Genomic DNA, 267,758 nt, shown 5'->3' with positions numbered 1-267,758 from the left:
CTAGCAATAACTGTAGGAAACCACGAGAGAGCTCCAACATGACAAATATGCCTTTGAAGGAAATATTCAGGATTGTGGGAGAAGCTAAAAAAGGCACCTCAACTCTTCCCCGCAGTCAAGGTGTGTACTACATAAGATCTGCCACACTTGTCTCCCTATTTCTTATATCAGGGTTACCAAACAAGACATAAGATGCTGGTACAACTGATTCATTGTTTCAAACTCCTAAGTGACAACATTATCATCCTAAAATAGCACACCTCACTTATATTGACTTGACAGCAGCATCACAAAGCCACTGCTGTAGGGAATTAAACCTTTAAAGTTATAATGCTATCAATGTAAATGTGTCTCTTGGTTTAAACCAGCTGAAACTATACCACTAACTAGGCTGCTTCTAAAACTTATCAGCTTCTCTCTGTTGCCATAGTCATATGGCTGCTAAATTAAGGCTGAATACTATGCCATGCAGACATGCGATTAAGAGTGGTGCTATTGTAAACAATGGTCACTGTCTTTAATATAAACACAAAAGGAGAACAGAGAAATAACAAACCCAACTAACGATAAAATCACAGCAATGATTTGACCCTGTCTTTTAAGATGTTAGAAAATAAGGAGCTACAGATTTCAGTAAACAGTAGCACACACAAGCCTCGTGTTTTATCTCTGAACTGTTTATTGTCTTGCAACGATGGCACAGTACGCTCGTAAAAGTATAAGGCTTGTACAGCTGTAGTTTTTGCTAGCTAATTTTCTGAGCTATCTCGTGCAATGTTGTTATCAGATGCGGCGAATAGCAGAACTGCAGGTACGGTTGCCTGACACTTTTCGCCATATAAGCATGCGGTTTTCAAAATGCTTCTAACTTGGCCAAATATATTGACTGAAAATGTTATATCAGTGTCTGGCCTCAAACTGAAATTGCACTGAATTTGAGTTCACTGTTTTCCACGAAAGAGGGTAGAAAAAATGTTGACCAATGATTAAAATGAACTGGAACCTTTCTTTGAAAAATATTGAAATTTGGCGGGCAAGTTTTGTGTTTAGTGATGTACCCTTTTTATCCATCCCATGAAAGATCTGTCCAAAGTGTACAAAGTTTAAACCTTTGAAAAACTGTGGTTTGCCATATGCGTCAATAGAGGCTTAGATCAGGCTTAGATTCCCTGCGAGCTCAGTTGAGTGCGCTGGGCATAAGGTCCGTCCAGGGCTGAAGAGTGAAGCTGGACCACACACCATTGCAGCTCTGAGCCAATGCCGGGTCTGGCACAGTGAACAGAAAGCAAGAGACTCTCCCATCCTGTGCTCTCAAGTACCACCCCCTACTGGACTCCAGGAGCAATGAGGGAGCCTGCCTGACTTAATGCAGGTAACAGAGTGGGCCGCATGGGATGGAGGAAGACTGGGACATGATAGCTGGCAGGGATGGAGTGGGAAGATTGGACTCGGCTGGGACAAGACTACCAGAAGCTGGCTGAGTGTGGAGACAAACGACTGGGCAACGCGGACTAGAAGCTGGAGCCAGTAGGTTGGAGGGGATAGAAAGGTAAGGGGGCCAGGAGAACATATCTAGTGTGGAGTCAGGACGTGGGGAAGCAGGGAAGAAATGAGATTGAGGCAAGCAAAGAGATTGGGACAAGGGCTGCGGGTAGAAGAATGGGCAGTAGAATGGAGAAGGATCAGGGGGGAAGAGATTGGACTGTGGAGCACAGTGTCATGTGGGAGTGGACAGCAGCAATAGGAGAGTGAACGGGGACCTGAAGAAATTGGATGAATGGTGACAAGGGACTGTTACTCCGTTTGCATAATGGAGATTCAGGACAAGGATGGGGAGAGACATGGAATGACTGGCAAGGGACAGACTGGGAGGGGGGAGATTGAATGGAAAGCCTGGAAGGGTAAGACAAAGACTGGTTGGGTCAAGGCGACTGAGGAATGGGATGAAAGAACATGAGAAGAACTGGGACTGCTAAGCTAGAAAAATGGGACTGGGATAAGGGAGCCACAGGCAGGGAAAAAGACAGTAATGGAACAAGTTGGAGGGAATGGAGTAGAAGAGTTCAAGCTTGGGAGTGGCGGAGGACAAACAGGCAGAGAGAGAGTTGTGAACCACTAGACAAACCCATAACAAGAGTTGAAATGAACCTAAGAGTCTCACTCTCACCAATTGCTACGTGCTGTGCAGTAAGTAAAAACTGAAACACGACTGCAAAGCTACTATCTCCCCTAATGCTGGTCCATACAAGTGACAACGCTACTGTTGCTTCCGCTTACCTGTTACTCACATGTCTGTTGTGGTGGAATCTTAACATTCCAATCCATCCAGTTCTGGGTAGTATTTCAATAGGATGCGACATGAATAGAATTTCTTTTTCAAAGACCTAGAAAAATTTTTTTACAGATCCTAGTAAAGCTAAAAGAACATTAAAGGATTGCGTCAAGCACGTACAATTAGAAATAGTGAGACGGGCCTGTAGAAAAAAACAGTATGTGATCATAGTAACTTAAAGAACAGTAGCATATCATAAGGCCACAAAGGGGGCAACATTAAAGGTCGATAGGAAAAATTTCCTAAGTTTGAGTGCTTGACTTGCCACCATAAAATAATTCTTTAACATACTTTTTGTGTCTAGCACATCGCAGACCAGAATTATACAATATACTGGGAGAGGTTATATAATGCACTGCGAAATACTGCTCTTTTCTGCTTGATACAATGTCGATATCTGCAGCGCACTGAGACAGAACTGGCAATAGGATAAGGCTAATATCTACGCAGTAGATAAGATTCTCTGAGCCAATGTAGTGGTCCTTCTAGTACAAAATGTCCACATCATAATAGTTGAGCATTGTGAGCATAAAGGAATTTTCCTTCATAACAAGCTCTTGAAAGTCGGTAATGTATATGATCTCATTTACAATGAGAACTAGAGGTACAAAAAAAAAAAACAACAAAATTGTCCTCAAGATGTCAAGCAACCTGTGGCAGCCCTGAATTGAAGGTGAGGTCTCCTGAATCCCAGCCTAGCCTTATTCACGAAAGGCTACGCTCTCTCTGCTAGGAGAGAACCGTCCAAGGTTTGATCTTGCACACGCACATACTACTGTTGTCTGCATGTTGCATATCCACAAGATTATAAATAAATTCAATTCATAGCCAAAATATTTTATCTAAATCGAAAGCAACCTCACTGTCTACTCAATAAATATAAATGTCAAGGCCACTTATTATGACCTAAATGAAAATAATAGATCACAGTGTATTTTTGTTTTTAACGCGACTAACACCGATCACAGTTTGGGAAAAACAAATCTCCGAAAGTCAAGAGGAAGAGTCACCCAAACTTATACATTGTCTATAGTACTGCCTTTCGCAAACTAATGATTGCACAGTAAGGAAGAAAGGGCATTGAGGGTTGGGGGTGTCCAGTGCACACGATACTGATATCGCTGCCAGTTGGGCTTATGGAAGGTGCCCCTTGGTTGACCAAAAGAAAGGAAGGCTTACAAGTGAAGAGAACAGCACACGCTGTTCTCCCTCTACCTCCCTGGCTAAAGAAGTCACTGGTAAGCAGCCTTTCCCTGACGGCGGCCTCTCCATTAACGAGCTCAGTCGCCTGACCTTCGAGCCAGCAGCTAAATCAGCCCAGTGCACTGGAAACTGCTCCACTTAAGGACCATCACACACGGCAGGGAAATAGGTAGGTAACTTCAGAAAAGCTCCTTTACGGTTAGGGCGGATTAGCCATGGGAAGATGTTCAAGAAACATACCATCCCTCACAGCAATGTTTCAGTGCAAATACTAAGTTTTCACTAAAGCACCAAAAAGTTCACAACATCCGTAAGTGGAGGAAGCAAACCAATACATGTAACAGACAGATGCCACTGCGAGAAAATCCTTCCTCTTGTAAGGTTGCTACAAGTGACCTCAGCATTATGCAGACACCTGAGGGAGCAGCGAATATTCAGTCTACCTTATCTCTATTTGTATGATCATTTAGAATTCTAAGTCTGCAAAGAAAACAACGTGCCACAATCACGAAACATCTCTCTAAGCAGTTCCATTTTTTTGCAGGGGAGTAGAGGAAAATGAGTAAAGGTATAAGGTAGTCGTAGATTCCCTGGAAGCACAGAGAGGGCGTTAGCTGTCTATGACACCTCTACCCCTTCAACCACAGGGAGGGCCAGAACATTGCTGCACTCTGGCTGGTGTATGGTACCAACATTCACCAGCAGCGCGGGCCAACCGAGATTAATTACGGTTACGTAATTAACACCAGGATCACAATGTACCCAGACAGAACCCAGGATCAGAGATTACAAAGTGGCCATAAACAAATGCCTCTAGCACCCCGCTGCACTCCCAGACTGGCCCTACATGAACACAGCTTCGGCGGATACACAACGATAGGAGCCAGGGGCAATATCTCTCAGCAAGCCATGAATAAGGAGCCTAAAGAAATAAGATTGTAACAGTGATAATTGCCTGAACCTTTTAAACAAAACCTCCTTTGTCTGCCCAAACAATGATGGTGACCCCTGCTGAAGAACCTTTGTGCAAAATATATATCCACCGAAAAGGCGCCAATGAAAAGCTATTGTTGTATATCAAGATCCAAGATTAGGTAGCACTAAACCCAGCAATTATATTTTTCCGAAACTTACTAGGAAAATCAAAAGTAAATATGCCCGCCCTCTACCTCCATTCCACTGCTCTTGCCCCAGGTTAGAGAACAAGGAATCCTTCAGAAATTTGATTTTCTCGAAGTCACTGAATCTACTTTATTTAAACTCCTGTTCAAAAATGATCTGAAGAATTTTAACTATTTAGGCTGTCCGATCGTTCTGCTTCAGACACAATGATAGTACAACCAGAGTCCTGGTTCTGATCAGTGTGGAGAAGGACCTAGAATTAAAATACTAATACTGTCCACTAAGGCGCAATGGAGAGATAACTCAAATTCTAAAACATTTGGTGAGACATAGGAATGGTAAAAAATAAGTCCTAGTTCTCCCTGCGCCCTTAGAGATAAACATCAAAATCTGCATTCAGCTGCTAAAGGTGCACACCCCAACAAACCGCATTTCCAGACTAAAATGGACTATGGGATCAGGTAAATTTACTGTCTGCCATGAAATATGACCACCAAACCCCAAGGAATTGCCTGCAACTGAGTCTCTGAATTGCCCCCGTGCCCTAGCTATTGGGATAGGCACATATTCTACAGTTGTTGGACTTTCCTTTTAACTAATTTACAGGTTTTCTGTTAAACGTTAGTATTTGATAATAAAGCTCGGGTAGGAAAAGAAGTAGCAATTATAAAGATTGTAAGAACAAACATGCGCCAAAAAGAGCTTTTGCCTAAAGGCAAATGGAACTCTTAACCACACAAATGAACTTAAAGTAAAAATAGTTACTTTGTATAAAAACTAGGGCTTGTACACTGCAAGTGTCCAGGGATGGGAGGTTACAGGCGCTGCAATTACTGGCGTGTCACACACTGTACACAAGCTCAGCGCTAAGCGCCTCAACCCCTGGCTGCAGCGCTGGCTGTAACTCCCCGGTCTGCACAAGGTCAGCCGAATCCAGCCTGGGATGCAGGCGCTGCTCATCCAGGGTGGATACTCTCACACAGCGCTGTTATTGGCTCGAAAGGCGTATTAAGAGTATCCAGTAATTCCCTGTCTCACACAAAGCCGAAGGTAAGCCAGAGCTACGGAAAACACAGCTGTCTCTTTCTTGAGCAGACAAACCCAGATGGCCGGGGAGGGAGAGGCCATGCTGAAATGCTGCTTATCTGTCCTGAGCTTTGAAGAAAGAGGGGATCGGAGAATGAGCACAGACATTTTAAGCAAGCAGAGAGCTCACATGTCTGACTCGCAAAATCCGCTCTCTCTGCTCTCCGCTCGACACATCCCTGTAAGCACACCACCCCCTCTTGAAAGCACGTTGAGCCACTTGAACGTGGAGCTGCCAGAATGCACCACTCCCAAACAAGCGCTGCAAATGCTAGCAAATGTGGCCACACTGGCAATGATGCGGTCATGTGGACCGATCAACTGCCAGGCTGGTTCCTAGCACAGCTGTACGACCACAGCTGTAACTCAGTGTTGTCACATTTCCAAGTGTACCATAGCCGCCTAAGAGAGTTCCCCCAGGGCACTTAAATATGTGACAAGTGGCTCTCTATAAATGTCTAAAAGATACAGTATACATTCACCAAAGGATAATTCTTTAAAATAGGTATGGCATATTGTTACCCTTATGCTGAAAGCAGTCATAAAATAGACTTGAGCTACTGGGAAGGGTGCAAATAGGAACATATAGATAGTACAAACCCTGATATCCTTGTTGTGAGTTGGTATTGTTTTCACATATGTCTGATGCTGAACTGAGTTGAGGCTCAAAAATCGTCCAGTTTAACGGCGAAAATCTCAGTGTTAGGTTGCATTGAGGCTATGATAGCAGCTCTTTAAAAAGAAATTGAGTCTTTTTCTAACATACATAGGTCAATAACTATTTGTGCCAAAAAGGCAAACAGTTCTTTGTAGCAACTTAAACCATTAGAAGATCTTGACCATAATTCTCTGCAGTTACACCAAGAATCTTCACAACATCCAGGTGGCTTCCATAAAGTAACTGAGGGCAAAATTGTGTCCCTTTTGTACCAATCAGCAAAACACAGTAAAATAATAATGACTAGAAGTTGTGAGCGTCCACACAGAAACAAATTTAACATACAAGACTATAAAGAGAATATTTGCAATAGCAAATCACTAGATTTTATGTTTCATAATGTTTTGGTAAGGAGATAGTACGAAAAAACAAGTGGTCAAAAGAAAGCTTTAATCTCCATGGTTATTTCAATCATACAAAATATAATACGCTACCATCCATCAAACAGACACGGCTGCACTCAATGACTGAAACAAACCAATAACAAAAAGCATTACAAAATAAATTTTTGCTCCCCTCACTTCACCAGTACATTGCACCATAGGAATCATTATTGTATAGCAGTTAAATTTTGTCACATGTAAGAGAAGTGTTATAACAGTAAAGACGTTGCTCATGAGCCATCAGGATATCCAATTTCTGTTTTACTCAGCCTGGACAAGGTTTAAATCAGCTACCTGGGGCTTTCATGAAGTAGTGTGGCTCTTCAGGAACTCAGAATGTAACCGCTGCTAGGCATTGCCTAGCACACAAAATGTTGCGCTTAGCACTTAAATCTTTTAATTTCTACAAATATTTAAAATCACTTTTAGTAAACCAGTCCTAACACACATGTCAACCTTTTTATAACACATATATAACCTTTCTAAGCTTAGGGCGCACTGGCCAGAAGCCAGGTAAGGAATTGCGAAGAATATAACATCATGCTAAGCATATTTTGCTTTGTCGAGTCACTGCTGTCAAAGCAACATGAAGGAACAGACAGACTTTTCCAAGCATGCATCATTTGACATTAAATCCAAGACCCTCTCAAGGAGGAAACCCAAAGAATTCAGAAAAAACTTATCTGAATTTAAAAGTTAACCTTCAAGTCAGCTCCTAATCTCACTGTTCTTAATCTGGTCCCTAGCATAACAACTGCATTTCCTGCATGGATTCAGAAATAGAAACACAAGCAGTGTTTTTCCGTCCTGGGCTGGATTCATATACACGGAAAGAGAAGTTGGTACTAAAACAATTAAATGAAGTTCTTCCATAAGTGCCAATCTGTGTTTACAAAATCATTTTGGGAATGCATTTTGCTTCTGGATCATTAACATCTTAAAAGGTACAGAACAAACCTAAAATCCAGATTAAACAGACGATCATGAATGCATTGTGTTTATATTTGTCAGAAAACAATTTGACAGCCCATGCACAATTTTTAACAACTTTTCCAATCACATACATCATTTGAACACAAGAATTTCTCTGTGTATGCAGTTACTTTATAATCGCCTATTACATAGTATCTGAAACGTGTCCATGAGGTCAATTACTAAATTTCAAATTAAAGAAAACTTAGTCCAACTCAAGCAGTCTAATCTCTATAAAAGAACATGTCAGTCAGCATCATGGCCGTGAGGTCTAGAGTAAACTGTCCAAATGCCAGAAAGAGGCGGTTCTGTTATCCTGATCAAAAAGACCAGTAGTGATTCAAGACTGAGTGCAAGTGATCACTGGCACGTTCAACAGCCTCTTGATTCATAGAGGTGACAGCTCCAGGGAACAACTGTATTCTACCAAAGACCTTCGAAAAAAACTACAAAAGTTAATATGTTGCACCAAAATAACCCGAGCTAGGAAATAAAGGAAAGAATATGTTAGAATGATCCCGGAAACCCATAAATCCCCCTGTACTTTAAGAAGGAAACCAAGCAGTGATGAACTACAGATTCATCTCTGGACAGCTCTACGCTTCTGCTTCCAACAAGTATACAATGAAAACTCAGAATTTCTGCAAGACGAATGAGCTAGAACCCATCCTGATTTTACGCTCATCGCTAAAGAAGTGGAAGACCACTAAACTGGGTTTTTTCATTAAGAAAGCACATTTTCGTGCTCTGGAAAATAGGGGCCAAGAAGGACCATATCCCTTCATTCCGAAATAGTCAACACATGGCCAAATGCAAAAATCTCCACTGAGCGCTAATACTATAGGCCATGTGATATCAGTGTCCCTGACTAGACCATTGTTTTGCTCCTGTATGCAGATCTTATGCTTGGGGAAAGGAATTAGGACAAATACTAAATACTTCTGTACAACGGCTGAACAGCAAGAAGGATAAATAAGTAGGCCCAAGCTCTAAAGCAGTTTTCACACAAACAAAATCTACACTGATTATCCTCGTGAAACCCCACTGAAGCCTGTAGGATATCTGGGTTAGAAATTAGTCCCAGGAATCATTTACACTCCTACTAACAAACCCTCATTTGTCATCTATTGCCAAAAGCAGCTTTCCTCTGAAGAGAACACGTAAGTAGAGCATGACAGAGAAAGAAACTTCCAATAGTGTTGTAGATTTCCCGGCCATTCGCACGTATTGAGAAATCTCTCTCCTGCTAACTGAAAACAAACAGGAAACAAACATGCTTGAACATTTCTTTCCATTTCTCTTTGTTCTGCCGGAGCTAAAGAAACCTGTCACTATTGACAGACCACAGACGATAACCTTCTGCTAGGAAATACACATTAATACAGAATGGAGGGGCAAACTATAATGGCAACACTATTTAGAAATTGACGTGTTTGGTTTACATTTATTAATCTAAAAAGTTTCCACAAGTTAAGTTAAACTTTGACATATGATCTTTTATAATTTATGGCCCCATCCATCATAGGCAGCTGAGCAAACTCTAATGAATCTTTCTTATACTATCAGCCTGACAATGGGTGGCTTTTCATTGTGCAGGTGGAAACTGAGTCAGAAGATTAAGTGAGTTGCTGCATCGTCACCCAGAATCCGGAATTGCCAGAAACGACCCACACTTACTAGTCCTAGTCTACGTCATAACTACACAGACCCTCCTTGTTCCTCATTAAAATCTTCACATTTCTGCATATCTAACAGGCAGCACAGCTACAACTCAACGTCAAGCATGCAATGGTTGAAACTGAATTTAATCTAGGTAATACATTGGCCACTAGTCACATCATCCTAACTCAAAGCCTTTAAGTGGAACCCTCAAATGAATAATCAAAACTGCAGTTTAAATAGAGATTGTCTTAATATAGCTCTAGTTCAATATCCCAAATATAATATGTTTATCAGCTCTAATTTTTCAGTATTGAAATATTCACTTATTATTTCCTATTTGTTTGTTTATAGTCAATCTACATATTTGCAACATTACTGTGATGCAGGGAGTTGCGTTCTTTGGGTACCTTTGTAACCTGCTCATCCAATTGAATCCTTAAAGCTTTCTAATATCCAGGTTTTCTAACTGCTAGGAATACTGTTCCTTTCCTGTGAACACGCAACATGACACTCAAGCCCATTAAGCACCTTCTGAAACTCCCTACTAGGGAATGTACTGGGCTATCCCAGCTCCCGCTTTCTTAATATGATGCCAGTAGTGCAGACTCACAATGAACGTAAATGAAGCAGAATCTGTAGTTTTCTGAAATGTTCACTTCTGTAATTTCTAAAACCTTACCAGAGCTCATTTAATGCAGTTATTAAAGAGGAAAGGATGGTCTTGTGGTGAAGGTACAAGAACTGGAGTCTGGAGACCTGTGTGCTAGCATGGCCCTTTCACAGGCTTTGGGCAAGGTTCTACTAAAGTCAATTAATATTTGTGTGGTGTATTGAGTTCGTAGGAGGCTATATATTTTTCATGTTATACAAATGCAAAATATTATTTAAATTATACTCTCTTCACTATACCCTGTCGATGTACCCATATAATCACATATTACGTTTTTGTATATAACCATTACGCCTATTAAAATCTCAGAGGTGGCTGAAAACAATAACATCAGATTAATCTGTAGCAGCATTAATTCTAAGTACATATTATTTGCTAATAACTCCACATGAAAATAATGCTCAATGATATGCTGTTTTCACATGTAATTGCAGTATACAAAAAAGATCAGTAGAAATACAAATTATTTCAGTCCCATTAGCCACTGTTAATAAGGATTTTCTTTATTTGTTTATATGTGAATGACTTTAGTACTCATAAAAAGGTAAGAGATAGTTATGGAGCATGCAGGTTGGTGTTGTGCAAGATCCCTGCACAGCACTACCTTCCACAACTCGTGGGCCTTCAGCAGATCGCACATAAGTGTGATGGTTTTACCATGTGTATTAACAGAGGTTTAAGACCATCAAATTAATTTTCATTTGACAAAACTTAGACCCTGGCCACCTTTTCCCCCCGCTTCTCAGGGAGAGAAAATGAACAACTCATCATTCATAGTTAGTTAAAGTCCAAGAAAAATAAAAGCAGCAAGGAGTCCTGTGGCACCTTATAGACTAACAGATGTATTGGAGCATGAGCTTTCGTGGGTGAATACTCACTTCCTTGGATGCATAAAAAAGAAATCTTTGCAGACTTATTTTGTGCATCTCACTGAAACTTAAATATCATGCATAGTATGAAAACTACACATAATATATTTAAAGTTACTGCATGAAAATCTGTATAAGATAAACTACATATTGTTCCAACTGATCATTTATAAATGATTTGGGACTGTTCTCCTTTCACTGGATGCAGTGGGAGTATAACTTGGCCCATAAAGAAAACACATTTTAAGCACAAAGGGGTAGAGTTAAGGCTGGCCTTTCAAATGTATTTGAAAATTTTAATATTTTTCATCCTCTAATTAATCAAAATCAAGTGAATGGATTTCACTAAAATGTTAAAACAAGTCATCTTAATGGTGATGCCAAGGATAGAAGACTCTGTCCCCAAAGATGAATGTTTTGGAAAATTACAAGTGTGTGAAAACAAAGGGATTACAGAATGGAGATGGTTTTGCCAAACTGAGCCACAGTAGTTACTGGCAGCAACTCATACTATAACAGTACAAAAAGAGTATTTTCTGCTATATATATAGAAAATTCAAATCTGATTAGTTTAATGGTTTTTCAGTTCAGGTGGTAGTAACATATGACAACCGGGCAGAATGATTTACAAATGAAAATCAAAAAGATTGATTTCCACCTGGCAGACAAAGTGAGCTGCTGTTCAGAAACTGTTCTGCTCTAAGGAATCTACAGACTTGCGTTTTCCGTTTGGATATTTTCTCATTGCATCTAACATCTAGGCACATATACAATTTTATAAACACAGATAATTGTTGTTGAAAAGAAATACTGAACGTCAGCAAACCTGGACAAAGGGGAGAAGGAAGTCCAAGATCAAGGACACTTCACTGAAAACACCAGAACCTTCTTATCAAAAGCAGGGGACTATTAGAACAAATGCATCTGTGAATCGTAACTGAGATGACATCATATGAGAAGAAAGGCAGTCTTTTTGAGGGAGCCAGGTCTCAACCTAATATTTAGTTTCATAGAAGCCAATTGGAAACTATTGTACACTACAGAGCTGTACAATAGGATACTACTTATTAAGCAGGCAGCCACACTCTGCATTAGCTGAAGTTTCTAAATGGTCTTCAGACAGAGCCATTCTGGAGGCGACAAAGGCTTGGATCACTTGCATCATGTGCTGCTCTCTATTTTGCTAGTTAAGAATGCCTCTGTTCAGACCTATTCTAAAGTAGTAAAAGCTCATTTGTTTACTGTATTTTTGCTATTAACTAATTATCATGACTAAATTTAGAAAAGAACTTGATTTAACATAGTACCATCTATACTCCATCTATACACTAAAGCACTTTACTAGAAAGCAATTAAATACTTGGAGTGCATCAACTGGACAGGCAAATATACCATATACATACATTCCATCACAGCTCAGTCTTAGTGAAGTTCATTCTGAGAAAGGGAATGTGAGCAACGATCACAAGTTTATCACAGCACTTTGCATTTCCATAGCACCTTCCATTTGAAGAGCCTAGAACACTATGCAAATATTAATGGATTAAGCTTTCCAACAACTATACATTAAATAAACCTTCCTTATCTGATGGACAGGAACACCAAGACACAGGGGTGGTATGAATTACCCAATGTCACACAGGAAGCGAACTCAGATTTTCTGAGTCCAAGCTCTGCACTTTACCTTTTTTTTTTTTTGTTTTTGTTTTAAGGGTTTTATGAGATCTTTAACATTTACCTGGCCAGTCACCAAAAGTGGCAAAATGAAGGCCTCATATAAAGGAAGTTTATATGAATACAGAATACAGTACTGCATTATATTAGCTCACTGTATGGTTAGCATTTTATATGATTCCCAAGCTTTGGTACAGGATTAGAATCCATGATGTTCTGGCTTAGAAGCTAGAGTGTTACCAACTGAACTGTACTGACAGTGCTATGACAATATTTATTCAGATTTAAATAGACAGCCTAAAGAACTACCTATCCTGGCCATCCGCTAAATATATATTACAAAACTATTAGAGAATCTGAGCAGCAGCAGACCTCCCCTGGCTACATGCAACCACCAGGCAGCAAGTCATTACAAAACAAATCAATATCTTACTACATCGTTAAATTACAAAAAAAGCACTCCCAAAAAATATCTGCTCAAAAAGTAAGACTTTGTAGTGTGCCCTAAAGGCCAACAATTTGGGCTTTTTTGGATTGGCATGTATGCATAAAGAATTAATCCCCAAATTGAAGAAAGCACTTTCAGAAACTTCCCCTCTTCTATATCAAAGGAGCTCCCGCTCAAGTACTTGTATAACTTATTTATATTGCTATAATGTATACGCTACAAGAAATCTGTGCAAACTATACGTGCTGTTAAAAAAAACAAAAAAAACACATATCCATACCTCTGGTTCTATGTGCCTTGGAAAGAGGGATGTTGTGAGATATTTGTATAAAATTCTCATATCATCTTGTTCTAATCCACTCCTGGAATAGGAGAGGGAAAAAAAGTTAAAATATAGATCACAAAGCAGGAAAAACAATTTCTCTAATGGCCAACATCTTTCTAACCAAGAGCTGGACAGGCTGCAATTTAGAGCCTTCTGGGAGAATTAACTCAGTTCTCTTACATGACAACACACCAATTTCTTTTGTACAGACAGTCCCAGTGCATCTTTAATTTTTAATAGAATGCTCATTCCTTTACAGTACTAAGAAAAGATCCAGGTTAACAAAGAGATAAAATCATAAGCTATAAACAGGCTTTTCCTAATGTATGAATCCGTATTTGATTTCACAAGCAAATTATGTGCAGTAAATACTGGAATCTAGGCAAATATAGGAAGACTATGATTTTTTAAAATAATAGTTTATAAGTTATTTCCCATCTAAACATTGTGCACATTCTCTCCTCACTTCTTAAGAGCCTTTGGCTAGGAGCACCTTTCCTAGCTACTCTTAAGTGAGATAGTATGCCAAAAGCAGCTGTGCCATGTCAATAAACACCATAAAATCAAACACAGCTGAAGAGGAGTTGTCTGTTTTAAATTACATTGATGCAACAAACTCCATAAACTTCTTTGTTTCTGCTAAACATGCAGTCTGTTGTAATATTTTCTACAAATGAAGGCAGGATGGATCAAAAGGAGTTCTGATTAGCTGAAAATGTACTGCTGTTCAATATTATTTTTTGGTTGTACATAACTTGCCTGTAAAATCAAATATGGATTTGTAAATTGTCTTTAGTTTTAAAAGTTCTTTTAAAAGCTGCTAACTGCTGTTAATGATGTGAATAATTACCAAAAACCCTAAAGATTAATAAGATTCATTAAAAATTAATTAAGACATTATGGTAATATCTTGTTCAGACTAGGTCCTTTTCCCTGTTATATGTTTCACTTTTGATATGAAACTTATCAGTTTCAAATCTTCAGCAATTATTAACGTAGTATATTGGTTCACAGTATTACAAAGAAACCATCAAATTGATAGCCAGCTCTGTTGTCTGGAACGAACACGAACACACACACACATACACAGCATGTGACCAAATTTTGCTCTGATTTACCACTCCACAAAAGTCAGAAGGGTTCTACAAATAGTGAGTCAGCACAGAATATGGCCCCACGCAGTTTAACATGATGTGTGTATTTGTGTCAAATACTAATGTCAGATTATCACATTTATGAAGTTTATGCATTACTTCTCAAAACTTTCCTTCCCTTCATTTAAAACTCATATTATTCATAGCGTTTTCTCTCAGTCATGTTGTTAGGGTTGCCAAGCATCCAGTTTTTGACAAGAATGTCTGATTGAAAAGGGACCCTGGTGGTTCTGGTCAGAATAGCTGACTGGACTGCTAAAAGTCCAGTTTGCTGAAGTGTCTGGCTCCGCGCAGCTCCCGAAAGTGGCTGGCATGTCCCCCTCTGGTTCCAGACGCCAACGCTCCAAGCGTGTGCCTGGGGCGGCGAGCAGCAGGGGGTACCCTGCCGGTCCCTGTGGGGGCAGCAATCAGGCAGCCTTCTGCGGCTTGCCTGTGGGAGGTCCACCAGTCCTGCAGATTCAGGATAAGGTACTATTAAAAGGGATGACGCATTGTTTATACATTGTGTGTGGATGCAAATCGTAACTGGTCATCCTAACCTATGAGAAAGATCCTTCTTTTTCAAGAAAGATTGCCTGGGCCTAAATATTTAAGAAAAAAAGGAAAGCCATTCAAAATATTAATTCAATGTCTCTTCACTTCTCAAGTGTAATCTCCAGCATTCTTAAAGCAACTCATCTTCTCTTTGTTGTTGACACTCAAATTGTGCACTGTGACATTCTTGACAAGTGAATAAACGCAGGCATGTAACCAACACTGATGATTTTAAAAAAATAATCTTTAAGACTTATGTAGTTTTCTTGGAGGAAAAAAGAAGAGAAAATATTCCTACAAAAAGTTACACACTGAGCTTGAACTGTGTTAAAAGTGCATCTCTGTCTCAATAAGTCAGTAGAAAACATTGCTTGAGAAGTAAAAACTTGTTTGTCCTTTCCAAATATTTTCATACTGTTTGAGTTATTGCCACAGTTTTTATTCTCCAGATCACTTTGTAAATGAAAGATCTTTCCACGGGTGGCCAGCTCTTCCAATTTCAATGTGCATGTTTCTCACAATGGAAACTATCCATAACTACTAGGAAAGGCTTTATACTCAACTGTTCTACATTCAAAGATTTTAAGACCAGAAGGGATCATTGTGATCATCTAGCACAATAGCACAGGCCACATAACTCCCCCAAAATAATTCCTAGAGCTGTTCTTTTAGAAAAACATTCAGTCTTGATTTCAAAATTGTCAGTCATGGAGTATCCACCATGAATCTTTGTAAACTATTCTAATGATTAATTACTCTCACCATTAAAAATGTATGCCTTATTTCCAATCTGAATTTGTTTAGCTTCAATTTCCAGAGACTGGATTGTGTTATATCTTTCTCGGCTTGACTGAAGAGCCCATTATTAAATATTTTCTCCCCATGTAGAGACTAATAAACTAATCAAGTCACCTGTTACCTTCTCTTTGTTAAGCTAAATAGGCTGAGCTCCTTGAGTCTATCACTGTAAGACATGTTTTTTAATTCTTTAATCATTCTCGTGGTTCGTCTCTGAACCCTCTCCAATTTATCAATATCTTTCTTGAATTGTATACCTCAGAACTAGACACTGTATTCCAGCAGTGTCAAATACAGAGGTAAAATAACCTTTCTACACCTACTCGAGATTCCCGTTTATGCATCCCAGCTTCCATTAGCTCTTTTGGCCACATCATCACACTAGGAGCTCGTATTCAGCTGATTACCTTCCACAACCTTCAAATCTTTTTCAGAGTCACTGCTTCCTTGGTTAGAGTTCTCCATTGTGTAAGTATGGCTTACATTCTTTGTTCCTAGATGTATACATTTACATTTAGCTGTATTCAAATGCATATTGTTTGCTTGCACCCAGTGTACCAAGCAATCTAGATTGCTTTCAGTCAGTGATCTGTCCTCTTCATTATTTATCACTCCCTCATATGTGGAAAAACTAGTTTCATTTATCTCTAGCAATCTTAGTTCTATCTTTTCCCTCAATATGAAAGGTCTGCCCTACGGAAGCTCCTTGGAAGCAGAGACAGTCTTTTTGGCGTGTGTCTATATAGCATCTAGCACAATGGGGTCCTGAGCCATGATGAGGACTCCTAGGCACCCTACAAAAATACTACTAATAATAAATACAGTAATTTTATTTATTTTAAGATGCATGTTATTTTTCCTCCCTTCTACCCGTTAGTCTGATACCTACCAGATGAGCTGATCATTGTAGAGAAAGGCAGTATATTTGACTATGTTCAGGCTTTCCTCCATCCTATTAATAAATGATTGGATTTTCAAATAAGTCATTTTATCCAATGGAAAGAAGCTGATTCCACAAAAAACATCCAGCAGGTCACATGACTGTAAATGCAGTGTTTGCAAGTACTAAAGTAACAAATATAAAGGAAAGGAGCATAGTTAATGGTTTTCTGAATATTTAAAAGATATAATAAAGCCTTTAAAATTAACATTTCAACTTAACCTTTTCCGCATTTATTTTTGGGCACTTTTGCTCTGTACCAAATCCTTAAGTGACAGCTTATATATCATACTGCATGCTGACACAATTATCTGTGATGGTAATTCACAAATCCATTTTGGGGGCATGGAGAAAATAGAGCCTAGCTAAATCTCATTTATACACATTCAATATCATCAATGATAACTAGAATCATTAGTGAGGAGCAAAGATGTGATTAATGTCTTGGAGACAAATAAAAAGACAGGTTGTACACAGGCCCCCTCTCTTCTTTTCATGTGTTAAGAAAGCCCTGCCCAACATCATGTAAAAAGTCTGTGGCATGGATCCACTGCATGGATTATCAGCAAGGCTGGAGCTAGAGAACTAACTGGTAGCAGTAGTATGGTGTTCTTTTCCATCTGGGATTTGAGTCACGCTTTGCCACTGACCAACAAAACTAAATGGATGTGATTTGCCAAAGGCTTTGTAATTATGTCTTACAAATAACTCTATTAAAGAAAAATTTCAATCATACTTGATTATTAGAATAATTAAGGCTAACAGTTTTCTAAACATGGATAATAAGATGATTTTATCTGTAACAGATGATCATCCTATTCTAGTCCATCAAGCTATCACTCTGTTTATTCAAATCCCTTCTAAAGACTCTTCCATGATGCACGCAAGACAATAATAATATGAAACAAAACATTTTTCAAACATTCCTAGTCATTCAATCTAGTCTTCTCATTGCTGAGAGAAAGAGAGAGACGCGCACACACACACACCCCATGTGATCTCTTCTGTGTAGGCACTTGTACATTTTGTTTCCCTTCAGTATCAAACACATTATCCGTACTCTAATAACAAACATAAGAACTCACCCGATGGAAGAATTTCTCTAATCTCTCTTTTAGAACCCTTACACCTCCATCTTCTATGGCTTTAAGGAATGTTCCATTAAAAAGCTAATAGGTTAAAAAAAAGCAATATTAGTTGGGCAACTGTGTATATACAGTACAATAGTTACTCATAACTTGATTAAAATCAGAAAAATAAGAACTAAACTGCTACCCACATAATTCCTGTTTCCTAATTCCATACAAACTAACTGACTTACATGATGTGTAGCCTCAGCAGATTTGAGATAACCACCTGTCAATCAAGATCTGTAACTATGTGAAGGAATTAATTTAAGTCTTCACAGAAATTGGTACTCATTTTACTACTATTACAGTGAACTCAAGAACAGCACGGAGGACCGCAAAGGCACTCTGTTATATCCTGCCCACTGCCACTACTACATCTTCAGGAAGCATGGACAGCATGGCTCAGACTGGCACCCCATAAGGAGTAATTTGTTCATGCTCAGATAGTAGGGTGCAGAGGGTGGTCTATCTCCTTCTCTCAAAGGATAATCTTGTTACAAATCTATTACCCTTACCTTGTACATGCAATAGCACTGCTGTAGAACTGAACTGTAAACCTTGTCCTGTAAAACAGCCAATAATAGGTTGTCATTACAAGAATAGGCACAGCTCCAAATAATATGACTGACCTACAAATGTCATGCACATTCTTTTAACTACCACATGTAAGCCAAAGACTACAACGTCTCTTACACAAATCGAAAACAAAAACTCCCAGCAGTTACTGGCTACTGCTGGAAAAAGTAACTATAGACAGTACACCTATGAAGTATTTTCTCAGTATACACATGAATTATTTTCTATTCCTCTTTTCTTGTCAAATGTAAACCTAACAGTATTACTATTATTAAACCATAACATGTACTGAAAAAAGAATATGACTAAAGTAACAACTTATAACTGTGATAAGTGCTGGGCACTAGCTGGTCATTAGTCAACAGTAATTAGTTCCAAATCAGCTTCCCCCTCGCTCTTCATAGGAGTTCAGGGCAGGTGAGGACTTAGAGTAGGGGAGGACTCCACACCCAGTCATCACTGGTCTGACATGACGACCCAGACTGGGTTTTTAACTTGTTTTCTGGCAAGAGGAGCAAGACTGGTTTGTTCCGTTGGAATGATTTCTTTAAGAACACAATGAGGGATAAAAACATGACGCACAAACTTTAAAGAACACAGGAAGCCTGAACAAACATTTTTTAAAATTATTCCATCCGGTCAATTACTCTGCCTGCTTACAATTAAAGTGAATTGATGATATTGCAATGCTGAAATGAAGCCTCCTGGCAGACATTATATGTTTGATTTTCCAACAAAGATGATCAATAATAGTCTTAGGACTGTAACAGAAACTGCAATAGTTAAATTTAGTAAGAAAGATTTCTTTATAATCTCTTCAAATTAAATCAATGTTGGATCATTAATTGTATTGGCCTGTTCCTTGAAATTTCAATAGATCTCTCCGTTTTTGTTATTTTTAGTGACATTTCATGTCATTACATAATTTCACTGCTGTTCTTATTGTGTGGTTTTAAATTCCTTTTTGGATATTTTTTCCTATATCTTTGTCTCTTTCTTCCCTTTCAGAGTTTGTTGCTCTACTTTATTTCCAGTTGCAGTCATATTCTTAAATCAGTTCTACAACAACCAAAAGTTACACATATAAGCTGAACTAAAAGACATCACTAGCTATATTTTTAAAACAATTACAATGAAAATATTTAATTAGAAAAGTAAAGGCAAATTAGAAAGAATAACTGAACATTACCAGTAACTCTTCTTCTTGATACTCAATGACTGGTTTTCCATCTTTGTGGTATTTTTCTATTACGGGATTCCGTACTACCTAGAAAGTGGAACAAACTGGCATCAGGCAATGCAGAATGTATTTAGCAATTTTTAACATTTTAGGAAGGTATATATCATGCATATAAATACCATGACCATCCAGAAATTTTCTTCAGGTTCATTGAAGAACTGTCTATTCTTCTGAGTATGCAAAGATTTTGCGGGTTTTGATGGACTAAAGGTCCTGGAAAAATAATATATTTGGAACAAAATTTTAGCTAACATACAATTTGTTATACTGTAATAAACTATGCAAACAGTAATACTTTACTACCTTGTGAACTGTACTATAGCTTCACATAATCCAACATTTCTAATTTTTTCATTCTTTTCTACTTCATTTGGGTGATAAAAGAGAATCTTCTTTTCCTCCTAAAATTTGAAATAAGAATAAAGATGACTAAATTTTAAACAAAATAGCAGAGATCCAAAATAAAGTAATTTTTCAAAATAAACTTTAGCTCCTTAAATTCACTGAACAGTTTAAAAACTGCCTTATAACCAAATAGGCTTATATAATAATAAATAAAAGTAATATACTGCACATTAACAAGGCCTGCCATCATAAAAGATCTCAAAGTTCTTTACAAATGCAGTACCCTACACAATTTACACAGAAGAATCAATTCATTTTCCTTTGGAAAATATCGGAAGTGAAATGCAACTGTATAGCTGTGCACAGGAACACCACTTAGTTAAGCCAGGAAGTCAAAAATAAGTTTGCTCCTCAATGTGTATATTTAACTCACACACACAATAAGAAGAAAATAGACCCCTTCAAACATTAAAGTTTGCCTTGTTTCTCAAAAGAAAGCTTTTTATTTTTCTCAATATCTATCAAAGATTTCAGGTACATTACAAAAGTTAAGCACACTTATTTTAAATTGTTAGCCTCAGAATTCAGCAGAATTTATACACAAAAAACTAGTACTCTGATAAGCAGCAAAGAGTCCTGTGACACCTTATAGACTAACAGATGGATTGGAGCATAAGCTTTCGTGGATGAATACCCACTTCGTCAGATGCAGTGGGTATTCACCCACGAAAGCTTATGCTCCAATCCATCTGTTAGTCTTTAAGGTGCCACAGGACTCTCTGTTGCTTTTTACAGATCCAGACTAACACGGCTACTCCTCTGATACTAGTACTATGATGTTAGCCATCCAATTTGCTGTTGTCTAAAATTGAAAACTGTAGGCATTTCAAATAGATTCTAGTAAACAAGTACATTCTAGAAACATGATTTTAGAGGTGGACACTATTAAAACAAAAAAAGTGTTTTTGTTCTAATAAAGTTAAATGCTCCACTTTTTTTTTTTGTAAATATTTGGAAAAGTACATAATAACAAATCATTGCATTGACAAAAGTAACTGCTACTACTAATATAACATCTTACACCTCACAGCACTTTATAACCAACGCACAAAATATACTAAGATATTACTTCATTTACTGTTGAAGTAGAGACAAATCTGGAGATATGTCGCAGTTGCACCAAAACAGTTCATCAGATATAGTGATTGGGGCCATACAACTACCTACACAGATTAAATCAGTATCCTAAATCTAACAAATGAAACTACAGGAAGATATATAGATAAACTATAATGTATCAGATGACTATTTTCAAGATAGTATGTCATCTGTATTTATCTGTGATAGCTTGGCAGATCAGTCTTCCATTACTGTTGTCAATTAATTTACTAGCTTCATCTAGCTGCTCAAATGCTCAGTATGTATATTTACATCTTGATAACAATTTGACTCACTCAGAAGTACATAAACACTATTAACAGATACCTTTCCTGAAAACGGAAAGGATTCATCATGTGCATACCTACTCTCAGGGATGTTGGTTAATGAGTTAATGTTTACAAAGCATGTTGTATATAAAATGTGCCATATAAGCATTTAGCATTATTGCATGCACCTGGAACATCTAAACAGATGAAAGACTTCTGAAGGATTTTTTTAAAACCCTAAAATTCTAAAGCCCTGATCCTGCAAGCTCAGGTGCTCAGAACAGCTTCTATCCCATGGATCCCAATTCACTTATCTACATATACATTTATGTGCACACATTTATTTTATGTTGGGAAGTGTTGTGAGGTTTTTTTCACAACTCTTTTCCACCAGTCTCTCTCTTAACCTTGTTGCTGCAGGAATTTAATGGGCCAAGCAGCTCTGTTTCTAAATGCTAAAGTTTTAGCTATAAGTACACCCTCATCTTAAAATCATACTTTTTCCTGAATGTTTTAACATATTGTTAGAGTAAATACCTAAGATAACTGTAGCTGCATTTTCTCTATTTTTCAGTTTACTTTATGCTTTGAAACAATACTTTGTGTCTAGTCAGTTTCACTGCTGCACCTGCTTAGTCAGTTTCAGTTTCCCCCTTCTTTTGTGTGGGACTTTTACAGGACAACAAAAGAGAAAGAAGTAATTTAAAAAACAGAAGTATGTCACTGTAAAGCCACAAATATTGGTAAGGTGATTCAAGGACAGTTGTAATACTAGAAACTTTTAGGTCAAACTTTTAAGCTGAAAGCATCTGTTTATAGCTTGAAAGGCGCTGAAGAACAGCCCTTCTCCATGGGTGCACTATAAATAACGATATTAATACTACAAGACATTTTTGTTGTCCAGTGTCTAGGAAAAAACAGAATGGCTGGAGCAGAAGCCCGACAGCTGCTTTGCGTTAGCCTGTCAGACAGTGCAAACGTGAGAGTCAGAATGTCTTGGTGGTGCAGCAGGTGTTTCACAGGGGTCCCAGAACTGAGCAAAGTGGGGCTCGGAATCACCACGTGAACGTTAGAAAGATGAAGGAACAACGGGTGGGGGACCTCCCCGGGAACCCCTCCGCCCGTCAGACAGACACACAGATGTGGCCCACTCCTCTCCCCACAGACAGAACCTTCCCCCCCATCCCCCCGGCTCAGGTGAAGAGGAACAGCCACCCCCACACGCTCCCTTGCGGCGACAGACCCCTCCCCCACTAGCCAAAACTAGGGGGACGAGCCCAAGCTGCCCCACGTACCTCCCCCTCTCTGGGCCCCAGCTTGGGGTTGTAGATGAAGAAGCTAAGCAGGGCCGGAGCGAACTGCTTCTCCTGCCCGGCTCCCCCCGCCGCCGCCGCCATACTGGACCTGAAGCGAGAGAGTCTGGGGCTGGAAGCCGCCACACACCATCGGGGAGCAGCCGGGGGCCCTCAGCCGGCACCAACCCCAACCTCACACGGCACTTCCGCCTTCCCCCTGCCCCGGAAGGGAACAGCGCCGACCCGGATCCGCTCTATCTGCGCCCGCGGGCGGCACAAGCGGGAGGAGCCGGGCCAACCCTCTCAGAGCTCTGCCACCCGCACCGCGCTGAGGGCCCTTGTTGGAGGCCTCCCCGTCCCTGCTCCCTTCGCAGCAGCCGGCGTCTCCCCCGGCCCGGAGCTCCTCAGTGGGAATCCCTCCCAACCCCCGCGGAAACCCAGCATCCTATAGGGCCTCTGCGATGGAGGGAGGGCGGGATCCCCAGCGAGCTGAAGGCGGATTCGGGGGCAGGCACCGTTTGCAAGGGCAGCTCAGCAGACGCCAGAGGGTCCTAGAGGCGCCTGTTGTCTGTTTCCTTGGCTTTGAAGAGGCCCTGAGGAAAGAAACACTGGAAGCCCGAGCTGAGCTGCCTCCCTCCCAGGCCGCCCGGGAAGAGGAATATTGCTGGCCTGGGGGGCGCTCGGGCACTACAGAGCTGGGGGCTCCCTAAGTACCGAGCTGGGGGGGCACACCCCGATGGGGGGGCGCTGACCCTAGCGCTCCCCGAGCGGTCTCGTTTGCCTCATTAGTTGTGCTCCTCTTGGCAAGTGGCATTGCCGGGCAGAGCGATTCTCTCGCTGTGGCTTTGGTAACGGGAAAGGGTTGTTCAGGTGGGGGACTGGCCTGAGCAGTGTCGCTGAATAGTGGCGTCTCGTGTTGCAGTGGGATGGTGGTACTGTGGGTGAGCATTTCTCTACGGCGCTTTCAGGGATCGCAGGGAGTTTGACGTGCTTTGTGTGGACTAGTATCCAGAGCTGCAGGGTCGGGTGGCTCTAGAGTCAAGTCTGGTTAAGCCAGGGGTCGGCAGCCTTTCAGAAGTGCTGTGCCGAGTCTTCATGTAGTCACCCTAATTTAAGCTTTTGGTGCCAGTAATACATTTTAACGTTTTTAGAAGGTCTCTTTCTATAAGTCTTTAATATTAAAGTATTTAATATACTATTGTTGTATGTAAAGTGAATATGGTTTTTAAAATGTTTAAGAAGCTTAATTTAAAATTAAATTAAAATGCAGAGCCCCCCGGACCAGTGGCCAGGACCCAGGCAGTGTGAGTGCCACTGAAAATCAGCTCGCGTGTCGCCTTCCGACACCCGTGCCATAGGTTGCCTACCTGGGTTAAGCTTTGATAAGGATAGAGGGTGAAATCTTGGCCTCAATGAAATCAATGGGAGTTTTGCCATTATTTAGCAGGACGAGGATTTCATGAACTTGAACATTTGAAAAAGGTCTTTGTGGTTTATTCCTCCTCCTCTTCTTCTTTTAATTTATTCATTATTTGTATTGTGGGAGTGGCGAAAGGCCCCTATTGAGACCACTGAGCTCTGCACTAGATGTACAGGTAGACACTGTCACTGTCCCAAACAGTCAGGCGCTTACAATATTGTCTTCACACATTGTGATTAGTCAGTAAGGTCTGAAACTGCTGAGCCAAATCCTGTCCTCAAGTAAACTTCTGGAATCCTGTTTCCACACTGCCCCATCTTTGGCAGGGATATCAGGTTGGAGCAGGGAAGTGATATTACCTCTGTATACAATATTGATGAGATCACAAGTGGAATACTGTGTCCTGTTCTGATATTCTTACTTTTAAAAATTATGTTGGAAATTAGAGAGCATTCAGCAAAGAACTGCAGGAATGATTCAGGTCTAGAAAACTTGCTTTACAATGTCAGACTAAGAATTTCAATCTATATATTTTATAGAGAAGATTGAGATGACTTGACCACTGTGTGTTAGTATAAAAAGAAGATATCTGAAGCTGTGGGGGGTTAATCTAGCAGAACTTGATCTAGTGGCTGGAAGTTGATGCTGGACAGGTTTCAACTGCAAATAAAGGGACTATTTTGACAGTGACGATAATTAACTACTCAAACAATTTAGAAGAGATGTGGTGGATTCTCCATTATTTAAAGTCTTTAAATCAAGACTGTATGTTACTCTAAGAGATGCCTCCATTCAGTCACAGATTATTAAGATTGATGCAGAAATTTCTTGGCAGTATTCTACAGCCTCTGCAGTTGCAGAAGGTTAGAATAGATTATCGTATTGTCCTTTCTGGTCTTTAGATCTATGAAACTGTGGAAGGTGTAACTAAAAGGAGAATTTTTCCAGTGTCTTTATTACATGTGATGATGCCTGAGATGGCAAAATCCCAGCTTCAGTTACTCAAGCTGTGTTCAGGAGTCAGGCATTTAGAAAAAACACTTTGTTGCTTGTAGACAGATCTGGAGTCCATTAAAATAAACATGGTACCCCACAATGCCATTTTTACAGAGTACTGCACTGTAAAGTTGCAAGCAAGTTTTGCAAGATTAAATTTGAAAGAAAATCATATTTTCTGTGTCTGTTTCCCCTCAAGTGCTCAGTTACTTTCATCATTGTGTTGTGTTCTGTCTTAATCTATTCTACTATTTTGTCCAGATTGTCTAACTTGTCAGAGTGAGTCTGGATAGCATTAGTCATGCCCGACTGTAGGTGATCCAGGGACTGTTTCACCATTTCATTAGTTCAGTGTGGAGTTATACAGGCATAAAACTGCAGTAATGTAGGGCTAAATCAAGGCCTCGGCGTTTAGCCTTAGTAAGGGGGTATGGATCAGCATTCATCTCACGCTCCCCATTAGTGCCCAGGCTGGGGAAGCTAATGATCTAACCAGCGGACCAAATTCAGTGATGAATCCTGGTCACATGCCACCTGAAGTATGTTGTGTGCACACACCAAGAAGATGACCCTAAGTAAGTGTTGTGAATGTGGTATTGATACACATTACTTTTTATACATGAGAAAGGAATTTAATACCCTTTAGAAGTGCAAATCTTAATGCAAACTTAACTATGTTGTCACTACTGACAGCTCCACAATAATATACTTCACCAGAAGTACTAAAGAGTTGTGACCATATTTTCTCTACATTCAAGGCTGCAATTAGGAGAAGAGAAGTAGTAATCCTGTGATATACCCAAATCTTAGCAGAGGACCCAGGACTTCCAGTGAGCCTCAGCAGATTTTTAAACTGCTGTTTGTGGTGTTACAGAAGCAGCAGCAAGGGGAGACTGATTTCTTCCAGTGCCAGGTCCTCCATGCAGATCTCTCTCTCCCAGCTCATCTTGAGCATGATTCAGTACTGGCAGGAGAAGAAGCTGGGCATGAGGGCTACAAAAACACTCATGGATTGAGTGGCAGTGAGTAGAGTTGCCAGAGTAAAGACAGAATAAGGATCTGAGAGTTTGGTCAAACATGGAAAACATCCACAACCAAATGTAAGTAATCAGAAAGGCTGATCATTCCAGTTTCTCATTCTTCCACTTATGAAAAGAAAATTAACATTAAAAACTTCATTCTAGAATGTTGCAGCTGCCAATTCATTTGAGAGATATGACGCAGCCTAGAAATAGAATAAAATATTTCCAAAAAAACATCCCAAAGGAGCATAGTAGGTGGTGGTGGAGATTGGAACAGTAAGTCAGATGAGACAAACGCTTCCCTTTAATCGCTTGTTTAAAAACAAAAATGGAAATTCCAACGCAGATATGTTTGGTAACTCATATTTAAGTATGATCAAGTGCATTTCCCACCGGTGCAATTATTAAAAGTTTAGTGATGTGTAGATTGTGGATAGGTACTGTGTTTTTGTTCTGCATTTGTACGGCATCTAGCACAATGGGGATCAGGTTCATGACTGGGGCTCCTAAGCACTATGGCAATACAACTATTTAATAATAATACTGGAAGGAACTATGTTGTAGAAGCATATAGGATTGGAATGTGGGTATGTATGGTTATGTTTGATTTCTAAGATAGGTAGCACATGAGTGATATGGATACTAATGTTTCCTTAACTAGTGATTTTCTAGATGTCTAGTGATTGTATTAACAGGAAATGCACTTCCTCAGTCTTAACTATAACTCGACAAAGTTTTTTGTGAGGGATTTATCAAAATATATCTTGAGTCTGTTATAGTGGTTAAAACATAATGTAAATTACTACAGTCCTAGTGTACACATTAACAAGGCAGATGGAAATTATTATTGTTCCTGGTTCATCCTATCTTCTTAATTGTATGCACAGTAACACCACACCTCGGCATTTGCAGTGTCATTAGATAGCTGTGAGTTTGAAATCTGATTCCTTCCCCTTCATTACATAAAATTAAACTATTGTACAAATGCATTTGCAGTTAAATGTGACAGTGGATTACCCCAGCAACCATGGGCAAATAGTTAAAAACTTTATCTGTGTTTTACCATACATAAAAAACCAAACCTTCAGTCTGCTATAGGAAATCGCAATATTTTTTATCATGTCATACTTTTAGAGTTGTTGACTGTTTCTTGCTACTATTTTGAGCATCTCTGTCAGCTGCATAATAGCAGACTTAACAAAAAGAATCCTGTAAATCACTCTGGATGTTGGAGATGACAGCTGTAAATAAATACAGCTGACAGGTCAAATGGTTATTTCATTGACAGTCCGTGGGCTAAAAGTGTAACCAAAAGTGGGTGAGTCTGCGGTTTGGTATTGCTTTAGCAAGTAGTTACAAAATAAGGCCCTGATCCTGGAGTGAGCTCAAAGCGGGTAGAAACCTGAACCCACACAGAGCTCCTTATAACACTGGCTCAAGACAGTTCTGAATGAGAAGATAATACATTATAGAGAGAATAGTTGGGCTCTATCTCCTTTTTCTGAAATTTCATGTATGTAACATGCCTCCCCAACATTTTGCATAAGTGTCATTTTATTTTTACAGCTTACCACTGCCATCTTGGTAAAATTAAAGAAAAAGAAAAATACTGGTAATGAAAAGAAACATTCAGAAATCTTCCAGTTTTCCTTGTAAAGCCCAATATGGGGCTGATGTATCATTCCAACCCCTTCTGTTGATTTCTGTGAATGAATTTTGTATGACATTTGTTCTGAAATTAAGAGAGAAAAAATAATGAGCAACAGAAACTTTCAGGTGTAGAAATATGTGGGCTTTCACAGTGTTAGTCTTCCAACAAATTTTGCTTCATTCTTCAAAACCCTCTTTATATTTTTTTAAATTTAGTTTTTGGCTTATACTACAAAAATATCCTTCACTGTGCAAATCAGTGAATTGCTGCCATGTTAATGGGGGGGAAAAGCTTGAATTTGTATGAAATCTGTTGTGGCTGACTGAGCTTGAGTTAGGGTTGTTAGATTCAAGAAAAGCAATTTGACTATATCACATGAGGAGAGATTTTTATTAGGTATTGCTCATAATAATACTTATATAATTTCTTTGACAAGTCTGCAGTCGCTAGGGGGTAAAACCATTATATGTTTCCCTTTAAGATTATCAGTGAGTTACGCCAGAACTTTGTCATGATTATATAAATGCTTAGTATTGAGGCAGAAGACCTAAATGTAAGAATCTAGTCTCAGGCAATGAAATTTAGGTATTAAACAGTATAATGTGTTTGTGGTACACCGATTTGTTCCGTATAACATCTTCAATACATGTTTGTGATTCTAATTTGATGACTTCTTCTTTAATAAATTTATATAACTGCTATTCATGTTTACTGATTATCTCTTCAAAATGTTAAAATTCCTTCTTGGTGTCCATCCAGTGCACTGGGTCCCTATGTAATATATTAAAAATTACAGTATAAACTTCAATATATTCACCTCAGCCCACACCCTCCTCAGCAGCCTTAACAAAGAGGAAATAAAGACGAGCTTTGCAGTATGTTCAGAAGGTTAACAAATTAATTTCTGACTGTAAATCCCTATATCCCATTTTCTGTGTCTAAGGAATCCAAATCTCTGTATATTTTTATGTTTATCTGACACTAGTTACTTTTAAGACAGATTTGCAATTTATTGGTAATAATTATACATGAAATCTAAAAAAAATCTGCATGAAGTTTTAATCTGGTACACATGCAAGATACAGGGAGTGGGCAAAATTTTTGGCCTGAGGGCCACATCTGGGTATGGAAATTGTATGATGGGCCATGAATGCTCATGAAATTGGGGGTTGGGGTGCAGGAGGGTTCTGGCTGGGGGTGTGGGCTCTGGAGTGGGGCCAGAAATGAGGAGTTCAGGGTGTGGGAAGGGGCTCCAGGCTGGGGCAGGGAGTTGGGATGCAGGGGGGAAGGAGGAGGGCTCCAGCTGGGGGTGAAGGGTTGCATGTCCAGGAGGTTGCTCTGGGCTGGGAGAGGGGTTCGGAGGGCAGGAGGCAGATCAGGGCTGGAGCAAGGGGTTGGGGCATGGGAAGGAGTCGGGGGCAGGGTTCAAGCGGTGCTTGCCTCAAGCAGCTCCCAAAAGCAGCAGCATGTCCCCCTCTCCACCTCCTGTGCGGAGGCGTTGCCAGGCAACTGCACACTACCCTGTCCACAGCCATTGTCCCTGCATCTCCCATTGGCTGTGGTTTCCAGCCAATGGGAACTGCAGGGGTGGTGCTTGGGGGGGGGGCGCAGCGTGTGGAGCCCCCTGGCTGCCCCTACACATAGGAGCCACAGGGGGGACGACATGCCACTGCTTCCGGGAGCTGCATGGAGCGGGGCAAGCCCCCTGACCTTGCTCCCCAGCTGGAGCACCGGAGTGGGACCCTGCTCTCCGGTGGGAGCTTGAGGGCAGGATTAAAACATCTGGTGGGCTGGATACAGCCCCTGGGCTGTAGTTTGTCCACCCCTGTAATATCATATATGATTGCAGCACCAAATTCTTACCCCATACACCTGCACATATCTTCTGTGGAGTGGACTTCAGTGAGAGTTGCATATGCAGATCTGAAACCCAAATTTGACCCATTCTAAATGACAACTGATCAGTAATACTATCCATCTGATATATTCAGGAGAAGTGAAAATAGTCAGCCAGTGTATGTCTGAAGACACCTGAAATTCATGTTTGCATGATAAGAAGAAAATCCAATAAGCTTATAAATCGTTACTTGTAAATCAACATTTTGATTCTCTCGGATAGAGTTGGAGGAGATCAAATTGTCTCCTAATATTAAGGCAAAGACTTCTCCGCTCTCCTTTGGTATATTCCATAATTTTTTTCCCGTTAAATAGAATGCCAGCAATATCCAATGAGAGAATGCACAATATGGTCCTGACTTGGGTGTAGCATGTGCTTAAATATGTTGCTGAATCAAGAACCTATATAAATAAAAGAAGTAATCTTGTAATACAAACAGGTAAAAAGAATTCAGACACCTTATAGACATCAATTTATCCTCTCAATGCTGCTGTGATGAAATAGTATTGTTTCTGTTTTAAAGATGGGAGACAGTCTCAGAATGATTGTGACTTGTCTAAGAGTCACACAGTGGGTGGACGCTGAACCCCTGTTTTAGACACAAGATCATCCCTTCCCTATGAAGTTACAGCAATAAATAGCATGACTTGGAAAGGATGTAAAACTCTGATAGAGAAATCCAGCTTTAAAAGTTTCCTCCATTTCAAAAATTCAGTTTACTTAAATGGAGGCTCCCACTGGAACCAGTGATGTTTCTCAAGATGGAAGACACTGTTTAGTGCAATCACTGTATTATAGAGATTTTTCAAAGAAATGCTATACAAAAGTTACTTTGAATGCTGATGCCTTGAACACTGAAGTTTGGAGAGAGGCTTGGAGTGTGCTGATTGTATTTATCCTCTCTCATTTGATGTCCTAATGTCCTGCGAGCCATATCCAGTTAGAACTACTAAGAAGCATATGATCAAATTAAAAAGTATGTTTTCATTTGGTAATCCCAAGAAACACTATACACTCTAAGACATTTCACAGTCCCGGTCCATTGGTACAAGGGGAGGGTATGTTTCAGTGCTTGCTCTCAATAGCAATAATCAAGGAGTGATTGCAGAACTTGCAGTGGTTCACTGATTTTTCTGTTCCTTGGCCTCTCATTAGGCACAAGTACATTTGGAAATTTGACTGCATCAGTGAACTTTTGGTTTGGACCATGGTAATAACTTCTTCTTACCTGGAGGCACAGACAGTTCTGATTCCCACCTGAAGAAGGCAGCAGACTGACCAGGACCCTGGGTAGCTTGTGTGTCTTAAATGCATGTATAGTTAAGGATCTAGTCTAGTGAAAGGGTTCCCAAAGTGTGGTACATGTTTGGTGGAAGTGATGCACCCAAAACTCTTGAAAAATAGACAAAAACAAACCCCTTCCTGTTTCAAATGAACAGTTGTCACACAGGTTGCAGAGCACCAGAAAATGGCCAAGATGCAAAATACTCTTTAATGGCTGCTTTCAGACATAATGAGTAAGTCTTATCGCCCGTTCTTCCATAGAAGTCATGTTTAGTGATGCACTATGGCAGTCCAAATGGGTGCACTCAGCTGTCTGGCTTTCTACTAAGTAGGGAGCCCTGATATCAGAAGGCCCTCGCACAGGAAGCTGCTGCCAAGTGGGAGCTCCATCTGAGCTCTCTCTTCTGCAGAGGCTGTAGTCTGTTCCCTATAGGTCTGTGTGGTAATTAATGTTGCCCACTCTCGCAAGTGTGTTGGGTAAACTGATTTTGGCCCCTGCTCCAGGAGCTCTCACCTACACATCTGCCTGTTCCCCACCCAGCAATTAATCCTGCCCCTCAGTCCTCCCCATCAGTTCACCCCTCCCCACCCTGCCATCCCCTATGTCCCTCAATTCAGCCCCCGCCATCAGTTCAGCCCCCCTCCTCTGTTCAGCCCCCATCAACCTCATCTCTCTTCCTTCTGGAGTGTTTTTGCCCCCTCAGGCCTTTGGCCTCTCCCACATCCCAAGCTGGTGAGCACCTCCAGCTGTTCTTCACTCCTACTCCACCCCTTCCTAGGTGAGGTGCTGGAAGAAGGAGGAGCAGATTTGCTGTCCTGTCCACATTTCTCAGAGTTGGGAAGGAGGGAGCTGAGCTGGGCTCTTTGCTCTCTCCTGTGGAAAAGGCAGAGAGGAGAGACTGACAGCTTCTACCAGGGCTGGACTTTGCCAGGGGGCTGGTGCCTCTCACGTCATCACCAGAGGGGCTCCAGCACCCTCTGAAATCCTGTCAGTCACAAAAATCATTCAGGTTGGCAGCACCGTAAAAGTCTGGCTATGGCTGCAGAATAGCTGGCTGGATACCATTTGAGCTGCCTCCCAGGAGTTTGCCCAGCCCTCCCATGTGCAACTTACCCAGCAACACAGGCCTCCAGGGACCAAGCTTGGGATGGGGCTGAACTGGAGCAGCTGAGGAAAAAGAGGCCTCCTGGAGCTGTTGAGAAGAAAGAGGCCTGGAGCTGCAGCTGCCTGATGCCCAGGTAAAGCCTCACCTTCAGCCAAGACTTCCCCACTTGCACCCCTCCTTTTGAGCTCCTCTTTCTCCTTCACTCAGTCACCCCAGACCCCTGCTGTTTGACACAGGCACCTATTCTCCCTAAGAGCACTTTTTAAAAATTTTCTTTAAGGACTACTCAAAATGTTTTGTATTTTTCTTGATTACAGTTTTGTGCTAAGGGCACTTTCACTCATCTGCCACAATAAACCAGAGAATGAATTAGCAGGAACATTGAAGTTAAATTAGACACAGTTAAAAAGTCAAGCCATTGAATGTAGTTCAATGTCATATCAAAATATAAAAAGATGTCATTTATAACATCTAATTGTGCCTTGTGATAACACCCAAGACATAAATAATAACTGCAGGTGATCCATTATGTTTCCTTTTCATGCACTATCTAAAAGCCTGAGGTGTTTAAAAAGGATATTATCACTGAACATTTTAGTTCCTTAAGCATTTATTTTACTGTAAAATCTGGAAATACTTAAGCTGAGCCTATTAAGGCCTAAATAAATGTGCACAAAAAGGAGAAGTTTTCAGGTTGTACTACTTGAGCCAATGAAGTTTAGAAACAGCTGATCTAGAATATGGTCAGCTATGTGTGTGAGGATCTGGAAATTGCATGTCAGAAACCTAAATTGAGAGCTCACATAGTAGATTTTGAGACACTGAGTTGAAGATACGGCCTGTGTGGATTTTGAAGTCTCCAAAGACCACAAGCCTGGTAAACTTTGTCATCGTTCAGACACTGCCTTGATCAGCTCTTCTGGGAAGCCCTTGATGTCTGAATGACTGTAGATTGACTAGGTTGGTCTTGTCTCTTGGCTCAAATATTATGAGGACATACTCAAAGAATTTAGTTCCGAGGGATCCTTTCCTGCTTTGGGTTTGGAGGGGAATAATAGATTTGCTATTGTGCCCTCAGGTTCTTCTGCTCTGGGTCTGTAACGCATATCCTACAGGTTGAGATGAACCAGAGCTGGGCCTGCAATGACAGCAGGGTATGTTCTTTATTTTACATCTATTTCTTGGGCCAGGGTAATACGATTATTCAACATCAGAGCACTTTACTTTATTGCCAGTAAAATGGAGAATGATTTTGTTTTTGTTACTTACATGTGAACTAGTCCAGGGTTCTTTTGTCATCAGACTGATTCCACTGCCAAGACACATTTCTTTTTCTTGTGATTGTCATGTGGCATTTATTATATGCTATCAAAAAATCCATGGATCAGATCCTCAGCTGGTATAAACAGGAGTAGCTCAGCTGAAGTCAATGAAGCTGTGGTGGCCATGTAAGGATCTGGTCCCACATTTCTTAACATTGTCATGCTAGTGCTTTAGTTAAATAAATGGCCATTTCTTATTGAATGTGTTAGTACAATTTATTAACAATAAAGGGGAAAACATGACAACCTTATCCTCCCTCCACACGTGTACACAGTGTCCAGGTGCTCAAACAATTAAATGAAGCTGTACAAAACATTCAGACATGGAATAATAATTCTGCTGTTCAACCAACCATATCAGCAGCACCTTGAATTCGTGTGTCTGTTAGAAAGGATAAGATGACTTTGCTTGTATGATACTGTGCTCCCAAAGGAAGAAGAGATTAGATGGGTGGGAGAAAGAGGGACACTGGAAAACTACATTATATTTGAATTCGTGTTAGTACTGCTGGTTTAGGACATTGTGAATGAGATGACTCCAGAAAAAAACCTTCATGCAGTACAAGGAAAAGCTTAATTTGTGTAAAAGTTTGTGTTTCAGTGTGAAATGCATTTGAAACCATTGGGATTTTTTCCAGTATATTACTTTAGATTGGCAACATACTGCTTGGAGGGAAGATAGTATGTGTGTGCCCAAAACAACATCCCAATAATAGTAAGTAGAAGTGCTTGTAAATTGGATTAATTGAGTACAGTTTCTGTGACTCTGCTGCCATAATATGTATATCGCTCCCTCTCTTAGGTACTTTCAAAGATTCTGTATTTCCTTCCTCTGCAACAACTGATTACGCTCCAGCAGGAATTTCCTGCACTGTATTTGGTATTGGTAATGTCATCAACCATTGCAGACATTGGAGGCTGGAGGGTGGAATCCTGAACTCAAGTCTTTGCAGCAAAGGAGGGAACAGATTTGCAAATACAGTAGCTGGTTCTAAAATATAAACAAATATGTTATTTTAAAATGGATTCTTTTGTCAGCCCCACTCATACATCCCCTTTTAAGTTGCTGAGGTCAGCCTCCAGTGAGGCTTCAGAGATATGACTGTGGATAGAATTTGGTTCCTAGTCTGTTACTCATTTTGAATGTTAGGCATTTTGAGTAGACAAGACAAAGGTTTACAGTTTGAAGAAAAAGGTGCCATGCCCAGCCAGATAAGTTGTGAAAGTCAATGAGTCATCAGATATACTCCATCTAACGCATCTGGCCTGTTTTCCTAACGAATGGATGATTATTTGTTCATAAAAGTATTTCTCCAGCAGTGCATAAAATAACAGGCTTGGAGGAGGGCATTTTTCTGACACTGCAGGCACAGACTGGAAGTCTCTTGTGATTGGTATGCAGGAGCCCTGAGCCATGTCAGCAGTAATTCCTCATAGATTCCTCCACACATTCAACCATCCTCCCTGAAGAAAGCTAAAGGCCAGGGAGGCACTGGAGCACTACGTCCTTAGAGTAAAAGGGTCTAGGGAATACAATCTGGGCTTCTATGAGTTTGTCTACACTTACAGCGCTGCCTATGCTGACAGGAGAGCTTCTTCTGTTGGCATAGGTACTCCACCTTCTCAAGAGGTGGTGGCTATGTCCACAGGAGAAGACCTCCCATTGACATAACACTTGACTTTCCACAGCCCTGAGCTACGTAGTTATGCCAACATAAGTTTGTAGTGCACACCAAGGCTATATCTGAGGGATTTTCTCACAAATCTGTGGTTAGAGGAGGGCCATTTGCCTTCTCTACGATTTTGAAGACTCCATGATATGACAACTTCTCTGCAGCTTTGAGTATGTGTAGCTTTTCTTCTAATTTTGTCCCTTCCTCAGGAGAGCATAGTCCTGAGCCTAAATTACTAAGACAAAATCAAGCTGTTATCTCCTATTTGGATAGTTTATTGTCCTTATCAAGGGTCTACATGATATTGTGACAGCCCCATTCTGAAGCTGTTTCTTAGGCAAAAGTTCATGAATGTTTTTTAATTGGAAGCCAGGCAGAGATCTCTTTCCCCCATGTCCTCCTGAGTAAAAGCTGCAGGACTTAGTCTTTGACAGTCAACAGTTTGGTTGAAAATTTGGGCTTGACCCAACAAGAGAACTTCCATTGACTTCAACAGAAGGGCTGCCCATGGAGGGCTGGTGGGGAAGTGGGAAGCAGTATCTTTCAGAGATTAACTCTTTTAGTTTAAGAATTCACACACGTTTCAGTGTGGTGGTCAGAAACATCAAGCACAGGCAGCAGCATGTGATGAGAAATTTATTGGATAATTTTAAGGGCTGTATCTGCTGAAATGTGTTCCTAGAACATAGTAAAATGGTCCACATTATCAAAAATCATTATTAACTGGTGCTTTGGTACCTCATTAGAGCAGCAAACAAGTAACAGACACTGTGAAGATTAATAAATAAACAAGGGGACTCCATGATTTACAGAGTTTTAGAGTATCATCTCCTGCAGATTCATCACCCCCTTCCCTTTCTGTTTCTTTCTCTGTTGCCTTCAGTCCTTCAGGAGTGCACCATTTCCTGGAATTCTACCAAAGAAGAATAGAGAAGTAACAGTAGCATTAATAAAAACAATACATTGAAAAAAACTGGACACTGCAGCCTTATCACGAGCTTTGCAACTGAAAAGAGCATAAAACAATCAAGTGAAAGAAGCCTACATGGGAAATAAAAAAATAGAAGAAATATATGTTTTTGAACAAGCCTCCTGATTGTTATAAAGTAGGTTTCTCCTCCATCTCAGACTAACTGACAAGCATCATCCTGAGTCATGCAATTTTGGGACACCAGTACTGGGGTTTATTACCTAAATTGTTTCTCTCAGATTAACGTGTTCAAGAAAACAGTCATGAAAATTTTCCCTCTATTATTTGCTGCTTATTGTAGAACCTCATGAGGTTCACTATTTTATGGGCCTTTTGGACTACTTGAGGGGTTCACCAGACTAATTTCACAACCCTATTTTCCTGTAGTTTAAACCCACATCTTTTTCCCAAGGTTGATTTCATTTTTAAAAGAAACAAACATTTTCCTACCTCAAGGAAAATGTGTGTTTATGTATTACAGCCACCAAGAGCTAGGGTGGAACAACTGAATGTCTTCTTTGTGGTGTTTATATTATGTTAATATTGTTCTCAATTCTCTCTGCCCCTCTTTTTCATAATCTCTTCTAAAGGAAGTAGGAACCCAATAATATGTTAGTTTGAATTAACCTCTGAAGCCATGATGTTTGAGTGGGTTTTAAATAAAACAAAATAAGTTCAGCCATCCCCTATTTTTTAATTGACTTTTTTAGTTCATTTAGAGCATGATATTGGGCCTACATAGAAACATGGCAGCTTTTAGAACCTTGCAGGCCCTTAGATCCTGTGGGACAGAATATTCCCTCAATCCTACCCACATGGGAGTAGATAAATTATTCATGAAATCCCATGAGTTTACCCATGCACATTTTCTGTGGTACTAGCTTTCATTCCCTCTAGGGCAGGGGTGGACAAACTTAGGGCCTGAGGGGCATATTGGGAAATAGAAATTATATGTCAGGCCATGAATGCTCACAAAATTGGTGTTGGGGCGTGGGAGGGGGTGATAGCTTTGATTGGGGGTGTGGGCTCTGGAGTGAGCTAATGATGAGGATTTTGGGGTGTAGGAGGGTCCTCTGGGCTGGGACTGAGGGATTTGGAGGACAGGAGGGGGATCATGGCTGGGGCAGGGGTGCGGGAAGGGGTGCAGGTTCCAGCTGGGGGTGCAGGCTCCGGGGTGGGTCTCGAGATGAGAGGTTTTGGGTGCAGGAGGGTGTTCCAGGCTGGGATTGAGGGGTTTAGAGAGCAGGAGGGGGATCAGGGCTGGGGCAAGAGGTTGGGGTGCGGGGAGAGGCTCAGGGGTGCAGGCTCCCAGCAACGCTTACCTCAAGCAGCTCCTGGAAGCAGTGGCGTGTCCCTTCTCCGGCTCCTACAAGAAGATGTGGCCAGGTGGCTTTGCATGCTGCCCCATCCACAGGCACCACCCTTGCAGCTTCCATTGGAGTGTCGGAGGGGGCCATTGGAGAGGGTAGGAACCAGAGTGGGACCTTGCCGTGGCTTCTGGGAGCCGCGTGGTGTGGCCCCTGACCCTGTGTCCTGGCTGGAGCGCCAGAGTGGGTCTGAGTCACGTGGTGCAGTCCCTGACCTTCCGCCCCGGCTGCAGCACCAGAGCAGGGCCAAGCCATGTGATGCAGCCCCTGACCCAGCACCCTGGCTGAAGCACCGGAGCGGGACAAGGCCCAGACTCCACTCCCTAGCAGGAGCTCACGGGATGGCTTAAAATGGTTTGTGGGTCAGATCTGGCCCGCAGGCCGTAGTTTGTCCACCCCTGCTCTAGGGGAAGGAACAGGAGAGTTGTGGCTCTCACATCATGCAGCAGGCTAGGGAACCTGCACACAGGGATATTCCTTTCATATTGCTCTCAAGGGCCTCTTCTCCATGACAGCCTGGCCCCTTCTTCAACCAAGCTGCCATTGGCTGCCTGTCCATCTTTGTGCACCACCTGTCCCAAAAGGGGACTAGAAGACACAGAACCTGGACATGTGGAAGTTACTGCTGCACTGGGCATTAAATCAGAGTGGAATCTCCAGGTGTTGGGGCAAGATGCTACTGCCTAGGGCAGCGATTCTCAGACTGTGGGTTGGGATACCAGGTGGGTCATGACTCCATTTTAGTGAAGTCGCCAGGGCTGGCATTAGACTTGCTGGGGCCGAAGCCAAAGCCTGAGCCGCACCACCCAGGGCTGAAGCCAAAGCCTGAGGGCCTCAGCGTGGGTGGTGGGGCTCAGGTTACAGGCCCCTGACCTGGGGCTCAAGCCCTTGGGCTTGGACTTTGGTCCCCCTGACTGGGGTGGTGAGGCTCGGGCTTTGGCAGGACTTGGGTGGGCTCAGGTTTTGGTCCCCACTCCTGGGGTCATGTAGTAATTTTTGTTGTCAGAAGGGGTCACGGTGCAATGCAGTTTGAGAACGCCTGATCTAGGGTGATCATTTCCCCCAGGTCGGACCCCATCCTCACCCAGACACTACCTGAAATCCACAGCATCCAAACCCCAAACATAGAGGACCTTTTGTGGGATCTGGGGAAGGGAGATGATGCTACTTGATCATCTCTGCCCTCCTATTACACTCACCCTGCATTGCTTCTGTGCAAAACAGACAATGGTTCAAATACTTTTCTCAGTTAAACTTTTGCAAATCTGGAATAATTTCACTAACATTAATGGAGATATTGCTGGTGTATGCTAGTGTAAATGAGCCCACTTGTATGTGATACTGTGGTGATCCTGCCATTGTCTGAGTCTTCCTCTCATAGATTTTACATTAGTGTAACTCCACTACTACCGTCATTCCTGGTTCACACTAGTTTAAGTGAGATGAGAATCATCCCTCTATTCTGAACATAGAATTCCCATTGAAGTAAACAGGAGTTTTGAGTGAACAGTAATTATTAGGTTCTATAGGATGTGTGGTCTGATCTTTTCAGCCTGCTCCTGCACAAGGGATTTCAAAGATGGGTCTCCAACATCGTGGCCTTATTCTCCCCTCACACACGTTGTAAATCAAGGGTGACTTCACAGAAGTCAGTGGAATCACGCTGATGAGAAACCAGTATAGATGAGGGAAGAATGAGGCCCCATAATCACATTCTCCTGCATGTTATTCAATACGTAAATAACTTCATACCTTCAACCCCAATTTTGCCATCCCCATCGTGATCTCCAGCTGCCAAAAAAGTCTTGGTTTCTGAAGTAGTTAATACTCTGGCTCCGCACTCAAACCGCTGGAGGAAATACCTAGAGGAAAATATTTTTTGGCTGTGATTATCATGGAAGACAATTCTTTTTATGCCAGGTGCATTATCAAGCTGATCAGTTTCTATAAACAGATTATCTACACCTTTTTGCCAAGTCATCCAAACAGAGCCTATATTGTTTTGGGAGTTAAAGCTTTATTTCATACACTCCTGCTTGAGAAGTGCAGTCCAGGCATGTCTGACTGTACACATTGCCAAAGCACAGCCCTGGGGAATGACATTTTTCTGTACCTACTCTCTCCTTTATTGCTAGTTTTTAGACTGTATTGCTTTCTCTCTAAAGATTCCCATAGGACATCACTCAAAATCAGTACAAGGATTTACCATACTTACATTCAGCATGACCTGCCCTCAGCAGAGGAAGGTTTAGGACACAGAGTAATGCTGATCTCTGTGAAAGTCTCTTACTAATCGAAGACACAACGAAAACTCTTACTTGAGCTCATCTTCCTCAATAAAGCCGCTTTGATCATTGTCTAAGAGCCGGAAGATATCCTTGACCTGACTGCTGCTCTTTTTGGACATTCCGCTGATCTGAAAGAATTTTTTGTGGCTGAAGGAATCGGGGGCTGGAGACAAACAATAAAAGCCAGGATGACCCAAGTCACTTCAGTTAGCACTCCTTGTCTTAGCTTCAAATCCTGAACAGTCTGATCATGTTACTTTGAGATTTTAATTTTATTGTTTAGATGTAAACAGTAGTAAAATAGAAGGGGCTGCCAATACAAGAAGCTCTAGGTGCCTTGACAATTTAATTAATCTTGCAACATAATAAATGAGCATCTGTAAACATTAACAAAAAATCATATGTGGATAACGTTTAAACTCAGCCCACCATCTGCCTTAGTTGTGAACAGTAACAAATTAACTCAGCCAGTCACTACGTCAGACAACAAAAAAATCTCTTTTCCATGGTGAACTCTCTGAAAACGTATCTTCAGTATTCCTTGAAGACTGAATTAAATTTGTTACATATTTTACTGAATAACATTTATGTTTACCTATAGCTTTTCTTACCTTGGCAGTCCCTAAGGGCAGCAGCAATGTCAGAAGGGCTGAGGATGTCAGTGATGCTCATCTTCTACCTAGTTAAAAGGTACAAGTGAATTGCAAACACATACACAAGTAAACATGTCCCCCCAGTAAACTTGTTTGTTTAGAGTTTTATAATAGAACATTTTTAAATTAAATATTGTAACAGGAGTATTTTAAGGGAAGAGAAGCTAATTAGTAAACACTGAAACTACTGTTACTTAATTTTTTTATATCCTTATTTTAATCAGTTTGCTTGCATGAACATCATTTTAAGTTGGTGACACATTTTTATCTGTTACTTACTTAATATTTAGGCAGGTCAGACAGATTTAAAACTCTTCATGTAATAGTTAAAGTAACCTAACCATTAGTTTGTTGGAATGTGCGGCATTTAGCAATACACAATAATAGGGCATGCAAAAGAAAAAGGAAAGATAGAAGTTTTTTTTCCTCCATCAGCAAGCCTGAAAAATAAAACAAAAACCGGCACGTATCTATGTAAGCTCCAGCTGTATATAACCTCCAGAGATAAAACTGAGCATCTTACACTATGAGCTACTGTACTTGCTACTGCTCACCCTTGCACAGATCTGCTCTTTAATCTCTAGCTGGCTGCTCACCTTTTTGATTTTCCCAAGTAGGTGAAGAAAAAATAGCTGAAGAGATATGAGACAAAACAGTAGTGTTGTCTGGCTTGCCAGCCTGTCTTATATAGGATTCAAAAGGTGACAATAACCACTACTTAGGTTACCTTGTCATGGATCAAATACTTGACTTGAGACTGAGCTCAAATTTCCTGCCTAACTAAACAAACTTTTTTTCTATTTATATTGTAAGAGAATACAAACAAGAGCAGCAAATTTTTAATAAATCCACATATGTGCTTAATTAAATTTTCAACTCTGCTATCAAGATGTAGTCTATAAACTCCAAGGACTTGGGGTTTCCAAATAGCATCCAGATTTTAAAGTCACGCACTGGAGGGTGACTCCAACAATCAGATGCTTAGAAAAGAAAAGCCAGTTTGGTTTCCCTAAGTCTGTTGACTCTGGGGAGGCTCAGAGGAAGTGAGAGATGAAAGATCTGAAGTGATGTGTCAGTCTGACAAAGAGAACTTGTTATTAAGATAGGGGAAAGGAAGACGTCCTTTGGGATGATCTTTCTACAGCAAGCTTGATTTTTCACATGTCTGGGCCATTTCCTAAATTACACTGATATTCCTGGAAAGGGACAGAGGGGAGACCGAAACCATCCCTGAGAGCAAAAGCCAGCTAAATTAGGGTAAAAGTAAACAGGTTAGTTTTGTTATCCATTTCTTCCTTGCAAGACTGGATGGCCTATCTAAATAATCCATATATAAGTCATTTTAAATACGTGGAATAGATAACAGATGTATTTTACAAATGACAGATTGGAACTTAGTGTGGTTATAGACCTATAGAAAAAACAACACAAGGGATTTCCTTAAAGTGAAATTAGAATTGCAGGCACGTAGTGGTGGTTTGAGTCCATATTAACTTCCAAGAACATTAAAGTTGAAAAGAAAGCTCTCGAATGTTAGAAAACCTGGCACTGCACAGTTCAGGTTACACTTCTCAAGCAAGATTCTGCTCATGTGATTAAGGATTATTCATGTGAACAAGAGTTGCAGGATGAAGACCAGAGTAAAAGCACTTGAATTGTTAGTTTGTATGTACAGATTTGTCAGGTTTTAGTACAGTAATTCATTTATGCATATACTATCCTCTTGAAGTGCATGCATTGCTCTTGTTAGTATTGGTAGGAATTGCTTAACATGCTGAGCAGAGAATATCTCACAGGAGACAAAAATCATACATTATATATAATTACATATAAGTCTAGGCTTGATTCTCGTCTCATATTGGTGTAAATGTCAGTGGATTTACTAGTGATCTACATAGTATTAGTCAGAGGAGTATCAGGCCAGAGTGACTGCACCATCATTTTTGTGTACCTCAATTTGGAATCAAGAAATATAAAGTGTTCCCAATATAAAAAAGTAATAATAATTTAATAGTCATTTCCTTTCTTTATGGCCACACATTTTGTAAGAAGTCTTAAATCACTAATAATTAGACACTTGCTTTAAATGCCTCTTTGATTTTGCACAATTAGTAACAAAATAAGATCTATCGGCTTGAATAGAGGCAGTTGATGTGAAATGACCTAAGTCCCATTTCCACCGCTGAGAGATCTGGCCTAAAGTATCTTCTCAAATATTGTTGGATAGGGATTAATTGCATTGTTTTCACAAACAGGATCAATTCTATGCACCATGGCTAGAATATGAACAATTGCACTGTAGGCTAAATCCTGAAAGCTTTACTCAATCCATATTCAGCAAAAATTCCCCTTGAGGTCAGTGAGAATATGGCCTCAATAAGGACTAAGTAAAACTGAATATAGACTTCAGGATTCATCTCCATAAACAGAGTCTCATATGAACTATACCAAATACTGAACGCTGTCAGCAGATTTTTTTCCTGTCTCTGGTCAGCTGGAAAGCTATTTGTAGTAATCATGGCTCACACTTTGAAACGTGGGCCAGATCCTCAAATCAGTGCATTTCAAATGATTTTAATGGAGTTGTACTGATTTGCACCATTTGGAGATCTGGGGTCCCATGGCTTTTCATGGTCCAACTATCCATCCTTTCAGCTCAGTATTTCATATTCATGTTAGTCTTCCATTTAAAATTTGTTATAGTCAGTCAATCAAAGGAAGCTGGGACTGATGTACTATGTATTGTGTGCAGTTTTTTCCCCATAAATTGTCCCTTTCCCTTTCAGTGGGTTTTGCATCCTCTTCTAAATGTTGTATTCTAGGTCCTCTTATGCCTTTTCAAGATAATGTGAAGTCTCATATTATAACTTCCTTGCTGAGTTTCCTTCTCTTTATGTACTAATGGGTTGCTTCTGAAGTCTTGTTTGGATCTATTTCAGCACCCAGCATTTTCTTGCTAGAATTTACACTGTATTTTTTAATCTCCTAGGGTGTTGCCATTGACTACAGTGGGGCCAGTATTTGATCCCTGGACTTTATTGTGGGCTTCTTTTATTTCCACTTGGATTCCTTGTATGCTGCTTGCTGAACTCTTTTATTCTTAAGCATTTGGTTTGCCAGTTGGTACTAATTTGCAAGGAAAAGAAAATATAAATTGTATTGACGACAACATCAAGACCAAGGCTATTATGGAAGACCTGACAACATCTGGAACACTGCCGGTGTTCTGCCAGCTACCAAATCAAACATTCTCCCTTCCCCACCTTTACACTGAATTATGTCATGTAATTAGTGTAAAAAATCAACCAAATCTATGTTAATGCTGCAGTTAGCAAAAACACTACACTGGTGGATTAAATTTCTTAGGGAGACCACCACATAGACATTTGCTTGTACAACATCCATGTTCAACTCCACATTTAAGGACAAAAAATTCAAAGGACTGTGCCTGACTGTCTCATAAACTCTGCCACTTAGAGAACACAGCATTTAAAAACCATTCACCCCCAGCAAAATATGCATAAGCAGTAAAGTAATTGAAATGAGTGTACAGTACAGTAAAAGATATCAAAGTAGGGCAATGGCTAACATACAGTGACTTCAACAATTAAAGATGGGGTTCTGTAAAGCTTGAAATTCAACACTGAGACCAAATGTGATGCTAATCCTGTCTGAAAGATGGGTTACAAAAGTCTAAAAGAGCTGAATTTCAGAATGAAGTTGATGTCACTGTATAGTGATACAGGTGGAAATCTAGAGTTACTGGTATTTATTTATTTATTAATGACACTCTTCATTTGCTTTCCCTTCACTACAGTTAGAATGAAATCATCATGGAGGAGTGCATCATATAAAGAGATATTTTAGTTAAATAAATTACTCTACAATACCTGAATATGTTGTATTTCAGATTATCTGATATCTCTTTCTCTTAACCCAACTGCTTAGATTTTAGTAATGTAAGGTGTTTATAAAAAATGAACTCAACCAAGAGAACACAGGGAGATATTTTATAAAAAATAATGATGCAGTCAGTATACAAGTATAGAGTGGACATATGACACTTTAATTAATGAAACCATCTCTGAGCAATCAACAATTTACATTAGCTAAGGATCTGGCTCTAAAGCAGTGAATTGTGTTTGCAGAAGTGCTTGGCTAGTTTTCTTATGAAGTCCAGAAAACAATTAAAGAAATGTTAGTTGTTTCCTTTTGCTTAATAGGGATATTTCAAACCCCCATTGGATTGTTTTTCTGGAGAGTTTCCTAGTACATAACTTTCCCTCCACATTTGTTTTACTTTCTGCACCCATTTAAACACAGTGCTTTTGGGAAGACACTGCTTTTTTGGCTTCAAAATTTCAGAATTAAATTGAAAAGTGCAATTCAGACAAATACGAAGCAATTTATATTGTGAAGTTCTAACTGTGAAATGAATCTGCTTGCAGTATAGACTAAATGAAAGTATTAAAGCATATCTAGATAAAATATTTACAGAGCTATTTCCTAATTTAATTCCACTAACTTCTTCCATAAGCATAGAGGAACTTGCATTACACTAAAACACTGACACTCTTCAGGCTGTTCCTTTACTCTTTGTCTTCTGTTTGTTATAAGCTACATAGAATTAATTAACAAGTGACAGCCAACTAGGACATTAACACCAGCAGATGCAAGAGAAGCTTCAACAGCAGTCTCAGGTGAGACTAGAGAAGTGTTAATCTGAGACCGACTACAATAGTGTAAATGGATGCGCTAACGTCTATTCTAAAAACCATACAACTCCATCTTCCAAATCCACTCATGTCAGAGGCGGTGCTGTGATATCATCATCCTCAATAAGAGGCTCTCCCTTTTGTCACGAGGAGTTAGAAGCTGAATGGTCCATAGGTCCTGGGCCTCATTTACACTAAAGCCTTATACACAACTCTGGCAGTGTGACTAATAGTGGATGTAACTGTAACTTATAGTGTGAAGGATCCATAGTGTAAATAAGAATCATGCCCTACAATGAACCAAGTCATTATATGTCACTTCTAGTGCTCTCTCAGGGCATCCATTTCCATTATAAGGAAATAAATACTCAGTCCCATCCAGGTAGTTTCCACAAGCCTCTACATCAGGTGGGATTTGGTACTTGGCATGGACTCTCAAGGAAATAGAGCAGAGATGTTTTGGGAATCAACTATTTTATGTTCGATTTTTTTTTCTTCTATGACAATGCACTGAAAAATCAAACAGGTGAAATCTTAGTCCTACAGGTGTCAATAGCAAAACTTCTATTGACTAGAATGTGGTCAGGATATCAGCCAGAGTTTTGGGTGGGAGTTCAGGGTGTGTGACAAATGGAGGCTATACTCTGAAGAGTCGAAATGTCTGGAGCTAAAGAATGAAGTTTATTTCTCCCTTACTGTGCTGTGGTAAGAATGAGGGTTATGTACTTTCCCATTCCTAGAAAAGAAGAAATTTTTGTATAAAATACAATAGCAGAATAAATACTGTCATGAACTTCAGCAGAATAATTTCCTAAATATTTTAGTCCAAAGTACTTTTTCATTTAAAAAGATGAAGCAATATAAGATGCCATCTCTGCTAACATTTGATATGTTCTATGATTATCATTAAACAAATTGTCTAGTGTCACCATGACCTAGTAATACTATCTTCTGATCCTGACACAACACATGACGGTTTAAGATGTGGTTGCTTGTCAGCTGTACAATCAGATAGTGTGATCTTTGCATTCCTGCATTATTCACATTTTCCCGGTACTTCAACCATAATTTTGCCATAAAAGTTAAAAGATGTTTAAGAGCCTGGATGCTGCCTTTTAGTATATGTAATAAATATTGTTTCTAGTTGCTTCTGCAGGGGACCAAATAGTTCCATCTCACAATGACCAACAATATAAAGAGCAGTGGTAAATAAAAGAAATGCCACTGCAGTAGTTCCAGCTATTTCCTTATTAACTGACCGGTCCTGGTCCGACTGAAATAACTGGCAAAAATTCTGTTGTCTTCAGTGAGACCAGGCTCAGATCCTAAATGATGAATAATGTAAAAAAATACCTTGTATTTATATAGTGACCAATGTCATAAGTAATCACCCAGAGCGCTGACAAAAATCACTTGGCTAACAGATGTGGTCTCCTAATAAATGTGGAGCAAAATAGTGCTCAGTTATGGCTCCAATTCAGCAAAGCACTTAAGCACTTGCTTAACTTTAACCATGTGCTGAAGTGCCAGTGAAATTAAAGTTAAGTACATGCTTAAGTTCTGTACTGAATAGGAATGCATTTACACATTTTAAGTGCTTTGCTGAATCAGGGTCTATGGCCCCAATATTACAATTTATTCTGTCCACATAGACCCCAGCACCCATGCAGAGCCCCCGTAACTTTAATGGGCCTCCTTGCATATGTGGGAACCTGCTCGTACAGAATTCCTTTCATGTGTGGGGCCTATGGGGCTAATTTGAGATGTACTCTTAAGGCAGCAATTGGCAGCTTTCAGAACAAAGAGAGACAGTCAGATCATCTTTGTAAAAAACAAATCAAATGTTTTCTCCACTAATTGCTCAGCAATATGGTTAAAATAAGGAAAAGTATGAACACTGCTCTATAGCTCTTCTTTGCTCTTCTTAACTTTCTGGAATGATCACTAATGATCACAGTTCCATTAAGAACTGAAAATTGTAAGTGGTGAAACTGTCTCAGATTTTTATATAGCTAACAGGATAATCTGTGTGGAAATAAATGTAAATAGTTAAACAATGGAACAATCTGCCTAGAAGTGATAGCACAGGACTGGAAGTCAGGAGTTCTGGATTCTACTCCCGGTTCTGTTGCTGTTTCACTGTGTGGCCCTTTTACAGGTTACATCATGTGTCTGTGTCTTAGTTACCTTGGCTGTAGAATGGGGATTGTAATACAGGAGCATTGTGAGGTGTTTGAATGTTGGTAAAGCTCTGTGAGGTCTTCAGAGAATAACTTCTGGGTACTAGAAGCATAAATTATGATAATGACTGAGATATAGGGCATATCCTGGAGATTAATGATGGCATGGAAAGAGCTGTTGGCCCTGTGATTTGCCTATACGAACACTTCAGTTATATTACTGCTGAGGTGCAAATGGAATAATGCACATCAACTTGTGACAGAGATGCTGTTTTAATGTACAGGAAAATTCTAAAATATTAGGATCTGATCCAGTGTCCATTGAAATCAATGGAAGGACTCCCATTGACTTTTATGGGCATTGGATCACCCATTTAATGCCTTATACATTAGCCAATCAGATGGCTTGATTCATTAATGATGATGATCTCCCAACATTCTATTATTTCTAATCATTTTCCTCTTTCTCCAGAATGTATGATAAGCTCTTGTGAAGCTCCAATGCCCTCTGTAGCAGCAACATATTTTTGTTATTAAAGCCCTGATTCCACAAACACTTCTGCACATGTCTAACTTTGTTGCCGAGGCAAGGTGGGTGAGGTAATATATTTTATTGGACCAACTTCTGTTGGTGAAAGAGACACATTTTTGAGCTACACAGAGATAGTCTTGGAAAGGTACTGATAGTGTCACAGCACAATACAAGGTGGAACTGATTGTTTAGCATAAGTGGACAACTTTGTGACTGTGAATATTCCCACAATAGGACTGCTCACAGTGGTAAAGTAAAGCATGTGCATAAGTGTTTGCAGAAACAGTGCCTAAGTAAAGACAGTGCAAATGTGAAATGACTTTTTGAAGTGAAAAGATGTATTTAGCAGTAACTATCATGCTGAAATGTAATGATCTATATGGTCAACAGGGACGGTAAAAGAAAAAAGTGATTCCAAATAAACACTGTACACAAATTCAGCAAAAGATCTATTATGTTTGAATTAGCTATCCATCAGGGTTTGATATGGCCACTATCACCCTGGCATCCGAGTGCCTCTCATAAAGCAGAACAACTACAATGGTATCTCTCTTTCTTGCCTCATGGTAAGGAGCAGGCTTGATTTTTTTCCTCTTGCCTGTGCAACCTTAATTTGGCCCCCTTGTGCGTATGATTAATTACATAACCACATACTATTTTTTTCCCACAGGATCCCTGCCTCATTCAGTTCACAGGCAGGATGGTGCTCAATTAATGAGACACTATTCAATATTTTGTTTTCTCCTTGCTGTTCAATGTGTGGCCCATGCCATATTTACTACACATGAGTCCAACTCTGCTCTGAAGACAGAATTATTAATTTCCTCATGGTCTTTTCTATAGCATTCATCACTATAGCATCTGAGTGCTTCACAAATATTAATGAATTTATTTGCACAACATCCCTGTGAGATATTATTATCCACATTTTACACCCACACCCTAGCTTCTTGTTGTTTCTGTTTTCCTTCCGCTCCTCTTCTTTTCCCACCCAACTTGGTCCCAGTCCCGGTCTCCTTGCCCAGCTATTTCCTTTCTTCCTCCCTGGCTCACTGTCCATTCTCAGTCCCTTCCTACCTAATGGTTCCCAGTCCCTACCCACCCCCCCGGCCTGTTTCTTTCCCTGGTTTCCAGTCTTAGTCTCTTTGTCCAGTCAGGTTGCCTGCCCCAATCCGGCTCCCAGTGTCAGTCTCCCTTCTATCTCAACTCTCAGTCCCAGTTTCCTTCTCCCTCCTGCTAGCCTCCAGGTTCAGTCCCTGCCCCCAGCCCGAGACACCTTGTCCCAATCTTCTCTACCCCCAGATTCAGCTCTTGTCCTCTCTATATTTGAATGCAGCAGCTGCATGGGCTCAACAAAAGGAGTTTTGAAAGCATAGGAAGGAAAGTCTCTCTCTGTTCGGTTCTAGTGCTTGGACCTAGCATGGTACACAACAGACCAGAGTTCAATTGCAAGGAAAGTCCTGCTAACCCCCCTGCGACCTTGCTGCACATGTGTGAACTGCACAATTTTTCAAAGGTTTATAATTTGGCCAAATTTGGGCAGATTTTAATAGTTATAGCAAAAGACATATCCTTGACTTGAGGGCCCCCTCCTGCCAAAGACTGAATTTCACCCAGAAAAAGCAATTAATAAGCAGAGATGGACATGTAGGATACTAGTGTGATTCTTATTCAGAGTGCGTCAAACAAGCCAAAAAATGTGTTTTAACTTCTGTTAAGTGAAACAAGAGTGCCATCAGGTGGGCATGCAGGTGGGTTATTTTCCAGAGAACCCACAAGGCATCTCATGGTTTATGTTTCTTGCTATAGAAGGGGTAATCATAATTCAGACTGGATTCAGTTAATCTTATGTTAAAAGAAATGAATAACTTGTTTAGGGCCAGATCCTACCATCGCTGTAGACTCTATAAGATGCACCTCTATAAGATGTAGAGACCTCTGTTTTCTCGTAATCTTATTCAGTGTGTAAAATAACTGAAAAATGTTGTCATCTGAGTAAGACCCTACCAAATTCTTGGCCATGAAAAACATATCACGGATCGTGAAATCTGGTCTTTTGTGTACTTTACTCTGTACTGTACAGATTTTAGGGGGGAGATCAGCATTTCTCAAACTGGGGGTCCCAAAACAAAAGGGAGTTGTAGGGGAGGGTTACAAGGTTATTGTAAGGGGGTCACAGTATTGCCATCCTTAGTTCTGCACTCCCTTCTAGCTGGGTAGCCAGAGAGTGGTGGCTGCTGACCAGGCACCAAGGAAGGCAGCGTCCCACCAACAGCAGCACAGAAATAAGAGTGGCAATACCATATCATGCATCTTTACTTCTGCACTGCTGCTGGCGGCAGCAATGCCTTTCCAGCTGGGCTCCTGGCCAGCAGCCGCTGCTTTCTGGCCGCCCAGCTCTGAAGACAGTGTTGCTGCCAACAGCAGTGCAGAAGTAAGGGTGGCAATTCTGCAACCTCCCTACAATAACCTTGCAACGCTCTCACAACTCCCTTTTGGATCAGGACCCCTACAGTTACAACACCATGAAATTTCAGATTTAAATATGTGAAATCATGAAATTTACGATTTTAAAAATCCTGTGACCATGAAATTGACCAAAATGGACCCTGCATTTGGTAGGGCTGTAAACTCATTGATCATTAATCCACCTTTTACTTATCTATGTATAAATTCTATCACTGCCACTTACATTATCTAGATTGGGTAGCAGGGGCTTTTTATCAAACCACTTAAGGCAAATGCTAGTTAGGTATACAAATGGCAGTTGCCTTTTTGACTTCATGGACATTCATTAAAAATTAGGTTGGCATTTATGAATATTCAAGATAAATTGCCCCCAGAGACATTCAATATTTCACAGTTGTTTAATATTTTTAAAGGCACCTACTGAAAACAAAGCACAGAGTTCAAAGTTATTTTGATTAGCATAATGAGTTCCATCTGAGTCTCCCAGTGATGTAGAGTCTTTTAATTATGACATGAGACACTAAAGTTCAAGTAGTGCATTGTGGGTTACACATTTTCCAGCAACAAGAAACAATATATTAGCAACTGTTAGTGCCATTTCATGGCAAAAATGTATACATCAATAGTGGACTTGCAATAAGAAGGATTTTGTACAGTACAATTAGCCTGATCTTAATCTTGAATGCTTGTTAAGGTTTAATCAGGGGTCATGGGACTATCCTTTCAGGCCTTACTCAGAGACCACACCACTTCAGGTCTCCTTCATCACCACTGTGTTTTATTGTTTTGCTCCAGCAGGCCTCCGCCTGTAGTGCTATTTACAAGCCCCAGCCAGCTTCCCCTTTGCTTTTGGGGAAGTAAACACAGCTAGCAGCAACCGCCAGCCCTGTCTATCTCTGCCTTCTTTAAGGCTCTCAGTGCTCCCTTCCAGGGTCTTCCTTCCTATTCCCAACTGCTGGAATGGCTTCCCCATCTAATTAGTCCCTGAGCTGCAGCTGTACTCTATTCATTGACTTCCCAGTTAGGTCTCAATTAACCTATACTGGTGGTGATTGAGGGATAGGATGCTGAGTCAGCTCTTGGCTCAGCACACTCTGTCTCAAAGGGCCTGTAACTCAAGAGAAAAAACAACAACTGGGTTTTATTAGGTTGGTGTCATAAAAGTGTCTTGCCAATGTTTAAATAATTACATGAGAACTTAATTATATTTCCTCTGAAAAATCAGTGCTAAACTGACCCTGTGATACATTGATAAAGCTGATGTCTTAAACCAAACAGACGAATTAGACGTGTCATTGTGTAGTGTCTGAAGTATTAGAAGTGTCCTTGTATCTACATTTCAGAAGCCAAAATCACTGACAAAATAATGCGGTTGTTTTTGCACAGGTATAAATTAGAGTCCCAATCCTGGAAAAAATATATGCACATTAAATTCAATGGCAAAATTCCCATTGACTTCAGGGGGTCAGGATATCATCCCTGGAAATTTAGACTGATGGTATGACCAGTAACAATTTAGCCAGCCTAACTTTTATTTCAAAATGAGATTCATATGATTAGCTTCTTTACGATTAGGGATGTAAGAAGTCTATAGCCATTAGAATTTAGAGCACAAAAGCCAAACTCCAGCAGAACTTGCTGTTTTTCAATCTTTTAAAAGCCTGTTAGTTAGCTTCATACAAAATAAATGTTTTCAGAGCCATCTAACTGACTTGTCCTTGTGCTCCACGCTTTTGGAACTTCCTATTGTTCTCTTCTTGCAGTGGACCCTAGGCAATAAAATAAGCCAGGAACCCAAGTGTTTTTGCTTAAATATTTTTCTTGCAGTTTTTCAGCCCAAACACAAATGGCAAAAAATGAGTAATTACAACCTAAGTTTCAAAAACACAGACCAGAATAAGTCTATTTCTAATCCCATGCTGCAGTGCATTTTGTGAAGGTGAAGGCCGAACTTGTTTGTAGTGTTTTGATCCACTTACTTCAGCTCATCTTCCTCAATGAAGCCACTCCTATCAAGGGCAAAGATTCCAAAGACTTTGGCCAGCTGTTCTTGGACTTCGAGGTCAGACCCACTTTGATGACAAAGGTTTTGTAATTGAAGGAATCTGCTGCTGAGGGAGGTCAGCGAGAGAGGATAGAGAAGAGAGGTTAGAGATTAGAAACCTGAAAAGACACCTCAGTTTTTTCCATTTGTTATATTCACCAAACCGCGAAGAGGCTGTTTTGCTCCTCAGCACAATGAAGCTCCTCAGTAACTCTTTGATTTTCTTAGTCTATTTCAGATGAGCTGAACATTTCAGTCATTGATCTTTCTTAAGCCTAGGGAGAAAAGCTAATGACTCTGGGCTCATTCCTGCAGAGATTTACATGTGCGAGTATTTGTGTCATTCATATAAGTAATTTTCACTGAACTTAGTGAGTGAAATCCTGACCCAATTGAAGTCAATGGGAGTTTTATCACTAAGTTCACTGAGGCCAGAATTTCCTCCCTTGTGACTATTTTTCTGATAAAAGTGACTCACATGCATAAATGTTGGGGGAATTAGGCCCTAGGCTGAGTATAGGTGAAAACTCACGTGTATTCTACTTCCTTGCCTTATTGGGGGGAGAATACAGGTAGAAATGTAAACAAATGTGGAGCGATAACCTTGTCATGGACACTAGAAATGGTAAAGCATGTTAGGTTATTTCAGGCTATCTGGTTGCCTTTTCTGTTTCTACTGGAACTGAGTGATTGGATAGTAGGGAAAGAGGAATTTGAAAGGCAAACAGAAAAGGCAGGAGGCGTTTAAAAGACAGGCATTACTGTGGCAAGTTGGTAGGCCAGCAGCAATTTCAGCATTGTTCAGGATACCTGTGAGAGCCATGTCAAAGTGACAGGGAAGAGGAAAACAAACTAAGCTGGTGGTAATATAAATGATGAGAAGGGGCAAGCACAGGCTGTTGGAAAGCTTAGTATGAGAGATGTCTGCAGCTCCAGCAATGGCTGGCAGAGCCATTGAATGTTGATAGAATATCAGTGTTGGAAGGGACCTTAGGAGGTCATCTAGTCCAACCCCCTGCTCAAAACAGGACCAATCCCCAGATGTTTACCCTATTTCCCCAAATGGCCCCTTCAAGGATTGAACTCACAACCCTGGCTTCAGCAGGCCAATGCTCAAACCACTGAGCTATCCCTCCCCCCTCCAAGTAGGCCTGGACTACGTTGTCAGAGCACCACCGTGGCTTCAGGCCTGGGTTTGAAGGCCCCCAAAGGGTCAGTGTTCAGCTCAGGGGGGTTGATGGTGCTCTCAGCAGCACTTCACAGACACTGCTAATTATTACAGCAATGGGCTCTGGCTCTCACCAACATCTTGCCATGTCATCAGAAACCAACCAAGTCAGGGTGGGTAAACACGCAGGCAGGACCTCAGTACTTGGCCTGCCCTGACCAAAGGTTTCATGCCTTTTGGAGAAGATCAATCCACAGTCAGGATCATTCCAACCATGCCCACTAGTGAGTAAAACTCATCCTCCAGTGTGGGGTCAAAGGCCCGGGGCAGAGGCTTGTTTATCTCTCGCATAGAAGGCATTTCCTGCCTGTGGAACAACAGGCCAATAGTACAGAGAAAGGAATCCGCCTATTGCTGTAAGTGCCCTCTATGCCCATAGGTACTCCTTTATTCAGAGAGAAGGGATGGACAGCAGCTGAATCTGGCAGACTGTCTATCATACATACTCTGACTCTCACACACACACTAGGAGAGCTCAGTGTCTGTTTCCTACATCTGATGTTTGGCTGCTAATAAAAACTCCTTGCAATACTCACACCCTTGGCAAAGTGGCCTCTGCCACTGCCAGATGGGGACATGTCCTTAGATCTACAGGAGGCAACAGCAACACAGGCCACAGTCTTGCCCAGGGGAGGTGTTCCTCGGAAGCACTGAATGTTGTTTTTTCCTTTAGCAAGTTCTTTCATTTGGCCACATGTTTTTCATCGTAGGTTGTAGTGGATTCTCTACAGTTGATCCTTCAGGTCGATGACGCCAGCACAAATCAAACACCCTGTAAAAACTACAGCTTTTGAGGTTCAGTTTGAGATACACAGTTATATCCAAGTAGGTTTTTTTGAATGGGTCGGTGTGAGGCCTGGAGGAAAGAAACCAAAACCCCAAAACAACAAGCAAAAAGCTCAACTCACCCTATTGATGGATTTTTCCCAAGCTGAGAGGAGAAGAAGGCAGAAAAATAATAGTGCTCTGTCAAGGTATTATTCCCACTTTGAACTTTAGCGTCCAAAAAGTGGGGACCTGCATGTACCCTTCTAAGCTTAATTCCTAGCTTAGATTTGATAGCGCTGCCACCAACCAAAAATATAGTGTTTTGGTACACTTCCTGTACCCTGGGGACTTAAAACAGACAGAAATAAACCATTCCCCCTCCTTCCCTCCTCCCAGACTGTCCCCTCCCTGGGTTACCCTGAGAGATCACTGTGATCCAAACTCCTTGAATCTTAAAACAGAGAGGAATTAACCTTTCCCCTCCCCTTTTTCCCCCCACCACTCCCTGGTGAGTTCAGACCCAATCCCCTTGGTCTTACACAAGTATATATATATAACAATCAGGTCTTAAAAGCAAGGCTTTTATTAAAAGAAAGAAAGTAAAAAATCTCTCTGTAAATCAAGAGTGAAAATTGTTTACGGGTCTTCGTTAATATATGAGCAAGAGGACTCCCCCTCCCCCCTAGCCTAAGTTTTACAAGTTTACAGCAAACAGAGGGTAAAATATCCTTCCAGCAAAATACACATTTGCAAATAAAGAAAACAAACAAAAGACTAATCCGCCTTCTAGCTAGTAGTTACTATTCTGAACATGAAAGACTGTTTCAGAAAGATTGGAGAAACCTGGTTGCATGTCTGGCCCCTCTTAGCTCCAAGAGAGAACAAAGAACAAAACAAACAGCACAAACAAAGACTTCCCTCCACCAAGATTTGAAAGTATCTTGTCCCCCGATTGGTCCTTTGGTCAGGTGTCAGCCAGATTCATTGAGCTTTACAGGTAAAAGGGACATTAACCCTTAACTATCTGCTTATGACATGCTCTTTGCTTGATTTTTTGCTTGGCAGAGACCTTGACATATAGGCTTTAGTTTAGACCTGTCAGACCTTTCATAGAAGTCGTAGAACCGTGTCAGGGCTCAGATGTCAAAGGGGAGGAGATACTATAGCTGCTAGCTATTCAGATTGATATTGATATCATAGAGGATTGTACATCGTGTTTTAGACAATATGATAAGGTTTAGAGCCATACAAGGTAAACCCACACAAGTCACTTGTACCTAATTTTAGCAAAGTAAGTGATTTTTTTTTTTTTTAGTTATGGATGAAAAAGGTTTTAACAACTTGACATTGCTTAGGCTACAGTTACTGAAATATATGTCTGCACCGCTAGACTTTGAAGACTTAGGGCCTGATCCTGCTAACCTTATGTATGTAATGGTTCTCCTGTTAGTAGTCCTACTGACTTAAGTGAGACTGCTTATGCGAATAAAGTTTGTGTGTAAAGCGTGTATTGCATTTTTCCTTCTAAAGAATCCCAAAATGCTTTTTAACAAGCTAGCTACAGAGTTCTGTTAATCTGTTACTGAAACGTCATTTTGATTGTAAGTTCTTCAGGGGGAAGAAACTTTACCTTTTCATTTCTGTAAAGCTCAGTGCGAACTCATTGCATCATATACGCTTTAAATAATAACAACAATGATAATGCAACCACTTCTTGGGGTGGTGTGTGTCAGTAATTTAATGGCACGCAGGAATATACAGTAGTTTAAGAAAGAGAATGAAGATAATTTGATGTTTGGGAAGAGCCTGTAAAATAAAGACTGACAGTTATCAGATATCCCATGAAGTTGCCCCCTCAACCTCTTTCTAAGATAGCAGAAGTCAAAGACAGAGACAGAAAATTTCACCTTACATTTATTAGCTTGTGTTGGTTACATCTACAGTGCTGTTTAAATTTAAAAGAGGAGCTAACTGTATAATTCTAAAACCGTGTTATGTTGCAAACTAAGCATCCTGGAAACAAAGATATGGGGGCTCTGTAGTATCAGTTTAATTCTGAATATGTCCTTTCTCAGGTATCTTGTCCTGAACAGGCAGGAGGGATGAATTTGATGAATGAACCAGTCTTCCCTGTCTCTAACTTCCATAATCCTAGTATTGTCTATTTGCAACTCTGTTAACAGTAATTGGAATTACACGTGCTCAGGGAAGAGCTGGGGTAATGGCAGGTGTTGGTTATCATTCAAGAAGGAACTCACTGTTCCACTCCTGTCTGGAATTCACACTACACAAGTACCCCTAGATCTGGCAGCTGAGTTCTAGTCCAGCAATTCTCAACCAGGGATCTGGGGCCCCCTGGGCGGCTGCAAGCAGGTTTCAGGGGGGTCACCAAGCAGGACTGGCATTAGACTTGCTTGAGCCCAGGGTGGAAAGTTGAAGCCCCATCATGTGGGGCAGAAGCCTAGGCTCCCGAGTCGCACCTACCGGGACTGAAGCCAAAGCTGGAGCAATTTAGCTTTGTGGTGCCCCCTGTGGCATGGGGCCCCGGGCAATTGCCCTGATTGCTACCCCCTGAAGCCTGCCCTGGCTTTTAATCTACTGGCTATGCAGAAAAACAGTTGTTGTGGCACGGGTGGGCCATGGCACTTTCATAGTGTATCAGAAAGAAAAATGTTGAGAACCCTTGTCAATACTAGAACCTTTGTTATTTAGGGATTGTTATTGAAACTAAAAGCCAAATGTGATGTAAATCTGCAAATTTTTCTTGATTCCCACTGGCTTTGTTTGTTTTTAAAAAAGAGTATTTATTAATAAAACTTGTAATGATGTTTGATGAGACAAGGTTGGTGATTAACTCCAGTTGTCCTGTAGGTGGCACCAGAGGCAGTCAAGTCCAACTGTCACACAAACTCTCTGGAGAACATTTGTCCTAGATAAGAGCTGAAGAACCCCAAAACTGCATTTCTAAAATATGCCAAAAGTGTCTAGAAAAAATAATATGAGAGTAAACAAAATAAAACCATTTTGTATGATTTGGACAGTACATAAAGAGCTTAATTTGTACCGGGGTTTGCCAGGGCTGAGCCCTGGCACCTCTAGGCTTGTTAGTTCATAGCCCCAGCACCTTTGGGTTTGCCATGTCAGTTATGACAGCAAAAAAATTGCACCTCTTTCATTGCAAATTAAGCCCTAAGTACATAGGGGATGCATAGTTTTCAAATTGTAATAATTCAGCGTTGAGAATACAAAGTGGACTAGAGGATTTAGATTGAAAAGAAAAAAGTCCCATCTTCCTCTCCCACCCCAAGTTTACAAAATGACCAGCCAGTCTCCTTTCTTCAAGATACTGAAGATGCTCTAGGAGGTGTACAGGTCAGTCTGAAGGAGATCACTGGAAGCAAGGGGCTGATTGGTTTTAGAAGCCCATTAGTTAGTACCAGCAGTTCTAGTGCCTCCTGGGAGGTCTTCAGAAGGCTTCTATCTGGTTAAACAGTGTTCTCCCTTCAGAAGGCAGACACCCCTACCCCCTGAATCTGGCCTGGGTTGCCCCATGGATGCTGTCAGGGTTGTCATAACCAGCCTGAAAGGCCACGGGAGCAGCAATACCTTCAGACTCCTAATAGGAGTAACTGTCTAAGGGCATCTACTGGGCTCCCAAGTGGTAATGTAACTGTCATGGTGTGTGGATTATCTCCACTGGGCCTTGATACAGTCCCTCTGTACCTACAGCAACTCCTCCTTTTCCTGCTACCCAGGGTGTGGTACACCGCGAGAAGAAAATCCTGAGCTGTGTGGAGTAGCCATTTCCCATTGACTATCTCAGTGGAAGTGAGGTACAAATAGGCTACCAGTAACCCTAAATTGTTGTTATGCAACTTCTGTGTGCTTGCAAGTAAAATAATTTGGAATTAGAAATACAGAGGGTTTTATAAAATTTGAAATGTTAAATTAGTCCCAATTCCACAGGTTCTGCTTATTAAAATGTTTAACGTATGTAAACAAGCATGAAAACACTTCTGTAAGGTCTGTCTCCATTCAAAGAATTAATATTCAAACAAGATGTATCTATTTCAGTAGCTCATTTCAGGAAATGAATCCAATCCTCTGATACTTCTTCCCCCTCTCTGTTTATATGAAGAGATCCAGGCCTCTGTGGCACTGTTACATCAAAACTTTTTCACATGGTCAGGCTGCTGATGCAAAGAAGAAACTGTACCACTCTGGGTGTAAGTGTGGAATGGATGTTCTCAGATCCTCTTTCTATTTTTCTTCTTCTCTTCTCCTCAGCTCAACACTTGAGCATTATTTCCCCTCTCTTCTTATTAGAGATGAGCCCCACGCAAAATGCCACTAAATGTTATGGGTATTAGAGATCCAAACCTGGATCTGACTTTTTCAAACAACCCTTGGCTGAGATTTTCCAAGGAGCCTGAGGGAGCTGGACACCCAACTCCCACTGAATTTCAATGGGACTTGGACCCCTAGCTCCCTTACACTCATTTGAAAAGCCTGGCCCCCAAATTGTGGATTGAGAGGAAGGACAGTTCAGTGGACATTAGCTGGAGCCCTGGGTTCAAATCCCTTCTCCACCACAGATTTCCTGTGTGACCTTGGGAAAGTCACTTAGTCTCTCTGTGCTTCTCTTCCCCATCTCTAAACTAGGGATAATAGCACTTCCCTACTTCCCAGAGGTGTGGTGAGGGATTACAGATGAAGGTGCTCAGATAGCATGGTAACAACAGGGACCACATAAGTACCTAGGGGTATGTCTATTCTGGAACTGGAGGTGTAATTTCCAGATCAGGGAGACACACCTGTGATATCTCTGATTGATCCAGTGCATTAAAATAGAGTGTAGACCTAGCAGTGGGAGGAGCTAGCTGCTCTGAATATGATGCTGTCCAAGACACTAGGGACGTACTCAGGGTAGCTAGCCCTTTCCGCTCTCTCACCGCTGGAGCTCCGCTTTATTTTAGCATGCTAGTTCAGTCAGAGCTGGTGTGAATATGCCTCCTCAAGTTGGAATTCACATCTCCAGACTGAAGTATAGATGTGTCTTAAAACGGCTAGATCCTGTACTATGAGGTGTGTGAAATCCAGATCTGTCATCTCTATCTTGCGGCCCACTTTTGCTTCTTATTTGATAAAATATAAAGACCGTGGTTTTATTTCCTTTATCCTGGAACTCACAGAAAGGTGTCTTAGGCAGTGGTATGGCCTGATTCCAAAGGCTGAGAACAGGCTACCAGTGTGTTATGAAGTATGTGGATTGATCCTTTCTGGTTTTGTGACAGATAAACAATTAAAAATAGACTGAGAAAAGACACTGCTATAAATGTATCTAAGAATTAAAAAAATCTCAATTTATTATGCTTTATATTTAATGCATATTCTTTTCAATAAGGATCACTTCTCTGCTCCTCTGAAATGAATAAACCTGAACCTGCAGTTTTTACTCAGGCAAAATTGCCATTGAGTTGGAGACACCAGGTCCTTCTTCCTTTCTTCCCAATTTTCCTTCCAGCAGCAGTCTGCTGTCCAATGAGCCCTGGCTGAGGAAGGCTCTCAGGACTGGGGAACTGTTTTATATTTCAGAAGTAATAAGTTTTATAAGGGAAATGTTGAGTATGTTATTTAAGAAGATAAGAAACATTTTTTTTGGAAGCTGGTGAGTGGAACAGCTCATCTAGCAGAGGAAGCAGGTCTTTTCTGAGGCACCGTTCCTTTAAGGCCTTGGACCAGATTAATCCCTTTACTGGTGCAGTCATTGGTGCTGAGACAGAGAGGAGGTGGCTTTCACTTCACCTCTGCAGGAGTTGTGGGGCTGGCGCAGTGCCCCAGCACAGGTTAGGGCAGCCCTAAATTGTGCTTTTGATACAATAGCTACTATCGACCACTTCAGTGGAGAAGAATAGCAAGAACACAGATCTGCTCGTTACTCTATCTAATATACAATTCTACCCCAACACTGAACTATCCTGGAACTGCATAAGGATAGAATCACATAGAAAGAGTTAATCTTGGGCTACAGTCCAGCTGTCTAACAACTGGCGGGGACTCTTTCTCCTCTGGATTTCCTCTCCTTCTGCTCATAGTTTTCTGGGTTCCCTCTGAGGGCTTAGCCCTACTTCGTTTCCCTATCTCATGCACCTCTGTGAGTTCTGAGCAGGGAGTTTAATCCTCACTGGTTGTCAGGCAGAGCCTCTGCAACCTGTTACAATTTAAGAAAATCTCTTTGTAAGGACTTCTGTGGAACTCATACTTCCAGCATTGAAAAGGGTTCAGAAAGCAGTTCAGAGGGGAAGACCCTCTGCTTAGATGCCCTGCCATCCATGTGATTTCCCCAGAGATCTTGGGTCATCACAATTTGGAGAGCGTTGCCTCCTGCGCCCATTAAGGAAATTAGAGTTTGTCATGGGCTGAACTGAAACTCACTGGAAGGGGCCATTTAAGACTATTTTACTTTATCTTTTATTCATTTCCATTGTGATATGAAAGAAGACATGATCCCTCCCTTCAGATCCTGCAGTTAGCTTTTTCATGTAGGAATAAGTTATTAGTATATGCTTTGAGTGCACTGCAGGGCATGAAACCTAAGGCTCAGTTGTATTTGCCTCTAATTTCTATTTATTTCGTTGCTACTGGTACATACCCAGGTCTCTCTAGTGCCAAATTGATAGGTACTTGGGAATATGCAATCTTGAGTGCATCATTGTGAGTTGTTAATGCTTCCATCAATTAGTAATTGTCTATCCATATATTTCAGTGAAATTATTCTTTTCTATCTATAGAGAGATAGGTAACAGACATCATGACCTGAATTATTAAGATAACCCTGAGAATACCAATCCCACCACCAGTTAGTAGAGAAAAAAAGCACTAATTTTGCATAGATCCTGCCTGCACAGTATCTATGGCATTTTGGCGTTTTGTTTTGATTTCTCACCAATAAAGTGGTGGCATGGCTTCTTAACATTTTTTAAATGTTTAAAATCTGCTACATTGTCAGAAATGACTGTATAACTGCAGCAGATTTTCTCTTGAAAATAATTATTTTGGCAGAAATTTTGACATGGAGTAGGAGCATATACATGAGTGGCCTGATTCACAGGGGTGCTGCACACCCCTAATTGCCACTGAATTCAATGAGAGCTGTGGTTGCTCAGTACCCCTGAAATTGATGTTAGTTCAAGGCCCAAACTTGCATTTCTTTTGTACCCAATAGGGAGATCTGGCAGGAAAGGAATGGATTAGCAGGCCCTTGATCTGTGTATGCTGGTGATATATGTCTATTTTGCTTATGAAAAACAGACATTAATTTGTACTGATTAACAGTAATGGGAGTTTTGTGTCTATGGACTACTGCAGATATGGATGTGCACTTTATCTTTGTCTTCCATAGACAAGTGAATGAATGAAGGTCGGAGTCAATGTAGTTTCTTCACTATTTGCAATATTGCCATCTAGCAATTAACACCCGCAATAATTTAAACCAAGATTTAACATCAAAGCAACTGGGGATAGAATTAGGATTTATATTCAGGATAACTTTGTGTTATGTTCGACTGCCAAGGCATCAGCAAGACTGATTGCCAGGATTCCTCTTCGGCAGTCAGTCTGAACATCTGCCAAAAAGCTCAGTTACATGTCTGGGTGTAAGTGAGCTGTGCTATGCATTACATGATCTGCTTACAATTTATGGACATGCCTGTACCAAAAATTACATAAAATTTCCAACATGCTCTGTTTCTGCAGTTTTTCAAAACAGCTGCCAAAAATAGGTGACAGTTATGATCCGATTTCAGCAAGGAATATTAAAGCCACAGTGTACTTTTGGTCTGGAACCAAGTCATGGCAAAATAAGTAATTAAACGTTGGTGGGAACATTTTTAACCCACCCCTCTGAAAATATAAAAATGCTCCTCTTCTTGTGTTTAACCATAACACTTTATCAATGGACTAAGTAAATAATTGAGACTTAGCAACATCCCACTACATGTGCTGTAAGACATTTATAAAAGGAATGAGTAGGTTCAGTCATTTTCAGACATAAGCTAAGCTGCTAATATTAAGGATGTACTATTAAGAATACTAATATTAATGTACATCAGTCAGCGTTCATTCTGATAAATGAAGGAGTTGGGTAATAGCCACTCTATATTAGTGTATTATTGGTGATATTTTTACACTGTGGCATTGGATAACAGATTTGAGGAATGATGCTGAGCACTTTTTCATCTGTAGCAAGCCCAGAATTTTTACAAGGCAGGTTAATATAGCTGTTTTACAGCTGAGTGACAGGCACAGAGAGATTAAGTGACATGCTCATGGCTACACAGCAGAGCCCACCACATATAGCTCATTGCAGGATCATGGCCTTTGATACTGGCAGAGTTGGGATTAATACCTAGGTTTCCTGCTCCCCAGTTCCACTAGAATGCAGCTACTGCACAGTAGTTGATAATATAAAGATAAAGGAAGATAATTCCTCTTGAGAGAGTTACATTTTAGGCCATTAGCACTTTCTGACAATATAGACGATAGCCTACCACTTGCTTTTTAAATTAACCAGGAATTTATTCCCTGCTATGAGCTATGTGTCAACTCCTCTTACATTTTTTCTCGAAAAGTCTCACAGTTGGGACTGAATATAGATTATTTTTAGATACCTTGTTAGCATCCCTTTTCCTCAGGGATCATAGAATTAAGCAGAAACAAAACTCAACCAAATCAGAGCAATTAAACACTAAAATGTCATATTGTTTAAGATCATCAAAAGTGTGTCTGGGGTGGGTGGGCTGGAAAGTGGGGCTGGGGAACTGGGAAAGGAAGATTTGAGCAGAGAGAATAAAAGACAACAGGTTTTTTTGCAGAATTTTTTTAATAATTTTTTCCTTCTTCCAGCCACAACTTCAACATTGTGAGTGGTCGAAAATCACAAAGTGCCTGCTTTGACACTGAAAACAATGCCACATGACCAAAATACCTGTACATTGCAAGATCTCTTAACAGTCCCATATGTGGAGTTAATATACAGGCATTTTACTAATGCCATGAGACAATATAAAAATGTACAAATATGTGCTGAGTGTGAGGTGCTTGTTGGAGGAGGGAATTTGAAGAGACTGTCCATTGTTGCTTTTGGTCTAATGCTCCTTATGCCTTCACCAGAGCCTGGAATTCTGTTAGAGAAAGAAAATGAGAAAAGCAGGGAATAAAACTAGATGAAAGTGGTTATTAGAGCCTTTGGAACAAATACTGTCCAAAAGTCCTAGAGGAGGGCCCATCATGTTGTTGTAACAAACTACTTGAAGCTACTGCGAAATTTGAAACACAGGGGGTAGTGTAGCAGCTTTTCACTCCTTAAAACAGATTGTATGCTGAGATGAGGAATGGATCTATAAATTCATATTCTTAGGAAATGCTGAGTTAAAACTGAATTGTATTTAATCCACTGTACCAGGGTTACCAGCTGGAGTGTGCTGCATTAGCCAAAATGAAAGAGGGTGGATTAGGACAGAGTTGTCACCTTCAGTCTGAATTTTCTTGCTTTTTTAGCTTCCAAATGAGGCACTGAATGTTAGCAGTGACATAGTTTCAGAGTCAGAAGTGTTATCACTAAGGAGCTGCCTGAGATCTGTATAAGATGATGTCCTATTTGGGGTTTATAAGTAGAAGCTACAAGAGCTGCTGCTGAAGCACATTCCTGCTTCTCCTCCCGAACTCCAGCTAAGATTAGCACGTGTGTCTGTTAGGGTTGTTGCCACCTGTCCTAGTCTGGCCCAGTTTTCAGCAACTTTATCTCCAGTACATGATCCATGATGCCCTATTTGCTTCCTTGCGAGTTCAAAAAGAAATTGCCCAGCCAGCCCATATCTTTGCTCTTGGGTTTTTTAAAGTAAATTGGTTTAGTTTCCCATAGAAGTGCTGTCCAGTGAAACTTGCACTGATCAGATTATTCTCTAGCACAAATATCGTCAGACAAACACTCTGAATGAGTGTTGTGTTTTTAAATGCATTACAGCAATTGTAGCATCCTTAAAAAAAAGCACAATCAATCTTTTTACCATATTACTGAGTATAGGTTGAGTGTTTACCTGTGGTCTGATGTGCAGAGCACCCAGAACTGTCATTAAAGTCCACAGGAGCTACTGGTCCTCAGCACCTCTGAAAAATCAGACCCCTAGAGTCGATGGCCCTGATCTTCCCTCCACTGAAAGCAATGGCAAAGCTCTCATTTACTTCAGTGGGTGTAGGATCAGTCTCCATATAGGGCCTAATTCTGCTGTCATGGATACTAGTGACAATAGGAGTAAATTGATTGAAATCAGTGAAGCTACGCTTGTATAAAATCTGTTTCAGAGGGAAATTGGGCCCTATTACACCACATAATTATTAGTGCTGTAAATTTACTTTCAGCCTAAAAATACATATTTGAAGAACCCAAAACTTACTGAAGACCACATTGAAAAACTTACCATCCACTCCGATTTTGCCATCACCATCAGTGTCACCTGCAGCCATGAAAGCCTTGGTCTCAGCAGCAGTTAGAGCTCTGGCACTTGAGGAGAAATTCTGCAGGAACAGCCTGAAATAAATCAGAGATATTACTAAATGTTATTTGTATTATGGAAATGCTTAGAGCCTAAAGTCAGGACGGGGCCCCATCTTTCTGCGTGCCGTACACAGAGTTCTGTGACACACTGGTCTCTGAGATGGCTTTAGTAGTTCAGCATTTCTGTCCTTCTCACCTAATTCAACAGCCTAAACCCCACAAATGAATATGGTCTAATTTTAACATATGTGGAAATTCCTAAACTTATTTCACAAGCTGATGTTAAGACCACATTCAGAGACAGCCAAGATGTTGGAGTTCCTTTAAAAGCAGCAGCAGATCACAAGATGCAGAGAACATCCAGAAGCCTACGTTTTCTAACAAGTAACAGCAGCTAAGCTATACTTACTGAAGCTCATCTTCCTCAATGAAGCCGCTCTTGTCCTGGTCAAGGATTCCAAAAATTTTCTTTATCTGGTCAGTAGACTTGCTTTTCAGACCGACCTTGGAGAAGAAAGACTTGTAGCTGAAAGAGTCAGCAGCTGGAAGAAACAAAAACCTGTTGTTTAAAACCTTTTTTCTTGAGGTTATTTCTGTTGTATGTATTTCTAAGGCACCCATCCCCATAATATCTGGGTGCTGGGCTCAGTGCTCCAATTCAGCTTCTGCTGCTTTTGTTCCTCAGTGCAGCACACTTGATACAATCTAAATGGAGCTTCCCTTTCTAATGACTTAGGCCTATGGTTGGATACCCTGTGGCCAAATTCATGTTTCCTGTTAGAATGGGCATTCTGCAAAGCCCCTGAAACTTATTTCAATCTGCCTCACAGGCAGTTACAATAAACATTTAGAGTATGTGTGTCTGACATAAAGCCTTTCGGCCGAACCCTAAAGCCTTTACTCCAGCTTCACTCAGTCATTACACAGGCAAAGGCTTCAAGAGAAAATAAATTTCATCCAGGGTCTTCAACTGTCTCACGGAATAGACACAAATGTGGGCATGATCCTGCACGGCAGGACCTCAGTGAATGAATACTGAAGACAAATTCTCAACTGCTGTAAAATTGGCGTAGGGCAATAGAAGTCAGTGGAGCTACACCAAATATATACCAGCTGTGGATGTAGCCCTTTAACTCCAGTTTGTTGCTGCACATTTAAGGGAATGGTACCCATAAAATAACCTGTTGTACATCTTTTTGAATTCAGGAGGCTACCTTGTAATGCAGCTACAAAGAGATCTTACAGGGAAGGGATCTACAGAGAAAACAAGAGCCATATTATATTAAGATATAAAAATAATGTCTCCTTGTTGCAGAGGGACCGTTCCTTACCCTGGCAGCTGGTAAGAGCAGCTTCAATATCTTGAGCAGAAAGGATATCAGTCATAGCCATTGCTGAACTGTAAAATAAATTTGAGCTATTTAGTCATTAAAATAACTTCTCCATCTCTTTCACACAAAGGCTCTGTTTGAAGTTGCTGGTGTGACAACGTCTGATAAAGGATACATTATTCATCTAATTGTAAATGGAGCATACAGTAACAGATGTCTGCAGCAGGTGCTTCCATTTGAAGCTGAGGAATGAGTGAGGAATTCCACATGACAGGGTGTAGGGCCGGAGTAAGATATGATGTCTGGGGAGCATGTGAAGGGAGCAAGTCAAAGGTGTCTAGCACTCCAAAAGTGTGAATTCTGCAAGGATTTCCCTGGAAGTAGATTCTTACCCATTTAAAAGGTATTATATAAACAGTCAAAATGTATCTACAGATTACATAAAATAGAGGGCCATTTTTATCCCTGTTAAAGTTCTTGGAGCTATTTTGCCTATAATATTTTAAAATCAAATTATGACTATCAGTGAATTGGCTGATATTTAAAAAAAAATTTAAAAATTAAAAAAATTATAAGATGAAGATTTAGTCTATTTATTCTAATTTAATTTTAAAGGAATCTAAATGCACAGGACCAAATACAGCTCATGCCTAGCTCCACTGAGGTAAATTGAATTACACCAGAGATGAATTTGGCATCTTGCATTTATGTTTCTATAGAAGACTAACTCTCATGGTAGCTGTCTAGACAACTGTTCTTCTTAAACAAGTTGGGCTGCCTTGCCTCGGCACAGACCAGAGTGAGCTGGATTTTTGCCCAAATGCCTTCATTTTGGTAAATTGATGTGCTGAGAGTAAATCTGTGAAGACTGGAGGAGGGAAGCCAGTTTCTTTTGAAACATCAGCTTTTAACAAAAATCCCCTTCCCCTCACTGAAGCAAAGATGACTCCAGAGGCTCTGTTTGACGAAGCTGTGTGTTGAGGCCCTAAATCCCAGTCTATTCTGTTCATGGGAATGTAATTTAATATTAATACAGTTGCACTACTATAGTATTCTCCACTGAAGATTTCAAAGTATATCACAATTATTAATGAGTTGAGATTCACAACATTTCTGTGAGGTAGGTACGTATTATTTATGGATGGGGAAGTGACTTTCTGAGGGATGGCTATGGCAGAGCCAGGAATAGAATCAAGATCTCCCAAGCCCATCCCATTGCTTTTCCAAGAAACTATCTTTCCCATATAAAATATTTGTAGAAAAATTAAATATGTTTCCCCTTCTATTTTCCCTTCTGAGCACATGGATGTGAGGGAAGATGGAGTGGTTTACCAGTTATGACCTATGTGCCCTGTTAATCAGCTCTACATGAGTTGGAAACTTGCTCAGGCAATCAGTTGACTACATCAATCCAAACTGATTTCTGAGAGAGGAAATGAACAGTTAATCATGTAGGTCTGGCTAGTCCTTGCTTGCAGGTACTTCAGAAGGTGCAAAGAAACAATAGGGCAAATTCCCCACTGGTTTCAATGGGTGCATCTCCAATTAAGTTTCTTCACTGGTGTTTCTTCCGCTTATGCTAGCAGTGAATTTATCTCAGTGACTTCTTGTGAATACTTGCTACCATTGCTCTCAGCATTCAGGGTAATAGGGAGTTATGCCAATCCCACTTCTCACGGCTGATGGTAGAAAAAATGAAGGGGAAAAGTTAAAGGGGAGAAAAAAAGTTGGAGCATGCCATCATTTCTGAGAGGTGCACCTTACTGCCATTTCCCTCCCACTAGTCTGATCACTGATTTCATTCTACTCTAGATTGTATGTCAGACTGCAAGGATTCTAAGATTTTGTTTTGTTTTTTTAATTGCCTAGGTTCTTTCAGTTTATGAAACATTTTGTTTTTCTTTTGCCAAAAGCAGAGGTTCTAATGGTCTTACCTTTGTGGTCTTCTTGACTGGACAAGGAGGCAATCTAGTTGGAAGGAAAGCACTTGCTGTGTGTCTCCAGCAGAGCTGAGCTTGCTTATATATACTTTAAGTTGTATACCATATACAGATTTTAGAATTCAGCGTCATGAAGGGGGAATGGTGTCGAATGAACTTGCCTAACTAATCATCTTACACTATTTTTATCTCAAGAGAATACATATGATATTTGCAAACGAAATAAGATAAGTGGCGAGATATGTGGAAAGGACTGCGTTGTATTAAATTTCTTCTGATTTAAGCAGAAAATATCAACTTCTTCATATGATCTAGGCCACAAACAAACAATCTAATACATTTGATCCCAGCACTCAGATGAAATGAAGCTAGACCGAATCTTGATGAGATGCATTACGTAAACATTTTAATGTGATAACTTCTTATATTATTTGTAGACAAGGCTTGGGGTAAAGGAAAAAATGGAAATTGAAGTTTAGTTATGTACGAAATATTGCCATACTGACATTTTGGGTAGCATATGGTTTAAGGAGAATAATAGTGATATTCTCACAAAAATTTTGGGGCTGTTGTCACTTTAAAAACAGTGACTGTGGTGCTGCAATAGGTAAAATAATATTATGCCAGTCCATCTGAACAGCAAAAAGCATCTATTTCTGTAATGGTTGAGGAATTTGGTTTGTTCCTAATCAGAACCTGAGAATTCTTTAAAGTTAGGAAGCAGTACCCATGTTTAGCTGTGTTATGTCTGAGTGATAGGAAGGGTCTGATTTACTTAGCTGTCTCTGAGATGAAAGCTCCTAAGTTTCAGCTTGAGGGATCTTTGCATTTATAATAAAAAAGAGAGGAAATTTTCCGAAGCATCACTGCAGAGGACACTATGAGAGGGATGTCTTTACAGTTTTTAAGCTGTTTTCAGATCTCTTTTAGGTATCTAATCCTCTTAATTTTTTTCCCCTATTGCTGGTTTCCAAAGTTGCTCTGTGCTGTGGTACACTTCTCAAAAAATTAAATAACCGAGAAACAATTGAATTGTCTGAATTTTCTTTCCTGAGATGTAATGTACGAATACGGCAGTGCCCAGGTATAGATGATTTCTTTCAGAAACTGTTAATTCTTCTTCGAGTGATTGCTCATATCCATTCCAGTCAGGTGCGTGCGCGCCGCGTGTACGCTCGTCGGAGAAACTTTTACCCTAGCAACACTTGGCGGGTCGGCTGGGCACCCTCCCTGGAGTGGCGCCCCTATGGCACCGAATATAATACCCCAGACGCCACCGGCACCCTTCGTTCTTCCTTATTTGCCGTGTTGGTCGCTTGAACAGGGATGCGGCTTAGTGACCTCCACCTTCCCTAGTTACTCATAGTTCTTACTTCTGTTGTTACATTTCATTAGTTATAAGTGATTGTTCTTATATATCTAATATAGTTAGTTAGATTAGTTAGAGTTCATAGTTAGTGATAGTTAGTAATGTTAGTGGGGTCTGGGGGTAGCCCTTCCCCGCGCCGCGCCAGAGCTTCATGCCTGGCTCACCGGTTCAACAATGCTTACGGCCTGTCCGGCCGATGCCGACAGAGACCCCACGACTCCTGATTTAACAGTGCCCGGGGAATCGCACTTATTTCTAAGTGCTCAATTTGCAAGGCTTTTAAGCCTAGAACTAAGAAGAGCAGGACATTAGGGCACACCTACAACTATGCGTCGCAAAAATCGATTTTAAGATACGCAATCAGCACTACGAGAATGAACGTAGCTGAAATCGAATACTAAAGTTGATTTACTTACCCGTCTTCACCGCGCGGGATCGATGTGCGCAGGCTCGCCATGTCGATTCCGGAACTCCCTTCGTGTTTGGGTGGAATCGATCTAAGCGCGCTCTGGGATCGATATATCCCGTCCAGATCAGACGCGATATATCGATCCCCGAGCAATCGATTTTAACGCGCCGATACGGCGCGTAGTCTAGACGGGGTGTAGGTTAAGGCAACTCCTCATGGAAGCAGCACTGATGCCTTCGCCTTTGGCATTGAGCTCGAGCCAGCCGGTGAGCAAAGGCACCCCTACAGCATCTGGCACCGCCGGTACACCTAAGGACTCCTGGCACCGAAATCGACTCCGCGCCGCTCCCTCTCCCCGAGGTCGAAGACGGCGAAGGCTCACATGGGCTCGACAACACCCGCGTCGCAGCCAGAGACTGCGCCTAGGTTGGACCTCCCAGCACCAACACCTGCCGCGGCACCGCCTAAACCGGCATCATCGACTCCAACCCAGCAAGGGCCGTCGAGTCCGGCGCCTGGCAGCTCCCTGGCACCTGCTGTGGTAGAGTTCACTTTGCCGTCTACCCCGGAGATGTTCTCTGCGGCGGAAGACTTGATCGCCATGACCGATTTGGCACCGCCCCTACCCCCAGCACCGCTGGTGGGGGTACCACCTTCCATGGGTAAGCCGACCCTGACTAGACCGTCGTCTGTCAGCGTAGCGGACCGACACCGCTCACGGTCATGATCCCGCAGACGCTCCAGGTTGAGACGCTGCTCCCGCTCTCGACACCGCTCCCAGTCCCGGCACCGCTCCTCTCCTCGGCACCGGTCGAGCTCGCGGCACCGATCAGACTCACAGCGCCGATCGATATCTCGCTCCTCATCCCGCTACTCGCGGTACCACTCCAGCTCCCAGCACCGACCCAGGCACCATTCCTCCTGGAGCAGATCACACCGCAGAAACTCGAGATCTCGGTCGACCTCCCGGCACCAGCCCAGTCGCAGGTCCCGGTCTCGCTCTCGGTACCGCCCTGTGTACCGACACCGGTCCCCACAGTCCCGGGGTGCGAGATCCGTTGGGACTTCAGCTCCAGGGTTTTCTGCTCCCCCATGGCTGTCCAGGCAGACGTCCGTATCCTCCCAGGCGGACAGCTATTACGACCGGGACCGTGATACGGAGGTGCCCACGGGGGTTTTTCAGGACACACGTCCTCAGGATATAGGGCCTCAACAGTGGTCCTTTTGGACACCCTGGGCGTACCATCAAGCCCAGGGTGCTCTTCTAGTCCAGGGTCACTCTGCTGCCTCAGAACATCGGGCACTAGAGGCCACCATTTCCCGCCCTCCCGCGGCTGAGTCAGAAGAGCACGCGACCCATCCTCCGGACTCCCCAGGACAGCTGGAGCAGGAACCACCCCAGGAGCAAGAGGCTATCCAGGACCCTCTCATTCCCGGGGTATCATCCTCCTCCTCCCCGGACGAGGCTGTGGCGGGGACCTCCTCTTTGGGGCCTCCACCGATAGACCTCAGGGCACATCAGGATCTCCTGCACAGGGTGGCTTTCAATATCAACCTTCCAATGGAGGAAGTCCTGGAAGTCGAGGACCCTGTAGTGAGTATCCTGACCGCAGATGCCCCCACCCGGGTGGCACTGCCATTTATTAAAACTGTCCAGGCCACTGCCGACACTCTCTGGCAGTCTCCAGCCTCCATTCCACCGACAACAAAGGGAGTTGAGAGAAAGTACATGGTACCCTCTCGGGGGTATGAGTACTTGTATGTGCATCCTCCCCCTTCCTCGTTGGTCGTCCAGTCGGTCAATGAAAGGGAGCGCCATGGCCAACAGGCGCCCGCCCCAAAGTCCAAGGAGGATAGGCGGATGGACCTCCTAGGCCATAAGGTCTACTCAGCGGGGGCCCTTCAGCTCCGAGTGGCCAACCAGCAGGCTCTCCTGAGCCGGTATAACTATAACACCTGGGCAGAGGTGGGTAGATTTACCGAACTGCTACCCCCGGACTCATGCCAGGAATTTACCACGTTCCTGGAGGAAGGCAAAAAAGTGGCCAGGACCTCTCTCCAGGCCTCCCTGGACGCGGCTGACTCGGCAGCCAGAACTTTGGCCTCCGGCATCACTATGAGGCGTATCTCCTGGCTCCAGATCTCTAACCTGTCTCCCGAGCTTCAGTACACTATCCAGGACTTACCCTTTGAGGGCAAGGGTTTGTTCTCAGATAAGACTGATCCCAGGTTGCAGAGCCTGAAGGACAATAGGGTCATCATGCGATCGTTGGGCATGCATACCCCCGTGACCCAACGTAGACCCTTCAGACCCCAACCTCGCCGCCTGTATTTTCCGCCTCGGAACAGACAGGACCTCAGTAGGAGGTGCGGGCGGGGTGGCCGCAGGCGCCAATCCGGCTCCCAAGGGGGCCAGAACCAAGGGCCCTCGAAGGCACCACCAGGGCCTAAGGCCAACTTTTGAAGGTGCGCCCGGGGACGGAGTACCAGTCTCAAGGCAGGATCCTTTCCCTCCCTTCTCCAGCCATCTCTCCTACTTCCTCCCGGCATGGTCCCAACTGACTTCGGACCTTTGGGTTCTACGCACGGTGAAGCAAGGTTACCACCTCCAATTTGCTTCACCCCTGCCTTGCCGCCCCCCATCCTGGTCCCTCTTCAGGGACCCCTCTCACGAGCAAGTCCTCTTACAAGAGGTGCAATCTCTCCTCGCAGCAGGAGCCATAGAGGAGGTACCAGTAGACAAGAGGGGGAAGGGGTTTTACTCCCGCTATTTTCTGATTCCCAAGTCCAAGGGAGGCCTCAGACCTATTCTAGACCTGCGAGGGCTCAACAAATGGCTGCTCAAATTGAAATTCTGCATGGTCTCCCTGGGAACTATTATCCCGTCCTTGGATCCTGGAGACTGGTACGCCACCCTCGACATGAAGGACGCATACTTCCATATTGCCATCTTTCCACCGCACAGGAAGTATCTTCACTTCATGATCAACCACCAGCACTTCCAGTTCACGGTCCTTCCCTTCGGCCTCTCCACTGCCCCGAGGGTGTTCACGAAGTGCATGGCCGTCGTCGCCACCCACCTCCGCAGGCAGCAGATACATGTGTTCCCGTATCTGGACGACTGGCTCATCAAGGGGACCTCTCAGACTCAGGTCCAGCAGCACGTCAGCATAATCGTGGACCTATTCTCCCGGCTGGGCCTACTCGTCAACACCGAGAAATCCACACTGGTCCCTACACAAAGGCTGGACTTCATAGGAGCAACCCTGGATTCCACTCAAGCCAGGGCTTACTTGCCCCAGACCCGCTTCCAGACGATCGTCTCGATCATTCGGGGTCTGCAGGCCTCCCCAATCACCTCGGCTCGCACCTGCCTCGGCCTTCTGGGGCATATGGCCACATGTACTTATGTGACCAAGTATGCCAGGCTCCGCATGCGACCCTTTCAAACATGGCTCCATTCGGTCTTCCGCCTGGGCAGGGACCCTATAGATGTCCTGCTCACAGTTCCTCCGAGCCCCCTCCGCTCCCTCGACTGGTGGCTGAATCCATCCCTGGTATGCGCAAGGATGCCGTTGCATCCACAGCCGCCGTCGCTGACCTTGACGACGGATGCATCATCCCTCGGCTGGGGGGCCCATCTAGGTCGCCTTTGTACCCAGGGCCTTTGGTCATTTCTTCTCTCCAGGACGCTGATGCTCCATAGATACGTCCGGCGCGAGTTGACTGTTCCCGGCAGTCCGGCCTATTCACTCCGGCATCCCGCGTTCCAGGCAACTATTCTCAGGCTTGTGTTGTATTCTTGATTAACTGGACCAACTACAAGGCCATTTAGGTATCTATATAATCAATCAAACGGGGGGGACTCCGTTCCGTTCTCCTTCCTGTGTCCAAGAGGACATTCGACTCTGGGTTCTGTATCGCCCACCAGAGTGACCGTTAGTGTTGTCCTTCTCCCAGGGTCAGGACTCCCTGGCGGATTGGCTCAGCCGAGTCTCTCTCTGTACTGAAATGTGTCAATATAGTGCCAGAGCGCATCCTTTCCAATCTTCCAGAGGGTGGGATTTTCCCCTGAGATCTGTTCGCCTCCTGCTCAGACAGCGAAGTGCCAGACGTTCTGCTCCTTTCAGGTCCTCTCTCGGGGGTCGATCACAGACGCATATCCTCCTGCTCATGGGGAAGCACCACCTGCTATACTGCCGTTCCTCTGTTTCTCTCCTGTGCACAAGGTCTGTTGAAGCTCGCAGGGACATAAGCGATCTTAATCCTGAATTGCGCTTTTGGCCCAGACCGCCACTGGTACACCACCCTGCTAGATCTTCCATGGCCACTCAATTCCCCTTTCCTTCTCCTTCCGGAACCTGCATTACGCAAGAACCACGAGGCAGGCTTTCGCACCCAGTACTGTCGAGTCTCCTTTCACGCGTGGCTCCTGCTAGGCTTAAACCACTGTGGATTGTTTATGGTCCGCTCCTTACAGCATATTCCATCCAGTAGCAGGAAGTCTCTCACCTCTGCTCTTAAACTATTTGGCCAGTGGAACGCTTCTCTTTGGCTGGTGCAACAACACAGTGGCTTACTCCTTCGAGGCCTCGCCCCACGGTCCTAGACTACCTCTGGTACCTTAGCAGGCAGGGCCATGGCAACATCCTCTCTGAAGGTGCACTTAGCGGCCATAATCACTTTCCATTCAAGGCGAGGGCGGTCACTCCGTTGTTCTCCACCACAGCTGGTCTCGTCGGTTCATTAAGGGGCCTAGAGCGCCTCTATCCCCCGCGCGTCGCCTGCCCTAACCTGGGATCTCAATTTGGTCCCTGAACAGACTAATGCAACCGCCCTTGAGCCACTAGCACTTTGCTCGCTTCCTATACCTGTCTGGAACCGGTTTCTTCTGGTGCCATTACCTCGGCAGGGGTCGTCTTGAGCTGAGTAGTCAGCTCACTGTAGGACCCACCATACCATCGGTCTGTTCATAAGGAGAAGGGGTGCAACATCGCGTCTCATATCCCGGCGTTCCTCCTAAGGTATGTTCTGCTTTCCATGCCACCAGGACATCTGTCCTCCCGGTCTTCTTCTGAAGCCCACTCTTCTGACGGGAGCAGCCAGCTACATCCCTTAGATTGCATAAGCGCTCGCTTTCTATATGAAGGACGCAACCCTTCTGAAGTCTCCCAGCTGTTCGTGGCAGTCACCGGAGAGATGAAGGGTTCTGCCAGTCCCTCCTCCAGAGGATTTCCTCCGTGGCTGACAGCATGGCATCCGCACATGCTATGACCTGGCTCATGTCCCTCCGGCCACCTCACGGCGCATTCTACCAGGGCTCAAGCTTCTTGTCAGCCGCCTTCTGGCCGCACGTACCCATCCAAGAGATATCCGTGCTGAACTGTCATCGGTCACACCTTCACCCACCTATGCGCTGGTCCAGCCAACTCAGAGTGAGATTGCGGCCTTTGGTCAGCCGGGGTTTCTGCTATACTGCCCCATCTATACTCGACCCCTCCGGCGTCTAGTATAAAGCTTGGGGGGAAATCACCTGACTGGAAGGATATGGCACATTCGAAGAAAAGCGACGGTACTCACCTTCTGTCAACTGTTGTTCTTGGGCTGAGATGTTTCCTCATCCTATTCCTCAATACCCACCCTCCTTCCACTGTCGGCAGTAGGCGCGGCGGCAAGGGAGAGAGCGTGGGAAGGCTGCTGGGTCGACTGGGTCATATATGTCGGCACATCAGGCGGGCCACTCCACGGCGGTGCGCCAGCCGACCCGCCGAGTATTGCTAGGGTAAAAGTTTCTCCAACGAGCGTGCACACGGCGCACACACACCTGACTGGAATGGATATGAACAACACATCTCGAAGAACAACAGTTACAAAGGTGAGTAACTGTCTTTTTCTGCTAGAAAAATTACCCCCATTTTTTTTTCAAATCAGAAAAATGGCCCACATTGTGCCAGCAACTGATATGAAATCAGGGGGGAGTCCTGCATAAAAATGGATGGCATGATATTGGCTAATGAAACTAAGTTAAGAAGAAAGGCAAAATCTGCTAAAACTCTGGGATGGCATGAGTATAAATAAGAATTTGAACCACAAGTGTCTAGGTCAGAGGATGCTTTCAATTTTTGAAGCAATAGCGTCTCATCTTGCTCAGAGCTAATTCCTCATACGTTAACCTCTCACCCTCATTCTTCTATTTAAAAATAGCATTGATTACTATTATCTGTTTTAGTGCCTGTGGCCCATAACCATTAGTCTGCTCTTAAGTGTGTGAATCACTTGACGACATAAATGTGCTTTTGTTTTCCAGTGGGTTGTAGTAGCCAGATGATTCCTTTTGCTTGCTGTAATTTTAAGGACAGATCCTGAATCAAATGATTTACACTCCCAGACAGTTGAACTATGGTCAGACTCTGGCAAATTTTGGAGCCTGTTTTGCATTGAAGTTGGAGGCAGCAGAGATCCAAAACACGTGCAGTGGCTGGCAGGATGAAATGCACAGAGATCATGTAACACTATTTACAGCCAGCCTCCAACAGTCATTTTAGCAGCAAGTGCTACTTAAGGACTGCAAAACACATCTGTCTGTCTGGCTGATTTGACTTTTTTTCATCGAAGCCTGTTAATAGCCTTCCAGCAGCCACCCAATTTAGCAGGGGGAGGGAGACCTCTGTAGCATTAGGAAACAGCAGGAAGTAAGGAAAGGATGATCCCCTTCAGACAGACAGATTCCTTCTTAGGGACAGTTTAAACCAAGGGACCTGCACCATTTCAATCCTCTTACATCTGTTTGCCTGCTATAGGATTTCTTATTTAATGCATGAAGCAGCAATGGTATAAATACTGTTCTCTTTCCATTTTAGGCCTCCAGTCTTGATTATGATTTTAACTCTGCTAGTGCCAAAATTACCTTCTCCCCCCCCAGGTCGAAAGGCCACATTTTAAACTAGAAGACATTAAGTTGCTATCCTTGGGAAATCAGGATCTGTGGGGCTCATCAAAATCCTCCCCTCTGTCTGCCTTCCCATTCCTCCATCTCTGTGTAGTGTGCTGTGCCGCTGCATAATATAGTTCTGTTGTCTCCCTTCACGCTGGAGGTGGCTGCATTTCACTGGTGCAGTGATTCTTTTATGTTGTAGTTAGGCAAATACTGCGAACGTGTTTTTTGTGACTACACACTCCAATTTTCAATTAATTTGCTTAGGTCTCCCTTGCATCTCTTTTGTGTTTCATTCCCATGCATGTTCATGAAAAGTGAATTTCAAAGTCCTATGTGGAGATTTTTTCTAAAGCTGCATTTTATAGATGCACATATGAAACGCGAACAGACCCTGGTTGTTGGTGGGCAGGATAAAACCTGAGACCTCTGGAACTAAATGCACAAGTCTCTGCTACATGAGCTAAAAGTTACATACTCTTAGTTAAGGCTGTAGCAGACTCATTAATCTCTAAGTGGTGTAGATGCCACTAGAGGGGAACAGAGCACCTACCCAGCAGGCATGGGTTACACATAACACTGGATTGAAAATGTCTGTGCACTCATCAAATCAGGTAATAAAAATCATACCATGTGACTTCACCAATCATATATAACCAATACTATTTGAATAGTGAAAACAAAATACTTTGTTTATTCATTCATCTTGTAAAACATTTTGGGATCCTACAAAACAAAACTGGTCCCAGTGGCCTAATGGATAAGGCATTAGCCTCCTAAGCCAGAGGCTGTAGGTTCACTTCCATCCTATCTGTAGCGAAGAGCTTCTTTGTTTAATAGGCAGCTGTCATAAACAGATAGCTAAGGGTTAATGTTTCTTTTACCTGTAAAGGGTTAACAAAGGGAACCAAACACCTGACCAGAGGACCAATCAGGAAACTGGATTTTTCAAAGTGAGGGAGGGAACTTCTGGGTGTGTTTTGTCTTTGTTCTGCCTGTTTGTTTTCTCTCGGCTATGAGGGAAGAGCTTTTTTTTTTTTTTTCATCTCCAGCTTCTTTCTCCCTTCTGTTCCCAAGTTGTGAGTACAAAGGAAAGCAATAGGTTTATATTGTATTTTGTATTACTGTGTGGAGTTGCTGGATGTTTAATTGGATATCTTTTGAATAGGCTGATTATTCATATTTTCTTTTAGACAATAGACCTGTTATTCATCTTGATGCAGTGATCATGTCATGTGTTTTTTCTTTCTTTTTTATATAAAGCTTTCTTTTTAAAACTTGTTGGATTCTTTTCCTAGTTAAGCAAGGGATAGGAATCTCTGTGCCAGGATTACTTGTCTTTCAGGGAAGACTGGGGGGGGGAGAAAGGAGGGAAGGTAAATCGTCCTTCTCTGTTTTGTGTTTCAAGGGATTTGAGCAGGGAAATTGCCTAGTATCCCAGGCGGGAAAAATCTGGGGAAGTAAAGACAGAAGAGAAGGGGTATTTCCTCTTGTGTGGAGCTCAGGGCATCTGAGTTGGGCCCCCACGGGAAAGGTTTGGGGAGACCAGAGAGTTTATCAGGTACTCAGAATCCTGATTGGTGGCAGCGAGATAAGATCCAAGCTGGTAATTAAGCTTGGAGGTTCATGCTAAGCACCCAGATTTTGGACGCTAAGGTCCAGATTTGAGACAGAGGCTTATTACAGCAGCAGGTTTAAAACAAACAAAAGGAACTGTGGAACTCTTTGCCAGAAGATGTTGTTAAGGTCAAACTGTAATAGGGTTCAAAAAGAGCTATATAAATTCATGGAGGCTAGGTCTATTAATGGCTATTAGACAGGATGGGCAGGGATGGTGTTTATAGCCTCTGTCTGCCAGAAGCTGTGAATGTTCATTCCCTCTGGGGTACTTGGCATTGGCCACTGTCGGAAGACAAGATACTGGGCTAGATGGATCTTTGGTCTGACTCAGTATGGCCTTTCTTATGTAAATTACATATATTTATTATTATGCCAGTGGACCATCCTGTCTGTTGAACAGATATTCTAGGTTTGAGAGCACTCAGTTGTTCTATTTTCTATTGTATGCCATTGTACGCAAAAGTTTTTACTTTCTGTGAAGTTGACTGTAGAGTCACAACTTTCAGTAACTGCCAAGGACTCTAGCAGGCAGACTGTAACTGTATCGTACATGGGAACATTTGTATTAAAGTATTTTCCCTGACGAAGGTAGTGAAGGAGAAGCTGCCTTGTTGGCAGGAAGCAATGCATGAAAAATCAAATAAGATTTGACTTTAGACTTTAACTATAACAATTGTTAGATAATTTACTGTATGGTAATAAACTGATGTTACTGTCTGAAGCCACATAATTACAATTTATGTGACTGATTTTAAGAGGTGCTGAGCACTCAGACTTCCCATTGACTTCAACCAAACTAACTATATATATATATATACTAATTACAAACCTTTCTACCTAGTGTCAAATCTCTTACTCTCCTTATTTATGTGAGTCAATGGGATTACTCCTTATTTATGTCAGACAATGGATCACTTGCATAATACAAGCAGGACTGGTGCTAGGGCTTTGAGCGCCGTAGGCGCACGGCCATTTTGCCGTCCGCACACTGGTCCCCCGGCTCCGCAGTCCTGCCTGCGGATGATCGGCTGCTTCCGCGGCTCCGGTGGAGCTGCCACAGTCGTGCCTGCGGGAGGTCCACCGCAGCCATGCGAGTAGCCGACCATCCGCAGGCACGACTGTGGCAGCTCCACCGGAGCCACAGACCAGCAAACCCTCTGCAGGCACCATTGCGGCAGCTCCACTGGAGCCGCCTGCCGCCCCCTCCGGCAAAATGCCGCCCCCTAATAATGCTGGCGCCCTAGGCGATTGCCTAAGCCGCTTAAATGCAAGCACCGGCCCTGAATACGAGCAATATTTATATTTAGCCCCTCATCTGTGATTTGCTAAAGATGAGTGCCAACCCTTGATCCAAAACTTTAGGGAAACTTGGATCCAGATCTGAATTTCACATGAGGTTCTATCATGATAATCGCCTCAGATCTGATCGCACCTGCCCTTGAAGGTTTTCGTGTCTGAATCCACTCTGTAGATCATTCCCATTTCTAATGCTTATTAAACGAGTGTACCTGTGAAAGAAGTAAGAAAACGCTTTTTCAGATAAAGACTTCCTAGATGATGGATATATTAATCCATTTCATCCGTTGGATTCATTCGTGATTCCATTTAATAAATAAAACATTTAAACTTTGGGGTGATTGTTTTTGTAGTTTGAAAACCCACACAGATCACATGAGAAAAATAGAGCAACCTGCCTGCCATAATACTAAAGTCAAAAGCTACTTCATTACCTAGTGGAATGCCACCTGCAAGGGTCCTAACAGGATGGCCAATGTAAATTTAGGCGAGGGATAATCTTACTATTTGTTGTGTGGGAAAATGACTTCAGCTACACCAAAGCAATCTTCAATACATGAAGAAAATATTTTATACCTAACTCATAAGCAAAAGTTAATGATTAAAAGAAAAGAGCTACCTGATGTTTGTTTGGCCAGTTCTTTCCTCCTAAGTCTAATACCAATAGGAAAATCAAAGGAGGCCATCATTCATGCATAGGCAACCTACAGAGCTGGTTGTAGCTTTATACTGTGCCCACAGCTTAGAGCAAAGTTTTATTTAATAGCCTAGAGAGACTCAACATAAGTCATTACAAGTGCACTGAACCTGCAACTTTTACTTATGTAGTAATCAGCTGAAGATATTGGGACTATTTGCATGATGTTGCAGAAATCAGCATAATATTGACCACAGCAGTAAGGAAGCTTTTTGGGGCAGGGACCTTTTCTGATTCTGTGTTTGTATAGCATCTAGCACCCTGGGCCTGGGCCATGACAAGGGCTCCCAGGAACTACAGTAATAAATAATAATGTAATTATATGTCAGATTTAGAAAGTTACCAGAGAATTACAAAGATGGATGTGGCATAGTGGTCAGCAAACCCTTCCAGACATAGGGGGCCTGATTCTCAGTTATACAAGGCTGGTTAGACTACTCTGGCAGTGTAAAGAGGCCTTAACATGGAACTAAATTACATTTACACTCACTTTAATGCCCTTTTATGCTACCAGAGCAATGTAAAGGGGCCTCAGTGCAACTGACAATCTGATCCAATACGCCTATGGCCAGATTTTGTCCCACATCAGCATAATTGTTATAAATAACAATTCCTGGGATCAGGGCAACTGCATTGGAAAAGGTTTGCTGTCATTGAAAAGGCCTGCAAATGACTGCCTCAGCATAAAATTATTTGTCAGTCACAGGAGACTGTCAGATATACCAATATTTGAAATGAATCCAGGTTTATTTTTTGGGTCGTATCACAGTGTAAATCAGGGGTCACTCCAAGGAAGCCAGTGTGGTTAGAACTGTATGAAATCAGAATCAGGCACATTATTTCAACAATGCCCTCATTTGATGCTGATATTACTGCTGTAATGCAATGCATTTGTTTTTCCTATAAGTGAGTTACCTGTCAAGCCTATACATTTCTAGCTTACTGAAACCATGTTTGCTATAATAAAAATGTTCCCTGCCATAAAAATAAACCTTACAGATGCTGTCTCCTGTGCACAAAAACTACCAAAGCACTAACAATAATCAGAATGAGGATCTTGGAAAAATAAGATGAATTAAAATGGAAGCTGATACTGTAGATGTAATGGTATCGGATATGGAAGCATTAAGTCTTTAGAAACAAGAATTTATCCAGCATTTTAATGCTAAGCCTGGTTTGATCAAATAGTGCATCAATAATAATGATTCAGTTGTTAAAATATTTAAAGAATCAGTGGGATGAAAAAACAGTAAAGGGTATTGTCCTTTCTATACAGTACTGTATTTGTGTTGTAGCTCATGAGCATTACCACTTGTATTGGTGTCCAGATCTCCTGGTGATTTCAGGCTTTATTATAGACTACAGAACAATGTAAACAGAAAATGTTGAGTCCCTATTATTTAGAGATGATGCGGCCCCAGTTGTGGACAAGCTAGGTGACTTTTACAGTGGCTTCTACCAGCAGATTGCTCTATGCGGTGGGAATAAAGTAAAATGGCTTACTCTGTTTGAAGGGAACGTATTTCTTTTCAAATATGTTGTTCTGTTGATTGATGAAATGGATGTATAATGTTCAGGTGATAAATTAATTCACGGAAAGACTCATTTACACAAATTGTGATTGCCATAGATGCAGCTGGATAGTAGCACTGACTGCATTTTGCTAACACTTCCAAGATCTAAAAGGGGAGAATACTGTTTTTAAAAAAAGAGCAGTTTTCTTAAGCTAGGACTTTTGGGGGCAAAAGGTTAACTGAAACTCTATGATGTGAAACGTCCCTCATTATTAAGACTTCAACCATGGCTATAAATGGCTAGGTATTATACAGGAAATTTCTATGAATTGTCCAGAAATTGACCATGAGGTTTTGCTACCCTTTCTGCAGACACTGGCAAGTAAAATTGGAGTGATGCTTGAGTGGCTGTATTATTTTCTAAAATAATCCAGAGAGCAGCATTAGGCAATTGCTGTTTTGCCCTGAGAGGTCTCTTCTGTGGGTTGCCACCAAGTTCTGTTCTTTTCACCCCTTCTATTCACTGATTAAATGAGGCTGCTTGGGCAGATAGTGAGGCAAGTTGGGTGACAGAGCCATCAGGCTACAGACAAACATCAGTTCTTCCTCTTTCCATCAAATCTGGACATTGGAGTCTTTCTGGTCTCCAGTTGTCTACTGAAGGCTTCAACTAGATGAAGATTGGCTGGCTAAATCTCAGTCCTGCCAAGACAAAGCCATTGCTGGATGACTGGGAGGAAATGTCCAGAGTAAAGTATAATGTTGTTATAATGGGAATTGGTTCACCTTTTGTTAACGAGGTCCTAGAGGTTTTCCTGTATACTAATCTGCTGTTAAAGAGTCAAGAAATAGATGTAGCCAAAAGCACTTCCTATAATCTGTGCTTGGCAAGGAAGTTCTGACGTTATCACACAGGTACAGATCTTGACACAGTAATTGGTGCCTTTGTCACCATCTGACTAGATTACTGCAATTCTTTCTTTATGAGGGCATGTCTGAAGGCCACTTGGACGCCTGGGCTGATACTGAATGCTCTGCCCACACACTTTGCCATGTTTCTTGAAGAAAGGATGTGACTTTTGTGCTCCACAGTCTCACCAATCCATTTCTTGATGAAAGTAAGATGTTGGGTTTAGTCTGTGAAGCCCTGCCGGTTTTGGGTCCTGACTCCTAGAAAACATCTACTTTGTGTGTTCTTTCCTGAGAGAACAGCCAAGGTGCTTAACACAGGCAGTGTTGCCAACTCATCAGTGATTTTGACTGCTGCAAAAGCCAGTCTCACTTAGGTGATTTCCAGTCTTGCCCCAGGGGACCCCCCACTAATTGGCTCTATTCCCGATTTGCCCACCTCCTGGGGAACAGCATCAATCAAGGCTGTTGTAGTGGCCAGGCAGACCTCTTTCCCTGCCCTTCAGGAGCCAGAGAAGTTTTTGGACAGAGACAGGGGAGAGGGAGCAGCTGACGCCATTTTCACAGGAGTGGAGAGGAAGGAAGGAATAGAAAAAGCCCAGCAGTTCAGTTCCCTTCTTTCCTCTTCCTTTCTGTGAAAAAAAAATGGGTTGGCTCCTCCCTGCTCTTCATCCTTCCCAGATCAACACCAATAGCATCAACTGGATATAGTCCAGCACAACTCCTGATGGGAAGACAACTCAGAACTACTGTTCCGATTTTGGAAAAGAACCTATCTCCAAAGTGGCCAGGCATGAAAAAAGTTGCCAAATCAGATAAAGAGGCAAAAAGACCTTACAAATACTCTTATAAAAGACATCAATCAGCTAAATAACTGCCAGGTCTAGGACCTAGTGATTGTGTTTGTGTCAAATTGGATAAAGAAATAGGATGGAGAACTCCAGCTGTTGTTAAAAAAAAAAAATAGATCACCTAGGTGATATGTGATCAAGACCAAAAGAGTTCAACAGAAACTGTCAACATCTACATTTGTTCCTCAAAAAGAACAATCAACAGTGCAAATTCCACAGGTGGCAGATGCAGAACAAGAAGAAGACAACTCCAAGATTCCAAATTGACCAAAGACAGTCGTTGCAATTAATGGTCAGCCAGATGACCAAGTTGTTGTGTGTTCGGGGCTTGTAATTAGAAAACCAGTATTATTCGGAGACGCTTTGCAGAATGAGCAATACTGAACTTTAAAGGTCGTGTGATAGCGTAAATTTTGTAAATGGTAGGAAGGTAAAACTTAAAGGGGGAAAGGTAATGGAATGCTAAAATGTATGATACTTTTCAACCACTAGAGGGCACCATGTGCAACATACTTAAACGAGCTCACAACTATTTCTGGTGATACATTAAATGTCTTAATGTGAACACATCTCTGATGTATTTTCAGGGAAGGACACTCTGTAGCCAGTCCATATATGGTACAGAAGCCTGATCTACTATTAGCAACCCTGCAACCTATCATGTATAAGGTGTATCTCACACCCTGCCCATTCCTGCAACACCATGCCTGAGAAGAGGGAGAGGGAGTGAAGAATGCCTGAAACTGTCCCCTCCAAGGCCTGGGAAGAGGGAGACCGTAATGCAGCGCCTCCCCAGGCCTGGGAGTGAGTAAGAACCCCTGGAACTGCAGAAGGAGCAGCGGAATGCTGAGGGGCAAGAAGCAGTTGTGGAACAGGGGGCAAAATTGATGTGGGAGAGGAGGGGGTACTTAATTAATTGCTGGGATGGGCAAGAGGGAAGAGGCCAGTGCCCTTGTGACTCGTTACCGGCCTCCCAATTTCGCTTATAAGTGGGAACCTGAGCTCAAGGGGGCAGGGAGGAGAGACTGGGCAAGTTGTAGACCTGGAGAGCAGCCTGAGAGTCAGTCAGGAAAAGGGGCAGGTGAGAACTGTCTGTGGAGAAAAGGAGAATCCCAACACAGGAGAGCTGGCACAAAAAACCATTGGGAAGAGCAAACATTGATGGTGAGGCGTGGTCAGACCTTGGGAAGCCCTGCTGAGTTAAAGGAGAGTTTCATGGTCGGAAGAAGGGGAAGGGCCAGCCTGGTTAGGAGAAACTGAGCCCAAAACAAGAGAGTTGATGCAGGAGGGTGGCTCCCAGGAGCAGGGGAAAGACTCATAGGCAAGGAGGCCCAGGTCAGTGGAATACTCAGAGAAACCCCCTTGTAACAAGCCCACAGGTGCCACTTTGTGATTTGCCAGGGGGGTGCTCGACTCCCTGCTCCACTCCAGGCCCCACCCCCACTCTACTTCTTCCCCCAAGGCACCACCCCTGCCCAGCCTCTTCCCGCCCTTCTTCTTCCCACCCCCCGCTCCACCCTCTGCCCCAAGTGGGCCCTGCCCTCGCTCTGCCCCCTCCCCCCAGCACACTGAACAGCTGATTGCTATGGGCAGGAGGTGCTGGGAGGGAGAGGGAGGTGCTAATAGGAGGGGCCCACCAGCAGGTGGGAGGCACGGGGTGGGGGAAGGAGCTGATCAGTGGGGTCACCGGTGGGTGTTGAGCACCCACTATTTTTTTTAGTCAGCGCCTGAGTGGAGGGCTGCAGTGAGCCAAGCCCATGACAAGGGGTTGGTCCTGGAGGGACGTTCCCTGGGCAAGGATAGGACTTACAGGCAGGGAGACCTGGCTGAGTGGAACATTGCATGGAGCTATGTCACAGGACTCAGAACCCTGCCTTGGGGCTACCAGATAAGGGTCATGGGAGATAAATGAATCTTGGAGCTCTCAGGCAGATGGCCTGAGGAGTGGAACCCTGGAATAATGGCAGAAAGAGTCTGGAAACAGACTGGAGATGGACTTTGGAAAGGGGATGCTGCAAATGACATCCCGGGAAGGGGCCTGGAGGACTGCTGTGAAGCTGTTGTACTTTGGGGATTTACGGAGAGTAGTTTTATCATATGCATTGTGTGGAATATTGAACATGTAGAGGAATAAATTATGCCTAGAGGAGGGCTTTTCAATTGGACATTTTGAGAAACAATGTTCTTTTTGTGGATGGAAGAAGGGTGGAAACTGAGGTAAGTGCACCTGTTTGTTACCTATGAAAAAAGGGTATTCTGAGGAGGATCTGTCTTATGACAGGCAGATTGGGTTTGGCTGGGCACATAATTAAGTAGAATTGTGGGATTTGAAGAGAAGCTAGAAGCTCGCCACCATCAGGCAGCCAGCAAGAATTCCAGCAGTGGGGTCCAGAATCAACCTACTCTGTACATTTGTGAGAGCTGGCAACAATAACTGCCACATACATGGTGGTAGAGTTCAAAAAACAATACAATCTTATGATGATTGTATATTTGGAGTTGATAATACTGGGTAGCAGCACCTAGATGTGAACATCATGAAGCTGAGATGCACTGAGCATGCTTTATGAACTCTTTTGTATAAACATTCCCATGGGATTCCTAGAATCTTGACTGAGTTGCACAGGATGTAATTCAGGGTAGGATTTATCCTGACATTTTTACTCAAATGTTAATTACCTCTGTACAGTATATGAGGTTACAAAAATTAGATTATCATATTAAACCTGTACTAACCATTTTTCCAGATCTAATATCTCAAAATGCTGTGGAAAAAGTAATTTCAGAATACCAAATCTGAGCTATTTCCTGAAAGATCTAATACTTAGCGCTTTAATGAATAGTCATGTTGAAAAATGCTTGCTTGTCAGTGCAAAAATTTTCTCTAAGGCTGAGGATCATATGCCTTTAGAATGGATTGAGTAGTCGACAGTTCAGAGAGCAGTTTCAGTTATGCGAGGGATCTGATTATGAACAATAGAATTCTTTCACATGGGAAACTGTGTGTTATTAGAAGTTAAACCTACCAGAATGAATATCTCAAGTTATGCTTGGGAGAAATGTTAGAGAAGGTCTAAAGTTCATGAATACTTGGGCAGTCAGATATTTTGGGATTAAGCAAACAACTGGATACCACAAAGTAAATAAAGAAGCATATGTCAAAAAATATTGTTCTGTCTGCCATCAAAGTGAGCCTACTGAGATGAAGTTAATAAGCCCTCATCAACCAAGGGACTGACTGTGGTAGAAATGTCATTGAGACATTGATGGCCACAGTAAAAAGGATACCAGGCGCTCCCCCTGCCTTTTTTGGGTAAACTTCTTCCAAAATCTCAAGCAGCTGTTTATAAATCTGGAAACTGACCATATGCTGTATGAATTATCTGTAGTTATCATTCTGTGATGCTCCAAACTGTTCTGGGCACTTTGCCTTAGAAATAAAAGGACATGGGGCCTGCCCTGAAAATCTTAAATTCCTGATGCATCACTATGGATGTCAAAAGAGGAAGGGGAAAAAGAAAGGTGTATCAGCAAGAAGATCATCAGGATACTCGGTTAAGGCATGTTCACATCATGCAGGAATAACAATCGTTTGAAGGAAACCAAATTCAGGATGAAAATATTCAAATCCACTCTGGCTGCAGTCAACAGAGGGGGTTTTCTGTCATCAACGGGATGAGCAGGATGCCTACTGAGGCCTTGACTTCCCACAAAAGCTGCACTAATTTAACTAAATTGGTTTGGTTAAAATGCTATAAACTGTTGAATTGATGCTTTCGCCTTGTCTGAACACTCTTAAATCAGTTTAAGAATGTCTTATAGCAATTTATTTAAACTAGTTATTTAAACTGATGCAAATTTTGCATGCAGACGAGGTGCTGGACATACCCATTCATATCTCATGGAAGATTTCTTCAGTTTACCTTTGGACTGCACAGTTCCCAATACAGATCATTCTTGATGCCTCTGCCAGATCAAGGCATGTATTAAAAATTGGATGGAATCTGAAATTCTCACCAACAGAATGATCCATACATATAATTCTGCAGACGGCAGAATCTGGTGACTGTTCTTTTGCCTATTAGCCTACTTGACACTCCTTTTATACACAAACTCCCACTGACTTCTCTGGGAATTCTGTGGTGTAATGAGTGCTGGAAAGGGCTTCTTATGTGTGCAGAAATCCTTTAATATTTCTTCAAAGTGACCTGCAAAAAGGAAAAAAACCACAATTGGGTGAGAGCCATCTTTTGGAGATGTATGTTGCATAAAGAAGGCCTGAAAGATTGTGACCATTTTTTTTTTCTGGTCATTTTTACCATGTAAATATCAGGGATGTTAGCTTTCCTGGTTTTGCTGGAGGTTTCAGATATAGACTGTGAATTTTCTCAGCCTTTATTTGAAGGGCCAGGGGTATTAAGTCTTTAGCAAAGACTTCCTTTCTTCCAAATGTTTCTCAGTTAAGGTCCAGCATTTAATTAAGTGGCATTAACAAAAGCAACCAAAAACCATAGAGGGTAAAATCCTGGTCCCACTGATAACTGTGATAAAACTCCCATTGACTAGATTTGGGTGGAGGATTTCACCCACAGTTTTTAGCAGTTGGAATAAGAATAACTTCCCTTGTCAATTAAGGTTGACAAACAGGTTTCACTTGTATGGTATCCTTATGTTAGCTCAGTGCTTTGAACATTGGCTTGCTAAACCCAGCGCTGTGAGTTCAATCCTTGAGGGGGCCATTTAGGGGTTCTGGTGCAAAAATCTGTCTGGGGATTGGTTCTGCTTTGAGCAGGGATTGGACTAGATGACCTCCTGAGGTCCCTTCCAACCCTGGTATTCTATGAACAACTCTATGTTATAAGGTATCAGTTCTCCACAATGCTTAATTTGTAATGAAAGAGGTGCTGGGGTTCAAGCATTTTTTTACGTTCATAATTGATGCAGCAAGCCCAAAGCGTTGGGGCTAAGAACTGCCAAGCTTAGAAGTGCCGGGGCTCAGCCCTGGCAAGCGATGGCACAAATTAAGCACTGGTTCTCCAGTATCCATGGAGTCTTCCAGGAAAAACAGGATAGATGAATCTTTAACAACAAATCTTTCAAGCCCACTTCATACCTAATAAAGTAGCTCACACCCATACACAGAGAGACACACACACACCCCCGCACACACAAATTCAAACCCCAAGGCACATATCCAATTTCTCACCCCTTTGGAGCTCACCTTTAAACACTCTGGCACCAATCCTCCCATTGCTTTGCACTACCCCACTGTTGCAAAGCAGCCTTAAACCAGATGGATATGGCCCCTCGAGGATCTCCTGTGCGTAGAGGATTCTCAGGTGACATAGAGCTGCAGATGCTGAAAAAGGAGGTGTGGCCTGGGCTCCCTAGAATTTCCTGGGGATCCCCAACTGCCATAGTGTACCCAGATGGTGCAGCTTGGCGCTGGCTCAGGATCACGGCAGCACAAAGGGCATCTTTATTCCTGTTAATTCAGCTGTGTTGCGTGCTCCCCAGATACCACTGAGGTTCCTGCTCTCTATTTTTTTCTTTCCCAAAAGAGCAGAATCTGTTCTTTACTTAGTTACCATCTCATTAAATAACATTGAGGAAAGTTTGACTTTTTTTTTTTTTTAGTTATGTAAAATAATGAGAGCACAATTTAAACAGAGCACTGTTTTGTTTCTCCTCAAGTGACCTTATCTTGTGGACCACTAAGGGAGAGCAGTGTATTGTAAGTCAACTGATACTACTATATTTTTTTAAGGCCCCACTAATGGAGATTAGGAATAAAACTAAATACCCAACCTATTATGGTACTTGACCAATCCATTAGCCAGCTGAATGCTCCCACTTAATGCTTCTAATGACACAGGATTGATGAAAGAAATTCAGAAGTAAGCTAATATATTTGCTCCCCTGTAATTATCTATATCATGAAAACAAACAGCACCACACCTACGCTGTAGAGCAGATGTGGAAGGTTTAGAAAGTGTATGTGTATTGCAGCTGAGAAATGATTGCAAATGTTCACTATTAAAGCTATAAAAGGAATTTGCATATATGTATCTTACTGATTTATTTTTCTCTGAGAGGTTATTTCAGGAAGGGAAATGAGCATAGGTTACATAAGGGCTGCTGACTCCATTTAGAATTAAATGGATTTGAGTCAACTGATGCTTTTCTGACATGATTCCCCCTCGCCCCTCTCCTCATCCCCCTATTCCCCAAATCAGTAGGTTTCATTCTACCTCTTAATTTAGGACCATTTTAAGTTGTCTGATGAATTTGACAATTCAGCTGGTCCTCTACTGTTTCAGCTACTAAGGAAATTCCAGTCAGGATCTACTGGATCAAATGTCTTACATCTCAGACGACCCAAATCCCCCATGCTGGCTTTAGCACCACTAGGAAACTTTGCAGACTTGGTGGCTAATACGCTTGTTTACCTGCTCACAGCACAGGCTTTCATTACAAAAGGTAACAGGGATTAGAAACCTCAGAGGATTTCAAAGGGACGGAGACGTTAGCATTTATATTTCTCATTATTGTCCAGTGTGATTTTTTTAATAGCATTGAAATGAGCAGAAATCACAAGGAGATTAATGGCCCCCTTTCAGTTTCTGGGACACTTTCAGAATTAACTCACAAAAAAGGGACCACATTGGTGAAAGCAAATCACTGTGGATCTCTGAAATGGCTATATCAGCTTTTTAGGCTGTGGGGATTACATGCCTCATTTACACTGTACTGGTTCTGAGCAGAGTTGAATGACACAGTGGTAAAAACTCCAGTGCCAGCTTGTGCTGCTGCTAGCATCGAAGGGGACCTGCCTCGGTGCTATTGCTATGGTGGGAAAATTTGACAAAAAAACTGAATGTTGCCACAGCAGTGCAGACTATCAGGCAAGCTAAGTTAACCTAGTTCATGTTAGAACGCCTTCATAGATCCCTGACAGGAGTGTAATGTTACAAACATCTCAGTGCAATTAAGGCGGACACGTGCTTTCAAGCATAGTGAGAGTTTAGGGCTATATTTAACAAAAACTCTGAGTTCTGCACTTTGGTGATGTGCTTTTGCGTGTGTGTCTAAGAACCTGAGACTGACAAATTCTCTGTAGCTTCACTTTCTCATGCGTTGCTCTGATAGGACTGCTGTTTCATCAGATTGTACTTGTTTGAGGCAAGGGATGTGGCCTCAGGGTGAACCCGCTGAAGGTATTTTATTTAATCACAGCCAATTGTTAAGCCTCCAGGTAGCAAGAGAGAGTGCCTTCATTCTCTCCTCTTAGTCCAGACAACTAATGCAGCAGCATTTCCTTTCTCCTCAGAGGAATGAGCATGTGTAGGGCAGGGCTTACTCTGCAGGTACAGAGCCACAAGTTATGGAAGGGGGGTATGGGGTCATTACAACTTCTTGTCTCTTCTCCAAGGATGACATCAAAATTTGATCCATATATGGCAGTTGGCCCGTAATGAAGAAGCACTAAAATGACCAACTGAGTGAGTGCCAAGAGAAAAATGATGTTGACACCAGACGGAAGGCGTAGTAAAAGGCAAAATGGCAACCTTTCCACTGTCAGTTACCCTTAAAGGGAAACACACACATTTCTGTCTGAGCTCTGCTACCAGGCAGTGCCCGATCAGCATATGTGTTATAACCATGTAAACAGGCCACACTCATTTCTGTGGTCTAACAGTGAGTGATGTATCAGCAGCATTTTTAACCCCATCTATGCAAGATGCAATGAAGGGTGTTTCTTATGCAGACCTGATAGATACCAAGAACCTATTTTTGTCTTTATCTCATGATAAATACCATTACACAACAGAGTCCAGATTTTCAGAAGACCTCAGTGTATTTAGTGCTGAGCTCTTCTAAAAATCTGTACATAAGTGTCACAATGAGTGTGGCTTCATGCTGAGCACTTTGGAAAACCCAGCCTGAATTATGGGTTCTGAGCACTTGAAAATCTGCCCACTCTCCTATCATAGGATTATGTATTCTCTGCATTTTGCCCACTTCCAAGCATACGCAATTGATACCTTAGACTCCATCACGTTGACTCCTTTATGACTGGGCTTGTCCAATGGACTTGCATTCATATTGAGCACCCGCGGGCTAAACACTGATGTGAAAATGATTTGACACCCCACATAGTTTTCATAGATGTGCAGGCACCAAGTGGACCACAACCTATTTTTTTTATATTTCAGTTTTGTTTTGCTGGTTGCCTGTTCTAATTGAGCAAGATGCCATCCTAACAGCTGACCATGAGTATAGGCAGCGCAGTGCCCATCTGTGACAGGTTGGATCACAGAACCCCCCCTTGGGAGCTGCCACCCGATGTGCCAAGACTACTTCTATTCCTGCCTTCCCTGCCAGCTCGGGTCCCCAGCACCCTGTCTTGCTGACCTAGACACTCCCATCTGCTCCAACAAAGATCCAGGGGCTGAATTACTTGCTCCAAAGCTGGAGGTTTACCTGAAAGCAGCTCACAGAAGTGTTCCTGTCTTTAACACTCAGATGCCCAACTCCCAATGGGGTCTAAACCCAAATAAATCTGTTTTACCCTGTATAAAGCTTATACAGGGTAAATTCATAAATTGTTTGCCCTCTATAACACTGATAGAGAGATATGCACAGCTGTTTTCTCCCCCCAGTATTAATACATACTCCGTGTTAATTAATAAGTAAAAAGTGATTTTATGAAATACAGAAAGTAGGATTTAAGTGGTTCCAAGTAGTAACAGAACAAAGTCACCAAACAAAATAAAATAAAATGTGCATATCTATGTCTAATCAAACTGAATACAGATAATCTCACCCTCAGAGATGGTTCAGTAAGTTTTTTTCCTCAGACTGGACACCTTCCAGGCCTGGGCACAATTCTTTCCCCTGGTACAGCTCTTGTTCCAGCTCAGGTGGTAGCAAGGGGATTTTTCATGATGGCTACTCTCTCTCCTTTGTTCTTCTCCACCCCTTTATATATCTTTTGCATAAGGCAGGAATTCTTTGTCCCTCTCTGGGTTTCCACCCCCTCCTTCTCAATGGAAAGACACCAGGTTAAAGATGGATTCCAGTTCGGGTGACATGATCACATGTCACTGCAAGACTTCATTGCCCACTTGCTAGCACACAGTGTACAGGAAGACTTGCAGGTAAACACAGCCGTCTGCAAACAATTGTCCTGGTTAATGGGAGTCATCAAGATTCCAAACCACCATTAATGGCCCACACTTTGCATAATTACAATAGGCCCTCAGAGTTATATTTCATATTTTTAGTTTCAGATACAAGAGTGGTACATTTATACATATAGGATGATCACATTCAGTAGATTATAAGCTTTGTAATGATACCTTACAAGAGACCTTTTGCATGAAGCATATTCCAGTTACATTATATTAACTCATTAGCATATTTTTATAAAACCATATAGACAGCAACATCATGCTATCTTTGACTCTAGTTCATGCTGGAGTTGCTCAGTTCTCCTGAAAATCAGGCCCAACCTGTCTAAAGTTGGGCACCCAATCAGTAGCCGCTTTTGAAAATGGTGAAATATAGGACTCTTATGTCAGGCTGCAGGCACAGAAAGGCAGCTCTGCGAGTGCACCTTCAGAAAGCTTTCTCCACTTTCACAACTGACTAGCAACTTAGGGTGAAACCCTGGTCCCATTGAAGTCAGTAGGAGTTTTGCCATTTACTTCAGTGGGAACAGAATTTGTTTTTTATAAATGAAAGTTTAACTTCTGCAGGCAAGTTCTGCACTAGAGTGAATCTGTCAGTTCTGCAGACTTAGAGTTGCAGAAAATATGAAGTCTCCATTAGCAACAGTAAGGTCTGTAGAACCAATCTCTTATTTTCCATTTTTTAAACAAAAATAGCTCCAAAATTCTTTTAGCGTTTTGGGTTTTTTAGAGACTTAATTTGTCATAGCACTGAAGCACAGTATGTATATGTGAGGCAAGAACACGTCTTATCAAGAATGAATTTAGAATCCTCATACAGCTAATCTGTTCCTTATTAGAATATTCTTCTTACTTTCTAGTCTTGTAAAGCTTTTTAGTTACTCTGCATTGAGAATGTGGCCTTCTAATTAGATATTAAAATGTAAATCCCTCTATCTGAACTACATGCAAAATATTATCCTCTAAAGTCAGTGACACTTAGAAGGGATTTTCTCCTTGCACACTGAAAGGCAGATAGGCTCAGTGGTATCTGATAGCCATGTCAAATCTTTCATTATGGCTTTTGATTTTTTAGATGGGGGGACGGGGAGCAAGAATGGTTAGAGCAGGGGGCCGAGTTCAGAATTCCTCGATTCTGTTTTTGCCTCATCCATTTACACTGAAACCGTGGGCAGTTCTTCACAGTACCCACTTCGTGCATCACTGCAATCATCTGAAAGTGTCCACCGTAATACTTAACTACTCTTAGTGACAAGGGTTAATTAATGTTTGTAAAGTACTCTGAGATCCCCAAATTTAAGCTGCTATGGAAGTGCAATGTATAATTATAATAATCAGTCATTTGTCATTGACCTTAATTACTCCATCTCACCAGACATGGCTTCTCTGTGTAAATGGAACTTATCCCTGGGCAGCTACATAGCCCAACTGAGACTCCCTGGTACACCTTTTTCACTCCTCTTTATTCCCTCGTCTCCAGGTTCATGTGGCATAATGACCATCACTTCTGTATTGGCAAAGAATAGATGAGACTGCAGAGTGAAATGGTGTTTCCCCTATGGAATGTCTGGAGTGTTCCCAGACCTGAGCTAGGGAAATTCCATTGCTTCTTGCAGAGAGCCCTGGCTGCAGCAAGATTTAATCTTCCCAGCAGGGAAAACATTTAGGATTTATAGCAGAGGTGGCCAAACTTACTGGCCCTCCAAGCCGCATATGACAATCTTTAGAAGTTGGAGAGCTGGGGCACACCTGCTGGGAGCTGGGACTCAGGGCTTCAACCCCACTCCTGCTGAAGCCCCAAGCCCTGGCAGGTGTGCTCTGCAGGGCTGAAGCCCCGAGACCCCCATCTCCACTGGACAGAAGCTCATACCCATCACCCCATTGCAAGTCAGGGGGCCTGAGCTCCCTCCCCTGCCCACCCCCAGTCTGGTAGATGGAGAATGGGTGTGGGTGGGGGGCTTGCAAGCCACACTTTAATGGTAAAAGAGCTGCATTTTTGCTTGTGAGCCATAGTTTGGCCACCCCTGATTTACAGGCACAAACATATGACATTTATAGATACCTGCTCTTCAGAGACTGTTCTTATTTCCATTCAAGTCAATAGCAAAACTCCCATTGACTTCAGTGCAGCAGGATCTGGACCATAGTCCTTGATAGATATGTTTCCTATTAATAATATGGTCTAATTAGGGCTGTGCAACTGCTTGAGGAGCGGGATCCAAGAGTAACATAAGGAGCCGATCATTAACATCAATCCTTCCCTGTTCCTCTACTAATTTAACTTACATGAACACAAGAACGGCCATACTGAGTCAGACCAATGGTCCATCTAGCCCAGTATCCTGTCTTCCAACAGTGGCCACTGCCAGATGCTTCAGGAGGAGTGAACAGGGCCATTTATCAAGTTATTCATCCCCTGTCATCCCGTCCATGCTTCTAGTTAAAGGTTAAATGGTGTCTGCATTATTTTTAGGCTCTACAAACTACTCACCCTACCCACTACCCATGACACTAGCCATCTCATTATTGTTGTTAGTGAAAGTGTATATTGTGATTATGCCAAAAGACGCCCCATCAGCCTTGGGGCCCCATTATGCTAGGCTCTGTACAGACAGTTACAGAGCCAGTCCTTGTCCCCAGAGAGCTTGCAATGTATCTTTATCCAGCATAGTTAACAAGCATTCAGATTATTTATACTAATGAGAAAGGCAAGTGCTAAACAGAGGATAGAAGATTCTGAGTTCTAACCTTGGCTCTGACCTTGACTCTTTCTGTGGCCCTGGGCAATTATTATAATTTATTTGTATTGTGATAGCTGCATGAGGTCCCTGTCAGGAGGTCAGTGCTGGCGTTATGCTAGGTGCTGAACACACACACATAATAAAATGATAGTCTGTGGCCCAAGGAGCTTACAACCTAAGGACCAGATTGTGTGATACTCATTCAGGTTAGACAGAGCCTTACGCTACAGAGAATAGTCCTATTTACTTTCTTGGGACTCACGGATATGGTATTGTTCAGTGCAAATAAGCATATCACAGTCTTGCTGTATGTAAGTTACTTAACCTCTCCGCTCTGGCTCCTCATTTGTAAAATCAGGATAACAGTACTTAATTACAGAGATATTATTATAAGGATTTGTTAGTTAATATTAAATGAAAGTGCTATGTAATTGCTAAGTATAGGCCAAATTCTTCTGTTTTAACTCAACTGTAATTCCCAATGAAGGCAGAATTTGGCCACTTATTAATACTGGGATGAATCCTGAAGGAAGTCCTTACTCATTCTTTAGGTAGGCAGAGCTCCCACTGGAAGATAACTGGACTTTTGCCTGATGTGATGGGGGTGTTCACGCCACACAAGGCTAGAAGGGTTAAATGGGCCAATTAGCTGCCCAGACTGCACCTGGAGAAAGAGACAGGGAGCAGGAATTTAAGTAGAACGGTCTCAGCTGGGTAGGGACAGGCCCTATATAAGCCTGGAAGCTGGCAACAGAAGGTGGCTGGAGGGAAGGAGTCTTCAGTCTCCCTGGGAGAAGTGAGGGACTAGAGGCAAGTAGTCTACAGTTACTCCCTGGGAGGAAGGCTTGTGGCTTGGCAAGCCCAGAGAAGCAGGAGAGCTACAGCGGTAGGCAAGACTCAGGGGAAAAGTGATGAGGTAGGTCAAACCTTGGCTGCTGATGAAAGGGTCCCTGACCTGGGATCCAGAGTAGAGAGCAGGCCCAGGTCCCCCTGACAGTTGCTGACAAAGTGGCACTGGCAAGGCAGTGAGCAGGAAGACTCCCTGAGTCCTTTTGCCAAAAAGGACTTTGATACCCTGGAATGGGGGAGCATGTATGATGACCCGGCTGGAGGGCTGAGTCATGAAGAGGAGGCTGCAGGGCCTTGAGTTAGAGGGGTCCACAGGGTGCGAGGACAATGGGAGAGGCACCACCAGGGGAGAGCACAATGTCTGGCTGTAGTTAATCCCCAGGACAGCCAGCAGGAGGCACCACCAGCAGTGAGTGAACTCTGTGACACCTGAGTAAGGACTGATTAATGACCTTAGGCCCAGTGTGTATAGATCATGGATTCTCCCAATTATCAGCATGACATATGCTGCATTTTGAAATGCAGCACTCCCTTCTGAGCCAGTAATTGAGTCCATAAAGATAACAAAGAGTTTATGTTTAATTCAGAAAAATAAGCGTTGTTAATCTTCATCAGTAACTTAATTAATATCCTCAGGTTCATCTTGGGTTGGAGAGTGAAAAGAATATTGTTATGGATGGTGAAGAAACTGCACAAATATATTTATGCAATTCTAATTTTGTCTTATGGTGTTGGGTTGCATTGGGTTAAGTTGCATAATGGTAAGTAAAGTAACTGGATACAATCCAGTGCAAAGCGATGCATGAAATAGGCACTTTCACCCCCAGTGGGTGGAAATCTGTATCAGCACGAAACAGATATTCCAGTACCACTTGTGAGTAGTTGGAGATCTGCATGCACTTTGATGCCCACATTCTTTTAAAATGAATCATTCTTTAATGCAGACACAAGATACTGAGCTTACTGAAGTTAACAAGCCACATGCTGACACTGAGCTTGATTAACCCAGGATCTTTACTGACTTCTGTCTATGTATTGATACGGCTCTCATCACTGTAGTATAAGTGCTGACTAAGCAGGAGCTGTGGTTAAAGTAGGGGTGACCCAACGTAGTATTCTAGCCAGAAAGTTTATGCCAGATACAGGATTAGAACTCAGGTCTCTTAACACTTTCTCCCAAACTCAGTTGACTAGACTATGGTGCCTGCAAAGCTGCCTTGCTTTTGTTTTACCATTTTGATCCTCAGACGACCACATGACCAAAACTCAGCATCCAGTTCAGTCACTCTTTTTCCAGAGGCTGGGACCTGGGAGCATGAGTTTTGGTCTGTGATCCTATAGAGTTCTATTCACCATATATGCCCACTAGAAAGTCAAGTTCACAGCAGTGCTGCTGGCAATCAGGAAGGTGAGAGTTGGAACAAATCACACCCCAAGAGAAGATATTCAAGAACAAATGATGGCAGTTCTTATGCAGGCAAAATGTCCAATAAAACCAATAGTAATTTTGCCATGGCCTTCAACAGGAGCAGGGCTTGGCCCATAGCAAATTTATCTTTCCACTACATAACCTTATCACAACATGATCTTCAAAGGATTTCTAAATTATTTTAAGTTTAAAAGCATCACCCCTTATATTCCTCTTGCACCTTTCACTCTGAAGCACTCTAAAAATAAACCAAAATACCAGGGATCAATGAAGTGAAATAGGATCCTTTCTTGTGGAAAGAAATTAGCCTTTGCAGTTTCCAAGAAATTATGTTTTTTAAATATTTTTTTTAAATCATGCATTGGATAAAAAATGATGGTCTATCTTGCTTTAGCAGACACTTGCCCACCAGTTGCTCGGATGGAGTCAAAACAGCAGTAATTGAGAGAGAGCTAAGATTCCTGAATGGATTTCCTGTTTGTCTGGGGCCAGTTCTTCCTAAGACCATGTGATCCTTGAGGTAGCAGTGATACTGCAACACACAGCAGTGCAATAGTATATTTAGGACACAATAATCAGTTTATTCCAGGAGAACGAGGTGCGGGTCAGTTGACCTCACCGACTAACCTATTGCAAAAGTTAGCTAAAATCATGCACTGAAAACATCAAAATTCTGTAAACTTTTTAAAATGTCTGTGCTCTAACCTAAAAAAAATTGCAGATGATTGATTTAATCTCCTCGAGTGAAGATTTTGATAACTAACGTTGGCTCAGAATAACTTTTTTTATGGCTGAGTTACAAACTTATCAAAAATAGAGCTTGTAATGGAAAAGCTGACAGATCTTTAACTGTTGTGGTACATACTGATTGCTAGTCAGATATGCAGTGCGTAGCTTTGTCCTACAACAAAGCCTTGGGTTTTCTTACTTACTTGCATTAACTTCATTTACAGATGGGGAATGGAACAGACTAACTGGCAATTCCTTGTATGACAGATTTAGAAATGCATCTGTATGATATCTGAATGGCATTTAATAATTTAAGGCCTGATCCTGAGTAACTGCAACTTCCATTCCCCATAGTGGGGGATTGAGAGCATTTAGCACCTTGCTTAAATTCCACTTCTTCATGGGTGGGGTGCACTACATGAGCTTGGAGATTGGCTGGAATTAAGATCCTCTTAATATCATTAAAGGGAGTGATGCAGATCAGGCAATCTCTGCTAGAACAGTAGAGGAACTCACCTAGGTGATAAACTAGGTTGGCAAGGATGGCTGTGAATTAAAGAAGAATATAAATCCCATCCCCCTGACCAAGCACAAGTAGCCAGCCTTGGCACAAAGCTGTTCCACAGAAGCTACAAGGCAAAGAATCCTCCCCATCTGTAGAATTTCAGCAGAGCCACTCCAGAGCCCCTTGGGCACCTCGGCAGTTGCCGCAACACCTGCTGCTCCTGCAGGCTTACTCCACAGGGAGCAATAGGAGTGGATTTGCACAGTAGGGCAACCTTGATTCACTTTCAAACCCCTTCCCACTGCGTGGGTCCATGCAGGACACTGACCGTGGAAGTGGGCTCTGCAAGGGTGTGCTGACCACACCGTTTGGAATCCTTAAATCCTGACATATCTGGTAGTGGAATCTCACAGGTTAGACTGTGTCTAGGGCCCTCTGTGATCATAGAGAAGGCAAGATGTACCCCTAACAGCAAATGCCATAAAACTAGACTGTAATAGAAGAGAGTGAATTGAGTTGCTAAGGGCATGACTGTGAAAGATTTAAAAAAAATGCAACTAATCAAATTCTGACAAGGCATTAAGAAGGAAAGAAGAGAAAGCATTTCTGAGCTGTCTGAACTAAGGCTAGATGCATGCAAAATAAGGCGAGGTTCTTATGTATAAACACAATCTGATTCTTAGCTGGCATTACATAAAGATAAGGCACATGATGACTGAAATGCTACTGTACAGTAACCATTGACTTCAGTGGGAGCAGGACCAGGCTCCAAATGTGCTGTTGATCAGAATGGTAGCATGAATGCAGGAGGACAGAATTAAACAATAAGATGTGAGAGACATGCTGTGAGGTAAGATGCAATCTAAGTTAATGCAAAGGGGCTAATTCGGCTAATCTAATATTCATCCAAGTAGTTCTATTGACTTCTATGGGAATTGACTCGATTATGTAAGTAAAGGAAGTTATAACTTGGCCAGCTCTAGAGACAAGAGAGACCGCACAGTGGGCATGGTCGGAATATATTTAAAATCCCATTGAAGTTGATGAGAACCTTTCTATTGACTTCAGTGGGCTTTGAAACAGGTCCCACATCCTTTGACGATAACAATACAAATTCACCCTCTCAACAGACAGCTGGACAAGGACCAGTGGTCAGAAATTGAGAAAATAAATGTTCAGGGAGAGATCAGCGGTGTTTAATTGGCTGGCCCTTCCCTGTGGAGGCTGAAATGAAATATCTGTTCATCAAGGAGATGCCAGTACTTGACATTACAATAAAAGCAGCCTGTCCCTCCCTTAGGGTGACCAGATAGCAAGTGTGAAAAATCGGGACAGGAGGTGGGAGGTAATAGGAGCCTATATAAGAAAAAGACCTCGAAATCGGGACTGTCCCTGTAAAATCAGGACATCTGGTCACCCTACCCTGCCTGAATTGCCCATTATAGTGTGGCTCTGTTTCTCCCCCAGTGCATTGCTTCTGAGCCACAATGGAGCCTTTTCAAACAGTCTCAATCCATTTACTCCTGAGAGTGACCTCATAGTCATATTTTAGACAATAGGGAATTAGATGCTTTAGCTAGACTAATGCAATGCACAGATACATGTTCTCAAGGAGTAATATTCCTCCTACCTTAGGGCTAGTAAAATCAGACTTAAACAATAGCTGACTCTATTTGCCCACCGAAAGCCAGTAAGGCAGACAGAGTGATGAGGCACAATCACTGCTGACCTTCAAAAAAAGCTAGATAAGTAGAGCCCTGCGAATCTGCAGGTATCTGCTTGATATCTGTGGACCACGTTTGCAGATCACGGATCAGATGCAGACACAATTTTTTTGTGTGCATGGGGATCTATAGATGAGGCGCTAGTAGAAACAATGTAGGGAGGGATCCTGGTAAATGCAAGGTATCGGACTCCATGAGCTAACACTATCCCCTGGTCTTGCTTTCTGTGATTCCTGGGGAACTGTATCATGGAATGAGTGAATAGGAGAAATTATATTAACTGAAGAGAAACTAGTGAAAAATATGAAGAAAAAAAGTACGGGAAACATGAAATGATTCAGAATATAGATATAAAATGAGAGTGAAAAAAATAAACAAGAGCCTGCACATCAGACTGCACTTTTGGGATAGCCCTGTCTTCACAGCCATCATCTCGGCTCTTTCGCCAGTGAGCACAGTTGAAGAGTGGCAGGTCTGTAAATATAAGGAATCTTGAGCCACAAGCTCTTATAGACTTGACACCTGTGTGTAATGGTGTCTCCTTGCTGATAATTTTTCTGTGCCTCAGTTTCAATTACATTGTTTTGCTTAGTAAGACTTCTTAAGATGCAAGCCCTCTAAACCTAAGTGATTTGTCAACTTTGATTTAGAAAACACTTGCCTAAGGACTAAGATGTAGTTCTGTGAAACATTCACCCAGCTTGGCTTCCAGCCACCAAACCATCTTTATCCCTGCGCAACCTCTTGCCATTTGTGTGTACAGGCTCTCTGTGTTAGAGAGGCTTCAAAGAAGGCTAGTGAGTGCCACCTTGTGGCTTCTTTGGATGTGGACACAGTTTCTGTTGTTGCTTGGGGTAGGTGGGTGTTCTCTGCAGCAACCCAATGAAAAAGGTGGATTCCGTTTGTGTATGAAAACATAATACCCTAGCAAGGTGCTGCTGGGGCTCAGCACATGAGCGTAAACGGCAAGAAGAGAGCTCCAGCACTTTATCTGCCTATAATAACATTCCCCTTCATATAGGGTGACAAGATGTCCCAATATTCGGGGCATTGTCTGATATAGGCGCCTATTACCCTCCAGTCCCCGTCCCAATATTTCACACTTCCTATCTGCATCACAATTGCTATCAAATAATTTGGGAAAACTTATGTCTGCTACTGTACTAAGCTGTTTTATGGGAGCAAAGGAGAAGGGCAGGCTCATCAGCATGTACTGACTGGCCACTCCATCCTGCTTTGCAGTGGAAAAATCAGCAGGAGAGGAAAATGTCAGCAGTAAACTCGGTGAAGTCAGTCTGGCAAAGTCCCTGTTGTGCTATCCCCACCCATCTCTCTGTGGTATCTACCTGTTGTCTCCTGTCTTATACTTAAATTATAAGCTCCTTGGGACAGAAGCTGTCTTTTTGTTCTCTGTTTGTACAGCACCTAGCACAATGGTGGCCAGGTTCATGACTGGGGCTCTTAGGGTATGCCTATACTGCAGTAAAATACCCACAGCAGGCCTGGGCTCAAGCTACGGGGCTATAAAATTGCTCTCAGACCACAGGATCTGAGACCCAGGCTCCAGCCTGAGTCCTAATGTCTACACTGCAATTTTATAGCCCTGCAGCATGAACCCAGCGAGCTCAGGCCAGCCAAGATATTTTATTGCAATGTAGACATACACTGCTACCACATTATAGTAACAATAGAGGGAGAGGTTTGAGTCCTGGCAGAGCACACAGAAGGTGAGGCCTTTCAGCTTTCTAGTGGGAAAAAAGCAAAAGTATGTACTTTTAGTCTGATCAACTTCTATTGGAGATCAAGGAAAGCAATGATGAAAGAATAAACGATAGAGAGAACACAGTATGTTATTTTCTAAACCCATCTCAGGTTGCCTCACAGCACCACCCTTGGAAGACAAGCAGAGCCTCTCCATAGGTCAGTGTGCAGTACACAGAAGATAGAATTGTAGATTCACTCCTAAACATACAAACGAGGGCCCTGTAGGGCCAACAGTCAATGGACAACCCTGCTGGATTCCACAGTCTCTCAGCAAAGAACTGTTCCTCTCCACTGTGACTGTGCGGGAGGGGGTGCGGGCTCTGGGGTGGGGCCAGGGATGAGGGGTTTGAGGCGCAGGAGAGGGCTCCAGAGTGAGGGGTGGGGCAGAGGGATACAGGGTGTGGGAGGGGCTCTGGGCTGGGGCTGGGGCAGGGGGTTGGGATACAGGAGTCGGTATGGACTCTGGGCTGGGGATGGGAGCTCTTGGGTGGGGTCGGAGATGAGAGGTTTGGGGTGCAGGATGGGGCTCAGGGTTGGGGCATGGGCTTACCTCCGCCAGCTCCCAATCAGCGGCACAGCAGAGGGTCTAAAGCAGGGTTCCTGCCTGTCCTGACTCCACACTGCACCCTGGAAGCAGCCAGCAGGTCTAGCTCCTAGGTGGAGGCATGGCAGGTGGCTCTGCAGGCTGCTCTCACCCGCAGGCACTGCCCCTGCAGCTCTGCCTATGGGAGTGCGGAGTCGGTGCTCAGGGTGGGGCCAGTGCACAGAGCCCTGTGGTCCCCCTGGCCTAGGAACTGGACCTGCTGGCCACTTCCGGGGCACAGTGTGGTGCCAGGATGGGTAGAGACTAGCCTGCCTTAGCTCTGCAGCACCGCCAACTGGACTTTGAACGGCTTGGTCAGCAGTGCTGACTGGAGCCGCCAGGGTCTCTTTTCGACTGGGTGTTCTAGTCGAAAACCAGACACCTGATCACCTGTCTCATTACCAGAAATTTGCTTTTCAACAATTAGTACTGGGCAAATGTCAGGTGGAAAATAAATAATTTGCTTAGAAATTACCTAGTTGATTGTTCTACTCCCCCTGGGCAGGCATGGCCAAACACACCCAGCTGCCACTGGCATACAGCAGCTCTGCATACCGAGCTGCATAGTGCTAAACATTTTCAAATGTTTACACAGTGAAAGACTGCCTCCCAGGGGGAGGGGGCTGCAGGAAAAACTGACTACATAGTGTGGCTAGAGCCCAGAGAAGAAGTTCTGCAGTGACAGGAAGGGGTTATGTTTGTCTCTTCCTGATTCAGGATGAGACTTCTGCCATGCTGCTCTGGTAATACACTCTCTCCTTTGTCTTATACCACTGGCTGCAATGCATTGTGCCCTGTTTCTCAGGGATGTAAAATTACATTAGACAGAAGGGCGAGAGCAGGGGAAGGTTCGGTGAATCAGCCCTAGCTTTCAAAGGCAGTTTAATTTGTATCTGATTAATCTTCAGACCCACCCAACCACATCAAAAATAGCTCAACTCCTCTCTGAAGATAATATTCCCAGCAACATGTGCCTCAGCCATTTCACGTTGTTTACAACTTAGCAGCTCACTTGCAGTTGCTGCTTCCCCCGGGCTTTGTATTTCTCCATATAGCAAGGGCTTGGGCTTGTGGTGTGAAAGTGACTACATTATTAGGTGTGACTGAGATGATGATGCTCCTAATGTTTGGCTGATACATATTGTTGACTGTGTTCTACTGCCTCTGTGCTCATGTTCTTCATTTTAGTGTGTTATTTACCAGAATGATTAGCCCTGATCTATCACTTTACACCTATAAGGAGCTTTATGTTCACTAGTGAATAAAATCTCACAACACCCTGGTGAGGCCTGTAAACATTACTATCCCCACTTCTTAGGGTTGCTGGGCCATTAAAAGTCCAGTCAGCTGTGCAGCGGGTCTAAGGCAGGCTCCTTGCCTGCCATGGCCTTGCGTGGCTCCCGGAAGCAGCAGCATGTCCCCCCTCTGGCTCCTAGGCGTAAGAGCAGCCAGGGGGCTTTGCCCACTGCCCCCACCCAAAGTGCTAGCTCTGCAACTCCCATTGGCTGGGAACTGCGGCCAGTGAGAGCTGTGGGGGTGGCACCTATGGATGGGGCAGCGTGCAGAAATGCCTCACCATGCCTCCATGTAGGAGTAGGGACAGGCCACTGCTTCTGGGAGCTGCCTGAGATAAGCGTCATCCGGAGCCTGCACCCCTGATCCCCTCCCACACCCCAACACCCTGCCCCAGTCCTGATCCCTCTCCTGCCCTCTGAACCCCTCAGTCCCAGCCCAGAGCATCCTCCTGTACCTCAAACCCCTCATCTTCAGCCCCACCCCAGAGCCCACACCCTCAGCCAGAGCCCTCACCCGCCACATGCCCCAACTCCCTGATCCAACCCTGACCCCCTCCCACCCTCCAAACCCCTTGGTCCCAGCCTGGAGCCCTCTCCTGTACCCCAAACCCCTCATTCCTGGCCTCACCCCAGAGACTGCACCCCAGCTGGAGCCCTCACCCCCTCCTGCACCCCAACCCGCTAAGCCAGCCTGGTGAAAATGAGCAAGTGAGTGAGGGTGGGGAGAGGGAGTGACAGAGGGAGGGGGAATGGAGTGAGTGGGGTGGGGCCTCTAAGAAGAGGCAGTACAAGGGTGGGGCTTTGGAGGAGGGGCAGGGCAGAGGGCGGGGCAAGGGTGTTCAGTTTTGTGCAACTAGAAAATTGGCAACCCTCCCACTTCTCAAAGGGAGGAGCTGGGGCAGCAAGGTTAGTACTGGAATTTTCAAGTCTCAAATGGCTTTTTGTGCACTCTGTCTGGGTCTTACTGTGTGGCTGCCTGCCCAGGAAATTCAGAGCAGGTGTTTAGTCAAAGTCACATCCTCTGAGCACTCAGAGGACTGAATGCTGCAAGAAGGTGGTCAGAGGTATGGTTTAGAGTCACAGCACAAATACAACAGGGTCCTTAGATTCACAAGACTGATCTGTGAAGATGGCTTTTGGCCTTCTCAAAATTACTTTTAGATGTCTGAATCAGACTGGTGGATCATTAGTACACGTCCTCCAAAAAGACTGATAGGACATTGTTGGTGTGCTAGGTGCTGTATAAAGACAGAACAAAGAGACAGCCCTTGTCCCAAAAAGCTTACAATCTAAAGTACTATCCAATCAAAATAGTGGCATTTTACATCCTCTTTGCTGCTGCTTTGTGTTCATGTACTTGACTACATTAGGTGCAGGGAACCAGTGAATTGGGTCCATTATGTTAAAGAACACAAATCAAGAAAAGCTGGTAGTCTTTGGAAAAATACTTAAAAGTTGAGCTTGCTGAGCCAGTTTGTTAAAACCCTAGCTCTTTGGAGGTGTGGGTAAAAAATATTTGGTTTAACTCACAGATTAAAATTACCCTGAAAAACCTTCTAAATACCCACATCTTGGATATTCGTGCACCTCATCTATTTAATGGGTGAACATTACAATATGGATTTTGTTATTCAAACATTTCCCACTCAGCATTATTTTCTGCTTTCACTGGATATTTACATCACTTTTTCAGGTCAGTTGTGATCAAGTTCTGTTATGCTCTGATTATTATTGATAGACCTGAGTTGTATAAACTGGGGGCTTCAGTTCAGTTTCTAGTGGAAAAATGTCTCCACCTCAAAACCCACCAGCACAATTGGCACTAACTAGCACTTGCTAGAAGCCTTAAGAGAAAGAACAAGGCCTGAATGGTGAATGATCTACCCTTTCCAGCCCTCATTCTAGGTCTGGTTTGAGGCTCAATGGCAGGGGTGAGGGAACGGTGTGGCAAATCTTACAATTCTGATGCCTGTATTGCAGAGACAGGATTTTAGTCTCTAATTAAAACAATGAGGAGTCCTTGTGGCATTTTAGAGACTAACAAATTTATTTGGGCATAAGCTTTCATGGGCTAGAACCCACTTCATCAGATGCATGAAGTGAAAAATACAGGAGCAGGTATAAATACATGAAAGAATTGGGATTGCTTTACCAAGTGTGAGGTCAGTCTAATGAGAAATCAATTAACAGCAGGATACCAAGCGAGGAAAAATAACTTTTGAAGTGGTAAGAAAGTGGCCCATTACAGACAGTTGGCAAAAAGGTGTGAGTAACAGTAGGGAGAAATTAGTACTGATGAAATTAAATTTAGGTTTTGTAATGACCCAACCACTCCCAGTCTTTATTCAGGCCTAATCTGATGGTATGTTTCTTCCTACTGCTCTCAATAGAAAAACAGCCCTGCCTCTTTAGTAAGCAAGGTTGCCTAGCCCCAGGCCTTCCACCCCTTAATTGGTGAGCATGTGCAATAGCAGTAAATACAAAAACTTTTTTCACTTCTGGCATTATGTGAAGAGCTGTGTAATCCAGGAGCTATTTGTTATGCATAACATCAATAACTTTATTGGTCCTACTAATTTATGAACAAGGTTATATATTTTTATGTGCCAGTATATTGAACCTTTTATATTATCTACTTGTGTTCACATACCTACAGCTGTGTCTTTTATACAAAACTCATGTAATATAGGGTCAGTAAATATGTCTATAAGTTAGGTATGCAATAATATACCTAACCTACTTCACATGCTGATCCTCATTTCTCTGTTTGAGTTAGCGTCTAAGATCTTCAGGGCCTGGACTATGTCTTCCCCTATACTTGGACAACACTGAACGTGTTCAAGATGTTCACTATTCTTTCTCCCCCACATTCTGGCTTATGGGAGAACGAATGGGGAATGGGAGGATGGGAGAAGGAATGGGGAAAGCTGTGATTAAAAGGAGCAAATGTTCAGAACCATGACTTTTTGGGGACATACTCCAGTTCTCAGAGGTGGACAAAACCATGAGCTAGAAGGGAATGGAGTGGTAAACAGAACAGTAAACGGACATGGTTGGTTACAGGAAATGTGGGTATGTCATGCCCATTAGCCAGAGTTTTGCTTGCTGAGCACTCAAAATGTCAGAACTCCTAGATGCTCATCGCTCATCACTTATTCCAGTGACAAGCAGGAGTGTGCAGTTTATCTGGACCCTCTGTGCAGCCTCCACCCCAGCTAGCCTGTGGAAACGGGAAACATGGAACAAGTCTTTGCCTGAGGCAGCTCAGGGCTCTGTGGCAGCCTTTGGCATGAGTCAGTAAGGTACAGACACTGCCTCCTGTCACAGGCACCGACTTTTACTTTTCCCCAGTGGTGCTCCACCCCTGCTCTGCCCCAAGGCCATGGCCACACTCCGCCCCTTCCCCCAAGACCCCACCTTTGCTTGCCTCTTCCTGCCCCTGCTCTGCCCCCTCTGCCAAGGCCCAACTCACACTTCACTTCTTCCCACCTCCAAGCCACCTATCTACTGTTTGGTGGCATCCCCAATCAGCTGTTTGGTGGCACCCAGATTAGCTGATCAGGGGTCCCGCCAAACAGCTGTGGCTGGTGGGTGCTGAGTACCCACTGTTTTTTTTCCACGGCTGCTTCAGCCCTGGAGTACTCACGGAGTTGACCCCTACGCCTCCTGCCCTTGGCATTCATCTGTGATGTTCTGGAGGGCTTCCTGTGTTACCATGGCCTCTGCCTCAGAATCCTCATTTGCTGTGGTGAGGGATCAAGTAACTGGGGCCCTTATTGTGTCTGTTTCCTCCTCAGTGGATCTGCCCATCCCAGGAATCTTGGTTGGAGTGCAGAATAGGTCAGAATGCAGGTTCCTTACTGCCAGGTCTGTGTTTACTAGCTGGAGCAAAGCACTTTGAACAGAGAACACCTGTATAAACCCACCCCTTGTTATGAGACCAGCTACTGTTGAGCACTGTCGACAGGGAGGGCAGCTCTAGCAACAATTCTCACAGGTACAGCTGCAACATCTACGTCCAAATTCCAGGCAGAGGGAACTCTAAACAAGATTCACTCTCTTGCTTGCGCACAGAGATCAGTGTGGGAGATCGGTGAAGGCTGCGAGGCTAACAGCTACATGGGAATTTAACATGAAGTGAAGTGTTAATTTCTTTGGCATAAATAACATTTTCTGTTAGTGTACGTTCAATGATTGAGCATTTCCGAGACACATCACTGACTAAAATAAAGCGTGTGGAGGTTTGTGAGGGATGGAGACTATATTTGGATCTAAAATAAAAGGCAGCCAGCGATGTGTGGAATGGCTAAGACCTACGATTTTACTAAGCCAAGGGGACAGGTGTTATCCCTGTTTCTAAAATAGCAGCTCAGCAGTAAACTGGGCAGCAGAAGCCAGTCATGTTTAATCCATACATCGGTGGCCATTGGGAAATGGAAATGTTAATTGCCATTCTCTCTCTGTGCCAGAACCGAGTACCTGGATTTCTAATTGAGAGCAATGGCTGAAAAGACTGATCCGGCACAACTGAGCACCTTGGTTGCCTTAAAATGAGAATGTCTTTCTTTACGAACTGCTTCCTGTAACATCACACTACAGATTGCTCTTGTGATATAACTTTATAAACTGTTAAGATAAGCACTCCTCTCTTTACACAAGGTCGTTTTAGAAGCTGTCATTTTATTGGGCAGGTTTTGAGGTACCTGCTGAAGGCATGTATACATAACACAAGGAAAAAATCATATCATATTTTGATATGACTTCATTACAAGGGTTTAAGAGACTGAAAACAGCTTTTAATTACTGGTGACACTCTTAATCCATCTCTGCTTTATTTAGCCTAAAGGGAAGTTTCAAGAGGAAGTGTTTTTACCCTTTCTGATACAACTTCATGGCATATATAGGCCATCTTTCTCCAGTTACAGGGAATCCTTAAATGCAAAAAATGTTTGGATGTACAAAATCACTTGTATCTGTTCACGTGCACTTGGCAGGGAATGAATATTTCAGCAAAGCTACTGTTAACAGTGTGTTCATCCAGTATAATCTCTTGTGATAATTTGTAGTCAGTTTAGAATGATTGATTGTCATGTGGAATATATTGCATAGGCACCAACTTCCCCTCTTTTCCGGGTGCCTCCGAGCCTGCTACCTCCATCCCATCCCCACCCCACCCACCCTTCCCGCTACCATTCCAACCCTTTCCCAAGTCTCTGCCCAACTCTTCCCTCCTACCCTAGTCCAACTCCTTCCCCAAATCCCCGCCCCCGCCTCTTCCCTGCCTCCTTCCCTGGCACACCACATTCCTGCTCCTCCCCACCCCCGAGGGTCAAACAGCTGTTTGGCAGAGGCCAGGAGGGAAGTCTGAGGTAGGCAGAGAGGCAGGGATGCAGCATGCTCAGGGGAGGGGGAAGAGGAGGTGGGGTGAGGAGTGAGGGAGCTTGCTGCTGGTTGGGGGAGCAAGGACACACTCACTTGGAGAAGGGAGCAGCGAAGAGGCGGGTGGAGTGGGGGTGGGACTGGAAAAGAGATGGAGTGGGGACGAGGCCAGGGACAGAGCCAGGGGTCCAGCACCCCCTGACCGGCATCACTGTCTCTTGAATAAAGCACACGGTGACTAGCTGGTGTGGAATTTTTAATTAAAAATTTCTTACACCATCTAATAATGGGAGGAACTACAAAAAGAAAAGAAAAATACACAGGTCTGGTCTACACTACGCGTTTAAATCGATTTAAAGAGCGTTAAATCGAATTTAACGCTGTACCCGTCCACACTACAACGCCCTTTATATCGATATAAAGGCTCTTTAAATCGATTTCTTGTACTCCACCCCAACGAGAGGAGTTAGCGCTAAATTCGATATTAACATATCGGCATTACGGTTTGTGTGGACGGAAAGTCGACGTTATTGGCCTCCGGGCGGTATCCACAAGTGCACCACTGACCGCTCTGGACAGCAATCTGACTCGGAGCAGCGGGCAGGTAAACAGGAAAGCCCGCGAACTTTTGAATTAACATTTCCTGTTTGCCCAGCGTGGAGCTCTGATCAGCAACAGGTGGCGATGCAGTCTCAATCCAAAAAGAGCTCAGCATGGACCGTACGGGTGAAACTAGATCTGATCGCTGTGAGGGGAGACAAATCGTGTTGTATCAGAGCTCCGTTACAGAACACAAAATGCACAAGCGTTTGAAAAAAAATCTCCGGGTACACAGCGCTGCGTGACAAGCGTAACGGGAAGCCAGAGACTCAAATGACGCTCATGGATGGAGGGGGTACTGAGGACTCCAGCTATCCCACATCCACAGCAGTCTCTGAAAAGTATTTGCATTCTTGGCTGAGCTCCCAATGTCTGTAGGTTCAAACACAGTGTCTGGCGTGGTTCAGGAATAGCTCCTCAGTTTCTTCCCCCCCCCCCACCACCACGTGAACAGAAAAGGGAAAGAAATCATTTCTGAACTTCTTTTCAATGTCACCCTATGTCTACTGATGCTGCTGGTAGACGCGATGCTGCATGGCAGTGAAGAGGCAGTATCCACTCCTCTCGCCCTCCCCCTCCCGGTGGTAGACGGTGCAATAGGATAGTAAACATCCTCATAAATATCGATCATGTGACATCGAGGCAACATTGCGTTACTCCAGGTAGATAGGACAGAAACGGCTAATAACCACTTCATCATAGCAACTGGGGGCCTTCAAGCCCCTCTATTTCCGTGTAAAAAAAGATTCTGTACTGGCTTGGCTGTCATAGCAGCAGCATGCTGGCTTCCTCCCCCACACCGCTTAATGTCTGCCTGGGACTATGCACGGGCCGGGAGGCTACTCACCCTCATTTATGTCACTAAACACTCAGTGTTTCTATTCCTGCATTCTTTATTAACTCATGACACAAATGGGGCAGGACACTGAACACGGTACATCCAGGAAGGTGGGGAGAGGGAAGCAACGGGTGGGGTTGTTTGCAGGGGCACCCCTGTGATACTGACACGGAAGCAAGCTGTGCTGTGATACACTGGTCCTCTAATACACTTGGGCACCCTTATTCTAGGCAGACTGACTCTATTTTTAGAAACATAAGGGAGGGTATTGACTCAGTCCAAGTGATCAAGCCCCATTTTGCTTTGCGTTGCGCCCGCCGCCGATTGCAGCAGGGCACTCATGACAGCAGCGACAGTATAGAGGAGGAGAGATAACGTCACTCATTGCAGTTTCTCTCGGCAGTAAGCGCGTACGAAACGCCGGTAACCATCTCTGCTATCATTGCAAAAGAAGTGAATGCTGCTGTGAGCGCTGGAGTATCGCCTCTCTGTCCGCAGCAATCCAGTACACATACGTGCTCTGGAAAAAAAAAAAAAGCTGACGGGCTCATGGTTGCCGTGCTATGGCGTCTGCCAGGGCAAATCCAGGGAAAAACGGGCGAAAGGATTGTCAGCTGTGTTTTCTCCGGAGGAAGGAATGACTGAACGACATTTCCCAGACCACGCCGCGAAATATGGTCAACCAGAAATTCCAAGGGGCGGGAGGACACTGCGGGACTATGGGATAGCTACGGAAGAGCTACCCACAATGCAACGCTTCAGAAATCGACGTTAGCCTCGGACCATGGACGCACAACGCCGAATTACTGTGCCTAGTGTGGCCGCATGAAATCGAATTTATAATATCAGTTTTATAAAACCGATTTTAGCTCATTCGATATTATCCCGTAGTGTAGACATGGCCACAGATGAAAATTGAGGCTCCCAACAGGAGTGGGAGAATAAGTACTTCTTCGTTGAACATAATGGTAAGGTCATGTGTCGTCTTTGCCAGATGTGTATCTCTCAGTTCAAATCTTCAAACTTGCAGCGTCATTTTGCTTCTAGCCGTGCACATATGGACCAAGAATTCCCACAAGGTTCTGAACTTCATGCTTTAAAACTGAAAACTTTGAAAAAACAAACAGGTGTAGAAGCCCAGTTCTTCACTAGATTTGCCAACCAATCGCAGACTGTAACATTAGCCTCCTATTATGTGGCCTGGCACGTAGCCCGTGCAAAAAAGCTCTACTCCGAAGGAGAGCTTATAACCATGTGCTGTGTCTGACGACTGTGTTGTAAGCGAAGAACTCATCGATATCGTGTCACTAAAGGACAGAACTCGTGGACCACATCTGAAGGAGGTGTTGATTGTGGTAGTTGCGAAAAGCCACTTGCCTTTACGGAAGCTCACTGCCATTGCAACGGACGGGCTCTGTCCATGTGGGGATCTGTGAATGGACTAATAGGGCTTTGTAAGTCTGACGAGAGCTTTCCCGAATTTTGGACATTTCACTGTATTATTTATTGGGAGCAACTGATATCTAAAAATCTCAAATTTGATCATGTCATGAAACCTGTCTTGCACATTTTGAATTTCATTCTCTCAAATGCACTCAATCACAGACAATTTCAAAATCTAATTGAAGAACAGGATGAAGACGACTACCCTGCCAATTTGCCATTTCACTGCGCAGTTCAACGGCTCTTGAGAGGTAAAGTTATGTCCTGTTTTTTCGAGCTCCTGGAACCAGCAACATTGTTTATGGAGGAGAAGTACAGAATACACCTGGAACTTACAGATTCTGGGTGGGTTCTAGACTTGGCATTTCTTGCAGACGTGCTGCTGCATTGGATAAACTAAACGTGGACTTACAAGGGAAATTCCATTGCCTGTCTGATCTAGTGCAAGGCGTATTTGCGTTCATGAACAAACTGCAGTTGTTTCACAGACAAATGCTTAAGGGAGAGCTGACCCACTTTCCCTCAATGTCACAACTTCAAGCCAGATCAAACGAAGATGCAGTAGAACCCCTAAAACGGAGCACAACTACGTATGCAAGCATGATTAAAGATCTTAAGGACAGTTTTGAGGAAAGATTCCAAGATTTACAGCAGAAAAGACCTCAGATCAGATATCTGATCATTTTAGTGCTGAAGTCAATTGTCTGAATCCCCTTTAGTTACTGATGAAGCAACATCCCAGATGGAAATAATAGAACTTCTGGAAGATGAAAGATTGAAATCTGTTCAGAAGACAGAGGTGGACCCTTACTTTCTGGAAATCTGTACCAAAGGATAAATAACCCAACATTAGAGGTGCAGGCCTAAAATTAATCTCGATGTTTACCTCGACCTATCTTTGTCAGTCTGTTTTGTCAACACTCAAACATGTCAAATCCAAGCACCGATCCATTTTGACAGACAGACAGTTAAGAGAACTGCTGCACGTGAGCACAACTGAACACACACCAAACTTTAAGGGCATTGTTGAAAGAAAGGATTGCCAGAAGTCCCACTAAGTAAAAGATTAAGTTGTTCATGTTAAATATACATTTTAAATGTATAATAAATATACATTATCAACTTATATAATGATTATGTATGTGCATATAGGTACACACACATATACATATATAATCATTACATATTACTGTGGCTCCTTGGCAATGTACATTCTCTTTGGCAATGTGTGTAAATTCTGGCTCCTTCTCAGGCTCAGGTTGGCCACCCCTCATATAATCTTTCATCCAAAATTAATCTTTAATTCCTGGAGACTCCAGGACAATCCTGGAGGGTTGGCAACTCTACCAGGGTGTTGTTGAAGGTGACACTCCATCTGTCTTATAAGTAAAAAGGCTTTATTTTTAAATTCTGATAGCACTTCTTCCTCCCAATATTTACTGAAATGGGGGGCAGGAGAGGAAACGTAATAAAATCAGCCAGGTAAGGCAGACAGTTACAAAGGACAGATGTATAATTAAGGTTGGAAGGGTCTGATTTTTTTTAAATGGATTTCAGTAGATAACATTATGGACTTGAGCCATAAGATTCAATGTTGGATCCAGTTTCTGAATACCCCAAGAAGTGTGGTGTTTTAGTCAGGGGTTTTAGACTGGTATTTCTTTCCAAAGTGTGTGTGTGATTAAAAACATAACTTGTCAACTAGTAGTTGTTACTAATTCCTTATTTATTATCTGTAGAAATTAAGATTCTTAAGAGTCAGATAAAATCAGAATAATTGATAATCATAACATATTTTACTGTTCATACTAGTGTTTAGATTCTATGGTGATTGGTATCCTATACATTCCTTTGATAGATACATTTGTTAACTGTCAGTTCTAATTGACAGCAACAGAAGGAAGCAATTCTCTATAAGTGCATCACATAGTTTTAGAGAGAGACAATTTTTTGTGTGTTCTTGAATGGAGGGAAATTGACAGTTACCAATATTTACTGAATAAAATCAGATCTTTCTAATCAGGTTTCACAAAGGGGAGCAAAGATAAGCATCTTGAAAAACACCTTCACTTTCTTGCGCCTGAGGAGCAGCTGTTCAAGCAGCATGGGCTCATTGCCCAGATTTTCACAGAATGCACTGATGCAGACATGGGACACATGAGTAACTTAAATCATGTGAGCAGTCCCACTTACATGGCTGTTTGCATGATAGTGCAGCATAGGGCCTGGAACTAGGAGTCCTGGGGGTGCTGCCACATCCCCTGGCTTGAAGTGGTTTCCCTCATATACAGGGTTTACAGTTTGGTTCAATGGCTCTCAGCACCACCACTATACAAATTGTTCCGGCACCCCTGCTCAGTTTCCTCTCCTGAATGAAGTATCAATGAGGTCACTTAAGCAGACTGCTCAAGGAGATGCAAAACACTCTACTTTACAGCTGTGTATCTCCCTTTAACAAAGACTTCTAAAGGAGCACTCACACTGGTTTAAAGCAGTGGTGGGCAACCTGCAGCCCGCAGACCACATGTGGCCCATCAGGGTAATCTAAGGGTATGGCTTCACTTGGAATTTGAAGTGTGAGTGTGGTCAGAGCGGCAGTGCTGGGAGAGAGCTCTCCCAGCCCTGCACGTAAACCACATCCTTTATGGGTGTAGCGTCCAGCGCTGGGAGCCGTGCTCCCAGCGCTGCCGCCCTGATTACACTGACGCTTTACAGCGCTGCATCTTGCAGCGCTCAGGGGGGTGTTTTTTCACACCCCTGAGCGCAAAAGTTGCAGCGCTGTAAAGTGTGAGTGTAGCCAAGCCACGAGACATTTTGCTGACATTGACCATCCACAGGCATGGTCCCCTGCAGCTCCCAGAGGCTGTCCGAGCCACTGGGAGCTGCAGGGGGGTCATACCTGTGGACAGTCAACATCAGCAAAATGTCTCACGGCCCGCAATCAGATTACCCTGATCGGCCGCATGCAGCCCGCTGGTTGCCCATCACTGGGTTAAAGGCTCTCACCTTCAGGGCCGGCTCCAGGTTTTTTTGCTGCCCCAAGCAAAAAAAAAAAAAAAAAAAAAAAAGAGGCCAGAGTGATGGCCCTTGGAAAGTGCCGCCCCCAAAGAGCCGGAATGCCACCCCTTGAAAACGGCCGTCCCAAGGACATGCTTGGAACGCTGGTGCCTAGAGCTGGCCCTGCTTACCTTTAACACATAAGGCCCACATAACAGTCCTCAAACAAGTCTTGGGCTTCCAGGACCTGCTGCTTCTGTTGTAAGGCCTCAGGCGTCTCAGCTGTCTGGGGAGCTCTGAGTCTTTCTGGGTGCACCTGTGCAGTGAGCAGTAGCAAGTCTCATAGCCTGGGTTAACAGAGTCGGGCTCGTACTATGGCACTGCAAATAGCTGTGTAAACATTGCAGCTTGGGTTGGAGCTCAGCTCCAGGCTGAACCACGTCTACACAGCTATTTTTAGCACCATACCACAAGCCTGAGTGTGCAGACCCAGGCTCTGAGACTCGCCACTGGCACTGCTCACTGCGTAGAGCTACCCTGCCACATCTCCCTACCTGAAGAGCTTTTTGCAATCATTCTCCTGCTTGTTCAGAGTCTTGCCCAGGCTTCCCCACCTGAAAACCTTTTGCCTAGTTCAGCTCACTAAGGCTATATCTACACTGGAGACCTTACAGTGGCACAGCTGTACTGGTGGAGTTGCGCTGCTGTAAGATCTCTCACGTAGCCACTCTATGCTGACAGGAGAGATCGCTCCCATCAACATAATTAAATCATCTCCTATGAGTGGCGGTAGCTATATCAGTTATCAGTAGGAGAAGCTCTCCCACCCACATAGCTCTGTACACATTTCCACTTATGCCAGTGTAACTTATATCGCTCAAGGGTGTGGTTTTTGACATCTCTGAGTGGCAGAGATGGTAATATAGACATGGCTTAAAAGCTTTCTTTCTTCTCTAGAGCTGTTCTTTTCTCCTTAGGGGCTTTTTTCTTTTTTTCAACTGAGCTCTTCTAAGCTTTTTTAGGCCCAGGTGCTCCTTTAATTAAGCAGTTCACTGTTTCCTGTGGACCTGGGTTGGCTCATTCTCTTCAAGTAGGTTGGGCATCTGACTCCTTTAAAGGACCAGCCCTGTGACAGGTATATGTGGGAATGCAAATACCATTGCAGTTCCGCTGTGGCAGGAAAAAAAATTGCAGTGAGGTTGTGCTGAGCTGTGTTAGCTCTAAATGTCAGGTGTGTGTGTGTCAGCACCCACTTGCACAAACATAGTTCTGTCTTCAGTGCTCACGATTTTTCTTTCTCATCACCACGGTATCAGAGCACCTTCGCCTATAAGAGTCTTCAAACATTTTGATTGCTCCACGAACTGTTTCTGCCCCATTCAGAGAGTTAATTATTACTAAAAAGGACTTGAAGAGGCTATACATGAAAGGAGGTCTTTTGATCCTGGATGATCTTTAGACTCTGAAGGCTGCTGTGGTGATGAAAAGGAACCATTGTTTGTTTTGGATTTTCTTTAAAGTAACTGGTTAAAAATAATAAATAAACCTTTAAAATATGACATTTTCTATCATTGCCAAGCTGCCTTTTAAAGGAGTCAGCAGCTTGTCTCTAGAAAGTTGTTTTTTGGGTAGGGCATTAGACCTTGCTCCTTGTTTTTTATGTCTATACTAACAAATCCCTGTGGGTTTTTTTTATTCTGCTTTAATTTTCTACCATCCTTTGAGATATTATAGTGCCCCATTGGTACCTTAGATAGATACATCTGTGTTATGCATTGATATTTAAAGGCTTCAGAGATGAACCCAAACAAGAATCCTGTATCCAAATGCTTTCACATCTTTGAGGTTTTAAAAATCTGGGTCCTGATCTGAATCTTGTGGCTTAAACTCACTCTATTAAAAAAAATAAATAAATAAAACAAACCTCTACCCCCCAAAGGTATACACTCCCAGATATGCACTCCTTGGACATATCAGCTTGTAGTCTGCTGTCCTCTTCATTCTGAGGTCACCTTCCTGCCACTTCCATGTAACCCCACAGTTGGCAAATTTCCTTCTGGTCCTGCATAGTTTGCCTTTATCTTGATTCACCTCTGCTTCATACTCTTGGCTAGTTGGCAATGCAGGAATTTGAATGCTATGGAGAGCAACATTCAGGGGTGGGGAAAGGATAAACAAGATCCAAAGGCACCAGTAATTCAAGGCTTCACCCATCTCCCACAATACTTTTCCTCCCAAATGAATTCCTTCCAATCTTGAATCACAAGTGTGGCAACTAAGCTCAGATAGCTTGTGGGCAGCAATTATCTGTGTTGCTGCAACTCAGCCTGCTGTTCTCAACTTCTGACTCACTGTTCCCTCTGGGTCTCCTTTGAATTTGAGACCATTTTCCATGTGAACGCACAGTACCGGTATATGCAATGGGTCTAAGCCTGAATCCTTTACTCCTTTATCCTAAACTCTCATTGAAATTTGAGGGATAGAAAGATAGTCTTATGGTTAAGGCACTGGCCTGGAACTCAATTTCTGGCCTAGCCTTGGGCAAGTCCCTTAATGTCTCTGTGCTTCAGATTCCTCTTCTGTAAAATGAAGATAATACTGTTACGAACCTTAATGTTTATAAAGTAAGTTGAGATCAGTGGATTGAAGGTGATATGTAGAAATGGAAAATAGTTAGTCCATGGGAGTTTCAATTAAGACAGTACTGCTGGATAGGGCCCAGGTGCAGCAATGTTTTTGTAAGACACTTGTTACTACTTACTGTTGCTCTCTTTCAAACAGCCAAGACATTCAGGTTATGATCTGTGTGTTTATTATCGACTTATATCAATAGCATTAGTTTGTTAGAATATCTGCAAATCATATTATACCCTCTTTTCAAAGTTTGTGTTCCTCTGTTGATTGGATTTGTGAGCTCTGTGATTAAGAGACCCACCTCTCAGGCACTGCTGCACTCACATGGACCTCGTTGCAGGATTACAGCTTGAGAGGCTGTCTTTGCTGGAAGCTCTTGCTTACTTGGATACTTGCTTATGCCAACAAGGTGGTAATTTTATATAAAATTGGTTCCACTAACATTTAACATTACAATCCACCCATGGCAATGTGATGCCAATCAGCTTAGGTGCCGCAAGCCTGGGAGGTGGGAGAAGTGAAGCAGCCACAGCGTGCTCGGGGAGGAGGCGGGGCAGGGGTGAGCTGGGGCGGGGAGTTCCCCTGCATGCCACCTCTCCCTACTTGCTGCAGGCGGCCCCCCCCTGCACTCCCCTGCCCCAGCTCCCTCCGCCTAAATGCTGGTGGCGACTGGGGTGGCCGAAGATGCGGCCGGCATGGGCACTGCGGAAGAAAATGATGCCCCCCAAATCCTAGTGCCCTAGGCGACTGCCTGGGTCGCCTAAATTGTTGCACCGGCCCTGTCCAGGACCATCATGATCATTAGATTTAGATTTTCCACAGTATGCACTTGAGGAAACACTAGCTGATTCTTGCGTTTTAACACTTTCCTTTTTCAGCCACTTATCCATTGAACTTGTGTACAAAAGTTCTAGTAAAAACAACAGAGAGAGACTGCTAACAACCAACAAATTAGAAAATGAGAACATTAAGTCTCACTGAAGCAAACAGCACTCCAGAGAGAGTGGCAATTACTGAGGCACCTTACCACTGCTACACTGGCTACGACGTGCTTCCAGCTGGTTTGGCTTGCAAACAGCTTTTCTTCTGCCACAAGGTCTCTCCCTACAAGAGTGTCCTGTGAGTGACAAATTAGCTTGCACCACCCCCCATGTACAGCGTAGCTCCTGCTCACTCTGCCCTCCATACCAGCTTCCCCTGTCTGACAAGGACAGGGTCTGAGCTGCCACCTGCAGGCCTGGGGGGTCTCAGCTGCCACCCTGCCCACCACAGGGCTCAGACTACTGGCCCCACGCTAGGGTCTGTGCTGCCGGATCCACACTCCGTGGGGCTCCTGCTGCTGGACCCCATTGATTGCCTCGGTCAACTGAGCTCCACTGAGCTTGTGCTGCAGGTCCCGCTGACCGCCAGGGCTTGGGCTGCCAACCCCAAATGCCCGGCCCTACTCTCCCTGGGGCTCGGGCTGCCAGGCCCGCGTGGAGCGCTGGGGTTTGGACTGTCGGCTCTCCCGCTGACGGGGGGCAGGGCTCGGGCTGCCAGCCCCAACTGCCCGGCCCTGCCCTCCCTGAGGCTCAGGTTGTCTGCCCTGCAACTGGGGTCCTCCAATGCTGGGGTCCTCTGGCCACCATTAGTGAATTTTTTCTTGCAAACCCCTGTGATGTTCTGCGAACCCCCAGGGGTTTGCGAACCCCACTTTGGGAACCACTGAAATATACCGATTTCAATTATAACACAGAATATGTGTACAGTGCTCACTTTATATTTATAACTGCATTCAGAAATAAAACAATGTAAAACTTTAAAGTGTATAAGCAGGGCTGGCTCCAGGGCTTTTGCTGCCCCAAGCAGCAAAGAAAAAAAAAAAAGCTGTGATCGTGATCTGCAGCTCTGCTGCTGCTGCTTCAGTCTTCGGCGGCAATTTGGCAGCTGGTCCTTCACTCCGAGAAGGAGTGACGGACCCGCCACCGAATTGTGCCAAAGACCCTGATGTGCCGCTCCTCACAATTGGCCGCCCAAGCAGCTGCTTGCTGGGCTGGTGCCTGGAGCCGGCCCTGCCTACAAGTCCACTCAGTCCTACTTCAGCCAATCACTCAGACAAACAAGTTTCATTGCAATTTGCAGGAGATAATGCTGCCTGCTTCTTGTTTACAATGTCACCTGAAAATGAGAACAGGAGTTTGCATGGCACAGTTGTAGTCGGTGTCACAAGATATTTACATGCCAAGTGTGCTAAAGATTCATATGTCCCTTCATGCTTCAACCACCCTGATGATGGATTCTGCTTGATAATGATCCAAAGGACAGCAGACTAACGCATATTCATTTTCATCATCTGAGTCAGATGCCACCAGCAGAAGGTTGATTTTCTTTTTTGATGGTTCGGGTTCTGTAGTTTCCGTATCTAAGTATTGCTTTTTAAAGACTTCTGAAAGCAGGCCCCACACCTCATTCCTCTCAGATTTTGGATGGCAATTCATATTCTTAAACCTTGGGTCTAGTGCTGTACCTATTTTTAGAAATCTCACATTGGTATCTTTTTTGGGTTTTGTCAAATGTGCTGTGAAAATGTTCTCAAACGAATATGTGCTGGGTCATCATCTGAGACTGCTATAACATGAAATATATGGCAGAATGCAGGTAAAACATAACAGGAGACATACAGTTCTCCCCCAAGGAGTTCAGTCACAAATTTAATTAACGCTTTATTTTTTTAATGAGGATCGTCGGCATGGAATCATGTGCTCTGGAATGGTGGTTGAAGCATGAAGGGGAATACGATTGTTTAGCATATCTGGCATGTAAATGTAAAAAACCTGTTTGTCTTAGTGATTGGCTGAACAAAAAGTAGGACCGATCGGACTTGTAGGCTCTAAAGTTTTACATTGTTTTGTTTTTGAGTGCAGTTATGTAACAAAAAAAAAATCTACATTTGTAAGTTATACTTTCATGATAAAGAGATTGCACTACAGTACTTTTATGAGGTCAATTGAAAAGTACCATTTCTTTTATCATTTTTACAGTGCAAATATTTGTAATAAAAATATCAAGTGAGCACTATACACTTTGTATTCTGTGTTGTAACAGAACTCAATATATTTGAAAATGTAGAAAAACATCCAAAATATTTAATAAATTTCAATTGATATTCTATTGTTTAGCGGTGGTGATTAATCGTGATTCATTTTTCTGAGTTAATCAGGTGAATTAACTGCAATTAATTGACAGCCCTAGTCTATATACATGTCTATTTAAACAAATATTGCAATAGATACTCATTTGATTAACTAGTCTCTTATTATATTTACTCTCCTGCCATACGGTGTCTGGACTAGAATTTTCTAACTTTGCACAGAGTTCAAGTATAACATTTACTAAAAACAAATGGAAAGGGGAAGCAAAAACCTTACAATACAGTATAGAGATGAAAGTTATGCAACAGAGAACAAAGACCAAGCCTCTGCGATTGTGTTGAATAAACACCTCCTGCAAGGTCATGAGTGCCCTTGGATAAGTCAGTGGGAGTTGATGATACTTAGTACCTTGTCGTATTGAGGCAATAGGGATATAATATTTTATTTGGGCCAATAGAAATCCATTTCAGAAACGGATACAAATCCAGATCAGAAACTGTATTAGTCAAGAAGATAAATACTTAAAGAAATATGCCAGTGGCTTCAGGACTATTATTTAACTTATTTTAAAATTGCTGGGCATTTCTAGATTCTGCAGACTCAATTTTCAACCAACATCCAAAAATGTGTGTGCATAATTTTCGGGAGCACCTGTTTGTGTAATTATAGGGAGATATCTCTTTAAGAGACTCATTGCAGGGAGGTAGGAGTGAGTTGTGTCTGGGTCATTGTTCCTCGCCCACCCACTGCTAAAGGACCTCACCCCAGCTTAAGGGGAGGATCCACAGGTCTGTGCCACCAAATAAATCACGTGGGACAACCCATGAAAAAAGCAGGATCGGGAGTGAGGTCATAGGGCTAAACGAAGGGAACCTCATGGGGACACTGAGCAGAGAACCCCAGACAACTGGGTCATTGTTGCTAGGCAGATTAAGCACTCCACATCCAGAAGCTTCTGGAATTCGATGTGGTAGTTTTGGGTATGCTCCAATAAGTTCCCTGTTGTTAGGGTCAGATTCCATGAGGCAAGCAGTCAGGGCAGCTGCTTTGCAGAAGGGCATGTGTCCTGTGTGAGTTGGGTGATACTGAGCCCAGGAGCAGAAAGCAGGCTGTTGTCCCAACTCTGAAGCATTTTGCTGCAGCTTCTCTAACAGGAAAGCCTGGGCAATGCTAATTACAGCAAAGGGAAACTGGGAGGGGAAAATAACTTCTATTTTAATTGTATGCTTTGAATATTGTTTTGATTTTAGCAAAACTGTTCCAGTTAAATGATCTCAGCTAGTCTGATTCACCAACTTTTCTTTAAATGTAGTTAATGGGGAAAGAGTTGTTTATATTTTGCTAGTCTCAGTTTTGTATTTTCTTATAACAGGGTTTCTGTATACAAAACTGAGTGGTTAATCAGTTAGCTGACTGGTAGCAGTGATTTCAGCAGAGGAAGAGTCTGCATGGATTTGAACTGAAGATTCCTACAAGCAAGTGGAGGGAAGATGTTGTTTTAGACTCAGCAGACTGTGTAGATTTGGCAATCAAAGACTCTAACTGAGACTTAGGTGAACAAAACCTAAGCTTTTGGGAACTCTGTTTCTTCTCACTGTATTTCTGTGGGGACTGAACTGATCAGATTTTAATTTGTTTTCTTTATGTTTATGTATAACTGTGACAGTAATGTCTCTGGATTATAAAATAGCCATGTCAAGCTGTAAAAATTTGATTATTTGTTTCTTTGTCATACGATTTTATGAAGTTATTTAATTAAATTCATTTCTTTAGTTCCTTTTGGGACTTGAATGGGGGGAGGTTGAACCTGTACAATTCTTGCTGAAAATCTTGAGAGACTGAACTGTAGGTCTCCAGCTACTTTCTATGGGAGTTTTTTTTTCTTAAGGTACTGGAGATGGGAAATGAAGTGAACTCTAGCCCACCCAAAGGTTACATTTGCATGTGCAAAACTAGGCATTTGTGTGCTCACACACATCAGACAGTTCAGCTCCAAAGCCAGTTTGGTGTGAGGCAGCATGCTTTTGAAGGATGGCTGAACATTAGGCCTTAAATACCAAAATTTTCTTTTGTTAGTTTTGAAGCTACTCTTCCATAGCCAATTTTTTTGGGAGATCCATAAAACCACATTTTGTATTCTCATGCTGGCTCTGCATAGCAGTTAACTATGAAACCCTATCCCCAGAGCTGTAAAAACACTATCAAGCTACTCTGAAGCCAAAGAAATGAAAGTTGTTGTTAAACAAAGTCAGCCATGTTAACTTCAGGCCCATTTAAGATAGATGGGAAAACAATCAGTTTGTTACATTGGAAAAGACAAAAATAAGTGGAAAAAATATGTTGTTTACAAACTTCTAAGAATGTGTTACAAACAATAAAAAGAAAAAAACCTACACTGGACAGTCTATTTTTATGGAGGAAAATTCTCAACATCATTCAAGCTGATGCAAAATGAATGAAAAGTCTAAAAGTTAAAATAGTGATCTGGGAATAAGGAGATCTAGGGGCCACTCCCAGTTATGCCACTGATTCTCTATGTTCTGCAATTAGTAATCTTTCTGGGCCTGATTCTCAGTTATTCTATGTCTCCTACCTAGCTGGAGCAGAACTGACCTTTCTTCCAGCCCAGCTTCTCCAGTTAATACCAGGGTCTGAAAAAGCCCTTGTGTAGCCACTCCATCCTGCCTCATGTATAGGAATGGAGCAACTGATAATGAATAATATATGGAGATATACCTATCTCATAGAGCTGGAAGGGACCCTGAAAGGTCATTGAGCCCAGCCCCCTGCCTTCACTAGTGGGACCAAGTATTGGATTTTGCTCCAGATCCCTAGGTGATCGCCCTCAAGAATTGAACTCTCAACCCTGGGTTTAGCAGGCTAATGCACAAACCACTGAGCTATTCTTCCCCCTTTGCTGTAGTTCTTTCCTCAGCTGTAAAGTAGGAATAATAATACTTATGTACATGTCAGTGTGATCATGAGGCTTAATTAGCAAATGTTGGTAAAGCATTCTGAGATCTTCAGATGGAGGATATTGGAGAAGTAGAAAATGTTTACTCAAGTAAAATAAAATATATTAAATGAATAATAAATAATGCTTTGCAATTCTATAGCAAGGTGTAATGCAAATATCTCCGATTGCTTCAGAGATACTAATTAATTTACTCTCACAATACCCCCCATGGTGCAAGGAAGTATTATGCCCATTTTACAGATGGAGAAAGTGAGGCACAGAGAGCTTAAGTGACTTGCTTACAATCACATTGTTCATCTCAAGGAGAGCTGGTAAAATAACCCCACACTCATGACTCCCAGTTCTCTGCTCTAGCTGGTAGACAACACTCCTTCCAAACCAATAACATTATCAGAAGCATTTAAGAAAATCTGCCAGAAATAAAACACTACACATCCCTCAGTTAATCCAATTATCTCTCTCTAAAAAAAGATTTTTCACACTTCCCACACTTAACAGCAAATTGGCGATGTTAACAGTGCATAATCAAGAAACAGGAGGCTGTGCTATTGGGTAATGTATATCCCATTCTGTGGATGAGATTTTTGTTTCATTTTAATAAATATACATGTTTGGAGATGTTTAATTTTTTAAGTGTCTTCTGGACGATTTGTCATAATACTACTCATTGTATTAGCCTAATATAGTTGCTACAAATGTCTCACTGCAGAAACATCTGTAGGTAGATTGTACAATTCCTGGTGATGGTAGGTAAGAGGGTAGATTTTTGTTATCTTTGTCGCTCTGATAGTTATTTTTCTGAAGGCAAAGAGCAACATGGGCAAGTAGTTAAAGCATGGGACTGGGAGTTAGATTTCCTGTATTCTACTCTTGGCTTTACTGACTCACTGTGTACTATATTCTGACTCACAGTACCTTATTGTATTGCAATTAGAAAATGGCACTGGGAAATTTTGCACTCTGACTAGTACCTCTGATGATATCCTAGCACAGTGGTCCCCAACCTTTTTGTGGCCAGTAGCACATTCATGTTTTCAGAAGAGTGTGGCAGGCACCAACAATTTTTCAAGGCTTATTTTGTATGTGTACATTAAATAATACAAAAAAATCATATTTAATATAACATAATATATGAAGCCAGAGAGAAGCCGCAAGGACAGAGAACACCAGCGCCCGCAGCCTGCAGCCCCAGAGTTCTCTGTCCCGGGCAGGCACGGGGCCGCGGCTTCTCTCTGGCTTAAGCCGTGGCCCCGCACCTGCCAGGGACCAAGAACACTGGCACCCACAGCCTGCAGCTCTGGAGTTCTCTGTCCCCGGCAGGCGCGGAGCTGCGGCTTGTCTCCCCTGCTGGGCACTAGGCGGGCCCCGTGCCTGCTGGAAACAGAGAACACGGTGCTCGCAGCCTGAGTTCTCTGTCCCCATCAGGTGTGGGGCTGCGGCTTCTCTCCCCTGCTGGGCACTAGGTGGGTGCACATAAATGCCCCGGCGAGTGCCATGGCGCCTGTGGGCACTACATTGGGGACCACTGTCCTAGCATAACACTCAGGATATTGTTGTAACTTGGCATCTTACTGGTTTAAAGGCCTGACGTTCAGTTTTGATAGGTGGATTGTGCAATAAATGTATCTGCTGTAACTAAGAAACACTAACTGCTTGTGGTCTCACTGCTGAAATGAGAACATCCTTATATTGTAAACTTATGAAATGGCTACAGATGTATCTATAATCCTATTGTATGAGGCACCTAGATACTATGGTGATTTCCACATTAGACATGGCTACACCGATATGTAGTAGATGTGGTCTTTTATCACATCTGCAATGATAGTGCTGTAGTCTGGATAATAATGATAGAAAATGTGGACCCAACACAAGATAGAGGGAGACAGAAAGGCCTCAGTACAAATGTCTTTGTGACACAAGAACCCACTGAGTGCTGCTAAGGGGGTACAAGATTATCTTGATTCTGGTACGTACATTCTGGCTAACAAAGAATGTCATGTGAGGTCATAAATGTAAGACAGGGTCACGCTGGTTAGTAATATCATTGTCAAATGTATGTACAGATACTATGTGGAAGGTACATATCTATACTTAAAATGTTTTAAAGTCTGTGTGAAGACAGGGTTGACAAACAGGTTTTCAGTCAGATAAAAGATGTTTATTCACCTATCTGTTTAGCAGCATGTAAATTAAGCATTGTAAGCCAACACAACGGATGGACATTCACATTTGAAATCAACAGGGAAGAGCACATAGGTAAAACAAGCAATGGTGGGGTTATATTGTCTGTGAGTACATACAGTTAACTATGGAGATATAAGGAGAAGGCAAAAAGGATACCCCCTTATCCTGCACCTAGGAAGTAAACTCACAGTGTGCTGTATATTCATGAAAACGGGATCACAACCAGCTTTGACTGAAGATGCTGCAAGACGCTGGGTGAGCTAAACTTCTTTAGACAGTAGGTTAACCTGTTAAGTTTAGTCTCTAGAAAGCATGTTATGATTTTGTTTTATATGTAATCTTTTGTTTACATTATCCTTACACACTATTTCTTGAAACTTTGGTAATAAAGTTATCCTTGTTTTCACTATAACTATACCTAAGTGCTGTGATATTAAGCAAAGTGCTGATCCTGAGTTGAATCATACAAGCTGGTGTGTGCACTGTTTCCTTGGGGACAACAGACCTGCACTTTCTGTGTGCGTTCCATGGATATGAGGCTGGACACTACAGGGGAACACTTAAAAGACACTTGGGGACTAAGAGAAAAATCAGGCCCAGATATTTTAGGGTGAAAGGAACTGCTTATCCACCTAGTTCCTCTCCTTCCTAAGGGTAAGAATGACTAGTTGACAACAGTTATATCTGTGCTGTATGTAGCCTCGTAACTATTATGATTTTGTTTTCTGTGTACTGCACTGTGATTGGTCCCACTTATTGAGGGTGTTACCCACTGTAAACTTCCTCCTCAGGGACTACAGTGGTAAACTAATAATGCAAGAATCAGGTGTTCTGGCACATCACACCTCAAACCTCTGGGACATGTCTTCTACATTACTGTCCTTTGGACATTCCCCTGTTCCTCTCTCAAGTCACGTCTCTGGGCAGAGTTTCTCTAGGCCATGTCCACCGTGACCCTGGATGCCTTTGAGGAGCAGTGGGTGCTCTCTGCTCAGTGTCCCCCTCTGGATCCCTGATTTTTATTTGTTGCCTCCCGAAATTATATGATGCCTGGGTCTGGTGGCTCCTCCCCTTAAGATGACGTGGGGGAGGGGACTCCTGCATATTCCCAGTGCTTCAGCAGGTGCACTCTGATGGGGTGTCTACTGCATACAAGGCCTGACTAGATAAAAAACAGCCAATTAACCCAGTGACAGGCTGCACCTGGAGGAGAGTCAGGGCTGAGAAGGCCTAATGGCTGATGAAACCCAGCTGGGGGAGGAGCTGGGCTAGGCATAAATAGAGGAAGTTGCAGGAGGAGAGGGATGGGATTCTACATCCACTTGTTAGAGAGGAGGGGTGTTGGTGAGAGGCAAGGAGGAGTCCTAGGGGAACAAACCCTGGGATCCTGCCTGAGAATACAGACTTTGGCAAGAACATGAGAGAATGTGAAGTAGTCACAGGGAGCAGAGGAGGCTCCAGTTGTAACCTGGGGTTGGGTGAGCATGTGTCTGTTTTTTGACTGTAAAATCCGGTCAAAAAGGGGACCTGAGAGTATTTAGCTAGATCTATGGACCGGACACCCAAAGTCAGTTACTGTGGGTGGGGGAGGCACTTGGTCATCACCTTCACCATTCCCTACTCTTACCTGCATCTGGTGCAGCTGCATCTACCAGCCCTGGCTCTGCAAGTGAGTTCCTCCTGACTGGGGAGGGGGGAAAGCAGTGAGCAATTAGGGTCAGAGGGTAAAAAGAAGCAGGTGGGGGGTGAGGCCTTGGGGAGGAGAAGGGAGTGGGAGGGATCTTTTTGGAGAAGAGGTGGGGCAGGTGTGAGGCCTTGGGGAGGAAGTAGTGGGTGTGACACTCTGTACCTTCAAGCAGCACCCTGGAACCCCCATATTTACCACTGTCATAATTATGTGTTTTGTAGGATGACCAGATAGCAAGTGTGAAAAATCATGACCAGGGGTTGGGGGTAATAGGTGCCTATATAAGAAAAGTCCCTAATATCAGGATTGTCCCTATAAAATTGAGATGTCTGATCACCTACCTACTTGTGAGGTATCATTTTAAAACTCTTGATCTGTTGAACATATGTGCTATCATTGTTTATGAAGTTTTACTATATGTGTGTTATTGAAATATGTTGTGAGTTCGAGAACACACACAACCAACCTTTCAGGTACAACAATGGAGTAGCCAGAGGTGCTGATGGTCTATTAAAGGGAAGCCACACTCCCAACAACTATCCCAAGAACTATATACAATGGAGACTTCTCAGAGAGAATATGTATAGAATGGAGGCTGCTTGATCCATGTCATAGCAAAAGATCTTTCCAGCAAGCTGGAAGAAACTACAAAAGAAGGGTAGTCACATCATGACTTGGCCTCACTCCCCCCCAGAACTCAACACCTGGAAATAGGTCTGGGGGCCAAAGATTTTGAACTGGGGAGGTGGTCCTGGGATGGAAGAGAGTTCCAGCCTGTGTATTGAAGATCTGTGACTTGTGTGTACCATCTATCAGGGTGAGACACTGCTTGACCCAAATCGTGTTTAGTTCATAAAACTAAGACTATGAATCTGTTTTATTTCTTAGGTAATCAGCTTTGATCTCTATGCTCACTACTTAAAATCTATCTTTCTTAGTGAATAAATCTGTTTGATATTTTACCTAAAACAGTTTGTTTTCATTGGGAAATCTCAGCTCTGAGTACAAAGGCTAGTGTATGTCCTCTTCACATTGAAGGAGGGGTGGACTGGGTAATAAACTTACACTGGTCAGGCTTCTGACCAAGTCAAGATGGTATATTCTGGGGGTGCAAGGCTGGGAAGCTGGGGGAATTGGCTGGAGCCTCTCTGTTGTTGGTCCATGATGGCTGGGAGAAGCATTTATGTAAATCAGTTGGGTGTGTCGCTGCCTGTGGATGTCTGTGTAAGTGATGTACCTGCCAGAGGGTTGTAGCTTATCACAATGTGAGAGGAATACTCCAGGTTGGTGGGACATAGGTCTAAATAGTCCCACAGTTCAGGCTGAACCCCAGGAAAAGGTGAGGTGGGGGAGGTTCCATCTCTTCTGCTGGAGTGTCTGGTTTTTAAATTATTACAAAGTTGGCAATCCTAACCTGGGGGTGGAGGGTAGGGGGCAGAAGACATAGGAAAGAGCCCAGGGAAACACTGACAGAATCTGAAATGGGTAGACTGTAGTTTCTGAGGCACAGGGTTCCTGGGCTGGGATCTGGAGTAGACAGTGGGCCTGGGTACCCCTACTAGCCATTGGGAAAGTGGTACAGTCTAGGCAGCAAATTGGAAGACTGTCTGGGCCAGTTAGGGAGTCTAATACCTGGAAGGGGAATACTATAATGACCTGGCAAGAGGGCCAAGCCTCAAAGAGGGAGCACACTGTGTCATAGAGAGGGAGTAACCAGACCCCAGAGAGAGAGATCACAGGGTGAGCAACTGAAGGAGGGGGCATAAGACTGGTCAAAAGCTAAGCTCCAATGAGCCACAAGGAGGTGTCACTGAAGTGAATAGTGAACCCTATCACATCCACCTTAATATTTCTAGTCTGTCTGAAGAAGCAGCTGCAATTTTCTGAGGCAGAGTTAATGTAGTATATTACAAATGAGACACACGCTCTACTCTCTCATGGAAAGCTTACTTTTTGTTCTGTTCTTGTTTTGTTGTTTTCCCTCAATCCAGAATAAGTCATTCAGATTGAAGCTATATGGTTATTTTTTCCATGCACAAACAAGATCAATTTGTGGGTAATATTATTCCACAAACACATTCATTTTAGGGCTAACTTCTGCCCTCCAATGTCTGAGGCATGCACTGATAGTCAAATAAAAGATGCTCTGGAATGGTTCACTGCTGGTTTTTAAGAACAGACAGTATGGAGCTTTAACACCACAGAAAATGTATTCTAAAATCAAAAAAGAATTTCTGCATAGCACTGTGCAAGCAAAATATTTCTGAGAAATAGGAAAACTAATTAGAACACCTTAAGAATATGGGTCAGTTGGTAATAAACTGACCCATATTCTTAAAGTGTTCTAATTAGTTTTCCTGTTTCTCAGAAATATTTTGCTTGCACAAATTGATACCATCAACCCAGTGATAGGATATTTAAAGGAGATACAGAATAGTTTGAGTTGAAGTGGATCCTCTTTTTGGGGCAAAATGACCTTAGAAAAAAAACTGCTTCAAGTTGTAGGAAGAATTTGGGTTTGTGTGTTGTCCTGGACATAATGTCATAATTTCCATTTAGTTCATATAACTTTGAGGTCTTACCTGTGCAGTTAATGACTAATCTTTAGACAATTTGTGCTCTGAAAGCCATTATCTAATCTTGATGTAAATAGCCTTTTCTGCTGAATTATCGGGAAACTGGGAACCTAATTTGCTACCCGTATCATACATCTCAACTTTTCCGCATTATATATAGCACCTCATTTATTAGGATTAAAACACCCACTTATTACACTTAATATTGTCACCTTGCTTTTACTTATTGTAATTTTTAAATGTCAGAAGAATTATGAACCTAAAACATAGGAACCTGTACCTTATTTCTACATCATCTGGTGTTTCTCATTTTCATGTAGAGTGTCCTTTATTGAGGTCATGTTCAGCATTAGAAAGCTACATGCTGTGCAGATGGTATTTAGGTGTGCCTGTCTGTGACTGTCCTTGTTGTCACACTGCTCCCATGAGAACTATTCCCTCCAGGAGTACAAATAATTCAAGTTTAGCGGTCACTACTGTTGTCCCTTTATCAAGCTGAGAGGCTGGTCAAAGTTTGGGGATCTGGGGATGTTCCAGTGGGAAAGAGAAGTAGGCATTTCTTTGCAGTTTATTTTAGCTATAAAGAATGTAAACAGTGCATGGGGCATTTGACCCCAGGAAGCCAAAAGGGTTTAAACTACATCCAAGTCTAGGCCAGGACCAGCTAGCTCAGGCAGATGGTGACCAGTGGTGGCACTGGCACAGGCAAGGTGTGATGAGAGGGATTACACCACTGCTAGTGACAGGAGGAGGTCCTTGGCTCTAGCCTTGGCTTCTCAGGGGATGAATCCATGATAACAGAGGTGCCCAAGGACAAAAGTAACTTAAAGGACTTACCGGTACACTGGAGTCCTGAGTAGGGGGTATGGCCTCAACTGGAAGAGGCAGGGCCTTTAAATACCCAGGCCCTTTAAATCAAGATTTAAAGGCTCCAGCTGCGATAGTGGTGGCTGGGAACTGTGGTCCCTTTAAATCACCCCGGAGCTCCCAGCTGCAGAGGTGGCTGGGAGCTCCAGGGCTCAGGGGCGATTTAAAGGGCCCAGGGCTCTGGCTACTGCTACCACAGCGGAGCCCTGGGCCCTTTAAATTGCTGACAGAGTCCCAGGGGCTGCTGGCTGCTGCTACCCCAGGGCTCAGGCGGAGATTTAAAGGGTCCACGGCTCCACTGTGGTAGTGGTGGTCGGGAGCCCCTGGCTCTTTAAATCACTGCCACAGCCTTGCCACCGCTATCCCGCGGCTCTGGCTGCTGTGAGGAGCCCATGGCCCTTTAAACCACCGCCAGAGCCCTGCTGCTGCTACCCCAGGGCTCCGGCAGCTAGGCTCGGCTGGCTTTTTAAAGGGACCGGGGCTCCGGCCTATGCAGGGAGCCCCATGCCCTTTAAATTGCAGGCCTGGGGAAGCTGGTCCGGTCCGGCACAGTGTTCTGGCTCTGCCAGTATGCCATATTGTATCAGCTGACTTTCACCTCTGGGGGTGCCTAGCTACCAGATGGGATGTGTTGGTGGCATGTGCTAGGAGCTGAGGCCACAGGAGACAGTGGGTCCTGGCATCCCACAACATGAGGGGTTAGGGAGCTGGAGTTCCCCAGGGGGTGCTGCTCTCACTTCCCTTTCCTCCTTCCAGGGGGCGCTATTATCCCACCTCCTCCCATCAATCCTCTTTGCGCACCCGCATCCTCTTAGTCCCACCTCCTGAATCTGCGGTGCCCTAGACTCGAGTTAGCTCCGCCCCTTTGTCACGCCCTAGACAAATCCTAAACGCACACTGATTGGTAGACCTGCTTGTCAATCACGCGTTCGCCCCGCCTCACTTCCCTGCTCGGTGCGGGTTGGACTGCCAGCACGGATTAACACCGTCCATACCCTACTCCCGCCTCCGGAGCGTGAGGCTCAGGCGGATTGGTGCATAGGAATGTCAATTGTCGATTAGCTCCACCTCTCCTGGTCAGGTAGCCCGGAAGATGGCGGCGGCTGCGGGGGCCGGTTGGGTTCTGTGAGGGGACGGGGGATTGTGGGGTCCGATGCCGGCGACCGCCGGGCCGTGGCGGAGGGGGGAAGCAGCCGCTGGGGGCGCTCGCCAGAGACTCTGAGATCCAAGTCCCCGTGTCCGGCGTTGAACGTTGGGGCCTGGAGCGGGCGAGATGCGGTGGCGGCTCGGGGGGCGCTGCGGGGGGAGCAGGCAGCGGCGGGGGTCGCTCCTGCCTCTCGGACCCGGGCTCGGGCTCGGACTCGGGCTTTTTTCCCTCTTGCTACTGCTGCTAGGAGGTGGCGAGGCTGCTCCACTTCCGCAAACAGGTGCAGGTGAGAAAGCGGTCGGAAGCGCCTCGCGTAAGGGGGTCCGGGGCCAGGGGAGCAGGCGCGTTGGGATGGGGGGCGAGACCTGCGAGGGAGGGAGACCTACTGTGCGGGAGGGTTGGGGGAGGAGGAGAGACCTGCTGTGGGGGGGCTGTGGGGGGGGAGAGACTTGGTATACAAGGGGGTCAGAGAGGTTACGGGGGGGCGGAGAGACCTGCTGTGCACGGGGACTGTGGGGGAGGAGAGATCCGTTGTGTAATGGGGTTACGGGAGGGGGGAGGAGGGAGACTTGCTGTGTGAGGGGGCTGTGATGTGTAGTGGTTCGAGGGGGCTGGCCGGGAGGGAAGAGGCAGATCTGGAGGGGAGTAAGCTGGGAGGAGCAGTACATAGGGGTGACACACACACTGTAGTCCTTGCTGAGGGTGATCACTGTGATTTGGGGTAGGACAGGAAGGCTGCAGTCTTGGGGGGCTAGGTGATCCATGGTGGGGATGGGAAAGCAGGATCAAGTGTATCCAGTAAATTCTCCTAATACAATTTTGGTAACATTTGTGCTATTTGGAGTCAGGGAGGAGCTGCTCCCCTTCCTTGTTCCACTTACAGGGTGTCACATTTAGCTAGGTATGTTATGGTATGTGTTAAGGGTTTTATCTTCTCTGAAGCCTCAGGTACTGGCTATTGACTGAGTCAGAATCTTAGGTTAGATGGTCCACTGTTCTGATCCAGTTGAGCAAATTCTGTGCGATCATATTTAAATGTTGTCTGTCTGTATTTATCTAAGTCTCTGAAGCTGTTGAATTTTGTGGCTTATTCCATCTATTTCCACAGTTTTTAGTTCTTTGTGTGGCTTCTACCCCTGTGGCCCCCAGCTGTGAGACCTTTGCATGATTCTCTCTTTTTCTAATTTTGGGAACGAATCGCTGAGACTAACATGCAGGGATTGAAGGCGCCCTAGTACAGATTTTGCTTACCCTGTTTCTGGCCAGATTAGTGTAATTTTTTACTTGCTGCTTGTAGTTTACCTTTTCCTGTCACTTTTGTGTGCTGGCTCTCAGCCTCCATTGGGTTTTCCTCCTATTTTCCTGTACACCAATTAAAAGTATGTATTTGGGGAAAAAAACCACTCTCTGTATTGGTAGTATAATTTGGTTTTTAAAATCTTGCTAGTGGTGATGGGAATGATGTAGTTTATTTATTTATTTATTTGTATTATATTAGGGGCTAGAAGCCCTAACAGAGCCTGGGACCCTATTTTGCTAGGCACTGTACAACGGCAGAGTTAAAATGGTCCCTGCCCCAAAGAGCTTTCAGTTGAAATAGACAATATGGTCAAAGGGTGGGAGAAGGGGATACAGCATGCAAGCGGAGATTGGGATTTGATGGACAGAGATTAAATGATTTGTCCAAGGTGCCACAAGAAGCCTGTAGCAAAACTGGGGACTGAACTCAGTTCTCCTTTAAATTAGGCCAGAGCCATAACCACAAAACCACCCTTACTCCTGAATTTTCTTCCGAGTAAGCAATTCTAAATTGTTTATAAACCACTTTTTTAGTTCTCCTCTTCAAATATTCATCTTTACATAGAAATTGGTAAATCAAATGTATATGCTTGTTAAGAATGGAATGGCAGTTTTCTTACTTATGAATTTTTTGAAGAATATCCAAATAGGATAAATTTGTCAACAGGCTGTATGACTTCTACATTGTGAATTCAGTTTTGTGATTTTTCGTTCCTTAATTGGAATGTGGGGTTTGTTTTTCTAGAGTGATCTCAAAAGCAGAGGAGTTTTCCTGATTACGTTGGACTCATTCTCAAAGTATCTCAGCTTTGTTTTTTTTGTTTAAGTTCCTCTTTACTATCAGTATTATGCAGTATATCTTACAAAGCTAGAGACTCAAAACATTAGTTTTTTTTAGTATTAGTAACAAGCTTCATCCTCAGTCTGGAAGATTGGGGCCAAAACTGAATAGATGTTATATGGGATATAGTAATAAAGATGTATTAATAACCTAAATATGATGTGCCATGTACAGTGTAGTTAAAGAGATACTAATGTATAGAGCCCTTTGCTTGAGAAAAGCTGTTACTGAATGGAATATTGTAACTCTGCATGAATTCAGTTTTAGACCAAGAGGCGTTGAATACTTACTAGACCAGTTGAACTCAATCTTTTTCATACTGGGAATGCCAGGTGTCAGTAGGTCACTACAACCACTTCCCATTTTGTGATCCCCAAGTTGAGTTTACATATTCTGTTTCTGGAGGTAAGCATTCAAAGCAAGCCAGTGCTGATCAGTGTAGTATTCTGCAAGAGTAGAGGAATGTTCAAGCTGGAAAATTCTTGGCTCTTCTCTGAGCTTAACCAAATGATTGATTTTTTTTTTTTTTTTTTGCCATGAGAAAGTCAGTGAACTTTGGTGTGGAAAGGGGAGCTGCTGATGTTGCATGACCATTTCTTTGCATAAAATAGTGGAGGCATGCATTGGGCTTAACTTTTAATAAAGGTCAAAACTGTTAGTCTCATAGAACCTTTGTTAGTTCCACTCGCATCCTCTTTACTTCCAAAGGTTCTCAGTGTATTCACTGAACAAAGTGTTCAAATGGTTTGGTGAGTAAGAGACTGGCTTCTAGTCCCAAGGCTTCTATGAGAGTTCCTGTCATAGCTCAGGCACCATCAGTGTAAATATCAGTACAGCAATACCAATCCAGTAGCAAGAATCAATTGTTAGAAAGCTTCTCTTTTTTTCTCCTGTAGCATAACCTGTGAGTGGACAAAAAAACTGGCAGTCCTCATGTATGAGCCTTTGCACTTGCACCGAACAAATTCTGAAAGTTGGGTAGAAGACCCATCTGTAATTTTATCCTGTTGTATTGAGAAGCTCTGTTCCCAAACATCTGCAGCCATGTCACAAATTCATCTGGTGACTGCATCACGAAGAGAAAGTGTTTTGACTGATGGACAGCAGTAGATTCCAAGACAACATTTAATGACATTTGAAACACAGTCTGCAGTGGTTCCCATGTTATGAAGATAGCAGCTTTCATTATTTGCAATGACAAAGTATGATGCTCGGGAGGCAGTCATACTTACAAAATTGCTGTTGTTAAGTCATATAGGTTTGTAAATCTGTAGCTTTTGCTTGAATAATTCAGTTGGTTTCTTTCATAAAGATGGATAATTGGTCTCCAAAGAGCTCAGTTGTCCCTCTTTTTAATGTCTGTATGCATGCCTCAGAATCCTTTGCCAGCTATTGTGACTGCTCCTTTGAAGACTTTTGACAGCTAACAAGCATTCTGGGGTATGTGTGTGCATGCGTGTGCTGAGCCCATGAGAGGTAAGTGAGGAAGGGGTGGGAAAAACTGCTCTGTTGCCAGGCTCTCTTGAACAGTGTAGGGAACAGACACTGTAATCAAGTTAGCTTCCCTTTGAAGCTAAGGCTGAAGAGAAGTTGCAGCTACAGGTAGATCCAAGCAAGACAGACAGACAAAAAGATTACATTGGACATGACTAGAAAAAGTTGAATTCCATATTAAAAAAAAATGCTCCATTTTGTGGCATCATGGAAACATGCTAGATTCCATGACCACAGAATTTCAGAGTTGCCGTGGCCTTGATTGAGATGAATGAGGCAGTTCATACTTCTTGAAGTTACTGTTTTTCGGGCTGTTTGGAGACTCAGACAGCCATTTCTGCATCAATTTACATTTGGCTCAGATTTTTGAGGTTATCTTCCCAATGATAAGGGTTAAAAATATGCCTTTTTTTTTAAAAAAACCAACAAAAAATGGGGAGGAAAGGGAGAAAAAAGAAGGATGGTTGTGATCCCCTGGTGATTGCAGCCCAGAGATTGAGTGCCACTGTGGTACAGACAAGAAAAAGTTACATGGGAAGGGAAAGAGTGGCTGAAGAAAGCACCAACTAAAAGTAAATTGACCAAGATCAACTTAGTTTATGCTGTGAATGTAAAAACTAAGGTAAAAATCTGAATGGTAATATGCATAATAATTGAGAACTGGAGTGAAGGCTTAATTTTGGGTCAGGGAAAAGTAGATGTCCGATGCTTACAGATTTACCCAGTATCCCTTCAGCATAGAGAAGTCCATAATGAAGCATAGTTGTTAGCTATACTTGGAGCATCAGTGGTTTTAAATCTGTATGCCTTAGGATGAGAGGCCTGTCTTATAAAATTTTTATATTTTGTGTGGCACAGAGCTAGAGGGGTTGGGGGAAGAATATACTTCTGTGAAGATCCGTGTTTGCAGACAAATCTACTGCACCACCATCTGACACTTCTGCGTTAGCACCTGCTTGACTTAAGTCCAAAGTCAAACCCCTTTCCAGTGTTGCCAGCTTCTGCCCTCATATCTGACCTTATACTCTTAAAACGTGACTCAGTCCCCTCCCCCAACAATGAAAATAACTGAAATTAACAGGATTATGTACCTCCCATCAAACAAAATGTCTGTCATGATTATAATGCAAGAGTCCCTGTCAAGGAATGAAAAGAGGGAACAGCAATTCCAAAAATAAATTCTTCTCTGCTGTAAAACTTGAATAGGTTGTAGAATTTTTTCTGAGTGGGTGTGTCTGACTTCATGTGTATGAAAAGTTATTCTGAAATGCTAAATAAAAGAAATGGGTTTTGCATTTAATTCCATATGCTGTGAAGTTGACTGTCATGTTGCTTTTGCCTGGATCTGGCTCCCATGAAAACTTTTGTTGGTGCTCACAAGTCCGTCTCAGTTGCCAGTTTTGCCGTTCCAGTGGAATGTAGCTGTTAAGGGTGGTCATGGTCAATAACTGGGAGGTGATCTGTTATCTAGCTTAGGCCTCTTTTGGAGCAGGTTTTAAATATTAGGTGGACACGTGGAAATAGAATGCATATTCAATAGATAGTCAATGTTAAGAGGAGAGCATTGGGTGTGGTGTGTTCATAATCACCTACATGGAACTATTGCATTTTGTACTAGTTGTAGCTCTTTCGGGGTGTGGCCTCATTTCTAGTTAGAACTTGCAGTAATCTACTTTGGTTATCACTGTGGCCAGATGTATGCCTCATAGGGTGAGGTGTAATCTAGACATCTGCAAGTGGAAGTGAGACTCTCTCAGTCACAGGTAGTTAGGAAGTTGAGAAGGACCATGGGTACAACTTTTCAATCAATTGTTTGATGCCCTTGATAATGAGAGATGTTATGGAGGAGGCAAGTCCTTAAAAGCATTTCCATCTTAGAACTAGTGTCAGCTATGTCTTTCCTTGATTCATCTTAAGATAGCTGCTTTTGAAGTAGGTGCTATTCTTCAGTAGGTCTTGGAAGAGCTGGGAGACAATGGCGTTGAAATCTGCCCTTAAAAGATGTGAAATGTGTATTGTTAGAGTTTCAACTTGTGTTGTCTACCCAGCTTTCTTCTAGTTGAGGAATTCTAGTTGAATCTCTTTTCAACCTCTGATAGTTGTCACTTACTGTTATATCTAATTTAAATGGTGAAGCACTTGGAGTTAATTTCTGTGAGTCCCATACCAAATCTACCCCACTATACAAGTAACAAAATAGTATATTTAGTAATCTTCAACTAGGTGCTATAGAATTTGTATATTCTTGGAACTAAGCTGTTTAGGTGGTTAAACAGGCTTTTTGTAGCCTTTGCAGGGAAAAGAGAAGAATTAGAGCCACTGCTATCAAATTAGATAAGATTATACATCCTGTCATATTATGTGCTAGCACATGTTTCTGTTCTTGAGTGTCTTAGGGTTCACCCAACTAGGGAGGTGGTAATTTCAAAGGCATGTGTCTGCAAAATGTACTTAATCTGTGAACTGTGTGTGAAGTTTAATTCACAGTTTTATGGATCACTATTCTCTCAACAACGTAGCAACAGCAGATGCTGGTTTGGAGAGGCCAGTGTTTCAATCCTTGCTCAACTGCAGCAGATCCACATGGTCAATTAATGAATGTCAGGCTAGGGTGCTGTAGATATACACTCTGGTTTGCTGTGCAGTAAATTGTGATATAGTCAAGCCCTTTAACATCTGAGTTTCCTTTGAACTGTGGCAGATATAAAGAGTCTGTGTGAGAGGTTCAGGTTTAACCTAATAAAAACCCCTGTATGCTGTTATATCTTTCTGCTGTTTTATGGACACTTTGAAATGAGTGAACATGTTTAGTCTCCGCTTGAAATAGTTTTAGTGGTCTGAAATATATTATTTTTTCAAAATACTAACATTGTGCTGAAGTTACCGCATCAGCAGAAGTCAGATGAATTGATAGTGTATTTTCTTACTGAGTACCAGTTGCTAATAGATGTTTGCAGTACAATATAAAACAAATAAGAGCTACCTGAAGGTGTATGAAGAGCATGTTTTAATTTTCTTTACTTCCTTTCAAGAGGTTGAACTTCAGGTTACATTCCTTCACCAGTTCCTATTAACCTGTGCTTGTTGCTTGATTGCAGTGTCTCGGAAGATGATGAACGGTGCTTTCTGAGTAGCAGACCTAGTGTAAAACGTATAAATGCTGTAATTTTAAGGACTGTTTGATTTTATTATGCAATGATATATGTTATTGTACCACCGCAGAAAAAGCAAAAAGTTGTTAAAGGCATGAACCTGAGAAAAAATGTTGTTTTTGACCCAGAGTTGCTCAGTAGAGCACAGGATTAAAAATGCAGGATGACAGGAATGGGGCGAGCAATGGAATGCACTCCAGAGTCTGTCATTCTGAATCTAGGAATGTCCACTGGTGGTACTGTTTTATTTTAATGTACAAATCGAGCCTTCTCAAGAATATGTATTGTGACATAGTTTTAAACAGGCTAACTGGTTTAAGGTCCTAGCCTGTCATCTATATGCATTCAAAACTCATGGACTTGAGTAAGAAAATACTAGGAATGGCACCATCATGTTTCCATGTCTATGCATGCTATGGCCCTGTAGATGTTCAGATAGCTCTTAAAATGTGTTTTGGAGATTTTGTAGAGCAAACAAAGGTCTGATATGGTCCTTCTTCTGAACTGCTAACAATCTAAGAATCAAATACTTGTGAAGAAGTCAGGTAGAATTTCCAGAATATTTCTCCATTTGAAAACAATTGCTAACATGGAAGAAAAGTCGAAGCCACTGTAGTTTCTCACCAGTATGTCTCCTGTTTGGATTTATGCTTTACCCCAAAACCACTGACATTTGCAAAACCATATAATCAATTTTACAGATATATGTGAGACTTCACACTTCAAACATGTGCTCTCAGTAATACCTTGATAAGACAAACCCTCAAATAATACATTGTCCAGAAAGAGAGAGGCCTGATACTTATAAGTATGAAGTAGTGAACTGGAAAACCAGAGAATGGCCCTAGAACTACCAGGGACACCTATCTAGCATAAATATTTCAGAATAATAGAGACTACTCTGGGTCTGACTCAATGTCAAAAAAAAGCTATTGTCCACTATCACATTAGTATTGTGATGTTAACTCTCAGTAGTAATATTACTCGCTCCCTTCATGATCCCCCCCCAATTCACCTTGCTTATGGATTCTATTTGTGTCCTCCGTTGGGCCCCCCCAAGCTCCCATTGTCCTAGTTTAATGCTAAGTCTGTAGATGCATATGTGAAATAAGTGTTCCCTTCAGGTTTTTACCTTTCTCAGCGCATGTTCAGTTGATACTCGTATATTATATGACAACTTCAGGATTAGCGCTGTAGTAGCTCTGTAGTTTTCCATGGAGTGCCAGGGAACTCTGGACAGTTTTGACAGCTAGAGTACTACCATGATAGTGCTGGAAGCACTACAAGCATAGAACCACCAGGTAAGTAGCTACTCCCAAAAGAGGGATATTAAGTCATGCAATGGGACTGCAACATAGCAAATACTAGGAAACTGCTGAAAACTTAAAATCAGATACCGCTTTGAAGACTATCCCATTTCCTAATTCTGTATCTGGGTAGGCAACCTATGGCACACGTGCCAAAGGCGGCACGTGAGCTGATATTCAGTGACACTCACGCTGCCTGGGTCCTGGCCACCTGTCCGGGGGCTCTGCATTGTAATTTAATTTTAAATGAAACTTCTTAAACATTTTAAAAACCTTATTTACTTTACATACAACAGTAGTTTAGTTATATATTATAGACTTCTAGAAAGAGACCTTCTAAAAAAGTTAAAATGTATTACTGCCTGCTAAACCTTAGAGTGAATAAATGAAGACTCGGCACACCACTTCTGAAAGGTTACTGACCCCTGTTCTATATAGACACTGATAAAATCATCACCATGTTATCTGAGTGCCTTCCAGTAGTCCATTGAGTGACCTGACTGACATCTGTCATGTGTGCCTGTTTCTTTCTCTTATCTTCGTGGCAATTGGAGAATATTTGTTCAGTGTAGTGTTTTCTTTTGGTAGGGTTTTGTTGTTGGTCTGTTATAATTACTGTTTGTTAGAGTAAGCAGTGTTGAAGTGTATCTTGTGCTTAGAAGACTCTTGCCTTGCTGTTGAAAGCCAATACTTGATATGCTGTAAAGAGAATACACTTTTGTGTGCGTAGGTGCTAAAATTGACAGATTATCTCATGCATGGAGTAGTTCATTTACTGACTACAAGACAAATAAAAGGAGAGCTGGGGGCCTAAGCCCATATAAATTTCTTTTGAAAGGCACTGTGCACCAAAGTAACTTTCCTTGCATTGAGGGTACTAAAACACAGATTGAGGCTTAAAAGAAAATAGTTTAAGTGAAGCATATGTATTTCACCTTTATGCATATTTTACACGCCAAATTATTTAATGTTGGGAGTTAAAGCTCTTCCTTCCCCCTCTCTCTGGAATTTCTGTGCTCAGCTCTCTATTCTCAGGTGGTCATCTACCTTTTTTTTTTTTTCTTCACTAGCTTCCCCAATTGATTGTTGTGTCTTCACATACTTCCTGTGGCTTGGAAGGTATAAGTAGTCTCTCTTTTAAGGCTGTTGTTTTGATGCTCCTTCCTAAACCAAGCAACAGAAGCAATATGTTCAAATTCTCTATATTTATCCCAATGCATTTTCAAGGGATTATGTGAAGAGGAGACAGATATTGCCAAGGGCTTTTGAAAAAATCTGATTTGTATATAAACATTTTTTTCAAGCTTTTAGACTCCAGTGCTGTTATGATTTTCTTCTGAAAGCTATTTTGCACATTTTAAAACTGGCATTCATAGTCTTAATGAGCCACTTTTTAATGTAAGTTGCGTGGACAATGAACTTAGTATGTTAATTCAGTTGTAAATAAAGCTCATAAACATGACTTCCTTCACTCCTTGTATCCAATTCTAAAATGTGGTAAGCACAACAATAAAAGAGTGGACAGAAAGTTTGGATTCACAGACATGAAGAATTAAGTCATGAGGATTTGGAAACAGGTAGCTCAGACAACTTCATAAGTGGGTATACAGGTTTTAGCAGTTCTAGCCGCCTGTAACTTTTACTAATCCTGTTTCCATTGTTAAAAGGGGTACTATATTCTGAGTATACTTTTTTGCTATTAACTGCAAACTGATTGTTCAATAGACATCCATGTTTTCATTATGCACTTTCATCAGACAAATATATTTTGGGATAATCCAAGGAAAATCTATTCTAAATGTGTAAATTTTCAAATATCCCAATATCTGATGCATCTGAGATTGTTTCATGCCATTATTTTGTATTTCAGTTTTCATAGATGGAACCACTGTGTTTCTTGACTTAGTACATATCGGTCTTGAGAAGCAAATAGGAAATTCCAAAAGTCTAGGTTTGTGTCTCTTCTCCCCTCTCCCACGTTCAGTGACAGAACAGACTGTATGGTGATAACCAATTTGTAGTGTTGCAAGTAGTTTCCCTATATGGTGAAAGGAGATGGTAACATTTCACATGGAAACACATTTTGGACTGTACAACCAGCCTACCTGTTGAAGAAAAACCTTTCAAAGATTTGCTTGAAATAGCTGAGTGTTGCTTCCTTCACAAGGAGCATTTTAGTTGCAGTCAATTTCCAGTAAAAATCAACCTAGATTATACAGTATTGCCAAATCAAATTTTTCTGGATAGACAGTCTAACACATGTCTTTCCTAATGGTTCTACATTTTATGATTTGGTTTAAATTAGAACGTCAAAATATATTTCTTCAGCTTCCAACTAAGGTTATCTCAAACTGATTGTAGCACCTGAGAAACCACAGTAATCTTACTACTTATATCTCAGATTCAATAGAATATGAAGTAAACAATTTTCCATGCTCTACCTGAGGTTACTGATGACAGAGTACTGGCCAACTGATTTTACAAATGAGGCTGTTACTCAACAGCTCACCTTTTCTCTAATTATATTAGCAGTACTTGTCTAACACAGATTGAAGTCTGCTTAACAGTCCAGTTTGATTGCTTGAGAAATAATTTTTCAAAATTAGCAAGAGCAAAAATTCCAAACTTCATGAAAAGAATGTGTCTGATCACCAAGAGTGACTTTGTGTGTTTAGTAAATAACTGAAAAATAAAGTAAGAGTAGTACAGTTTTAAATCAGCTACATTTCTTAATTTCTTTCCACATTTAACGACTCTTTTGGAGCACTACTTTTCTTACTTATGTTTCAAATAGGCTGTTTTCCTTGATTAAAGTACTGAGAGACTGTTTTTGTACCTCATTCAATATAGCTAGAATGTTTTCAAATTTTAACATGTTAGTTTGAGCTAGGATTCATATTATTTAAAATGTAATGAGTTATTGTTTTATGTGGCCTGTTGAAATACTTCCCTCAGTTAATTTTCCTATTGACAGATATTTTTTCCCTTTAATGACTTAGAATTTCTCAGCCCCATGTTCAGATACAGATGAGGATTTTAGGTTTGGCTTTTTGTCTAAGGCAGTTTTGCATGAAAAAGCTCTTTTAATGGAATTTAATATCACATGACTCTGGTGAACACCCCACCCATATTACAAAAAAAAAATATTTCCTGCTAAATTATAAACAGTTTTTTTTTAAAATGCCACTACAAGTAGGGTATCTTACTTGAGTTTTATAGAACTGCTTTAGGCAAAAAACAAAGTATTAAGGACCTGAGCAGATATGTAACTTTATTCAAACAAATAGTTCCATTGAGGGCAGGTGATTTCTCATGTGCTTAAAATTAAGCATGTGTATGAGTGTTTGTACAACAAGGACTAAAATTTTGTTTTCATTAAGAATGTCTGGTTGGCTGGCATCAAACCTGTCATTTCAAAACAATATTGCATTTGTGTTAACAGTGCAAAGTTTTATTTAGATTTTTAGTGCATTAACAAAGTTATTGTAAACTTTTTTATACACACAGGCCAAAATTGTACCAAAGGGTAGAATTTTAAAAGCACCTATGGGAATTAGGTACAAGTCCCATTGAGTTTAGACTGCAACCCCTGACAGAATATAGCCTGGTCAAAGCATTTCAGCTTTCTTGACTTGTGGAAGTTGAATTTGTTGGGGGAAGTGGTGTTTGCAAATAAACCATGGACTATTTGCTTAACTATCTTGTGTTTGGGTTTGTGGTGTTTCAATGGTAAGTGTGTTAATGAGACCTGGGTTTGTGCTTTTCAGCAGCTGAACATTTTAAGGGTGGAACCTTTTAGTAGTTTAAAAAATAAAGTCTCTGTAAAATCTGAAATTCTACTACTAGGAAACTAAAGAAACAAGTACAGAGTACATTTTCTTTAAAACCCTGTTTAGCATTAACTTTCTCTCTTTGTAAAACTTTTGCCTTAGACAACAGTTGTTGACCTCAGTCGTAGAAAAATCGGTACTAATTAATTTTTATGAATTGTACATATTTTTGAAATAGGCTTTTCATAAATCAAAATGTCATGATTGTAATAGTTGATGTCTTTTGATCAGATAGTAGGAATAAATAAAGAAATAAGCTTATTACTGTTAGAAAGGGTGGGATTCCTGGCCAGTCACAAGATACAGAATCTTAAAACTATCACTGGTTTTTGACTGAATATGGAGGATCTGATTAATTCATATGCAGGATGCCGTTCTGGTGATTCAAAGAAAAGTGCCTGTTACACCAGCGCTACATCTACTTTTCGTTGCCAGAGCAGCGAAGAGCACCCTGAGTGTGCTGGTAAATATAGCCCCAAAAATGTAATTTTCAGTCAGTGCTTTTATCTGAACCACAGCTAGGTGGGAAAGAAGGAAAGTTTTGTGTAACTTTCTTTTTATTAAAAGGCAGTTACTTCTAAGGGTCAAGTAGCTTTCAACCATCCTAAAGGAAATGGATTTGTGGAGAGAAAGGTTTAAGGTACAAAGTAAACCTACAAACAAGTATACTGATTCATCAAAGTCATTGTCAAAATTTCTTGTTTTAAACATCTGTAAACTTTACATTTTCAGTGTTATAGGTACTGTTGCTTCCAGAATTCAGAAAATTTGTTTTATGGTTGTGTGTGTGTGTGTGTATAACTTCATATGCTCTACTCAGCCTTATTAATTGAGGAAACGTGATTCATAGATGTGGAATAGATTATGTAACATTGCTGACATTTCTAAATAGGCTATTACAAATGAAAAATATACAGGCATTATATAGAAGACTTTATTTGAATGCATATAATTTGTTTTGCCAACAGAGCTCTTCACATGCCTGGCTACGTAATTCTGACTCAAAGGCGATAGTTGAGTAACCCTATGGTGTACTAAGATGTCTGTGGTGTTGAAATAAATAGTCAATATTTACAGTAGCAGTGTGTGTGTAATCTAATTAGATTAGCATGCCTAGAGCCATGTTGAGGGAATAAATCAAAGCACCAACTGCAGTTGAAGTCTCTTAACTTTTGAACTTGTTATTTGTGCATTAATAATATTTCATACTCTTTGTCGGAGTAGAAATGTTTAAACATCGTAAAATACATGAATATGATCTTTGTAAGCCATATTTTGATTATGTCAACTGAATTAATTTTAAAATGTGTACAGAATAAGTGAGGGTTTTTTTCTGTTTAACTCACATGCTGAAGACCAAGGCAAAAATCTGTTTTACAATGAATCTGTTAAAGCTTCAACACTAAGCCCTGGAAAGACTATTGAAAAGGTAGAAACAGACGTTTATACGTGTTTTCTCTGTAACAAATAGTTGACCTTCAATAAGTAAAGTAATTGTGTCAGAAATAAAATTCCTTTGATTGTAGCTCTACACTGTTGTTTTTGTTCAGATGACTAGAACATTATCCACAGTAATTGAAGGTTACCTTTAGGGACAATTAGTTGACTACTTTTTTCCTTTTAAGTTCTGACCCTATATCAAGATGTCATTTTGGGTGGATGTTCTTAGTCATGAAAGTGTTTCAGAGTGCATTTTGTTTCAAGGTGTAGCTTTTGATGTTAGTAAAATTTTATGGAAACGAGAGTGTTTGTGTACTTTAATTAGTACAATATTTTAAAAAGACTGTAGTATCTTAAAGAAAGAAAAAAGACAAAAATTAACTCAAATTCTTAGGCTTTCCTGCACTTGGTTACTAGTTGACTAGGGTGGTTTTATAGATGTCAGTTTTGATCTAAATGGTATAATATAATGTTCTTAGTCTGAGGTATTCCAGCTGTCCCTCCCCAGCCCATTCCAGTATTTTTGTGTATTACAATGGTTTCTTAGTATTAAAAGTAAATGGGAAGTTAGCTTAGCAGTCACTCAAGACTTCCAAATAAACATTAATATTTTCTAATTGAAAATGTGTTCTCCTGACCAGATCAAGTATTCCTTTGCTGCATATGCAAGGTTAGAAAAGTCATAGAATCATTATGTATTGACGTGTTGGAGTAGAAAGGGAAAGTTACAGGGAGGCAACAAAAGGAAATGTTGAATCACTTTGTGTGGTGGAGTACTGATATTCTGCAGCAAAACACTGTCAGAACTGGTGAGTCTGCAACTGAGAGTATCCACTGGCTTTAACCCCTTTGTTTAGGGTGACCAGACAGCAAGTGTGAAAAATTGGGATGGGCTGGGGAGTAATAGGAGTCTATATAAGAAAAAGCCCCAAATATCGGGACTGTCCCTATAAAATCGGGACATCTGGTCACCCTACCTTTGTTTGGAGGAATACAATGGGCATTGACATACTAGCTTTCTGCCATCTTCTGTCTGAGATGAATTGACAGCTCTACTTCCTAGACTCCCCTAGATAACCCTTACTCACATTTTATAAGGGTTTTCATTACGTGTACTTCGGTGCACATGCAAAGTCCTTGCCTTGCTCTGATGATTGGCCATTCATCTGCAACCTGAAAGACTATATGCCTTGACATTTTGCATTGTAACAACTCAGATTTATCCTTCAGATTTATGGTCAATTATGCCAACTCTCATGCTCATGTTTGTATTTCCTTAACCTTTTAAAAATATTTTGAATAGCTTGTGTTCATGAAGGTGAGACAAATGACAAGGGGTAGCATTCTTGTTTGCAGTGTTGTAGCTGTGTTGGTCCATATCATGAAAGGAAACCTGCACAATGCTTTAAAAAGCTTGAAACCATAACTTTGTTGGACACTAAAAATCATGGACTCAGTAAAAAGACATTGGATTTATGGCTCAGTAGAACAATATGTAATTCACTAGTGCTCCTTTGTCTTATGACTGTGAGGTATTAACTGCCTACTTCACCTTTAATGGTCTTGGGGACACTGCTGGCTGCTCCACACTAGAGCGCTGGAAGCACGTGAGGGCCAAGGACAGGGTATGTGCTGCTGGGCTCCAGCACCAGCCGTTGTGGGGTCATAACACACTTGAGTGGCTGGAGGCTCCACCTTGCCCCGCACTGCTGTTACAGCCACTGTTTGCAGCTTACCTCCTTCCTTGTCCTTGCCACTGTCTCCTCCACCCCACCCCCCCGCCTCCATAGGCTACTGTCATAGGTCTATATGTTTAGAAATACTTGCTGCAGGCTGGATGAAATTAAGCAATGGGCTGGATCCGGCCCGTGGGTCATAGGTTCCCACCCCTGCTGTAGAGGGAGAACATGTGCAATGAGGAGACTAGCAGTATCCTCGGCTGTGGGAAGATGTGTCCCATTAACAAAAGGCATTGCTTTTGTCAATTGATCCATTACTATCGATATGGTTTGGTGTCTCAGGTTCTTTATGATGAAGTGCATTGTAATACTGGCCAAAGGCCTTGAGGGGGTCTTGGCAGGTATTAATATACCAGAGTTTTATTTAGGGCACTTTGGTATAGCTGCAGGCATCACAAGACCTAATGGAGACCTGAATGTCAGATTGGAGCTTTGGCCATCAGAACGACCGATATGCCATGCAAGTAGTCTTTGCTTGGCTAAAGTCTCTAGGCTAAGGGACATTGTCACAGACGCACTATGACAAATGGGGGCTTTACTCAGGGACATAAATACACCAGTGAACAAGGAGAACTTAATCCTTTTGTGTGAGCTTTTCCTGAGGTTTGGTGAGCCTCCAAGGAAATGGTGCGGTTTCAGGATGCTGGGAGGCTCCTCATAGGATCTTTTAGGATCATTGGCATTTTCCATGTTGTGGAGCAGATTGTCTGTCTGCCTTCCTGTTGCGGGAGCAGGGCAGTAGGTGATAGTGAAATCAAATCTTGAAGAAAGATCCAAGCTTAACCGTTGTTGGGTTAGGGCTTTAGCAGTGCACAAATACTCTAGATTTCTGTAATCCTTGAACATGTTAACTGGGCATCTGGCTTCTTCTAGGTCAGGGTTTCTCAACTTGTGGGTGGGGACTCAACATTGGGTTGCTAGAATGTTTCAAAGGGTCACCTGACAACTCTGGCTCATGTCAGGGGGGAGGGATAGCTCAGTGGTTTGAGCATTGGCCTGCTAAACCCAGGGTTGTGAGTTCAGTCCTTGAGGGGGCCACTTAGGGGTCTGGGGCAAAATCAGTACTTGGCCCTGCTAGAGAAGGCAGGGGGCTGGACTCGATGACCTTTCAAGGTCCCTTCCATTTCTAGGAGATAGGTATATCTCCAATTATTATTATATTATGTCGCACGTGGTTGGCTGGGGCTCACCTCCCTGCTCTATGCATTGCAACCTCTGGGGTCCCAGTGGCAACTTAGGTTTGGCCCAGCAGTCATGATTATGGCAATCCGGGTAGGCCACAGTTGAGTGAGTGGCCCTGCAACCCTGTGAGCTGGGTCACAATTCCACTCTGACAAATTTGGTCCAGTCCGGGGAGTGGGGTCAAAACTGAGTAACCCTGTTACTGGAGGTTACAACTCCCGGAGTGGAGAACCAAGCCAAGCCCAGCCAGCCACACCGCACAGGAGCTGCCAGTGTAGGGTAAGTGCCGGGCAGGATCTCACACCCCCCTCAGGCCAGGACCTGACCAAAACCACCCATGAGCCTCTACCCCCAGATGGGTCGCAAGAGGCCACAAACATTTACAAATGGGTCCTAAAACCAGAAAGGTTGGGAACCACTGTTCTAGGTTAAGTATCAGAGGGGTAGCCGTGTTAGTCTGGATCTGTAAAAGCAGCAGAGAATCCTGTGGCACCTTATAGACTACAGCCGTTTGGGCGTAGCTTTGTGGGGTGATACCACTTCGTTTCAAGACGAGGTATGGAAATTTCCAGGGCAAGGAATTCTCTGCTAGCAAGAAGCTAGAATACGAGTTGTCTCAGGGAGGGTGAGGCCCTGTTTCTAGCATAGAGTGTGAAACCAAGGGAGGAAAACTGGTTCTGTCAATTGGCAAGCCATTTCACAGTCTTTGTTGATCCAGAGCTGAATAGTGTCAAATTTGCAAATGACCTGTAGTCAGCGTTTCTCTTTGAACTGGTCCTGAAGTTTTTTTGCTGCAGAGTAGCCACCTTAGGTTGCTATACGTAGTGCAGGGAGTGAAATGCTCTTCCTACAGGTTTTTGTATATTCCATTCCTGATATCTGATTATGTACCCATTTTATTCCTTTTCCGTTCGTGATGTCCAGTTTGGCCGACTGTACATAGCAGCGGGGGGATTGCTTGGCATATGATGGCGTATATTACATTGGTGGACTGCAGGTGAAGACAGTGATGTATGGCTTGATCTGGCTCGGTCTATGATCCGGTTCGATGAGTTGTCGATATGTGCAGCGTGGCATCGAGGTTGCATGGATTAGGCTTCCTGCACGCTCGAGTTACTATTGTACGGTGATGCACGGTTGTGGTGAGAAGAATACGTTTCCGGTTGGCCAGGTTGTCTTGGGCAAGATTGGCTGCCACCCAACCACGCTGCCAAAAGATGTGAATGGCTGCAATTACAGAACCGTTTTCTCACTCCCTTGGTTTCACACCTCTACTGCTAGAACAAGGGCCTACCTCCCCCGGATGCTGAACTAACCTCGTTAATACTTGCGTTCTTGCTGAGCTATATATACCTGCCCCTGGAAATTTTCCACTACCTGGTGTCTGACGAAGTGGGTATTCACCCACGAAAGCTCACGCTCCAAAACGTCTGTTAGTCTATAAGGTGCCACAGGATTCTCTGCTGCTGTTCTAGGTTAGTGATTCTGAATCAGGGGTACAGGTACCCCTGGGGGTACACAGAGGCCTTCTAGGGGGTATATCAACTCATCTAGATATTTGCCTAGTTTTACAATGGGCTACATAAAAAGCACTAGCGAAGTCAGTACAAACTAAAATTTCATACAATGACTTGTTTATACTGCTCTATATACTATACACTGAAATATAAGTACAGTATTTATATTCCAATTGATTTATTTTATAATTACACCGCTACCTCGATATAACGCTGTCCTCGGGAGCCGAAAAATCTTACCGCGTTATAGGTGAAACCGCGTCATATCAAACTTGATTTGATCCGCCAGAGCACACAGCCCCCCCTCCCCCCGAGCGCTGTTTTACTGCGTTATATCTGAATTTGTGTTATATCGGGTGGCATTGTATCGGAGTAGAGGTATATATGGTAAAAATGAGAAAGTAAGCCATTTTTCAATAATAGTGTCCTGTGACACTTTTGTATTTTGATGTCTGATTTTGTAAGCAAGTAGTTTTTAAGTGAAGTCTAATGTGGGGTATGCAGGACGAATCAGACTCCTGGGAAGGGGTACATAGTCTGGAAAGGTTGTGAGCCACTGTTCTAGGTAATGCTTCCAGGTCTTGAAAGCTGCTTTGATGGAAAGTAACTCCTTGTCTGAAATCTGATAATTATGTTTAGGATGTGAGAGCACAAGGCTGAACTTTTGTCGAGGCCCTGTTTCTGTGACAGTGCTGCCTGATGATGACATTAGAATCATCAGTTTCCAGGATGAATGGCTGGCTTGGGTCAGGGTGTAAGGCTGAGCGTGGGGGTTAATGCTGTCTTCAAATGTTTGAAGCCTCTTTGGGCTTCTAGTTTCCAAGCAAACTTGGCGAGGTTCCACAGCAAAGATCTTGTAGGGGCTAGGATTCAGGAGTAGTCCCGTATAAAATGTCTATAGAAATTTGCCAGTCCATTGAAATGTTGAATTTGTCAAATGCTTCGGGGTGTTGCCCAATCACAGTGCTTCCACCTTTCTGATCTCCATGTGAACTTCCTTTGCAGACAGAATGTAGCCTAAGAATTTGATGGTGGGCTGATCGAAGATGCATTTCTCCAGTTTAGCATGGAGGCCATGTTGGCAAAGTTCTTTTTCTAGAATGTTGTGCACATGCTGGTTTTGCATAGACTGGTCTTCAGAGTAAATTGGGATGTCATCTAAGTAGGTGTCCACACAGCAGTCTAGCACATCCCATAAGACATCATTTATTAGATGTTGAAAGATTGTGGATGCATTAGTAACTCTGAAAGGCATCAGTAGATATTCATAATGGCCATCCTGAGTTCAAAAGTCAGTTTTCCAGTGATTTCTGGACTGGATTGTAAGTGGGTTGTAAGCCCCTCTGATGTCTAACTTGGTAATACTCTAGCTGTTCTTACTTGATCCAGGAGCTCTGGGATGTAGCAGGTATCAATTTCGCACTGTGATTTTTATTTAGGGCATTGTAGTTCATACATAGTCTTGGGGAGCAGTCTTTCTTTTTCAGAGGACAGAGGCCCTTAATGGGAAGGTGGAATGCCAGATAAAAATAGTCATTAATGGCAGTTAATTCAGGCTCTGACATGGGGTACATTTGCCCAAATGGAGTCTTGGTTCCAGGTTGTTAGTTAATTGGGAAGGTGTATTCCTGCTGAGGGGGTAGTGTCTGTGTTTTGTTTTTTGAATGCATCTGAAAATTCTTGGTACTTCGTGGGGAAAGCGATGGCTGACCCTAGCAGCAGAGAAGCCCACCGTGTTGCTTGAGCATCTCTCCCTGTTTTTGGAGTCTGGGCAAGGCATCCAATCTGAGGTTCTGGGGAGCCAAATTTGGAAGTTGAGAGGCAGTTGTCCTGGCAAAACTCAGAGTTAAATGTCATGATTTGCTGTTGCCAGGAGATATTCGGGTCATGTTGCACCAATTTGGGGATTCAGAGAATGAAAGGCAAATGTAGGGACTGGATCATGCTGTATTGGAAGGGCTCATGGTGCTCCCCAACCATCACCTCCGAAACTGTAGTTTCTTGTTTGACTGGACCAGAGGCGAGCAGCGAACAGTCAACTGTTTTGACTAAATCAGTGGTGGCATTTGACTGTATGGGTAGTTGAGCCGGATCCATGAAATTGACTCTGAGGCAGGTGATAATCAGGACTTGCTAGGGGAGAGGTACCTGTTGGGAATCCTAAAGACAGAGTTGCAACTGGAGCTTTAAGTATAGGGACAATTTCTATGTGTTGGGTGGAATGTGTGGTATGGGTTGCTGGAGGGGGTTTCCTGGGGCTTTTCTGGTATTGCCCAGGCTCAACCTCTTTATTGTGGCTTGGAGTGGTCTTTTTCCCAGGGCCATGTGGTTCAGGGACTTGGCAGATAGTTGCCACCACAGTAAAAGCACAAGTTTTCTTGCCATCGGTTTTTGCACTTGGGCTTGTGCTGAGTTCACTTGTATGGGCTTAGGTAAGTGGACCTTTGCAGAGGTTGGCTGTGGGGTGGAATCCCTTTTCTCTTGAGTTGCTGCTCACTATATCTTGTGTTGATTCAGATCAAAGTTCAATAAATGTATCTAGACCCACTGGAAACTCTGTGTGTGCAAGCTCATCTTTTATTTCCTTGCTGAGACCAAGACAGAATTGGTGTAGCTGGTCTGACTCATTCAAGCCCGTGTCTGCTGCTAGACTTTGGAAATGAGGTGCATACATTGCAGCTGACCCTGAGGTTTGATAGACTCTCTGTAAGGCTGCCTCTTCCGGGTGAGCCCAGTGAGGGTCAAAGAAAATTGCTGTGAAGGTCCTGAGGAAGGTGTCCCAGCTAGCCAGTATGGCTAGCAGAGAGAACACATACTCTAGGACCTTGCCTGTTAAAAGGCTGATGATCTATCCCACCTTTGCCTGGTCCGTCCTGTACATGTTGGGTCGTAGCAGGAAATGGATCCTGCACTACTTCACAAACCCTCAAAACTTGATACAGGTCCTGTCATGGCACTCTGGTAAAGATGCCATGCGTTCAGGTTCAGAAGGTGACACTGGCCTGGGAAAGGCATTCCTGCTTGTAATTCTGTGACCTGTTCCTGAAGAGTGTGGTTCTCTGCTCAAAGCTGGTCCATAGTGTCCTGTAAGGTTTGGTTTTCCTGTCTGTAGGTGGGTGATCTGCTCCTGGGGGCTCAGCATCCCCTTGGGATCCTTTGATGCCATACCTATTGGGTCCATACCATTTTGGAGTAGGATGAGCTTAGGAGGACACTGAGCAGTGTGAGCAAACTCATGCCCAGTGCCTGAAGTGGGTTAGGGGAAGTCCAGAGCCATGCTCAAGTGGTGCATGGGTGGTCTGGTATTCAGGAGGTCAACTGCTATTAGAGGCAGTATAGAGCTATGGTCAGAGTTCTTGCAGGGGTGTTTGTAGCTGCGAGATCTAGTTCTAAGGGCTGGGTTGTCAAGATAGATAGGCAAGGTCAGATGGGGCAGCAGGGCAAGAAGGCCAGGTACTCTAGGCAGCAACCAGCAGGCAAGAACATGTTGCTCAGACAGCTTCCTCTTCCTGTTGGGGTCTTTATATAGTCCAGGTATCCAATGGGAATGCTGCCTGTCCAGCCAATCAGGAGTTTGGAGTGTGATTCCTTTGGAACTGTACACCCTTAGAGCTAAGGCTGCTGGTTGGGGCAGTGGCTCAGCATTACTGCCATGGCACAGAGCTGAGGGATGTGGTTTAGATACCCAGCAGGCCTGAGTTCAATACTAGGGTCCTGTCACTGCAGGCACCCTCTCTGAAAATCTCTTCACTGGCATTCTAGGCTCCCAAATAAAATTCAGACTCCTCGTTCTTGCCTTGAAAGTAAACCTCAACTTAAATCTAATTACTTTCCTGATTTTTTTTTTATTAATATTTTTTACTTAGTCCCACTAGTTTCTCCTTCATACAATCCAAGCCATCTGTCTTTGTATATCTGCCTTTTTGCCTTCTTTCATATGTGGAACTCACTCATCTAGTCACACGCTCACTTTTTAAATACTCATTAAAAAGTCTTGTAAACTAGTTTGTTATACAGGTGTGTAATAGCTTCATATTTCTTTTAAAAATAAATACTCTCATTCTGAAGATGTATGTCTTGGCATCCTCCCAGTTAACTATATGAACATGTCTGTCTTTTCCCTTGTTCTCACTCCTTGTCCCTCCCTGTGTTGTCATCTTAATGCAGCTCTTCTGCTTTGTTTATTTGGTAAAATGCCATGCAAATCTGTGACTATGTACGTGATGACCCAATTTCTCTATAGGCAGTATTTTTGGACATTTCTCATAAAGTCCCTACTAAAAAGCAGTTGATCCTAATCGATTGTAGATGTGCAGTGCTGCAAAAGAAAGTGAAAAAACTTCTAAGTATTTGCTAATATGTCATATTTCTCCACAAGCCAGACTTAATTCTGTGGATGTGAGCAGGAATTATCATAAGCACTTAGGGTACGTCTACACTGCAATCGAATACCTTGGCTGGCCCACGTCAACTGACCCGGGCACTAAGGGTATAAAATTACAGTAAAGGTGTTTGGGCTTGGGCTGAACCTCGGAAACCCCACAAGGCGGATGGGTCCTGGAGCCTGGGCTCCAGCCTAGGCCCAAATGTCTATACTGCAGTTTTATAGCCCGGTAAGCCCAAGTCAGCTGATGGATCAGTCATAGATGTTTAATTGCAGCATGGACATATACCCTAAAACTCACTTGTATCTTACACTGCCAGTCACTATTTATTTTGCATGTTTTAAAAGGTTTTAAACTTTAAGACTTAAATAAATTTGTTTAAAACTGCATGTGTGTTTATTTCTAGGGGAAATAGCTGCAGCTGAAGTTTCATCCTCTTTTGTGGCTTTGGCTGCATGTAGTTTAGTAGTCCTGGTAATACTGCTTGTGAACTGTATCTCCTGCTGTAAGGATCCAGAGATAGACTTTAAGGTAAGCATTGAAGTTAAAAATGATACAAAAGTAATCTGGGATGGGTAATGATATAACTAACTTACAAATGATTCAGAATATCGCTCTACAGTGGATGTGATTTAAACATTTTTCCTCTCCTGAAATGGCCAAATTCTGCACTTGCTTGCATGCTGTGCAACACCATTGAACACAAATAAGTGCAGACTTGGCCCAGAGTGCATACTATAGCAAGTTACTTGTAATTTACTACAGTAAAAACTTATCATAAGTGTATATATTTGCTGCTAATTTTACTAGTAGTTTAGTACTTTGCAAGACTATGTGATAAAGATCAGTTCTTCCTGTATTGTCCTTGTTTTGTTTGTCTAATTGCCATTTTTACGTATTGACAGGATTACAGAACTTCTGTTAGATTGTACCTTCTAATGACTTACTTAACAATAGCTAAACTCTGCCTAGTGGAAAAATTCTGATTAGTATTCAAATTCAGCTATCTTTGCGACCTCTGTGAATTTGGAATTACGTTTTATCATTGGAAGTGAAGCTTAGGGCTCAGCTGCTTTGAGATGATGTAGATGTTTGATCAAGTTATTTGCGTCATTTGGGGCAACATCTTTTGAAATCTTTCTGTAATTTTTAGCATATCAGACTAGCAGTGCTTCTGGCTTATAACATTGTGATTAAATGAGAAAAGAATAAAGTTATTGCTACTGATTGGTTTTAGAAATGCAGGGCCTCTGGTGAATCTTGTTTTCAAACGAAGTCCTTTTTTAAAATGGAAGTGGTTTGTTGAAAAGAATAAATTAGTTCAACTACTAGAGAATTTGAAAAGAGATTAGATCTGAATGAATTTTTTTTAAACAAAATCAGTTAAATATATTATAACACACATTGCAATTGGCTCTGAATAGGGTGTTTGTCACCTCGGAGCTAATAATTGTGATTATAATCAAGTTTTCATCTTCAAATCTGATGCACTGTGAAAGAATATATTAGTCTTCCAGTTTGAAGGCAGTAAGACTCCTTGTATCGTGGTTTCCTAAAATCTTTGCTCTTGCAGGAATTTGAAGATAATTTTGATGATGAAATAGATTTTACACCACCAGCAGAAGATACCCCATCTGTTCAGTCTCCGGCAGAAGTGTTTACTCTTTCAGTTCCGACCATTGCTTTACCAGCTCCATCCCAGTTTCAGCCTCCTGCAGGTGATGTGAACCTTTTTTTACTATGAAACTGAAGATGATCAAGTGATAGTCATCTAGAATTCTAGTATCTGAAATATAGTATTCATATGTGAATCTTGTTTATACTGTGTATATTACACAAATCTATTATTTACTAAAGAGTTTACTAAGTCTAGGCAAATGTTTATTTGTAAATTATTTTTATTGCAGCATTAGAACTTTGTGAAATCCAGAAAAAATTGTTTTTCTGTTAAATGCAAAATAAAATTTATTCATATTTTCTCTTCAGAAATCAGCTATAAAATAGTTTACAGAATCTAAATTTTCAAAAATTAGAGTGCATAGTAAATATATTAAAATATGCCTTTTTCCACTCTTAAACTAATATTAAAAAAAAAGGACTAGATGAAGATACTTAGTTTGGCCATGTATGATTTTTGCCTCTTAATAGTCCTGGTTCATGGACCAGGATCTGTTCCCAGTGAAGCTAGTAGAATTTTAGCCACTGACTTAAGTGGGAGCAAAATTGAGCTTCATTTTAGCAGATTTTTGGGGTGATCTGAAACTTGTACCTGTAACCCTGTTTGTCACACCATTAGCTTGTTTTTACTGTGAACATCCTTTGCTTCAAATCTGTGAGGATGAAGCTGAAAAATGGAATCAGATTAATTTTCCCTCTGTGATTAAAATGGTTTCATGTATACTTTCCAAAAAACAACAAAAAAGGCACAGGCCCCATATAGGAAACTGTAGTTACCTTTAATTGAATTGCAGCATCTCAAATATTATGCACAAATTACTATTTAATATAAAGTATGAAATTATTATTTCCAGTTGCACATAATACTTCTGATTAATACAAAGAAATCTTTCTGGCAATACATCCATGGCCAACTGCAAGTGTTTAGAGAGGAGACCCAAAGAAGACTTCAGTAACTATCCAGAGTTTTAAAAAGAAAATATCTTTGTCAGATAGTATTCAGTCAGGCCTACTTACTGTCACTATAGCATTTGCTTTTCCTCTTTTCCCGTCCTGACTTCACTCTACTTTTTCTTATATTAGATCATGGTGTATTTCTTTCTGAGTTGTTTTAAGCATGTTCCTGCCATTCTCACCACTCTTCTCTTTCTCAAAGTTGTGCTGTTTGTCTGTTCTCTTATATTTTCTCACAAAACTTTTGTGCCTCATATGTTCCTGTTTATCTTTATTTTATCACTTACACAGTCTCATGCCCTACCGGCAGATGTCTAGCAGAAATTTCTAAGCCTTAATTGTCAAAAGACTAAACTTACTAGACACAGGCTAATACAAAAGGTGGGATTTTGGAGGGTCTTATGTCCAGAGACAATAACAGGTGAAAAGTCAGCTACTGTGAAAATCGGAAGGTGCTGGGATTTAATATTAGGGTTCTCTCTTTGGACCCTACTTCTGAGTCCAATCTTTATCTTTCTCCAGGTAGTAGGTTTTAATACTTAAAGGTGCCCTTCAATCTCCTGTGCCTTCTCCCAGTTTCCTTGTACAAGGGTGAAGAAACACGGTTTGTTCCTCCTGTTACAATGAGAGGAGTCTCTGCTACTCAATGCGTCTCTCAGACTCCATTAAAAATAAAATAAAAAAATAATTAAAAAAAATCTTTCTGGTGGACAGGTCTACTGCTTTTCTTTGCTGTTGCTCTTAGTTTTTCCCAACACCAGCAGAATGAAAATAACTATCAGTTCTACTGTTTCTCATCAGATTCTGAAAATCAGCAGTGGAACCTGACAAGGCTAGTTAACTTTCATTCTTCGGCAGGTTGCGGAAGAATATGAGCAGCAACAGATGCTCTGGATCTGTCTGTAGAAGAAGAAAGCATTGTATTAGTTAGACTTCCTAATATGGACTGAGTATGTCTTTGCAACCTTAAGGTCTTGAAAATTTTTGTTTGTTTGTTTGGGTCAAGCTTAGCTTTAGCAGAAGCTGATGGCACTCACCTATGCATTTTTGATCAGCTCTCAGCGAGGGAACTTTTAAACTCTGTGTGAGACAACTTACTGCAAACACTCAATTCTCGCCGCTTCCCTCTCCTTTCCCCCCTCCCCAAAGAAAAAAAACAAAAACAGCAAACCAAAAATGTTAGATCCATTAGTTTAAAGATCTAAAAAGTAGGAGACTTTCTGAAAGAGGCCTGTTTTCCCTTCCTTGCCCTCCTTCTTCTGCCTATTTGCTGATATTTGCATTTCCCCCTCTTTTTGTGCTGTTTCTTTGTACCTGGGTGTGTTTTTGTTTTTTGGGTTTTTTTGTCCTGCTTATTTTTAAAAACAAAGAATTGAGAGCTGTAAAGGAAAACTGATTAGGATTAATCAGCTGCTTCTTTAAGCTCTGCAGAGCTGACTCTTAAGAAAAACTGACTAGGATCACAAAATCTCAGCGTTTGATTTAACACTCTTTCCCACCCTGCCCTTTACTTTCCCAAACGGAGAGACTGTTGTCACCTCAGCAGATTGCTGCCTCTCCCCAAGATTGTTTCCATGGCAAGGTCTTACACTACAAACTATTACTGTTATAGCTGTGTTGGTTAGAATTGTGATGACGTATGATCTCTGACTGACATAGTTGTGCTGACAAAAGCCCTTAGTTTAGACAGGTGTACTGGCAAAACTGTTCATTTTCATATATAGCATGTTTTGCTTTGGGGAAGGGGAAGGAGGGCCTGAAATAAGCTATACTGGTAAAGTGCTCCTAGTATAGACCTGGCCTATAGTGGCAAAAATGGGAGCTACCGTTAGAGCAACTCATGGTACCAGTGACAAAAGTTGTATTGTACTGTCGACAGGGCTTAGGTGTCTTTACCACTGTGTTCCTTACCAGTTAAAATGGTTAAACACATCTACCCTGCAACTTTTTGTTAACCACCAGTGGAACTGCACTGGCAGTGAATTATGGGTATATTTTTGCCAGTGTAGAAAAAGGCTAAGGTTTCAGATTTCCCAGCAGTTGGCCAAGGGGGATTTTCATGTGAAGTACATTTTTTACAAAAGAAAATTTCCCCTCACATAGGTAGAGGCTGCAATTAGAGCAGCTGGGTCGGTATGTAAAGAACTGGAGCTCTGCTGGTAAGGTGGCTAATCAGGGCTTGTAAAAGCCGTGAGTATTCCATGATCTGCTGTGTGCTTATGTTCTGCCATTTATGTAGGACTCCTGTAAACAGTGATTTAATAGATTCCATAACTGTCTAATGCAGATATATTTACAGAGATAAATGCAAACTCAGCTGTTTTGACTTTCTTTCTTTTGTTGGTTTGCAGTATATCTGGATGTGTTGAAAGCTAAAGTTTACACGTCATTCTTAATTTGCATTATTGTGCAAAGGTATTTCATTGGTCTTGGATTGGTTACTAGTTGAATCTGTTAAAAAGCCTAAATAAGATGAGAAGTGTCAGCCTTGGCTTTCGTTCATCTGTCGTTAGGTTAGCCTTGTTTTAATACTTTGTCATTTTAAATGTTTAACAATATTTTCTGCTGCTTAGCTTAATATGTGCATTGTATTGTAGTGTGCTGTAATTGATGTAAGAACTAATTTTTTTTTTAGCATTTTAGGATCATGCATTATTTCTTCAACAGTAGCATAGGTACTTTTGGCCATTTTGAGTGGCTTGATGTGTGTCTATTTTTTTTGTTTTTTATAACAGAAGGATCAAAGTCTCAAGTTGCACGTCAGAGTCTAAACTATATTCAAGAAATTGGAAATGGCTGGTTTGGAAAGGTGAAAAGGCCTCCTTTAATATTGTAGTTCTGCAGTTGAGATTTTATTCCTAAGCAGAGACCTATGTTACCATTTTAAATGATATTTATCCAAAGTAATAACACAATAAGAAAATTGTCTTTAGAACTTAATTTGTATTGCTGTTTGCATGTACTTTTTCTATCTCATTGCTCTCTTCAATTCAGATGCAGTGCTGCTTAAACAAAACATACTTAAAATAGTCAGAAATTCCACTTCAGTAGACTGAGCATGTAAATTACTGTTTTAATTTTAGCAGCTTTTGTAGAAAAAGCTCTTTAACTCCAATTTTTATTTAAAAAAATTACATAATTTTTTTTTAAATGCAGAGGATTAATATCAATTGTCAGAATAATTTCTTAAGTGTGGAAGATGAATAATCAAAGCTTTGGATGTGTTAGCAAAAAAGTCAGAAGACACCCGTAGCCACATGTTTCTAGTGGCTTTGTGGTTTTTTTGTGTTGTAATTGAGGTATAACAGGAAACCGGATACTTCCTCTTTAAATGTGACTGAAACTATGTAATGTAGAATTGTTTGTTTTTCAGGTCCTACTTGGGGAGATCTACTCAGGTACTAGTGTAGCAAGAGTAATAGTGAAGGAATTAAAGGCAAATGCAGGTCTCAAAGAACAAGAGCAGTTTTTGAGAAATGGAGAACCTTACTAGTAAGTAGTCTCTCATACCTTGGGTAACTTGAAGACAGTCCATGCTACTAATATATACATAAACTGTGGAAAGCTGTCTTGTTCAGTATTATGGTTCTTTTTTATGTAAAACTCACCTCTGTCCTCCCTTTTCAGTCTGTTAATAAAAAGTAAATGTTGGTAGTTTAAGAAAAGAAAAATACACATTCAATATTGTCAACGCTAAATTATCAAAAATTGAGTCAGACATATCCCCCCAGATCATGAGATTTTTAAAGAGTGCAGTTTCGTGTTTTTATTGCCGTCCAATTTTTGAGCCTTGGTTTGCATTCTTGGGCTTTTCTCTGCAGGGATGAAGACTAGAGATTTTTTTTAAATTGATGCTGAGATTTTCATGTAGTCACTTGCCTCCAGGAGCTTGAACTTTGAGAGAAAAACCAAATACAGTGAAACTTGTGATAAAATCACAGGAGTTGGCAATGCTTTATGTACTTCATTTTTTTAACAAAACTTATTTTTAAGCAGCATCTTATCTGTTTTTAAACATTAAACAAATATTAAATCCAATCAAAGAAGTGATTAGGTTATACAAATAGCTTTTTATCATTGTGTTTGGGTCACTTGTGATTTAACTTGGTGGTGGGGGAAAAAACTAACATAGAATGGACGTGAATAAGCACTCGAAAAAGAAAAAAACTGTTACTAACCTTACCACAACTGTTGTTCTTCAAGATGTGTTGATCATGTCCATTCCATGACCTATCCTCCTGCCTCTCTTCAGAGTTAGCTGGCAAGAAGGAATGGAGAGGGTATGGGGCTGTCTGGGTTCCTTCGACTGGTGTATGAACATGGGGCATCAAAGTGTGCTAGAGCTGGCCTGATGGGTACCACTGTAGGAAAAATCTCTAGTGATGGTGCATGCAGCACATGCATATCGAATGTGGAATGGACATGAGCAACACATCTTGAGAACAACAGTTACAAAAAGGTTAGTAACAGCTTTTGACATGAGCTCCGATGGTGAAGGCTTGGGATAAACAGCTACTGGTGCTCCCATCCACTTCTAGAGTTGATGTGGTACTGCTAGCGACCCGGCCCTGGAGGGAGCTGACAACAATGACCAGAGAAGCTCTGGTTCTGACGACTTTGCCCTGAGGTACAAAGAGAGTCTATTTGATGTCAGAGACCTACGTCTTCCTGGAGGACCTCTTTGCTCTTCACTATCCACGTTCATCCCTCCTGTTAGGACCATCTCTGTTCTGGAATATTAATACACCAGAAGAAGAGACCATCTTGATGAGGCAGTTGTATCCATCCCACCTGCAAGCCTTGAGGCACAGCCATTGGTATTGTTGGTTCTGCTGCGGATGAGGGATCTGGCTTTCTCTTCAGATGAGTCTGAGGCCCTGCAACTGGGGTGGTTCTCTGCCAGATGATCCATCCTACTGTTAATATGGGAGACTGTGGGAGTCCTAGGTTAGATACCCAGGATCAGTTCAGGAGTCCTATTTGCCATCACCTGGACTCTTGCAACCGGCCCTATCGGAATACTTGGAAGGGGAAGGTGAGCTGGATTCACTGTTTCTGGAAGCAATTTCATTCTCTTCACTGGATGAGGTGGTTACTCCAGCTACTCCCTCTCTGCCAGATGACTTCAGACAATATCAAAAGCTCATGTACAGGTACAGATTCAGCTTGAGAAAGTGCAGGAGCCTCAGGTTAGTTTACCATACACCGGGGTATAGGACAAGACTGTGTCCTCAGCTGTTTTACCACCTGTGTACTCAGGAGGCCCCATGCAAGAAACAGAGGGCTTTATAGACCAGGTACCCAGCTTCTACAGCATCCAATGCCACATCATATTTTAATCCTCAATCAAAAAGTTTCTATTGATGGGCAATTCTTACAAGGTATTCTAGCAGGCAGGAGGTGTTCTGTTCAACCTTCTGTCTTCCCTGGGTGTCTGTGTCAATCATGAAAAATGCATGTTGACCCCCATGAGTTGCATGAGTTTTATAGGAAAGACATTGGACTCGACTACGGCAAAACCATGTCTACCTCTGGAGAGGTTTCATATACATCAGGTCACTATCAGATCCAGGCCATCAATTAAGTTGCCTTTTCTTGCTTGGCCTCATGTAAACATGTGATTCTGTTAGGGAAGCTTCATCCTTGCTGACTACAAACTTGGCTTCTCTTCATGTACTCAACAGTCTCTGCAACATAAGCAGCAAGGGAACAGTTCTGCTTAGAGTTTTAGACTCTCCCGTCTAGTGGACAAAACCAGAGAAGATTTGGGTGGGGATCTCTTTCCTCACACAATTCCTGAGGCAGCCATCATTACTGATGCCTCCCTCTTGAGTTGGGGTGCTCATGTGGGCAATCGTATGGCACAAGGCATCTGGACTATATGGGAGTCCAGAATGGATGTCACATCACTAGAACTCTGGGCGGTCCACTGAGCCCGCGATGCCTTTCTCCCACTCATCCAATCCAGACATGTCCAAGTAATATTGGACAACATAAGGGTATTTTATGTAAACAAGTGGAGGGAGAGAGATCTCTTCCTCTGTGCATAAAGACTGTCATCTTCTGGAACTGGTGCATCAGCCATCTCATAACACTATCAGCAGCATATTTACCAGGGGTGCAAAACTCCCTAGCGGAGTGCCTGAGCAGACATTTTTTCACAAATCAGAGATTCACACTTTGGTTCTTGACAACATCTTTGCCCATTCAGGAAACGCTGACCTGGAACCTTTTTGCCTCATGGGAGAACAGGAAACTTCCTCAATACTTCTTCAGAGCAGCTCTGGGCAAGGGCTACAAGACAGATGCCCTACTAGTGTCATGGCAGGGCTGCGTGGGGTATATCTTTCCTCCCATGTCAATGATACAAGTTCTGTGGAAGATCCAACAAGACAGAGCTTGAGTCATCCTGACTGCATCCAACTGGCCAAGACAGTTTTTTGGTTTACACATCTGCTTATGTGGTCAGTTCACCCACCTATTAACACCCACACACTGCTGAACCTTCTAACATAGTATAAGTGCAGGTTCAAGCTCATGGCCAGGTATTTGGATGGGTATCAGAAATAGAGTGCTCATGTTCTAAAAGGGTGAAGTCCATCCTTAACCAAAGGCAGAAAACACTGCTATGAGAAGCTATTATTCCAAGGATGGAAGCGTTTCTCCTCTGTGGCTCACAGTGTACCTTGTTTATGGAATCTGCTGGGATTCCTGCTATTTTAGAGTATCTGTTTACTCTTAAGTCTTTGGGTCTTGTGCTCAGTTCTCTGAGTGTGCATTTAGCAATGATCAGTGTTTTCCATCCTCTGATGGATAACCATACATGTTCACTCATCCTGTTAAAACTAGATTTCTCAGATCCTTTCTGTCGTAGGAGCACCAGTGATCTGTTATGTATAACCTGTATGCTCCAAAAGGTCTGTTACACTCCCCCCTACCTGTTGTCTCCTCCCCCTTTCTAAATTCCGTGAAGTGGCTTTTCCCCTCCCCCTCCTGGAATGCTTGTAAAATGAATGGGCTGCTTGAACAACTGGACAATCAGAAGAGCTCCCAGGTAGGCAAGTTGTCTGGGACTCTAATTAGGCAGCATTCACACACACAATGCATGGACACTGCCCAAGGTGGAGTGTGACCAACCAGATGTGGCCAAGTCATCTCTAGTCGCAGCCATGAGGAGCAGGTCCTTAAAAGGGGAAGGGGCCATGTGCTCAGCAGTGCACTCACAAGATTGTATGTCCTGTGAAGGCCCTTCGCCCGGACCGCCTGGCCAGTGGTTTGCTGTGTTGCATTCCATCATGCCTCGGGAAGACTTACCTTCTTTGCACCATCCATCACTGTGCTGGGGGACAATTACCTTGAAAAATCCTGACATCTCCAGTGCCGTGCCTGTCCTGGGAGCTTGAGTATGCAAGTGTGAGTGTGACCTCCCTGTGCTTTTTTTGAGTTTAGTTCTCAGTATAATAAAAGTGCTGCTTCCTGCCAGACTCTGGTGGGTCATTAGTCCTCCCTAAGCTTATTAGCTGGCCCAATTTTGGGTAACACTTTCCACCATTGAAATTTGCACCTCAGTGGGACCTCAGTTTTGTTTTATAATTGCTCACTAAGCCCCCCATTGAGCCTCTAGGCACGTGCTCTGTGGCCTGTCTGTCCATGAAGTTGGCCTTTCTAATAGCCGTAGTATCAGTCAGAAGACACTGAATAGGTCATTGATGTACCGCAACCACTTGAAAAAGACAGCAGCCAAAGTTAGCGTTCAGAACACCTTGCTCAGAAAACTGGCCAGCTCAATCTGGGGTGCTTGTTCCCAGGTGCTTAGAACATCAGCTCTTGCCCTCTGCGACTCGAGCAGAGTATTGTGCTCCTATCTGATGTCACTTGTCTCACGTGAAGCTGGTCGATGTAGAGATTAAAAAAGCTATATGTATTGTTACTGGGACTTTAAGTGCAACTCCATTGCCAGGGCTGCCAATATTTTTAACATAGCACTGCCCCATATTCGCTGTGAGGGGGCTTCCATCATGCGCCTGGTTAAGATCCATGAGAACAACGACTTGCCTCTGTATTCAGACCTCATCGTCCACCTCCCAGTTTGCCTCTCTTTTAGGCTTCCTTTGTGGTCACTTATCCCTCCACAGGACGTGACGGTGGAATCCGCTTGGCGTAACGAGTGGGCAGCAACGACAGTTGTTAATCACTCTCTCATCACCGACCCAACCATCTGCCTGTCAGGTTTTGACTTGCCAAGGTACTTGTAGTCATCCCTGAACTGGTTTCGGACAGAGCAAGGCAATGGTGCGGCCAGCATTTTCAAATGGGGTTTCATCCGATGATGTAAATGTGGTCAGCTTCAGACTATGTTGCACATCTTTGACAAGTGCCCGCTGACTTGCTTTGATAGTGGACTATTGGCTCTTCACTGGCTGATGACAATGCAGTCAAATGACTGGGCATGCTGTGCATATGCTGAGAGAGTCAGAACAGTCAGCGAGCTGAGAGCACTCATGGCAGACTCACCATATACTATCTTCTATAAAGAAAAGATCTCTTTACGATCCCACCCTGGATTTATTCCCAAAGTAGTTTGAGTTTCATATGAGTCAGGTAATCCGCTTATCAGAATTTTTTCCAAAACCACGTCTCAAGTGAAGAGGTGGCTACATTCTCTAGATGACCAAAGGGCTTTGGCCTTTTATCTGCAAAGAACAAAGGATGTTAGATACCGAAACTTTGTTTACATAACAGAGCGATCAAGGGGTTAAGCAAGATTGACGTCGAGACTTTCAAACTAGATCTCAGGTTGTATTACCCTTTGTTACAACTAGCTCATAGTCCCCCTGCAGAGGGGTGAGGGCTCATTTCATTAGAGGGCTGACTACTATGGCTGCATTGCTGAGAGATATACTCCACCTAAAGATGTGTAGGAGACATACTTGTAGCAATTTGCATACCTTCATGAGATATTACACTCTGGTTCAGTTGTCAACTGCAAATACAGCTGTGGGGACAGCAGTATTACAGTAGACTATCGAATCTGCATCCTCGTGCCCATGCCATCTGACTGCTGGGTTATTAATTTCCCTTGTGTAGGATACACATAGGGACTGTCACTCAAAGAAGAAATTGAGGTTACTTACCCGTAACTGGAGGTTCTTCAAGGTGTGTGTGGTCCCTATCTGTATTCCGTTAGCCCCCCCCGACCCCGTCCCTGCAGATTATTCTGAACTGCAGTAAGAATGGGAAACAGGAATGGCGTTGGCATGCACCACCTTTATACCCTTGATTCTGAGCCCAATGGGAACTACAACGGAGGTGTAGGCCAACTGACAGTGCTTGCAAAAAAATTCCTGACTCAGGCGCATGGTGCGCATACATATCCGGCTTGTGGAATACAGACAGGAACCACATATCTTGAAGAACCTCCAGTTACAGGTAAGTAAACTCCATTTGTTTGGTCTCCTGTTTTGGAGTCCAAGGGTACTCAAAAGAATTGGCTGGAAACGAAAAGCTGAATCTTCATGTGCTTTTCAGGGAGTGGGCAAAAGTGGCTGTCATGTTTCCACTGCCAGTTCTGGGGCAGAGGGGCACCGAGTAACTGGCTGCTTTAAATAGTTGTACAGTCCCACTGGGGTACTGGAGCACAGTATGCCCCAGCTATGCCCTTGTATGCTCCCAACACACACACCATGGGGGAGAGGGGAAACAGGGTGTAGCAGCATTGTCTTTACACCACTTTACACCCACGCCAGGAGAATGCTCAGCTGTCCGCTTAAGGCCTCTTGAAGATTTCCTTGCACGGCTAGAGCATATCAAAGGGGATTTATTGAGTTTGAAGATCTGCCTCATGCTGTTTCTATGTGGATTTAAATCTGACTTTCAGAAGAGGAAATTGAGATGCATAGGGGGATGGTAGTATTCAGTCATGTTAGATCTATTAATGTGTACTGCTGTTTTTCTGACTTAAAATAATCTGTTTGTATTTATTTATAGCATTCTTCAGCATCCAAACGTTCTGCAATGTATTGGGCGGTGTGTGGAAGCCATCCCGTATCTTCTGGTGTTTGAGTTGTGTGATTTAGTAAGTAAACTTAATAGTGAAAATAGTAAATTTAATAATAGTTTATAGTTAGAAAATACTGTTTTCTTTGGAGTACATTTTAAGAGGTTTTGTGAACCTCATTATTGAAACCACCTGTTCATTTTTTAAATGTTCCTTGAAGAGTCAAATAAAGATATCTTGAAAGGTAAATAACATTTACTTTTTCTCATTTGTGGACCACAAAAGCTATATTTGTTTATATTTAGCTCTCTAAGTTCAGGATTTAACTCCTAGTTCATTGTGGGACTTTCTAGAGAGGAAAATAATTGTACAGAAAGTAAGCTTTGCCACTTTGTTCTTCCTGGACAACAGAATTGTTAGTATATCACATTTTGAAAAAAACCCTGTTAATTCTATGCATGAATGAGGCAGAAGTCCTGTGGGGGTGGAGGGAGGAAAGGGAAGTGGAGAGTACAGGATCATCTAACTAAAGACTGGTATCGTAATGCATAAGCCCAAGGGAACCAAATGAAGGTTGCATGAGTAACCTTAATTCATACATTTCCTAACTTTTGAGAATTTGATTTTAGTGTTAACATTCTTTTAATGTCATTTATTTATGCAAATTCTTAAAAAATTAAGAACTTTAAAATTGAAAAAAAACAAACAAACCCCAAATTCAGTAAGGTGGAATTCTGTTAATACTTCATATGGATTTTCATCAGGGTTTGGGATCTTTAGATCCACAGCACAGTTCTCAGGCTTCTAACTGATAGCATAGAACAGTGGTTCTCAAACTGGGGCTGCCATTTGTGTAGGGAAAGCCCCTGGTGGACCTGGCCAGTTTGTTTACCTGCCAGGGCCGCTGGTCCCACTGGCCACGGTTCGCTGCTCCAGGTCAATGGAAGCGGCGTGGCCTGGCCTGCAGGGGGCTTTCCCTACACAAGTGGCGGCCCCGGTTTGAGAATCACTGGCATAGAAGGCTGTTATCTTTCTCATGGATTTGCCACTAAAGGGACATGGTGACGAGATTTCCCAGTGGGTTTCACAGCAATTTGTTAGACAGCAAAAGAATGTTGAGACTCAGGAATAATAGGTTCAATTTCAGGTTCTGTAGGGAAGGTTTCTCTTTGCTGCTCTCACTCTTTCCTTCCCTTAGATTCATGAAATTTATCATTTCATGATCACTGTCTCCAGGTTGCCTTTCACCTTCAGATTTACAGCCAATTCCTCTCTTTGTCCGAAGATACAGGAGTGGGTGGGTGAGATTCTGTGGCCTGCGTTGTGCAGGAGGTCAGACTAGATGATCATAATTGTCCCTTCTGACCTTAAAGTCTATGATTCTATGGTTAACAGACCCTTCTGTCCCTGCCCCTCAATCTCTCCATGTCCCTTTCTACTCCTATTTTTCTTGGTTTCGGCCCCTCTTGTTCCTGTGCAGTCAGCTTTCCCCTCTGTTCCTGATCCTATCCTCCCTGCCTCCAACACTCTCTCTTCCCCCTTGCTCCTCTACATTAAAGTCAGGCAGCTTTCTCTTTCTCCATGCTGCCAGGGTGGCAGCAGATGGAGCATTGAGAGCATAGGAATGACAGTCTCTCTGGTTTCAATTCCAGTTTTTGCTGCCACAGCAGCCATTGACAGTGGGAAGAGCAGTTGCAGCAAAGGTTCTGCTTAGTCCTGGTAACCCTGGGTTGGAATATGTTCGGTCTCTGTGGGTATGGTGTGTGCAGAATCTGGTTGAAATGTAGATGCTGTTAGGAAATGGATCATATGAAGTGGAAAAACAAAATCTTCGGAGAATCTAGCTGCTTAACTCTAACAAGCCTCTTCTGAGCATGTGCAAACTGAGATTTCAGAGGCTTATAAATTGGCGAAATGTAAGCATTTTTTTATTGGCACATCCCTAATACCGGTGTGACCTCCTTGCCAAACTTCAGTTCCCTGCTCCAAAACATGGAAAGTTAGAGCTGCTCAGTTGCTTTTTTTACTCAATTTTTTTAATATGGGCAAAGCAACTTATTTTCCCCTAAATTTATTTTTGGAAGGGTTTGAACCGTTTTACCATAAATTTCCCAGAAAAATTCAGCCTGAGGATTGAAATTTTCTATGCCCAAATGGTAATTTGGCAAAGTTGCAAGCAACTGAAAACAACTGTGTAATGGATAAGGAGCTGCTATGTAATAATCGAAGAATACTGAGATGTAACAATTTTATGATCACTCTGTGACCTTGTCAGTGAAGTCAAGTTGTTGTATATTGGGTTCTAAGACTTTTCTGTGTGAATTTATTGATTTAGTTTAAGAGACTGGGGAAGAACAAACAGGAAGGCAACGCAGTAGCTCCCTGTTTAAGCAACCTCTGACAAAACACTTCAGGGGTCGGGGCCAATTACAGAACAATGCTATATTTCTAGGCCCCTGGCCAAAGTGATACGGCTGTTCTGTCGGTATTCTGAATGAAGAGACCAAAAGAACAGTAAACAGTGAAAAACCCCTTCTGAGGAAACGGGGAGGTGGTGGTGGAGAGGAGTCCCTTTGTCAGCAGCTGTCAGGGGGACAGTTTGATACAGAGAGGCTCTGTAGAAGAGTCTGAAAGAGTTGGGTTATTTCCCCAGCTTCCAGGGAATGGTAAGCCTTGCAGACAGACGGACAGGCAAACATAGGGATTGGCTTACTGTTTTGGGGAGCTATTTTTTCTGAAATGCTTTTGTTTTAAATATATACTTTGCTTTAAGAAAGCTGTGTGGTCACTGGTTACCACTGTCATTCTTTCTAGAGAGAAGAAAACAGCAGGTGCTGAACATAAGTCAGACCTGCTGAGGAATTGCAATTAATCACTGGGGATTGCAGCGAGATCCAAGTCTGTGAGAGGGAGAATCATGCAATTCCACCTCAAGATAGAGGTGACTGCTTGAGGCCTAGTACCTCAGTGGTACACTTCAGACGAGAAGGGGTCAGAGGTGCAGTTACTTGAGAATTGTGACATACAGTACTTAGTTGGATTTTTTGTTTTATTTTTCTATGTTTGGATGAGTTTAAAGATTAGCTGTAGAACCAACTCTTTTTAAAGGATTGTGGTTTCAAAGAATTCTTAAAGCAGGATTTCATTGCAAAATGTATGAAGACAGAAATAGACTCGAATGTGCATATATAAGGTACATCAAAAGTAAATCTCCCAGAAGTAATAAAATAGTGATTAGGCTTTGCTTGTAAAATTTTTACTGTTAATCAGTTTTACCAATATAAAATTCTTTCCCGAAAAGCTCAGTGCACAAATATGATTGTATTCACATTAATTGATTCAAGCAATTTCAAACAGAATAGCAGGGTGAACCTATGACATTTCTCAGAGAAAATGCTAGTTAACCTCCAAAGATGACTACCTGTTTTAATCATTGTCTTTTGCTCAGATTGTATTAGCTGTATTTAAATAAAATGAGGCAGATGAATCCCTGATGGAATATCAGTCATCTTTTCTCTTTATAGAAAAATGGTTTGAGCTTAGAAGAAAGTTGCATTTTACATTGCTTATGTTAACACAGATAAGCACATAATCAGCTCTTACTGCCATATTTCTGAGTAGTTAAATTATTTAACTTGACTTTAAAAATTACTCAATCTTCAAATGTAAAAGTTGCCCTGCTTCTCTTATTACAGAAATTTTTTTTTATACTCTCATTTGGTTTGAGACTTAACGGTTAATGCCAGAATTTATCATGGTAGAAGATAATCCAGAGAAGGATTTTACTTACGTGAGATAAAATAAACTTTCAGTTTAATTGACAGCCAAAGAAGTGGCTTTCATAAACCTCAATGCAGTTGAATTATCTCATTGGCATGGAAAATAAACACTGCTGATTTCCGTTCCAAGCAAACTAAAAATGTATCTGGAAAATAGAGTAATAAATGTCTAAATAAACTATGTAGTAAGTTAAAGTTAAATAATGCTTGCCTGTATAATTTGTGTTTCTCAGACTGAATATCTAGCCTACCTGGCGGAGTTCTGACCTCTTGGGTAGGGTTCTACCTATTGTTGTTTGTTTGTTTTTTAATTCACTGAGCATACAGGCAAATAAGATGTGGTCCCTACCCCAGAGATCTTACAGTTAATCAGACATCATAAGGGAAGAAGAAAGGATAATGAAAAACAAGATTTACTACTTCAAGAACATATGTGCAGTACTATTAAACTAATTTCTCTATCTCATGTCTGTTTTGATGGGGGGAGGGGGAGGGGAGAGGGAAGGGGCTAGAGAGGAGTAATGTAAAAAGGGGCGAAATTTAAAAGGCTGTAAGATTTAGAGTGAGGGTGGTAGAGAGAGGGAATATGGGATGGGTGAGGAAGGGCCGCAGGGGTTGGAGTTCTGTGATTGGAGAAGTCCAAAGAAAACTCAAGTATAGATATCAGTTTTGATGTCCAGAGTCTGCTGTTGTAGAATCTGCTTCTACTGCTGTGGCTGCAGTGGAAACTGCTGGTGGAATTTCCGGGCAGTTTAGGCATTTGTAGAAAAGGTGGCAGGCCCTACACTAACCTTGTCCCCAGCTGGCTACTGCTAGGTGTACATGGATATTTGCAATGACTTGAACCTTATGTACTCTGCCATTCAAGTTTCCTCAGTCCCCACTGTGGTCCTGGCAAGGTTAGTGGCTAGAGTCATTGGTGCCTGGAGTGGCTGCATGTGGGTCTAGTGGGAAGCAATATATTATATATACTATAGCAATATCATAGCACAGTAAAAGCCTTCATTTTGTTACTAGTATTTGTGAAAATGTGTGAAATTCTGCTCAATAGAAAATAAATTTCCTGTGTTAACATCTGCATGAAGAGGAAACTGATTTCTAGCAATGAGGAGCCTAAGATGCAAATCATGTTTGATGCAGGAACTGTAATGCTTTCAGAAATGACCTGAAGTGACTGTCTTTTCTGGGGGTGAGAAGTAATCCATTGTTCATGGGACTTCTGGCAGTAATGTGTCTTTGTGACAGAGCTAGGAGATTAAAAGTCAGGCCATTAAATTTATTTTACTTTACTCATTTTACAGAACTGAAAAGGAAGCAAAAGAACACTCTGAAAGCCTGTAAATTTACACAGGTGGCTGGGTAAAGAAATTAAATCCCAGTTTTCACTTCGTAACATAAAGAAGTTGGCTATAATTCTTTAAAATAGTTACTGTAGAAGATGTATGTGCTTAATGTGTTACTTAATCTTAAATGATCCTGTAACAGTTTACACTATATTTTGGGTGCAGTGTTCTGATCTATAATTACTTAATGGTGTCTCAAGATGGTGCCAGGTTAGTAAAGTAGCCAGCTGATTTGCCTTAATATATTACCAGTCAGATGCGGCCAACTTTTTGTTAGGACAGCAAATCTTCTGATAGAATGATCTAAGTTATGAGTAAAGAAAACTTTAGAATAAATGGAGTTAACATTTGTATTGTGAGGTTGGATTACCTGTCAAAATCTACTTCTGCAGAAACTCACTCTCCAGGAACCTACCAGTTCCATGAGTAGATGAGGTCAGCAGTCTACAGTTATTTGAAGTGCTCTGCATGTGCTTAAAACGTTGTGTTGCTGGTGGAGTCTGAAATAGTTGGAGTCACAAAAGTGCAGCCTTCCACTGATAGTCATTTTTAAAACTTCAGAAGCTAGGTTTTGTTTTTACAAATATCTTAATCTTTCGATGTATAAGACTTGGTACTCTCAATCATGATTAAATTCTGATGCTTATGTTTTTCCAGACATCTCATTTAATAAACTTAACTTGTTTTAGGACTTGTTTTTCCAGACATCTCATTTAATAAACTTAACTTGTTTTAGGACTGTGAAAATCTTCTTCCTCCACACCCTTTGATGCAATCAAATGCTGAGCACCTCTTCATTTTGTACACTACTTGTTGAGAAGTAGCAGCAAAATGGCAGCATTCATTGAAATAAAATAACGTGAATCCCAGTGAGATCTGAGCTGATCAGGGACAACCCGAATTTTCAGACCTTTTTATTAGTAAATGCACAATGCTGTCGTGACATAAAGGTTTTAGAAGCATGTTTGGGATGGCTGCATTACTTAGAGTGATAAAGCCATGAGTAAGTAACGTGTCATCTCAAGTGAATCCTAGAAAAGTCATTATAAAGCCACATACAAGTAGTTTTTGTGTCCTCCTTTGATACTTTTTATATTGCTGCTTGGAAGGTAGATTGCCAGGGATCTTTTCTAGATGGAGAGTCAGTACATGGCTGTAAATTTATAGTGCACCAGCATGCGGTGCATGAACTGTCTGTGTGGACCCTGCTACTGCTCATTAAAAGTTCACTAGTGCTCACTGATCTGAGATCAAAGTACACTAAGGAACTTACAGAGCACGGCAATAGAGTCCACATGGATGGTTAGTATGTGGCATACTAATGTATTGTAGATTACTCCCCAATTTGCTGTGCAATGACTCTCCCTTTTGATAAACCCTTAGTTATTGTTTACAGTGACTAATTTAAAATAGCTCAACTATAAAACATTGTTTATATAAAATATATATAGCTAAATTATTTACTAAATGAGAGCCATATAGTCCATTTTACTCCCTAAATTTTAAATATGGGTATCAGAAACTCCTATTCAGTGCACTTGAAACACATTCTAGGACTTTAATTCAACTGGAGCAAACCATAAATGAACAGTTGCTGTTTATTCTGAATGATAGTTTCACAAAGGACATACTGACTGTTACTCTTGCATCTTGCTGCCATCTAGAGCTAATTAGGCAGTTCTGTTCAATGCTTTTTTAACATGGAATTTGAAACTGAATTGTATAAGTGAGGATGCTATTTGCTTCGTGAACTAAATTTTAGATTCTGTGTGTGTTCACTGGCAAGGTAAGTAAACCAGATGCATATGTCGATATATACACTGTCTATGGAATATAATTCACATATCAAATTAAAACAGTTGTCTAATCATACATTTAATGCAAGTGTTTAGAAAAAAATTACTGTTCTAAAAGACTAATTCTATAGCACAATGAAAATATCAAATATTTCAAACTTTATGAATTAGCAATTGAAAACAGGGCAGAAAAAGAGATTATAATGAAAGACCCAATGTACCATAACAGAAAAGCTATATGATTGCTTTAATTATAAGTAGTTATACTGATTTAAAACAAAGGATTTATACTACACTTCTTGTAAAAGCAGATGTGGATAGAATAGTAACTTGTACTGTAGACATAATTTTAATGTCCAGATTATTTAAAGTAATTTGTTTTAAACAGGAATGGTGGCTGCTTATTTTTTTTAACAATCCTTATTTAGTAAGTTCTCCATTGCCACATCATTCATCATGCAGTACACCACAACCTCAATATAATGCCACCTGATGTAACACGAATTTGGATATAACGCAGTAAAGCAGTGCTCTGGGGGGTGAAGGGGCTGCACACGCCGGTGAATCAGACCAAGTTCAATATAACATGGTTTCACCTATAATGCGGTAAGATTTTTTGGCTCCCAAGGACAGTGTTATAAAAAGGTAGAGATGTATTAGATGAAAATAACATTTAGTAACCCTTTTCATAACCTATATGTCCGTGACACCATGCATGAATGCCTAGGAAGGAGTATCATAAAAAGGGATCTGGGGGTCATAGTGGATCACAAGCTAAATATGAGTGAACAGTGTTGCAAAAAAAAAGCAAACATTCTAGGATGTATTAGCAGGAGTGTTGTAAGCAAGACACGAGAAGTACCGTAATTCTTCCACTGTACTCAGTACAGGTTAGGTCTCTACTGGAGTATTGCATTCAGTTCTAGGCACCACATTTCAGGAAAAATGTGGACAAATGGGAGAGAGTCCAGAGAAGAGCAAGAAAAATGATTAAAGGTCTAGAAACCCTGCCCTATGATAGAAGATTGAAAAAATTAGGTTTGTTTTAGTTTAGAGAAGAAAAGACTGAGAGAGGACATAAGTTTTCAAATACATAAAAGGTTGTTACAAGGAGGAGGGAGAAAAATTGTTCTCATTAACCTCTGAGGACAGGACAAGAAGCAATGGGCTTAAACTGCAGCAAGGAAGGTGGTTTAGGTTGGACATTAGGAAACACTTCCTAACTCTCAGGGTGGGTTAAGCATGGAATAAATTGCCTAGGGAGGTTGTGGAATCTCCATCATTGGGAGATTTTTAAGAGCAGGTTCAATGAACACCTGTTAGGGATGGTCTAGTTAATACTTAGTTCTGCCATGAGTGCTGGGGCTAGACTAGATAACCTCTCGAGGTCCCTTCCACTCCTATGATTCTTAACTTGGGCATTCATATAACATACAACCAGTTAAGATCTTTGAGTAAATTAATTCTAGTGGCATCTCAACCAAGTATGAATATAAGTGTATGCTGCATTCCTGGCTGTGTTCCAAATGATTCATTATGTAGGAGTATCTTACCTTCTGCAAGACTGGAGCACTGTACTGACCCAGCATTGTTGTAGGATATGCCTCTAAAAGACTACGAAGATGATAGCACCATAGTTACGTCAGCATATCTGTGCTGGCATAGCCCCATAGTGTAGATGCAGTCTGCACTGACAGAAGGTGTTTTTCTGTTGGTGTGTGAATACCACTTCCCCGGAAATTAACTGTTGATGGATGCCCTCTTCTGTGGCCTAGCTACAGTTACACTGCAGATTATGTTGCCATAGCTACATTGGTTAGGGGTCGATTTTGTTTCACAACCTTGACCAATATAGCTATGCTGATATAACTTTCCAGTGTAGACCAGGCTCTAGATACCTTTACAAGTTCATCATAAATTCAATTAAAACAGCTGTTTCTGCATAAGCCATTGGCATTTGTACTTTAATCTAGTCCTTCCCAACATAATTCCAATAACTGACATTTATTTCCACAATATACAAAAATAAACTTAGTAAATTGAGCTTCATTTTCTTCTTCTACTAAGTCATTAGTATTGTTTGCCCAAACCCTTACTGAAAATGAATCACTAAAATGTTTTGAGTTGGTAAGGTATTGTTTGGCTTGGTGGTGTTTTCTGTGTACCTTTTATTATCACCTGCGTATTGACAATGTTAGCTGATGCTGAGACCTTTTCTTTGCTTAGCATAAATCTCTAATCAAGAGTTTATAGATATCATTTGCACTGACTTTCATTTTTTGGAAATGAACCAGGTTGAAATATATGAAGTTTAGAGGACTGCAAATACCAGTGTTTTGAAAGACAAAACTTGATCATGCACAGTCTTTAAAGATCAGCAGCTGCGAAAGGCTTAGTTTTGTTTACCATCTCTTTTTCTTGGAAGAGATGTTTGTGATTAGTCCTAAAATGATAAATACCAGACAAATATTTGGATTTAACAACAGTTTTATTGCAGCTTAGTATTGAAGTTGTGACTTCATATCTTTATAAACAAGACAAATGTATTTTTGTGCTAGAAATGAAACTTCAAATGGTCACCTTAAAATGTGGGTAATACTGGCTCAGTGGATTACAGAACTGTAGGTGGGTTAGTATTATATACTGCTATGAAGGACACAGTTTCCTCTTTACACCAGCTCTTCATCTAATCTGCATTCCTCCTTCCCAGCTCAGCAGGCTCCTTGCCCATTAACTCTCCCTGGTCTATTTTTTTGTTCCCTCTGTATTGAAATCAGGCTGGTTTGTCCTCCATGCTGCCTGGGGTCCAGCTGGAGAAAGTCACTGAGAGTGAAGGAGAGGCAGTGCTCATTCCAGAGTGGCCATTACAGGGAAAGACTCCTGCTTGGTTACAGAGTCCTGCAACCCAACTCAAATCAGGTTTCAAGTGTTGGGTCAGGTGGGAAAACAACTAGACCCCATCTGGTTGGTACGATGGTGGCTCCATGCTGTGCTGGCTGCTGCTATCTTGCTATGTTGTGTGCACTGCAGAGTGAGTGTGCCGAGGAGTCTCAGCACCTCTCTCTCTCCCCTCCTCTGCAGTACACACACTGCAACAGAGTATGGTGGATGGGAGGAACAGGGCACACAGTCACCACTGGGACAGCCCCATGGGAGGAGGTGACAATGGCACTGACTTAGGTTCATGGGGAAGAGTTGAGTTGTATGGGCTTGGGTCTGGGCTGGGCTTAAAAATTAGTCTCCGACAGAGCTCTACTTTGCTTCTGTAGCATGCTCAGTCATTATGTAATAGTGAATGTGCAGTCTGGTCAATGCTAGAAGCTGAGAGAGGCTCAAATATGCTCAGCGCAAATGGAATCTTATAGAAGTGTAGGGCTGGAAGGGACCTTGAGAGGTCATCTAGTGCACACACTTCCACGTTAAGGCAGGACAGAGTATACGTAGACCATTCATGGCAGGAGTTTGTCTAAACTCTTTTTTTTTTAAATTCTTGGAAACCTATTACAATACTTAACTAATACTTTTTTCCTAATCTCTTCCCTAAATCTCTCTTGCTGCAATTTAAGCCAATTACTTCTTGTCCTACCTTTACTGAACATAGAAAACAATGGATCACAGTCCTTAACACATTTGGAGACTGTTATCAGGTTCTCCCTGCAGTCTTCTTTTTTCCAAGATAAAACTTATTCAGTTTTTTTAACCTTTCTTCATAGATCATGTTTTCTGTACCTTTAATCATTTTTGTTGCTCTCCTCATTCCTACACTTTTATTTCATCTTTCTTGCTCCTATTGTATTTCTAGAACCTATTGCCTTTTACGTCCCTTGCCAGTTGTAATTCATTTCATGCTGTAGCCTTTCTGATTTTTGTCCCTACATGCTCGTGCAATTCTTTTGTACCTGTCTTTAGTAATTTCTCCATGTTCCCACTTTTTGTAGGATTCTTTTTTTATTTTCAGGTCATTAGAGCTCCTGATGCAGCCATGTAAGCCTCTTACTGTTCTTCGTATTTTTGCTTCACATTGCGATAGTTTGCTGTTGTGCCTTATATATTGTCACTTTGAGAATCTGCAGGCTCTCCTGAACCCCTTTGATTTTGTTCCCATGGAACCCTACCTACCAGTCCTTGGAATTTGTTAGTTTGGTTTTTTGAAGTGCTTTGGAGATTTTAGCTGGTAAAATCAAAGAAGTCTCTACTTATCACATGAATTGCAGTTTTTCAAAGGCTTGGAACTTGGCCAAATTTAGGCACATTTTCAATGGGTGGCAAAGTCACATACCTGACATACAAGCTACACCCTGCCAAATTTCAAGTCACTGATCCAAAGCGTATGGTACAGAGCTGTTTTAAAAAAATGGTCCCCAGAATTTAAGATGGAGAAAACATATTTTTACCTGAGCTTCCTTCTTGGAAACAAGTGAACCATTTTGGCTGAAATTATTTGAAAAACTTCAGCCTGAGTCAGACACCTGGGCATCTAAAATTTCAGCCCAAGTGGTTGGTTTGACAAAGTTATAAATAACTGCAATAGGATCTTGTAATGGGAAGAATTGGGCAGGCTTAGTAGGTGGTGCTGCCAGCCCCACCTGAAATGAATTACTCTCTGTGCTTTTTGCCTGTTTGTTGAATTGAATCTTATTGTGATCTACCAAAGACACTATAGCACTGTGAAATCTAGTGCTGGTAACTCTCTAAATCCAAACATAGGAGCTATAGTGTCATTTTGGAGAGATTTAGACTTCCACCTTTATTACTGGATACAATTAATGTATTCTTGCTTTTGGACACTTTTTTGTCTGAATGTTTAAGAACATTATTGTAAACTGTCTTCTCAGTCACAAAATGTTTCTAGCAGAGTTTATGGCAAGGACTTACCATTTTTATATGATTTCCTTTGTTACATCTGGTCCAAACTCATAAACCAAACCAGATGGAGCCCTCCTATGGACTCATTCACCTGTGTACCATTTATTCACAGTATCACCTAGGTTCCATCCACATGCTGCCCTCCTGTGGTACCTGAATTCTCAGACTAGGAAGGTGGCGAATAAGGCATGCAATTGACATTGAAAGACCTGGCCAATTGGGGATCTCTTGTGTTTCCCCACTTCCAAGGTCAGCTCTGCTGGTTTACAGAATGTTGTCTTTTTAGATGGCTTCACACCAGTCTCTTTGTGGTAGCGCAAGTCCATCAAGCCATATTTTTCATTTTAAGTGTTATTGCTGTACATTATATACATATGAAAAAGTGATCTAGAGTGTTAACTGCTGAATGACTTGAAATGAAATATCCTTAAAAGAAAAGTATCATGTGCCTTAGATGCCTTCTGTAAGAATACCAGTAGACTCTTGAAACTTGATGAGGAGACTCTTTATTAAGCACTTGTTTTTTTAAATACTAATAATAACCTTGTTGACTAATGAAAACTAATGTTTTGTTGCTTCTTCATTAAATATCTGGGTGCAACCAGTGTAAGAGACGGTTGATAAGAATTTCCATCTTGTTTTACAGGGTGACCTAAAAACCTATCTCTTCAATGAGCAGGAGCATATTAATGGAGATTCACAAATAATGCTGCTACAGAGAATGGCGTGTGAGATCGCTGCTGGACTTGCCGTAATGCATAAACATAATTTTGTGCATAGGTATGCTTTCCAAATAAGTAAGAATGTTTGTTATGCTGCACTCCAAAACTCATGCAGACTTTTCTTTAAGTGTCGTGATTGAAATAAAAGCAATATGTATCAAAGTAAAAAGATATTTTATAAGGTATGATTCTGAATCAGTTAGACGATATTTTTCTTCATTAAGAAGGGTTGATTTGTATTCATTGAGTTGGAAACTAAATTGTAGTATTTAAAGCCTATAACTCATAACTGATGAAATGCTGCAGAACTAGACTCCCAAGTGGTGAAGTAGATGTCTCTGCTACCATGTGGAAGAACTAGTTGTGCAAACAACTTGCAAAAAAAAAATTGAGTTTGAAATGGTCTTTGGACATTCCTCCTTCATCTGGTTGAGCTCCGGTGCATTGCTGTGATGTATAAAGGAAGTATGAGCATAATGGTTGTGTTCTGCAGATGATCTCTGTATCCGCTTAAAGGGTCAACAATTGCTTAAGTTGACTGACTGAGCAAGAATTTCAGAATCATTTTGTCTTAATGAATTTCCCCAAGACTTAGCATCTATGTAAATAGTATTGTCAGTGAAGCTTATTAAATCTCATGATTCCAGACACTGCATACTGTCAAATCTTACTACATACCTCAAATCTTTAACTCTGAAAATGCCAGTTTATAGGGCAATAGAAAATATATATGTCCCAAAACAGCATGGCCCAGCTAGAAAATAACTGGAAGTAACTACAAGGTAATTGCTTTCATGTCATTTCAAAATTGCTGTCACTTTTTAAAAATCACCAGTTTAAGTGTAAGACTTAGCTATAGAGCTGTATACTTTATTATGAAAGCTCTTAAAAGTAGAGCTTTAACTTGAATGCAGCCATTAATCAGTTTCATTACTAAAATGGAGTAAACTGGTTAAGATTGCATTACAAGGTGAAAGGTTTGCATTAGATCCAATTCTTTTTGCCATTTTTTTGTTTGTAGGGTAAGGAGATGAGGTTAATTGGTCCTTGAGCCAAATTCAGCTTCAGTTTAAGCAGTGCAATTCCACTTAATTTACAACAGACTTTTATAACATTTTCTTCAAATTACATTTTTACTCAGTTGAATAGCTAGAGTTTTAAAAGATTATATGAAGTATAAGTGATCTATTCTGATTTTTTTTTAAATCTTGGAAAAAGTAATATGGAATTTTTCCTTTCCTTGCTGGCTTAACTGCATCTAGTGCAGGGAATAGTATTTGAAAGTGGAACAGTGGAGATGTCAAGTGAAAAAACCTTCATGCATGTATGATGAAACTAAATACAAGGGAACATCATAAAGAACAAGATTAATTGAGGAGAGACTTGGTCCTGTGTTTATTAGTCGTACATTCTGAAATAGCAAATCTGACAGTGTTCAAGTCCTGTCTATGATTCTGTAGCTGTAGTTCTAACATAACACACCATTCCCAGCCTTCATTGGCTAGAAGCCTGGGACTTTCTGTTCCTTAGATTCAAGATTTCCCATGCAATATGTTGCTTAAATGCTGCTGGACCAATTCAACCCTGAATTTGAGTTGCTTCCATTGGTGTATTGGCAGTGTTATAAACAGCATACATAGCTCAAACATGCATCTTAAAATAAAGACAAACCTAGAAAATAGAAACCACTTTCTCTCAGTGAGTAAAGTAAGCCTAAATGGAAAGATGGCTGTGAATGTAAATCTGTTCCTCTGCTTATCTGATCTTTTCTACATGCTGAGAAAAGTAGGGGTTATTGAATTACACAACTCAAATAAATGGATGGGTGTCACAACTGTTACAGGAATAAGATGAATATGCATTTTAAAGTTAGGGGTCATTTGATACTTGATTTTTTAACCTTGTCTGTACCTGTGCCTCAGAATTAGTGAAGCATAGATAATTTGTAAGTTCATTCATACTACCAATGATATTACATAGTTGCATGCGAGCTGCTGACTTGATTTATGGAAGTACACAGTTTGTAAAATGTCAGGTTTGTCTTAAGTACTTTCCCATTCCTATCTTATGACCTACAGGAAGTCTGTTTTAAATTATACATTGTACCTGGCTTATGTGTCTGTGTTTTTGCTTACATTGAAATACATTGTCTAATGAAACATTTGAAATAATGGGATTTCTTTTCATTTTGACCCTTTTTGTTTTTATTGCTCTTTGATCTCCTCAGGTCTGGGATCATCTTTTTTTACTTAAAGTGTTAAACACATTGTGAGTGCTCCTGTAAAGAATAATGAAATACTTACAGTAAATAATAGATGACAATTTTTAAAATAATTTCAACTTTGTATTTAATGTACAGGCCCATACTGATTATCTTTATTTAAACTGCTTTGTGCACACATGTTCATTAGTTTTACCAATATAGAATGTTTCTCTTATCGCCCAGGCAGAAATATCAGTTTATGAACAGACTTTCTTTTTCCCAGCTATCTGTATATCTAACATCTCTTGGCTTCAGAACAGAGCACTAGATACCAAATCTACTTAAAAGTGTTAACTATGGCTTAATCTTTTTCCAATGGAAAGAAAACTGTAAACAAGCTGGTTGTCTGAAAAGCAGCCCTGTGTTAACTATTGCTTTCATATGGAGATATTGGAATGGGAATTACCTTGCAGTTGACATTTTTGGATATGAGGAAACTATTAAATTGGTTGAACAGGAACCACTGAGGGCCAACTGGAGTGACTTTAGGAGGGAGATGAATGAAGGGAGTAGTAAATATGAAAGGTGGTGTGGTTTAATTTGTGCTCAGTGTATCCTCCTTTTATTAATTGGGATTTTGAGCATATAAAAATACATCTAATTCATTTTTGTTAACATTTGTAGAGAACCTCTTTATTAATAGTAATAGATCTGTGGACAAGATTATGGCAAGAGGTTTGATTTAGGTAGAGTAATGTAACACTTGAGTTGGTGCTCCTGAAGATAGGCCAGGGGTCGGCAACCTCTGGCACGTGGCTTGCCAGGCTAAGCACCCTGGCGGCGCGGGCCAGTTGGTTTACCTGCTGCGTCGGCAGGTTCGGCCAATCGTGGCTCCCACTGGCCACGGTTCCCTGTCCCAGGCCAGTGGGGGCAGCGGGGTGTGCTGGCCGTGGCTTCCTGCTGCCCCCATTGGCCTGGGACAGCGATCCACGACCAGTGGCAGCTGCGATCGGCCAAACCTGCCCATGCAGCCGGTAAACAAACTGTCATGGCCCGCCAAGGTGCTTACCCTGTCGAGCTGTTTGCTAGAGGTTGCTGACCCCTAGGATAGGCTAATAGTTTGGACAGAGTTCAGGCATGTGCTGTGTAAGTTCCCTACGACACTTTACCAGTACATCTCTGTCCTGACCTGAAATCCCCTTGCTATTTCAGTCCTGTGTCCTTTTTGATCAGACTGCCAGTGTGCCAAATTATGTGGTGACTGTGTGTGTAAATGTTCACTAAAGACAGGTCTGAAATGACCAAATTTATTTTTGTTTGTGACCTAAAAGTACTATGCCTTGTTCTCCAGAAGTGGTATAAGTCTTGAGGATGCCTTTTGCACATACATGAGCATGTTATGTTTCTAGTTGTTTGAGAGAGCAGAAGAACCTAAATGTACCAAAGCAAAATCTTTGCTCCACTTTCCCAAAAAAGCTGTGGCATGGTTCTTGAGCTCTAACCACAGACTGTGATTACTAAGAGTTAAAAATAGAACACAAGGCATCCATTTTTCAGATAAGGTAGTCAGGTGCCAAAGGCATGTGTATATTTGGATACTTTAACAGAACTTTTTGTTCAGTCTCTTCAGCATCCCAAGTAGTGCTTACACTGTGGATTTTCATGACTGGGATGGTAGGAGAGCACACAATGAATTATTTAGTATTTGCATGTTAATACTTTATTTTAGTTTGGTAGTACCAGTGGTAGATCCAAAAAGTATAATGTTCCCAGAACCTTTCTGGGAGGTATTACTGAGCCTCAGCCTGAGCTGACTCTCAGTATTCTTTGCTTGCAAGAACTTAAAAAAAAAAAAAAAAAAAAAAAAGGGTCATGATTGCTTCTGTTTAGAAGGTGCGGGGAAATAACTTTGCACCAGAATATTTTGAAGATATGTATATGCAGCAAAATACCATATTTTCTTGGTTTGTTCCAAAACTGGAATACTTCTAATAGGAATTTCCATTTATTCTAATGTTTGTTCCCAGGGTTTGCACTGTAGTCCTGGTAGTTGTGAGAAGAATATGCATATGCTCATGCATTTTTTGTTTGGATAACTGGTCATGGTTATTGCAGTTGCTTCAAGGTCATAAGAACTATCAAATGAAGAAAAACGCTATTTTTAGTGCTCTCCTAATTTCTTACCATCTTCTGGATCCAGTTCAGTAACCAGCTGAGATAGTAATACATTGGAAAAGATACCTAGGATCAGAGGCAGTGACAATGCACTGCCAGTCATAAGTGGTGCAAGGCTTAGGTCAGGATGCATCCTGTCAAGGCCTAGTAACTTAAGTTAAGCCAAACACCTGCTCAGTATTTAATAAACAGCATCCTGTCCTAGTAGGACTAATATAGAAACTAAGTGGCAGGTGGGCATTGTGCTTAGAATTCTTATCTGAACAAGCAAGGACAGAAATCAAGAATTTAAATGATAAGCTGGCCATCACTACCGTCTCTTATCTATTCAAATCTGTCCACCTTGCACAATCTCAACAAGACAGCCAGTTGATTGAGACAAATGGTACTCCTAGATGAATGATAATTTAGCTGGTAGGTCTTTTAACAGATTTGCATCTTAACCTGGGTACAAGATTGTCCAGAGGTGTTTTTTTTTGTTTTTGTTTTGTTTTGTTTTGTTTTGTTTTTTGCAGTAGTTGCTGCAAGCCATTGATGTTAACAATAGTTGATCTAGTGAGGTATTCAGTCTGAGATAGTTTTCCTTTTCCCAGCTGGACTGATTCTGTTGGTTTCCAGAAAGATCCATAATATTAGTGGGATTCCATTTTCAGATTGTAGCCCTGGTTATGAAGTATTCTTGCAATGTAACTGCATGTCTCAGTGCAAAAGAAAGACCCATAGTCCAACTTTCCTTGTTTTCTTAACAACTTTTCCCACTAGAAAGATTTTTGATGACCATTTCAAAGGTATAATGTCTGAAGTAGGGCCAGGAACAAAATGGTGGCATTCCAAATTATTTATTCAATAAAGTACTCTGTTGCCACTCCAAGACTTCCTACTAGCTCTGGATAAAGGACTAGCTGTTGAAGATTTTTCTATAATGATCAGTAGCAATGCTGATAGGACTAATTTTTTCAAGGTTACCTTTAGCCATTGGAGCTGTAGTGGCTGCACTGCTGTGTGGGAGATGAAATATGCTCATTGGGATTCTGGAGCTCTTAATATATGATGCATGGACTCAAGATGCTTGCAAAATACTCAAACCCATTTTATAATAAAGCAAACACTATAAAACACAATGAGAGGAGACTGTCCGAAGCTAATCAGATCGTATTTAAGAGTTTGGTTCTTTCAGCTAGGTTCCTTCACTTCTAAATACTTCCTCTGTCGCAGCTTCGGTCAGACTGAGGCTGTGTCTGTACTATGAGCTAGAAGTGTTATTTCCCCAGCTTGTTTTCACATACTCACTCTAGCTCTCATCAAGCTAACACAAGGATAAATAGCATAGGTGGTGGCAGCTGAGTCACAGCTGAATCATGACACACACAAACCTATTTGAAAGGGGTAGGTATGTACTTGGCATAACCTAGCCAGACTTCTGCTGCCACTTCCTGTGCTACTGGGGCTATGCTATTATTTAAACTTGAGTTAGCTGGATGAAAGCTAGCAAGTTTAAAGGTAGCCTGAGAGTCCTCTGGTAACAGTTCTATTAACTGTTTCCCACCATGCACCAGTTGTAAAGGGGTGTACTCTTTCCCAGATAGTGCAAAACACAGAAAAAGGAGAAGATACAAGAGTAGAATTATGTTGGCAAGTGCCTTCATAGGCAAAGAAAATAGAGAATTTGAATTTTGGGTTACTACTGTCAGAGAAAACTGTACAGGGATATTTCCCAATCCCACAATCCTTATACTGCAAAAATGCAACTAGTTAGCTTGAGACAGATAATATGATGCATTACATTATAAAAACGTAGAAATGTAGGGCTGGAAGGAACCTCAAGAGCTCATCTATCCCATCCGCCCTGCACTGTGGATAACCTGTTCTTAAAAACGTCCATGGGCAGGGATTCCAAAATCTCCCTTGGCCACCTATTGCAGTATTTAACTAAGATACTAGGAAAAACTTTCTAATTATAGGCAAACTTAAATCTCCCTTTCTGCAGTTTGAGCAAATCATTTCTTGTCCTACCTTCAGTGGATATGGGAAAATAATTGTCACTGTTCTCTCTATAACAATCCTTAACATATTTGAACTCTTTTGTCAGACCCCCCCATAGTCTTCTTTCCTCAAGACTAAACATGCCATGTTTCCCTTTTCTGCATAGGTCGGTTTTCTAAACCTTGTATCATTTTTGTTGCTCTCCTCTGCACCCTCTAATTTGTGCATACCTTTCCTGAAATGTGATGCCCAGAACTGGACACACTACTCTAACTGAGTAAAGGGAATAATTATGTCCTATGTCTTACATATGACACTCTGGTTAAAACACCCCAGAATATTAGCTTTTTTCACAACTGCATTTTTTAGCTCATATTCAATTTGTGATCCACTATGACCCCCAGATTCTTTTCAGCAGTGCTACTGCCTACTTAGTTATTCCCCATTTTGTATTTTATGCATTTAATCTTTGCCTTCCTAAGTGTAGTACTTCACACTTGTCTTTATTTAAGTTCATCTTATTGATTTCAGACTAATTTTCCAATTTGTCAAGGTGTTTTGAATTCTAATCCTGCCCTCCAAAGAGCTTGTGACTGTTCCGAGCTTGGTGTCATCCACAAATGTTATCCATTATCCAAGCCATTAATGAAAATATTGAATAATACCAGACCCAGGACAGACTCCTGCGAGACCCCACTAGAAATGTCTTCCCAGTTTGACAGTGAACTGTTGATAACTGTTCAGTGTGGCCTTTCAACCACTGGTGCACCCACCTTGTAATTTCATCTAGACCATATTTCACTAGTTTGCTTATGTGAATTTCATGCAGGACTGACAGAAGCCTTACTAAAACCAAGATATATCACCTCACAGCTTCCACCCTCTGTTAAGCCCATAACCCTGTCAAAGAAGGAAATAGGTTGGTTTGGCATGATTTGCTCTTGACAAATCCATGCTCTTTATTCCTTATAACCCTATTATACCCTAGGCGCATACAAATTGATTGTTTAATGTTATGTTCCAGTATCTTTCCAGGTATCAAGGTTAAGCTGATTAGTCTGTAATTCCCTTGGTCCTCTTTGTTCCCCTTTTTAAAGATAGGTACTATGTTTGCCTTTCTCCAGTATGCTGGGACTTTCACCTATCCTCCATGAGTTCTTGAAGATAATTGCTAACAGTGCTGAGATTGCTTCTGTTACTGCATTCAGTATCCTAGGATGACTTTCATCATGCCCTGCTGACTTTAATACATATCTTATCTATTCTTAACTTGTTCTTTCCCAGTTCCAGCTTGTGTTCCTTCCTCCTTGTTGTTAATAGTGAGTTGAGTATCTATTCAGAATTAACTTTTTTAATGAAGATTGAAGCAAAGGCATGCATCTCATCCCAATTTGATGGTGATGTGTCTGAGATACTCCAGCAATGGGGGCAACTGACTTGACCCACTGTATGAAGTTGCAGGAGAATTACATTTGACTTCTGGGCTCAATATTTCTGTCCTTGGAACTGGGAGTATCATAGAGCATTAGCCTGCTAAACCCAGCCTTGTGAGTTCAATCCCTGAGGGGGCCATTTAGGGATCTGGGGCAAAAGTCTGTCTGGGGATTGGTCCTGCTTTGAGCAGGGGGTTGGACTAGATGACCTCCTGAGGTTCCTTCCAACCCTGATATTCTATGGTTTCTATGTCACTGCTACAATTCCTCCAGCAGGGTAGGAATAGTATTGATGAGCTCCAAAAAAGCATCCCTTCCCTCAGCCAAGGAAAGTAGTGGATAAGAAGGGTTTTGTTTTAGATCAGGGGCTGGAATATAAAACCTAGAGTCCTCAACGGAGGATGAATAGATGTCTCTTACGTCCTCTAAGATTACCTGACAAGTAGAAAGCTTTTATTTTAATCTGTATTTAACAGTTTTGAATAATGACTTATAATAGTACCACCAGTCTTAACTGCCAATATGAGCAATGGTACTGTAACACAAGAAACAACGGTTTTGCAATTATTAAATGAACAATATTTTTTTGCAAAATGTAGCTAAGTTTAGTAGATAACTGCCCGTGGACCTGCAAGACTGTCATTACAAATGTTTATTTCTGGCAACACTATCCTGATGCTGTCAGAGTATGTGGTAAAGCTCCAGCATCAGTGATTTTGTTGTTAGTGGTAAATTCAAGCAGCTAGAATTGTATTCTATTAATATTTTCTTCCAGGGTTCTTTTCCAGCTGTAGTTGCCTGAAATTAAGATGGGGAATTTGTTTTGTGTGTGTAAATGTCAATGCATTTTAAGCATTTATAAGTTGTCTGTCAGGTGATTACATTTGCTAAAGATATTGTCAAAGGGAACAAGTTCCTCCAGCTTAAAGGTGAAGAATGAAGTGCTAATATTTTTATGTGGAATCTTTTCCTTCAACTGCTACTGACTTACTACCATTAGCTGGAGCAGCTATAGCTACCTTACTGATCATGTGTACCTGTGATGAATTTATAATGGAAACTGGATATGAGTAGCTTTGGTGTTTCTCTAAGCTTTTGGGTTTGTTTCTTGTGAGACAACTTCTATGTACCTCTACTTTTTTCTTTAGCTTTGGTAAATTGCCTTTTTATGGATAATTAAATTCAATTTATAGTATATTAATATTAACAGGAATTTAAGTGCAACTTAATCATTATGCAGAACATTGATTAGTTCTTATTGTATAACAAATTTGTGCTTCTATTGAAAACCATTTCAGATGTTTAAATCTAGTATCTAAAACCTAAATTTGTATCTTCAGTTTTGACAGGAACTGTTTACCATGGCAGAAATGAAATGTTAGGTGTATCAAGTAAGAGGGTTCTTTTAGATAGAGTAGAAGAACTGAGAACTCATGTGATGCACAACTTGCTGTCAGTGGCATAAAATGATTGAACATACATTTTTACAAACAGCTTTGTGGAGGGTGAGCATTTTTTTAAGAGCATGCATAATTACAGGTGACCACAAGGGGGTAGTAACTGCTGCATTTTGAACTTTGTTTATAATGCTCAACAAAGTGAGCATTACTTTTTATTGTCCGGCTATACTGAAAGAAAGACAGGAGACGTTTGATATGGTTTTTTTAATCAGGCCACAACTTTATTATTAGATGTCTGGGACTATCTGGCAGATAAGTGTGCAGCGTAGTAACACCATGTTCATTCAATAACTTCCCTGCGGGGGAGGGTTCTGCCAGGCGCCCCTCACCCCACCCCTTTTTCCATCCAGGTGCCCCAGCCAATCCAGTGCTGGGACCTTACCATACACCCCCCTCATAGGAGGGTTAAGATGGGTGATAAGAAAGGGGAGTTGGCTCCCTGCTGTGCCAATCATAGGAGCCCCAACTGCCCTTTCCCCTCGGTTCCATTCCTTTAATCAACACCTCCTTTTTAAGTCCTTTTATCAAGCCATTTCTCCAGTCACTGTATACCTTCCTCATAGAGTACCTGCACTGAACATCCATCTCACTTACATAATGAGTTGTGACATATTGCCTAATTCCCTTCATGCCACATGTCAACAAAGCCCTTCCCAAACTCACTGTGGGGATGGTGAAAACCCCCCATATCTACCTAGGCCAATCTAGTGGTAAGGGAAAAATTCCTTCCCAGCCTCTCTAAAAAGGGGCTGCTACTGCAGTGCCCACAGCAGGCCTAGACCAAACCTGGTATTTCAGCACCTCAAGGGGAAAGAGCATGGGTGCTGCCTCAGCCTGCTCTGTGTAAAAGGGGGCTTCACTGCATGGGCTGCCCCTTTTAAACTCTTCCACCCATCCGGATTCCAGGGGATGAATCAGTGTTTTCTCTTGTCTCCTTTTGCAGCAGTTTGACCTCTTGTCCCGCACCCAAGCCTTAAAGCACTGTTCCTTTCATTCTGCCAGCCAAATTCCCTGCCTCCCCGCTTAAAGGAGCGGTGCGTTCATTTTCAGCAACGCATGTTAGAAAGTTTATCATACTATTAGATGATGATAGACTTAATCACACTGATTATTCATTATTGGAAATCCTGGCATTTATTTTTCGTTTGGCACAGTGTGTTGTCACTTTCTAATATTCTGAGATTTGAATGACGTGTTTTGTCTCTAGATTTGTCATATTCAAATGTGTTCAGATACTTCTGATACCTAAAATACGTTGTGAAGGGCTATCACTTAAGAGCATGCTTTGAAATGACTGTCGTTGTATGCTAATCAACATGACTCAAATCTGTGATTGAATAGATTTTTTTTCCCCCCCAACCAGTAGCTGTGGGAACCTTCAAAGTAGCCATGTGGTTGGTAATTTTAATTTTTTTTTTGGTAGAATGGCTTTAAAATTTCTTGGAGGGAAAAAACATTGATGGCAAAATATTCATCTTTTGGAATTACAGAAACAAGAAAATAAATTCATCTCAGGATTGCTCAGACTTCTAGTACCTTAACTTCACGCACAGGGCATGATGACAAATTCAGGTTGTGACAGCACAATTCAACCACAACCTCCCCTGTGTATAAGGTACATAGTGGGCTAGTGCCTGGTCAGTGACAGATTATAGAATGCTCTGATTGAGAGTATCCCCTCTGCAGCCTCCTCCATTGGGAGGAGTCCTTAGCAGGCACTTGTCATAAACAGATAGCTAAGGGTTAATGCTTCTTTCACCTGTAAAGGGTTAACAAAGGGAACCAAACACCTGACCAGAGGACCAATCAGGAAACTGGATTTTTTAAAAGCTCAGGGAGGGAATGTTTGGGTCTGTCTCTTTTGTCTGTCTCTCAGCTATGAGAGGGATCTTTCTATCTTCAAGCTTCTAATCTTCAGTTTCCAAGTTGTAAGTACAAATGTAGAAAAACAATAGGCTTTTATTGTTCTGTTTTTGTATTTACATGTGTGTAGTTTGCTGGAATGTTAAATTGTATTTCTTTTTGAATAAGGGTGTTTTATTCATATATTTTCTTATAAGCAATAGCCCTGTGTATTGTCACCTTGATGCAGAGATCATGTTTGTGTTTTTCTTTCTTTTTAAGACCTGTTTGCCTTTTCTCTGGGTAGGCTAAGGAACGAAGGGAAGGGAAATTCTCTTTGTGTTAGATTTACGGAGGGTGAATCTGTGCAGCCTCAGGGGAAGAAGGAGGGGGGAAGGTAAATTGCCCTCTCTGTTTTGCATTCAAAGAGTTTAAGTACAGTATTGCCCAGGATAACCCAGGGAGGGGGAGCTGGGGATGAGATAAAGAGGAGACAAGGGGAGGAGGTGGTTTCCTTGTGGTGAAGACTGCAGGGCTCTAGTCTTGGGGTCCCCAGGAAGGTTTTGGGGCAGACCAGAGTGAGCCAAAACACGAATTTTTGGCTGCTGGCAGCGATATCAGATCTAAGCTGGTAATTAAGCTTAGAGGGTTCATGCTAGCTTCTCAGTTTATGAACGCTAAGGTTCAAATCTGAGTAGGAAGCTATGACAGCACTAGCATTGCTTTCACTGGGGGATATCACCATCTGCCTTTCCTTTGGTGAATGCTCTGGGAGGTATAGTGAGGTGGGCTGGCATAAGGAGGAGTCATTTGTAGCTCCATGTACCACAAAAGTATATCTGGTCCAATAAGCCTGTTAATACCTACTCTTTATAAAGAGAGATGGATAGCTTCTTAGTACATCAGCTGTTAAATTTACACCTCTAGAAGAATGATTGACAGAAGCATAAATGATCTCTACTGTTGCAGTGCAACATAATGTGATCTTTTGTTGGCTTGTGTGGCTTCTGAAATGCATTGAAAATGTAAACAAGAATAGTACTGAAAAAGGGCATGTAAATATACTTATTTTGTGATTGCATTTTCTGTAGATTTTTGTGCATTTAACATCATAATTGGTCTTTAAGCTCTGGTATAGTCTGCTAAATTTAATTTCGTTACCTTAGCCAAGTTATTGATTTTTCTCTTAAACTTGTATTGAATATCCTTTTGTCTTGTTTTTGTTCTCATTACTGTACTCTTTGTTTTCCAGTGATTTAGCCTTAAGGAATTGCTTTCTTACATCTGATTTAAATGTAAAAGTAGGAGATTATGGAATAGGATTCAGTAGATACAAGGTAAGTCAATGTATCTGTTTTCTTTCTCTAAATCAATTTTAAAGAGATTCAGAGCAGCTTTAAATTTAAATATATCAAATGTATTTGGACTAAACACATTAAGGTTACAAACCAGTATTTTATGGGATGACTGCTTTTATGGGGTTATGATTTTGATCAGTTGCTTTACAAATTAGATAGTTGGTTTTCATATAAGTACAGGATGTGTAAAACTTAACTGAATGTTAACACAATAACATCGCTTATTAGAGAACTGATGAATGGATAAAGAGTTCTTAACATGACTAAACTGTGATTGTGAAATGCACAGGGAGATGAGGCTACAAAACCAAATAACCCAGTAATAATGGGGGATTTCAGCTAACCGCATATTACCTGGGTACGTGTCACCTCAGGACAAGATGCAGATAAAATTTCTAGACAGTGTTAATGACTGCTTCTTAAAGCAGTTAGTTTTGGAACCCACAAGGGGAGAGGCAAGTCTTAAGTGGAGCACAGAATCTGGTCCAGAGGTAAATGTAGCTGAACCATTTGGTAATAATGACCACAATGTAATCAAATGTAACATCCGTGAAGACCAAACAAACATTTAACTTCAAGGGGAACTACACAAAAATGAGAGCGCTAGTTAAATGCAACTAAAAGGAGTGAGCAGTCATAAGTGAAATGCAGGCAAACTGCATGAAAACTGTTTATTTAAAACACCATAATAGAGGGTCAGACTAAATGTATACCCCAATTACAATGAAAAAAAACCAAAACAGAAGACCAGAAAAATGCCACCATGGCTAAAAAGCAGAATAAAAGAGGTGGTTAGAGCCAAAAATGCATCCTTTAAAAACTGGAAGTCAAATCCTACTGAAGAAAATGGAAAGGAGCATAAACTCTGGCAAGTCAAGTATAAATGTATAGATAGGCAGGCCAAAAAAGAATGTGAAAAGCAACCAGTAAAAGACACATGAACTAACAGCAAAAAAAATTAAGTGCATAAGAAGGAGGAAGACTGCCATACAATCAGTGGGGGTTGCTGGCTGACTTAGGTACTAACGAGCACTCAAGAAAGACATGGCCATTGCAGAGAAGCTAAATGAGTTCTTTGCATTTGTCTTCACTGCAGAGGATGTAAGGAAGATTCCTATGCCTAAGCCATTCTTTTTCGGTGAGAAATCTAAGGAACTGTCCCAGATTGAGGTGTCAGTAGAGGAGGCTTTGGAACAAATTGATAAATTAAACAGTAATAAGTCACCAGGACCAAATGGTATTCATCCAAGAGTTCTGAAGGAACTCAGATATGAAATTGCAGAACTAACTGTGGTATGTAACCTAATGCTAAAATCAGCCTCTGTACCAGATGACTGGAGGAACAGTGTGATAAAGTTCCTCCTCTGCCTTTGCGGGTCCTGCGCTTATTGGCAGATTTGCTTGCCTCAGAGATTCATGGCAGCCCTCAGTTTGGCCACTTTTGCTAATGGCTCAAACCTGCTGTTCACTCAGCTAACCTCATCACTGGCCAGCATGGGGAAAAGAAAGGAGAACAATTCCCACAGTCTCTGCTGAGCCACCTAGTGGGTCAGCGGACAGACCAGGGACCTTCCTCTCTGGTGGGACCCACAGTCCAGGTCAACTCCTCTATATCCAATATAGGGGAGTGGGATGGGGGGAACCCGGGCCCACCCTCTACTCCGGGTTCTAGCCCAGAGCCCTGTGGATGACAGCTATCTACAGTGTTTCTTGTAACAGCTGTGTGACAGCTACAACTCCCTGGGCTACTTCCCCATGGCCTCCTCCCCCTTCTTTATCCTTACCACAGGACCTTCCTTCTGATGCCAGATAGTGTTTGTACTCCTCAGTCCTCCAGTAGCACACCCTCTCACTTCCCACTCCTTAGGCATGCCTCACTGACTGAAGTGAGGTCCTTTTTAAACCACATGCCCTGATTAGCCTGCCTTAATTGATTCTGTAGCTTCTTAATTGGCTCCAGGTGTCCTAATTAGCCTGCCTGCCTTAATTGCTTCCAGCAAGTTCCTGATTGTTCTGGAACTGCCCTTGTTACCTTACCCAGGGAAAAGGGACCTGCTTTATCTGGAGCTAATATACCTGCCTTCTATCACTCTCCTGTAGCCATCTGGCCCGATCCTGTCACAAAAGCTAATGAAGCACTAATTTTTAAAAAAGCTCCTGAGGTGATCTTTGCAATTAAAGGCCTGATTTCAGTACCAGGCAAATTGTTTGAAATTATAGTAAAGAACAGAATTATCAGACACACAGATGAACATGGTATGTTGGGGAAGAGTCAGCATGGCTTTTGTGCATTGGGAAATCATGCCTCACCAATCCATTAGAATTCTTTGGGTGGGTCAAGGGTGATCCAGTGGATATAGTTTACTTGGACTTTCAGAAAGCTTTTGAGTAGGTCCAACACCAAAGGCTCTTAAGCAGAGTAATCAGTCATGGGATAAGAGGAAAGGTCCTCTTGTGGATCAGTAACTGGTTAAATGATAGGAAACAAAGAGTAGGAATAAATGCTCAGGTGTCACACTGGAAAGTGGTAAATAGCGTGGTCCCTGTACAGATCCATAGCTGTTCAACATATTCAAATGATCCAGACAAAGGGGTAAACAGTGAGGTGGCAAAGTTTGCAGGTCATACTAAATTACTCAAAGTAGTTAAGTCCTATCTGCCTGCCTGACTGCAAAGAGTTACAAAGGGATCTCACAAAATTGACTGACTCAGCAACAAAATGGCAGATGAAATTCAGTGTTGATAAGTGGAAAGTAATGCACATTGGGGAAAAAAAAATCCCAGTGATACACAGAACACACCATTTTATAACTTGACTGTCACCATTCAAGAAAGAGAGCGTGGAGTCATTGATAGTTCTCTGAAAACATCTGCTTAATGTGAAGTGGTAGTCAAATAAGCTGTAAAATAAACAATGTTAGGAACCGTTAGAAAAGGAATTGATAATAAGACAGAAAACGTTATAACACCACTATATAAAACTGTGGTACACCCACACTTTGAATACTACATGTAGTTCTGATCACCTCATCTCAAAAAAGACTTACTAAAATTAGAAAAGATGCAGAGATGAGCAACAACAATGTTTAGGTGTATAGAATAGGTTCCATATGAGGAGAGATTAAAAAACTGGGACTGTTCAGCATGGAAAAGAGCTGACTGAGGGGGTAAGGCTACTGTTTAGTCATGGAGGTCACCGGATCTGTCACTTCCAGTGATGCCGTGATTTCAGTGGTGGGGAACTGCAGGGTCCCCTGCCGGGGCTGGGAGTTGTGGGGAACCCCAGGGTGGCAGGGGAACCCCCGAGTTCCTGGCAGCTGGGGGCAGCAGAGGAACCCCTGAGTTCCCGGCAGTCGGGAGGCCCCAAGCTCAAAGTGGTTGGGGTACCCCACAGCTCCTGGCTGACGTGGGAAGCCAGGGACACCCCACAGTTCCCTACCCCAATGGGCAGGGGGGGATCCGTGGAGCTGCAGGTGGCAAGGGTACCCCACAGCCTCCAGCTGCTGTGCAGGTAGCTTCTAGCCCTGCACAGCTGCCCTGATTCAGGTAGTATGAGGAATCCGCAGATCCCCATTTTGTCCCAGATATTTTTAGTAAAAGTCAGGGACAGGTCATGGCTTCCGTGAATTTTTCTGTTTTTGCTCGTCACCTGTCCCTGACTTTTACTAAAAATATCCATGACAAAATCTTAGCCTTAATCATGAGTTCTGTGCAGAAAGTTAACAGGGGAGGTGTTGTCCACCTTTCTAGCTCACAAACCAGGGGTCACCCAATAAATTAGTAGGCAACTGGTTTAAAACACATATAAAGAAGTATTTCTTCACACAACATGCCGTCAACCTGTGGAACTCCTTGCCAAGGGATGTTGTGAAGGCCAAAAGTATAACTGGTTTCTAAAAACATTTAGATAAATTCATAGAGAATAGGTCTATCCAGGGCTATTAGCCAAGATAGTGAGGAATACTACCCCATGCTGTTGGTGTCTGTCTTTAAACCTCTGACTGCTAGAAGCTGGGACTAAACGACGGGATGGATCATTGGTTAAATTGCTCTGTTCTGTTCATTTCTCCTGAAGCATCTGGCACCATCCACTTTTGGAAGACGATACTGGGCTAGGTGGACCATATGTCTGATCCAGCATGGCCATTCTTATGTTCTTAAACTTCAACTTACCATTTAGGCTTGCATGCCTCGTTCTACAAGAGTCCTAAAATAAAAGAATGCAGGGGGTGATGTAGAATTTAAACTTTTATTAAACAAGATATGCATTAAAGTCAAGGTAAAACACAATCAATTTTTAAAAATATAAAGTGAATTAAGTGTTCATAATATTTCATATTAATTCAAACTATTGTACTCAACAAATTGGGTAGAGAAGGGAGAAGGGAATGTCAATTGAAATCCATTTTCTTACTTAATCAGTTTTCTAAGTATTTTAGCTGCCAAACTATTTCTAAATGTTTTTTACTATGTTGAGAATTGTTCTCTCAATACAAATTGATTGAACTTTGAAATACACTTGTGGAAGATATTCTTGTTCAATAGGGACCTCTATGCTGCATAGAAAATTACCTTAATTTTTTATGGTGAGACGGATGCTGAGATCACTTATTCTCTGTGTAATCATTTTATAGAAAGATTTAACGACCTTCAGAGAATATTTACTTGCCCTTCTGCTGAAAGAAAATATTGAGAAGAAAGGAAGAGGCTACAAACATCTCTTAATGAGAGAAATCAGGGATACAGACAAATTAAAAAACAAACCTTGAAGCCCCTAGAAAGTGTAAACCTTGGATTAGCTTTTATTTTGGTTTTCTTTTTGTCATCACTAGGAGGATTATGTTGAGACAGATGAGAAGAAGTTTGTTCCTCTTCGATGGATTGCACCTGAGCTAGTAACAAGCTTTCAAGACAGACTGTTAGCAGCAGAGCAAACCAAGTATAGTAACATATGGTATGTAGTAGACTTTTAAATATTTGAAAGAATTGGAGTTCACACACTTTTCAGTATAAAATACACAATTATTAATCAGTGTATTTTCATTGTAAAGAATGCACTGAATGGACTGACAGTTTGATTTGCTGGATTTAATATTCTGCTATCATTCATTTTCTAGGAATTTTTCAGATTAATCTTCATTGGCTTGAAATTGTACTTAACACTCTAAATTTGCTCTTAAGTGGTTATAACATCAAAATAAAATTATGGAACTATATTTAGCAGAACAGGTTTTTACGTTTCAGTTGTAAAAGAAATACTTGCTGTATATAAGGCAAACATTTGCCAGCAGTTACTAAGAACTGAAACAGCAAATTATTCAGCCATTAAGGTAACTGCCATTGATAATTAGAAAGTTTTGATAGTGGTGGCCAAAATATTATCCATGTGTCACGTGTGGCCTTGGCACAATATACTACAGTAGAGCTTTAACATTTGTGTTCCACGATATACCATTCATCTCAGAGAAGTGAAGTTAAATACATTCACTTGCTCCCATTTGCATTGGTTGTTGCCATGGGTTAATAAGCATGGTCTGCAAAGAATCTAGGCTATGGGTAAAATTTTCAAAATCGCCTAAGTTCTATCTTCAAAGTCTCATTTCTTTCAGTGATATTTTAGGCTTCTAAATTACTTTGAAAAAGGGACATTGGCTCCTGAGTCACTTAAGTGCTCTTCAAGATTTTACCCAAAATCTTATTTTCCTGTTCTACCTAGACAGTAGAATAAAAGGCATTGAATAGTAGAATAAGATGATTTCCTGCTTATTGCACTAGTCAGAAAGCAGGTGCCCTGTGACAGTAATGGCTCCAAGCCTCAGTTTGTAATATCTGTTCATCTTACATGCCAGATCCTCAGATAAGACATTGTGCTATTATGAGCCCATGCAGGAATGCTTAAAGTTTAACAAGTGAAACTCTGGTGGCTATTCTATGCATCATACATGCTAGATACTTCAGGGTGGTAGTGGTTGTTTTTTATAGGTAAGCATCGGATCTTAATATTATTACTGGTATTTAACTTTTTGTTTTTTTTTTTTTTTTTTTTTTCCCCAGAGATAGGGATAAGAGGGCAAGTTGGCCAGGATGGTAGTTCCTCATATTTTAAGGGATAAATTGTTCTGAATAGAGATTTTAGATAGGATGAGGGTTAAGGTGTCGCTGTATATGTTTCTGCCATAACTCACTGTGACTTTGTTTATAACATTTATTTTACACAGCTGAGCAAGAAATGCTGCACTTTGCACTTAAAACAAATTTGTCCAGTGCAATGCAGGGGGATAGGCTGACCCTTACCAGGACAGAAATTAAATAAAAAATAATTCTTATAGTAGAACTCCCTTAAGGTTCTTATGTTTCATAGGCTAAGGATATTGATTTTTGTTGCATTAACAGGCTGAATTGGAGCTGTCATATATACACACCTGTTCTATGCTGCTTGAGTAGAGGAGGGTTTGCTAAAAGCTGGCATCTGTAGGGTTGTCTAGGTGCTCTGATGTGCATCATTCAAAACAAAATCTGTCTTGATTTTAATCTTTCATGGGCATGTGTGTCTCACATCTAGCACAAGAGACGGGCTACTATATAGTATGTCAATACAAATAATAAAAAATTGTTTAACAGAAAACTGTCACTTCTCTTTTTCAGGTCACTGGGTATAACATTGTGGGAGCTTTTTGACAATGCTGCTCAGCCTTATTCACACATTTCTGACAAAGAAGTTCTAATCCAGGTCATAAAAGAGAAACTTGTTAAACTCTCTAAGCCACGTCTGGAACAGCCATATTCTGATAGATGGTAATTTTCTTTTTAAACTTTCTAGATAAAAAAAACCTCCTGAACTGTTTGAGGTTTCTTAAATGTAATTTTTATACTGTCAAAAATAAGTCAGAAGAGCTGCATGTTCATATATTTCGGGAAAAGTGATTCTAGCTAACAAGCAAAAGGAATTGCAACAGATAAGGAAAGCATTTTTGCAAAATACACGAATACAAAAGGAAACATCTTGAGTTATATTGCTTGATGTAAAGTAATGAACTGAAAAGTGTAGCCTGTCCATGCAGTGAATGGAAGGGGAATGCAGTTATTTTTGTATATTGTAACTGTTGAAAATATCCTTTTCTTCTTCACAGGTATGAAGTTCTACAGTTCTGCTGGCTACCTCCAGATAAGAGACCAACAGCAGAGGAAGTACACAGACTTTTAACATATCTCCGCATGCAAAGCCAAAGGGACTCTGAGATAGATTTTGAACAGCAGTGGAACGCTCTTAAGCCAAACACTTCCAATAGAGAATCAAATAACTCTGCATTTCCAATCCTAGATCATTTCACAGGAGATCGACTTGGCCAGGAAATGGAAGAAGTCCTCACTGTAACTGAAACAAGTCAGGGACTCAGCTTTGAATATATCTGGGAGTCAGCTAAACATGATCATTTTGATGAATGTGGGCAGGTGAATCCTGATGAAGCAATGACATATACAAACATTTTCTTTCCAGTTGAGGTTTTTGAAAGGTCACTTTCAGAGCAACTGTCTGGAGCACAGGATGAAAGTGGTCAGGAAGCATCACTTAATGTACCTGGGGTGCTTCCTGTTTTTGATGCTCACAAACATTCTCTTGGAAGTGATTACTATATCCAGTTAGAAGAAAAAGATAGGGGCAGTAGCATGAATTTAGATAATCAGTCAGCTGTACTAACAACCGAAGTTGATCATCAAGAAATTGTACAGGACAAAAATTCTCTTTTCATGGTTCCCAGGGATTTTGATGCTGAAGAATCCAGCACAGATGGGGAGTTTTTCCACTATAACAGAGATCCTAAAGATGAGGCTTTGCATGTTACTAATGGTCCTGAAAGCCCTTTCCAGAATATATTTAGTGATATTGACAGAGCAGAGGAATTGACAAATAACAGAAATATATTTGACTTAACTGAACTAAATGATGTTCATATAGAATTTAAGCCAAAAGTTTTAAGTTCAAGTCTAGAGGTATCAAAAGCAGTCAGTTATCTTGATAAGGAGAGTTCTAGTCATGTTTCTGAAAATGAGGCTGTTTCCTTATATGAAAATAGGAGAGAGTCTGATTTTAGTGTGCTTTCTGTAGAAGAACTCTCTGATAACTTCCTGTTTCTTCAAGAGAAGAATTTATTAAAGAGGATATTGACTAACAAAGATAGCAGTAATGATATCAGGCCAAAATCAGAAAAAGCAGATTTTAAAAGTATATCAGAAACATCAAATAGGAATTCTCTGGACATCGAGCTAAAACTGGCTAAAAATACACCAGACTTTTCTTTATTGCATGATGATTTAAAAGCTGAGAACAGAGAAGATCATGTCCATGTGCCTGTAGATGAAGATGTGAATGTTCTGCTTCAGTCTCTTGCAGAAACACAGGTTCCTTCTGCTTCACTTGTAACAGATGAGAAGTCACAAGATAAATATCAGAACCTCCCCGTACTGAAAGGCGGTGATACATTTTCATATGTAGAAGTGGATAAAAACTCATCCCACAGTATTAATGATAGTCTCTGTCAAGGAAAGGAAAAAGGCATTGAAGGTGCCCCCATTGAAATACTATCCAGTAATGCCAAAAATCAAAGTTTTGGAAACGATTCATGGTATGGTGTCACACTTGAAATTGAAGAGTCTGAGGGACAAATAAAAAATGAAACACTTGTTAATTATGATGAAATTACTTCTGGGAGAAACCTTGGTGTAGAGAAAGGAAATATTAATAAGGAATCTATGAACTATGATTTACAGAAGACTTTTTCTGCATTAGAACAGGATGATGGGGGTTTCCTGGAGAACAACAATGAAATTTCAAATCATCTTCAAAAATATAGAGATGCTCCTAAAGAAGTGACTTTAATATCTGGCATTTCATCAGACCGTGCAAGTCAAGATCATCTGTTGAAAGACAGCTCATCATCTCCCTCACAGACTACAGAACAGTCCGTAAAAACACCAGACTCTATAGATTCATTAGTTGTGAATGAGGTATTAGAGTCTTTAGGGGTCCAAAGTCCCCAGAAACTTTTGCCACCTGATAAACCTGCTGATAGTGGCTATGAAACTGAAAATCAGGAGTCTCCAGAATGGTCTTCACATCTTACTGTTGATGATATGTCTAACACAGACATTGCACTATGTGTTGTTGGTGATAGGCATGCTAGTGATTTGCCAACCAATGCAGTAATCATTGTTTCTGCAGAAACAGCTTGCTCAGATTCAATAAATAGCAATAGTAACTTTGAAATAACCACAAAGAATTTTGCCAGTGGAAATCGAAACTCTTACAGGGACTCTGCCTATTTTTCTGATAATGATTCTGAGCCAGACAAAAAAACAGAAGAGATTGTAAATAAATCAGCAGAACCAACAGTACTTACAGTAGATACTTGTAGTACCTCTTCCAGCATAGAAGAGAATAAAACTGAAGATTATTATTGTTTTGAAGATATACAGTCAAAGCACAGTCAAATAGAGAATTACCAGGACCCCAGTAATTTAGACACACGGTTAGAATTAAATAACAAGTTGGGGACACCGAAGACAGATGTAATGATGCAGGTGTGTCCTGACAAATGGAGTAAAGAAACTCCGATATTTGCAGTGAATTCTGAACAAAACTGTAGGGGCAAAATTAAACTACATGAGGAATCTCACAGAAATGTCTCTTGTGTTGGCACTAATACTTCAGAATTTCTTCCATGCAGAGACTTAAAGTCTATTAATAACATACACAGTTCTTCAGGTTCAACTGGTACTGAAAAATCCTTGTGCCACATTGAAGGACCTAAACTGAAAGAGCCAGATATTGAAGGAAAATACCTTGGTAAACTTGATGTTTCTGGAATGCTTGATTCATCAGAGGATGCAGATGATGCAGATGAAGAAGATGAAAACAGTGATGATTCTGATGATGATATGAGAACTTTCCATATGCGTAGTCTCAACTCTGACAGTGAAGATGAAACTGTGCATCAAGTGCCTGTGATACTTTATGATAAAGATGATGGAAAACATCTGAGAAGCCTGCTGAAACTTCCAAAGTCTCTTAAACATGACAGGCCCTCTGAGTATTGGAAAAGTGAGAAAAAGGCAGTAACATTCTTTGATGATGTCACAGTCTATCTGTTTGATCAGGTATGCTGACCTCTTAATTACTAAGCATTGATTTTAGAATTTAGATATTTGTTTTTTAAAAAGGACATGATCAAAATTTTAAAGCCCAGATTCAAGATGATATACCAGCAGATTTTATTGTTGTCAAGTCTCTTCAAGTCTTTACAAACTTAGCCGCTCATCTAATTAAAAACTAATAAACATTTATGCACATTAGGCAAGGACCTTTTGAGATTCTTTCCAAGGTTCAGTGCAGTGCATTGGTGCAAGTGAGTATTTGTAAAGTGAAATGTAGTTTGTTTTACATGAAAAGAATGAGAGCTTGAATAACCACACCTGTGCTGAATAGAAGAATACAGTCTTCAAGACTGTCATTTTGACATCTTTTATAAGCACTTCTTTTGTCTGGGCTATTTTTTAATGTGTATCACAAATATTTTTATAGGTCAGGACTGTTCTTACACTGGTGGTAGAAATATTGCCATTTTTATATTTAACTGGTTTAAGGATTTGAATTTTAATATACTTCCAATTCAAGTATCTTCATTTACTATTTCAGACTAGCTGTTCCCTGCATTTCAGCTATCCAGGGTAGTGATATACATGTATCTAATGAGCCTAAACTAAATGATTACATGTGGTCACAGTACAGCAGTTCAGTATTTGAAATGAATATTATTTTCTTCTTTTTCTTAATCTGATACATGTGATTCTTCAAGTTAATCCAGTACAAATATAATATAATAAATGCTTGACCTATTTAATAAAACCAAGGTTATGTTTGTTTCCTTACTCACTTCATACAATAACAAGCTGTGTTTTTTTAATCTTATGGCAGCCCAGACTAGCGTAGTAATTTTAAATGAATAGAGACCTACTGTCAAGCCTTGGAAATGTTGCTTGTGAAGAAGTGGATAAAAAATATTAAAAGGGCTATTGCATATTGGAGTAAAAAAATAGGTGACTCTCTTGCTCTGTGGCCTCTGCCATAAAAGAAATAGCAATCCTTTTGCTAGAGGAGAAACACCTGCTACCTTAGAACTATATCTCTACCAATATTTGGTCTCTTATTTCTCAGTTTCACTAACCGATTACGTTAGTAGCTTTTTCATATACCATGCCTACTAAACTTCTAATTACTTCCCTTACCTTGGAGTATTATTAAAGGATAGAACTGAAATGGAGGTGGGTGGAACTGAAAGATGGATTTTGAAAATAGTTAACTAAATGGTTTCATGCAGAGAAGACAACAATGGTCAGTCTAAAAGTCTTACACTTCATTGCTATATGCCTTTTTTAAGGACCCTCTCTAAGCAGAGGACAGTAGGGGGGAGAGACAGTTTAAAAATTCACACTTCCTGCACACATTGTAGTGTTCATCTGTGCAACTTTACTATGGATTACAATGTGTAATATTTCAATTCAAATATATATATAAAATATAAATGGGATTCTGGCTGTGATCTTGGTTGAAGAGTGACTGTACAGTCTACGTGGGTTTGGGAAATAACATGATTTTGGAACCCCTGGCATCTGGGTATATTTGTATATATTTATCACATGTGCAGTAAGGTAATTGAACTAATTTTTTTGTTGTTGTTGTCTTAGGAAACACCAACCAAAGAGCTGGGAAACCGTGCAACGGAATCAAATAACCAAGGCTCTGCTAGCACTCCTGTCCTATCTTCAGGTCTCAGTTACTTGAACAGATTTACAAATTCAGAAAGCTCTACTGATGAAGAAGGTACTTCTGGTTAACAAAACAGTATATTTTAAACAAAACCTAGTTCTGGGTCCTTTGGTAGCAATTTAAATGGGTTTTTATGGAATATAATAAATCTTCATAAATATGCCATACAACACCGCCTTCAGTGTCTCAGTTTTATAAGATACTCTTTAGCAGGACTCAGACATTTTACGCTGACACATACTAGGGCCTTGAAAACTTTACTGGCCCTGCAGAGTATTCCTGTTCCTGGTGACCTGTTGTAACTGCTTAAAACCATAAATGTCATCCAGTTGATTAACTTTCCAACTATTCTTTCCTTGTAAGTTTGTAAACCATGCTTCCTTAAAAATTAAAAATGTGTCTTCACAGTATCTCCCTCTCCTGGTGAAGCCAGAGAAGCTGTTTGAAGGGAGTTTCTGCTGCCATACTGGAGGAGTTTCAATGGCCTAATGAAGCAAGAGGAGAAAATAAAACTCTTAATTAATATTTTCTCCACTTGATTTCACTGCACTGTTGTAGCTCCTCTTGGCCTGGAAAGAAACTTTTCATGATGATAGCATGTGAGTCTGTAGCTTCTTAAGCTTCATTAAGATAGAGAGACCTGGAGATATCAAAAAACTTAATTTTGGACACTTCTGAATAGGCCCACAAGATCTACCATAGAGAACATAACATAATTATTTTCAATAAAGAATAATCTTTAAAAATCAGAATTCCTACCTTGCATCCCCATTCCATTTAATTTTCCTCAATAATATTGGCATACATCTCAAAGCCATTAGTTAGCAATTTATTGCTTTATTACTTTGAAAACGAGTTCCCCTAGCTTCTCTCAGATAGCAAGCAATATTTTCCTATAGCAACTCTCAGTAACAGCCACTAACGTTGAAATTGACATGGTAGAAAGAAAATGTTGGGATTTTTAAGGCCCCTTATTCTGTGACCTGTACATTCTACCACCAGAAAGCTAGTAACTACAGATTTCCTTCAGCATTCATTTGTACCCCAATGATTCCCTAAGATATAGAACTTTTAAATGAAATTGTAATTTCTGACTAGCAGTTGTTTTTATGGAGCTGAACTGTGATATACCACGTTGTACTCCTCAAATCCAGTACACTTTTTCGCTGCTTGCTTTTTAAACTGATTACTTTACACTACCTTAAATTATGTATATACATATCAATTATGATTGTTTATTGCAGGTGGAGGTTTCGAATGGGATGATGATTTCTCTTCTCCAGAACCTTCTTTTATAGCTAAGTCAGTGAATAACCTCATTAGTTCTAAGCCACCTCTTCAGATTTCAAAGTACTTTTCTCCACCTCCGCCTTCCCGGAGTCTTGAACAAAACTGGTCACATTCATCACCTTATTCCAGGTTCTCTATCTCTCCTGCAAACATTGCAAGTTTTTCTCTCACACATGTTACAGATTCAGATATTGAGCAAGGAGGTAAGTAAATGTAGCTTTCTTTCAAGTAAACAGTGTACACTGATAACTTTTCTAATATTTTGGCTTTTAAGTAAGACCTGTTCTTAATAGCCTGTTAAACGTGTTACATTAAACTACAATGCAGAGATGTAAATATTGCAAATACTGTCAGTGAACTGAATATAAATCTTGGTGTTGGGGCCTGTATTTTTGTGTTTACTGTATTGGTAAATCCAAATAACTTTTTCCTTGCTAATAAGATCTTAAGTGATTTTCCTGTTTTAAACAAGTAATTTATTAATAGTTCTCATACTGGGCTCAAAACATTTTAGATCAAAATAATTTTGTTTTTGTTACTAAATGTTCTCCAGAAAAACTTGTGCACAAGCACTGCCAAAATTCTGGGTTTGTTCCCAAAGCACAGTACAAAGTTATCCCTTCTAGGAAAAACAATAAGATTTCTACCTTGGCGGCCACTCTGTGGAACTTTGGAAGAAACCATGCTCCCTCATAAAGAGCAAAAATGTATAGCTTCTAAAGTATTTGAGCATCTTTTTCTACGATGGCCCCATCACTGGCCATAATTTGATTTTTGTTTTTATTTTCACTAGTTAAGGACCTTTTAAGAGCAGTATTAAACTATTGTAGTACCTACATTTGTTTTATAATCTAGTTTCTTGTAGGAAGTATGTCCCTGAGACTCTGCTAGGGATTGCAACATGTTTTTAGAGCTTGATCTGTTGTGGGTAGGGGATTTCCTTCTTAAAGGAGGGTTTAGCAGTAGACCCATATACAGTAATGTTAAGGTACTGATGATATTTCTGTACTGAGCAGTTTCCTTTATATTCCTGCCTCTACTAAAGTGCTCCTCTGTACATCTTAGTACCCAAGTGCCTCAGAAAAAATGATAAAATTAGAATAGGGACAGACTCAGAAATAATTTCAAAGTATTATAAATATAATATTTTTATCAAGAGATTAAAAATAAATATTATTAGCCACTGAGGTTCCTTGGTTCTCAGTTTTTATAGAAAATAAATCAATATTAGTTTTATTTGCATTGTATTATATTTGCTGCTTAGTAATTTATTGATAAGAGATGTTTGAGATCATACATTACTTTTTCATGTGACCTAAACAGTGTCATTGAACTGTGTGATTTAAGCAGATATCCCTATGTATGTGTGTGCCACATGTTTAACGCTGGAGTAGCTGAAAGGTTTTTTTAAAAAAAGGAAATTTTAACCAGACTTCAGAAAGTGAACCAGAATATCACGTTCTAGGAAGAGTCTAGCTAAGAATTAAGGGAAGTCTTGTACAGAAAATTCTTAGTATATTTTTAAATAGTAAAGAAAATGTGCAAGTATCTTACCCATGTCTTCTGACTTTTCCTCTGCTAATAGGAAGCAGTGAAGATGGAGAAAAAGATTAGATGAGTTAAAGTTTCCTCACTGGAATTACACATGTGGTACGTACGCACTCTGGACTAATGTCTGATAAACTCTGTCTAAAACTTATGTGGATCTGCTGGAGTGAAATACAGGTAATCAAGAAATACTAAGAATTAAAATAAACACTGAAAGCAATCAGGACATTAATTTGAATGTGTATTTAACTTTGTAATGTATTGTTTTTAAATCAATGCAATTTGCTTTTCATTGAATGATGATTCTGCCGCTGTTTTCAAGTACTTGAAGTATTCAGATAATTATTCGTAACAAACATGTAAAGTAGTTACACTACATTCTGGTTTATGTATGGGATTGTATCATATTCTTTTTATATTTTTCCATGTAGTTCGTTATCTATTTGACCATACTACCTGTTGTAGAATTGTGTATAATTGTCCTGTGCAACAGGTGGCTGTGTTGTTGAAACTGTATGAATGATAGGTGATCAGTAGTGAGCCATATTTATTCTGAAAGATATCACTTACTACATATTACTTTGCTTACTGCAATTGCACTATGGATTTTTCTTCCCATATTCCCCAACATTGTATAGAATCAAAATCTTAATTTTTTTTCAAGGAATTGAAATTAAGACAAATTGAATTGGCCCAGTTAACCAGTTCATTTTGTACTATTATAGTCTTTGCTATGCACTGCACTTGTAAAACATACAACATTTCTGGGTGTTATGTTAGAATTGCTGGAATCTTACATACAGTACCATTTAAAGTGATAGCTACTACAAATTGTGAGAGTGCCTGTATTTCATAGGAAATTTGGGGAGGGATGTCTGAAATATCTTTGGGATCCATTTTGGATTAAGTGAATATCTTATTTTCACTCCTGAAAGTAATCATAGTCATTTAAATTATAGTAGCACCTTCCTAGGTAGTCATATTTGATGGCCTTTCTGCATTCCATTAAAACTGCCAACTTTTGGAGAGAGGGAGGTATATGTTGGCCCTGAAAACTTGCGTTGAAACTGGGTATCTTGTAGAAAGATTAATTTTAATAAAAATGGACCCATCAGGCCTACCTGGCTGCTCACTTGTTCATCCTATGAATTCTGAAGCCCAAATTATTTTCTTTTGACTATGCATTGGGCCTTCCATGCCTCCTTCCCCTTCAGAAACCTGTAGATTCCCTTTATATCAATTACTGCAAAAACTATTTAGTATTAGGATTAACAACTGGGGATTTAAGCATGCTAATAGCCCTGCTTCTAAACTAGCAGAAAACTGGCATTCATACTTTGTCACCCAGAGAACTGTCCAGGCCTGTATTAAGACATCATCAGGGCTCCATGGTGCTGCTTGAAATGTGCACTGATCTAAAGATGTAAGATAGTAAAGCTTGCCATTAAACTGTCCAAGTGAAGTGAACATGGAGAGAGAAAACTATCTCAAATCCAGCTAGTTTTAATTAATCCTTTAAATAAGTTGTCTAACAAGTTCCCTCACTGTCTCACTAAATACAGTTGGGCAGTAATTCCTTCACCTGTGAAATGTATTATGCAGCTGCAAATGTGGGGCTAGATTGGAAAAAGCTGAAAAATGCTGGCATTTAGTGCTTTGTGGTCAACCCTTCTATCTGGCTGTACAGCATACTGCAGTTTAGTGGCATAAATATTTTTTACTCTGCTTTAGTATAGGACTAGTCTTTCTGCTGAATAAGTCTGGGTACAGAAAAGCTAAGAATGTAATCAGCAGCAGCATAAAGAACTACATGTTTTCAGCTGTTAAGCTCTGTTTGATGTTACAATTTCATTTTATACACAGTTTGGTTTAAAACAGGGCATTGGTTTTAAGTGACACAAATACAAAAAAGTAATTTTTTTTCTTTTTTTATAAACTATTATTTCACCCTTACAGCTAGAATGGCTTTCATACCCCTCAAGGGAAAGAGATTAATTCTAAAATAAAATGCTTCAAAGTTTCAGTGTATTGCTGAGGTACTGAGTTGTCCTACTGAGGAGCTCAGGTCCAGAGGGAACCTGAGAGTCACAGGGAGAGTTGTACTTCAGTGTGAGTAACATCATAGAAATTTGCTGTTGCACATGCACAGCAACAGCTTTTCATGGAATTTTTCAAATATCTTTAAATGCAAAGCCAGTTCTAAATATACACTTACAATATATACTGTAATGGGTTTAAAGGCGCTATTACGTGGTATGCTCTTTATACATATTAAAATATAAACAATAGGCCTTGGCACACTAATCATTATATCCTATTAGTTCTGTAATACAGACTTTTAAAATTCCTTAAACACACACCAGGTTAAGATGTCTCATCAATCCTTGAATTTTTCTGTAACATTTTTACATTACCATGAATAAAAAAGCAGGGAAATCCAAAATTAAGAATGAAACTCCATATGCTGAGTCTCCAAAGAATGTATGGAATTGTCTACCTTAGATGTGCTGAAACACCTAAATTATCACAGGGTTAGAGAAGGAGTTTCAGCCTTAATTCTGAATCTCTTGATTTTGAAGATAGTTTCTGAGGTTAAATAAAAGCTAATACAGTTTGACTGGGATATTGAGATGCAGCTTCACTTTTGTTCCTGTTGTAACTTCAGAAATTTAGATTATAGAACAGATCTTGTGCAGCTGGGTAGTATTTAACCTTGTATTCAACACATCAGGATTTTCCTCAGTTGGTGGGGCTTCTCTTTAGTAAGAGTACCATGTCTTAAAAACCTTACGTAACAATGAACGTTTACTCCTATGTCCAAATGGACTGTTTGCTAATGAATTGCCAAACAGACATTTTTTGTTCAAAATGGGAATTGTGTGTGTGTGTGATGTTATACAAAGTAATGTGCTTCTTTAGCAATATTACAGAGAAAAATCGTTGTTATATCTGTTCAATTATATCTGAATTGCCACACTTCCTTAATCTCAGTGGATATTAATTTCATTAATCCAATTCACTAGATTAAAATTGTAATAATTTTTTTTGGAAATATGTCGTTAAATTTTATTACAAACTACTACCGTGTTCAAGTGGTAAACCATCTTCCAAAAATGAATTATGCAAGGAAGGCAAATTTGTGGAGTAGCTGAAATGTAATCAAGTTGAGGTGATTTGTCAAATGGGCCATACATTACATTCTGTTATCTCTTGCACTACTTATCCAAGTGGTTTCAGTTTTAGAAATATTTATATCTGTTTTTTCAATGGTTTATTATGAGGGTTGATTCCATTTTAGTTTCTTCTGTAATAGAAGATCTTGATTATTTATTTAAATGCTAAAAGGCATTATCTTAATTTGGCTACTTAAATATCTTACAAAAAAGATCCCATGTACAGTCTAAAATGGAAGCTGATAACATGCTTTTAAAATTTCTTGGTGAGAAAATGTGACTAGGTTACACAGTGAGAAGCCAATAAAGTGAGAAGAGAGTCAATTTTTTTATTTGAAACACCTGTACCTTCCAAGTCCCTAACTTTCAGCTATATGTTATACATGTAAACTGCCATTTCCATGGAAACAGACAGAACACTTTTTCGTATCCTTGGTGATGCACTAATGAAAGCCATTCAAGCCTCTTTCTTTTATCAGTATTTTAAGTAATACATTTATATGTAGTATTGAATCTTTTTTCATGAGGGGCTGGTTGGTAGGGAAATACTTGTGTGTTTTTTTAACTATTAAGCACTATGCTAAAATTTCAGTGGTAAGTCAGGTGTTAGTGACATGGCTATTTTTGGATTTAGTGAAAGGTGGAATCAAGGTATATTAGCCTTATAAAAAAATAGCCTTAAAATAAGAATGGAGTGTACAAAATTACTTCAGCTTTAAGTCATACAAAAATCTCCTTAAATATTAATAAGTTTTGGTTCAAGTCTTTGATAAGAAAAAATCTAGAGAGAGTACAAGAGCATATAAATATATTGAAAATAAGTATTTGTGATACCAGCAGCCTGTTTTTCAGATAAACTTGAATATGACTTAAAATTATTAGTTTTATTAAATTGTTTGAACTTGCACAGTCATAGGTGTAATTTAATGATAAATGGTACTGATCTGTATATACAATGTTTAATGCAATTTGTAAATGAGAAGCTATGTAACAAAATCATAGGCATGAGGTTTTCCTATTGTAATTTAATACAGGTATGAGGTTTTTGGCAATACATCATAGTTAATGAAATTTCAGGTCAAATTGTCTTGCAATTGTGTACATTTTTAAATTGTAATATTTCTACTGTATATTGATTATCATGCATAGTGTGATTCAATAAATTGCTTGTAATTTAAAAACACTATTTAATATTCAAAAATAAAATAGCTATATATTTATAACCTTCGTGTCTGTGTTCGTTTATTCTTAGCCCAACTCATTTCTGGTACTTGTTCAGCTGTTCGTTTCAGTGAAGTGAACGGGACTACTTTTGGAAATCAAATCTTTGTGCTCATAAGCAAGGAACTCAGCAGCATCTGTTCTACCCCAGGTGCCTGAAGCCCCAGACCCTTCAACCTACACAGCACAACAAAACCTATATGAGAGGGTGTATTTTAGGTCCGGTCTACACTACACGTTTAAACCAATTTTAGCAGTGTTAAACCTATTTAACACTGTACCCGTCCACACAACGAGGCCCTTTATATCGATATAAAGGGCTCTTTAAATCAGTTTCTGTACTCCTCCCCAACGAGAGGAGTAGCGCTAAAATCAGTATTACCTATTTGGATAGGGTTAGTTGGCCGCAAATCGACGGTATTGGCCTGCAGGTGGTATCAACATGCTCCACTTTGGACGTAGCAATCATGTCTCGGATGCAGTGGCCAGTAGACAGGAAAAGACCCCGCAAACTTTTTGAATTCATTTCACGTTTTGTCCAGCGTGGAGCTCTGATCAGCACGGGTGGTGATGCAGATCCCAATCCAAAAAGAGCTCCGACGCATGGACTGTACGAAGTACTGGATCTGATCACTTGGGAGACAATTATTCTATCAGAGCTCTGTACAAAGACGAAATGCCAAAGCATTGAAAAAAAATCTCCAGGCCATGACAGAGACACAGCACAGTGCTGTGTGATATGCGTAACGGAAAGCCAAAGAATCAAATGGATGCTCATGGAGGGGGAAGGGTACTGAGGACTCCAGCTAAACCCAAGTCCCAATCTCCGAAATCATTTCCATTCTTGCTGACGCTCCTCTGTCAGGGTCTCACCATTGTCGCGGTGTTCAGGATCTATCTCGTCAATTTACCACCCTCCATGATAGAAAGGGGAAACTGTTTCTTGACTTTTTTGTATGTCACCCTATGTACTGCATGTCGCTGGTAGACATGGACGTGCTGCAGCAGTAACAAGTAGCATCTCTCTCTTCCCTCCCGAAGTGGCAGACGATTACAGTGCAATAGACTGTGCCGTCCTGTCATGAGCCAGTGAGTGCTCTGGTGGCTCCGGTGAGGCGGACCGGGGCGCCTGGGTAAAATTGGATGATTCTCCGGGTTCATTCCCAGTAGATGGTACAGACGGTGGTAACGTTCCTCCATTCAATGGGGGGTGAGCTCCATCTATCCCCTCCCTTTCATGTGTAAAGAAAAGATTCTGTACTGCCTGGACTACATAGCAGCGGATGCTGGGCTCCTCTCCCCACACCAATTTAATATCCTCTTGCACTGGACTATCATAGCAGCTGGAGGCTGCCTCCTCCTCTTTTATCTCAGTAACAGTCCGTGTTTCTTATTCCTGTCTTTATTAATTCATCACAAAAATGGGGGGACACAGGCCACTCGTAGCCCAGGAAGGTTGGGGGGGAGTGAAGCATGGGGGTTGTTGCAGGCCCCCCCGGTGAATGTGCCACAGCTCATTCATTCTGCAGATCTGACATGGAGCGGTTGTGGCTCTAGATACCAACTGGTTCTAGTACACTTGCCTCAGTACTAGCGATTTGGACTGATCTATTTTTAGATGACCTAAAGTGAGAGAGTGAATTGGGGAGTCATTTCATTTTTAGTGTCTTGCGTCTCGGTGATACCTTGCAGCAGGGGCACGCATGACAGCGCAGATCGGTACAGAACGACAGATAACCATCATCTCATTGCCAATTTACAATGGCGCAGCAGACAGTACAGAACGACTGATAACCGTCTCTGCCGTCATGCAAAGGCAAATGAATGCTGCTGTGTAGTGCTGCAGTATCGCTTCTGTCAGCGGTATCTAGTACACCTACGGTGGTTGCCGTGCTATTGTGTCTGCCAGGGCAATCCACGGAAGAAGGGCGCGAAATGATTCTGCCATTACTTTCCCGGAGGAAGGAATGACTGATGACATTTACCCAGAACCACCTGTGACAATGATTTTTGCCCCATCAGGCACTGGGATCTCAACCCAGAATTCCAAGGGGCGGGGGTGGCTGCGGAATAGCTACCCACAGTGCAACACTCCAGAAATAGATGCTAGCCTTGGACCATGGACGCAAACCACTGAATTAATGTGCTTAGTGTGGCCGCGTGCACTCGACTTTATACAATCTGTTTTACAAAACCGGTTTATGTAAAATCGGAATAATCCCGTAGTGTAGATGTACCCTCAGATCCCTAAGCTCTTCTGCTAGTACGTGTCACCATCATTTGAACATCATATCACATAACACATACCCTCTACAGGGAAGCACTGTACAGCATGGATTTAATTTGTAGTAATATCTTTTAAATGAAAATTTCTTGAAATGTGTTAGCATCTGAAATCATCACAGTGGGTTTTGCTATGATTATGTGAGGTTTAATAAAGACTACACATGAATGTGCATGTCTTTATATAAACAAAACAAACCCTGCTGTTATGTAGTAGGCATGGATTCCTGCTCTTTTGCACAAGGAGGTCCCAGTAGAACAGACATACTCACCGTCTTGTTGTGAAGAGATTGCATATCATTCCTCCCTTTACAGACAAGTAACTGGGTGAGTGGCATTGGTATAAACCTCTGAGCTCCTGTTTTCCTGGTTTAGATGATGATGGAAAATATTCTAAAATGAAAAAAATAATGTAAATGAAGTGCTCAAAAATGCTTCAGTAATAAGACGATTCTTTATGCCTGGGCCTTCTAAAGCTGCCATTAGCAACACCACCAAAATTGCACATAGTGAGAAGAAAGGTGAGCCTTCGTATAGGGGATTAGAAGTCACAAGACTTAGACTCTATTTCCAGCTCCTTAGCAAACTTCTTGTGTGACTTTGGAGCAAGTCAAAAAGAGCCCATGCTTCCAAAAATGGCCTTTAATTTTCAATGCTTTAGATTTTGGGTGCCCAACTTACATCCTGACTTTCATAGTGCTGAACACCTGCATTTCCTATTGACTTAAATTGAAGTTGCACGGTCATCACTTCCACAAACAAGGCTGTATGTGTCCCAAGTTAGCCATATCAAGTTAGAGACCTCTTCTGAAAATGTGGGCCAAAAATTCTATATGCCTCAGTTTTCCCAGCTGTAAATGGGGATAGTGCTTCCCTAGTCACAGGTCATTGAAACTTCATGTTTGTAAAGCACTTTGATTTCCATGTGGCAGGATAGGCTCAAATTATTTGTTGTGTTTGCAACTCTTGACTCTTTCTTCTACCGGAGCAATGTTAAAAACATGCAAGAAACTAACACTAAAAATTGGAAACAGTGCAAGAAACTTGTGAACATATTGAACAGGTGACATAATTAACTACTAACAAGAAATCCATTATTATAACATTTGTACTTTTAAAAAATGCAACTGAAATGGAATTTTAGTGAGGATGAATTTGGCACAAAATTATAAAATTTCAGAATTTGTAGCATATAGTTGGTGAACAGCACTATAGATTGTGTAGTGTTAAGGTGATAAAATGTTTCTGTGTTACTAATTCCACTACTTTTGTTCCTGTCTTAAGTTTAGGAAGTGACAAAACTGCCCCAAAGTGCACAATAAATATAAATAATTCTGTTTTTCATTAGGGTGACCAGATGTTCTGTTTTTATAGGGCCAGTCCTGTTTTTGAGACTTTCTTATATAGGCACCTATTACCCTCCACCCCCTGTCCCGTTTTTTCACAGTTGCTAGCTGGTCACCCTAGTTTTCATAGACCTTTTGCATTGTCATGATCCTAAAATGCATGTAAAGATTTAAAAAGAAATGCTTTCAATTCTAGCCTTCTAAAAAGAAAAAACTTTGGTTACACTATACAAAGGAATATATTAATCTTTTGGTATCTGCCTTTAAGAAATGGAAAAAAACTGTACAATTACAACTTAAATTTCCTTCCATGGATTTTAACAAACAGATACTTCAACTTAAATCACAGTAGGAACTTTAAGTAGGCAAAATGTAATCGCTCAGGCTGAAATTTGACTAGGATGTGGGAGCTTTTTCCACAGCTTTTAAAAATCCCATGGCACTTCTATCACTTTCATATCTCATGGTCCCTGAATACCTCACAGTCTTGTGCATTTACTACAACAGTACTGTGAAACAGGGAAGTGCTATTCACTGCATTTTATAAATGGTAAATTGTAGCACAGAGCGCCTAGGTGACTTGCCCAAGGTGTTAGTTTGTAGTGGAATAGGGAATTGAGTCCAGTTCTGTGAAGTCCCAGTAGTGCCCTATCACTCACCCATCCTTCCTCTCTAGGGCTGGATATCTGGCCAGTCAAATGTCAAAAATGGTCAAATATTTTAAAGCAGTAACTTCTTAGAACAGTAACAAAAAAAGAGTAAGACCTTATGGCCTCCAGTAGTCTTAGCCTTAGATTCTTATGCCTAATTATAAAAAAAACAAGCTAATTAAAAGTTATTTTAATTCAGAAAAATGCAAAACATATTGTCCTTTAAAAAAATGATGGAATAATACCATGATGCAATCAAAAAGATAGGCCACCACTTACATCGGGGAACTCTTATGGGAACACAACTATATTTAACCATGGACAAATAAATTAACTTGATTAGATTGGTCAGTTGACCGGCTTGCCAAGCCTGTTCCTCTTTAATGACAAGTAGTCATGATAATCTCATTATCTGTGCTGTCTGGAAGGGTCTATCAGCAGGGTGCCAACTACGATTGTGTTGGAGCATTGTTCTAGTACTGACTGAGGGAAGAGTTTCTGCTTCTTGAATCACCAGTCCCGCTTGCAGCACCTTGGTATTGAACTGGAAGTCTCCCAGAATACTGACCCATCCAAAACCAGCTCAGTCGGAGTGACCAGAAGGAATTGCAGCACAAAGCTCAGCTCCTCTTCTAATAACAATAAAAAAAAAAAAATCCCTCTGAAATTTGGGAACGTTAAGTTTGCAAGCTGAAGCTGTCCTCTGGTGAATGTTTGCAGGAAAAGAGCCCTGTTTAGAGTGACCAGATGTCCCAATTTTATAGGGACAGTCCCGATTTTGGGGTCTTTTTCTTATATAGGCTCCTATTACCCCCCACCGATCTTTCACACTTGCTGTCTGGTCACCCTAGCTGTGCTGATGTGGGCAGCTTTCCGGGTGTTTTATTTTCATATGACTTAACCTGTGTTTGAACAAGTTCTCCAACATATGACACAAACTGGCTTTTATTCATCGGGGAGGGAGGGGGATCTCACGCTTAAATTGGGCCGCACAATGCCGCCCTGTGTGCTGCAGGAGCGGGCGGCACCGCCCGCGCGATAAGGACCCACGTTCTCACCGCGCTGCCCAGTGGAAACAGCCACCTGCCCCGCGGCTCTAAGGTCCCGGCTCTGCCCCCGTGCAGCGGACCCTCGCCCAGCCCCGCCCGCAGCTGCCGCCCCCCACTGCGGATTCGCCTGGAAACTCCCGCTGCGCCAGGCTCCGCCTCCCGCTGGCTCCGGCCCTAAAGCGACGTGTCCCAGGCCCGCCGGGCGGGCAGGCTGCGGTCACACGCGCCTCAGCCACCTGCCGCGCTGGAGCGGCTGCTCGCCCGGCGGCCCGCCCTCCACGCCGGCTGCCAGGTACGCGTGCCGGGCACCGGGCTCCCGGCGCGGTGGGGGGCTAGGGAAGGGCTCCCGCTGTCTGCAATTGCACTGACCGCTCCAGCCCCGCTGTGCCCGCCGCCTGCCCCCTCACACAGCCCCCCTCCGCCCTCGGTAGGTCTTTCCTCCGCGCTTTCTCCTGTGCCTTCCCGCTCCTTCCCCCGCTGCCCCAAGTTCCTCCTCTGCCTGCCCGCTTGCTCCCTCGCGAGCCTTCGCCTCTCCTCCCGCTCTGCGAGCTCCGAATGGCACCCCCGGCCTCCTACCCACCCCCAGCCCCTTCTGCTCTAGTTGCCTCCAAGCACCCTCCAGCCACCCCTTTGATTGCCCAAGCCCTTGCAACACAAACTCCGGCCAGGACTCTCTCTCATTCCTCACTGTCTCTTCTCTCTCTGGAGGTCCAGTGCCAAGCCTGTCAGATTACACTATCAGGCTGTGGGCTTAGGTAGGGTAGGGGTGGGGGTGGGGGTGGGGGTGGGGGAGGAGGGAAGATTTTTTGGGAGGTGGGTAGCAGATGGGTCTGGGGTATGTAGCTGTATTTGAAAGCAACCTTCCCCCAAGCCACTTCACCTACCCTATTGTCACCTGCTGTCCTTAATCTACTGGTTCTACCACACTCCCTCCCCCCTTTCCTCTGCTGACTGCCACCCCTAGTCCAGGAAGGTGGGTATCTGTCAAGGAGCAGCTGGTTGCTTTCCCAGTGGCAGTGCCTTCTGCACGGGAGGCAGGGTTTGGCTGCTCTCCTTGGTGCCTTTTTGCACTGTTCCATCCTACTTCTAATTTGCCATCTTTCCTACAGAGAGAGACGCTCCCAGGTTTCTCCTGGCCTGGCTTTGGTTTTTCTTTTCCCCAGTATCAGCCCTGTGTCCCAGCTTTTTTCCTTAGGCGCCCATGACTCTCAGGCAGCATGGTGTGGGGCCGGTGGGTGAAACCCGAGATGCAATCCTGTCTTGTTCCCCAGGCAGCCTTGGGCTGGAGGCCCCCTAATCAAACCACTTTATGAGGTGAGCAGAGATCCTCGGCCGGGAAACTTGAGTACCCTGTGATGAGGTATGAACCCAAAGAATGGCCAGAGTAGCTGGCACAGTGCAGCTGGGATGCTGTGGATACGGAGAAGGGAGCAGCTGAGGATGTTTCTAGGTGGTGGCAGTGATGTTGGTTTTCCCAGCGTCCTCAATCAGTTTTACTCTCTACTGCAAGAGGTGGTGATGTGGAGTGGTGGTGCACCTCCCCTGTCCTTCCAGGAGGGGAGTTAAGCTCTGGGGTCAGTCTCTAACAGCAGTCCGACTCTCCAGCCACTCCCATTTCAGTGCATCACCAGAAATATGTTTTAAGACTGGAACTAGAGGGAGTGAATGGACCCTCCCTCCCATTAATACCAATCACCAGGACAAGGAGGGCTGCTGTCAGATGGCTGCTATTGTACCAAGCATTGGCACAGAGTGGAGGTGGGGGTGCTGCTGCATCATCACTGTTTTATTGCTCATCCACCTGGAAGGAAGGGGCATTGCTGCACCTGTGCAGGTGCCCTGTCCCGTGGCACAGGAAGAATAGACTCTGCCATCCTGCCAGCGTTGGCTAGATTATTGACTTGGTAGTTGTAGAAATTGCTGTTCTGTTGGGTGTTGAAACTGTTGTACCCTTGTCATTAGCTGGTGAAAGAAGAGAGAATGCAACCCATTCCCCCTCCTGCACTGTGCTATCAGTGCAGGAGGAGGTACAGCTGCCAGCATGCCAGTCTTCACTGTGCAGCAGGAACTCTGCTGTTGCTGCACCATACTGTGGGTGCCGATTACAGCCAGCCTTCCTCCTCTAAATGCAACAATCCAAAATAGCAAGGTGGTATCCCTGGAAGAGAGCTGGGAAGACCATTGAGGAGAAGCAGTCTGAGCCTTCCACCAGTTGTGGACAGAGCTGACACAGCTAGCATTTTAAAGGCGAGACTAAAAGCAAATGACAAATAGAAGGGCATTAGCTTGTGAATGAGAAATTAATAAAAATTTGAGTTAATAACTCCTAAAAGGTGTCTGGCTGGCACTGAGAGAAGGTGGGGAGGCATGTGGTGAAGTTGGGAGAGTGTGAGAGAAAGCAAGAGCAGCACTCAAAGGAACGGGGGAAAGAGAAAGGGGGCATTCAGAGGACAGCATAATGTGTTGACTTTGCGATGTGAGTGTGTGATGCTGCCCACAAACAGGACCTCTTACTCTCACAAGTTTTCCTTTAGCTCCAGTGGAAGAGACTTGCCTTATTTGGAGCTGGATATCCAGGGTTCTAGTCCCAAACCACTTCTGTGTGTGCGCGTGATGTTCACTGCACATGGATGTGATTCAGCTCATAAGGAATGGGTGCCAGGAGCTGGGAGGAAAGGGAGTTTTATAACTAAGCCTTTACTGACAGTCATGTTCCTGTTGTGCTTCTCACTTTCTGATTTGCTGACGCCGAAGACCTCTTTTTGCTGTTGAGATCTCTAAACTGGAAACGCTAAATCTCACTCCAGCCTTTAAATCCCTTTCCTGTTTTCCCTCAGGACAGCTCTTGCTTAAGGGAACAGACTTGGCTAACCAATGTTTCGAGTCACTTTTTTTTTTTTATATTATTTTGTTTCTAGTTGCTCATGACAGACCAAAATCTTCTCTTACCTAAACTAGTGATACCATTGTAGCCAAGAGGAGAACTTGGCCAAATGTTTCCACCGTCCATCTGCCTTGTAATGCCTTATACACTGTGGTTATCAGCATTGTCACATTGTAGTCATTTCAGCTGGCCTGTGGCATATGTGAAATGGAGCTGGATTGGAAGCCACCAGGCTCTAGTGAACAGGAGCCCACGTGAAACACTCATTTCACTCCAGTTTTAGCATGCTCATTGGCATTCTCAGCAGAGAGGCCAAGGACTGAATGAACCGGAGAGGATATTGCCACAGAGAACTACAGTGGCTTCTTCTTCAGTTAGAGGAGAGGGGCACAAACAGAGGCCCACTGAATCAGACAAATGAGACAATGAATGTTGCCAGTTGGAGACTGAAATCCAAAGCAAGTACATTATGAGCAGATGTAGTAACAGGCTCCCTCCCTCCTCCCCTCATCCCCCCACCCCCCAGTCCCACTAACATGCCTGAATCAAGATGCAAATACATCACCACCACCACTGCCCACGCGCTGTGGTTAAGAGGATCCTCTCCAGGGGCCCTGCTTCCATCCACAGAGCCCAGATGGGCTGACATTAACAATCACTAAAACATATACTAATAAACAAAAGATCCAGCTGGTAGTTTCACAGTATTGTGCAGGTAGATGCTGGTACACAGCGAAACAGCACAATGACTTTCCATTTGTTCTGTATGAAATGTAACGACAGCTGAAGATGTTGATGTTTATGTTTTTGCAGCATGTTGATGGCAAGTACCAGAAGATTAACTTAGTGGGAGAACACGCTGGATGACATTTCCCCATCATCTGCTAAAACATGAAGACCAAAAGCAAAAGAACGAAGTACAGGCTTGCTGTTGACAAAGAACCCTTTCTTGGGGAGACAACTTTGAGCAAAGAGGAACCAGTAGAATGTGTGCGACGCAAAGAAAGGAGAAATGGCGTAAACAATGAGAGTAGCAAGACCGGTACAGTCAAAGCCAAGCATGCTTGGAACAACAAAGACAGACACTTAAGGCGATTGGAAAGCAATGAACGGGAGAGGCAGAGAATGCACAAGCTCAATAATGCATTCCAGGCCTTGCGGGAGGTTATCCCTCATGTGAGAGCTGAGAACAAACTTTCTAAAATTGAGACTCTCACGCTAGCCAAAAATTACATTAAATCACTGACTTCCACCATACTCCATATGTCCAGTGGGCATCTTCCAACTGTAGAAGGAACTGGGGCATCCAATGGCTTCAAACTGTACCAGCATTACCAACAGCAACACGGTGATGAGGAACACGATGAACAACTAAAAAAATACTCCACACAAATTCACAGCTTCAGACAAGGCAGCTAAAGTTAGCTACTGCCCTCATTCTCTCATCTCCATACATTCCTGTATATTTCAGCATTTGGAGGATTATGGGGTTATTTCCTCCTGGTGGGTTTCTTTTTTGTTTTTTTTGGAAAGACAAATGTTTAGTGACTAGATCTCATAATTCTCGTTGAAATTATCCTAAATTGTAGGTTAGGTTTTTCAAAGAGATTAATGATTTTGGTTGCCTGATTTGAAACACCTTCTCTCTTCTTATAGTTTTTTGTTTACCTGCTTTGTTTGTAATTTTCTTGAGGTCAGAATGTTCTTTTAATTTGTAATGAGAAATTGTTTGATTGTTCAACACCTAGATTGCTTTTGCAGGGCGGGCTTTATAAACAAATTATTTTTCAGTGGGAGGGGGTTCTCTGCACGTTAGGAAAGTTACTCTTTTTATAAGGTGCCTTGAGTTCGGCACCCAGCAGTGATGTCCTAAATCACTAGTCATTACTGAAAATACTGACTGTAACTTCTGTTCCTCCAGAAGTGACACCATGTAATGGGGAAGCTTGGTGCAGGAATAATGACATTTATGGCCCGGTACAGTATTTTGGAATGTGCACAGCTACTGGGGGGACAAATACTAACTGATCTGATATTTGGATAGCAGGACTAATTTCTTTAACCACAATTACTTGGATTTTTTCCCTTGAAATCTTAAATATCCTGCTACTCGGGGGAGGAACAAATTTAATGACGATAGAAACGTATTTTGAGTAGCTTGATTAATGTGATCGAACAGGTATGAATACTACCTAACAAATTGGCCTTGGACCAGACCCTAAATGCCCTAAACCAGCGGTTCTCAAACTTCATTGCACCATGACCCCCTTCTGACAACAAAAATTACTACACAACCCTAGGAGGGGGGATCAAAGACTGAGCCCCCTGCCCTGGGCAGAGGGGGCCAAAGCTGGAGCCTAAGGGCTTCTGCCCTGGGCAGGGGAATGTAACATTAGCCCTGTGAGGTGGGGTTTGGGTTTTGGCTTCAGCCCCTGGTGGTGGGGCTTAGGCTTAGGCTTCAGACTTGCTGGGGCCCATGGCCAACACCAGCCTTGGTGACCCCATTAAAATGGGGTTGTGACCCACTGTGGGCTCCCCACCCACAGTTTGAGAACCCTTACCCTGAACTCATTGAAGTAAATGGAAAGGTTCAGTTCATTTCAGTGTGCTTTGGGTCACATTCCTAAAATGTAGTCCGACAACTTCACTTAAAATGCACAATAATTAATGTGATCCTTGTTGCATTATATATATTTGAAAGTGCCTTTCAACAGAAACATTAAAAGAGATTTGTTAGATTGTAAGATCTTCTAGACAGGAGCTTGTCTTTGGCTGTGTTTGTACAGTATCCAGTCCAATGGGACTCCAGTTCCATTTGGACCCTTTGGGTGCTATTGTAATATAAATATTTAACAGTTAATTCACTTGTGATCTTTGCAAAAATGATGTGATTACAGAACAAATATTTTGTATATTTACCAGTTGGACAATGATAATCTGTGCATTTAAAATGAACTCTCCTAATAAAGCCTGCATTGTAATCAGTTAGGATTCATTCTGGGCTAGGTACTGTTAAATACAATAAATGAAGCAGGAGATCTCGAAACAAGAAAAGAAACTTTTTAAAAAAATGTTGGAATAAAAACTTGCATTTCTCCTAGCCCCTTTCTTCTTTGCCAAGCTAACATTTCTTTGTTTGGAATGTTGCATGTATAGCATATGTCACAACTGTCCCCACCCAGGGCCCTAGAGTGCTGATGTTAGCAGGCTAGTTGTGGTTATGCTGCAGAGGGGCAAGGGCAGGATTTAGGTGCTCATGCTGGCACAGGATGTAGCTTCATGGGCCCTACCTTTATCCCCACAGAGTAGGTAGTGCAAGGGGGAAGCAGGCTGGTGGCTGAGTGAGGGAGAGATTGGTGGATCCTTTGCAGGGGGCATTGAAGAGAACAGCTGCAGAGACCCCTAGAACATAAGAACGGCCATACTGAGTCAGACCAATGGTCCATCTAGCCCAATATCCTGTCTTCCAGTAGTGGCCAATGCCAGGTGCTTCAGAGGGAATGAACAGAACAGGAAGTCATCAAGTGATCCATTCCTTGTTGTCCACTCCTAGTTTCTGGCAAAACAGAGGCTAGGGACACTCAAAGCATGGTGTTGCATCCCTGCCCATCCTGGCTAATAGCCACTGATGGACCTATGCTTCAGGAACTTCTCTAGTTCTTTCATTGAACCCTGTTACAGTTTTGGCCTTCACAACAGCTCCTGGCAAAGAGTTCTAGAGGTTGTGTGTTGTGTGAAGAATCTGTGCAACCCAAGGTGCTCTGTGTGCAACAGAAAGCCATTCTGACCCTTATGGGTGTGTCTACATTGCTATAAAAAACTTGTGGCATGGCCACGGCTGGCCAAAGTCAGCTGACGTGGGCTTGTGAGGCTCGGGCTGCGGGGCTAAAAATAGCAGTGTGGCTGTTCAGGCTTGAGCTGGAGCCCAGCTCTGAGACCCACTCCCCTCATCAGGTCTCAGAGCCGGGCTCCAGCTCAAGCCTGAACAGCTACACTGCTATTTTTAGCCCTGCAGCTGGAGGCACTCCAGCCACAGTCAGCTGCCCGGCCTCAGCGTTGGTGCCATAGGATTTTTACTGCAATGTAGACACCCTATGAGTTCTCCCTGCTCTAATGCTTGGTGCAGTGTGGAGAAACTTTGGCCATTAAAAGAACAGGAGTACTTGTGGCACCTTAGAGACTAACAAATTTATTTCAGCATGAGCTTTCGTGAACTACAGCTCACTTCTTCGGATGCATAGAATGGAACACACAGACAGGAGATATTTATACTTAACAGAGAACATGAAAAGGTGGAAGTATCCATACCAACAGGAAGAGTCTAATCAATTGAGATAAGCTATCATCAGCAGGAGAAAAAAAAACTTTTAAAGTGATAATTAAGATGACCCATAGAAGGTGTGAGAAGAACTTAACATAGGGAAATAGATTCAATTAGTGTCATGACCCAGCCATTCCCAGTCTCTGTTTAGGCCTGAGTTAATTGTATCTAATTTGCATATTAATTCGAGTTCAGCAGTCTCTCTTTGGAGTCTTTTTTTGAAGTTTTTTTGTTGCAAAATTGCCACCTTCAAGTCTGTCACTGAGTGGTTAGAGAGGTAGAAGTGTAATGTGATATTTATTCCACTGTGCCAGGACAGATAGTGTGATAATGTTTTTATCTGGAACACATGAAGTGTCAGAGTCAGGGTATGAAAGAGACGTGTTTCCATCTTCTGCGGATGCAACGGGGAGCATGAGTGTTGCATTTCACACAGGGTGCTCCCTTAACTGCAGGGATTGGATTCCACCACCTGAACTTGAGTTCTTCCCGGTGACTTTTTCCCTCCCCAAAAAAACCCATTACTTAGAGCTGTTTTGAACTAATCTCTCCCTCACAGGGATTTGAATGGCAGATCACGCCATTGAGCCATCTAGGCTACTATCTTCCATTGTGCAGTGCCCACAAGTGCCTGTAACATCTCTAGTTTAGCTTACTACTGTGCTCTACTGGGGAGGGGGGGATGGATAAAGTCTGATCAAGGTTTTTTCTGTCCCTTGCGCTCTCTTTTTATAGATGAATGGGAAAGGAGTATTAAGATTTAACTGCTCACTTCTCTTGTCTACTGCAAAGCAGGCTTCACTGAACAAAACCCCCTCTTCTCTATAGCAGAAGCAGATTGTTAAAAGGAGGAAATCTGCCAGGTGCTGAGGGGCTTTCATGGGTTTTTTTGCTTGATGAAGCAGAAGGAAAGGACCCAGCACTACAGCCGATAATCATGTGGAAGTGGGGGAGACTGTAGCCTCGAGGGCAAACTAGACTTTAAATCTGAGACCAGCTGAGGTCACCTCTTGTGCGTGGGCAGCCTCCATAGGTGAGGCCTTCTTGCAGTGAGGCCTCCTTCAAAGAGGTGGCGGACCTGCTAATACTCATTTTTGATAGAGAATTTGCCCAAAGAGATCAGCTGCTTAAAACTATTTTCCCCAGATAACAAGTGACCTTCCAAACACATGCTGCATTTATGCATCCCCACCCCTTGTGAAGCAGGGATGAAATCCTGACCCCGCTGACATCAATGGCAAAACTCCCATTGATTTCAGAGGTGTCAGGATATCACCCCAGAGGTTTGTGTCTGCCCGAGGCCATAGGGTTGCCCATTTTGGTTGGATGTTTTCCTGGAGGTTTCATCACATGACATAATCTTTAATTAAAGATTAATTTTTAATTCCTGGAGACTCCAGGAGGACAATCCTGGCCAAGAGGTGGCATTTCAGACTTGATGGTTCAGTGGTCTGGTATGGCAGATCAAATGTACCTCTCCTAGCAAAAGACTTGGGTAGTAAAGCCCAGAACTGCTGAACTTGCATAAGCACAAGTGTGATGGGTATCTACCCACACCAACCCTGAAAGGGTGAGGAAGCTAAGAAAGAGCCAGTTAGTGTGATCAGCCACACATGAGGGGATTAGGCTGTAGAAGCAACTCCTGAGCCAAAGCTGATGCTCAGCTGAGCAGGTGTGGGCTGGCAACAGCAATGGCTGCAGTGAGGAAGTCTGCCACCATCCTCATCTGCATTAGAAAAGACAAGAAGGCACCCAGGGAAAGAATAGAACCCCTGGGAGCGCAACCCTCGTGAAGGGCTTACCCAGGAGAGAGCAGGCTAGAGAAGAAAGTCTGTGGGAGGTAGGGTTGCCAATTTTGGTTGGATGTATTCCTGGAGGTTTCATCACATTACAATAGTTAATTAAAGATTAAGCTTTAATTCCTGGAGACTCCAGGACAATCCTGAAGGTGGCAATGCAGGTGGGAGGTGGCGTAGGCAGCAGCCCAGGGAGAGAGCAGCAAGGTTTGGGACTGAGCAGACCTTAGCTGGGTGTTGCAGAGTCCCTGGGCTGGAATGTGGAGTAGTGGGTGGCCCTGGGTTGCCCTACCCACCAATGATGGAGTGGCATAACCTGGACTAGTGGTTTTCAACTGGCTGGTATGCAGAGTTCTTCCAGAGTGTATTCAACTTATCTAGAATGGTGCTGCTCAACCTGGCGGTTTCAGTGCCCAGGGAGGTCATGTGATGGGTTTAGGGGGATTGCAAGTGCAGAGCTGGCATTAGGGGTGGCAAGCAGAGCAGTTGCCTGGGTCCCCACACCACAGGGGCCCATGCAAAACTAAGTTACATGCTTCAGCCCCCCAACTGCCTGGGGTCCAGGCATCAGACAAGGCTCACAAGTGAAAAAACACACTCACGTATCACAGTGACATGTAAGTACAATATTTATATTTCAATTGCTTTTATAATTATAGGGTTAAAAAAAGCGAAAGCAAGCAATTCTTCAGTAATAGTGTCCTCTGATACTTTTGTATGTTTATGTCTGATTTTTGTAAACAAGTAGTCTTTAAGTGAGGTGAAACTTGGGATACGTGAGCCAAATCAGCCTCCTAAAAAGGATATGGTAGTCTGGAAAAGTTGAGAACGACTGCCCTTAGCAACAGGTCCCGGGGTATAAAGTCTTACTGAAGGAGAAACCACATCGTTTGGCTGGAAGGCCGAGTTACAAAGCCCAAGCTGAAGCCCCTGAAGTGAGGGGTGGGTGGTGGTAAACAGGAGGACAATGGGTTGAGAGCCTGCAAGGGCAGCTGTTAAATCTAGAAGAGAGCTGGTCTCCAGAGCAGCTAGGAGGAAGTGGTGGGTGCCCTGTGACAAGTCTAAATAATGTGACAACCTTCCTGCTATTTTGGTTTTAAAAACCCAGGTCCCTATGGGCCCAGAGCCTTGGTTTGGCATTTAAAGTCATTGTTGCAAACGAAGTGCTAACCAGCCACTGGCCCAAAGTGAATTAGGCTGAAGGCTCTCCTCTGCCTACCTGACAAGCAATGGTAAGGTCCAGATCACTTTAGCAAATGCTTCTAATATGTAACAGGTGTGGATAAGTATGTTCAGGCTTTTGTCTCCCCTCCCTGCCCCTACCGCCCAAAATGAATTCCAGTGATCCCTATGTCAGCTGGAGAAAGCTGGCTTAGGAGGAAAATGGCTGCAGCAGCTGGGAAGTTGCCAACCTGGAAAGGCTAATGAAGGTCAGAAACATTTTTAAATACTTTAATTGCAATGTAAATACTGGATTGTTTGAGTAAATGTTGAAGTGCATGACAGGAGCAACACCGCAGCCATTTGTGCCTGTCTCTCTGGGTCAATTAGTTTTTGTACAACTCTGTTTTAACTAAATGAAAGAGGGGGATAAGAGGAGTTATGTCACCATCCCTGGGCCCAGTGTATGTTTTGGGGCCATGGTATCTGCTCTGCACAGTCTTACCTGCTGCAGGGATCCTGGAGGCAGCTATGACTGGGCGGAGGCCCTGGTAGTCTGGCTGTCATGGACTGTGGCCAGAACCACTGAGGCACAGGCTCAGAGCCTCCCACAATCATCAGGGGGAACTCACCAAGGAGGTCTCAGCATCTTTTTTTGGTGAGTCCCCTCTGGTAGGATTCTGTTAGCCAGGGGAGAAATGAACCCAACTTCCTACCTTTCAAACATTGCTGCTGCTATTTCTTCAGTAGGACTCTCCATATACTTCTGAAATATTCTCTTTGCATCTCTTACAGAGACCGGGTCCCACATTGCTAAACAGCACTTTAGCAGGAACAAAGCTGCCTCTCTTAGAACCTCAAAATAATCTAATTTGGGCCACTAACAGAGTCCAATCCCCCTTAAACACACAAGGGAAGAGTTATGCAAGTACCCACTTACAATTCAAGTTCAGATGTCATGTAAAAGGCATTTTATATCGGTGGGGTTACTCTAGTTCATGGGGATGTGGTCCAGACAGATAACTCAGTGTACTAGCCAGGCTTTGGAAGACAACAAAGGGTGATGCCATGTACAGGGCTCTCTAGTTTTCTTGCTATGCCTAGATTTACAGACAACTTAGTTGTGGTGGATCCTGGTCCCATTTCTTAAAAGCTCTCAACTGTTTGTATAGGCCCTGATTCAGCAAAGCACTTAAGTGTGTGCTTAAATGCTTTGCTGAATCTGTCTAAGCACAGTAATGAAAGTGAGAGAAGTAATATTGAGTGACAAACACTAAGGCAGTCTAATAAATCTTGCAGGGGTTTTTAAGCTCCTCGGTGACCAGTACATTACAATGGAGATTCCCACAGCAGCATTCTGTGTACTTTAAAAGCCTTCTCTGTAGGATTTTTTATGGGGTGGGATAGACAGCATTTTAGCTGCCAAGATGGTGTATCAGTATCTGGATTCAAATCTTAGTGTAAATAAAGGGGCATTATTACAAGTTATTAAAGCATTTGGCAAACAATACTGCATAACCTTTAACAGTAAATGTTGTATCAGGTAGCTAGTGGTACAGAGATCCGATATGAAGGGTATGCCTTCCCTCAGTAACTACTGCCCTGCTGTCAGCTATGACCTGCTTCTCACTGAACAAAATTGCTAGGGTATTTTATTTCTTCCAGTAGTGTTAGCTTTGTAGCTTAAGACAAGTAGCTACCCTAGTTTCAAAATAGTAGCTAGTGACAAGAGTTTCTCTTGGACAAATTCAAGGGAATTTCACAACAGGATCCTTTTTTCTGATAAACATTTTTCAAAATCCATTTTAACCTTCAATTTATTTCAGTAAAATTATCCCACAGTTATGGAGCTGATGTACATTTTAATTTCATCTGTCACTTTCTACTTTAAGAAGACTTTCAGTGGGCAGAGATTTGGTGCTCAAATATAGATTTTATATTTTGCATTTGTTCCCTTAAACAGCTTTTTGTTGTACAACAGACAAAATGGGATTGGCAGTGCTGGGGGAAAAAAAAGGAGAAAATGCATGATTACATTAGTGTATATTTTATTGACTCGGTATTATATGTAACTCTTGCATTGGCGATGTAAACATTGGATATTCAAAAGGAAAAGTAAGTTGACCTTCTGACATTGATTATGTGTTAGTGCACAGAAAAAGCAAGCCTAAAAGTCTATGTGGTAAAGCTATTAATGATGTTTATTTGGAACAACTGCTGTGTAACTTAGAGAATTGTGTGTAACCTAGTATTTATAGGAATTAATGCAAATAATGTCACTTATGACACCTCGAACACCACAGATGTAAAAATCAAACTATAATCACATATTGGAAAGTTCAGTAGGTTAGACAGTAGCATCTTTAAGAATCTTTCACATTTGGACAAACTGTCTTAGCATTACAATATCAAAATATATATATATTAAATACAGGCAATAGTTACTTCTACAAATACAGTACATAAGACCATGCCAAACTGCTATTCAGTTTATATAAAAATAACTCCATATACAATCACACAATATAGGGAAAAAGAATGTAAACTTGCAGTGCTACGATTAAGAAACTCGAGGTGTGAGCCTGCTCTCAACATTCCTATTGAATCAAAGTGTGCAAGATTAGCCCCTCTGTGAAAACCTCTAAGTTACAATGGATAAAGCCTGATCCCGTAAGTTGTGGAGTGCCCTCCTGAAACCAACAGGAGTTAAACACTCAGCACCTTGCAGGAGATGATTGGCAGCAAGCAGCATTGGGCTTTAAAATGAGAAGTTCCGAGGAGAATTTAGGATTAAGTATAATTTTAAAGCAGGACAGAACTAGACCTTCTTTTGAAGAATAATGTACACTAAGGTGTTAACTCACTAGAAGAGCCAGAAATATGTTCAGCACAGATAACTTAGTACAAACTAACAGCAAAGCCCCATTCTGAATGCATGCTAGTCTACATTGACTTCACTGGAGTGACTGTAGCTCTCTACCACTACAAAGTCAGGAATTAGGAATTTTTCCAGTCTCTTGCTCGAAGAGACTTGGACATAGCATGAGCTGTGAGTTGCTGGAGGACGAGCTGAAAGTGAGGCTAAAAAGATGATTTTTCCACCTCATATCTGATACATGTAGAAGCAGATGCTGCCACCCGTACTGAGAGATTAGGACTCTCTTCCACAAGAGTTCTGCTGATGCCAGTGGGAGCACTTGTGAAATAAGATACTACTCAGCATAAGAATGGGTACCAGAAATTGGCCCTTAGTAACGTGTACTCCCTCTGCTCCAGTCCTGCCCGCAAACACTCATACTCACGTGGAATGTTACCGATGCAAGTAATCCCCGCTCAATGCGAGGGTAGCATTGAAGTCAATGGGCTGACACACATGAGCAAAGTTAAGCATGTACATAGGTGTTTCAAGGATCAGGCCCCTAGGTTTTACACTAGTGCAGTGACTAGAGCTCTTTGTACACTAATCCCCTATATACTGATACAATTTTTAAAATCCTCCTCCCTGCCTAAAGATGAGCAAGACTAAAACTAGAGAGTGACGTATAAGGTGTGTGAGTGTTAAGGGATGTAGGGAAGGGAATGAAAGACTTCTACAGATAGTCACATTAACACAGTTTGTGTAGCAGCTTTAAATAGGGGACAGGGCTATTCCTGCGGCTCCAAACAGCACCTTGTCTCTCTTGTCAAAACTGTGTCAGTTCTCTCAAGTCATACTCTGTTAACTTAGTGGTGTAAGAATAAGTTAAATATTAAAATGCCCATATTGCAAATTCCAGTTCTATAAAATGCATTAGTTTTATCAGAAGGCTTTTCTTTTTCTGAGCAGAAATGGGTTGAGTTTGATGGGTCCTACAGTTTGTTTTTTCTTTAAATTACTTAGGGAAACGAGCAACAGCCAGTGTACAGAGAACAGAAAATACTAACAATTAACAGCATATCTGTCTACTTCTTGCCCTTCGTTAACCATCAAGGTGGTTTTAGAATGGTTTCCCTTTCCTCCATTCTCTCCATCTTCTAGATCTGTTGGGTTTGCCGAATGCTCTTCAGAGGTCTCATGTAAAGCAGCCTTAGGAGCTTCAGTTGCATTTCCTCTAACTGTAATGTGCTCCCATCCACCCTACATGAGGTTAATATAATTTAAAAGAAACATCACAATTTGATTCAGAGCTTTGTTTACAGGAAGGTTTTTACACTATTTATTCTTAATTCCCTGCCAGGGGGTTAGTTCCCCCCTAGGTCGGCTCAGAAAAAGGACTCCTTATAAAATCCCGACCTCCTAGTATGTGCAACTCCCAGAGGGAGCTGGGTGGATGCCTGCCTGGGCCACATACTGCTGGGGCTCAAATCTCCATGACTCTTATCTCCTGGATAGAGCATCTAAAATGTATGACACATGCTCAAGGAAAGGAGCAGGCCCGGACAAGGATTAGTATTCTGCAAGGATTAGTATTCTGCATAATGGAGATTGGGTGAAATCCTGTCCGCACTGAAGTCGGAATTTTGCAATCGACTTCAAAGAGGCTAGGATTTCACTGAGACTGTTTAAATATCTGCACTTCAAACACTGCAGCAGAGAGTAGTGCAGCACCATGACAACGGAGGATAATCGTGCACAGACCACGGAGAAGCTTTACTTTTTAAAATGCTGCCACGTCAATTGCTATATTATATTTAATTTGGCTAATCAGTTAACTACATATTTTAACACTGTCACTGAAGTCTTCATTAAAGAGTTTAATTTTGTGTCCAAAGCTCTCAAACTAAAAACCAACACTAGTTTAAAGATTCGTATAATGTAAATGATGCACTGTTCTATACAATAATTGCATAACACTTATTAATTTTTTAAAAAAGACACATATATCTGAAGAAACTATGGAGACATTTCCATGTCAAGTGATAGTCAAGACAAGGAATGCTCCCATTTCAGAGTACAGGGCGGAAGACCAGTTTCCTGCCTTCCACAAGGAGATGAGCATCTATCCAAAATTTTGAAGGAGCCTGCTGAGACAGGGAGTGTATCTTCCTGTATAGACAGTGCCCAACCACCTATAACTGTGTAGATACCAACTTTAGAGCAATTCAGTGCCCCTAGCACTCACCCCAATGCCGTAGTCCCATGAGAGTCCTTTCGGTTCCAATGGTTGGACTCCTGTTCGATGACAGACTGTCCCACAACTTAGGCTGTGGCTTCCCTGCACTTTGTCAGCTATCACCCAAACCTTAAAGAGAGAGAGAATAAAATGTGTTTCACACACTGCTCTCTTCCCCTAAATGAAAACCATGACAGTACCCGGCTCAATCACACGAACAGCTCCAATGACTGGATGCAGTGACCTTGCTTGGAGCAAAACATCTCTAATTTGGGCAAAGAGAAACCCAACATCCCTACACAAATGAGACCCAGGCACACAGATTAGCAGTGAAAACATTCCCACTGAGATTTAACAAGGAAGGTTTACAATACATGCTGTTTGCATAGTCTCAGTGGGACAGCAGGAGTCTGTGTTACCATTTCACAGAGTTAATTTTCAGGTTGTAAGGATGCCAGCATGTGAATCACTCTTATGAGAGAAACAGGAGTAGAAACCAGTGTTTACTGATGATTTCACTATGTCATTCATAACTAGTTTAATGCAAAGTTAAATACATACCTGATCCAGGGGTCCCACAGAAACTTTACGAATATTATTTGAAACATGGTCCCAACTAGATCCTTGAGGGTAGCTTGGTGTGATTCCCTGACGGAACCAGAGATTACCTATAAATAGATCAATTAAATCCTATGAAGGGAAAGGATGGTCTTTTAGACAGAATTCAGGAGTTCTGCTTGTGTAGGATGAGCTCACTGCATTAAAGCCATGAACTCTGCACTGTTGAGTTAAACCTCATAAGAGATCAGCAATTAATGCTTCCTTATCTTCTATGGAATCCTGTTATACTTTTCACTAGTGTGTGGAACTTAATATTCTCTATTTACCCTATTTTGACCTTCCTGAATAATGGTGCACTCCCTAATTTGTAAAGCTCCTTGGGGAAAGGACCATGCATTATAGGTTTACAAAGATCCATGCACACCATTGGTACAGAAGTAATGCAACATGGAAAGGGAGTTCTCTCAGACAGGACACTGCAGAGTTAAAGGCTTGTTTCTTCTGTGGAAGGAGCCTTTAATTTTAACTAATGATGATGCACCAGTTTGTTTGTTAGGGATGATGTGCATGGTTCACTTCAAGGCATTCTTCCTGCAGATCTGCATGCTTTTGGGTTTCTGGCAAAGCTCCTCAGATGCAGTAAGAGATGTGATTTTTCTTCTTTGTGACAATCCAACAAATATTAAAAAAAAAAAAAAAGTCATAGATGCTGTGTCCATGTTATCTATGGCACTAGCCATGTTGTATGTTACCAAATACAATCCTATGAGTCAGACAGTGATTACCTCACCCAGTCCATCACTGTGCCAAGGCAAGGCTATTCCCTCTAAACACTCAGAGGAACCGATCCTGAGGTGATGTAAGCCAGCATAGCTCCACTAACTTCAATGGAGCAATGCCAATTTACACTGGCAGAGGAGGTGGCCCTGAATCTTGTTTTAAAGCAGTCAGATCTCTGGTTCATTTCTGAGTTCTTGTCATTTAAAACTCACCATTTTTATCTACCGCCAACACAGATGTCCGTCCTACTGAGACTTGTTTTAACTTTTGTTTTGGAGGTGAAGGAATATGGTACCAACAATCTCCTAAAAGTTGGAAATAAATGAACGAGGCATTGAGAAAACAGCAGTAAGAAGAGTATTGTAATAGGCCAAAGAAAGCTTTGTGTTCAGACACCATGGGGGTAGCAGCATTAGAAATACCTACCTACCCCAAGGCATGGTGACTCACAGCACAGGGAACCAAGAAGCTTTCCAGCCCTTCTGTCTATACAAAATGACCAGCTGACATGAAAAATGCCGGTCTCAAAGTCAAGCACACCCAAAGCATTAATCCTCTCCATTTGAATTATATACAGTGAGAATACCTACCTCTTATATAGCACTTTTCAGTGGCAGATTTCAAAGGAGGTCAGTATCATTATCCTCATTGTATAGATGGGGAAAGTGAGGCACAGAATAGTTAAAGAGAGGGAACCTACTTCATGTAAAGCAATATTTATTATCTTCCCTATCCTTCTCAAGGGAGTTTGGCCTGGAAATTTAAGGAAGAATGCTGCTGACCCATGTGAAACGGCATTTCTTTGTGGGCAAGGCTGGTAAAACTTCTCTTGGGCTTCCAAGAAGTTACCCAGATACATTGCTAACAAAAAGAAACTCATCTCAAGGTTTTGTAAACATGAACTAACTTTTAAAAGCGTCCTAAGCATATTAATATAAGTGAGGAGGAAGCTGTTTACTTTGCATCAGCCTCACACTCTTTGCAGTGGCGAGATTGAAACGTCGCCTCCTGTGCTCGTTCAGCTCACTACATCCTTGCTGTGAGAAGACCTGCTCTGTTCCACAGCACTCACCTGCAGGTTTTTTTGGAGACACTGAACCCCGGTAGAAGGTAGAGCCATCTCTTGCAACAGCCCAGACTTGGTGGAATGCCCCAATTGAGACCGACATGAAGGGTTGATCTGTTCCCACGTGAAGCCATGATGTTCCCTAGTGAATGACAAAGAATGGCTTGGGAAATTCGCACCTGTTGCAGAACTGAATGACACAGCGTGCCAGCTGGCTGATCAGCACCTGATGGGGAAAAATCCTACAGAATGCAACTGGTTCTGAACCCTATATAGCTTAACAGACAATGGCCCTTTCCCTGGTTTGTTTAGATTACGCTAAAGCAGGGATGTAATCTTCCGTTCAATTCTATGGGACTTTTCTATAAGCGCCCCATGCCTTTAGGTGTACCTAACAGTACAATTCTTGAAATAGAACTGGTAATAAAATCAGGAAACATTAGTGAACAATTTTTGAAGATTTTTTTTAATACTGGTTTTTCCAAAGTTTCGAGATGTCTACATTTACATTTTTTTTAAAAAAAGGAAAAATTTCTACAAGCTCTAGATATGACTTGTGTAAAAACTGTGCACACTTGGCCCCAATCCTGTAAAGCACTTACACATGCTTAACATTAAACATGCAAGCATCCTTCTGAAGTCAAAGGGAGTGTCACAGGGTGGACTGGGCCCTTTAAGGGTATGTCTATATTGCAGCAGCTGGGGTACATACATGGCAGCCTCCATTCCCAGCTCAGGTATGAAGAGCTTAGGAGAATAAAAGCACACCAGAACCTTAGATTATGTACCCCATATGGCTCTCCACACACCTAAGCAGCGCTTCCCACATCTACACTACTATTTTTAGTGTTGGGTCGGGTCCTGTGCCCTCCCCGCTGCCAGACCCTTTCCCCATGGCTTGCCCCCTGCCAGAGCCTCCCTCTGCTGTCTGTAGCTACATGCTGCAGTGGGGACACAGCCTGCTTTTCACTGTTGTCTATAGCTACACCTATCCTACATGCTGCCCCCAATGGGGTGCAGCCCAGATATAGCCTAAGAGGGTGCTGCTCCAGCCCACCTGTGCCTCATTAAGAGCCTCACAATCAGGCCTAATAGAGGGCAGCTGGCCTTGCTATAGAGCTAGAGGGGAGGCCTGGTTCAGGGACTCAAGTGATGCTTTAATAGACACCTGAGCCTTATTAAGGGGCAGAGGTCAGTCTGGTGACTGGTCAGGCTGGCTGCTCTGTGCCAGAGAAGGCACTGAACCAGAGCGGCTGCAGGACAACATTACTCCAGGGGAAATCAGGCTAGAGGCTGAGTTTTTTTTATACCAGAGCAGGGGAAAGACTCAAAGGTTGCTCGAAAGGGGCTGGAAACACAGCCCAGGGGTAGGCTGAAGAAAAGGTGGTTCTACCTTTTTGTTTGTTGGGACTTCTGAGTTGTTTCTTTGTTACCCTCCCAGAAGGGTTAAGTTTGTTTGTGAGGTGGCTAGAGGGCTAATCCACATCTCCAGCACGAGCCTGTCTGCAGAGTTTATTAAGGAGCCCTGAAGAAGAGGGAAACTGAGGTACCCCTGGCCAGGAGGGGGCACATGGGTGGCAGCTGCTATTACAGGGATGCATAAGTACTGTAGCGGATGGAGGTTACTGTTTTGTAATCTCTATTATAGCCTGTAGGTAAATGTGAACCTACTATTAAGCATACTAGGCACAACAGATTTGCATGGCTCCTTATTAAAAAAAAAAACAAAAAAACACACAGCCCAATACAAAGCCCACTGAAGTTAATGGAAAGGCTCCCGTTGACTTCAGTGGGCTCTATATGGGGGGCCACAGCTTGGCCACGTTCCTGCCCTAAGCAGCTTAATATCTAAGTCAGATGGACATGCTATCAATAATTTGAAGAGAAGGAGCAGACCCCTCCGCAACTCAAGGGGAGGTAAAGTAAAGGGGTGTTAGAGAGACACATGGGGTAGGTTAATGGGGGTTTTACACGAGACAAAACCCAGTGAAGTGATTTGAGGGAGCACAGCAAGAACATGTGCACACACGCTACACACATGCACTTTAAATTACACTTGTATGAGAGAGGCAGTAAGGAGAAAGTCTTACAGCTGGATTTTGCTGCGTTACTCCGAGTCTGCACAGCACGTCTCCCTTGTCGCTAATGGCCCAGAGTGCTATCAATTCTTCCTTGTCTGCCGCCATACTAGGGATTATGGCGATGTCCCACAGGGTGATGGGAGGCACTTCCAGCCAGGGTCCGTTGGTGATTATTTTACATTTTCTAAAGAGAAAAACCCCACAACCCTTTAGGAGCATGCACTTCCTGTGAGTGAGTCTGTGCTCATGCTGACAGAATAACTCAAACATAAGGGCAGGGGAAATCCCCAAATCCTTTCATTAAATGGGTACTATGGAAACCAGAGATATACAACTAATATTTTCAGTTTGAGAGGGGGTTGACACCAACCCGGTTTGTGTTTCCAGGTTGAGTTCTGAAGCACTGACAGGATAAGGTTTATCAGGGTTTCTTTTTCAAGTGTAACTAAATAAAGAAAAAAATAGGCCCTCTTAGAAGTCTGTGCTGTACTCCACTTTGCTTCCTACTTGTCTAAACTTAGCCTAGAACTTCGGGATAAAGAAGAGCACTTCGTGTTTGTGGGGGAATCCATTGCTGAGAACAGAACTCTGTAGCTGGTCCATTCTCTCCTCTGTACTGGCAATGGGAGTGACATCTGAACTTGATTCAAAAGGGGACTGTCTGAAGGTAACACAAAGCATCCCGAGAGAGGGAGGCATGTTTGTTGGCTAAGAGCTGGCAGCCATCCATTAAAGCAGTACAGAAAAAGGTTCTCTCTTAATGGGCCATTACGGAAAGCTTCATTGCTCTAGTTTCCCAGGAGAAATAAGTAGCACTGCAAATTAGGGAGGATGCATTAGACTCCACAGACAGAATGTCTACCTGCAGCCAGCCCGGGAACACAGTGAATTTCTCTCTCCTCCAACCCACAAATGCAGGATCTTGCCCTAAGCAATCCCCTATTTGTTTTCAATTGTAATTTGTGCAACTGAAAGAGGAATGTTTGGGCTCAAAGCTTAGAACAACTGACGCAAGTTGAGAAATTTGGCATCAGTACTTAGTTCAATTTGTTACAGGACATACAGCAGAACCGTTTGTGGCCCCAGGGCCTCGCTGAGCGGGAGGAAGAGATGCTCGAGGCCTAAAACGTTGTCTCTGCAGCCACAAAACAAGCACTAAACATCAAAGTCTTTAATTTGTAGGCTCATAGCGCCTCATTAGTACAGGTGTTTGATAGCTTAGCACAAGAAAGTGCATGAGGAAAACTAGAGTGATTCAGAATTGCCCCAGGTTCCCTTGGGAAAGAGCAGGGTGCAGGGGTGCTTCCTGCTCAAGGCAGGATACAGAGACGGTTTGGTTTTTTCTGGTTCCATCCAATTACAGTAAAGCCTTGCTGGAAGGTCAGCAGTTGCCTAGTAAGTAGGTGGTGCTGGTCACATTTATATTAGGACTCCATTTGTACGAGGGTTAAAGCCCTATTGTTATGCATATTGGAGCACCTAGGAGCCCCAGTCAGAGCATGGTGCTAGGTGCTGTACAAACAAAACAGAACAAAAAGACAATCATTGCCCTAAGGGCCTGCAATCTAAGCATAAGAGGCATGTGTTATACATGGTTACAAACAACCTACTGGCTTGGCGGACTCTTTAACAACATCTCCTGATCATTTATAATTTATAAAGGAAGCTATAAAAGGGTGGTCTGCCCCTTTAAGGGTTAGAGACCTGGGCCCTGCTAACCCTGGTTACTAAGACACATCTGAACGGGGTTTACCTGAGTCCCCTGTAATGAGCAGTAAGTGAAGGAGGCTCAGGGAACTGGAGTACAGAGGCTGCTGGGTGAAAGTAGACTCCAGCAGAGACACCTGGGACTTGGGGAAGTGACACTATGGTAGGGAAGGCCTGAGTGTGTCCTAATAAGGGGATAAATGGCTTACAAAAGCTTTATTTTGAATTTTTAGTTTATTTAATAAACCAGAACCTGAAAAGGACTATGAATGGACACAAGGGTTTGAGTTTTTGCAGAAGCCCCTTGACGGAGGATACTGAGGCCAGCTGCCTATAGAACTGCAGTCCACGAGGGGATACTTGGGGCGATCTGTCCTGGGACAGGAACCGCAATATGAACTGCGATGAGAGGGCTTTTACCTAAAGATCTCACACAGTCACAATGGGAACGTTGGGACACTTGTGTGCAAAGGCTGGGGGAAAAAATGCAATTTAAGTGGTTGCTAAAGCCATGGGCTCCCCTGCTGGAGATGGGTTCTTCAGCGCCGGTTTCAGTGCTGCTGCCCTTTGTTAATGGAGAGATATTTAAGGGACTAAACAGCTTGCTCTTAAGAAAGGAGCATGTCTGAATTCTAAACTTTATATGCAAAACTTAATCCCTTACCTGGCCCAGCGTCTTCGCCGTACAAAATCCTTCATCGTCTTGTGGCCGTGGTAGGATCTGCCAAAGATACGTGGTTTTATGCAAGTTTGAGAGGACTTGGAAATACCTCACATTTCAGCAACAGCCTGTCAGTGCTGACTCTGCTTCAGCCCAGCGTTATTTTCCGTGCAACTGTTCTGTAAAAAGCTCTCCCTCACACCACATAGTGTTGTGAGGATACCAGGCATTGGCTTGCAACTGAAAACAACTATGTACCCTGGAGATTCCCCTGCCTGCTTTACAATACTGGCAAGCCCTTATTTTGTTGTGTGGGACTTATATTTCACCCCTCCTCCCCAAACACCATGGCCAGTAATACTTCAAATCGATAAAGTATTCAAACACTGATTGTCAGCAGCTCTCCCCCTCATTTTGCAAAGGGGGGAATCAAGGCACAGATGCCACCATTAAAGCAAAGCTGAAGTGCAAATCAACTAGGTTTAATAATTGCGTGGTTGTAGCCAATCAGGTGTTGGCCTGGCCCTGCCAGGCTAAGTTTATTAGGTACAAGAAGGTAACTCCTTACGCTGGGAAGTCTGCCGCATACTGCCAGCCTTCCCGATCAGTTCCACTGGAAATGTTAAAATCAATATACCAGTCAGACACCTAGAATCAGAAGGATAACGTGAACAGGAGCACAACAGAAAGTGAAGGCATAGCTGGGAGATCACCTTTTACCTCTTCTTCTGCATCCTCTGTATTGTAATTGCTTATTTATATTACAGCTTTGCCTGTTGAGAACACCTTCCATCCTGGGTCCCCAGGGACTTTAAAAACATTCAGGGTGGGATTCACAAAGGACCCAAAGAGGAACTGGATTGGGGACAGGGCAATAAATCCTCTCAGCATCCCTAGGATGTAGGGAAGATCATCTCCATTGTACCGATGAGGAAACCTGAGGTTAAAGTGACACAGCAGGTCAGCAGTAGAGACAGGAATGGAACCCAGGTCTCCTGACACCTCCGTTCTGTGCCCAAGCAACTAGGCCATCCTTTATTATTTTTAAATAAAAAATAGAAAAAAAAATAATTATTTCAAGACAAAATTTACCCAAGACCACTGCGGGGATGGAGGCTTTGTGTTAACTTTTGTGCATTCTTGTAAGCCAGATGCGTCACTCCACATGTACCTGTCTGTGGGCAGCCCTCTGCAACACACGTACAAGGAATAAAGAATAAGCGACATTGAGAGAAGGGTAAAAGATAAAGCTCTTCACCTCTCCCTAGCACTTCCCACGTCCAGACACTGAACACTGTCTTCAGTCACTAGACTCTCTTGAAGAAGGGACTGAAATAAAACAGGTTTGCTCTGCAGCTCAGTTGCCTGCCAAACACTAATCGAAGATCTCAAAAAACTGATTATTTTGCATTTAAAAACCAGGAGGGTGAATCTTGAGAATTCTGCTGCTTTTCAAAGGTTGGTGGAAAAACCTTTCCTACCCACCACCAAGAGATTTACTGACTTCCACTTCCACCCAATGTCTTTAGATGATTATTAAATATTGTTATTAAATGCAGAATCCAGCGGCCCTGCTCAGGATCAGGGACCCGTTGTGCTTAGCACTCCATGACACCCAAGAAGACATAGTTCCTGACTTGAAGAGCTTACAATCTATTACCTTAATCCTTCAATGCATTGTTTGCAGGTAGGTTTTGTGCCTTCCCAGGGGTGTGCAATGCATTGCAGGACTCGGACTACAAAGGCATCCTTTAATGAACATTGACAAATCTAGCCTCTCAAAGCCCATGTGCCTTCCATCTCAATTTGGCACTAAATGTTAGAGACAACAACATGTGAAATAAAAGTTTAAAAAACACCCTGACATTTCCCTTGACCATTATAAACACACACACTTGCCTGTTGCTATATCCTGTGACTGGATTCCACCGCTGGTTCTCATAGATATAAACACATTTCACATCTGATTGCATGTAAATATTATCAGTGCTGCTGGCCAATCCTGCAGGCAATAAATCACTTGGATTAAAAGCAAAGTTAAATGTTAAAGAAGAAAGTTGCTATAGCTTAAAATTTTGCCAGGTGGAACATTTATGCATTTTTTATTGCTCATTTTTGAGCCAAAGGTACAAAATTAAGATGCACAGCTTGCTTCCCTTGCAGAGACGGGATATGCCCATCACCTCATTCTACAGACTAGACACAATACAAAGATGGGGGATTGAAAGTTTTTGTTCTGCTGGTGTCACGCAGGAGGTTAACCAGGGAACGTATACACTCAAGTAGAATAAATGTGTGTCATTACCTTGAATGAAGCCACCTCCGTATCCCCCAGTATAAACCCAGGCCGTGTGATCGTAACCTATGCCCCAAACTATTCCATGGCTATTACACTCTATCAGGCGGAGATGCCCTCCAATCTGACGCCAAAACCTGCATGGGGGGAGAGAGAACATTTTACATGAACTCCATAGTGGAGTCAGTAACAGCATGTGTTCCCTGCGCCTCAGCCCTGACTTAGGGAGGGTAGGAGGCCCGTTCAGTCACTAGCTCATTGGGCCTCTGTCCAACGGGTGGGGAAGGCAATTGATGCCAGTTAAGAATGCTCCTTTTGACTGACTACTGTCAGGGGGTGGAGGCAGCTTGGCTACCTCAGCTGCGAGTTTGTAGCCTGTCAAACGCCTCATTTATGTGTAAGTTTAACTTTGAATTTCCTGATTTGATCCACTGCATTTGTTTTGAACAGTTAGCTTTGATGCACTGGTGGGGATTTTCACTCGTTAGCTGTGGATATTTGCCCTCAGCGTTCACTTCGCCCAGAAGCTTTTCCTCTAGGAATTTCCTTGGTTTAATACACATGGATTGATGGTCCTAATATGGGACTGGGGAAAGGCAGGAGGTCAGAGGGGATTCCCTCATCTTCTACAGGTGCAGTGTATTATTTTCCTCTTACTCAAGATGGACCCCCATGTCTGCAGATGTGAGGAGGTGTGCAAAGGAAAATCCCTTCCTGGGGACCTGGAGCCCTGCAGGTGGGTGGGTGGGTGGGTGTGTGTATGTCTGTCTGTCTGTCTCTAGGGAAGAGTAAGGAAGGCAAAGGGACTGTAGAGGAACATGCCAGTGCGGACTCTGGGGGGTAGAAAAGAAGACCTGCTTTTACAGATCAAGAAGTGTGCAGGAGTAGATAAGGGCAGCAACAACCTGGCAAGCTTTATGGCCTCAGTGGAACCCCACTCACCTCACCGTTAGGACTCCGAGGCTATGTCTACACTGCAGCTGGGAGGTATGATTCCCACCTAGCGTAGACAGACTACTGCTAGCTACCTGGGGTCTGATCTAAGGGATCAGGCGGGCTTGGACTCCAGCAGCTACCCTGAGCTGCCGTCCATGCTGCAATCTCTCACCACACTGCTATTTTTAACATGCTAGCTGGAGCTGAGCTAGTGCCAGTCTGTCTACCCACACTGGGAATCACCCTGCCCAGCTGCGCTGTTGACATACCCAAGGGATTTTTAGGGGTTCCTAATTCAGAAACACTTTGTGCAAGTCACTTCCAAATAATAGCGAAAATTCTTCTTGGCCTTAATCTGCCTCAAAATTGGCAGGTTAAGGGCCTCTTTGCTTTCGGACTACAGTGGTCAAGGCTGCAGTATCATACTTAAAATAGAAACCTAGTTGCTATCCTCACTAGAGAGCATCTACTGCCACTGCATGGGGGATTCAGAATTCCCTCACTTGGGTGCTATTCAAATCTGAGCCCTAATAAATGGAATGTTTCATTTACTTTAAAATGCCATCCACTAATTTGTGTAGGAGAATTTAGCACCCGACCCTGCAAGTCTTACAGGTCATCCCAATGAAAATCAGATAGGAAACCTTGCAAGATCTGGCTCCGAACATGCACCTTGAGCATATGAACATCAAAATGTAGCCTGAGGAAACTTCTTCATCTCACTTATGAAAATGAAGGGAACTCCATGTCTCTCTTCGTCTTCAGATAACATCTACAGCACACAACGCATTCCACACAATAGACCACATAACTACTGACATGGAATTAAAGAAAATTCTGGCTGCTTGAAATGCACAGTAGTGAGGGGAACTTTAAAACCTTCTTACATTTGGTCACATGGCATCATGTGTGATGTGGCCTCCAATTCAGGACATGGTTCACTGACAAAGACGTCTCCTTTGCAGGTAACAGACCAGATAGCCTGGTGGGAGGGAGGGCCTTGAATCCGTCTGCTTTCACAGCAGGACATGCTCAGCAAAGCCAGCTACAATACAAGGAAGGAACAAAGAGCGAGGAGGTGCATTTCATGGTGTGAACAAGGGGTTTTCGCTTAATGTAGGTCATCTAGTGCTAGTGAAAGGCGGTTATCCTCATTGCTAGTCCATCTTGGAGATTTGTAAAAGGCAGAGTTCAGATCAAAGGTGTCAAGATTCATTCCCATCAGCATGATTTGTCTTTCAGGATCCCCAGAGTGCTTCGCAAGGTCTCTGTACACACACACCTCCCTCCTTCCCTCTGACCACTGCTGAAATGCAGCCATTTGTGTGCCATAGAGACGCCATCAGGTGGATAGACAGCTCAATGCACAACAGTGAAGGAAAGTTTTGTCCCACTGGTTTATAAGAAGTGGGATATCTACAAAGAGCTGAGCAAACCTAAGTAGTTGAGACGGTTTGAATGCCTGTAGCCCTGCCCATCACACACAACTCCATTTGTCTGCCTTCAAAGAAGGGCAGGGCGGAGTTAATCCTGCCACAGTTCCTGTGGCCTTGTCCACACTAGGGGATTTTAAAGGGGACAAAAATCCCACAAGAGTAATCATGGGGTCAGTTGCACCCTGGTCACACTGGCACGAGCCCTAGAGATGATACGCAGCTGCAGGTGTTTTCATTATGTTGTCAAGTAAACTTGGGCTGAATTTTTGTTGCACCAGTGGAATCTCCTCCCAAATGTGTTTGCTACTGCAGACATAGGCAAAGAGTCCAGAGGTTGCAAACCTGATGCTCAAACCTCCCACCAACGAGGATTTAAGGAAGTAACCAGACTGTGTTAGAAAGTTGGCAGAGTTACCCAGTCATGCATTTCTTGTTCCGTGGTGGCTGCTAGACGAATTGGCCACCGCTGCTTTGTCCTCTCGGGCGTGTAGAGAGCGAAGGAGTGTTTGGCATCATTCAGAACTTCAACCAGGATGGTGACTTCATTCAGGAACACATGGATGTACTGGCACAATACAAAGGATACTGGTGAACATGGCAAACTCCCATTAAGCCTCCCCCACTGCCAACACAATAGGGAGACCTTTCACAAACAGTCCCTGGTAAGGATGGCAGAAGGACTAACATTCTACTTGGGAGAAAACCCTCACTGTGTTTGGGAGTGCTTGTGAAACCGGGGGAGAGTCTTACAGCACTGGATGACTGAGGTCCTATCTACCCCCACTACATCACTCTGCCAGTGTGTGTCAACCCTACCTCAGAGGGCCCCATTGCTAGGTATCAAAGGTTGGTTCTTCCTCCATGACCATTCAGTCTTTGGGCTGACAACAAGATGGCTAATTGGTGTCAACCTGGTGGTGGCTTGCCCACTGAGAGTAGGATTACTTCTAACAGGACCCTGAGACACCCAGCAGAGAGAAAACACTTTTTAATTTGCTACTGGTCTGGGCCAGATTGGAAGTGGTGACCTAGACGAGAAACCCTGTATCACAATGCCCATCCCAATCTAGTCATGGTTTTCTTCTTGTCAAATAGGACACCAGGACTGCACTGCGCTACTCCAATGCACCTTCTTCTCCTCATGATACATGTAATAGATGAACAGAATGCTGTCTCGCATGCCGTCGTTCCCAGTGAACTGCTCCAGCGCCACTCGCACGTCTGTCCATTTATGAGGCTTCCAGCTTCTCCACCACTGTAAGGTCCCCGTTTTCACCCAGACAGACTGTGGCAGAAACACAGGGTTACAAGAAGCTGCGAAGAGCTTTCTTGATCTCCTCTCCCCAAAATTTCTGCTCATTCTTTCTATACAATATCAAGAAGCTTTGAGACAAGCAGAAGATAATGTCATCAGATGAAGGCTAACAAAACTCCATGGCAGGGAGGTGAGATGCCCCCTTCAGAGAGTTCAAAATCAGAGAGAGATTCTCTGACTTGGGAAAATACAGCAGGTTGTTTCTAACTGGGGTTAGAGTTAGAAAAAGTGTTTCTAGTGTTTAAGTGCTTTTAACATAACCATCTATTAAAACTGATTGAAAGTGCATACACCAAACTGTTCTATATTGAAACAAATTTTATTTTAATACTTTAAACAGGTGATATTGGATAACTCAAGTCTTAGAAAAGGAGGGGCCAAAATCCTGAATGAAATCTAAGAGCCCAAGGAAATTCTGTATGATAATCAAAGGGAAATATTAACTAGAAATCTGGTTATTCAGATGTTGATATTATAAGCACTACTTATAGAAGCTGTGCTATGCCCCCTAGTGTTCACAGAGAACAAGCTCACTCATTTATTGAAGTCCAAGTAATAAGGATATTCGTGCAAATAGAAGGTCCTGAATTTGTGCAGTGCAATAGCTCACAAGCATTGAACACAATTTAAAAGCGTCCTGGATTAGGAATTTCAGCATATTCAGGAACAAGTGCAACAGAGTCAGCCAGGATTTTTTTTTTTTTTTTTTTTAATAGTACTAGCTGGAACTTTTCTACAAGAGCAGCTGTGCCAGAGGTTTAATGGCTTCTTGGGTTTCCAGTTGGAGTGCCTGGGGAAAGCTGCTCTAAGAGCTGTGGTAATGGACAAATATGAATGGGGGCAAAAATACAATGCTTGATTACAGTAGGTTGCAGGCCATACACTGGACAGTACCATCACGGATACCCAATCCTGACAGATGTTAAATCATGATCACAGTTAGAGGGAAGGAAACGGAGGATTTTCACTTACCTGCTCAATAGCTTGTTCATAGTGTCTAAAGTTCTCCAGTTCCCGCTTGGTCCTTTCACTGAGCTGCTGGAAAATCTGCTTTCGCCACGCTGCTGTCTGCGCCGGACTGATAGACAGGGAAAGAGACTGCACAGAGGATAACAGACCTAGAACAGAACCAACGTGATGAACGAGTGAGCTTTAAACTCAATTCTGTGAAGTATTAGATGCTCAAGACACAATCTGCCACTTCAACAACACTGGGCCAAACACCTCTGGTCTAACACCATTATTACATGGACACACTAGTCCCAGTGGCATTACCAAAAGGCCGGTGAGAATACTGCAAATGGTGCATAGAAAATGGATTGAAAGACTTATCATAAACTTCTCCGTATATCTCTCCACTAAAGCAGCACATGAATATTCCTAAGAGATGACCATACGCTCTACAGATTCTGATACAGAGCTGAGATGACCAGTAAGACAAGGCTAGGTATTGAGATCACATACTCATTAATTTGACAACCAGTTTATTTGGAAATTTGACCATATTTCACTTTCTTCAGAAGCCTCCCTGTTCTAACCCCTCCTAGAGTCAAGGCTGGGGTCCCATTGAGAAAACCACCTTTCAATTCCTCTTACTATTAGAAAGGCTGATGATAGTGTATATCTCATTCTCGAGTCACAAGGACTATGGTACCAACAAGGCACTGTGGTATTTGTCTCTAAACAGGCTCCTTCCACAACTTGCTTTTGACTAGTTTTCAATCACACCCAGGAGCCGTTTTATCCTGAGCTCCAGTTTCAACACAATGGAGAGCTAAACAGGTGTGTGGAGTTCCGACAAACTCGATTATTCCCTGTGTAACATTTCTGCCAAACATGCAGAGAAACAGTCAATAACTATGTTCATAAAGTGCTTTACAGCAAGATACGCACAACCGGAAATACTCTCCCTTCTGGGGTGAAGAGTAACTGGCATGCAGAATACTACATATGAGTGGGCTGGAAGGAGGGATTATTTTGAGATAAGGACATACCGTGCTTAAAAAAAAAAAAAAAAAAAAAAAAAAAGGCATCTTATTATGGTAGCATCATTAGGCCAAGTGGGGATCAAGGCCCAGCTATGCTGAGCTGACAGTACCTGACTGAAGAGTGAACCATTTCAGTGAGCTGTGTGAATCCACCAGGCAGCCTCCCCCACACACCCAGGCCCACAACGGATGCTCATCAGCGTCATAATGTTCTTCGACTCCAACTGAGAACATGCCAAGGGAGGACAGGCTGGATGTCTCCGGGAAGGTGCTGGTGGAGAGCGGAGGTTTTTTATGGGCTTCCTTTAAGTCAATGTTTGTCCACTGCAGTTCTGCAGGATGGGGATCCTGGTCAGCAGAGAACTTGGGTTTTTCGGGACCAGCCTTCTCGCCACTGTCTGAAGCAGGGCTGGCTTCTTCAGGAGCAGAGTCCAGAGGATCCAAAGCCAAGTTTGCACTCGCTTCTGGTGACTGGCTTCCCACGTTGTTACCATTGATGCTAGCTGCAGCACTTGACAGAGGCGTGTCGGCAAGGTTTGGCTGTATCTGTTGGCTCTTGGTATCAGAGGAAATGTCTGCATCACTCTGAACGATCAAATTCATTTGCTCCCTAATGTCATCACTGAAGAAACAGCCAGCGCTTAGGGACAAACAGACAAGAAACTAATCAGCCACCAGTCCCCGAATTATGAAATGGCACAGAGCCACAGAAAAGACCAGAGAAAGAAAGACAGATGGCAACAGTGTCCAGCTGATACAAAGGAGACCTTTTATGGTAAAAGCTTAACTTTCCCAAGGGAAGAGAGCCTGACACATGGCTTTGCAGGCCATGCTGGGAAATCCTTTTATGACAGCCTGTAGGGTTGGCTGCACAGAACTCTCCAGAATACCTCAAGTGTTAACACCCCAAGGCTCTGTCTTTTGGTTTACAAATGCTGGGCAGGACTCTTTTTAGACTCCAAATAGTAGGAACAGAAGCAGCCAAAGCAGGGACTGCTGCATTTGGGAGGGGTGGGGGTAAAATATGGGGTTCAGCCAGGCCCCTTGCTTCCTCCCAATGCCCCCTTGGCCCCAGAACAGTGCAGGGGACACCCCACACACCTTCTAGGGGTACTAGGATCCATGCAGTACCTCCTGTCTTCTCCATGTGGCCTTGAAGGAGAGGAACAGAGAGAACCCAGCTAGAGACTCCAGCCCTTTGGAAGAGGAGCAGACAAAGAGACCTTTGGACGTTCCAGTCAGGACTACAGAATGGGCAGACATTCTGTGACCGGTGCTGATCGGCGTTTGCTTCAGCTCCCCGCCATCTTCATCTCAGATTCACTTCATAGCTGCCTCCCCCCTACCCCCACCACCATTCCCTGTTCTTTCTATTTAGCAGATCCCCTCCTAACTTCCCCCTCCCCTAGCAAACTAAAAAGAATCCTGGCACTAACATGATGTTTGCTGCCATTACACTGTTCACTCTGCTTGTGTGCGCTAACCTTTCCCCCACCCTATGTGTGTCTTGTCTGCTGTTTCCTTGTGCTCCCCCTCGGTCTGCAAGCTCTCTGGGTCAGGGGCTGCCTTTTTGTTCTGTGTTTGCCTAAGACAATGGGGGCCTGGGGCTCCCAGGTACTACTGGTACTAATAAATAATAATAGACCCTATCAACACTGGATTCATTCTCAACTGCAGATAGTTTCTGTTCAGCAACACAAGATGTTTTGATTCCTAGGGTTTAGCACGTGGCTTCTCACAGTGTTCCCAGCATGTTCTGCATGGCCGATGGGCCAGCTCTCAGCAGGGAGCTATTTGTTTATTCTCTCTGGGAAAGAAAGTGGCAAGATGCCACACAAGTGACACCCAAGAGGAGGATAATCGTTAAGTGGAGTAAACACCTCCAGGATATCCGGCAGGTAACATTTCATCAATTATAGACTGGACCCTGGAATCTGATGGCAAATCTCAGCTCAGCTCATTTTACTGCCAGGCTGAATTCTCAAGTCAGAACATTGCCTCTCTCCCCAGAGAAGAAGTGTTTGCTGCTTGCTGTTGCATTTTAATTGGGGAAAAAACCCCAAACAAATGGACTTCAAGAAGCAGGAGCCATGTGTGGAGTTTGTTCAAGGTCACAGTGAGGGGCCTTGAACAAACTGGATGGATTGTGTTCACAGAAATACTCTTCTCATGCCATGGCAGCACCAAAATCTTATGGCCTTTAGGGCTTTTGGATACTTTATTAGCTACCTGAGCAGACTGGTCGAGCTGCCGGTCTGAGACCTGTCACTCTCTCTGCCAGATACGATCGCCTTCCATGTCTTCCCGCTGAGCTCGCTCGGTGTGACACCTTGCCGGAAATAAACTGCTCGATCCTCGCAGCTGATTCCCCAGACCTAGGAGAGAAAGGGGCCTTGACGGGAATGTCTGTGTGTCCTAAGGGGATGAATGGCATGGAAAGAAGATGGGCATCAGCTACAACATGGGAGTGAGAAGAGGGCAGTTGAGGGCAAGAGTCTTTTCTGAATCGGGTTTTCTTTGCGTTGGTCTCTAGTGGTGGTATTTTAGGTGCAGAGCATCACTCCTGTGTACAGTTGATTGCGGGATGGGGGGGGGGGTTTGTACTCAAGTGTATCAGATGAGAGGTAGGTTTGCTGAATGTTCTCATAATGTACCTCATGTGGCTTTTGGCAGTTCAGACAATTGGGCCCCTTGTTGGACTGTATTACGACCCCAAGGCTGAACAGTGATCATATGGGAGTCTAAACCCGCTGATGTGTTCACACAATTGGTGTTCCGCTGCCTTACCTGGTCATTTAAGCCTACGTTTACCATCATCATTTCTCCAACCATTTCAATCCAGCTGGTGCCACATGGATTGTGTGAGTTCACACCTCTTCTGAACCACACCTGTCACAAGTTAAAATCCAAGTTTTGAACTACGTACTAGCAAGGAGACAGTTAAATGGTTAAAGCTGTGGCTGGGAGTCAGGGCTCCTGCGTCTCATTCTCAGCTTTGCCATTGCCGTGAGCAACTAATGGTACTTCATCAATGCCTTTGGTCTGAGGCTTCCAGAGCATCTACAGGACTGAGGCACTGAGCCATTAAGAAACTTGCTTAAGGTAATACAGTAAGTCAGTGGCAGAGTTGGGAATAGAACTCCAAAGTCCTGACTCCCAAGGCTGCACTTTCACCTCCCTCGGAGCAGCACAGCATACACCTCAGACATGGCAGTTATCCAGAATAGCTTTGACAATCCTAGCCTGAAAAGGGGCCTAAGAGAGTTAAGTGCCTAAAATCCCATTGGCAGTTGGGTTCCTAACCTCTTATGCTCCTTTCAAAGTCCCAGCAACAGTGTTTACTAGTATCAGAGGGGTAGCCGTGTTAGTCTGGATCTGTAAAAGCAGCAAAGAGTCCTGTGGCACCTTATAAGCTAACAGATGTATTGGAGCATGAGCTTTCGTGGGTGAATACCCACTTCGTCGGCTGCAGTTTTTACTACGTAACTCTTTCAAGAGTTCCTAATACGCTATGTTAATGTCAACATTAAAGAGCTGCTCTAGGAATGAGGGAGAAGGATCAGATTCTCATTTGCACTATGGCCCCTTTACACCATTCTGGCAGTGCAAACAGGCCTTACGGTGCCAGGCAATGTAACGCACACCCACTTTAAGGCCCCTTACAACGCCAGGATGGTGTAAATTAGAGGCAGTTCCATAGTTTCTGTCAGGAGAACTTCTCTCCGAAGTTAGAGAGCAAATAGCTGACAAGCATGAGCCAGCCAGTTCCCCAGCTCTTCCCCTGAGAATGAGAGTTTCTCTGGTGCATGGGAAAATTCATTCTCTTATATCTCATCTGTAGGATGGCTTTTATCACATCTAAAGGCCCCTAACGAGTGCTTCTGCCTCCAAGTCACTTCCCCAAGCTTTTCAAGGGCTTTAGATATTATATTAAATCCAACGGAATAGCCTGTTTACACTTTGGAAGTTGTTTGTTAAATTAGTGGTTGGATTTAAAAAAAATAAAAATAAAATAAAAAAAAAAAATCAAAACATACCATGTATTTAATTTCCTATTAAATTAGCTTGGTTCTATCTCATTCTATACCAAATAAAAAACAGCCAAAAGATTGTCTACAGGGGAGGTTTTTCCAGTTACATTGGTATAGCTATAGCAGTTTAACTATACCAATATAACTGTGTGTGAACAGTCTGATTCCAGAGAAAGACCAACTTCTCGAGTCTTTAATTTAAACCACTTCCAAAGCAACATAAACTAAACTGGAAAAACAACACTCATATTGGACTAAGAGTGCCCACAGAGGGTGCTATACTGGTATAACTACAGAGCATTAAATTCACCCCCTATATTATACCGGTATAATGTCCCTGTGTAGACAAGCCGGAAGCTATACATGCTATTGATACTAATAAGGGACCTCATGTTTGTTATTTAACTTCAATAAACTTCTCAATAAACCTTGGAAACTACTAATTCACACTAAGAACCTGGGATAATTACACTCTGTTAGTGCTTAGAATCAGTGAGTATTTTCCAAGTACAGCAGATATTTGTTATTAGTCAGCCATGTAGTATAATATAAAATAGGTAAAGGGGGTTTATTGTCATCAGAACAACAGACTATTTGGGATGTTGCACAGAGACTTGATGTTGTCAACAGAATGAGCAAACACATGCACATACATGAGCATCCTAGGTAAGAAGCCAAGATTGAACCATAATTTTTGTTTTGTTTTGTTATAAAGTAGGGACGGAATATTATCTTGTTCCCACAGGTAGGATTTGCTATATTCTGTCCTGGACCAGTAACAGAAAGCACTGCTAGATCGAGGGATTGGTGACCTTTAGAAGGTCAACTATTTTGCTAATCACCAGGTTTAGAAATACACAGTAGACTTTGTCACCCAAGGCTAGAGCCAAATGCTTTAGCTATTCTGACCACTGAACCTGTCTATTTCCCAGTGTGCTGGGGCGATAAACTCTTTTGTGAAAAGGCATTTTGGTTTTGGGACTGGTACATATTTCTGACCTTTGAATCAGTACTAGTGATCAGCAGCTAGAAATGATCAAGACGCCTATGTGAAATAAGCAGTTTTCACTCTTTCCAGGGGGCTCAACCACCATAGGAGGGGGGTTCATCTCTTATTCTAGGCCCTTCTGTATTCTTCACTGCCAATTCCACACCATGCCTTGCTCCTTGCCACCAGTTTCTTTTCATATCCCCATTATCGCTACATGCCATTCTACTGGCTACATTTGGATGTAATACATGACAAGGACCACTGAGCAGCTATAAAGGAGCCCCAGCCTAGGGTTGTGAAACTTCCTCTTACACTCGTTTGCTGCTGCTTGACTTGAGTTTGGCCCATTGTCTATAGCATTATCCCAAACTGACAGCAGCGTGCTATCAAGCTGGAACTTTAGGAGAATGGCTGAGCAGCCTTCTCATAGACACCCACACACCCCTATGCCTCTTGGTGGTTCAGTCACTAAAAGCCACAGAGCACCCCTGCAATTTTGGGGCACTGGAACTTACCCAGCAAAAGGGGCAAGAGATCCCAACTCCCTGACATTTCAGAAGAGCAACATACTATAAATTTACAGGGAAGAGAGCCAGAAATGTAGCTCAAGGCCTCTTACTTTTCTATCTTTAGTAACCGCCCACACCACGTTTACACCCACAGAGACGTGCAGGATCCCATTTTCAGAGCTTGGGGGTTCCACCATTGTCCAAGAAATTCCTGCCCAATAAACAAAACAAGGAGTCACTGTTCATTAGATTCTCGTTCAGTTCTCTACAAATCAAAGCAACTTCCCTGCATGGCATGACAGGGTTTTACCTTGAGGATTATTTCTATCAATCCCTTCTCTTGCAATAGCTTGCCCCTCCCAAAGCGTTGCCCATAGGAGGTCATATGGTCCACAGCTGATCTGAACTGCTTCTCCGGGGGTGGCTATTAAGGACCACGCAGAACCTTCTGGATTGTGGTGGCAAACGTCTTCTCTATACCATACCTAGGAGAGACACAAAAGCCTTAGAAAAACGCCACCTAATAAAAACAATCAGAACCTTTCGGGCAAACATATGGGCAGCCTGACAGAAAGGAGAGAACCATTCTTCTCTAGCCAAGGATCCTTTTATAGCATTTGAACTCTCACCTTTAGGTGGCATTAGTTGAGTAGATTATACAACTGCACACCACTTCCCTGTTTATCAAGGGAGGAGGCTTTTCTATAGACTAGGTTTTAAAGCCAATTTGGACAGGCCCATGATCTCTTGCCACACGATCTGTGTGTATTTCAACATTCGGAGCAGTTAAATATGATTCAAGGCACGTTAAATAAACTTAGAGCCATTGAATTGAACACCAAGAATCCTCCTTCCTTAGGAAAATACAGAGCATTCACACACTCAGGTACTGCTATAGATAAAAAGTCATGATCTGGCATTAACTGTAACAAGCTATCCATTTAGATAGACACCATTTGTATAGGGGCCAACACCTCCCCACTTTCATAACTTTTGATGGTGTCCAGCCCAACATTTATATGCAGCAGAGAGAACGTGCCACTTCAAGGGTTTTGTACTTGCCAGTCTGGTGTCTCACACGTTTGAGGGAGCTTGGTGGGAAGGTTCAATATGGAGAGGGCATAGAGCATTCCTAGGTTGATATGCTCTCCTTGTGGCGAACAGCGAGCACATTTATTAACAACATTTTGCTTTGGCAGGACTTCCACTTGGGGAACCCAAAGCACTTTAATTATATAAGCCTGTAGGCAGGGAGGTATAATTTCCACACAGAGAAACTGAGACACAGGGAGATTATTTTTTTTAAGTGACTTGCCCAATGCTATACAGCCAGCCTGTGGCAAAACGCGAGTAGACCCCAGGAGTGAGTATTTGTTATAGTCACTAGACTACGCTCTTTCAAACATCTCAAGTTACTTCTAGACCTGTTAAGACACAAGTCAGGGACAGACCGTGGCTAGGAGGATGACAGCTAAGACATGTGCCTAAGAGTGAAGGATGGAAATCCTTACAGCATGGGGAAGAATAAGAAAGACTTCATCGTGGGCCTAAGAAGAGAATGGGAGATGCATACTTTTTTGGTATTTAGTATTATAGATACAAAGTAAAACCCTGCCGGGGCTGGATTCCAAGACTATCCTACTGCCAGCTCAGGAAGGTTTAACTCATTCAGCAAGCTGAACTTTTTCCTATTCAATGCAAAAAAAAAGTTAAACAAAATTAGATCCTTTCTATGGGTTCATTTTTTCACACCAAAGAAGCACTCACCTATGACACAGCACCTATAAACTCTCCCTCTCTATTTTGATATTAAGCAGTATCAATCAACAGCCTATCACAGAAAGGGTTTTATTTCCATGTCCCCGTCAGCCATGTCAAAAAGCAAATATCCTGACCAGTTTATGAACGCAACACTTTAGCTTGCAGAACGTCTGTCTGGGCTTAAACACTGAGATTCACAGCCACCTAGTCAATTGTGATCTGGCCTTCAAATATCTCCCCCCATCCCCGCAACCACATCCTCAGAAGCAAGTTCCCACAGACCAGGACCCACCAACTCAAAGTGGTACCAGACCCTTACCATAACAACATATGCAAAACCCGCAGGTATATCTCCACTGCTACGATGATAAATACCTACCTGCAACACACCTTCCAAGATGGCTGGGTCCTACACATGTCTGTCATATGTGGTGTACCTCATCCAATGCACTAAATGCCCCAATAACAACTAGATGGGTAAAACCAAACAATCACTATGCTCTCACATAAACTTTCACAGAAAAATGATAAAAGAAAAGAACACCAAACACTATCAAAGGGCGAACATTTTTCACAAAATGATCACTCCATATCTGACTTCTCTGTTCTTGTCCTCAATGGAAACCTGCACAACACCTTCAAAAGATGAACCTGGGGGCTCACATTCATAACTTGCAAGACACTAAAAATCATGATCTTAATAAAGACACTGGATTTATGCCCCAGTACAACAACCTGTAACCCACTAGCATCCTCTTTTTGTCTGATGACAGAAGTTGTAATGGTCTCTTAGTTTAGCATAACTAGTTAATACACATTCTATCTGTCCCACCTTGTAGTTAGTGGTGACACTCAGAGTACCTTTCCTAGCCTTGAAGAAATCTGTGTAGCTCCAAAGCTTGTCCATCTCACCAACAGAAGTTGGCCTAATAAAAGATATTACCTCATCCACCTTGTCTCCCTAATACCTGGGGACCAACATGGCTACAAAACCACTGCAGATAAGGAATACACACAAAAAAAGGAGTTATACCCTTCCTTGCAAGGACACCGCCCAGACCGATAACCGGCCCATGGGCTCGTCAGTGATTTCCCATCCTCCAATGGAGATATCGTTGAAAGGATCTGGCAACTGTTTAGGATCATCATGGGATGTTACCTAGAGCAAAGAGAGTGAGAAAAATTTAGAGAGCAGAAGTAGGAGGAGACCTGACCCCACATATACCCGCTGGCTATTTGGTGCACTGTGATAGGAGGGGCTTATCTCATTTTCTAGCAGACAAATTTTTGCATCAAAGCCACCACCCAGATGCCAAATGGTTAGGCATGGAGGATGGACTCCCTCTCTCACTTATGGCTGCTCCTTCAGACAGGGTGAGGCCACATTTGCGGAGCAGCATGGAAGAAGCCTGCACTCTTGCTGTTGGGGCTATACCTGTTCTTAGGCAAAGCACAGACTTTTGCTCCCACACCCGTCAATCCAGCATCTTGCACAAGCATTACAGTCCCTAAAATAAATCATCTATGTTTTTGCATGTGCACGCAAACAGCAATCACATGTGCCTGTAGGGAAGACAGCTAGTGGACTGACACCAAATGGCTGCCATGTACCAGGAAAAATCTTATTGAAAATGGAGCATGTTTCTTCATCACGTAGCATTAGCTGCCTGTGAACAAGTGATCAGAATTTCTCTCTCTGCCTATGCCTCCATACACAAAATTGTAAATCAACACATGACAAAGATCTGAGGGCTGGGCTAAGCTCTTTATGTTAGAAAAGAAACAAAATTCAAAGCTATGGTGGAAATTTTGAAAGGCACCTAAAATAAATCCCACTGAATTGAAATGGGATTTGGGCACCTAATTTCCTTATCTTCCTTTGAAAAATTCCAGCCTTGAATTTGTAATTCTTGAAAGAGGTGCTAGATTAGCAGCTGCAGAGTCCAAGGTCCTGTCTTCGCAGACAGCACACACTGCAGTGACAGCAGTGCAAACTTCCCCACTCTCATGTCATCATTTCTTTCATATACCACTTGAGCTAATAAATAAAACAAACACAGAAAGAGACCTTTGCCCAAGTGTCTCGTGATTTGTATCTCCTGTATCTGATCCACCTCCTACGTCGGACACAGGAATTCCATTTCTTATCCTTTGCGTAGGTAGCTGGGAAGTCAATGGCATATGTCCAACCCTAAAAACAGAGAGTTCCTTTCATAAAGGCTGGGAGCAGATGGCTACATCAAATAACTCAGAACAATTCTTCACAAGGATCACTCCTACAAATGTAATACAAATTACTTTGCACATGCATAGGGCTTTTATCTCCTAACTCTACAGATATTCAACTCCTCTGCGCAATACATACAGGACAAATAAGATATAGAAAAGCATTTTATTGTTGTTATAATAAAGATGTTATAGTAAATAACAGCATCCAATAGCTAGCATTTCAGGGCCTGATCCAAAGCCTGTTGAAGTTAACAGAAAGACTCCCTTTGGTTTCAATAGCCCTAGGAAAAGATGCCTCCAACACTATACTACAACGATCTCCATTCCCAGCAAGAAACAGCTGTGGGAAGATGGGAGATGCCTTTACTTTTACAGAGTGGATTCCCAGAATGGATCCCTTGCTGGTATTGTTCACCTACCCCTTTCTCTGTTGGTTCCCCTCCAATATTTTCATCCACGTACCAGTCAGACTCCCACTCCCAGTGCTGCGATGGCAGCGTGAAACTGTCAAGCTGCTGATGTTTTAGCCCGCTCACGTCGCTCCATTGCCAGCGATCACTGGGCATTAATTTCTCACAAAAGCCACCAACCGGATTCCAACGCTGCCAGAAAAGAGAAAAAATGTACAGGTCAGGTCTCTAAGGTCATGAAACCTTGTTAGGTTACAGATGGGGCCTTGGGGATGTTCAGATGTTCCACACCTCAAGAGAAATGATCCATTGGGGAAACAAGGCGGCATCCAAACACTGGCTACTGGCTAATATCTTCGGAGGGAGCATCCTTCAGATACCAGCTACTGGCTCACACACTCTTTAAAGAGTGCATCCTTCCTTTAATGCCAATGCTAAGGAGGACAAGGTGGGTAAGGTCATTTCTTTTATTGGACCAACTTCTGTTGGTCAGAGAGACAAGCTTTCGAGCTTACATAGAGCTCTTCTTCAGGCTTGTATTTCTCACCTTCAGAAATTGGTCCAATAAAAGATATTACCCACCCACCTTGTCTAATACCCTGGGACTGACATGGCTACACCTAGACTGCATAATGTTAAGGGAGAAAGTTACTTCATTTTAACAAACATTTGGTGGGTGTCATTCTAACTGATGACATTCAATTGTTCACTCTATTACCAAAGATCATGGAATAATAAACAATAAGACGCACCATCAAGCGTTCCAATTCATATACTAGAAAGCATTAGTGATTATGGGACTGTCTGCAGAATTTCATTTCTAGTGTACTGGTCCAAGTTCAGCCCAGGGTGGTAGCCAATGAAAGCCACCACATCAGACCGCTATCAAGTGGACAGTGGCCATGGATTTAGGGGCCTTGGTCCAATTCTTAATGGAAAGGTGACTCAAGGTATGTCTATACTTCATTTAAAAACCCGCAGCTGGACCATGCCAGGAGACTCGGGCTAAGGGGCTGTTTAACTGTGGTGTAGGTGTTTGGGCTCGGGCTGGAGCTGAGCTCTGGGACCATCCCATCTTGCAGAGTCCTAGCACCTGGGGCTCAAGCCCGAGCCCAACATCTACACCACAGTTAAACAGCCCCTTAGCCTGAGTCAGCTGGCATGGTCCAGCTGCAGGTTTTTAAATGAAGTATAGACATACCCTAAGGCTTTGTCTACCCTAGAAAGGGTTTGCTAGTATTCCTATACCAGTAAACCCTCCTAGTGGAGATACAGCTAATACCAGCAAAAGAATTGCTGTTCCAGCTTACACCAGTTCCCCTAATGAAATAAACCAGAAGTTTTCAAACTTTTCATCTGCAGACACCAAAAAAATTTCAAATGGAGGTGCGGACCCCTTTGGAAATTCCACCTGCGGTCCCCTACCATAGATGTCTTAGACTGAAAACTAACTGAACAGCTATAAACGTTGCACGGCATTCAATGCAGCATACGAAAGGGCATTAAACGGTGGGTTTCTATGGTAATGCCAACAATTCCAGGTTTTGACCTATAGGTGAGGATACTCACATACTTTTGATTGATCCTTAGAGGTGTCCCCCTAGGTTAGAAGCTGACCTGCCACGTTGCTCTCTACACTGTATGACTTTGGTTTCCAACACTGTCAAACCTGCCCAAGTTCACTTACATAACAATAACAACGTTTTTAAAGGACCACACACAGCTCAGTGCTAAAAAACAAAAAAAAAAAACCAAAACACTCCAAAACGAAAAACCTTAATCAAATTGCCAAGAAGTTTTACCCAACTAGCTCTCCCTCAGTCACATTGGGCTAGTCCACAGCCACTCCCATGTCTGGTGTAAGACCTCTTATGTCCACAGATCGTAAATGATTCAAGATGTTTCAATACTAGTTACACTATATACAATATTATTAGGCTAAACTCCTTTGCACATTCTTTATCCATTATTCAAGGCCTGATAGCTATGACTTTTTTAGTTTGTTCCCACAGAAAAGTTTCACATCTCCGATTTCTATTTTTCATGGTTTAGACCAAACAAAGGGAGGAATTTACAACCCAGATAACGCATATTTAATGAAGATCATTTAAAATGTTTTCATAAAAGGAGGAATGGTCTAAAAAACACAATGTATAATTATATCAATGTTAGACAAAATATACAAAGGTCAGGAAAATATGCCTTCCCCTCCTTAAATAAAAACACAGCACTCTATACTACATTTATCTAGTGATCTGTTAGAAAACAAGAGAAACAAGAAAAAAATCCTTTGATCGTAGCTCTAAAATGACTTTACCAAATACATGAGAGGTGGGTTTTGGGGTGTGTGTTTGTTCCATGGTTTGTTTGTTTTTTTTAAAAAAAGAAAAGCAATTTATGAATGCATTCTGTTGAGGCATGTGTTACAGAGAAGCCCCATAGAATGTGACAATAACATTGCCACAGGTTTTTTTAAAAAGACATGACAGATTTTAATGGGGAATTGTACCTGAGGAATTTTTTTAAACCTATAGAAATGAAAACATTTTCTAAATAACTCTAGAGGCTTTGTTGCTGTTAAGTTCCATGTGATTTTTTCATAAGGGAACAGGTATTGCTAACTGATGGAAGCAAAACATCAGACTTAGAGACTGAAGGACCCCAACTGGGATGGCTGGTGCTCAAGAGGACACTATTTGCAAGGGGAAGAAAGAGGAAGGATTTAGGGGGACATTTAGGATCTGTTCTTCAGAAATATGCAGCAGGGATTAAAATAAATGAATAAATAAATAAATACAATCCCTGAATGCTCAGGGTGGTTCCCACTACCCAAAGAAGGGAGAACTCCACCCGAAGCTAGGAATTCCTTTCCTAGCTGCCACATTCACTTTGAACCCCAAATATGAGATTCCTCGTCCGCTTACATTTACACATTACACAACAACCAACCTTACTACTGGACAACAGATCAGTCTGGACAAGTAACCACATCTCTTACTGCCAACCATCTCTGAAGACCACAAGGCAAGTTTGACAGACGCGCTCATGACTTTACATACCTGATTCTCATAAGTTTCTTCCTGGTATCTGATTGGAACATCACTTGAGAATACGTAGGCATATACCTGGTGATCACAAGCTATGCCCCAGCAGCACTGTTTGACCGCAGAGACTCGTTTGAATTCCAGCTGGCTGTCTTTACAGAGCTCCCAGTACTGGCCAGCTGTAGAAAGAGTGTAAACCCTCCCAAAGATATCAACTGCCCACAAGAGGGAATTAGGCATAGCCATAGCTGAAAGGCAAAGAAAGAGGTATTAATGTAGAGGCTAATTTGTAAGAGGTGGGTTCAAACCCCACTCCCAGTCCAAACAGACCCAGAAATTGAACTGAATACTGTGGGCCCCTTTCCAATGATACTACACTTGAGAACAAAAGATGATATTTTCAAAGGAGCTTAGGTGATTCATCCATCCAAATCTCATCGCCTTTTAATGAGAGTTGTGTACCTAACTACATGAGGCTCCTTTGCAAATTCCAGCCCAGGGAATGCCAACTGGAATCTACATTGCAAACCCTTCCAACACAGTTAGCAGCAACAATCTCAGGTTAAGAGAAGCCAAAGGTTGAATGGATACATTGGGCCTGAACTGCTCTCACTCCAGAAGAGGGACCTCCAGGACTGGGCTAAGGCACACTGACTAAGCAGCATGGCGGAGTCTGTGTTGCTAGCGCTCTCTGGCTAAAGAGAAGATTTCACTCTCCTGAGCTGTATGCATTCGGTGTCCAGGACCCCACAAAGCCACAGGAACTCCTCATCAATCTCCTCCTGGCACTGGCTGAGATGGCCTCCATCAATCCAGGAAGAGGAAGCTAGATGGGGAGATTCTCTGCAACTGTGTGGCTTACTTTCAGCCCTTACTTGTCTCTGGGCAGAGTTCCTCTGGAGCCTTCACAGAGCAGTGGAGGCTGTCCAGGATTCTCTGTTGGGTGATCCAGAGTTCCCTCATAGAATCATAGGAGTGTAGGATTGGAAGGGGCCTCAAAAGGTCATCTGCTCCAGTCCCCAGCATTTTGAACCTTTTGACCATCCACCCCAAATCCTAGTTGATTATTTGCTGTCCCACAGACTCTTGTTTCCTGGGCTCTGTGACCCCTTTCTCGACCCAGGAGACAGGCCTTTTGTCCTTGTAATGGATACTGGTCCTTTAAGGCCAAATAATGTAGTTATCCTGTTCCATGTGTCTAGGGAAGAAAAATGAAGCCATCACTGGAAGAGAGGAAAATGATCCCAGGGAGCAGTTAGCGTTGGGGAGAAGGAAGGTCAGGGCTATCCCAGAACACTGTTCCTTTAAGGGCCTGTGACCAGGAGCTTTGTAAAGTGAGTGGCTCCGGTGGCTCCTAGCCAACACAGACAGGTGTTTGGGATTATTACACTCACCTGGGAGGAGCAAGAGACTGATTAGTTGACTGGGTGGGAAACTCAAAAGAGGATCCAAACCCAGGTGTGGGCTGTGAATACCTAAACCTGAGCAGACAGTCTACATGCCAGGACTGAAAACAGTCCCAAGAAGGAGGACTAAGAGACCCTGAACCTGAGGGGTGAAGAGAAATGGGCCCTTTTGAGAAGCTGAATGATGTTTAATAAGTTTGAAACAATATTCTCCTGACCTAGAGTCTAAGTCTATGGTTGTGACTGGATTAGTCTGTGAATTTGGAGGGAAACTGAGGCAAGGTGCCCAGTTGACCTCCCCAGGCCATGGGCAGGATGTCCTGGGATAGCACCTGTTTGCAGTCCTACACGGAATTCAAACAGGCCAGCACTAAGTTTGTTTCAAGAAGAATAAAGACTTCTTTCTGTGGGCATGCGCAACTCCCACCTCTGGAGAGAGCTCAGCGCCACTTGTTCCATGGGAAAAGTGGGATTCACTTACGGAGGCTTCCAACCCAATTTTTTTTCCTGTTGTTCAAAGTGATATTCAGCCAGCAAAGCAGGAAGCAGAGCCCAAAACAAGGAAAAAAGAAAGCAACGCTTGGAAGCAGCACACACCATTGTTTCTTGGTTTGTGAAAGGGCAGCTTTGCTCTCACAGGAGCCTAAGGAAACTAGCCTGCTCACCTTCTGACCTGTAACTAATAGTGAGACTAGTACCACTCCATTGTTTCTAACAGGGGTATAAAGTTGCACAGAGTAGAGACAAATGTGTCAGCCAAGGGGGAAGAGATGAAGGGCAAAGTTCTCCTATTACTTACAGCAGCACAACTCCAACTGAGTCCAAGAGGTTGCCCTGTTGCTAGAGAGTCCCTCTCTACGTCTTAGATTATGGCTAACTTTTGCAAGAGTAGCTGCACTGGTACAGACCCCAAGTGCAGATGTACATCAACCCAAGTGTGGCATCTTCATACGTACGCTGACCTGTCTTGTTGGGGATCTTAATCTGAGCCCAGACCCGCCTCTCTGGTTGTAGCCCATCATCACTACTATTTGTTGTGAGCTGGAGACTTTCAGAGAAGCTGCAGTGATGAGGGTCATAGAAGTACTTAGATACCATAAAACAGAGAGAAGGATAATCTTGTGTTTAAGGTGCAGCACTAGGGAATAGAAGATGTGTAACAACCTCCCATCTTATTTTGGGCAAGTCATTTCACCTCTCCACCTAAGTTTTCCCCAGAGGTAAAACTGGGATAATATTTCTCTCACTGAGGCTTGTGTGTCTAATGTTTAAGTGCTTAGAGATATTTGAATGGAAGGTACTGTGCAAATATGAAGCATTATAACAACCATATGGGGATGAGGGCCAGATCTATGGTGTACTGCTTGCACTACTGGAAGAACAACGCCCAAGATAAGGAGCCTTTTCAAATTAGTGTTTCTAACTTGCACTGCAGTATTTTTCTTTTTCTAACTAAGAAAATATCCTGCAACAAACTTGAATAACTGTAAAGTAAAACAGCATAGCAAAGATAACCAGGCTAATATTCTGGGATGTAATACCACTAAGGTCATAAGAACGGCCCTACAGAGTCAGATGAAAGGTCCATCTAGCCCAGTATCCTGTCTTCTGACAGTGGCGAGTGCCAGGTGACCCAGAGGGAATGAACAGAACAGGTAATCATCAAATGATATGTCCCTTGTCGCTCAGGGACACCATTCCTGCCCATTCTGGCTAATAGCCATTGATGAACCCATCCTCCATGAATTTATCTACCTCTTTTTTGAACCCTGTTATGGTCTTGGCCTTCACAACATCCTCAGGCAAGGAGTTCCACAGGTCAACTGTGCATTGTGTGAAGAAATACTTCCTTTTATTTGTTTTAAACCTGCTGCCTATTAATTTCATTTGGTGACCCCTAGTTCTTGTGTTATGAGAAGTAGTAAACAACATTCTATATTCTAAACTTTTACTATCTACAATCAGTACCATTGATAGTTAGACCATATCAAATAGATCATCCTTTACCACTCTCTTCAACATGAAAATCGCTCACGGTCTTAACAATCTCTCCTCGACAGAATCCATTCCATACCCTATGTAATTTTGATTGCCTTACTATTTCTGAACCCCTGTCACAATCCACATATGCTTTGTAGATGGGGTGACCACACCAGCACAACAGTATTTGGGCAAGGACTGTGGGTTACATGGATTTTATATAGAGCACACATAGTCTGAGTCCTAATTATCATACTCTCTATGAATAAATTGCCCAGCAGCTTCCTCGCATTTTGTCTGCACGATCAGCCACTGAAGTGGGGATGTTAAATAACTACGACTGCGTATGCACTGAAATGGCTCATAAGATCAAGCGTCTTGAAGTGATCAACATCCATGAATTAAGACTCTCATAATTTTATATATTATTATTTTGGAATTTGGAGCTGCCCAAATGTACAGAGTTTACTTGCAGTTTATCTAACAATAAGATTTCAATCTTTTCTGCCAGTATTGTTTGCCTAGTCAGCACATTTGAGAGCACCTTTCATAGCGCCTTCACAGTTGCCTGGTCTAACTGTGCTTTAGTAGGCATTTGTATCACACAAATTTTGCCCACCGACGTGCAGATTCACACTGTGTACCGCCTTTCACGCGGATCGGGTATCAATAATGTTTTAGAGAGTACTGCGATCCGAAACAGAACTCTATGGGAACAGCAAATAGGTCCGATATTACGTCTCGCCATCGAAAAGCTGACCATTAGCAATACCTCACCCTCGTTTCTCTATCTTTAAACATAGTTACCAGATGCGGATGAGAGAGCTTCAGCCCTCTCTTTCAATCCGCCGTGGCAACGTTTACTTTTGTAAAGCGTAGATCACTGTCACCGAGACCTATGCAAAAGGCCTCTGATCAAGACTAATAGATACGAGGGGCTTAAATACTTAACCCCGGACCTCCCCTCAGATCGACCGACGCTATAAACATTACCCCAAAAAAAGAATTATAGTAAGATGTAAAGGCCATGAATATTCCACTTTCTAAGATACCATGGATCTCCTCAGTAACGAAGTTACGCGTCACGCTCGATTGATCTGGAACAGATACAGTTCTTTGAGGTGATCGAACCAGGTTTGCCCAAGTAACTCGGAGAGTCAGACTACAGCTTATATTGCCAGGCACCGTACGAAGATAGTACGATCTGACCCTTATAAAAATTGCATAGTACAGTGAGGTCCCCAAAGAGTGCACTGGTACATGAAAAGTAGTTTCAAAAAGTTACAGAGCTTACAAGTAAGTAGCAAGCTATATCACAATTATGAATTCCTTATCGATGAAACTGCTGGCTGAATACCCTATCGTGAAATAAATCGCGTGAAGCCCTATTCAATGCGTTTAATATTTACGCCAATGCGGTTATCCAACAACCTCTCCACTAATCATAACTTCCAATCCATGGCCCAGTTTCTCCAGTATCTGTCAAAACTAAAAGAGAAGGGGGTCTCAGGGTGGGCAATTCTCCCCCACATACCTACAGTGACCGAGTGAAGACCGGATACAATTAATCATCTTATTACTGCCCGCAATGGCTTATGCATAAACTGAGTGCCATCCTTGAGTTCAACTCAGATTGAGCGAGGCGGTACTTCGAGGTGGGCTCGCCACTGTGTTTGTTAGCAGGATTCCTGCGTCTGAGTTAACTTAGAAAAGGTAAACACAGTTTTTCTATAGAGACATATACAGACAGTGTAATGTGGTGATATTATATCTATTATAATTAAATAACCAGAGCATACCAGTGAGGCTACGTATCCACTCTATCTTGACTCAGGGTATAGGGCCCTCCTAGATGAGTCATAGTGTACCCATTTTGAGGCACTACATTGAGAAGAGGGTGAGACAAAGAGCGTCGACGAGGAATGCAGAACATGAAGTCTAGAAACCACACCATGAAAGGTTAAACAACAAACAACAAAAACAAAAAAACGACTAACCCTGAGAATGTTGTAGTTGAGAAAAAGACGAGAGAATGGAGGTAGGGGACCTGTATGCTTCACATATGTTTAAGGCTAAATCAAGATCTATAATTATAAAAAGGATTGATGTGTCATGTAGTTAGTGACAGAAAACTGCTTGTGATCAGCAAGGGATTGAGGATGATATTATTAAAAACGTTCTAATCAATAAGGTAGTAATGTACGGAATCAAGACTGATCCAAATTTGGAATCCCCTATCACGGTAGGTTTAAGCAACAGAACAAAGCCTGTGGGATTGGTTAATTATATTGGCCGTGCAGGGAAACTAAATGAGCTCAGCAAAGCTCCTATAGAACTCATTATGGGAATTAGTGTGCGTGGATATCACTGTATGCTTCTGAGCTGAGAACTAACATAGCACCAATTCAAACATAGCTATATGACTTATGCAAGTGAAAGAGTGAAAAACGTGGCACGGAAATAATGAATAGAATGGCAATAGGCTATTAAGAATGGAGGATACGGAGAGATTTCCACCAATGACAAATGAGCACAAGGTTACTCATGTGAATTGTTTGCATATTCAAGTTAATTTGGTATGTAATAAGAAACTTTATAAACAAGAACAAGAGAATTATGAGAGCGAGATTATAATAACATAAACTAGTAGAGCGGTTCTCTGTACTAGGACTCATAGGTAAAATAAGTTATCAACGGGCACGATAACGTGGATAGTTCTTATTAAACATGGAGAACGATAGACATTGGAACTAGTGAATGAGGGATCTCGGTAAAATACAACAGTGAATAAGAATAGACTAAAAAGAAAAATATTTATAGGAATACATCGGATCACAATTTTATGCAGTTATAGAGATAACAGAGATGCATAGTATAGAAATGATAGAGTATATTATCAGATGTAGTATGCAATATTAATGAGGGAATGGGGATTAAAATGCACCGTGTGGTATGCATCTATATATGGATGAGGGGCCCATGCCACTACAAACCACGGAATTCACAGTGAATTGAGTTATTTTCCTTTGGGGCCGATAGAATTTACAGTCTGGTAGAAATCTCAAATTGCAACATGAGTCAACCAGAAGCAAGACCATACTGCCTGAAGTTTCAAAGGGCTCGAAGGCGGCAAGCTGTCATTCAACAGTAGATAACAAAGGTACACATTATCAGGGTGGGGAGCAAATCAGACCAGACTGTTTAAAACATTCCCATTCTTCCACCGCAAAATAGGACAACTGATAGTTAGTACTATAAACATTATCGTTAAATAAACAATAAGATACATGATCATCAAAGTGCACAAGCAACAGGTACAAAAAAATCCCCAATTGTTGCACAACTGAAAATTACTTGGTCTCAAGGGTTTCAAACCTCTCCTTCAAGGTAACACAAAGAATCTCCTGTGCACCTTATATACTACCAACATTGGAATCATAGCTTTCGTGAGGTGAATACCCACTTCGTCAAGTTTAAGAATCCACCGGGCAACTATAATGCAACACTAGATAATAACGAGTAGTTCACAGGAAGATTAGCACCGTCAGCAGTTGAGGTAAACCCAAGAGAAAACGGTGTACTTGAGCACCATTCACATGCTTTGTTATATTCCAGACTATGATGGTGTCCAAATTGCAGATGAACGAAGCTCTAGATCTCTCTGAAATTGGTCCTGAGTTTATATGCTGCAGATGTCCGCACCTAAGTCTGCATATAGTGTGCCAGAGGCCTAAGTTTTCTCCTACGTTTTGTATATGCCACTAATAACTGATTGGTCCATTTACCTTTCGAGAGACTGTCCAGTTTGGCCGATGTACATAGCAGAGGGCATTGCTGCATATGATGCGTTAATTACCTGTGGGACGTCAGTGAATAACACCGTGAATAGGGTGCTGATCTGGTAAGTTCCATACATGACCATCGATCATGTTGGGGTATCCCCACGAAACTCATCCAAAAACATCGTA

At 42.1% G+C, this 267,758-nt stretch overlaps 6 protein-coding genes and 1 long non-coding RNA gene across 13 annotated transcripts in view; 3 read left to right on the top strand and 4 right to left on the bottom strand.

Annotated features, from left to right (window-relative positions):
* The window catches only part of CCZ1 (CCZ1 vacuolar protein trafficking and biogenesis associated), a 37,365-nt gene extending 14,239 nt beyond the window's left edge, over window positions 1-23,126 (bottom strand). For both annotated transcript variants that reach the window (XM_075069230.1, XM_075069229.1), the window contains exons 1-9: window positions 22,904-23,126; window positions 20,140-20,237; window positions 19,956-20,049; window positions 19,786-19,863; window positions 18,536-18,583; window positions 17,976-18,059; window positions 16,840-17,015; window positions 13,420-13,501; window positions 9,005-9,066 (exon numbers count right to left, since the gene is read on the bottom strand). In XM_075069230.1, coding sequence (XP_074925331.1) covers window positions 9,005-9,066; window positions 13,420-13,501; window positions 16,840-17,015; window positions 17,976-18,059; window positions 18,536-18,583; window positions 19,786-19,863; window positions 19,956-20,049; window positions 20,140-20,237; window positions 22,904-23,005 — 824 coding nt within the window. In that variant the 5' untranslated portion in view covers window positions 23,006-23,126. The remainder of the gene's footprint in view (window positions 1-9,004; window positions 9,067-13,419; window positions 13,502-16,839; window positions 17,016-17,975; window positions 18,060-18,535; window positions 18,584-19,785; window positions 19,864-19,955; window positions 20,050-20,139; window positions 20,238-22,903) is intronic.
* Window positions 23,127-32,892: 9,766 nt separating this feature from the next.
* On the top strand, window positions 32,893-44,354 carry LOC116824167 (uncharacterized). Of its 2 annotated transcripts, none has more exons than XR_004373578.2 (3): window positions 32,893-33,433; window positions 34,253-34,316; window positions 43,542-44,354. It is a non-coding gene; the product is annotated as an uncharacterized LOC116824167 (long non-coding RNA). The 2 variants fall into 2 exon arrangements; XR_012656447.1 differs by lacking the exon at window positions 43,542-44,354 and adding an exon at window positions 36,158-36,919.
* On the bottom strand, window positions 36,162-40,571 carry LOC116824166 (parvalbumin, thymic CPV3). The gene is made up of 4 exons (XM_032779262.2): window positions 40,511-40,571; window positions 39,930-40,062; window positions 39,364-39,473; window positions 36,162-36,187 (listed from the first exon to the last, which is right to left on the bottom strand). Exons 1-4 carry the CDS (start codon window positions 40,569-40,571, stop codon window positions 36,162-36,164), a joined length of 330 nt encoding a protein of 109 aa, XP_032635153.2.
* An 18,995-nt stretch (window positions 44,355-63,349) lies between the features above and the next one.
* Window positions 63,350-68,406, bottom strand: LOC116824159 (parvalbumin beta). Its single transcript, XM_032779255.2, has 5 exons — window positions 68,309-68,406; window positions 66,375-66,442; window positions 65,453-65,585; window positions 64,967-65,076; window positions 63,350-63,670 (listed from the first exon to the last, which is right to left on the bottom strand). The coding sequence occupies exons 2-5, from the start codon at window positions 66,433-66,435 to the stop codon at window positions 63,645-63,647; spliced, it is 330 nt and encodes a 109-aa protein (XP_032635146.1). The 5' UTR covers window positions 66,436-66,442; window positions 68,309-68,406; the 3' UTR covers window positions 63,350-63,644.
* Window positions 68,407-133,108: 64,702 nt separating this feature from the next.
* On the top strand, window positions 133,109-212,021 carry LMTK2 (lemur tyrosine kinase 2). 2 transcript variants are annotated; one of them, XM_032779260.2, is made up of 14 exons: window positions 133,109-133,475; window positions 155,782-155,906; window positions 156,949-157,093; window positions 160,742-160,815; window positions 161,380-161,498; window positions 167,994-168,081; window positions 180,434-180,567; window positions 192,858-192,942; window positions 197,796-197,917; window positions 199,609-199,758; window positions 200,094-203,118; window positions 204,706-204,841; window positions 206,032-206,280; window positions 207,663-212,021. In XM_032779260.2, the coding sequence occupies exons 1-14, from the start codon at window positions 133,316-133,318 to the stop codon at window positions 207,689-207,691; spliced, it is 4,641 nt and encodes a 1,546-aa protein (XP_032635151.1). In that variant the 5' UTR covers window positions 133,109-133,315; the 3' UTR covers window positions 207,692-212,021. The 2 variants fall into 2 exon arrangements, with proteins under 2 accessions (XP_032635151.1, XP_032635152.1); XM_032779261.2 differs by lacking the exons at window positions 133,109-133,475; window positions 155,782-155,906; window positions 156,949-157,093; window positions 160,742-160,815; window positions 180,434-180,567 and having other exon boundaries at window positions 161,389-161,498.
* Window positions 212,022-217,561: 5,540 nt separating this feature from the next.
* BHLHA15 (basic helix-loop-helix family member a15) lies at window positions 217,562-223,215 on the top strand. Of its 2 annotated transcripts, none has more exons than XM_032779253.2 (2): window positions 217,562-217,639; window positions 221,045-223,215. In XM_032779253.2, the coding sequence occupies exon 2, from the start codon at window positions 221,123-221,125 to the stop codon at window positions 221,648-221,650; it is 528 nt and encodes a 175-aa protein (XP_032635144.1). In that variant the 5' UTR covers window positions 217,562-217,639; window positions 221,045-221,122; the 3' UTR covers window positions 221,651-223,215. The 2 variants fall into 2 exon arrangements, with proteins under 2 accessions (XP_032635144.1, XP_032635145.1); XM_032779254.2 differs by lacking the exon at window positions 217,562-217,639 and adding an exon at window positions 218,279-218,320.
* A 6,325-nt stretch (window positions 223,216-229,540) lies between these two features.
* On the bottom strand, window positions 229,541-260,654 carry TECPR1 (tectonin beta-propeller repeat containing 1). 3 transcript variants are annotated; one of them, XM_075069224.1, is made up of 24 exons: window positions 260,420-260,650; window positions 257,370-257,552; window positions 256,790-256,912; window positions 255,755-255,880; window positions 253,271-253,445; window positions 253,071-253,171; window positions 250,217-250,318; window positions 249,659-249,804; window positions 247,540-248,069; window positions 246,414-246,559; window positions 245,256-245,411; window positions 244,542-244,691; window positions 243,578-243,735; window positions 241,764-241,891; window positions 241,358-241,460; window positions 240,551-240,647; window positions 240,027-240,106; window positions 239,462-239,518; window positions 237,100-237,274; window positions 235,016-235,151; window positions 234,156-234,248; window positions 233,164-233,270; window positions 232,612-232,731; window positions 229,541-231,626 (listed from the first exon to the last, which is right to left on the bottom strand). In XM_075069224.1, the coding sequence occupies exons 1-24, from the start codon at window positions 260,648-260,650 to the stop codon at window positions 231,429-231,431; spliced, it is 3,621 nt and encodes a 1,206-aa protein (XP_074925325.1). In that variant the 3' UTR covers window positions 229,541-231,428. The 3 variants fall into 3 exon arrangements, with proteins under 3 accessions (XP_074925325.1, XP_074925327.1, XP_074925326.1); XM_075069226.1 differs by having other exon boundaries at window positions 229,818-231,626; window positions 257,413-257,552; window positions 260,420-260,654; XM_075069225.1 differs by lacking the exons at window positions 229,541-231,626; window positions 232,612-232,731 and having other exon boundaries at window positions 233,183-233,270; window positions 234,156-234,245; window positions 235,012-235,151; window positions 260,420-260,649.
* Between the last annotated feature and the right edge of the window lie 7,104 nt (window positions 260,655-267,758).

The sequence above is a fragment of the Chelonoidis abingdonii genome, chromosome 9 (genome assembly GCF_003597395.2).
Source record: "Chelonoidis abingdonii isolate Lonesome George chromosome 9, CheloAbing_2.0, whole genome shotgun sequence".
Classification (NCBI taxonomy): Eukaryota; Metazoa; Chordata; order Testudines; family Testudinidae; genus Chelonoidis; species Chelonoidis abingdonii.
The sequence above is the reverse complement of the archived record's forward strand: the minus strand, read 5'-3'. Positions and strand labels throughout refer to the sequence as shown.

Bases quoted from the DNA above. Each gene is read 5' to 3' on its own strand.
- LOC116824166 (XM_032779262.2), bottom strand. From the start codon at position 40,571: ATGAGCATCACTGACATCCTCAGCCCTTCTGACATTGCTGCTGCCCTT. The intron at 40,063-40,510 runs GTAAGAAAAGCT...GTTTGTCTCCAG, and splicing joins TGCCCTTAGGGACTGCCAAG to CCCCCGATTCCTTCAGCCAC. The intron at 36,188-39,363 runs GTATGAAGTTAT...CTTCTTTGGTAG, and splicing joins TGGCAAAATTGGGGTTGAAG to AATTCCAGGAAATGGTGCAC.
- LOC116824159 (XM_032779255.2), bottom strand. From the start codon at position 66,435: ATGGCTATGACTGATATCCTTTCTGCTCAAGATATTGAAGCTGCTCTT. The intron at 65,586-66,374 runs GTAAGGAACGGT...TGTTTCTTCCAG, and splicing joins TGCTCTTACCAGCTGCCAGG to CTGCTGACTCTTTCAGCTAC. The intron at 65,077-65,452 runs GTAAGTATAGCT...GATTTATTTCAG, and splicing joins ATTGAGGAAGATGAGCTTCA to GCTGTTCCTGCAGAATTTCT.
- LMTK2 (XM_032779260.2), top strand. From the start codon at position 133,316: ATGCGGTGGCGGCTCGGGGGGCGCTGCGGGGGGAGCAGGCAGCGGCGG. The intron at 197,918-199,608 runs GTATGTAGTAGA...TCTCTTTTTCAG, and splicing joins ACCAAGTATAGTAACATATG to GTCACTGGGTATAACATTGT. The intron at 206,281-207,662 runs GTAAGTAAATGT...CTCTGCTAATAG, and splicing joins TTCAGATATTGAGCAAGGAG to GAAGCAGTGAAGATGGAGAA.
- BHLHA15 (XM_032779253.2), top strand. From the start codon at position 221,123: ATGAAGACCAAAAGCAAAAGAACGAAGTACAGGCTTGCTGTTGACAAA.
- TECPR1 (XM_075069224.1), bottom strand. From the start codon at position 260,650: ATGGCTATGCCTAATTCCCTCTTGTGGGCAGTTGATATCTTTGGGAGG. The intron at 249,805-250,216 runs GTAAGGCAGCGG...TTTCTCTCCTAG, and splicing joins ACGTAGGCTTAAATGACCAG to GTCTGGGGAATCAGCTGCGA. The intron at 237,275-239,461 runs GTAAGGGATTAA...TTTTCTCTTTAG, and splicing joins CGGCGAAGACGCTGGGCCAG to AAAATGTAAAATAATCACCA.